The sequence below is a fragment of the Mytilus edulis genome, chromosome 4 (genome assembly GCF_963676685.1).
Source record: "Mytilus edulis chromosome 4, xbMytEdul2.2, whole genome shotgun sequence".
Classification (NCBI taxonomy): Eukaryota; Metazoa; Mollusca; class Bivalvia; order Mytilida; family Mytilidae; genus Mytilus; species Mytilus edulis.
Genome location: NC_092347.1, coordinates 70,268,774 through 70,557,131, shown reverse-complemented (window position 1 = coordinate 70,557,131; position 288,358 = coordinate 70,268,774). Strand labels below are relative to the sequence as shown.

General features: G+C 32.2%; 13 protein-coding genes and 5 long non-coding RNA genes across 24 annotated transcripts; 11 read left to right on the top strand and 7 right to left on the bottom strand.

The window, feature by feature from the left end:
• Positions 1-5,151: 5,151 nt before the first annotated feature.
• Positions 5,152-15,911, top strand: LOC139521502 (lymphocyte antigen 75-like). Its single transcript, XM_071314976.1, has 9 exons — positions 5,152-5,247; positions 6,872-7,013; positions 9,810-10,006; positions 10,348-10,492; positions 11,235-11,446; positions 12,474-12,612; positions 14,083-14,291; positions 14,806-14,916; positions 15,562-15,911. Exons 1-9 carry the CDS (start codon positions 5,193-5,195, stop codon positions 15,783-15,785), a joined length of 1,434 nt encoding a protein of 477 aa, XP_071171077.1. The 5' UTR covers positions 5,152-5,192; the 3' UTR covers positions 15,786-15,911.
• A 16,659-nt stretch (positions 15,912-32,570) lies between these two features.
• LOC139520395 (uncharacterized) lies at positions 32,571-33,897 on the bottom strand. The gene is made up of 2 exons (XM_071312985.1): positions 33,621-33,897; positions 32,571-33,259 (listed from the first exon to the last, which is right to left on the bottom strand). The coding sequence occupies exons 1-2, from the start codon at positions 33,870-33,872 to the stop codon at positions 33,098-33,100; spliced, it is 414 nt and encodes a 137-aa protein (XP_071169086.1). The 5' UTR covers positions 33,873-33,897; the 3' UTR covers positions 32,571-33,097.
• Positions 33,898-50,107: 16,210 nt separating this feature from the next.
• On the top strand, positions 50,108-51,319 carry LOC139521501 (uncharacterized). Its single transcript, XM_071314975.1, has one exon. The coding sequence runs from the start codon at positions 50,108-50,110 to the stop codon at positions 51,317-51,319; it is 1,212 nt and encodes a 403-aa protein (XP_071171076.1).
• Positions 51,320-54,443: 3,124 nt separating this feature from the next.
• On the top strand, positions 54,444-72,738 carry LOC139520425 (uncharacterized). Its single transcript, XM_071313023.1, has 26 exons — positions 54,444-54,560; positions 55,054-55,203; positions 58,829-59,074; positions 59,330-59,429; positions 59,724-60,119; positions 60,857-61,026; positions 61,303-61,374; positions 61,497-61,672; positions 61,980-62,851; positions 63,443-63,853; positions 64,318-64,389; positions 64,869-64,957; positions 65,324-65,365; positions 65,554-65,655; positions 66,028-66,096; positions 66,409-66,497; positions 66,945-67,068; positions 67,181-67,289; positions 67,938-68,059; positions 68,406-68,477; positions 68,858-68,968; positions 69,593-69,654; positions 69,958-70,078; positions 70,658-70,722; positions 71,311-71,391; positions 71,747-72,738. Exons 1-26 carry the CDS (start codon positions 54,528-54,530, stop codon positions 71,898-71,900), a joined length of 4,110 nt encoding a protein of 1,369 aa, XP_071169124.1. The 5' UTR covers positions 54,444-54,527; the 3' UTR covers positions 71,901-72,738.
• An 8,979-nt stretch (positions 72,739-81,717) lies between these two features.
• Positions 81,718-87,985, top strand: LOC139520394 (uncharacterized). The gene is made up of 3 exons (XM_071312984.1): positions 81,718-85,371; positions 85,818-86,035; positions 87,788-87,985. Exons 2-3 carry the CDS (start codon positions 85,826-85,828, stop codon positions 87,878-87,880), a joined length of 303 nt encoding a protein of 100 aa, XP_071169085.1. The 5' UTR covers positions 81,718-85,371; positions 85,818-85,825; the 3' UTR covers positions 87,881-87,985.
• A 10,385-nt stretch (positions 87,986-98,370) lies between these two features.
• On the top strand, positions 98,371-99,792 carry LOC139520393 (uncharacterized). The gene is made up of 2 exons (XM_071312983.1): positions 98,371-98,683; positions 99,381-99,792. The coding sequence occupies exons 1-2, from the start codon at positions 98,462-98,464 to the stop codon at positions 99,474-99,476; spliced, it is 318 nt and encodes a 105-aa protein (XP_071169084.1). The 5' UTR covers positions 98,371-98,461; the 3' UTR covers positions 99,477-99,792.
• Positions 99,793-113,323: 13,531 nt separating this feature from the next.
• LOC139520387 (uncharacterized) lies at positions 113,324-146,847 on the top strand. 4 transcript variants are annotated; one of them, XR_011663872.1, is made up of 3 exons: positions 113,324-113,342; positions 145,173-145,229; positions 146,602-146,847. It is a non-coding gene; the product is annotated as an uncharacterized lncRNA (long non-coding RNA). The 4 variants fall into 4 exon arrangements; XR_011663871.1 differs by lacking the exon at positions 113,324-113,342 and adding an exon at positions 142,974-142,995; XR_011663869.1 differs by lacking the exon at positions 113,324-113,342 and adding an exon at positions 144,949-145,059.
• Positions 116,658-118,920, bottom strand: LOC139520389 (uncharacterized). Its single transcript, XR_011663873.1, has 2 exons — positions 117,092-118,920; positions 116,658-116,789 (listed from the first exon to the last, which is right to left on the bottom strand). It is a non-coding gene; the product is annotated as an uncharacterized lncRNA (long non-coding RNA).
• On the bottom strand, positions 119,898-125,925 carry LOC139520392 (uncharacterized). Its single transcript, XR_011663876.1, has 3 exons — positions 125,511-125,925; positions 124,466-124,530; positions 119,898-124,219 (listed from the first exon to the last, which is right to left on the bottom strand). It is a non-coding gene; the product is annotated as an uncharacterized lncRNA (long non-coding RNA).
• On the bottom strand, positions 126,320-127,882 carry LOC139520390 (uncharacterized). Its single transcript, XR_011663874.1, has 4 exons — positions 127,814-127,882; positions 127,252-127,457; positions 126,809-126,877; positions 126,320-126,457 (listed from the first exon to the last, which is right to left on the bottom strand). It is a non-coding gene; the product is annotated as an uncharacterized lncRNA (long non-coding RNA).
• On the bottom strand, positions 130,723-142,419 carry LOC139520391 (uncharacterized). The gene is made up of 3 exons (XR_011663875.1): positions 142,139-142,419; positions 137,981-138,058; positions 130,723-132,558 (listed from the first exon to the last, which is right to left on the bottom strand). It is a non-coding gene; the product is annotated as an uncharacterized lncRNA (long non-coding RNA).
• A 4,320-nt stretch (positions 146,848-151,167) lies between the features above and the next one.
• LOC139520386 (dolichol kinase-like) lies at positions 151,168-168,653 on the bottom strand. The gene is made up of 13 exons (XM_071312982.1): positions 168,515-168,653; positions 166,786-166,944; positions 166,204-166,297; positions 165,175-165,254; positions 164,475-164,612; positions 163,820-163,989; positions 163,013-163,069; positions 162,514-162,693; positions 160,761-160,967; positions 159,363-159,525; positions 158,760-158,858; positions 157,604-157,681; positions 151,168-151,315 (listed from the first exon to the last, which is right to left on the bottom strand). The coding sequence occupies exons 2-13, from the start codon at positions 166,892-166,894 to the stop codon at positions 151,176-151,178; spliced, it is 1,515 nt and encodes a 504-aa protein (XP_071169083.1). The 5' UTR covers positions 166,895-166,944; positions 168,515-168,653; the 3' UTR covers positions 151,168-151,175.
• Positions 168,654-184,676: 16,023 nt separating this feature from the next.
• Positions 184,677-218,245, top strand: LOC139520424 (opioid-binding protein/cell adhesion molecule homolog). Of its 2 annotated transcripts, none has more exons than XM_071313021.1 (8): positions 184,677-185,055; positions 201,555-201,685; positions 207,087-207,291; positions 208,748-208,912; positions 209,397-209,525; positions 213,417-213,710; positions 216,050-216,190; positions 217,282-218,245. In XM_071313021.1, the coding sequence occupies exons 1-8, from the start codon at positions 185,010-185,012 to the stop codon at positions 217,374-217,376; spliced, it is 1,206 nt and encodes a 401-aa protein (XP_071169122.1). In that variant the 5' UTR covers positions 184,677-185,009; the 3' UTR covers positions 217,377-218,245. The 2 variants fall into 2 exon arrangements, with proteins under 2 accessions (XP_071169122.1, XP_071169123.1); XM_071313022.1 differs by having other exon boundaries at positions 184,688-185,055; positions 208,748-208,906.
• Positions 218,246-222,381: 4,136 nt separating this feature from the next.
• LOC139520385 (tripartite motif-containing protein 2-like) lies at positions 222,382-230,138 on the top strand. The gene is made up of 2 exons (XM_071312981.1): positions 222,382-222,457; positions 228,168-230,138. The coding sequence occupies exon 2, from the start codon at positions 228,175-228,177 to the stop codon at positions 229,846-229,848; it is 1,674 nt and encodes a 557-aa protein (XP_071169082.1). The 5' UTR covers positions 222,382-222,457; positions 228,168-228,174; the 3' UTR covers positions 229,849-230,138.
• A 2,798-nt stretch (positions 230,139-232,936) lies between these two features.
• Positions 232,937-248,141, top strand: LOC139520384 (lim and transglutaminase domain protein ltd-1-like). Of its 2 annotated transcripts, none has more exons than XM_071312980.1 (8): positions 232,937-233,052; positions 240,160-240,288; positions 241,512-241,733; positions 243,330-244,841; positions 245,422-245,659; positions 246,286-246,566; positions 247,254-247,442; positions 247,955-248,141. In XM_071312980.1, the coding sequence occupies exons 2-8, from the start codon at positions 240,196-240,198 to the stop codon at positions 248,051-248,053; spliced, it is 2,634 nt and encodes an 877-aa protein (XP_071169081.1). In that variant the 5' UTR covers positions 232,937-233,052; positions 240,160-240,195; the 3' UTR covers positions 248,054-248,141. The 2 variants fall into 2 exon arrangements, with proteins under 2 accessions (XP_071169081.1, XP_071169080.1); XM_071312979.1 differs by lacking the exon at positions 232,937-233,052 and adding an exon at positions 233,062-233,186.
• Positions 248,142-251,363: 3,222 nt separating this feature from the next.
• LOC139520383 (ribitol 5-phosphate transferase FKRP-like) lies at positions 251,364-253,009 on the top strand. The gene has a single exon (XM_071312978.1). The coding sequence runs from the start codon at positions 251,401-251,403 to the stop codon at positions 252,922-252,924; it is 1,524 nt and encodes a 507-aa protein (XP_071169079.1). The 5' UTR covers positions 251,364-251,400; the 3' UTR covers positions 252,925-253,009.
• A 3,030-nt stretch (positions 253,010-256,039) lies between these two features.
• On the bottom strand, positions 256,040-274,650 carry LOC139520381 (dynein intermediate chain 2, ciliary-like). 2 transcript variants are annotated; one of them, XM_071312975.1, is made up of 20 exons: positions 274,499-274,650; positions 271,453-271,500; positions 269,885-269,941; positions 269,603-269,650; positions 269,134-269,214; positions 268,410-268,536; positions 267,646-267,734; positions 267,138-267,269; positions 265,697-265,798; positions 263,311-263,394; positions 262,984-263,068; positions 262,573-262,734; positions 261,773-262,014; positions 261,113-261,202; positions 260,620-260,707; positions 259,537-259,810; positions 258,559-258,658; positions 257,966-258,099; positions 256,918-256,969; positions 256,040-256,451 (listed from the first exon to the last, which is right to left on the bottom strand). In XM_071312975.1, exons 1-20 carry the CDS (start codon positions 274,529-274,531, stop codon positions 256,335-256,337), a joined length of 2,145 nt encoding a protein of 714 aa, XP_071169076.1. In that variant the 5' UTR covers positions 274,532-274,650; the 3' UTR covers positions 256,040-256,334. The 2 variants fall into 2 exon arrangements, with proteins under 2 accessions (XP_071169076.1, XP_071169075.1); XM_071312974.1 differs by lacking the exon at positions 271,453-271,500 and adding an exon at positions 271,337-271,387.
• Positions 274,651-274,658: 8 nt separating this feature from the next.
• LOC139520382 (protein FAM219A-like) lies at positions 274,659-284,257 on the top strand. The gene is made up of 5 exons (XM_071312977.1): positions 274,659-274,856; positions 280,627-280,702; positions 282,314-282,386; positions 283,226-283,306; positions 283,921-284,257. The coding sequence occupies exons 1-5, from the start codon at positions 274,782-274,784 to the stop codon at positions 284,111-284,113; spliced, it is 498 nt and encodes a 165-aa protein (XP_071169078.1). The 5' UTR covers positions 274,659-274,781; the 3' UTR covers positions 284,114-284,257.
• The last annotated feature ends 4,101 nt before the right edge of the window (positions 284,258-288,358 follow it).

Sequence of the window (288,358 nt, the reverse complement as noted above, 5' to 3'; positions counted from 1 at the left end):
ACTATTAGGTTTTTTGTTATCTGTTATTGTGATAATATATTTGCTGTTAACTGTTATTGAAAATTGGAATGTTAGCATTTTCTTTTGTGACAGCCCATATTCGGTAGAAATTGAAGATTATTGGACATTGGGGTCTACCACTAGTAATACGGTGGTCCCGTATCGGCGGTGAAGGATTTCATTAATATATACCCATCACAGATCAACACATAAACATATTAATATCAGTGAGATCCAGGACAATTCCAGTATATCTTATGATTATCCTTTGTAATAAAATCCATTCTTTTTATGAACATGTAGCTTGCTGTTCGGTGTGAGCCAAGGCTCTGTGTTGAAGGCTGTATTTAGAATTATTTTTTTTGTATGGGGATAATGTTCCTTGTTTCCCGTACATACATATTAAATTCGAGCATTTCTTAATATGACAAAAAGAAAAATATATGGCCAGGGATATCTGATGAAGATCTCAATTAAGAACTACATGTAGGTCTTTACTACCAATTATTGCGAACCCTATCGTAGTTTTCCATAGATTCACCTGCAAGTTACCTGTCCATTTAAACTTTTGGCAGTTCTATTGTCCCATCTAACAAATACAACAGGTATTGTTCTCTGTGTAGTTTATTCATTCAGACCTTTAAATTTCTTCTAGGAGAAATATATCACACATTGATTAATCTACCTGAGTAAAAAATTGAACTGTCAATGAAGAAAAAATACTTATACCAATACTAAGTAAGGACTCACAAAACTGCATGTGGTGTTGTATTTATTCGATACCTGGAGTAACTCGTTTTTAATGTGTTCAATATTACATTTGAAATACTGATTCAAAAATTAAAAGTTGATTTCTGATCAAATATTCAATATTTTTGTGTGTTTGATAAATAAACAAGAATGTGTCCTCAGTACACGAATGCCCCACTCGCACTATCATTTTCTATGTTCATTGGACCGTGAAATTGGAGTAAAATCTCTAATTTGGCATTAAAATTAGAAAGATCATATCACAGGGAACATGTGTACCAAGTCGATTGGACTTCAACTTCATCAAAAACTACCTTGACCAAAAACTTTAACCTGAGGCGGGACAGACGGACGGACGGACGGACGGACGAACGAACGGACGCACAGACCAGAAAACATAATGCCCCTCTACTATCGTAGATGGGGCATAAAAATTGAATATTATTATTTTTAAATTAAGGTCTTCATAAACATAAGTCTATAAATGAACAACAACAAAAACATGTAAATTCATTGGAAAATACTAAAAAATGTGTCTGAAATAAACTTTTTAGTATTAAACCAGATTTTATATTGAACAGATTGAAAATATATTAATGATAATATTGAATAAATACAATATTGCATACAGTTTATGTGAGTTATTAGAAGTATTTCAATAAAAAAGAAGATAATTTTTTGGTCAGGTAAATTAATCAATGAGTGATATATTTCTCCTAGAAGAAATTTAAAGGTCCCAGTGAATAAACTACACAGAGAACAATACCTGTTGTATTTGTTAGATGGGACAATAGGACTTACAAAAGTTTAAATGGACAGGTAACTTGCAGGTGAATCTATGGAAAACTAAGATAGGGTTCGCAATAACATTTTACATAATAAAGTACACAGACTCAGATCTGTGATTCTTTTCAAAGCAGAACCAAATACATTGTACAATGAAAGTTCAAACCATGTACTGGGTTCCGAAGCTGCACCTAACTCATTACAAACAAAGATTTATTTCGTCTTTAAGCCATTGTTCCACTACTAAACTATGTATTCTACTTACTAGTACACTTGGTACACTAAAAAACCTGATAATAAGTTGTTCAAATAAGGCCTTTGAAAATAGTGGAATAATTGGAGTGTCAAAATTATTTTGAAGTACTTGATAAATTGCATGCTTATAATTTGTGCCTTTGATTTTTCTACCCTATATACCACTGTGCCTCGTAGTCTTATTAAGAAAAAAATCACACTTCATGCATTGAACATGCATTTAAAAAAATTCAGAATGCAAATATATATATTCAAACTCTTTCAGGTCATTTTTTAGTAATAACAAACAAAAGAACTATGTCAATTGGACCTGCTTTGATACCATAACTGCCCTTAATTTTTACTAGATATCATTTTTGTCTGCTATGAAGTTTACGTATATTGTCAAGCTATCACAATTTCAATGGGGACTAACTGTGCACCACTTATTGTGGACCTGTTTCTGTATTGTTATGAGTTACAATTAATGAAAAAATTCAGCAACGGAAGGGATTGTGCTTGATTTTCATATGATGGAGACATAATCTTTCAATCAGTCCAGGACCTGACTTATTTTAATATTTCATTTACTGTTATCTGTTTTTGTCCATTTTAATTCCTTGTTATCTGTTATAAGCCAAATCAATTTGCTGTTATGCTGTTATTGGGACCCCCCTTGCCCCCCCTCTATGAACATATTGACTATATGAGACCCCCTTATGTAGCGGAGGTGGTTAGACACAACTTAGTAGTTACTTGAAGTCTGCCTTAACGGATTGAAGAAACAAGCACTTTTGCTTCCAAATAAGAATCCTGACTGACTACTAGTATGTTCAGACTCATCCTCCAAATGTAACAAATAAGTTGTCAATTAAAATTAAAGGCTCAGTATCTCTGATCTGGATATATTCTCATTTGAAATTGGCAATTATAAAACAGCAGGTCCGAGACCACAATTATTTCGTAGTGCATTTCTTTTAGAAGATAAATGAAAATATGAACGTATAAAAGAGGGACGAAAGATACCAGAGGGACAGTCAAACTCATAAATCAAAAATAAAATGACAAAGCCATGGCTAACTTGAAATGAAAAGGACAAACAGACAAACAATAGTACACATGACACAACATAGAAAACTAAAGAATAAACAACATGAACCCCACCAAAAACTAGGGGTGATCTCGGGTGCTCCGAAAGGGTAAGCAGATCCTGCTCAACATGTGACACCCGTCGTGTTGCTTATGTGATTACAAACCCAGTAAATAGTATTATAATTCGGTAGGTCACATTTATGAAAGGGAAGGGGATTGTAGTTACGATGTTAGGAACATATCCGATATCATTTGTGAAACGGTTATTCCATAACAGTCAAATAACTCGTGATTGCGTCCGTAAAATTTACGAAGAGTTGATTCCAACTTCACCGTTTGGAACTCTTGATTTATTAGATTCCTTGTGAGCAACAACCCTCCATCAAGAAATTCGTGATAGGAAATGCACGCACGGGAATATCGTATCAATTGGGAGATATATTCACCGTATGCTGCTGGAATGTTGCTACTTAGAAATGGAAAGTTCACAATTGGAAAGCTGAAATCTTCTCTTTTGTCGTAAAGTTTTGTTTTCAATCGATCCTCATTGTCAATTTCTAGATGTAAGTCAAGGTATGAGGCCGACTTAACTGTATCTGTTGTATCCTTTATCTCTAGTTCAATGGGATAGATGCGTTCGACAAAGTCACCAAATTTTGAATTATTTAGCGAAAGAACATCATCTATATAGCGGAAAGTAGAGTTAAAGGATATTGCTAACTTCTTATCTTTCTTCCTAAGAAGTTCCTGTATGAACACATACTATAACAGTATTGTTGAAGTCCTGATTATGCAGGAAATATATGCCTTTAGTTGTTTTGGTATCACTGATGATTTCTTTTAAATTGCAATTTATACACAATGTGCTTTGTTACTAGCATGCCCTGGCCCTGAAAATGTTCATGTGATACCACTGGCCCCTTCTCTCAAAACTTTGTCACAATCAGCTGACCTAGTCAAGTTTTCGGTTACATTATATGAGTAAGGATATTAACAATTTACTAATAGCAATTTTGAGACTGAGATTTGTATACTTATATCCGTTGGCCCCAGGTTGGGACCTTTTTCTTAATGTACCATAAGGTTAGGTCAACTTTATTTCGCGAAAATAAACGATACGTTTAATCTGAACATATCTTAAAAGAAACTGATCTCTAAATTAATCAATCATTTTCAGTTTGTAAATACATTTTCAGACTTATCCCCTATACAATGTAGTATGAATTCAGAGTTTTAACTAACTTTCATTGGTTAAAGTTAAGCGTTCGCGCAAATTTAGTGCTATTTAGACGCATCGATTACAGTCAATAAAATATGCTCTGTCTATTTCAGACTGTTCTGACTAATATTTGTTTATCTCTTTTATTCAAATTCAACAAAGGTCTGAAATGATATAGAACAGAACTGGATTGATTGACTGCAAGCGAAATGTCTAAACAGTACTGAATTTGAATTCAGCGGCATAAAAATAATATTATAGAAACAAATTCAACTACAGTGTTTTATACTCTTTAAAGCACTCTGCTTTAAAATTTTAAAAATAATGTCACAGCCTCAACTTAAGGGGTAAGTGTATCTCTCTCGGTGCGTATTAAGAATCTATTGGTATATGCATTACCAGATGAGATTGACAATTTGTAAAAATACAAAACAAAAACAATACTAAAAGTGAGTCATTACGAATATATACAAAATCTACGAGTTAATAAACTTCTTTTCAAATACTGTTGACTGCGAGTGAAGACGTCAGTGAAATAGATACCGGCCGAATAGTCCATATTTTTTGGTCACTGAATGGTACAATTGATTTACCAATTGTTATATTTCTTCCATTTGGGACAAACATACAATGTAGATCAATATATAAAAAAGGGCATTGAATAGAAAACAGGCCCAAGTACACGAGGACTATATTTGAACCTGTAACGATGTAAAGTGAAACAAAGACCACGCGTTCATACGTACTTTTTTTACTATTTACACCAATACTATTATTTACATACCGGCTTTAAATTCAAATTTGTTTTTGTGTCTATTGTTATCTACATGTATTTGTTTATGTATTCAGGTTTTGACTTCCCAGAGTTAATTTACTAACAAATAACTCCAGACAAATATAATATATATTTATTTAATTGACCTATAAATTTGAATTCAATTTAATAACACATCTTTTGCTTCATGGTATATAGAATAATTTAAAGCCTGGATGATTATGTGTTGGATATCATTTCATGTAAACCTAGGGCGCAGTTCTCCTTAAACAAATTGAAAGCCATTTATTTTAGTGTTTGCAAGTGTTTATTCAATTTAATATATCTTTTTTTACAATGATACCTTTGAAGCTGTCTTGGATTCTCTTCTTACAAGTGGTCATAATACGAGGTATGTAAACCTGTATAGACGCAGGGTGAATTTTGTGAATAACGAACATTATGTTCGCGCGAACAAAAATATATATATATTTGCGCGACTTTATCCTATACATCTTCCTGTATATTTGCCATGCTATTAAATACAACTATCTTTCTAAAAGTCCTATTATATATTTCACTTCACGAATATCCATTCAATTTTCTGGTGTCGTTTGGACCATGGTTTTTACCTTTCTGGGAAAAATGTTGCATTTGCGCGAGAAATATCATTACATTTGAATGTGCGGATTTCAGCGCGAGAAATATCATTAAATTAAATGTGCGGATTTCAAATATATTAGTAATTTAAAACAGGTTTCGTCCATGCCAAGAGTATTCATCAGGTGGCTGTATATATATACCAGTAGTGCGAGACCGTGATAACGGGTGGTAGATTGGTCACCAGTTCTCAGTTTCGTCTTACACGAATTCTTCCCTTTATTATAAGCTATAGAAGGTCTAATTATGGCCCTTTCATCATGTTCATAAACGTACAATACTTGGAAGAGTAATGATATTTCTCGCGAAAATGTAATACTAATACACGCATATGTAACGTACCGGTATCGACGAATATACCGACTTTACTTATTAAAAGGTATGACATTTTGAAATACGATACACTGATTTAGTGGAAAATTGTGTAAATAACTGTAACAGGGTTCGTTTATTAGTTCTTATGATATCATTTTTCCAAATTTTCACACCAAATGACGTCCGTAGTTATGATTTGCATACTAGGACGACTTTTTTATAATTTGTTTCCTGTCAAATCAATATTTTAAAACCCAAACTAAGTCTACGAATATAGCGAACGCGCACATACACATATATTTTTTTGAATCACTGAATCAATTTTACAGTTTAAGTTTACCATTTATCTTGCCACAAATTTATTACCTTTTATTTATGATAAAGTGAAAGATTCGTAAATGACAGTAAATGGACTGGACAATAGGTACCCCTGTTCCAATTAGCTCTCCCAAAAAATAAAGTCACTGCAAATTGCCAATGAAACCAACTCCCTATATATTTTTAGATTTGCGCGTTCCTAATGAAGATAAACCAAAAAATGCGCATCAGGCGCACGAAATTTATAAAGTGTAAAAAAATATTTCAATTATGATTGAGATTGTTCTTGCTCTATAATGCTCTGTTTGACGCTATCGTTGCAAACACGTCACACTTCCTTGTACATACAACAATATAACAGAAGGGTGGAAATATTTTTAAAAAATGTAAAAAGACAGAGAGAGGCTCATGTACTTGTCCTAAGTATGGACCACTTCAAACTTTGTTTATTGTTGTTTCGTTAGGTTCCTATCTCATTGACTTGTATCACACATCTCCTTTCATTCATACATAACTTTACATAAAATTGAGAATAGAAATGGGGAAAGTGACAAAGAACTAACAACCAAAGAGCAGACAATAGCCGAAGGCCACCAATGAGTCTTAAATGCAGCGAGAAACTCCCGCACCCGGAGGCGTGCTTCACCTGGCCTGAAAATAAAAGTACCCAAAAAAACTCACACAAAATCAAAGAAAGAAAAATGTACTACGACTGAATTTTCAATTATTGTATTTTTCTGCAGGTTTCAGTCCATATTTCTATCTAGGACCATCCACTTTGAATTATTATGATTCATTAGATTACTGTATAAACATTGGAATGAAACTGGTAAAAATCAACAACGATCAAATGAACAATATGGCAGCACAATTCATCACGTCTGAGTAAGTATATAGTCTAGTAGCTAGCAAAGGGGAAAGGAAAATCTCTGGTTGCAAAATGTTCAACCTTTCTATTAAATATCACTACTTTTTTAAAAGTTGTTAACATTCAGCTAAAACTAGACCGATTTAACCCAGCGATTTGTGTTTTTGTGATAACGTATAACAACGATTTTTCCATTTTCCATTTGTACGAGTTTACATGATTTGTAATTAATTTTGAAAATATAATGTACACATTTCTTGGGACATTAGCTGTCAAATTCGTATCCCTAATTCGAACTAAATACTCATTGTCCGGCTGCTCTTTGGTCAAAAGTATTAAAAAAAAATAGTGCCATGCGGAGTGAGTCTCCATTTTATTGAACTATTATGTGCTAAAATCATTTAAATCCTAAAAAGATATTTACAAGCATTAGCCGTCTAGAATAGAGGTGAACGCCCAGTCGTCTACTCACTATCAAGGCAGGAATCCGCCACTGATAACACCTACAACTGGTAAAATACAAAATAGTCGCAGTTATTGCATTCTAAGTATCGACAATATTCGCTGAACAATTTAAACATAATAAAACATAAATGTATAAAAAAAGTTTTAATCTGTAAGCATATCTTTGGTATAGTTATATTGATAATAAAATTGAGAATGGAAATGGGAAATGTGTCAAAGAGACAACAACCCGACCAAATAAAAAAACAACAGCAGAGGGTCACCAACAGGTCTTCAATGTAGCGAGAAATTCCCGCACCCGGAGGCGTCCTTCAGCTGGCCCCTAAACAAATATATACTAGTCCAGTGATAATGAACGCCATACTAATTTCCAAATTGTACACAAGAAACTAAAATTAAAATAATACAAGACTAACAAAGGCCAGAGGCTCCTGACTTGGGACAGGCGCATAAATGCGGCGTGTTAAACATGTTTGTGAGATCTCAACCCTCCCCCTATACCTCTAACAAATGTAGAAAAGTAAACGCATAACAATACGCACATTAAAATTCAGTTCAAGAGAAGTCCGAGTCTGATGTCAGAAGATGTAACCAAAGAAAATAAACAAAATGACAATAATACATAAATAACAACAGACTACTAGCAGTTAACTGACATGCCAGCTCCAGACTTCAATTAAACTGACTGAAAGATTATGATTTCATCATATGAACATCAGGCACAATCCTTCCCGTTAGGGGTTTAGTATCATACCATCATAACATATATGAGAAGAACATAACCCGTGTCATGCCAACAACTGTTTTTAGAATAAATGTGTTTAGTTCCGATGCAAAGACCTTATCAGTGAGTCAATATTAACGCCAAAATATGCAATCTTTAATGACTTGACAACAGTATCGTAATTATATCCCTTCTTAATAAGTCTATTCAAAGGTTTTGTAAGTTTCTGAGGTGAATACTGACACCTTTGTGCTTTATAAAGAATATTTCCATAAAAAAATTGGATGTGAAATACCTGAACGTATTAGAAGTCTGCATGTTGAGCTATAATTACGAATGATGTATTTATACCGATGATAAAATTTAGTAAATGTTTTGACTAGTTTGTGATATCGAAAACCCTGGTGTAATAATTTTTCAGTAATACATAAATTTCTCTCGTTAAAATCTAAAACATTGTTACATACACGAGCGAATCGTACAAGTTGAGATATATAAACACCGTAAGATGGTGACAAGGGAACGTCACCATCTAAAAACGGATAATTAACGATAGGAAATGAAAAATCATCCCTTTTATCATAAATTTTAGTATTCAGCTTTCCATTAGTGATATAGATATCAAGATCGAGAAAAGGGCAGTGGTCATTGTTAGTATTAGCTTTATTTAAAGTAAGTTCAACAGGATAAATTTCATTAATATACATACTGAAGTCGTCATTATTGAGAGCCAAAATATCATCCAAATATCTAAAAGTATTATTAAATTTGTTTATCAGATGTTGTTTCGATGGGTCTTTGCTTATTTTTGTCATAAATTGTAACTCATAACAATACAAAAACAGGTCCGCAATAAGTGGTGCACAGTTAGTCCCCATTGGAATTCCGATAATCTGACGATATACGGAATCCCCAAAGCGAACAAAAATGTTATCTAGTAAAAATTCAAGGGCATATATAGTATCAAAGCATGTCCAATTAACATAGTTTTTTTTGTTTATTGCTACTAAGAAATGACCTAAAAGAGTTTGAACATATATATTCACATTCTGATTTTTTTGAATGCCCATTTAATTAGGTGTGTGAATTTTTTCTTAATGAGAATATGAGGCAATGTGGTATACAGGGTAGAAAAATCAAAACTTTGAACTGATTCAAAATCACCAATATAAGCATGCAATTTATCAAGTACTTCCAACGAGTTCTTGACACTCCAAAAGTAATTTATTCCACTATTTTCGAAGGCCTTATTTGAACAATTTATTATCAGGTTTTTAATTGTACCAAGTGTGCTGGTAAGAAGAATAGACAATTTAGTAGTTGAACAATGGCTTGAAGACGAAATAAATCTATATTTGTAAGGGGTTTTGTGTAGCTTCGGAAGCCAATACATAGTTAAGACTTTCATTGTATTTGGCTCTGCTTGTAAAGCGGTGGCTAAAAGTTTATGTTTGTTACAGATTTCGTTTTCTGAAAATGGAGTCAGTTGGAATGTTGGTGAATTGGTGATTTCCTTTTTCAGAACCTCAATGTAAAATTTACGTCAAACAATAATAATATTATTAGCAGCTTTATCGGCCGGGACAAAAACAAATTTTGATACATATATGTATTTTTTTAACAGGGGCATTTTCGATGATGTATGGATGTCTGTATCTTGTACAAACCAACTTTGTCATTGGGATGATGGCAAAACATTGGACTATGATTCATGGGCAGCCCTCGAACCACTATTGGAATTTGGAAAGTTTAGCCAGGCTTATGCTTATGTATTGTGGAATACGGGCGCCTACACGGAACTTAATCGACCTCTATGTTTTGGTGTGTATCACTGTATATATGTTTAGTAGAAACGTACATGTTTCCAAATTCTATTTTCTAGATATTTTTTCATGTAACTCTTTTCTTTCACAATCATGTTTTAGTGTTCAGTTTTGTGTTAAATTTTTATTTATATTTGAAAGTGGATACAGTCTTTTGTTACACTATATGTCATTCAAATTTAAATTCCATTACAAGTTGATAAAAACTATTAATCATCATTTTGATAACCAGATCCGCTCGACTATTTTCTTTGAGAATTTTAAAGCATATTGTCGATTAAAGGATTCCCTCATCTAGTCACCCTATCTATATTCTACTTGTATACTGTTGTTTTGCAGCACCTCCTCATCCAGACGTGACATTTATCCATGGAGATTACAACTATTACGAAGCCTCACAGGAATGTTATAACTTAGGTGGACAATTAGCTGTGTTTTCTAACCCAGTTGCCGTTACGTTTTTAAAAGATTTCATAACTTATGAGTATGTATTTTCAAGTTAAGATCAGTCAACACTACATTCACATGATTGTTTTCCATAAATCTATGTTAATATTTGAAAATTTAAAGTACTTGCAGCAGTTTTAGAATATCTTTGCTAAGATCATCCTAGGACAGCTTCGAGGCGAGGTCTGATATATGTCCTAGGATAGTCATAAGAGAATCATTAGATATGTCCTAAGATACATCTTATGACATGTCTTTTGGTAGCTTCGGACCCTGGCTTATAATTTTGTACTAAAGACGCGCATTTTGTTGAAAAAGATTCATCATGCAGTGCCTGCTAGAATAATAACTCAAAAGTTCAAATAAAGTACGAAGAGCATTAAGGGCCAACATTTTTGAAAAGTTAATCGGAATACAGCTAAGATATTATATTTATTGATTAAAAATTCCTAGACGCTCTTCAGTTGAATTTGCATTTTTATTTTATTTTTGTTTTATTTATCAAAGGATTGATAGTATTTGAAGTGGTGCGTCACGAGAAATTAATTAAAAAAACGCATATAAGACACAAAATTAGCTTTTGTATATTATATAAGTTTATTTAAAGATAGAGTTTGCAGCAGACAATGAAAAGTTTCTCTGTGCCACATGAGATATGAAACAGTTAACTGTATTTCCTGAAATAATCATTGTGAAAGTTTTAAGCATATTGTGTTTGTGGTGGCACTGAAACTAGATTAACCTGCAATGTATAAGTAAACTATGTTTGTTTGTGTTAGAACTCTGACTGGTGACATATGGATAGGTTTGTATGGCAATGGAGCATATCTAACCTGGCAAAACATGTTAGAAAGTGTGGTTTATACAGACTGGAAACCAGGTCACACTGTTCCCAATCCGGCTGCAAACGTCTCTATAGCGGTGGACAAGGTCGATGGTACGTGGGTGTCAAAAACTAAATCTACCAGACTGCCTCATGCGTTATGTCAACGTAAGTTGTTACAGGTTTAAGATGAACTTCAGTCATTATACATGATGTTGTAGAATTTTGAGCTTTTTTGTTAAGACAGATACCATTTTATTTTATGGGGGCGGGGGTGGCTAGAATGAAATTTGAAAATGGCAATTTTAAGTTTAAAAAGGCAGGAGGAGCAAATTTGCAAAAAAAAAAGGCAGGATGACAATTTATGTAAAAAAGTCAGGATAAACTAAGAAAAAAATGCAGGACCGAAAAGAGTGAAAAATAAAAAGGCAGAACAGAGATAACAACTAAAAAAAAATGCAGGACAACATTTCTCATCCTAGCCCCCCATACAAATCAAATGGTATTTCAAATTGATCTGTTCGAATACTCCAAAAACTTATGGGGAAATTTAATTCTCATACATTCGAATCAGAAGTAAAATAGTATGAAATTAATTACGTGTAAAAAGTAAAATCACAAAAATACTGAACTTAGAGAAAAATCGAATTGGAAAGTCCATATTCACATGGCAAAATCAAAATAACAAAACACATCAAAAACGAATGGACAAAAACTGTAATGTTTTGTTCTTCTTTATTCAAATATAACGCACGTTTTACAACTTTAATATTTGAATGTTTTAGAATTGTCAATATTGGAAAGTAAATAATCATAAGACTCAACGGTTTGTAAATACATATAGCCTGTTATATTTTTATATTCTCAATTTTCCACAAAGTCAAAAAATTATTAAGCTTATACATGTATGTATGCCGGGAAATTTTAATATAATATTCGATTTGTTTATATCCTTCTAGGAACATTTTTTTTTTAATTTGAATACATGTACATAAAAATGCATAGTTGTTACATGTTGCCTAAACCAAACAGTACGCACACCAAGGTGTTATATACTTTGAATTCTTGAAAGGAATCCGTCAACGTGTGTGCTAATTAATCCAGAGTCTTGTCCTACTGCTTTACAAAGTATAATGTATTGTCTGTATGTTGTTTCATTGAGTTTCTTACAAAAGTCTCTTATTTCTGAATGTAGATAATTATATGCCGATGAGTTACTCCGTTGATTATCAAACTGCTAAACAGGATTGTGAAATGAATGCTTTAGAGCTGGCCATGCTACCCACAAATGAAATGTTTACAGTTGCCAAGAATGCTATTGTCTACCAGGGAATGTAAGTAATAGAAATACTGAAATCAGAATCTACCTTTTTAGATACACTTGATAATGTAACAGAAACTAATCTGGGTTTTTTTTTTAAACATGTCGTAACTGTTCTTCTAAAATTTATTATATCTCAAAGGGAATTAGAATAATTATTTCTCTCCCATTTCTACACTCTAATTGTAAGTAAACACTCCTTATTAAGGGGAAATCCTTTGGAAATACTTAAATTGTACGCATACACTCCCTACACTATGATAATCGAGACAATATGCTGCTTCGTTGCCTCAGTGCAGAAATAATCACTAATTCTACTGTTCAGTATATATATAAGTAACTGGGTAACTGGACTAACTAATTCCACTTGCTATTCTTAAATCCTTGTGTAATTGCTCCCAAGTCAGGAACCTGTAATTCAGTAGTTGTGGTGTTACATACAAAAATATTTGTTTTTCGTTCATTTTTTTAACATAAATCAGGCCATTTTTCCCATTTGAGTTGTTTTACATTTGTGATTTTGTGGCCTTTTAAATTTATATCTGACTATAGGTGCGTTATGGGCTACCAATTTCTATGTCATTTGGACTCTTGTGGAGAGTTGTCTCATTGACAATTATACTACTTCTTCTTTCTGATATTTACTGATGTGACAATGGAATTGAACGGAAATCATTTAAAATTACTCAATTCGCACTCCGAGAAGACTACCAAATCTGGTCATTTTTTATATAACGATTATCTTTTTAGTTCTTGCCAGTTGAAATGGTCTTTGAAAATATGTTACAGGAACAATAATAATGATTTCTAAACATGTTTCAGGAACAATAATAACGATTTCTAAATATTTTACAGGGACAATAATAACGATTTCTGAATATGTTACAGGGAAAATAATAACGTTTTCTAAATATGTTACAAGGACAATTTTAACGATTTCTAAATATGTTACAGGGACAATAATAACGATTCTGAATATGTTACAAGGACAATAGTAACGATTTTGTAAATATGTTACAGGGACAATAATAAAAATTTCTAAATATGTTGCAGGGACAAAAGCAACGATTTTTAAATATGTTACAGGGGACAATACTAACGATTTCTAAATATGTTGCAGGGACAATAATAACGATTTCTAAATATTTGACAGGGACATTACTAATGATTTCTAAGTATGTTACAGGGACAATAATAACGATTTCTAAGTATGTTACAGGGACAATAATAACGATTTCTAAATATGTTGCAGGGACAATAATAACGATTTCTAAAAATGTTAAAGGGACAATAATAACGATTTATAAATATGTTGCAGGGACAATAATCACGATTTCTAAACATGTTACAGGGACAATACTCACAATTTCTAAATATATTACAGGAACAATAATAACGATTTCAAAAAATGTTACAGGGACAATAATAACGATTTCTAAATATGTTACAGGGACAATAATAACGATTTCTATATATGTTACAGGGATGTTAATAACGATTTCTGGATTGGACTGACGTCAGCAGATGGAATTTCATTCAAATGGAATGATGGAACAGATCTAACGGAAGCTGCATGGATTTATGGAGAACCTACATCATATGCTATAAACCAACGTGTTAAACTTGTTTACACTAAAGGCTTTGATTGGGATAATAGAGCAGCGACGGAAACCAGTCTATTTCTTTGTCAATGTATGTATGTTTTTTCTTGATATATCAAAATGATGGTTTCAAAAAAGAAATTTAAAGAAAAAATATAAATATAGTATAGCTATACTTATTGTCACAAATATGATTTTTTTGTGTGTAGATAAAACCTTCGTCGACCTTATCGAGTGTTTCAATTTTGATTTTTTTGAAGCGAGAATATTCTATGTTTACATATGGATATTAAAAGCTGAATTAACAATGAAACTGATATTCTCATGTTTGAGTGTGGGTGCTTTTTTTGTACGAATATGTATGAGGTTTCCTCATTTTACCATAAATGTGAAAAACGAGAATCTACACTAGATAAACTTTGTAATATGATAATTTTGTGGAGTCAAGAATATAGGTGAGTGTGGGGGCCGTGTGTTGGGATAAATAAAAATTGTTTTAACCATTTAGTTAGACTACTACTTCGTTAAATTAACCCTTTATCATCATCATATCTATCCGATTATAAGACATACATCACATATGATAAAATATATAATTACAATAGATCCAACGGCAAACCATTATCCCATATCCCAAGATATAGTTGAAGGTTTAACAGCAGGAGTAAGCACACCGACGGGAAATACTGGCCAATGGCATGTTGGTGGTACAAACAGTAAGTAAAATAACATACAACCTTAACATTCCACGGGAGGAAAAATAAAGAGATGACAAAACAAGGAGTCAACAAGATTGTGGATATTTTTATGCCCAACCTACGATAGTAGAGGGGCATTATGTTTTCTGGTCTGTGCGTCCGTTCATTCGGTCGGTCGTCCGTCCGTCTGTCTTGCTTCAGGTTAAAGTTTTTGATCAAGGTAGTTTTTGATGAAGTTGAAGTCCAATCGACTTCAAACTTAGTACACATGTTTCCTATGATATGATCTTTTGAATTTTAATGCTAAATTAGAGATTTTACCCCAATTTCACGGTCCACTGAACATAGAAAATGATAGTGCGAGTGGGGCATTCGTGTACTGGGGACACATTCTTGTTGTTATATGTTTTATTTTGCATCTTTTCCTTTTGAAAGTGTTAAATTATTGGTTTATATAATTAATAGTCACTATAGAATATATTTAGAATATTTTTAGATGGTTAATTATTTTTATGTTCACTATAAGTTTAATAAAGAAGGGGAATACATAGAAAGAAAAAAACATTTGTGAAGAGTTTATATTTTGTATGAACTACAGTTGTTTTCCGATAGAAATATTTACTACATTATCCACCTAAATATGGTATTTTTAATATTTAACAGGTTCGAGGTATTTTCATATTGACAAGACAGATTCCTTACCAACTACTCTTCCTTATCTAACCGAGTATTCCAAAACAAAGATTTACTGTGCTTACTTATGTCTACATCACGGAACCGATTGTACAGCCTTTGTATTTAAAACTGAACAGTGCTTGATTTTCAATAGCTACAGCTCTCTCAACACCACACCAGATATTGGAAGTGTTATCTGGGTGTGGGTATAAGGAAATACGCCTCAGTTCAACCTGAGACAAACTGTGAATGATGATTGAAAGAATTTTTTATTTGTCTTAGAAACCAGAACCTACGAAGTCTCTTTAATGAAATATTCAATAAAGAAATGAAGCTTCTTCTTCTTATAAAAATTATGAATAAAAAAATAATAGTATTATCATTTCTATGATTGATTGATTGGTGTTTAATGCTTCTTTCAGCACAGTTGTGCTATTTCATGGTCGTCAGTTTTATTTGTGGAGGAAGACGGAGTGTCGGAGAGAATCGCCAACCTTCGGTCTGAAAACTTGACTATCTTATTTAATTAAGATTGGAGTCAAGCGCACCTGCAACGTCAACAAAGACATCAGTCTTATAATTTTGAAAGCCAGACGAGCGTTTTGTCCACAAAAGACTCGTCAGTGATTCTCGAAGCCAAAAAATTAAGCAGACCAAATAATTTACTATGTTTAAGAGCATTGAGGACTTAACATCCGTTGCTGAGTGCTGATTTTTTTGTTACAAATTGAGAATGGGAAAGGGGTGTTGCTAAACGGCGGAAACGGAATGCGGAACGGAAACGGAAACGGAAAGAAGCGGTTTTTGGTGGAATATCAGGGGGGAATATGATGAGAACTGGCGAAATCAATAGAGAGTGATATAACAAAAAGTAAAATCACAAAAATACTGAACTCAGAGGAAAATCAATTTGAAAAGTCCATAATCGCATGGCAAAATCAAAAAACAAAACGCATCAAAAACGAATGGACAAGAACTGTCATATTCCTGACTTGGTACAGGCATTTTCAAATGTAGAAAATGGTGGATTAAACCTGGTTCTATAGCGCTAACCCTCAGTCTCACTTTAATAACAGTCTCATCAAATTCCGCTACATTTACATGATGCGTTAAATAAACAGTCACAATTAATAAAATAGTCAAAATATGGGTACATCAGTCATCATCGTATAACAACTTAACAGGACACAAAAACATCTACTATCTACGAACACATGGATTGATTTGAGTGTCTGACGTCAGAAAAATTATATACGTCACATAAATTTGTCGTTCAATATAACAAAAGCACACAACAAATATGTCGAAAATATGATAGCAGATAATACAGAAAGTAGCACCTGTTTTGGAAATACATAACTTGCAGCTTTGAAAAAAAAATACTTCCACTACAAACAGCCCTTGCAGAAAATGACCTTTAAAAAACAGAAGCACTGAATGAACAATTAGCATCTATCACTTGGAAACTTTTTCAAAAATAAAAATCAGAGTAACTATAACTTATAAATTTTAACATGATAGTTCAATTTATTTTTGTCTCATCTTCATGCCAAGTCATTTTTTTTTTAGTTCTTACCAGGTCAAAGTAATAATTATTTTTTAATATTCCTGCCCCTTACCGTGAAAATCAAATAGTTGGCCCATTTTTTTTAGCCCCCCTTATGATGTTTTTCTGAAGAAAAAAATCCCACCAGATCTACCGTACTACGCAGTCATAATCGTCATTGTTTGAAGTTTTGAACTTTACAGTAAATCAATTTATTTTGTCATCAACAATTCTTAAAATCTTTTGATGAAGATTATTGCAACAGATATGTACGGTGGCAGAATGCGGCCATGAAAGAAAAAAAAAATATGTTGTTCCCTCAAGATACTATGTCGTTCCCTCAAGATGCTATGTCGTTCCCACAAGATAGTTATCTCGTTCCCTCAAGATACTATGTCGTTCCCTCAAGATAGTTATCTCGTTCCCTCAAGACTCTATGTCGTTCCCTCAAGATGTAATGTTGTTCCCTCAAGATAGTTATCTCGTTCCCTCAAGATGCTATGTCGTTCCCTCAAGATGTTATGTTGTTCCATCAAGATAGTTATCTCGTTCCCTCAAGATACTATGTCGTTCCCTCAAGATGTTATGTTGTTCCCTCAAGATGATATGTCGTTCCCTCAAGATACTATGTTGTTCCCTCAAGATAATTATCTCGTTCCCTCAAGATTTTAAAATTGTATTGATATATTATTCATTTCGCCCTTCGAAGCGGAACTGTAGACGTGGCCAGATCCCAAAAGTAGAATATTTGCATAATAATAATAATGATATAATAATTCTGTATTTAAAGAGAATAAATGAGAGGGGATAGGAGGGGTCCTGATCCAGAAATCCCGGGCTTAAAAACACGAAATCTCGAAATCACGAATTTAAATAAAGTAAATCCCGACGTTCCGTAATCCGAAAAAAAGAATTCCCGGATCCGAAAGGGTCAATCCCGAAATCCTGAGCTTAAAAACACCCGATCCCGGAGTCCCAGTAAAGGTAGCACTCCACAGTTGGATGTGTAGTTTCGCATTTTGGCCCCTGAGGATTTTTCAAATATAAGAGCTAGTGTGCAATAAAATTCATTTTTGGATAGCTGAGTATTAAAATAGCCTTCGTATTGGGTTTATATGAACATCAAGATCATATGATGTATGTAATATAGGCTGTTTTCTGTATGACAGTCCGTATTTGTTTGTCCATACCATACATTGGTCCGGCAATTTTTGTAATGTTTTTTTCCAACTTTTTGTCGCACGAACTTTGTGATTAGATTTTACGAAAAAATTAGGCGAAAGACATCCAATTTTTATTTGATCATTAGGAAGATTTATGAAAACAGTGTCTAAAAAGGTATCACTCAAAGGCATTGAAATTCTAGTTTGATCCAAATTTTGGGGGGATATGTGACATGCATGTTTACCCCCTTTTTGCAATATTTTATGGTAAATAAATGCGGAATGTTGCCATGGATACACAGAAAAGGAATTATTTTCCACCCTTTTAACATTTAAAAATTAAATCTAAGGAAGATACTGATTACATACATATGCACATGTACAACACAAACAGTAAGGTTAATGTATTAGAAATCCAGGAATAAGAGATGATAAAACATTTTGTAGCTCATTTTTAATTTTATTTTCTAAGAGGGTGGTAAAGGGTTATTTTCGTGCAACGTTTTCGGCCTTTTCATTTTACGTGTTTTCGTGATTTGGTGTTTTCTTTCTCGTTTTCTCGTGTTTGGTTCGATGTGCGTGCTTCGTATTTCCCCTTATTTATTTTCCGTGTTTCGTGTCGGTGCTCTTAATTTCTAGTTCTTGCATTGTTCCGCATTTGATAAAAAAAAAGTGAATTGAAAGTAACTCCACGTCTTTACTCCACCGTTTCGAAGTTGGAAATAAAGAATAAATCAATATAATTGTATTGCTATGTTGAGGGAACGAGATAACTATCTTGAGGGAACGACATGATATCTTGAGGGAACGACATAACTATCTTGAGGGAACGACATAGTATCTTGAGGGAACGAGATAACTATCTTGTGGGAACGACATATCATCTTGAGGGAACGACATAGTATCTTGAGGGAACAACATAACATCTTGAGGGAACGACATAGTATCTTGAGGGAACGAGATAATTATCTTGAGGGAACGAGATAACTATCTTGAGGGAACGACATAGTATCTTGAGGGAACGAGATAACTATCTTTTGGGAACGACATATCATCTTGAGGGAACGACATAAAATCTTGAGGGAACAACATAACATCTTGAGGGAACAACATAGTAGCTTGAGGGAACGAGATAATTATCTTGAGAAAACGAGATAACTATCTTGAGGGAACGACATAGTATCTTGAGGGAACGAGATAACTATATTGAGGGAATGACATAGTATCTTGAGGGAACGAGATAACTATCTTGTGGGAACGACATAGCATCTTGAGGGAACGACATAGTATCTTGAGGGAACAACATAATTTTTTTTTCTTTCATGGCCGCATTCTGCCACCGTAGATATGAGACTTGATTGACGTATTGATCAATGTTAACAGTTAATCCGTTTGAAGTCAGGTCAGTGTAGCGTGAAGCATTTAAAAACAAAGTGGGGTTTCTTTTTGGGCTCATATTGTATCTACTCGTCAAGCAAAATCATGTGGGAAGAAGAATTTGCCAAGTTTCTACAGAGGCATGCTTAAATGTGTAAATATAAATGAAATAGAGTGAGGGCATATAAACATACATTAACACATGACATGGGTAAAATCTCTTTGTTCTTACTGTGCTATAATGTGGATAATGCACAGCAAAGGTGTGCATTAACTACCTCAGATATACTGCACAGTTCAAATCTATTTTTACCTTTAGTGGCGGTTCCTGGAACGGGGCGTTATTCTATCATGAAAATTAAAAAAAAAAATATAACCGAGTACATGTAGCGAGACTAAAACAATATTGACGATTTTATGCTAAAACACGATACTTTGTCCAATCCAAGGGTGAACGACCTATTCGCCCCAAACACCGAATCTGCCATCTGCTTTAAAATAAAGACAAAGTTGAACTTTGTACGAACATCGTAGTTTCAAAATAGGAAAAAAGAGAGGTCTCTCATTCCTTTTTTTTTTTTTTTTTTTTATCTAAGCTGGGACATAACATATTTCATCATATTTTGTGTACAATGTAAATCTTAAATCAGTGTTTTAAAGTAAGAAAAAAAGTTAAAACAATTTTTGGTAATTTCTGCCAAAAAAAAAATGTATCTAAAAATATCCGAATAACATGAATCTGATTTTGATTAGTTTTAAATTCAATGGAATTTATAACGACTTTTTAAATATCAGTCTATTCCTATATCTTTTATAGAGAATTTAATGGGGATCATGTTTAAGTTTGTTTCAAAACAGGGTTGGGGAGGGGGGAGGTAGCTGGAGATCAACCAGACTTCATTTAGATGGACGTGTCTTAAAAATTAATACAGTAGATAAAATGAAACTTGTGGGGTTGGGGGAGTAAAAGATTGGAAAGAGAAACGCATTTTCTGTTTATTAAACATTTTCAATTTAGGTAATATAACATCTTCCTCGGTTCATCTTTCTCTAAGCATATCATTGAGGGAAAGAAATTCAAAAGCAATCAATCCAAACTCAATAACCCTTTCAGTTATGATATTTTTTTTCATACACCGATTTGAAAGTACACAATTTGTCAAAGCCTTTAATAATCGTCACTAATTTAATGGAACCAGAGCTAACATCCTTACCTTGGTTTTTTTACGTCACAGAGAGATAAATACTAAGCGCGGATAAAATTTTCAATTGAAACAGGTAAATATGATGCACAAAGAAATACAATACTCATTTGCATACTTGGAAACAAACAAACAAGAATTCAACGACATAAACTTCATTGCAGTACCAGGACTTTTTCAGTGTGTTCGATACGCAATGATTATAAATTTTACGGGTTTCATTTCTTAATTTTTGCGTCAAACTTATCTGGAATACTGTCAAATTTGTGGAAAATATCCCAAAAGAAAGATCTCTGAAAAAACGTAGTTATGGAGTAATAATTTTTTCATTTTTTACTAATCAAGTCAGTCTTTTTTGTCAAAATTCCAGGTTAAGAAAATGTTTAATTCAAGAAAATTTATGGCTTTTCTGAGGTGTACATCCTTAATGAGCTGATGGAATAAGCCTTTTTCAACTGATTTTTATAGTTCGGTCTTATGTTATTATGATCTGTTATGTTACCATTCTGTCCAAGATTAGGGGGTTGTTGGGATCCCGCCTACATGTTTAACCACGACACATTTTGTATGTATGTGCCTGTCCCAGGAGCCTGTACTAGTATTTGAATGAATGCCGTTTGTCAATGTGTTACACATTTGTTTTTCGTTCAAATTTTGCCGTTAGTTTTCTCGTTTGAATTGTTTTACATTTGTCATTTCGGGTCATTTTCATAGCTGACTTTGAGGTATAGGCTTCGCTCATTGTTGAAGGTTAACCTACAGTTGTTAATTTCTGTGTCATTTAGTCGTTTGTCGAGAGTTGTTTAATAGGTAATAAAACCTCATCTTTCTGTTATATTCAAACCAAAAGCATGATCCGGGGTCAATGGGAGGTGGTTAAGGATGGATGGGATGAAGGACATACGTAACTATGTAATACAACACCACAAGCCGCTTTCTTAATGCCATTTTTGACGAAATAAAAAATCATTTTTTGTTGCCATGGAAACCAAACTGCATGATACAATGACGTCAAAATCACTTGAAATGGATGATAAATGCTTTATGCTGCATGTATAGGTCTCAGCACTCATGAGTGGTTAACTTTAAGTGCCGACCGTCAGCATTTTCTTTCATGTGTAAATCCCTTAAAGAGGCATGGAACACAGTAAGAGCCAATACTGGCATTTCCCTCATTTAAAATCAGTAATCAAATAGGAATTTGTTTTAAAAATGTTTTCTCTTTTCTTGCCATTAACTACAATTGTTGTTTTATTACTTCGGTAACAAGTAATGGTCAGTTTTTTTTATCGACCATTTAGTCGGTGCAGTATACTATTTAGTCTTCCTCTAGTTCTATAAGGTTGGCGAAAAAAGAACTGAATTATGCATGTAGAAACTCTAATATACATTTTATTTAAGGGGAGACCAGGAAACCGTGGAAACATCTTCATCATTCGGGTCTGGGGATGAAAGAGAGAGAGAGGGCTTATTTGTGCAGATTCAGATTTAATTCTGATTTCGACAGATTCGGAGGGAAAAAAGCATGAAACTGAATATTCAAGCAACCGTACATACATTGATTCTGATTCCTCTTTTTTACCGTCATTGGACATTATTACTGATCCTATTAATGTTTGTGCAATGGAAAAAAGTAACAGTGATGATGATTCTGTCGAAAAAAATCCCCAACCAGTGATCAATATATCTAGCAGCACTGATCTCAGCAATGATAGCAGCGATTCATTACTTTAAAAAAATATATGCAGAATATAGTTTACATTTAAAAACAGCACGACATCAACCTAACAAGTCGACATTTATATTATTGCTAAAATATTGACGTGAATCCTATCTATTGAAAATGCATCGCAAATTATCTAAAAATTCCAAACTCCCGAGGGCCATCTCCTTTCGAGCCCTTCTCTATGGGAAGAAGTATAATCTAGGTCAAATCTGTTAAATCGAGAGCTCGAACAGAAACTGCAGGCTAGGTCGCATATGAAAAAATTAAGAAAATTTTGTAAGAATTAAAAAAAAAAAGGAAACGTATTTATGTTGGAACTAGAATCGAAAACAAAATTTCGAGCTTTTGGCTACCCCTTTTTATCTAGGTAAAACAGTAACAATCTTTAAAACAAAACATACATTTTTCCACTAGCAATTTCATAAATTATACTGTATTTAAACTCTACGAGAACAAAGATCCAAATTTGACAGCTACCCATGTACAATCTGCGAACACTTGCGATATTTTTGGCACATTCTTGCCCGATGTTATATTGGCTTAGGCCAGACCTCCATTAGCTGAATCTAATAGTGTTATTGGGTAGACGCACATGAACAAAATCAATAAAATAGGCTCAACTTCGAAATAAGTTTGCGATACCATCAACATATTACTGAAAGTTAAAAAAGAAAATATGATATGTTTGCTATTGAGACCATCCTCCACCAGCGACAAAATAACATATAACATATATAGGATAGTGTTTGACCTTTAACAACGTGCAAAACCCTTACCGCATAATAATCTATAAAAGACCCCGAAATAACGAATGTAAAGTAAACGAAACGAAAAATAATAACTCCTTGATTTGTGAATTAAAACGAAAAACAAATATGACATTCAAAACAAACGACAACCACTAAATACATGATTCTGATTTGGGACAGTGTTATAACAGTATAACATAAAGAAAACTATCAAAAATAAATATCTGTTGTAAATGGGCTTAACTCGTCATACGAAGACCAATTAGATCTTTATAAAGATGCATTTTATTGAGGATACCAAGAGCATTCAAAATGTCATACGGTAGTTCATTCTTTAGCTTTGGCTTTGTGCAGTGATTTAGCTATATAAAGTTAAACTTATGTAGGTTTTTATGCTTCATCATGACTTATATAGTTATTGCACGTTTTAGGGAAAAGGAAGACATGGAGCAATTTGCTAAACAGCTAACCTTGAAAGTGGCTTGTAAACTTATACTAAAAGGAGACAAAGAAGATTATGTGTCCTCAGTACCAGTTGATTGCATTGAGACGTCAACATTTGTCATTGACACTTTAGCTTTGAAAGATCGAGACGACCTACGGATTCATATGGCAGGGGCCATGAAAAACAATAGAGTCCAGCGTTATTTTGTCTCTGTACATATCTCTGATGGAGAAATATCTAATATAAGTGTATTAAAGAAAAAACCTTCAGTAATGAGAAATTCTGTCTACAGACTAACAAGAACATATTGGATGTGTAAGAACACTAAAGGTTTTAAGAGAAGATTGTATGAACTGCATGACAGTGCTGGAAAACCAACTAAATTTGCAATTTTACAGTATGTAGTCGAAGGAAATGTTCCTATATTCACGAATGTACATGGTAACACAAAGACGGGAAACACGCGGTACGTACGTACAAGTAAGCGAGTACTGGCTGATATAGGTGAACATCTTGACGCTGGGAAACGCGCAAAAGAACTTTCGATGTGATTTTTGAAGATGCAGGTGGTATGAAGCATGTCAGTAGCCCTTTAGAATTGCCGAATTGCCGAGAAACACTAAACAGATTTACAATGTAAAGCAAACACAGAAAAGCACAGTTGCCGGAAAGGATAGGGACAGTATGTTTCAGCTGATAAAAGCATGCAAGGACCAACAATCACTTGCAGATCCGTACATTAGAGTAGTACAATGTGCACCTGAATTCTGCTGTATTTGTTCATCAGATTTGCAACTTATGGAAATGGATATGTTTCTTACTAATCCCTCAGAGTGTACAATTATGGGAATAGACCCAACTTTTAACCTCGGCGAATTCGTAGTAACGCCCATTGTGTACAAGAATTTAAAGCTAATTCATCGCAGAACAGGTGAATGTCCCACGTTTTTGGGACCAGTGCTTATTCATCAAACCAAAACGGAAAGAGCCTTTAAGTTTGATTTCTTTGCCTCTTCGATTGTGTCCCTCCGAAACACTTTAGCTGACACACTCTTTATAGGAACAGATGATGAATGTTCGATTTTTAACAGCTTTAGTAGGTACATGCCAATTTCCAAAAATATGCAGTGCCAGCGTCATGTGCGATTAAATCTTGAGAGAAAGTTGCATACATTAGGGATAAATAATCCATATACAAACCAGTTCGTTAAAGATATTTTTGATAAAAACGTTGGACTTGCAGATTATTTAACTGACACTGACTTCGAAAATAAATTGTTGGAATTGAAGCCAATTTGGAACTTGAGAGAATGTGAACCGAGAAAAACGACGGAGCCAGCGTTTTATACATGGTTTTTGAAGTATAAAAAAAACTAGTGCAAAACTGCTTATTACTTCCATTAAGAATTAGTTGTGGTTTCGGTTTTTCGCATTACACAACAAATGCGAACGAAAGTTTGAATAACAGATTAAAACAAAAGACGGATTATACCAAGAAAACGAAGTTACCGTATTCTGCACCAAAATGCGAGAACTTGCTGACGAGCAGAAAAAGGACACAGAGAAGGCAATTATTGGTATGGGACCCTATCAGATCCGTACCGAGTACATAGAACACGTGCAGCCAAGTCATGCTTGGTTTAAACTTTCCGAGTCGTCCCGCAGCAAGCATATAACAGCCTTCCTAAAGGCTCCACTTAAACCGTCGCAATTTAGGTCATCAATACCTATTTCCGTTGGTGAACAGCCTGGAACTTCAGGAACATCTCTTTACCCACAACCACATCATAAAAGTTTATATATTTCACTAGAAGATACTCATCTTGATCCCACAATTCATGAGCCGATTTGGAAAAAAGCAGAGTCGCTTGTTAATTCTGGTTTGGTAAATAAAGCGCCTGGTGTCCAAAACGGGTTTATGGTTGCTAGTACCTCTGGAAAAGATCCACATTTTGTACGTCTTTTAGAAAGCGGGAAGGGCACTTGCAATTGTGAAAATTTCAAACTTTTAAGCATATGCTCACATGTATTGGCGGCCTCTGAATGTGGAAGAAAGCTGCAAAAACTTATAAAATATCTTCGAAAAACTCAGTCGGCACCTAATCTTCAAGAGTTATCAAAGGTCAATATGCCAAAACACTTCCGACATTAATAACACCAAAGTGAATATGTATTGTAATTCGAAGATAAATGCATTTTATATACAATTTCTATGTCTAGTTACCAGGTTTCATATCTGTGGTTATCCATACTTGATTGGTCTTGATTGTCTCATCGGGTTTATTTTACGTTTTCTTTCCATTATACAAGAACAGTTAACAGAAAAAAAAGAGACTGGAGAGTTGTCTCATTGACAATCATACCAATTTACAATACCATTGAATTAATTCTTCAAACACAAAAAATAAATTGATATGACAGACATATGAGACTATATCCTACCACCAAAGCTAATTAAAAGCTTTACAAGAACATTTAAACAAAAAGAAATAACCCGATCAACAAATATAATACTTAAGGACACGGCAGTAGATATGTGTGTGTTGTTTGGTTGCTGTCTATTTGACGTTTATCCCACATCTTTTTAATCATTTAATGATCTTTAATTGTTGTTTAGAAAATCCCAAAAATCAAACAAGCTTAAAAACATACAGTAGACTTAATATCTCCTTTATTTATTTACAAGATTGATCGTTTATATAAATATACAGTGTTAATTGCCATTGTTTAACCCAAGTGTACATTTTAGATAAATAAATTGAATGAAAACTACGGTTCCTTATTTGTGCATTGGGATTAAAAATTCGTATGTATCATTACTTTCATTTGTTTACAACTCGGTCTTGTATTGTTCTGGACGTACTATTGCAAATATTCAATAAGTTTATGACTGTATCATGTGTTTCTATAAGTTTACCATAGTACTATCATATGGTTGGGTAAAAAATTAATGGTTAACCCTAGTTTTTAGTGTTTTAATGTCTAATCCTACCGTTTAGATTACCTTGACGTCAAGTCAGGAGTCTCTGGTTTTTGTTAGTCTTGTATGTTTTTAATTGTAAGTTTATTTTATGATTTGGAGTTTGAACTGGTACACATTTTGTTAAGGGCCATCTGAAGCCCGCCTCTGGGCGAGGGATTTTCTCGCGCTTTGTTGAAGATATTAAAAAGAAGATGTGGTATGATTGCCTATGAGACAACTATCCACAAAAGACCAAAATGACACAGACATTAACAACTATAGGTCACCGTACCGTACGGCCTTCAACAATGAGCAAAGCCCATACCGCATAGTCAGCTATGAGGACCCATTAGAGGCCGTTGACTGCTTTCTGCTCTTTTGACATGGTAACTGTATCTTTTACACAGTTCCACATTCCCATTCTCAATTTTTAAGAATGTTTGGTTAAGAGGAAACTAAATCGTTTAATTTTCGAGAATATCAAGTAAGCAAATTTTCTGCTTCAGTAGCATCGTGTGCTGCCAGTTGTGATAAATAATGCAAAAAGGTTTCATTCATTTTACCTTAGATTTCATTTCATGGACATGTAGGTATGGATAGTCTGCTTTTACATCATAAAAATTCACCCAGAAGGTATACGCATATCAATAAACTGAACTCAATGCTAAAAACCTTTAAAGTACACTTAGACAGAGAGCTCAATTTAGTGAAACACTTTGTTAAGTTGATCACATTTAACTTGAAATATCACTGTCTGTTACCAAAGTGCACCGAGATCCTGAAAAAAAATATGTGCAAGTTAAGTCTATTAAAAGAAGAATTCAATGGAAGTAAATAAGCTGATTACTGAATTAAATGTAGAATATGTCCATTTACCACAGATGCCCCTGCTGGTGAAAAAAATTAGTAAACTTCCACATATAGATGCAGGATTCGCCTTTATTTGACCGTTTTGTGACCATAAGCATTGTCAATAAGTTTCAAAGCAATTGGTTGAAGCAAATTAAAGTTAAAGAACGGAAACAATAGATTTAGCAGTTTTCCTATCTTAAGGCTCCGGGTTGACATTTTTATCATTGGTACTCGTACCACAACTTTTTACATCTAAAAACTCATGAACAGTGAGGCCATCGGGACCCAATATCGAACTTAATAGATCTGTGTTATGGGGTAATGTGAATCGCGTATAAGGTTCCTAACATTTGATTGAGTCAGACTTATTTAAGAGAAAGGAAACGAAAGAGTCAACACTTCTTATGTTTTTAAAGGGACATGATAACTCTTGAACAGTAAAAGTGACACTTAAAAATTTCAAATTTGATTTTGTGTTGAGGTAGGGATCCCCCTTACATGTTCAACCCCGCCTTATTCGTTATGTATGTGCCTGTGGTAAGTCAGGAGCCTGTAATTCAATGAATGTCGTTTTTTATGTGCTACATACTTGTTTTTCGTTCATTTTTTGTACATAAATTTGTTCGTTTATTTTCTCGTTTGAATATTGTTTTACAATGTCATTTCAGTGCCTTTTATTGCTGACTATATGCGGTATTGACTTTGCTCATTGTTGAAAGCTGTATATGACCTATAGGTGTTAGTGTTTGTGTCATTTGGTCTTTTGTGTAGAGTTCTTATTGGCACTCATGCCAAATAAGGGGGGGGGGAGGTTTGGATCCCGCTAACATGTTTAACCTCGCCTTATTTTATATGCACGTGCCTATCTTATTTTTCGTTTATTATTTGTACATAAATTAGACCGTTTGTTTTCTCGTTTGAATTGTTTTACATTGTCATGTCGGTGCCTTTAATAGCTGACTGCGGTATGAACCTTGCTAATTGTTGAAGACCGTGTGGTGACCTAGGCTACATTGTATAATTGTTAATTTATGTGTCATTTAGTCTCTTGTGGAGAGTTCTCATTGGCACACATGCACCAGCTTCATTTATATATTGTGTATAAGTTTTGTAGTATATGGTTGAGGCAAACTAAAGTTAGGAGAGCGGAACCAGTTTTTAATGACGTTCGGGACTGACGGACTAATGTAACTTTTTATGCCCCTAAAGCATGGCACCAACACAGAAGTTCTGACTATTGTTCTGGTGATACACATCCCACTAGCACTGTCATTAACACATGTACACATAATTTTATTATAAAAATATTCAATCATACTTTTGATTTCATTATTTTTGGCCGAATGATTATATGCATGCCTTTCACAATGAGTGAATGAGTATCAAATTTGACAAATTTATTGTACATTATTATACATTTTATTATATTTTATAACTTTTTTTCCAACTAATTAAAGCTTACCAACTTATTGATCATCACGTTCCTTTACATGTCTTTTAACATTCTGTTTTGAATCAAAAGGATTTGTTACATATACTTCACATGTATTTCTTTCAAATCTGACATGATTAAAAAGCAATTAAATAAAATTCAGTCGAACTTGATAATAAATGTGCAATCAAATATATATGCAAGTTGTCAACTGGTCAAGTGGTTAGATGCACACATCGTTAGCCATATAAAGACTATAAACAACATGTCCTAATTGGGTGGTTTTAAAACTTCTAGCATAGGCGGATCAAGGGGAGGGGGCCCTTTCGTTGGAAAAATTTGGTTGATTATATAGGGAATCATTGATGTATGACTGGAGCGGGCCCCCCCTTAGGACAAGTTCTGGATCCACCACTGTCTAGACATATTTACGTAAATCAGGGATGAGTAAAGGGAAAAGACAAAACAAAACGACTGAATTAAATAAAAGGATGTTCGATGTACTGTATACTTCGGTTTGTTTTAAAAATCTATACGATGCTTTATTTTTATCTAGTTTCCTAATCAAAATAATTAAAATGAGAAGATAAATACCTTATAGCTTCCTTTACCGTCGATGCTAAAAATGTTAATGTTATAAAATAATTTTAGCGTCTTTGACCTACTTTACCTTTTTATTCGGAGACTTGCGGTTATCTTCTGTTGTGTTCAACGGGAACATTAGAATGATCTAGAATAGAACCCAGATGGAACCAAGAAGTTGGGTTGCCTTAACCAAACAACCCGGATGTTGAACCAGTTACCATGGTTTCGAACCAAAGAACCAAGGTTCAGAACCAGAAAACCCAGATGGAACCAAGGTTTAGAACCAGAATGCCCGGATATAACCTAATTGCATTCGGAATTCTCATGACTTTTTATACCTTCAATGTATTTTCCAAATCATTTATTTATTTAGTATATTTATATATAATTTCATTCAATTATCATTTTATTTTAAGCTAACCTAGCTCAAAGGGCCAAGTGAGCTTTTCTCATCACTTGGCGTCCGTCGTCCGTCGTCGTTAACTTTTACACGAAAAATCTTCTCCTCTGAAACTACTGGGCCAAATTTAACCAACTTGGCCACATTCATCAATTGGGTATCTAGTTTTAAAAATGTGTCCAATAACCCGGCCAACCAACCAAGATGGCCGCCATGGCTAGAAATAGAACAGAGGGGTTAAATGTAATGTAGATTTTGGCTTATATCTCCGAAACCAAACCATTTGAGCGAATCTGACATGAGGTAAAATTGTTTATCAGGTCAAGATCTATCTGCCCTGAAATTTTTAGATGAATCGGAAAACCCGTTGTTGGGTCGCTGTCCCTGAATTGGTAATTTTGAGGAAATTTTGCCGTTTTTCATTATTATCTTGAATATTATTATAGATAGAGATAAACTGTGAACAGCATTTAAAATTCAACATGACCTACATGTCCAATTCACCCCTTAAGGAGTTGTTGCCCTTTATAGTCAATTTTTAACAATTTTTCGTAAATTTTTGGAATCTTTAAATAATCTTCTCCTGAAAATATTAAAACAAATTTAACCAAACTTGTCCACAATCATCATTAGGGTTTCTAGTTGAAAAAATGTGCCCGATGATCCTGCCTGCGAACCAATATGGCCAACATGACTAAAATAGTACATGCAGTTTTTGGCTCATATCTCAGAAACCAAAGCATGGAGAACAAATTTGACGGGAATGAATTTGTTTATTAGGTCAAGGTCAATCTGCCCTGAAATTTTCAGACCAATCAGGCAAGTTGCAACCCGTTGTTTGTAAGTCAGCATGATCAAAATCGTCAATTGACCCCTTAAGGAATTATTGCCCTTTATAGTCATTTTTTTACAATTTTCATAAATTTTGTAAATTTTTACAAAAAATTTTAACTACTGGACCAAGTTCATTATAGATGGAGATAATTGTAAGCAGCAAGAATATTCAGTAAAGTCAGATATACAAACACATCACCATCACCAAAACACAATTTGTTCATGAATCCATCTGTGTCCTTCGTTTATGATATGCACATAGACCAAAGTGAACAACACGGGCTCTTTAGAGCCTCTATTATTTTCTCAAACTTGTTCCTTGTCCAAAAAACATTTCTTTCCGTTTCCGTTTTCCGTTTCCGTTCCGCATTCCGTTTCCGCCGTTTAGCAACACCCAATGGGAAAGGGGGATATGTCAAAGAAACAATAACCCTACCAAAGAGGAGAAAACAGCCGATGGCCACCAATGGGTCTTCAATACAGTGAGAAAATCCAGCACCCGGAGGCGTGCTTCAGCTGGCCCCTAAACAAAAATGTGTTTTAGTTCAGTGGTAATGGACGCCATTCTTTTCTCCGAAATATATAAAAGAAACTAAAATCAAAATCACACAAGACTAACAAAGACGTGGGACAGGCGCAAACATGCGGCGGGGTTAAACATGTTTTTTTAAGATCTTAACCCTCCCTCTAAACAAACGCACAGTATAACTCAGTTTCAAGAAGTCCGAGTCCGATGTCAGAATAGGTAACAAGGTAACAAAAGAAACTAAACAAACTGACAATGATACATAATTTCACTAAGGACTTCTAGCAGTTACTGACATGCCAGCTCCAGACCCCAAACTGATTGAAAGATTATGTCTTCACCATATGAATATGCATCATACCATCATTACATGCATGATTTTTCATTTGAGAAGAACAATGATGATAACCCGTATCATGCCAACAACTGGTTTTAGAATAAATGTGTTTATTTCCGATGCAAAGCCCTATAAGTGAATCAATATTAAAGTCAAGTATGCCATCTTTTATGACTTGACAACAGTATCGTAACTATATCTCTTTTTAATAAGTCTTTTATTGAAATATGACACTTACTTGTGGAGCAGGACTTGCTTACCAATTCGGAGCACCTGAGATCACCCCCCAGTTTTTGTTTGGGTTCGTTTTGCTCAGTCTTTAGTTTTCTATGTTGTGTTTTGTGTTTTGTAGTTTGCTGTTTGTCTTTTTCTTTTTTAGCCATGGCGTTGTCGGTTTTAAAAGTTCTACTTGTGAGTTTGAATGGTCCTTTGATATATCTCGCATATTATTTACTTACTACAGTTAATAGAGATATGACAAAATTAACACATGACAGAGGCAAAATTCCTTTGATCTTACTGTGGTATAATCTGGATAATGCACGGGTCAGGTGTGCATTAACTACTTCAATAATTGCACAGGTCACGTGAACTTCACGTCCTTGACAGATGTTTATTGTACAGTACTTTGCATTTGTTGATTCCATTGCTACTACAAATATTTGTTTTTCTCCATTTTGTAAGAAATATCAAGTGGATACATGTATCTATACTCGGACATAAAAATCAGTCCCTTGATAAAACATCAGGATAGAAAACATACAAAACAAATGTAGTAGTATTACAATCAACACAATACAAGTCTAAATAAGATAAAAAAAAAAAACACAGGTTAATTTACTAAAATTATTTTTCCATCAATATAAAAAAAATTGTCATTAAAAAAAAAATGAAAATAAAGTATCATCGACATCTTCCTATTATAGTCTTGATATGTAAGTTATCAGTGTCACAACCCGACACAGTGAAAACTAAAAAAAAAACGCTTTTTCATACATTTCTATGTACGGCTTAAAAACAACTTAAATAACAATTCAGTGTTAAAAATTGAAAACAAAATCTGTGAGGTTCACATCTTCGTTACAAAATTGAACACGCAGTTTTGAAAAGAGCTGTTACTTGGCAATCCCCGATATTTTCCTTCTGGTTTTGAAACATTAAATGCATTTTCTGTATTTTCAATGTTAACTTGCTCAGGAAGGATTGCACGAGTATCGGTTAATGGTTTGGGATCCTCAAGTTTTATTTGCTTATTAGATGGATTCAAAATGTTAGAGACATCTTTTAGCATAGAATCCGCAGGTCTTTTGTAGGTACGAACAGCCTTTTCACTCCTGTGACCTGTTCTATCCATTACCATCTGCTCACTGACTCCTGCTTGGTACAATCTAGTTGCAAGTGTTCTTTTCTTCATAGACATTAACTGCCCATTTTGTGGCTTTCTTTGTGTTTTTGTTCTCAGCATCTTCAATAAGTGTATCAATTTCATTGTCTGTCATTTCTGCAAACCTTGATTCGACTCCTTGTTCCTGATCTTTAGGTTCTTCATCCTAAAATAAGATAATATCACATAATTTAACACATGGCAGAAGCAAAATCCGGCAGTGGCAAATATTTCATGAATGTTCCGGATGAGAACAATTAAACAATAAAACTAGTCGGAAGTTTCCGCAAATGATTATATCAAGGGTCTAAGTAGCAGATCCAGAACTTTTTATTTAAGGGGGAGGGCTGACTGACCTAAAAGGAGGGGGCGCGGGTCATGCTTCAGTGATTCCCTATATAATTAACCATTTTTTTTCACAAAAGAGGGACCCCGGACTCCATCCCTTGGATCCGTCTATGGGTCCACACCTCAAATCATGCAATAATGGGTCTGCGCGTGGCAGATAATTCTAAAAAAAGACGTACCTTGACATTTTGGATCTTTCCGTTTTCCGAAGAAACTTGCAACCATAGATCTAAGTCTAGTCCTAGGTCAAATGAAACAGCTGAGGTGTTGATTAAATCTCCAGATGCATTCTCATCCATCACATTACTAGGAAACTCTCCAAAAAAGTCCTCTATATTTACATTTCTCAGTTCCATTTCATCCTCCAATGTTTCTAATACTTGTGATAAGATCATATCATCCTCCGACAATTCATGATGAAATCCATCCATTTCAACGTCTTGTTGGGCGGATGTGATTTATGCGGGAAAATTATAATAATAATAATAATAATAATAAATTCTTTATTTAAAGAGGGTAACTCAATTAGAAATAGTCTAATTTTCATTGAGGCCCTCAAACAAAATACATGCATACAGTTAACATTCATACATTCATACATTAATTTACAATATATATTACTAGTATATACACAATTCAATCATTGAAATATACAAAGGGTAATAAATGACAATATTTGATATAGTTTTGTTAGAGGAAAACAAATTAGTTGACTTGCATATAATTTTCAAGAAAATGATTATAACTATGTTTCTTGAATAATTCCACATTAGGACATTTCTTTATTTCGAGTGGTAAATTATTCCATACTTTGGTTGCAGAATAATGAAAAGATTTTTTATAAAAATTTGTATTTGGTCTTGGAACAAAAAGATCATTATTAGAGACAGATCGTAAGTTGTGGCGTTGCACATCATCAATATTTAGTATTGCTAAGTAATCAGGTGTTAGCCCATTTACAATTTTATACATTAGAATTGATTGTTGGTATTTTATTCTTTTGGTAAAAGATAGCCATTTTAAAGAAGAAAACATGAAATTAGATGGAATAGAAATATCGCATTCCAGTATAATTCTTGCTACTCTTTTTTGAAGTTTTATGATTCTATCTGAATCTTTTTGTAATAAATTTCCCCAAACTGAACTACAATAGTCTATATATGGTAGAATATATGCATTATAAAATAGTTGCCTTGTTTGTATTGGCAAATATACTTTAATTTTATATAAAAGTGATACTTTAGATGAGATAATTTTACATATACGATCAACATGATCTTCCCAGCTTAAATTTTCATCAATGTCTATTTAGGCGAGTGTAATATTTGAAAAAGACGTCTAGTTAAGGACTTTAATGCACCCACCTAACACACGGCTAATTTCTTTTTTAAATGAAAGAATATTGATTTAACTTTGATTTTTGCCCGGTCGTCACAAAATCGTACGGTGCAGTTTTTGTAAAATTGACGTTTATTTCAGAAATTAGTTGAAAATTGTAAAAATACGACATGTTTTTCAAGCAAAAGAAATTAGTCGTATCTCTTCTTTTAGACAGAATAATTAATTGAATTAGATTCTTAAAATAATGAAAAACAATATTTACAACTATAACTCCGCATGCTTTTGCATTCCTTCTAAATATTTGACATTTTATACGAAAATTTTCATAATCCTGACCTTTTCGGATCTACAATTAAATTTTCTATTAAATGCGTTAGCACTTGATCCGTTTTAGAACACACCAAATCACTCATCAGTTATCGTTTTTTCATTCAAGATCAAGACTTTATCTCAACATTTCTTAAAATCACGAATTTCTGTAATTTTATGATGTTGGGTAACATCACTATAGTTTCCGGAATCCCTTATCTATTTCGTTATCGTTTTTTTACTGAATATATTAGTCGATTTCCGTGTACTTAATAGTGCTATCAGAGTACGATAAATCATATTTAAACGGTTATATTTCTATCTTGAACTTCAGTGGAGCTTAAATAGATATAAAATCGTCCGAAAATAAAGATCAAATCAAAGTAAAACATAGTTTATGAGTTCTGGAATTCACCCATTTCTAAATAAGGAATCGTATCGGAAAATTGTAGAAAATCTTCCGAGTCCTGTCAAATTTTCACAGTCCAGTTCACAATGAAACCCTTCCTATGCTAAAGAGCAAAAACTATCCATTGATTGACAACAGATGCATAGTCTGTCATGTATTTACTACATAGAAACTATGTAGTTAAACACTTAAATGAAGATACAGTTATATTGCCGCAGTGGGAAAACGAAAGGATGAAGTTTACAGACTGTTTGATGAATATGAAAAAAATGAAAACATCCCATTTGAAAATACAAAATATCATAAGAGTTGCTATGAATATTTCAAAAGTAAGTACAACCTATCAGCTTCTGTTTTGTCTGTACAAAGACTTTGTACTACATGTACCAATTCTACCGACCAGTCTCTTCTCATATATCAACGAGGGCAGTAGATCTACAACTCATTCTAATTTGTCTGTTTGTATATTTTGCAAATGTATAAAGCCTATAAGCAAGTTACACAACTTCATAAGGTATCCTCTGAGTAGCAAACTCAAGCTGTATTGAGTGTTAATACATATATCTCCTACAATAAATATTAAAAGAAGATGTGGTATGATTGCCAATGAGACAACTATCCACAAAAGACCAAAATGACACAAACATTAACAACTATAGGTCACCGTACGGCCTTCAACAATGAGCAAAGCCCATACCGCATAGTCAGCTATAAAAGGTCCCGATAAGACAATGTAAAACAATTCAAACGAGAAAACTAACGGCCTTATTTATGTAAAACAAATGAACGAAAAACAAATGTGTAACACATAAACAAACGACAACCACTGAATTACATGCTCCTGACTTGGGACAGGCACATACATAAATAATGTGGCGGGGTTAACATGTTAACGGGATCAAAACCCTCCCCCTAACCTGGGACAGTGGTATAACATTACAACATAAGAACGAACTATAAAAATCAGTTGAAAAAGGCTTAACTCATCAGATGGACAAAAATACAAGTGGACGTAATGATCTGATTTACAAAATAACTCATGATAATTTTACTATTAAATCTGTATACCATCGAGCTTGCATCGCTAAATATTAGCTACAAAATTTGAAGTGAGAAAGTAAAGAGCTATTACTAACATTTCGACGATTAAAGATGACGTGCCTGTACACAAGGAAGTATTCTGGTTAACAACTTTAATTACTTAATTTATGCCGAGGATCGCCGCCGAGAAAACTAAATAACATATTAGCAGCTTCAACAAATACTAAAAATATATGGTCAATTTATAGTTACAATGTACATGTATACAGCCTCAACAAGGCTAAGGTACATCCAATATTGTATACAGTAGCTCTATAATTTTGTCTTATTCTTTTTAACTCTTTTTTTTTTTAGATTTATCATTACAAATGCACCGTATTTGTGGACACACCTTTGATAACTATTAAAACAAGTTTGACTGATCAACAGATAAGAAAAATTGAAAATGGGGCATACATTCTACATGGCATTATTTTTCTTCTGGGGGTCAAAATTTTATCCAAGACAATGTCAACCTAACTACAGAAACAATAAAAGTTCTCTGCATGACTTTGGTTGGTTAAAAGGCAATATCGGTCCGGTATGATGTTTTCCAACTTTCTACAAGATTTGATCTGTTCACGCAGGGGGAGGGTTGAGATTGCAAAAACATGTTTAACCCCGCCGCAATTTTACGCCTGTCCCAAGTCAGGAGCCCCTGGCCTTTTTTATTTTTGTATGATTTTTGTTTTAATTTCTTGTGTATATTTCAACTGAAAGCTTAGTATGACGTCCATAATCATTTCAAACTAGTACATTTTTGTTTAGGAGCCAGCTGAAGAACGCCTCCGGGTTTGGAAGTTTCTTGCTGCATTGATGACCCATTGGTGGTCGTCGGCCGTTGTCTCCTTTTAAACGGGTTGGTGTCTCTTTGACAAATTCCTCGTGTCCATTTCCAATTTTTAATTCAATCAGTATATAGTAGATCTTGTGTCCGCTTTGAGCAAAACCTCTGCTGTACTGGTATATGCCCATGCCAAGGAAGTTGTCTTTGTATGGACATTTTGACCGCTAAGAATGATGAGATTACAAGTTAAAATGAAGCTATAATATTCCGATATCGCAATATTCTGACACCTAAATGGTCCTACATCCCATTGGTCCGACGTTTCGATCATTTAGGTTATACGCTAACGGGATTTTAACATAAGAAAGCCAAATAAAAGGTTCAATGTTAGGATAACCTTGTCCTCTGTTTGAAGCGGTGAAACAAGATATAAAAAAGTAATACGTAGTGCCAAAGTAGCCCGAATGTCATCACTAGCGTAATTTAAAATTAGAACACTCCTTTGTCAAGTGTTGTTTGATTAATAAGATATCTCAAGATACACGGCGGCCGACTAAAGTAAAATCAAACACAGTTTAACGTACAATGAGTGGTCATATTTTCCTTGTGATGTTTTATATTAAAATTGTCAATTTGTTGATATAAATATACTAGTAGCACTTTATTCATTTTAGTAATGTTAGTTAGTACTCTTGTCATATCTGATTTAGTGATGTAAATGAAATTGCGGTATGATCCAGACTCAACATATTGCACTACAATAATAAAAAAAAATCCGCCCTATGGTTGTCTGATCTTGAAGCGGTTGGTAGGCTTTCAAACTAACAGGAGACCATACGCTTCCTCAATTTTAATGTACAGCTCATCATGGGACTTTCTAAACAATTAAAGATACGTCATATGTTATATTTTCTTCTTGCTTCAAATATTTTGTTTCGAATTATTTATATCAAATTTGCAGATATATGTTTGTAAATACGTGCAATCAAATGATATGGAGGTATTATAAGATTTAGATAATGCAAGGGCGACTACAGATACATTTGTGTGACTTAATGGTTGATTTTCAAAGACTCCGAGAGAAAACGTTACGTAACATGCTTTACCGTTAAAATCAACCAAAATTAATTAACACTATGATAGAAATATATTTTCTCAAGAGTAATACAGCATTCCTATAAAATTGTTTCATTTTTGTATTTGTTTTGACTCGATTTTTCTACTGGAAGTATCCGTGAATAGAAATTGCACCCATGACCTTTGACCTCGATTTAAAAAAAAATGCACCATAATTTCTTTTGACGACCGGGATATTTAGAAAGTACACATTCTTAGCTTTCCAGTGATATATAATTTAGCCGTGTGTTAGGTAGGTGCATTAAAAATGTGAATTTGGCTCTCATATCACTCGCCTAATTCCAAGTAATTTGAAAGAATGGACATTCTCAATACATGTTGATTGAATAATTGTTGACGTCATGTGTTAAAACAGTTATTGGCCAATCAAATCGGTATATGTTTTAATTTGCACAGCACGAGATGACCCATTAACCCGAACTCCTTCGTCGTTCGGGTTAAACAGGGTCACTCGAGCTGTGCAAATTAAATCCCATATACCGACTTTCTTGGTCAATAACTATAACATAATATTAAACTGTTATGGGAATATGAAACTAATACAACCAGAAATAATGAGGACTGTATGGAATGAAGCAATTATTGACATTACAAATACAACCAAGGGAAAAAATACAAGTAGAAGCAATTTACATCTTATGAATTCAGAACAATATGTCGCATATTACGAAGTTGTATTAGCTGTACTTTTGCAAATAGACATACAAGCGAGAACACTTACACTTGTCTATTTCAGAGAGTAAAAAGATGCGATAATTTAAAAATGAAGATGTGATATGATTGCCAATGAGACAACTCTACACAAGAGACACAGAAATTAACAACTATAGGTCACCGTACGGCCTTCAACAATAATCAAAGCCCATACCTATGTTTTGTACAGTGTTTCGCTTATAATTTTATGTAGTGATTAGAACCATTTTAGAGATCTCTACTTGTCTTCTTTTCGAGAGATGTGTGTTTAAGTTATTTTCCCTCTCATGACATTTTTATCGAACGGATTGTTTCAATGGTTACAGCTAAATCATGTGGTCGGGATAAAAGTTACCAAAAAATATATATATATATTTTCTTATTTGCTTAGTGTACCATGAATTTAAAATACAAAAACAAACCGGTCGAACTGGTTCTTTAGCCAACATGTCTGTTAACGGTTCTATGAATTGATTGATTAAGAATGAAAATCGATAACCACCCTTTCCTTAAGAAGGGGGGGGGGGGGGGGTCCTAACCCAGGACAAAGGGGGGGGTTCCAATTACATGTCCCCATTCAAATGCATTGATCGTCCAAAAAAAAGGGGGGTTCCAACCCCCCCCCCCCCTCTGGATCCGCGCCTGGTTAGGGCTATATGACTAATTTAAAGAATAGCAATACTCATTGCAGGTCAACTTTGCCTGATGGAGTTGAAATCTTAGTTTATAACTTTGTTTTTCTTCATTTATAAACGGGTGAATTTACACAGTATGATAAAAGTCATACCAGTAACGTAAACGAAGCACCGACTTCCGAGCTAAAGAAAGTCTCAGGGAGTCTTAGCAGTGGCATCTAAAAGCAGTGCAAGAAATCGAAAAACTGATACATTTTTCTGCGTCCAAAGCTGGTTCGACCTTCATCAAGAACGCTCAAACCTAAACATTTGAATGCTAAGGATGTATAAAGACCTATAAAAACATAGAAAAGTTAGGATCTATATGGTTAAAAGATGCCTAAAATTAATAGACTTACAAGTTCAACTTTTATTGATGGAGTTATAATAATAAGTTTCTGAGATATTTTTTTTCGTCGATCAACGAGTTATTTGAGGAAATATGTTAACATCATGCCAGTAACGAAGCACGTTAGGAACTATACGACCAAAGCAATACAAAAAGAATTGCAAAATTCATCAAAAGTCAACTTTTCCTGAGGAAGTTGTAGCCCAGTGCTTTTCCGGGGGTTAGGTTCCGTGGGTTGGAACCACTCCTTTCTTTGGCGCTCAATTCTTTTGAATGGGGACATGGGTAGGACCCCTCCCCTTTAACCTGGGTTGGACCCCTCTTTTTAAAATGGCTGGATCCGCCCCTGTAGCCTTATTTTCTAAACTGCTTTTTTTTTAATTTACCAATGAGGCATTTAAGGAAATATGTATCATTATAATTCATTTGATCGTTCGTATACAAATGATATTTATTAATACATCTATATAATATTTGAAAGAAATATATATATTTATACTATTAAACGAGAAGACCTCATTTTGTGTGTCACTTCTCTTCCTTCCACAATAAATTAATCACCATACCTCTGTGTCCTATAGGTAACATGCATAGTCACATTTGTCATCCATTCTTATGATTATTCAGATTGAGTTATTTTGGAAGAAAAACGACAAAAAGGCTGTCCGGATATTGTTTCCGTCATCAAACCGACTTTTAGTCATAGATAGGATTTCCGGTTTTAAACATGCACAACTACAACCAATCGTATGATGGATAACAATAAAGGGCTGCGCTTTAGCGCATGATACGTCCGTTGCTCTTTTAACTTGTCTTTTATGCTTTAAATGAATTTATATGATCAACTAGAAATATATATACAAATCAAAAGGGATGTTACATTAGTATATTCACTAAAGTTTCATAAAATCCCCCTTTTTTAAGTATAAAAATTCATTACTTAAGAAAACGTAAAATCTAAAAATTAATTATTGTCCGAAGTGTTTAAAATCCCCCTTTTTTATGAATAAAGCCCCATAAATCCAAAACTTAAAATCTGAAATTTATAAAAATTGAAAGGGAGCTTACATCAATAGATATAAATGTCCATGAAATCATTTTTATTTTGGTGAAAGCCTTTTTGAGTTATTGTCCGAAGCGTTGAAAATCACCCTTTTTTTTTTATGAATAAAGCCCCATAAATCCAAAACTTAAAATCTGAAATTAAAAAAAAAACGAAAGGGAGCTTACGTCAATAGATATAAACAATTCACTTAAGTTTCATGGAAATTGGTGAAAATATTTTTGAGTTATTGTCCGAAGTGTGGACGACGGACGGACGGACAACGGTATACCATATTAAAAACGTCCCGTCTAAAAGACGGGCGTATAAAAATGAAAAATAAATACGCCAATCAGAGCGTTCTCCATATCATGGTTTTTAAATCGCAAGAACCACAACTATTATACCTCCATAGAGAGGACAATTATTTTTCGTGTTCATCTACATGTAAACTACGATCATACTACTATAATTTATAGAGACTTTCTGTGTTCTGTCTACTGTTTTCTGTTAGTGTCCATAGCACACGGGTGCCACATCGGCACTATCATTTTCTATATTCAGTGGACCGTAAAATGGGGTAAAATATCTACTTTGGCATTAAAATAAGAAAGATCATATCATAGGGAACATATTTACTAAGCTTCGAGTTGACTGGACTTCAACTTCATCAAAAACTACCTCGACCAAAAAGTTTAACCTGAAGTCAGACATACGGACGGACGGTCGAACGAACGAACGGACGCACAGACTAGAAAACATAATGCCCATAAATGGAGCATAAATATTTATTGTTGAAAGTGAAAGTAGTGATTTGGCTAAAATGAAAATAGGGTAGAGAGTTGATGGATGCATGACTTACTTACCGGGATCGGGTGTTTTAAAGCTCGGGATTTTGGGATGGATCCTTACGGGATCAGGGAATATTTTTTTCGAATTTCGGGATGTCGGGATATGAATTTCTTTAAATTCGACACCTCGGAATTTCATGTTTTTAAGCCCAGGATTTCGGGATCAGGACCCCACCGACCCGTGACCTCTCAAATTAGCCTTTGGCATTTATACAAGATTCAAATCCTACCATTGGCATGTTAATCGGGCTCTCAAAAGAAAAAGCACTGATGGAGTGTCCTAGAAGCATATTGTATTAGAATAATAATGGTCTGTACGGAGTTACATTAATTTCATGTTTGAAGCGGTGCAAATTTTTAATTTGATTTGAATTCAGTTACAAAAAAAAATGCATTGTAGCAAAGCGGAAGAATAATTGTGGTCTGAGGCCAGAAACACGAAAATAATTGAATTTAACAGAAAGGAAACAGATAACGGACTTTGGAAAAAAAAAGTGAGAGAGCTTTCGATACCTTTTATGAAATTCTCCAGACATAATAATTATCTTTTACAAAAATTCATACTACAACAGTTGACAACTGTGTATGCCCGCGATTTCGCGGGTGTGATCTAAAAGTAAAGTAAAGTAAAGTAATCTTTATTTAAAGTCGGGTTGCATATATACATAATAACAAAGAACATGAGCTCTTAAGAGCTCTTTAACCGACTGATATTAATAAACAAAACATACATGTAATAACATCAGATACACATACAACACAAACATACAGACATCACATATATATATATATACATACATGTAGATAGTACATGCAGAATAAAATCTAAGCAAGATATATTAAAACAAATGTCTAATATCAGCACATATATAGTAGCACATAGAAGCAAAGGTAATGCATAAGCAAAAGAAATAAATGGCTAAATAAAAAAAAAAAAAAAAAAAAAAAAAAAAAAAAAAAAAAAAAAGATCTAGTATATATATAAAGAAACAAATGATTTAATAAACATTAATGATTTCAAATACAATAAAAAAAAAAGTTTCAGATGTTGACATCAATAGCGGTATCTTCTTCCATCACGCCTAGAACAAGGGAAGACACATTTTTCTAGTGATAATTGACATTTTTTTCCTGACTGACACCTTCCACATAAATCTGACAGGTGTGGCTTTTTCGGTCCAGAATTGTCCTCTTCACACTCGCAATTCACCATTTCGCAACCGGAACAAATAAGAGGTGTTGTTTTGTATGGCCCCATAAATTCATCACACTCCATGCACTGTTGTTTATATAGGACCTTGAAGAAAATGTAACATGTATTACAAAGTCATTGGTCTTTTAAGTTTCTTTTATTACCATATTTATTTGAAAATATTATAATGTCTTTTTTGCGCTTAAAGAAACCCCCGTCAGTGTTTATAGTAAGACGATTTTAAAAATTGAAGTCAGGATTTAATATAGTCATGCGTTTCATAATTTGATGCATTTCTGTATCATAATATTGTATGTACCTTAGGCTTAGCGATTTTCAGTTAACGTTCAGTGTCATCTGATTCCAATTCCAATGAATACACATTAGGCAAAGCATAACCATTGTCGGCATTATCCTTACAAAAACTTTGTGCACATCATCACAAAAACCTCATGGGTCAATCCGCAAATGGCCTGTTGATAGCTTACACTCTACTTTCTAGTGGCTGTGTAAATTATTCGCCATTTATCTATCTCGGTGAACCATCTTTGCAAAACCTTCCTTTTGAATTACTTTCAATTTCCTGAATATGCATGATATTTTTTATATTTGATTATGATTAAGCAAACAACAATCAAGCAATCATTCAATTGTACTCTGTTTGATAAAAAAAAAAGTAATCAATAAATTAAACATGATGGCCATCTCAGTCAGTTTTCAAACACCAGTATTTACAACTAAAACAAATTGAAAGTTATCAATACCTTTAGCGTTCCTGACATTTTCCAGACATACGAACTTGTCCACTCATGATCACAACTTCTACAGCAAAAATATCCAAAGCATCTCACTTCTCTTTGTGAACTCTCTCTACGATTATTGCGTCTTCCCATCGTATTTTGTGTTGTTTTCTCAACTTATTTGTATCATTACATCATATATAGACAGGTAAATCTTAATTTAGAACTCTGTCATTGACACGTCTTAGTTGGGGGAAAAAGTCCCAGTGTAAATTTATTCTAATCTATTTTTAATTCTTTTATTGAAAATCTAGTTTCGCTTTTACTATCTTATCAGTATCAAACATATAACGTGTGAAAATCAATTTTAGAATTATATTTTAAACAGATTTTTTTACAGATATCAAATCTGCAATTAACTTACAACTTTTGTGGACCATACTAAATATAATTTTTTAGTGATTATTTTTAACTTCAATCCATTAAAATCCTATTTATATAACCCGAGGTCGATATCACAGCTGGTGAACGTTTTGTCTGCCCTGAAAGGATATCAAGGGTCTTATTCCCCTCCCAATGGTGGCATAAAGTCATTCTCTGAATATTTAATATTCGTAGAGTATAAAAACCATTCGAAACATTAAGGTTTTATATAAAAAAAAAAAAAAAGATGGGTTATGATTGCCAATGAGACAACTCCCTATGGCAAAATAAAAATTTATAAATTGAATGTTAAAGGAAACACCTATGTTGTCACTTTTTTTAATTGATGAAATATCATTAAATAACGACATTTGGTTTCAAAATATTATTTTTTTGGAGATTATGACAAAATCGGAAGGTTACTTGTATCTTTTACACGATTTTTACTTTTGAATTTGTAATACTCAGTCTAAGATATGTAGTTTTAGAGCACATTTTACAGTGTACAGTTCATCAGTTTGGAATGAGATGTACCAATCGGCATTAGAATTATCAGATCCCTTCGATATCGTTGAAAATATGCCGAGGAGATGTGATTGACAGACTACCGCGGAGCCAATCACCCTGCAACCACGCCAAAACAGTATTGGAAAGTCTCATTATTTTTTGCGTTCATAGACCATATGATAAGGCAACTGGAGAGTGGAGGCGCGTCAAGTTATCAGAAAATCGCTTCTTTGTGCTGTATCTGCTTCATCGTGTTGTAGGAAATATCACAAACGAACAAATCTCAATATTGTCTGAAACATACGAAACTTACCTAGCATGTAATTTTGACGAATTCAATTGGGAGGTCGCTCGATGCCGAACACGTACGCTGGTTTATAACATCTCGCGAGTGCTACCATGCCATGATGGCCCTTAGATCTATCAGTCACGGTACTACGTATGTAATTGAAAACAAATGTACGATCAACAATGAACAACGAAAGTTACATAGCATTACTGCATATTCATCGGGATTTCAGTGTGAATGTTGACAAAGTAATAGAGAAGTTTGTTTCTGCCCAGACCCGAAAAGCAGATTTTGGACAATTTTGAGTAAATTCTGTATCACAAATATGTGTTGTTTATGTATTACTATATTCAGAAGATTTATTAATAGTTTTACATTCATAAATATTTATCTACATATAGCTCCTCTTTTAACCGTCCTATATATGACCGAAAACCGAAAAAAAAAATTCTGCATAATAGGGTCCCAAACATTTTTCTAGTTGCTTCCACATCGTTTCATTCTAGCTACGCCCCTGCTGAGAAAGCCTTTTAGGCTTAGTCTAGTAAAAACTGGCAAGATAAAACTAAATGTATAATATTTGTGAATTAGGAAAATTTTATCTACATAATAATCATATGGGTGAAAAATTAATAAAGAGCTCTCGCAAGTAAAGACAATTTTTTATTGTGATGGTTTTTTTTTTTTATGACCCCACCGTAAAGGAGGGGCGCTAAGTTTTACCCTTGTCCATCTATGCATACGTACATACCAAAATTGGTCTCCGTTCTCTAAATTTAGTTTGCCTCATACAAATGTTATGAAACTTAAACACAATGCTTATTAATACGAAATACAGATCAAGTATTAAAAGCTTTGGAAGCCATACTTTTTTCTATTCTACAGTTATGTCCCTTTATAAATGGAAAAAAAATGCTGAATTTTTCGTTTCATTTCTCTTACTTTAGTTTGCCTCATTCAAATATTATGAAATTATTATGCAATGATTATAGAGGGCCTGGATGGGGGGTCTGTTATTCTGTAAACATTTAATTTTCACCCCTTTTTTCTCTAATCTTAAAAATTAACCCCTTTTTTCTCTAATCTTCAAAAAATTAACCCCTTTTTTCTCTAATCTTCATTTTTTTTGCCCGTTATTCTGTAATCTTCATTTTTTAAGGCCATTATTCTTTAATCATTTAATCCCATCCAAACCCTCATTATAAGCTTATTACCACAAAACATAGATTATGTTTGAATTTTGGTGACCTCACTTTAACTGTTCTAGAGTTAGGCCCCTTTTTTTGTTCTCTTACTAAGTTTTCCTCAAGAAAATGTTATGAAACTAATAGAATGAAATTCAAAACAGTGTGGCTGTGGCCATTGATTGACACAGTAAATTCATCCATTGACATGGACAATTTACGTGAACGTTTGTCTGTAACGACCACTGTTCACGACGTACCTACGATAGACATTTAAACTGTCGGGTCACCAAAGGTTTCTTAACGCCTTTAATTATAAAATAATTCGAAAAAATAATCAGGAATAACCTTTATGTTTTGATTTATATAATTGATATAAATCAAAACATCGTGTTATTTCTGATTAATTTTTTTTCGAATTACTTTATTGAGGTGTTGAGAACCTTTGGTGATCCCATAGTTTAAGTGTCTTTAAAAAGTACATAGTGAGCAGTGATCGTTACATACAAACGTTCACCTAAATGGTCCCAGTCAATGGATGAATTTAATGTGTCAACCAATGGCCACAGCCACACTGTTTTGAATTTCATTCTAAACAATGCTTAATACCACAAAACAAAGATTAATCACACATTTGGGTGTTGACTTGTCACTTTTACCTATCTTGAGTTATGTATCTTTATAATCTTATATCCAAGCGGGGGCATCATCTTTGTCCCAGGGACACATTCGTTCTGAACATGCATGAAATATTTGTCACTCGACTTTAAGCAACCATCAATCAACGAATCAATTAATATTTGGTGTTTTTTGAAATTGAGATAGAAATATGTGATTTTACTATTTCCATAACTTCGATGAACTAAAAAAAGTTATATATCGATCTGTATTTTAATCTAGATGTTTCTCTTTTATATTTAATATACATATACATCTTCATTAGAATTATATTAATTTTATTGCCATCTGCTTTTATTCACCAATGCTTCTGGATTAACTTTCATCCATTATAAATGACTCTTAAATTTAACATAGTCCACCGTTTGATTGTCCATTTAAAAATAAAAGTCACGTGTAATCTGTCGTCTCTATGCACACTTTTAACCTTCCTGGTTCTTGATATCTTACATTTAATAATAATAATTTTATTTGCAAAAATACACCCATATGGGTCAAGCAAACATAAATACAACATTTAATACAGACAGTGAAGAATTACAAATATAAACATAAAAAAAAAACATAATAATAAATGGTAATTAATGTAGCCTTTGATGAACATGGACCTCATTTTCGCAATTCTAATGATTGCTTTATAAAGTCACCAATTTCTGTCAAAAGCTCAGATTTAGGATTTAAAAGTTGTTTTAGCTTTAAAAGTGGTTGATAATTTGTAAAATCAGGATTTAAATTATTAATCTTTAAAAATAAGCAATCTCTTAAAGTTGAGTTTAGTTTGCAGTATAGTAAAAAATGGTATTCATCCATCTCTGAAATCAGGTAAAATATATAAAACAAATGACATTCAATTTGACTATTGCTATGATAATATTTCACACATCTAGTCATACAATACAATATTTACAATATTTTTATTTTCCAAATTAAAGGGCCCATTTAAGAGCAATGCATAACATTATAATTACAAAATTGTATGACAAAAATTACAATTAAGGGGAGATAATTTTGATATCTATTAGAGTATTTAAGTTAACTAATTTTCTGATTCCTTAGTTGCAGGCCTTTATCGAGGTATGCACATAAAATAGATGAATATCTGCTATCTTCATTAATCATGATCCATGAAAAAAGATCTTTTCTATTTAAATTATCTAAACTGGGGTATTTTTTTATATGAATCAGTCATATCTCTTCTGAGGTTATTGTAAAGAGGGCATTCCAGAAGAAAGTGCATTTCATTTTCAATACAATTTGAATTACCTCTCATGTCGAGGTAATATTTCATTTTTACCACATACATTGGTAGTTCGTTCATGTCTGCCAGTTTCTATTCTTTAGCAGGGATTGCTGAGTCTGTATTTTGTTAACAAATGTTTTTGTGGGTGCTTTAATCTTAAATCTAAATAATTTTCTTAGTGAATTGACCTTTTGAATGAAAAATAAGTGTCCAATTTGCCTTGATTCTGTAAATAAAAATCTCGCATACAGAGCTCAACTCCAGCTAGTTGTGGTATGGTTCTTGTTGCTCAATCTACACTGTTCAGTGAGTTTTCTAAGAAGCTGGAGTTTACTGTTGTCATTTTCGCGATATGGTGTCACGATATCTCAGTAGCACCAGTTCGAATCCCGGCGAGGGAAGAACAAAAAAATTGCGAAAGCAAATTTACAGATCTAACATTGTTTGGCTGATGTTTAGACGAATTATTTATATAGAAACATATATACAGAAATGCATCCAGTTAATATGATCAGCAAGATAGATATTGTTTGCCAATACAGTTTCCATTTAGCACAAGTATTCCTCTTTCAGTGATTGTTTTGAAAAGCTAGATAGCGATACAGGCGCCTGGTAGTCTGAAGTTATGTTTTGTCATTTAGCAGATAAAAATTCAGATGACAATTAAGAAGCATGCAATCAATTGAATCTTTTACTCTGAAAAATAAACACTAGGTGTGACGGTGTCTCCTTTGTTTTACATTTTAATGTTGACATTCTTTCAATTAATGAACTACATGGTAAACACATGCACAACCGATCTCCAGGAAGGTCCAAATTAGCATGAACTGTTGACTTGCAAGTCAATTATACATCAGCGATATATTTTAGCCTTTAATTGAACAAAACAGACTGCTAATAGCGAAATATTATTTCTTTACTCCACTTTCATAAATGTTTGAAAAAAAGATCCGATTGTTTTTATTGTTAAGTTGGTAGCTTATGCCCCTTTGGTATTTATTATCGGTCGATTTTTATTATGCGCCTTTGCCTTTTGTGTGAACATGTTTGTGCTGACTAAAACCCATCTTATCCAAAAGTATAAATCGTATTTTTTTTTTTTTTTTTTTTTTAGATATGACAGTTATGTCAATTCTAAATTGATTTATGCAATCATATCTGTTCTATACAACGGCATTGTTCTAATTGATACCATATTTACGCCTTCAAAAATCTTGATCAAGTTTTTCTGGTAAGCAAGTTCATAGGCCTAAATGATATACAATTTACTATACGGTTTATATTTTTGTTAAACGCCATTGTTTCACAACTAGTATTATCAATTTTAAAGGACCAGATATGATAATTGAGGAAACAAGAACTGTGATATATAAATCAACCACTTAAGCAATGGATGTGTATAAATGTACATAAATGTACACATCAAACAAACTGCATCTACAATTTGACTAATGGACATTGTCTTATTTTTAGCAGACCAAGACTTCAATGGCATCATCGAGCACAGTTTCGTGTGGTATTTGTGAGTCTCAGCACACGACAACAAATGCTGACTACTGGTGCCCTGAATGTGACGAAGGACTGTGCTCTCAATGTCTGCAGTATCACAATGCATCGAAAGCCTCACGTAACCATGATGTTATATCTGTCGACAACTATAAACAATTACCTCCCTCAATAGCAAAAATATCACCATACTGTTCACAGCATGACAGCAAATTTCAGATGTATTGTCCGCAACATGAAAGTATCGGTTGTCCACTGTGTATTCAGTCCAACCATGCTGAATGTGTTGGGATATTGTCGCTGGAGAATGTCATACAAACGGCAGACTTCAGTCTTATTGAAGAGTCTTGATGAAAATCTGAAATATATCAAAATAAATGCCGAGAAAGTTGTAAAAGATCGGAAACAAAATCTTGAAGAAATCCAGAATCAAAGGCAGAAAATTTGCGATGAAATAAAAAAGGTTCGTAATAAAATTAACGCGCACCTTGACGGGTTAGAACAACTAATACATCAGGATCTATATTCTGCAGAAGAGAAAGTTAAAGCACAAATAGAAGATTTACTGAGAAAACTTGCTGAACATACGGAAAATATTGAAATATTGCAAACTAATATGTCAGCTATCAAAGAATATGCGTCAGACCTACAGGCATTTCTTGGGAGTAAAATGATTGAAACAGAAATTAAGAAACATGAAATATTAATGCAGTCATTATTTGAGGATGGTAGTTCACAGAAATTAAGCTTGAACTATAACATTGAAGACAAGTTATCCGACGTATTATCTACTGTAACTTCATTTGGTTCAATATCTGTTGAATCGAGTTCTCCGTTGGTGGTTTTGCAGACTGAGAATGACAAACAAGCACAGATTATAACTATTCATCATGCATCACCTACAACTACCAATATTAATGATATCAACATGACATTGAAAGACAAATTTGGTTTTACTGGTGTCAGAGGGTGTTCTTTTTCTAGTACGGGAGATATCTTTCTGTTCGGCTACAAACAACAACGTCTTCTGAATTACATATCATTGTCAAGCTCCTACCCATTAGATGTTACTTGTATCGATGACAAGACAGTTGCTGTTACATTTCAATTTTCCAATCAAATTCCAATAATCAACATTTTAACAAAATCAATTGAAAGCACGATAAAGACAACCAGTTACTGTTTCGATATATGTTACAGAGATGGCCACTTATTATACTGTAATACTGGCTTAGGTATACAGAAGGTAAATTTGTTGGATAATTGCTCTTCTACCTTGGTTAAAGACGAAACTTTGACAAACTGGAGTTTTATAACAACATCTAAAGACAAGATATTTTATACCAATAGCTTACACCATACTGTTACATGCTGCTCATTGACTGGAGAGAAGATGTGGGAATACAAAGATCAATCAGTTCTTTTTGTCCGCGAGGGATATCTATAGATAAAGACTCAAACGTATATATTGCTTCTTCTGGTAACAATGGTATAATTGTACTGTCGTCGGATGGAAAACACGCAAGAAAGCTGCTTGGGAAAGATGACGGAATTAATAATCCTTTTGGACTCGAGTTTGATGTAAAGAAGGAAAAAATTATAGTTGGGAATGCTAGTGGACCTATATTGTACGGACGCTGTTACCGATAACGTGGTTAACAACTGCAAAAGATATATTGTAAAAAAAGGATATCGGCCTGGAATCCATCTAAATTGCAACAATTTCAGAGTTCAATAGAACGTTATATTTTCTTTACCAAATCTCATTGCATGTATATCCTACAAGCTGTGAATCATGTAGTGAAATATACTTTTAACACACGATTAGCAATTTGCCGGCTGATTTGTTTTATTTATTGTGACTATTTAAAAAATATTTTATCAATACTACAAAAGGATATGAGTAATTTGATTGACTTCATATAGGAACTTCTTAGGAAGAAAAATAAAAAGTTACCAATATCGTTTAGGTGTTGTTCTCTCTACACTAAATAATTCAGAATTTGGTGACTATGTTGAACGCATCCATCCCATCGAACTAGAGATAAAGAATACAACAGATACATTTAAGTCTGCCTCATATCTTGACTTACATCTATAAATTGACAATGAGGGTCGGCTGAAAACAAAACTTTACGACAACCGAAATGATTTCAGCTTCCCAATAGTGAACTTTCCATTTCTATGTAGCAACATTCCAGCAGCGCCTGCATACGGAGTATATATCTCCCAATTGATACGATATTCTCGCGCTTATATTTCCTATCATGATTTCCTTGATAGGGTTGCTGTTCACAAGGAAGGGGTTCGTGTTGCTCAGTCTTTAGTTTTCTATGTTGTTTCTTGTGTACTATTATTTGTCTGTTTGTCTTTTTCGATTTATGATTTTGACTGTACCCCTAGTATCTTTTGCCGCCTCTTTTAAGGTTGTTCGCTACTCGGTTTCAAAATAAAAAGCTTTTTAAAAGACGTTACAAATTGATAGTTCATAAATAATAGAGCTAAAAAGGAGAAAAAAGAATCAAGGTTCGTTGTCATTGAAAATTTGGCGGAAAATGAATCCCTCTAGATTTTACATCCACTTATCATTGGTATGGTTTTCTTTAAAAAATTATGAAAAAATAACAAGCGTTTTATAAGATTTATAAAAAAGAAACGTAGGGGTGAGCGGACAAATTTTTTAGTTGGAATTACATCGATAAAACCATACAATTTAAAATTTATGACAAAAATTTAAAAACAAGAGCGAACATCCTTAACCATGATGCATCTTCTTTTTTTTTTTTATCTCCAAAATGCAATTAAAAGTTACTTGTTTAATATGTTATTGCCAGATATTGTTATTCAAAAAGATAAAAATCAATGCTTTTACTTTTTATTTAATATTGTTGTAACTGTAAAAAAAATCATATTCAAGATCGATATGGCCTAAAAGAATCAACATATTCACAGAGTTAAAATTGTAGAAATATTAAAATCGTCTTTTATAATCCGTTCTATAACAGAAAGACATGTGCGGAGTTCATCTTCTTTTGTTGATGTGGTTTTTATTTGGGACATTTCGTACAATATCTCGATCATCCCTAGTGAAAATGACAAAAAAAACTAAGGAAACTATAATAGTTTAAAATATTTTCTATTTAACTATGCAATAACATGAAAAAACATATAAAGATATTTTTGGGAAAGCTTTGTCAGCATACCATAAAAAACAAATGAGAAATAGAAGTTTACACTCGATCGGTCCATAATTCAATGACAAAATGTAAAAGAATGTTAGAACTATAAAAATAGTATTGTTGCACAAATGTCAGCATGAATACGTTAGTATATGATTTTTTTTAAAATGAAACTTGTGTCCAACTTTTTATAAAACAACACCACCAATATAATCTGTAGACTTGACTAAAGCCCATTTTTAAGTTCGATATATACATCCATATATTATATAATTTCAACAAAATAACGAAAACAAATAAAGCGATTCACACACACACACACACATACACATAACGCTATAAAGGAAGCTGTCTATGTATATATTATATAGACATCGATACGAACGTTCATTTGAAAATGTAACGGAATACTAAAAACAAATAGGCATTAGGTCATGGTATGCAATAACTCTGAAATATTCGATACATTGATATCCCTAGTTGGCATGAAAGTGCAACAAACCGCTTCACGGTCCGAAACCAATGAAAGGTTAGTTTGGGTTTGGGTTTGGTTTTGGGTTTTTTTTTTAGAAGGGGAGAGCCACGTCAAGTCAGAGGCCACTTAAAGCTGAAAACATGAAATATTGGGCATTGCGATTAATAGTTAAATCATCACCCTTATCGTAGCAATGTTTTAAAGTAAAGTAAGCTCGTTCTACAATCACCACTGCCCAGAGATAAAAAAAAAAAAAAAAAAAAAGCACTGACTATTCATCAATTCCTCTTTATTTTTAGTGAGAGGAGATCTACAGTCTTAGGACAAATATTTGTTATACTTTTCTTTATTATACCCCACGCAACGAAGTTGCGGAGGGTATAATGTTTTTGACCCTTTCGTCCGTCCGTCCGTCCGTCCGTCCGTCAGTCCTGTTTCTTGTCATCGCAACTTCTCTAAAACCACACAACAGAATTTCACGAAACCTTTTCAGATAATAAGGACATACTATGTAGTTGTGCATATCGACGGGAAATTGCGATTCATTTTTTTTCTAGGAGTTAGGCCCCTTTGAACTTATATGCTTCAATGTACTACTGCAACAGTTTGTCATCGCAACTCCTCTCAAACCATACAACAGAATTTCATGAAACCTTTTCAGATAATAAGGACATACTATGTCTTCATATCAGCAAAGTATCACTCTTAATGACAATATATATTATATTTTGAATTGTAATTTTAATGTGTTTTAAAGTGAGTTGAAAACCAGCTGTAAACTTGTATAATTTAACTAGTCCACTCCAATACTTGTTATCAATTTAAAAAAAAATAGTATTACTACTGTATTACTTTACTCGCTTTTGTCTATGAAACTATCATATCTTATTGTTTATTATTTCTTTTCCTTTGTTTGAAAATTTTGATTGTTTTTGCATGTTTTATCTGTTTTGTATAATGTTTACATGAATATTTTAGTCTGTTTGCTTGCATGATTTAGCATGATTCAAAGATTTTTACAAGAGTTGCCTGAGGTTAGTAGGAATGTGAAATTTATTATTATATTTAGATAATAACTTTTTTCATAATGCAATTATTTGAGTAATAATTGATAATAATTTCCTAAGTGGCATATTGCATTGAATTGATTTGAATACTTAGAAAAGGTTATAACCCAAGATCACCCTGAACATAGATGAAATAGTTGCCACTGGATGTAAAGCAAACGTCATTCCTTAACAATCAACTATCTAAGCTGACATCACAACAACAGAAATGGCAAAAAAGTTTACTCATAAATATGAAATGTGATGAAGTGAGATGTAAAATAGAATCCAATAACAAGACTCTCATTGTTTAGGTTAATGTAAAACAATGGCAATTTATCTTTTCACTTGTTTCTGAATTATAACAAATGAAGATATGGGGTGGGGGCTTCATATGGCAATTTATTTAATCTTTTTCAATGTCTAAATAATCTAAACAAACAAAGTATATCAATTAACAACATTTCTTATACTTTTTTAGATTGATGTGAACAGTACTGCTTATGAAAAAGATACGATTTCATCCAAGCTGAAGAAGGCAATTGAAAAAAAAGAACAGCTTTGCATTGAACATAAATTTTTCATTGCTTTGCCAGACCCTTCTGATCACAGAAATCATCTTAGTGGAGAGGTACATATTTCATCAATACTTGTGCATTACAGTCCATTTAAGTATAGAGTCATCATCCAGGTTGCTGGATTACATCTACTTTAGTCATACATAAGTAAAGAGTCATAATCCAGGTAGCTGGATAACGACTTATTTAGTCATACATAAGTATAGAGTCATCATCCAGGTAGCTGGATTACGACTTATTTATTCATACATTGAATTAAGTCTGCCAATTAATATTTTATCGTATGTTTTTCTTTGTTGTGATGTTATGCTATTGTTTCAGAAAAAGGGAGAAGGTTTGGATCCATTAAAACGTTTAATCCCGCTGCAAATGTTTGCACCTGTCCTAAGTCAGGAATCTGATGTACAGTAGTTGTCGTTTGTTTATGTAATATATACGTGTTTCTCGTTTCTCATTTTGTTTATATAGATTAGACTGTTGGTTTTCCCGTTTGAATGGTTTTACACTAGTAATTTTGGGGCCCTTTATAGCTTGTTGTTCGGTGTGAGCTAAGGCTCCGTGTTGAAGGCCGTACTTTAACCTATAATGGTTTACTTTTTAAAATTGTTATTTGTATGGAGAGTTGTCTCATTGGCACTCACACCACATCTTCCTATATCTATAAGTATACTGCAATCACACAGGTAGCTGGATAACGACTTATTTAGTCATATCTAACTTTAGAATCATTATCCAGGTTGCTAGATTACATCTTCTTTAGTCATACATAAGTAAAGTCATAATCCAGGTAGCTGGATAACGACTTATTTAGTCATACATTAGCATAGAGTCATTATCCGAATAGCTGGATAACGACTTATTTAGTCATACATAAGTATAGAGTCACCATCCATGTAGCTGGATTACATCTTCTTTAGTCATACATAAGTAAAGAGTCATTATCCGGGTAGCTGGATAACGACTTATTTAGTCACACATAAGAATAGAGTCATTATCCGGGTAGCTGGATAACGACTTATTTAGTCATACATGAGTAAAGAGTCATTATCCGGGTAGCTGGATTACGACTTATTTAGTCATACATGAGTATGAGTCATTATCCGGGTAGCTGGATTACGACTTATTTAGTCATACATTAGTATAGAGTTATTATCCGGGTAGCTGGATAACGACTTTTTTAGTCATACATGAGTAAATAGTCATTATCCGGGTAGCTGGATAATGACTTCTTTAGTCATACATGAGTAAAGAGTCATTATCCGGGTAGCTGGATTACGACTTATTTAGTCATACATTAGTATAGAGTTATTATCTGGGTAGCTGGATAACGACTTATTTAGTCATACATGAGTAAATAGTCATTATTCGGGTAGCTGGATAACGACTTCTTTAGTCATACATTAGTATAGAGTGATTATCTGGGTAGCTGGATAACGACTTATTTAGTCATACATGAGTAAATAGTCATTATCCGGGTAGCTGGATAATGACTTCTTTAGTCATACATGAGTAAAGAGTCATTATCCGGGTAGCTGGATTACGACTTATTTAGTCATACATTAGTATAGAGTCATTATCTGGGTAGCTGGATAACGACTTATTTAGTCATACATGAGTAAATAGTCATTATCTGGGTAGCTGGATAACGACTTCTTTAGTCATACATGAGTAAACAGTCATTATCCGGGTAGCTGGATTACGACTTATTTAGTTGTACATTAGTATAGAGTGATTATCTGGGTAGCTGGATAACGACTTATTTAGTCATACATGAGTAAATAGTCATTATCCGGGTAGCTATATAATGACTTCTTTAGTCATACATGAGTAACGAGTCATTATCCGGGTAGCTGGATTACGACTTATTTAGTCATACATTAGTATAGAGTTATTATCTGGGTAGCTGGATAATGACTTATTTAGTCATACATGAGTAAATAGTCATTATCCGGGTAGCTGGATAACGACTTCTTTAGTCATACATGAGTAAAGAGTCATTATCCGGGTAGCTGGATTACGACTTATTTAGTTGTACATTAGTATAGAGTTATTATCTGGGTAGCTGGATAACGACTTATTTAGTCATACATGAGTAAATAGTCATTATCCGGGTAGCTTGATAACGACTTCTTTAGTCATACATGAGTAAAGAGTCATTATCCGGGTAGCTAGATAACGACTTCTTTAGTCATACATGAGTAAAGAGTCATTATCCGGGTAGCTGGATTACGACTTATTTAGTCATACATGAGTATAGAGTTATTATCTGGGTAGCTGGATAACGACTTATTTAGTCATACATGAGTAAATAGTCATTATCCTGGTAGCTGGATAACGACTTCTTTAGTCATACATTAGTATAGAGATATTATCCGGGTAGCTGGATAACGACTTCTTTAGTCATACATGAGTAAAGAGTCATTATCCGGGTAGCTGGATAATGACTTATTTAGTCATACATTAGTATAGAGTTATTATCCGCGTAGCTGGATAATGACTTATTTAGTCATACATGAGTAAATAGTCATTATCTGGGTAGCTGGATAACGACTTCTTTAGTCATACATGAGTAAAGAGTCATTATCCGGGTAGCTGGATTACGACTTATTTAGTTGTACATTAGTATAGAGTGATTATCTGGGTAGCTGGATAACGACTTATTTAGTCATACATGAGTAAATAGTCATTATCCGGGTAGCTATATAATGACTTCTTTAGTCATACATGAGTAAAGAGTCATTATCCGGGTAGCTGGATTACGACTTATTTAGTCATACATTAGTATAGAGTCATTATCTGGGTAGCTGGATAACGACTTATTTAGTCATACATGAGTAAATAGTCATTATCCGGGTAGCTGGATAACGACTTCTTTAGTCATACATGAGTAAAGAGTCATTATCCGGGTAGCTGGATAATGACTTATTTAGTCATACATTAGTATAGAGTTATTATCCGCGTAGCTGGATAATGACTTATTTAGTCATACATGAGTAAATAGTCATTATCCGGGTAGCTGGATAACGACTTCTTTAGTCATACATGAGTAAAGAGTCATTATCCGGGTAGCTGGATTACGACTTATTTAGTTGTACATTAGTATAGAGTCATTATCCGGGTAGCTGGATAATGACTTATTTAGTCATACATTAGTATAGAGTTGTTATCCGGGTAGCTGGATAACGACTTATTTAGTCATACATAGGAATGGAGTCATCGTCCAGGTAGCTAGATTACTTCTTCTTTAGTCATACATTAGTATAGAGTCATTATCCAGGTTGCTGGATTACAACTTATTTAGTCACACATAAGAATAGAGTCATTATCCGTGTAGCTGGATAACGACTTATTTAGTCATACATGAGTAAAGAGTCATTATCCGGGTAGCTGGATAACGACTTATTTAGTCATACATGAGTAAAGAGTCATAATCCGGGTAGCTGCATTACGACTTATTTAGTCATACATGAGTAAAGAGTCATTATCTGGGTAGCTGGATTACGAATTATTTAGTCATACATAAGTATAGAGTCATTATCAAAGTTTCTGGATTAAGAAATCGTTAGTCATACATAAGTTGGATTATGACTTCTTAAGTTCTATATAAGTATAAAGGATAAAAGCTTCTAATGATCAAAGTAGTTAAATTTAAAGCTTTTATAATTATTTTTTTACCAGTCTGCTAGCTTGCTCCTTTCCATGGACCAAAGATTGAAGGAGCACATTAGGAAGATGGTATGGGAAAATAATGTAACAAGTGTTCCACAGATGAAAGTGTTGTTAGAAGTTTACATGAAGGAGGCTATTTTTCAAGGGCAAGAAATTCCTGCAATAACCAACAAAAGATTCTGGCCCTCTAATATTGACATCCAGAATCACATTGCAATTGCCATTAAAAAACAAAGGAATAGCAACATCGATCAGGTAATTTTAATGCAAGAAATGTCATAAATTATATATATTTATATCTTATATTATACTTCAAATCATTGGTGAATGTTCCTTTGAAAGACATATATTTGATACATTAAATAATTGCACACTATGCATCATGAAGAAGTAGATTAGTTACAATATATTAGAAACCTGTTTGATCTTGTGGGAGATAAACAGGATCATCATCATATAATTTTTGAAATTAAAGAAATTGAGTTATTATATTTTTTCTATTGACTACAGGAAGTAGTAACAGACCTTATTCAAATATGGAAGGAGGAAAATACAGGACAACAGTTTCACCTACGTTTGAAGGGGGACAACAGTATTGATGACAGTACCGGTATGTAGTTTTAATAAAAAAAAAATATATAAGAAATACAGTCCACTTTTATAATGCTGAATTTTACAGAAAGAGCCTTAAAACCATGGCTTATTAAAATGTAGGGTTAAAGAATACTGTCAATATTCAATTGAGCATTCCAAGTGAGACATTATTTCAAGATACATACAGAATCCTATTGATGTTAGAAATTAAAAATGTTCCACTTAGTTTGAACCTTCCTGCATAGTTGTCTCATTTGCAACCTGTCTACATCTCCTTATTTTTGAATTTTGATATGACAAACTGTTGTAGTTTCAGATGTAGGGCCAAATGAAGAATTTGCAGATGATGTCAGGATTGGGGAAACCTATACAAAGACACTTTACGGTACCAACAGAAAATTCCTTTATGTTCATCAGACGCCATGGCAGAAAAGGCTCCTCAGTTTATATGGAAAAGAGATAACTTTGTTAGATGCCACCTACAGAACCACAAGATATTCCCTACCATTGTATTTCTTGTGTGTTCCAACAAATGTTAATTATGTTACTGTTGCAACATTTGTAACAGAGACAGAAGACACTTCTTCTCTTATTGAGGCCTTGAATGTAATTAAAGAATGGAACCCTGATTGGTCCCCTAAGTATTTTATGTGTGACTATGCTGAAGAGGAAATCAATGCACTTGAGGCAGTATTTCCAAGTCCAGGTATACTTTCAAACCTTGAATATTTCTTTTTTATTATACCCCCGCTTTGAAAAAAAGGGGGGTATACTGTTTTACCTCTGTCTGTCCTTCCATCAGTCCGTCAGTCTGTCAGTCAGTCAGTCCGTCCCATGAATATTTTTCGTCACATTTTTCCCAGGAACTACACTACCAGGATTTCTGAAATTTGGTTTCAGGCTTGATATAAGTCAGCTATACCGTGTGATGCGTTTTCAGATTCATCACTCAACAACTTCCTGTTTACTGAACACTTGTTTGATTTTACACATGATAGCCAAGTTGAAAATTTTTCGTCACATTTTTCTCAGGAACTACAATACAAGGATTTCTGAAATTTGGTTTAAGGGTTAATATAAGTCATCTATACCGTGTGATGCGTTTTCAGATTCATCACTCGACAACTTCCTGTTTACCGAACACTTGCATATTTTTACACAATTAATATTATCCACTTGCGGCGGGGGTATCATCAGTGAGCAGTAGCTCGCAGTTTCACTTGTTATTTCTTTTTTAATTTATAATAGATATGATAAGATGTAGCATGAGTTCCAATGAGTCAACTGTCCATCCAATTCATTAGTTGTAATAGTAAATCGTTATAAGTCAAAGTATGCATTGGCAATAACAATAACAATATAAAGATAAATATCAGATATTACTATTCTATCAATAATAGTAACTAACATCATCACTAATTATTACTTGTTATCTCTTTTTAGAATCATTTGTTTATTTGTGTGACTTTCATCGTGAGCAGAGTTGGGACAGGTGGTTAAGCGCAACACATAATGGACTGCATACCAGAAAGAATGATGTTTTAATGCTACTTAGACCACTTGCACAAGCGCTTTCAGATGAGGATTTTAATGAAGCGCTAAATTCATTAAAGGTTATTATGTTTTAGAAGTTTTCTACATTCATATCCATAGATATATAAGACTATTTATTACGATTTTAACCTTATTTTACATGACTTAAAAAACAACACAATTGAGCAACAAGGGCTCTTTTTGTTGGTAGTGGTTATACTGTTTAAAAATAATGGTTTAGTTCAGCAACCTTTTGAATACAAGAAAGTAGATTAAACCAATGCATATGTCTTCTTACTCTACTAACCTCTTTTAAGTAGCCATGCATAATTTTAGACAAAATGTGTATTTTTCAGTCAAGTTCACTATGGAAAGAGAATGACAAGCTTCAGAGATGGTTTGAGAAAACTTGGCTGAAATGTTACAAGGTAATTTGAATGAACTTGTTATGATTTATTTTTCAAATATTCTTTGTTAATGTGCTTAAACAAATTAACATGAAAATACACAAATTGTACTTTTGAAAAAAGCATTTTGATTTCAATTCCAGCGCTGGGTAAGAGCATACAGACAGGACCGGTTTAATGTTTCAGTGAATACCAACAATGGAATAGAGAGGCAAAATCTATCTCTAAAATATGAATACCTTGACAAAAAGAAAGCACGTTCCCTGAGCCAGCTGTTGAGTATTCTTGTAAAGAAATTCCTGCCTGAGAGTTATGTGAAGTAAGCTCGTATAAGATGTAATTCATTTATATTTTGTAAGATTGGTAAAAATGTGTTGCCACTTTACTAATTAACATTCCATTTCATTAAGGAGTGACAGTTACATTTTTTTCTGCCAATTGTAAGGTACTGTGGTGATTGCATATTTACTAATAATTTATGACATGAAATCAATCATTTAATTAACTGATTTCAAAATATTGCAAGCAGACTTCATATTAAAATTAAAATAAAAACACTATCATAGTAATATTTTTTTACTGTACATATATTTAATTTTGTTTTTTATAATTTTTAAATGTTGTAGATACATGAGAATGAATGTAGGAGCTTCTGACCAGCACAAAAAGTATGATGACTCGGTTCCCAGTTTCTTGCACAATAGACCAAAGACAGTTGTGCAGCACTGTATGCATAGGTGGATAGATTCTGAGAATTCAACACTGGATGACATCGACCAGGTTTCCTCTTTACAGTTTTTGGTTAAGAGTTTTAACGAGGTTAACAAAACCCTTTGTTATGAAGTTTTCTTGGAAAATGAGAGTGGAATGCCATCTTGTCAATGTATGGATTGGATGAATAAGCACTTGCCCTGCAAACATTTAATGACAGTGTTCCGCCAATTTCCCAATTCTTGGAATTTGATTCCAGTCATCTACAGGGACAATCCATACATATGTCTTGATGTTGAGAGCTTTCCTCTAGATTCCGCAGAAGATACATCTGGCTTTGAAGATGACAACATATCAGAGGTGCACATCTCTAGCATTGAAGGTGAGGAGTATTGCATAGAGAGCCTACCAATACCACCTAGGCAAAGAATTAAGAAAGAGAGATCAAAAATATGCAATCTTCTCGAAATAATTAAAACCAGATGTTATGAGAGTGACCAGCTTATTGTATTGGAGAAAGTATCACAGACATTAACATCAGTCGCAAGTGAAATATTAAAAGAACTACCAAAAGAGTGTAATTTTGTGTTGGATCAACACCTTGAAACAACACATATTGCCACTAAAAAGCCAAAAAGACAAAAGAGAAAAGTTCAGAAGACACCTGAAAAAATCCAACAGTTGCCATTAGCCAAAAAGAGGAAACTACAATGGTCAGGCAGGCAAGGTATTGTTGCTCAAAGGAGAAGAACATCATACTTGAAGGAGGGAGTGAACAAACTCATAGGCCAGTATTTCCTTTTTTGTTTGAATATCAATTAAGCATATGTTGTGGGATTGCCCATTGCCGAAATGACAACTATCCACTAGTCCAAATGATGTGATATTGGGAATCAAATATAGCTACATCTGGCTTTCAACAATGAGTTAAACACAAAATGTATAGTGGCCTAATATGAAACAAAACAGGGGTCCAAGACAAGAAATCAAACAACCAGATTTATATAAAAAAAACCTATTACCAGGAACCATTCATAACAGTTTCAATCTAAACTGTATATAATTCATATGGCACATCTTATTCTGACAACAACCATTATTGTAACATGTATAACACAAGAAGTCTGATAGATACAGCTAAGAGATGACATTGCCATAACTCATCCAACACTTAATTGGACGAGTTACTGGTACATTTTTTTTGTAATAACAAACCTAGAAAAAATGATGAAGATGTATCATTGATTCATTTGATATTTTGCAAAGGAAGTTATAATCATCTTGGATTCCCTTGAACTTAATATTTTGTTGTTCCATATGGAAAGAAAGAAAAATCCACAGTATTTTAATTTTTTCTTACTGCTGCATGTCTTTACAGATACTGTGCCTCTAGAAGTTACTGAGGAAGGAATAGATATATATTTTGAAGAACAAGGGGAGGGTTGTGCCCACCGGCCACCTCAAGATGACCAACAAGACGCCCCAGGAGAGGGTTGTGCCCACCGGCCACCTCAAGACGACCAACAAGATGCTCCAGGAGAGGGTTGTGCCCACCGGCCACCTCAAGAAGACCTACAAGATGCTCCAGGAGAGGGTTGTGCCCACCGGCCACCTCAAGAAGACCTACAAGATGCTCCAGGAGAGGGTTGTGCCCACCGGCCACCTCAAGAAGACCAACAAGATGCCCCAGGAGAGGATTGTGCCCACCGGCCACCTCAAGATGTACCAGAAGAGGGTTGTGCCCACCGGCCACCTCAAGAGGACAAATCAACCCATGGTGTCCATATAGGTAAGCCAAGAGAGGAAAGATTGGGTGCGGATCCATGATTCAGTGGGTATTAAGTCATGAATGAGTGGATTATTATCAAAGAATGAATGGTTAAATTTTCATGAAAAACTGGATTAAGTACATATCTCAGATACTATAAGCAATAGGTCTAGTATATTTTGAGTATGGAAGGACTGTAAGGTGTACATGTCAAACTGGCAGGTCTCATCGGAAGTCTCATATTAAGACAGTGATGAGTTAAGTCCAATACAATGTGCTTTTGTCATACACAAATGTGAAATGTGGATAACTCTTACAAAGACTCTTCAAATTAATATATGCAAATATCAACTGGTACACAAAATATATATTTTATAGTCAATTTCAGAATCTCATGCTATTTCTTTCAAATAATTTTATTTGATAATTAATCGGTATTATTCTTGCCTTTCGTGATTTGTATACAATGTTGATGCTTATTTTAGGGAGGAAAAGGTTGAAGGTTTCATTTGATGATCCTATCGAGAGAGTAAAACTGTTCCAAAAAAGAAGTATACGTAAGTATTGTTTATTTTAAATTCATAAAGCAAGGATTTTGTTAAATTATACAATATGAATAAATTATGTATTTTAAAATGATAATGTAAGCAGGTTGATTGGTGTCTGATTTGAGAATACATAGGAGGATAACTAACTACAGTTAGATAGTCTACCTTTAGGGTATAGAACCATATTACTGATTGATTTGATCTTGGACATGGAAAGGCAATACACCAAAACATCTTTCTCATTTAATACTATTTACAAAGCTATCTGTAACAAAAGGTTAAGTCCAATTAAACTTTGCAGCATAATGTTTGAAAGTCCCTGACATATATGTCTACTAAGAGGTATCATCTTGTATTTTGTTTGTTCTTTTTATTTTGACCAAACGACACGGAAACTAACATTTATATGTTACTTTACCGCCTTCAACAATGAGCATCTGTTTTTTGTTCTATTGATAACATTTATACTGTTTTGTCAACATTTTCAGTAAATCCAGTCGAAAGAAACATTACTGTTGATGGCTACATAATCAGCCAACAAAGTTTAGATGATTTGGAAAGCGAACTACCAGATGAAGTATGTTGATAATCAATTTATTTGTTAATGATTTGTTAAATGTCACTTTATTTAATTCTTATATGGCACTCTTGTTTGGCTATGTTTTTATTCAAATAAAACATTGGACAAATGTAAGCTAAAAGTATGGGTTTGATGGTTCTTGCAGGGTTATAATACATAAAAGCTGTATTGACATAGCAAAGTTATGAAATGTCATTTCATGTGAAATAGTTTATAAATTTTATACTAGTTGAAAGTTCAAAAAAGAAAGAGAATGGAAACACGAAATAATGAAAGAGACAAGAACTTGACTGAAGGGCTGAAGACCACCAATGGGTCTTCTATGAAGCGAAATTCAATTTCTTTCTATGATTTTTTTTTCAGGTGATGAATGCATACATTTCTATTAAAAGTAGACAATGTGAGGTAAGTGAATAATTTATAATAAAAGTTTTTTTAATACTTTACTAATGTCCCAAGCAACCGTACATGAAAGAAAACAGATTTAGATATTTAATGAGTTGTATTTTATTGAATGAGAAATAAGTTTTGAAAGCCATAGTTGTTTTTAGTTGGGGTTTTTTTCAAAATTTATGTGTAGAATTCATTTGCAGAAAAGAAGTGTAGCATTCATTCCATGTGCCACCATAACAGCAATGTTTTGTGAAGAAATAAATGCAAATGATCCTTTCCCATCTCATGGATACCTTCAAGAGGTAATTATATTTTAAATTGTATATCACTTTAGCTAACTTTATTGTCTATCATGAAAATTGCAAAATGGAAAGTAGGACATAGAAATTACAGATTATGTTGTTGCCATCCATAGTTACGTTATATGTGAGATATAGAACTTTTATATACTGTTGCACATAAAAAAAATAATTGAATTTATGAAACATACCGGTAGACAGAACCATCTTCATGATCATAAAATAGAATCTGGAGTATGATAATTTTTTTAAAACATCAATTACTTTAAATTTGTAAAACCTAATTGGACAGAAGCTAAATTTAAACAGTAGCCACTATCAATTATTGTAAGGGTTGAATGACATACGATTAAATTTATGAATATATTTTTAAAGGTGAACCTTGAACACTATGAGATTTTGATAGGTGCTATATGTGAGAACGAAAGCCATTGGTGTCTTATGGTAGGTGCTATTTATTAAATAACAAAATTTGTCTAAATTGTCATATCCCGTATACTTATAACGTGATATACCCTGTACTGCTTGTCTGGTTGTATGTTGTGTTTCCATCACATACTTTACTTTTCTTGATTGGGGCTTCATGAAATAAGCTTTTTGTAGGCTAATAAATATTTTGGAGGGGGTCATTAAAAAATGTGACCATATGTTATTGAAAAGAAAGATAAATGCATTGTATCCAATTTCATTGAATTACATCTTGGTGTTTAGCATATTTAAATAGTTAAAACATTTATGAATAATTTTTTTTGGTAGGTGATACTCCCACAGAAAAGAGAGCTAGTTTATATGAATCCACTGGGCGAATCACCAAAAAGAAAAGACCAGTATTTACAGAATTGGTTGTATGTATATTAATAATGTTATAATTATAATGATAATGATAAAACTTTTTTTATAACTGTATAACATATTCCAAAAAAAAAAATGATTTTGTGTTCTTATAGCTTAAATTTAAAGCAATTTCATCATCTGTATAAATACTTCAATTTTACAGTAAAACATCAAAAATACCTAACTGGAAGAAAAATTTATAACGGAAAGTCCTGTAACAATTGGCAAAATCAAAATCTCAAACACATCAAATGAATTAAAAACATTGCATTGAATCGTTTAAATGCAGAAATGCTAAACAAGCAACCATTATAAATATGAAACTATTTACTCTCTACAAATTTGTAGCATACAAAGTGATATTCATTTAAATATGAAACACCAGAATGTATAAGTACTTTTTCACCTAAAAAGACCAATTAGCAGTTTATTATATTTAATGTCATAATGATTTTCAGATTATTTCTGGCAGAGAGGTATAACAGAGGTATTGGCGAAATTCCTTTGGATGGCTGGTCAATAGGCAGCAAGGCTCATAGGAGACAAATGGATTCCCATTCTTGTGGAGTATTTACCTTAAAGGTACACAATTTTATATACCTTGAATATTATATAGCAAGTAAAGACTAAAAAAATCATAAGAATTATAATTTTAAAATGAAATTCACGAAAATTGAATGGTTTTTAATTTTAGTTTGCAGAATTGGTACTTGAGGATGACAACAATTACAAATTTGATTCATCCTTCAGAGGAATCAGGGCACTACGCCATATTATTGGCCAGTTTCTTATTGAAAACAGTGGTAAGTTATAACGGTTTGAAAATCATAAACCTCTTATAATTCATAGTATATTTTATTGTAATGATGGATATTTCATGAAAATATCCATAGTACCAAGAGAACACTATACTAACGGCAAACATCTAAAGAAGAAACCTTACAGACATGCATACATTTTAAACATGTACAAGATAACGTTTATTCTTCTCTTTTTTGAATGTGACCTACCAATTTGACTATTTTCCTGGTTTGTAATAACACGTGCAACACAACAGGTGCCACATGTGGAGCAGGCAGGATCTGCTTTCCCTTCTGGATATTTTTTCTACATTCATATGCAATCTTTAAACAAGGATAATACATTGCTTATACAGTACAAAAAAAACTGGTGTAACCTTAATGTACATAATGAACAACCGACAATTCAAGCTTAAATGAATATTATAATTATTCTACAATTCTTACGAGTAGAATCAGAACTGCATTTACAGTTAAGACCATAACAATTTGTTTTTGTTTCACATTGCTGATAGTTTGCCTAATAATTTTGAAAGTAGCTCTCGACAGTAGTTAAATAATTTTGTAGACAAGGTTCGTTTTAACTTCTAATCTTGCAAATACTCCTGTGTTTTTGGTTGTTAATGTAAAGAATATTCTATTTCCATATAGAAGAGGAAAACAATAAAACCACTGAGGTGTCATCAAATCTACCACAATTACCAGTCGTGTCAACAGTTACTGATCTTCCTAGAAAGTCACCAAAACTCAGAAAACCAAGGATAGCAAGAAGGGTAAATTTATTTAGGTTTTAATTTCATTTCTTAAGTGGAATTATAAAGTTTAGATTCTAACATGACGTCCTTCAAAGGCTTTGAGTACACACCCGTGGTAAAATATGAATATATTGTTTGGGCTGTTTCGATCGTACTCCCGCGTCATCTGCTTTTTTATGAATGAGCTACTCAACGTCATAGAACGTTGACGTCAGAATGTAAGCATTTTAGTAGTTCGCATTGATATGGTATAAGATTTGTCCAAGCTCATCTTTCTCAGTGATGCCAGCTTCTGGTTTTTTACATATTTATAAAACTTCAAAGTTTTAAGACATTCAAATTGACTACTATCTTATTTTTACAGGTAGCTGCAGTTGGTTCAGAAGAGATGATATTTGAAAGCACAAACTGGTTGTATGATGCAGTATCTGCATATGTAAGTGATTTTTCATCTAAAATTTTGGAGAGTGTCCTTTGTTGAATTTACATATAGACCATGGAGAGTGACCCAAAGCCTCCAATTTTTTTCTGTAATAAGCACCTTCCCTGCAATAACTTGAATTTTTTAATGGTGATTATGACCAATATAATGCTAAACATAGAGGATATTACCTATTCATAACTCTCTTTGGACAAAACCAATTAAAAGAATAAGTATTTTGAATTAAAAAAAAACAACAGGTGAGGGAAAGATTGTGCATAATCTGTACTGGATTGGGAATGATTTATAGATTTTTATTAAAAGTATTAGATATTCGTAATTCATTTCTCTTCATTCACAAATTTCAATTTTAGAATAATCATTTTTACTTACAGACTCTTCTCACTCAAACAATAACAAGTGGTATGTGTGGAATTATGGATGACATGCCAATGACCATTAAGAAAGGCACTGCATCAGTTAATGGCCATAATCTAGCATTATTGGTAAATAATTCTTTATTTGCAAAGGATAAAAGACAAAACATTTATTAACAAATCAGTTTTAATAATACACCCAATCATTTGATGAAACTTTCAAAGAATCTTTTATTCCTCGTTCCATTGACTTAGAAATATGGCACATTGAATTCAGAAGATGTGGTATGAATGTCAATGTGACAACTTTCCACAAGGGAGCAAATGACACAGAAATTAACCATTATAGGTCACTGTATGGTATTCAACCGTGACACAAAGTCAGCTATGAAAGTCCCTGAAATGACAAATGTAAAACAAAACAAATAATCATTGCTGATTTGGTCATGTTTAGCAATTTAGATATCGAAATTTACCTAGCTAAGTGAATCAAATACATCTAATGCATATCTCTTATTAATTTCATATGCACACTCAAAGTGGGGCTCAGTTTTGTTCAAATGAATGGATGTGTATTAGTGTGTGTTCAACAGCTTTGTGTAAGGACACTAACAAATGTTTATTGGTGGTTGAAGCTGAAATATATTAGTTATTTTAGTGTAAATCAGGATGAAGAATTTAATTATTGGCCATCTGTTGAATGATTATTCACAGGGATTGAATTAAAAACATTTCAACGGTTTTGTTTTACAGTTCGAGAATCATGTGAAAGAAAAACTAAAATCTGTTGTGGAAATATCAGATGGAGGTACAAGGTAAGCCTTAAAACTGCAGTTGTTAGGTTGTGTGGTTGGTGTCATTGATAAATTGCTGTGAAAAGCATAAAGTTGTTGCATTGTAATGTGCATCATTGACTAATATTTCCTGTCTATGATATAAGAAAAAATTAGGAAGTAAGATGAAATGTAGTATTGTATATGAATATATATATATTTAAAGCACAGTTTATAATCAGAGATCGTATCTGTTATTCTGGCCTCAGATAATAATACTTTTATCCTATATCTACCTTTATATTTGCAAATTAAAAGAATCTTGAGATATATGCTTTATTTCAGCTATTACAGCCCTCACTGGCGGCATATTAGATGGGTTAAGAATCTGAGCTTAGCACTTCAAATGGACATGAGAATTAGCATTGCAGGCCATTGCAACCGAGTTAAGATTTTCGGCACTAATGTAACTATTTTCTTTTACTGAGTATATTTAATATGTGCTTATGAAAATTAATAATTAGTGTTGGGCCAGTAAGATGTTTTCAATAAGAGAAAAAATGCTGTTGATATCTATTTTTTACTTATTTTACATAGAAAGCTGTACAAATTTCTCCTTAATCTGTAAATTAATGTGATTTTTTTTTATTATTGAGAAAAATGCAACAGTGTTATAATGGCAAAAATTTAAACATGCATTTTGAAATTTTTTATATGAATTAAACTGGATTTTTCTCGATATCACAAATTTAAAATCGCATTTTAGTCTAAAAGGACAAAATCGCAGTAATAAATGGACGCAATAATATCTAAATCTCAGGAACATTCACTCTCCTTGTTTCTTTTAGGTTGATTATACAAAAAGCAGATTAAATTACTATTTAAAAATAGCATAAAATAACATGTGTAGAATTCATCTATATCATGTCAAACCAATTAGGTGTATACTCTTCATTATCCACCATACAATCACCTAACATTTAAATATTTGTTATAAACAATTTTGAAAGTTGAAATATTGATATGTTATTGTTCAAATTTACAGGGATTGGAAGAACTGAATGCACTTGTTCTGTCTACATTTGGAACATGGAAGCCAAAAAATAAATTGTGAGTACAAAATGTGTGGACCATTCATTGTCCTAAAGCCTTACATATGTAAATGAACAATTTCTAAATATTTACATGCAACAAGAGATAGAAAATTAAATTTGCTTAAAATAGAAGTCAAAATAGTTATCAAAATTTAGTCTGATACTAATTCGCTTTAAAAATGATATGTTATTTCTACTAATAATTGACTTTAATTGATATAACTTTTAAACGTGGCCAAGAATCTGATTTGTAAGCACAAGTTAAAAAAAAGTTTAGAAAAGGCATCAGTAAGCGTCACTTACTACTTCATGTGCATCAAATTATTATTGTTTAACATTTTTAGGTATTACAGGACAGATGAACTTGCAACTGATTAATTCCTCATCATCACTGTTTGTTAGCTTATTTTGACAAAAATAAACAATACTGGCTGCCAAATGCAAATTATTATTTTACTTTTTCACCTTTATTTATAACTTAAAAATTAGCACAAAAATATATATATCATAGCTAGTACATTAACATTAATTTACATCATCATTTAGCCAACATATGCTACAATGTTTTACACATTAACCAATTATTTAATTCTCTGTAATTCAGGAGAGTAGGTTTTGGACATGGATACTTTCTTACTGTAAAAGATGTAGAGAATGAGAAACTGGTTGAAAGATTAGAAGAAATGTATGTAACTGTTGTCTTCCATGCATTAATATATGACTGGTCTGTGCCAAAAATTAAGGCACAGCATATTTTTACATGCAACAAATAAAATAAAAGAGGTTTCATTGCCTCCTTTGATATTTAAAATATTTTATATTGAAAGACATTTAATTTGTTTTATACACAAAATAATTATTTAATATTACACCAATAGCATCAAATAAACAAGTGTAAGTTTTACTGTAAACCTCAAAATGTATATTTAACTAGATGAAATTTGAATGATTTACAACAACGGAGACAGTATATGTTGAATGAATATTCTTATTAAATACTATTGAGTGTTAAAGTTTAACTTAAGTTACTTCTTTTACAGAACGTCGCAGAATTTGAATGCAGGTTATGAATATTTTACAGATGTCCTTTTTGTAGAGGCTCAAATTTTAGTTGTGTCTCATATTAAAGGGATGAAGATAACAGAAGCAGATAATCTTCTTTATCCCATTAAAATTAGGCATGAACAAGTTTGAGTATAAATAACACATTTAAGTGTTTTAATTTCTGATAATGAGTAGGTTAATTTTGATGAATGAGTGGGTAAGTATGTATGAATTAGTGGTAATTTCAATGAATGTATGGGTAATTTCCATAAATGAGTTGGTAATTTCCATGAATGAGAGGGTTTATTTCCATGAGAGTGGGTAATTTCCCTGAATGAGTAGGTTAATTTCCATGAATGAGTGGGTAATTTCCATGAATGAGTGGGTAATTTCCATGAATGAGTAGATTAATTTCCATGAATGAGTGGGTAATTTCCATGAATGAGTAGGTTAATTTCCATGAATGAGTGGGTAAGTATTTATGAATGAGTAGGTTAATTTCCATGAATGAGTGGGTAAGTATTTATGAATGAGTAGGTTAATTTCCATGAATGAGTGGGTAAGTATTTATGAATGAGTAGGTTAATTTCCATGAATGAGTGGGTAAGTATCTATGAATGAGTAGGTTAATTTCCATGAATGAGTGGGTAAGTATTTATGAATGAGTAGGTTAAATTCCATAAATGAGTGGGTAAGTATTTTCGAAAGAGTGGGTTAAATTCCATAAATGAGTGGGTAATTTCCATGACTGTCAATGAATGGGTTTTGATTGTTAATTGTATTAATGATGATAAAATGTACAATTATTGTTTCAAATAAGAAAATTACTGTCCATAATTATATTAAAAATATGAATGAGCTAGTGAGGATCCATGAATGAGTAATAAAATTAATGAACGAGTGAATTAAAGTGAATGATTGAGCGGATTAATGTGAATGAAAGAGTGGATTTAAGTTGATGAATGGGTGGTTTTAAATTATGTACAAATAATGTTTTATATACATTTATAAGAAAAAGGGAAAAAAATATGTATTATTTTGATTGTTTATGACATGCAATCAGTGTGTTATAATCTATGAAAGAATGGCTAAGAATCCCTGAGAAGTGAGGATTCTGGTTCCATTTGTAAGTTAGTGGTATTGGATTCATCTGACCTTGACCTCATTTTCATGGTTCAGTGGTTATAATTTTTCTTGAACGATATGTGATAGGTGTACTGTATTTGGTGTATGGAAATATTTTATGATGTTAAATGTGAGTCTCACAGTCACAGGTTTAATGCGACCTTGGACTCATATTCAAGGTTAATTGCTCAGTGATAAGTTTTTTGTGTTTTGGTCTGTTTTTTAAAGTATAAGCAATAGGTCAACTCCATTGGTTTAATGGAAGGATTTTAAATTGTACATGTCTGCCTGTCATGTTTCATCTGACCTTGACCTTTGGAATTTGATGTGACTGAGGTTTAGCTAGCTATAAAACCAGGTTCAATCCACTATTTTCTACACACACAAAAATGTCTGTACCAAGTCAAGAATATGATAGTTGTTATCCATTCGTTTGATGTGTTTTATCTTTTGAATTTGTAATTTGATTAGGTAGGGACTTTCTGTTTTGAATTTTCCTCCAAGTTCAGTATTTTTGTGATTTTACTTTTTACATTGTCTGTAAAAGTATTTTATTATTTGTGATTGAATATATTGTACTAGTTGTGTTTATGCTTGATACTATGGTGTATTAAATTGTAATTTATTGTTATTTATGTTTGATTCGTTGTGCATGAACCTATATATTGTTTATGCTTGAACTCATTGTGTATAAATGTATTAATGGTTAATGCTTGATTCCATTATTCATTAATTTTTTTTTATTGTTTATGCTCCATTCCTTTATACATGAATGTATATATTGTTTATGCATGAATGCATCTTTTGTTTATGCTTGAACCCATTGTGCATGAATATGTTTTTATTTTTTATGATAGAACTTATTTTGCATGAATGTATTTATTTTTTATGCTTGAATCCATTTTACATGCATATCTATTGTTTATGCTTGGTTCCATTGAGCATGATGAATGTATATATTGTTTATGCTTGGATCATTGTGTATGTATGTATTTATTGTTTATGCTTGATTCAATTAACATGAATGTATCTATTGTTTTTGCTTGGTTCCTTTTTGCATGATTTTTTTATTTATTGTTTATGCTTGGACTCATTGTGCATGAATTTTTTATTTATTGTTAATGCTTGGACACATTTTGCATGAATTTCTCATTTATTGTTTATGCTTGGACCCATTGTGCATGATTTTTTTATTTATTGTTAATGCTTGGACACATTTTGCATGAATTTCTCATTTATTGTTTATGCTTGGACACATTTTGCATGAATTTTTTATTTTGTTTATGCTTGGACTCATTGTGCATGACTTTTTTTATTTATTGTTTATGCTTGGACTCATTGTGCATGACTTTTTTTTTTATTGTTTATGCTTGGATTCAAGGTGCATGAATGTAATGATTGTTTTTACTAGACCTCATTGTTCATGAATTTAAGCTTTATCCCATTGTGCATGGATTGGTGTTTAATGTTTTATACTTTCTTTCATTATGTATAAGATGTAATTTATTATTTAAGTGTATTGATTGTATTTTGTTGTTTATACTATTTCCAGTATTCTTATTTTTTTTTATTTTTTTCATAAGGTTGGGATGAAAAATGGTGCTCCATATTATCTAACCTCATAAAAAATCTGTTTACAACTTTGAAAAAGTTTTTTGCTAGAGCTTTAGTTAATTTTTTGGCAAAATATTGAATTTGAGAATTTGCTCTTCTTACCTTTTTTTAAAGACATTTGGAAAGAAAAATTACAGGTACTCAAGAAATATTTTTTTCCGACTAACTTTCTTTCAAGTGATTTTTTTTTTCAAAAGCTTGTTGCTGCTTATTACCAAACCGCAGGTCATGTGGAAACAAAAGTAATTCTAAGTCTTTAATTTGATGATCAGTTGAGATATATTTTTTGGTATTTTTTTTGTAATTTTGATGTAATATTATTTGTCCTTGGGTTTATTCCATTCTGTTTTTTTTTTTACTGTAAATGCTGTTAGATTCTATGTTGATAGATGGTTATTTTTTTAGATTAAGGCTACTCATTCAAAACAAGAGTTACCCTTTGAATTTGACTATTTTTTATGAATTTTTGGTCACATAAATTCTCTGGTATTTTATTTAATCTTCAACAATTTAATAACTATGTGAAAAGAAAATCTTTAAACAAAGAGTCCTATTGCTGTTAATGGACCATTTGGTCGTCTCTCAAAAAGTTAGTGGACGCTAACCCTTTTATATTACCTTTTCCAGGGATATATTCTACTTCGCTACTGAGTGAACATTCGCATCTGGCGTATATACAAAATTTAGTCCTGGTATCTATGATGAGTTTATTTATAGTGATTTTTTTCTTAAAATACATTTTCTTTGTTACTGGTTGATTTTTATTTTGTGTGGGTATTAACTACATATTCTACAAATGAACTCTATAATTTATTACTGTAAGTTTGATATTATAATTTTTTTATTTCTCATGAAGTTCTTGCACCCTGACTGATGAACCATTGTGTTCCCATTTTCAGAAATATATAGAATTATTGTTGTAAATTCTGGAAATGGGAGACCCTGGCAGGAACTTCTTGTCACATTCACTGCTGTCTACAAACACATTTTTATTGACTTTAACTATAAAATGCAAGTGATTTTTCGGTACAAGAAATCTTTGTTTAGAAAAATACCAAGACAGCTTTAAATGTGACTCAATGCATGTCCATGTTTGATGGGATTATATTTATAAATAACATCTTTACATTTTAATTATAATTTTGCCCTAAAGTTCTGAACATGCATACAATATTTGCTACTGATTGTTAAACAAGTAACAGTTGATCAATTGAAATAAGTATTATCCAAAAGGAACACCCCTTAAATCTGGGCATGTATAAAATGGGTCGAAACTTTCTTGGTGACATCATTTGAAGATTTGATAATCAAACTGTTAAATGTCTTTTAATTATATGTTTAAAGAAGACATGACAGAAATTTTTATTATTGTTTAAAACTAATACTAAAAATAAGTATTTTAAACCAGCCAGTTGGTCATTCTTTATATTAAAATTACTGTCACCAGGAAGGTCTCAGGGATTTGAAAAGAATTACTTTTTTTAAGTTTTATCATTTTCTTTTGATGATAATATAATATATTTGTGATATTTAAATATATGTATATATGAGTTGAAAAAATGTAGCCAGAAGTCATAATAGGACAATGGCTGTTTGATCATATGAGCTACTTTGGTAATGTTAATTTGTGTATGATAACATATTATTATAGAAGTCATTATCCAACATATGATCATAGAAATCATAATCCAGCTACCCGGATTTAGGTCAATGCCAAAATATGATCATAGAAATCATAATCCAACTACCCAGATAAAGATCAATGCCAACATATGATCAAAGGAATCATAATCCAGCTACCCAGATAAAGGTCAAAGCCAACATATGTTCATAGAAATCATAATCCAGCTACCCGGATAAAGGTCAATGCCAAAATAAGATCATAGAAATCATAATCCAGCCACCCAGATAAAGATCAATGCCAACATATGATCATAGAAATCATAATCCAGCTACCCGGATAAAGGTCAATGCCAACATATGATCAAAGAAATCATAATCCAGCTACCCAGATAAAGGTCAAAGCCAACATATGTTCATAGAAATCATAATCCAGCTACCCAGATAAAGATCAATGCCAACATATGATCATAGAAAACATAATCCAGCTACCCCGATAAAAATCAATGCCAACATATGATCATAGAAATCATAATCCAACTACCCAGATAAAGGTCAAAGCCAACATATGTTCATAGAAATCATAATCCAGCTACCCGGATAAAGATCAATGCCAACATATGATCATAGAAAACATAATCCAGCTACCCGGATTAAGGTCAATGCCAAAATATGATCATAGAAATCATAATCCAGCCACCCAGATAAAGATCAATGCCAACATATGATCATAGAAATCATAATCCAGCTACCCAGATAAAGATCAATGCCAACATATGTTCATAGAAATCATAATCCAGCTACCCGGATAAAGGTCAATGCCAAAATATGATTATAGAAAACATAATCCAGCTACCCAGATTAAGGTAAATGCCAAAATATGATCATAGAAATCATAATCCAGCTACCCAGATAAAGGTCAAAGCCAACATATGTTCATAGAAATCATAATCCGGTTACCCGGATAAAGGTCAATGCCAAAATAAGATCATAGAAATCATAAAACAGCCACCCAGATAAAGATCAATGTCAACATATGATCATAGAAATCATAATCCAGCTACCCGGATAAAGGTCAATGCCAAAATATGATTATAGAAATCATAATCCAGCTACCCAGATAAAGATCAATGCCAACATATGTTCATAGAAATCATAATCCAGCTACCTGGATAAAGGTCAATGTCAAAATATGATTATAGAAATCATAATCCAGCTACCTGGATAAAGGTCAATGTCAAAATATGATTATAGAAATCATAATCCAGCTACCTGGATAAAAGTCAATGTCAAAATATGATTATAGAAATCATAATCCAGCTACCTGGATAAAGGTCAATGCCAAAATATGATTATAGAAAACATAATCCAGCTACCCAGATTAAGGTCAATGCCAAAATATGATCATAGAAATCATAATCCAGCTACCCAGATAAAGGTCAAAGCCAACATATGTTCATAGAAATCATAATCCAGCTACCCAGATAAAGGTTAAAGCCAACATATGTTCATAGAAATCATAATCCAGCTACCCGGATAAAGATCAATGCCAACATATGATCATAGAAAACATAATCTAGCTAGCCTGATTAAGGTCAATGCCAAAATATGATCATAGAAATCATAATCCAGCTACATGGATTAAGGTCAATGCCAAAATATGATTATAGAAATCATAACCCAGCTACCCAGATAAAGGTCAATGCCAACATATGTTCATAGAAATCATAATCCAGCTACCCAGATAAAGGTTAAAGCCAACATATGTTCATAGAAATCATAATCCAGCTACCCGGATAAAGATCAATGCCAACATATGATCATAGAAAACATAATCTAGCTAGCCTGATTAAGGTCAATGCCAAAATATGATCATAGAAATCATAATCCAGCTACATGGATTAAGGTCAATGCCAAAATATGATTATAGAAATCATAACCCAGCTACCCAGATAAAGGTCAATGCCAACATATGTTCATAGAAATCATAATCCAGCTACCCGGATAAAGGTCAATGCCAAAATATGATCATAGAAATCATAATCCAGGTACCAAGATAAAGGTCAATGCCAACATTTGTTCATAGAAATCATAATCCAGCTACCCGGATAAAGGTCAATGTCAAAATATGATTATAGAAATCATAATCCAGCTACCCAGATAAAGGTCAATGCCAACATATGATCATAGAAATCATAATCCATCTACCCAGATAAAGGTCAATGCCAAAATATGATCATAGAAATCATAATCCAGCTACCCGGATTAAGGTCAATGCCAAAATATGATCATATAAATCATAATCCAGCTACCCAGATAAAGGTCAATGCCAACATATGTTCATAGAAATCATAATCCAGCTACCTGGATTAAGGTCAATGCCAAAATATGATCACAGAAATCATAATCCGGCTACCCAGATAAAGATCAATGCCAGCACATGATCATAGAAATCATAATCCAGCTACCCAGAAAAAGGTCAAATGCCAAAATATGATCATAGAAATCATAATCCAGCTACCCAGATAAAGGTCAAAGCCAACATATGATCCTAGAAATCATAATTCAGCTACCCAAATAAAGGTCAATGCCAACATATGATCATAGAAATCATAATCCAGCTACCCAGATAAAGGTCAAAGCCAACATATGTTCATAGAAATCATAATCCAGCTGCCCAGATAAAGATCAATGCCAACATATGATCATAGAAATCATAATCCAGCTACCCGGATTAAGGTCAATGCCAAAATATGATCATAGAAATCATAATCCAGCTACCCGGATAAATGTCAATGTCAAAACGTGATCATAGAAATCATAATCCAGCTACCCGGATAAAGGTCAATGTCAAAACATGATCATAGAAATCATAATCCAGCTACCCAGATAAAGATCAATGCCAACATATGATATGTAGAAATAATCCAGCTACCCAGGTAAAGGTCAATGATAATACATGATGATATGGAATATAATCAAGCTACCCAGATATAGGTCAAAGCCAACATATGTTCATAGAAATCATAAACAAGCTACCCAGATAAAGGTCAATGCCAACATTTGATCATAGAAATCATAATCCAGCTACCCAGATAAAGGTCAATGCAGGCATACATTTTTTTTAGATTACCTTAGCCTTATTTGGCACAACTTTTTGGAATTTTGGATCTTCAATGCTCTTCAACTTTGTTTTTGTTTGGCTTTCTAATATTTTGATATGAACGTCACTGATGAGTCTTATGTAAACGAAATGTGCGTCTGGCGTACTAAATTATAATCCTGGTACCTTTGTAACTAACATATGATCATAGAAATCATAATCCAGCTACCCAGGTAATGTGTTTATGATAACATATTATTATATATTACATGTGGAGAATAGTACAAAGCCAGGATACATTGTACATGTACATGTTGAAGCAGTCCTCAATACACAATGTGACAAAGCCATTTCATAATAACTGCCTATTAACTTACACCAACAATCAATATACAAAGGCATAATATTTTAAATGTGAAGTTGTATACCAAAAGAAAATGAAAACTTATTTTCATCAAACTCTTTCAAACATTTTACTAAAAAATGACTATTAAATTATTTTGATTATATACATGTATATTTCACTGATGAACTTGATGGCCATACTGTGACCTGTAGTTGTTCAGTTCTATGTCATTTGGTCTCTGGTGGAGAGTTGCCTCATTGGCAATCATATAAAACATCGTCTTATTTTTATATTGCTCCATGTGATTTGTTCTAAATACATTTTGTACATAAATTTTGATAAAATATGATGAGTCCATGAAGTCTCATCCAAAATGGTCGTGAGATACTTGTCTTGGCTTTTTTTTTTTAAAAAGGCTATTACTCTTAATAATTTATGAAAAAGGGATCAAAATATTTATATTGCTTAAATGTATTTTTTGGTCATGTTGGTAGGAATTTCTAACATGAATAACACAAGTAAGGACCTTGTGTCCATAGCAGCATTCATGTTGACATGTTAATAAGGACGAGGAGCACAAATATAGCTTTGTTTGATAGAGGGTTCATTGGTGTTTTTTTTTTTATATTAAAATTGCAAACAACATTTTTGTTATACGTGTACTAATATCATGTTTAATACAAGTCTTTTAATGGTTCATATACATTATATAAACTGCTCCAGTCTTGAGACTATCATTTCCATCCAATGTTTTTTCAAATCATGATCTGGATGTAAACCATCACGAAGTTTATTATAAGAAAAAACACTTCCTCTCCTTCCTCTGTGCTGTCTTAGGGCCCTATGCAAGGGTATGTGGACTTGCGTTTCTTTCTGATTAAAGTCATTTATAAAATCCTCATTTATTCTACATACAAAATTCTCATATGATTGCTGATGATTACGAGATAAAGTACCTAATTTTTCACTCTTATGAGGATATTTTCTGATGGTTCGTTCTAATTCTTTAGGGGGTATTGTTGCTATTACAACTTTGGCATTAAAAGCCACTGTCTTCACTGCTATTTCAATTTGGTTGAACTTCTTTACGATTCGTTTGTATAATACATCTAAGTCCTCTCCAGTTCTTCCATAAATATCCTCAGGGATGTTATTTATCCCGACACTCAGAAAGACCACAACGCGGCTCTGATTGCAAAGTTTTTTTAAAGTTTTCACTCCTCACGTATCGCTTTACGTCACCCAACTTCAAACCAGGAACACAGTGATAGTTTATTCTTCTGACAATATTTCTGTGGGATCCCAAATTAATTCTTTCAACGCCACACAATCTAGAATCGCTAATAAAAATTATCTTCATTTGGAGTACAATATTATGTATACAAATACTTTTATATCTTTATATTGAAGAGTTACACAATAAGACTAAAACCAAAAACCAAAAACGGGATTTTTTCCGGATCTGGCTAGCTGCCATAGGATTTAAGGTCCACCATGTAGATGTGCATATCGACAGTAAATAACGATTCAATTTTTTTTCTAGGAGTTACGCCCCTTTGAACTTATTTACTTTAATGTACTACTGCAACAGTTTTTCATCGCAACTCCTCTCAAACCACACAACAGAATTTCACGAAATCTTTTTATATGAAAAGGACATATTATGTAGTTGTGCATATCGACAGGAAATTACGATTCAATTTTATTTCTAGGAGTTACGCCCCTTTGAACTTATTTGCTTCAATGTACTACTGCAACAGTTTGTCATCGCAACTCCTCTGAAACTACATAACAGAATTTCATGAAACCTTTTCAGATAATAAGGACATACTATGTAGATGTGCATATCGACAGGAAATCACGATTCAGTTTTTTTTCTAGGAGTTACGCCTCTTTGAACTTATTTGCTTTAAGGTACTACTTCAACAGTTTGTCATCTCAACTCTTCTCAAACCACAGAATAGAATTTCATGAAACTTTGTAGATAATAAGGACATACTAGGTAGATGTGCATATCAACAGGAAATTACGATTCAATTTTTTTTCTAGGAGTTATGCCCCTTTGAACTTATTTGCTTCAATGTACTTCTGCAACAGTTTGTCATCTCAACTCCTCTGAAAACACACAACAGAATTTCATGAAATTTTGTAGATAATAAGGACATACTATGTAGATGTGTATATTGACAGCAAATTATTATTCAGTATTTTTTCTTATACAATTTTTTTTTTCTTATACTTATTTAATTTCTCCAATGACAATGTGGGGACGTGGGGTATGTGAGCGTGCTCACTAAGGTTCTTTAATTGGCACTCTTTTTTTCCAAGTTAGAGGGAGTTTGAGCGCTCCCAAACATATTTAACCATGCCAACTATTCGTGTGATTGTCGCAAGTCTGGATGGTCATTGTCGTTGTTTGTTGTTTAATTGGTGCATCTGTTTTCCGTGTTGTCATATACTATTTAATGAACACATTTTTTCCGGGTTTGATTAGTAATGTCGGGAATTTATATAACTGACTACAGCATATTGGTGTTTCTCATTATTGAAGGCCATTCGATAACCTATAGTTGCCTAAATCCTCCTCTGTCGGATTCTCTTATTACAAGTTGCTGTATCAATCTCCACAGTGGATTTCCCGTAGAACGTTTTTCACATCCTGGACCCGTACCTGTCTATACGCAGCTGTAATTTCCCTCTTACTTTAATTGACGTGAGCCTAGACTATTGACAAACTGTTTTTGTCTTTAGTTTAAGTCTATGGCTCAAAATTTAATCCCAGGTTTTAGTGAAAAGAGGGACGAAAGATACCAGAGGGTCAGTTAAAATCACAAATTGAAAATAAAAATCAAATGGTAGCTCCCTTATTCTTTCTTCACCATCACCATAAAAATCACAGTGTGTTTTAATGTTTAGCTTGAAGGTTAAAACACATCAAGATCATATATATAACAACAGAAGACTGGTTGATGGCTTTCCATCCTGACAAATATGCAGTTCTCACTGCCTCAAACAAGAACACCACCATCTAACATATAATTACATTCTTCACAGTCAAATCTGATAGAATTCGTCTCTTCAGCAAACTATCTTGATATTACTCTTCAATCTGATTTAAAATGGACACGATCATTCAACATACAAACAATAGTATTGCAAATGCAAATAAACGCCGAGGCTTTCTTAAAAAATTTAAACCTCAAAACATCTATCACAAACCGGCATTATATTATAAGTCTCAGAAATATACCTACGGGCGGCACTTGTCGAGTATCAACTATGCTTGCTCGGTTTTGAACCTTCATACTGCTGAACAATGCAAAAAAAACCAACTTGAGATGGTCAGCGTCGCGCTGCTATAGGTATGCCTGTAAAAGAGGGACGAAAGATACCAGAGGGGAAGTCAAACTCATAAATCGACAATAAACTGCGTCGCCATTGCTAAAAATGAAAAGGACAAACAAACAAACAATAGTACACATAACTCAACATAGAAAACTAAAGAATAAACAACACGAACCCGACCAAAAACTAGGGGTGATCTCAGGTGCTCCGGAAGGGTAAGCAGATCCTGCTCCACATGTGGCACCCGTCGTGTTGCTTATGAGATAACAAATCCGGTAAATAGTCGAATTCGGTAGGTCACATTTATGAAAGGGAAGGAAACTGTAGTTACGACGTAAGGAACACATCCGATATCATTTGTGAAACGGTTATTCCATAATGGTAAACCAACTCGTGATGGGGTCTGTAAAATTTACGAAGAGATGATTTCAACTTCACCATTTGGAACTCTTGATTTAATAGCTTCCTTGTGAGCAACAACCCTCTATCAAAAAATCATGATAGGAAATGCAAGCACGGGAATATCGTATCAATTGGGGATACACTATATGCTGGTGCTGCTGGAATGTTGCTACTTAGAAATGGAAAGTTCACAATTGGAAAACTGATATCATCTCTTTTGTCGTAAAGTTTTGTTTTCAATCGACCCTCATTGTCAATTTCAAGATGTAAGTCAAGATATGTGGCTGACTCAACTGTATCTGGTTGTATCCTTTATCTCTAGTTCATTGGGATAGATGCATTCGACATAGTCACCAAATTTTGAATTATTTAGTGAAAGAACATCATCTATATAGCGGAAAGTAGAGTTAAAGGATATTGCTAACTTCTTATCTTTCTTCCTAAGAAGTTCCTGTATGAAGTCAGCCTCATAATAATTAAGAAACAAGTCGGCAAGAAGAGGGGCACAATTTGTTTCCATTGGAATGACGATTGTCTGTTGAAAAACAAGTCCTCCGAACGTAACAAATATGTTGTCAATCAAGAAATCAAGCATCTTGATAATGTCAGTTTCAGAGAATTTTTGGTTTGAATCAGAGTGATCCTTTACAAAGTAGGATTTATCCCTTCCTAAGACAAGATATTTGTATCTTCGTTGGCCATTCTTTTTTATGAAACAAAGCAATACCAACTCTTCCAATTTGTCTTTTAGTTTGGAATGTGGAATACTTGTATAGAGTGTAGAAAAGTCAATTGTAATCGTTGTCATACAGATATATGCTAAATACTAGTACTCTAAAATGGCCTACCTTAGTCCTTACAACAACACAAACTTAAAAAAACTATAGACTCGTTATGTTCTATAAAATAATTTAAAAAAAAGTCAGTGATGAATCAGCATTCTTTATTTTTTCGACGTTTGAACTTTTTTGAAAAAAGTATGATACATGTATAATGACTAGGACGGTTATTCGTTAATCAATGGAAGTGCTTGCCCAAAGTTGTAGAAAAGAACGACACTTTCACTAAGGACGAGTTGATTTGGAACCAAGAAAAATAAGAAGATACCGAACATCGCATGAAAAATGCATTTGGGAACAACCCCATTAAAAAAGCCAGAGTCGAGCAAATCATGTAATGAACCACGTGGGCCGACAAACTGGATTTAAGTTTATCAAAATTACAACTGTACTTACGATGTCAATATACGGATTAGAAAAGAGATGGCAGAAGATATCAAAAGATGGATCAAAACTCATAGTCGCAGAGAAATCCAATAAATCATGTCAAAATAAAAAAAATCGACGAAAAAAAAACACCATCGTATGAAACACAATAGACAAACTCAAGACCGAGAAATACAGTCCCCTACAAAAATCGAGGGTGATTTGGTGTGCTCTGGAAGGGTAGGATTAACATTGAGCGCCACAAGTAACACTGTTATATAGGTATTCAATTATAAACAACGTATCCCTAAAATAGGTAGAAAGATTGAGCCGCACTGCCACAAGTGACACGGTTATGAAGCGTAACGTATATATATGTCAATAAACAACGTACCCCGAAAAACATCTCTAGTTCTCAGAAAGCCGGTACATCAACAATATATCTCACAGTAGTGAAAGAGTCTATAGAAAATGAAATAAAAGAGTACATTCTTAAAATTACCTCTCAATTCAAACTTATTTCAAAAAAGTGGATTGTTAAAAAAATATATTTTTAAAATGGGACCAACGCGTACAATACATTCATAAGGTTAGGTTAGTATTTACTATTTAAAGAGAAAAAAAATGTCTGAACGTAGGCTACATTGTAACTGCTTTTTAAATGAAAAGTATATTAACCTTTATTTAAAATCCGGTTCAGTTTGATTTTAAAAACCAACTTCAGCTGGGAGGAATTGTATGTTTTTAGATTTCTTACAACCTGTCAAAATTAGAAGCTTTTTTTTCTTCTAGATTGTCACTTTTAAAAGAGGGTCGATTCGTACATGGCAAAATTGAGAAGTTCATAAGAAGAAACAAAAGGTATTTAAAGTTGATATTTCAAACGTGTTAGTTAAGTTTGAATAGCTGTTTTGTTTTGTTTAAACTTTATCAGATTGCAAGTTAAATATAAAATGAAATAGATAATACAAATCTATTAAAAGTTAAGCTTGTTATGACAACCGGATACACTTTAAATTCTATTTTTAAAATATAATATCTAAAAGGATTGAAAGAAATGTTCATGTTCGTAACTTAATTTCATGTAATTGTCTAAATGTAATTAATGAATTCGAAGCAAATTCATTGCAATTCATTACTGTCTCTTACTTTAAAATTACAACAAAAATTTACCAAATGTTGTTTTTTTTTAATTATTAAATTTACCCTTTTGCATACCCCAGTAAAAGGAAAGTTGAATAAGACTTCTTTTATACGACACGCTTCGAGTTATATATTACTGAATGTGGTTTTTTTTTTCTTACAAGATTAAAAAATGTCGAAGGCTAAAGTTTTCGTTGATGGAAAAATTGCTGGGAAGAAGGTAGTTGTCTTTTCAAAATCCTACTGTCCTTACTGCAAAAAGGCAAAAGCTACGCTGAAGAAATATTTTGGTGAAGATGAAAAAGACATTATTGAAATCGACAATAATCCTGACTGTGACGCAATCCAACAGTATCTTGGAAAAATAACAGGAGCAAAATCGGTCAGTTATTGTTTAAAATATAAACTAGTTCATGCATGTAATGGTTAATTTCTGTACTTTAAAAGTAAAATTAAAAAAATCTAAATTCGGGTGTGAAAAAACCTCAAGAATAAACCAAATGTTATATTCAAATTTTAGAAATGACATTTGATACTTATTTGCCACCTTTTTAAGAATGCACATTTCAGACTCACATCTTTTAGTATATGCAACCTCATTTGTTCTGTTTTTTTCCAGCCTAACATACAGAAAAATACATCTTAATAAAAATAAGAAGATGTGGTATGATTGCCAATGAGACAACTCTCAACAATAGACCAAGTGACACAAAAAGTTAACAACACATTACGGCCTTCAGCAATGAGCAAAGCCAATACCGTATAGGTAGCTATTAAAGATAATAAAATGACAATTTTTGTTTAATGTAAAACGAGAAGACAAACTGCCTAATTTATGTATGCATATATAGTTCCATGTTATGCAATATTTTTTTATAATAGATATTATACTGATTTTTCTATATAAAGTATAGTGAGCTAGTGGCATGTAACATTATAATTGTTAGTACTGCATGTAACATTAGAACTGTTAATGCTATATATATAAATATATGTTCTATATGTTCCACATTATGTTTTATATATATATAACATAATGTGGAACATACTTTTCCTAGACGAGACTATCACGAACTGTCACATTTTGGTTTCAGTCCAATTAATCCAAATAGTACATTAAATGTAGCCTAAGATAATAAAGAGCAATACATTTAGTCTATTGTCAAACAAACGGGAATAACACAAGTTTATTCTATGGTTCGTTTTGAAATCTTTATATGGATATTTAAAAATATGTCGACAACGACCCGGGTTTATAAAAGACAGGTTATGCAGCAAAATCTATGTCATAGATAATCACAGATATGTTCCACATGTCGTAGTAAAATGAGCTTTGAGTCATATTTTGTAGATAAATGAGGCCGTTAGTTTAAAAAAAGAAGATGTGGTATGATTACAACTCTCCAAAAGATGCTAAAAAAGACACAGAAATTAACAACTATAGGTCACCGTACGGCCTTCAACAATGAGCAAAGCCCATACCGCATAGTCGGCTATAAAAGACCCCGAAATGACAATAAAACAATTCAAACGAGAAAACTAACGGCCTTATGTACAAAAAATTAACGAAAAAGACTTTTTTTTCAAAAACCATGACGAATTAACACTTTTTAAAATAAACTTTTTAAAATAAATAGGATTTGAAGGGTATGCCGTTCCTGCTCTATTGATGACAACTGTCTGTGAAAATAAAAAAAATAAGCATGCTGTACCTTTCATTTAAGTTACAAATTATCCGCATTAAAATAGAGTCCAAAAATCTTCCAATGAGATGACTTCAAATCTACTATTAGAAACCCTCGATTTTTATATACCGAACACACCCATTTTTCAGGAGATCATCATTGGAAATGAAAAACCTGAATAGTATTAGTATCAACTAATATGTGGTTATAAGTCGCAAGTTTTCACTTAATTTCTTGCATAAAATTGCAAAATTTCTGTTTATTCCATTATACGTATTAACAGAATACCGGAAAATATTTTATTCGCAATATTGGCTTTATGGGTTCGAGATGAAGATAAACCATGTAGGTAATAGCTTGGACAAACCAAGGTTAATAAAATGTTATTTTTGCATGCCATTTTCATTTTTTTAAGAAATATAATAATTGTGCTGATTATGTTATTTTAGGTTCCAAGAATATTTATTAATGGTAAAAGCATTGGTGGCAATGATCAACTTGAAGAGTTGGAACGGAAAAAGAAGCTGACAGTGATGCTCTAATGAAATATATGTCATCGCTTCTATTAGGACTACTTGATACTATGATCGTGTCTAATAGATGTTCAAGTTTTATTTTGATAAAATTTTTATTCCATTTTTCTAAAATGATTTTACCTCATGTTAAGTTCATGTGTTCATTCTTAAGATGAAGTATTCCTTTTATGCCGACCTGTTTACGTTAATATAAATGATTGCTTGGCAGTGGATTAACTACGATTTCGAGACAGAAATTAGCGTGTCCCAGATATATTAACAGGTCCGTGAGAAATCTCCTAGTAGATCATCGTGTATTTTATTTTACGATTAATATTTCAGACACAACAATATTTCTGGCACATTAATGACAAACATGACGAATTCAACATTTATATTGTCTACTTCCCATTTCTCAGCGGTTTGCAAACTCTCCAGTGGCGGATCCAGAAGTGGGATCCGAGGGTTGGAACCCTTTTTTGACGACCAATGCATTTGACCGGAGTCATATAGTTGGAACCCTCCTTTTATCCTGGGTTGGGGAACCCCCTTTTTGGAAAAATAACAAATACAGCTGATATTATTTATAGTACATTCAAGAGTTATTGTCTTAATCGCAATTAATTGTTTACATTTTTCCCCATCCCAATTGTTGAAAATAAATTCATCATAAAGATAATAGGATCGAAATTTTGTGTTTCGTCTACAAAAGACTAAAAAAAAGTCAAAAAGGCCAAATCAAGTACGAAGTTGAAGAGTATTGAGGATCAAAAATTCCGAAACGTTTTACCAAATACAGCTAATTAAGGTAATATATGGACTTCATTATAACTGGGATTAGTCCCTAACACACAAACTGTTCCAACAGTGTTATGAAGAAAAACGACTGAAATCGACACCACACAAGTTTTACGCTCACCAACACAAATTGGCTGATCGAGACGTGTTGGTACTAGAAACATCTTTTCGTGGTCATAGATACTTATTTGCCTCCTGATTCGTTATGTAGGTTGTCAATCGATTGTGTTTTCTTCTTGATTGTGGCATTTCGACTGAGAAAGGATTTGCAATGTGTGTGGTACATGCATAGCAGGCGACGATTACCAAGTCGACGAAATTTGTCTGGCTCATTTTGGAATTCATGCGATGCTCGCACTTTTAGCTCGCAGGGTTATTGTCCTTGAAGAACACCTTTTTTTCCATCTTTTTTTTTGCCATTTTATCTCAAATCTTAAAAACTACAATAGGAAGATAGAAACTTTAAACAGCAAAAATGATGAGCAAAATAAGAGTTACAATCAGGTCAAATTATGCCGAAAACATAGGAGTGATTCCCATTAAAAGACGATATTTTTTCCGCTCTTTTGTTTTAGGGCAAAATTAAATAAGATGAGTGAAAAACTAAACAGGGGCCGGTAACAAGAAATTATATTAAGAGAGATCGTAAGGATTGAATTAAGGGGAATATAAGATAATCCTAAGATCATTCAAAGAGTGTAAATCAAAGCTCCCTCAGGTTGCTCGTAGATCGGTCTTATTTCCCCCTTAAGTTGCATCGTAATAGTTTTCAAGTTACGAGTTCTTAATAATTATCCGGCGTGTCCGTGTTGGGTTCCTCTCAAAGAAATTAGAATTGCCTGAAATGAATCATACAAACGTTTTAACGAACGATAAAATGCAGACAACAATCAACTTCCTATTTAACGTAAGGAAACTAATTCTGGCCTCAGACGGCCCAAGACCACAATTAATGACCCCGCTTTACGAATATAGTTCCCTTTAATTATAGTGTATTTTTTCTTTATTTTTTTTCTTTCCCTTTCTCATTCATTTCTTAGCTTTTCTGGGGTGGGAATGAAAGAAGAGAGCTGAAATAAACTTTTGGATGTTTTATTTTAACTGATTTTAATAAGGAAAGAGTGATTAGGCCAGGTGCAAAAAGGTTATATTTACACTTTTCGGAACATCTCTTGACTTGCCTATAGGGGTATGGATGTGTATTGGCCAAATTTGTATGATGTAAACATGCAATTTTTCTGAAAATTGCATATGTTTTGGGACTTGAACTGTACATTACTCACACAAAAAATGAGACAAAAAGAACAATTCAATTTTTTTTAATGCGACAAAACGTTATAAAGAAATGATAGGAGAATTAATTGTGGTCTCGGGCCAGACCTCATATATTATGCCCCTTTGCTACAAAGCATTTTTAATAAAAGTCAAATTGAATAAAAAAAATTGCACCGCTTCAAAAATGAAATAAATTTAACTGGTTACAGACCATTGTAACTCTATTAAAATATTCTTGTCCAAGGACAATCCATCGGTGCTTTTTCTTTTGAGAGCCCTATGAACATGACACTGGTAGGATTTGCAACTTGAATAAATGACGAAAGCTAAGTTCTATCCTACTTTTATTTCGGCCAAATTAGTACTTATGTAACAGTAAATTTAGTCCGGTAGTAAAATCTGTCCGCCAGACTTTTTTCCCTAGGAAAACAAGTCCATGGTCATTATTTTACTAGGAATGTAAGTCCCAGGACAATTTTTCCTAGGAAAATAAGTCCATAGGTAGTAAAATATGTCTGGCACATATTTTCCTAGGAAAAGTTGTCCTAATATGTTATACTAGTATAACTAGTATAATTTTTAATGCTCGAGCTCTTGATCCGAACAATATTTTAAATCATCAAAATTGCATTTCCATGTAAATAATTTGTTTCATTAAAACGTTCCTTTTAAAATACAGGACATGGACGATTTTACCTAGGAATATTAATGACATGGAAAAAAATTTCCTAGGAAAATTAGTCTGGAAACATAAACTTTATTAAAAGAATTGATACACAACTCTATATAACAATATCAAAATATAACATTTTTTTACATTACAAAATAAAGGGCATGGACGATTTTACCTAGGAATATTAATGACATTGACATGATTCCCTAGGAAAATTAGTCTGGGGACATACATTTTATTAAAAATATAAACAAACAACTCTTATAAGTTTCCATTGTTTAAACTTAAATGATTTGATTCATTAATATTTTTCCTATAAAGAGGACATGGACGTTTTTACCTAGGAATATTAATGACATGGACTACAACTCCTAGGAAAATTAGTCTGGGGACATAAATTACTAACATCGGACAAAAAATACTAGTAAATTTTGTAACCATGGACTTTTTCTACTAGTTATATGTGTCCACCCAGACATATTTTACCAGGACAAATTTATCTCTTACACTTACACACTTTTAACAATATTTTTTTCCACATCTTTTTACTTATTTCAATATATAGACAACTCATAGGACCACATAAATAGTCAACTTTTCAAAGAAAAAAGCAGAAGACCATCATTAATTGTGGTCTGAAGCCTTCTAACAAAAAGTAAAATCACAAAATTCTGAACTCCGAGGAAAATTCAAAATGGAAAGTCCCTTATCAAATGGCGAAATCAAATGATAAAGCACATCAAACGAATTGACAACAACTATCATATTCCTGACATGTTACAGGCATTTTCAACAGTAGATGGTGGATTGAACCTGGTTTTCTAGCGCTAAACCTCTCATCGTTTGGCAGTCTTATCGAATTCCATTATATTGAACACTATGCGTGAACAAAACAGACACAATAGACATAAAAATGTCACAAACAGCAACACGAAAACCACACTAAAAACTTGGGATGATTTCAGGTGCTTCGGAAGGGTAAGTGGATCCTGCTCGCCCGTCGTGTTGCTCATTATACGTAGCCGGTAAATAGTCTAATTCGGTAGGTCACATTCGTGACATGTGAATGGGGTTGTAGTTACGACATAACCGATATCATCTATGAAACGGATACTACATAACGTTCATCCAACTCATAACGGCGTCCGTAAAATTTAAGAAGTGATGATTTCAACATAAATCATTCGAACTCTTGGTTTAAAATTGAAAAAAAATCACAATTTTCTCTTTGCTGTAAATAAAACACTTTTCAAAACAGCATGGCTCAGAATGAAATATCGAAGGGGGAAGAGCCCGCTAAGCCAATGAAACCAAACTTTAATTCTGATAAGTATTAGATACTAGTTGGCGAGATTAAAAACAATAAAATCTTCTTCCTGTGAAAACTCACAGATACAGTAAAAAAACGAGAGGAAGAAAAAGTTGTTGGGCACAATAGTGGACAGAGTCAGTGCAGTGGGGGCAATAAAGTTATGCCTCTTCAATAATGGTTTAAAATTTATAATTAGATCAAGTCAGTATCTCTCGCGGGTGAGTTACACTTATTGATGATTTGTCGGTACCAAACATCAATGTGTCCTGCTAGCTGGCCAGCAATGCCTCATTTCTTATTTCTAGATTAATTTTATGAATTTTTGGAAAAAGGTACATGTGTCCCCCATGTTTTGAATTTTTATCATTCCTGAAGAAATTATATATATATATATATATACGTCTTACAACATCTATTTTTCTCCTTGCTTAAGCCTTTCATTTAACACTTCTCTCAACATGCCAAAATTGTTATGATTTATAGAAAATATTATCCTCTACACACATGGCCAAGATAACACTTATATATATTCTTATTTAGTTGTTTTAATTATTAGAATAAAAAGTTCCAAGGTTCACGTTTTGTCTTTTTTCAAAAAGCAACTTGTTAGATTAACAAATGAATGTGCAGCTAAGAGTAGTCGGGACCACTCTTATAAAAAATATCAAGAGAAGCTGTTGCGAATTGTTCTTGGTACATCCCTAAGTTGCTAAGTTTGTTTTAAGAACACTTAATAACTGACCAAAATTTAAGAATGATTTCGTGTTACCAGAATTAGTAAGATCGCTTTAAGATAGACCTAAGAATCGTTCTTAAATCATGCATTTTTTCAAAACATTAAGGGCTGTCAATCATTCTAAGATAGGTCTGAGGTTGGGTCTTGTTACACTCTTAAATCTTAAGACACTCTTTAGATGTTCGTAAGACATAAGAATGCTTCTTGTTACCGGCCCCAGAACTATAATCATGATAATGTTGAAAATGCAAAAATACGCGGGTGAACGACACAGGCTCTTTAGGGCCTCTAGTTTATTCTTTTCTTGAAAAGTATTTTCTTACTGGGTTTAGAATTGAGCATAAGAAAATTAATATTGCCTATACTATAAGACATATATATGATAAGTTGACGTGTGCTAGCTATAATGTTTCGAATGCCACTTTAACGGAATATCGATCAATTCGTGTATTACAAAAAATTTAAAAAATATAGTAAATATATTACTAATATATGTGTTTATATAGTTAGGTCAAACGTTTTCCCGTTTATAGTATTAGGTTGCACGTTAAGTCAACAGACATTGAAAATGTATAGGTTACTTGTTATGACAACGGAACAGATTTTGTCATGCATGTAAATCGGTGTAAAAAATAGAACATTTATCGTAATGTGGAAACAACGAGTCTTGTTTACCGGCTTAAAACGTACTATTGCCAATCATACCAATATTTCGGACCTAATTTCTATTTCAAAAAACAACGGCAGACATTATCTGTTAACAAAACCCTGTTCGTTACCGGTTAATAAGTTAAATAAAATTTTGGAGGATTGCAACACAATTTCATATAGCAATCCTAAGTATGAAATTGTTCAAATTATTATGGCATATTGTTATTCTAAATTATTTCCACAGGCACTTGTCTCTAAAAAAAAAATTCCTATATATACCTTGTTATATAAAGGTATATAGGAATATTTTTTTTGAGACAAGTGCCTGTGATTATTTCCCAAAATCGATCGCCCTGAAGATCATAAAAAACATTTTATTAAAATTAAGTATGTCAATAAAGGCTTTGATTTTGTAAATATTGCCGGTATATTTAACGACCACTCTGTTAAAGAACAAATTCCTGGATATTTTGACAATACTGAGCTACCTCTTATTTGTTATATTTACAAGAAATCTACCCGGAAATTTGTGTTTAATTATAGTCAACTGTGTAAAGATGTTAATATCAGTGAAAATACACCTACTTCATGTAATTGCAGTAATTCCGAATATATTTATGGACCCATTTCCCATGTTATAACAGGAGATCTTAGCATCGTTCAAGACCGAGAGTTAAAATCATTCCTCAGTAAAGGACCTAAATATCGTCCCCCGTCAATTATTAATTGGAATGAGTGTCGTAATATCATCCACGACTCACTCCATACTTACTGTATGAAATGGATAAAACGGGAAAAAGCTGACAAAAAATCTTTGGACTCTTTTTGTAATTCAGTAAGAAGATATTTGATATACGTATTCAACATTTTAAAGAACATTTTACTATTAACAATAACCACAATAAACCTATTTCTCGTATCAAACATAAACTAAAAGAACTAGCCAAGGAATTTGTTTTTGTCCCGGCCGATAAAGCTGCTAATAATATTATTATTGTTTGACGTAAATTTTACATTGAGGTTCTGAAAAAGGAAATCACCAATTCACCAACATTCCAACTGACTCCATTTTCAGATAACGAAATCTGTAACAAACATAAACTTTTAGCCACCGCTTTACAAGCAGAGCCAAATACAATGAAAGTCCCAACTATGTATTGGCTTCCTAAGCTACACAAAACCCCTTACAAATATAGATTTTTATTTCGTCTTCAAGCCATTGTTCAACTACTAAATTGTCTATTCTTCTTACCAGCACACTTGGTACAATTAAAAACCTGATAATAAATTGTTCAAATAAGGCCTTCGAAAATAGTGGAATAAATTACTTTTGGAGTGTCAAGAACTCGTTGGAAGTACTTGATAAATTGCATGCTTATATTGGTGATTTTGAATCTGTTCAAAGTTTTGATTTTTCTACCCTATATACCACATTGCCTCACATTCTCATTAAGAAAAAATTCACACACCTAATTAAATGGGCATTCTAAAAATCAGAATGTGAATATATATGTTCAAACTCTTTTAGGTCATTTTTTAGTAGCAATAAACAAAAAAACTATGTTAATTGGACATGCTTTGATACTATATATGCCCTTGAATTTTTACTAGATAACATTTTTGTTCGCCTTGGGGATTCCGTATATCGCCAGATTATCGGAATTCCAATGGGGACTAACTGTGCACCACTTATTGCGGACCTGTTTTTGTATTGTTATGAGTTACAATTTATGACAAAAATAAGCAAAGACCCATCGAAACAACATCTGATAAACAAATTTAATAATACTTTTAGATATTTGGATGATATTTTGGCTCTCAATAATGACGACTTCAGTATGTATATTAATGAAATTTATCCTGTTGAACTTACTTTAAATAAAGCTAATACTAACAATGACCACTGCCCTTTTCTCGATCTTGATATCTATATCACTAATGGAATGAATACTAAAATTTATGATAAAAGGGATGATTTTTCATTTCCTATCGTTAATTATCCGTTTTTAGATGGTGACGTTCCCTTGTCACCATCTTACGGTGTTTATATATCTCAACTTGTACGATTCGCTCGTATATGTAACAATGTTTTAGATTTTAACGAGAGAAATTTATGTATTACTGAAAAATTATTACACCAGGGTTTTCGATATCACAAACTAGTCAAAACATTTACTAAATTTTATCATCGGTATAAAGACATCATTCGTAAATATAGCTCAACATGCAGACTTCTAACACGTTCAGGTATTTCACATCCAATTTTTTATGAAAATATTCTTTATAAAGCACAAAGATGTCAGTATTCACCTCAGAAACTTACAAAACCTTTGAATAGACTTATTAAGAAGGGATATAATTACGATACTGTTGTCAAGTCATTACAGATTGCATATTTTGGCGTTAATATTGAGTCACTGATAAGGTCTTTGCATCGGAACTAAACACATTTATTCTAAAAACAGTTGTTGGCATGACACGGGTTATGTTCTTCTCATATATGTTATGATGGTATGATACTAAACCCCTAACGGGAAGGATTGTGCCTGATGTTCATATGATGAAATCATAATCTTTCAGTCAGTTTAATTGGAGTCTGGAGCTGGCATGTCAGTTAACTGCTAGTAGTCTGTTGTTATTTATGTATTATTGTCATTTTGTTTATTTTCTTTGGTTACATCTTCTGGCATCAGACTCGGACTTCTCTTGAACTGAATTTTAATGTGCGTATTGTTATGCGTTTACTTTTCTACATTGGTTAGAGGTATAGGGGGAGCGTTGAGATCTCACAAACATGTTTAACCCCACCGCATTTTTGCGCCTGTCCCAAGTCAGGAGCCTCTGGCCTTTGTTAGTCTTGTATTATTTTAATTTTAGTTTCTTGTGTACAATTTGGAAATTAGTATGGCGTTCATTATCACTGAACTAGTATATGTGTATTGGTTTAGGAGCCAGCTGAAGGACGCCTCCGGGTGCGGGAATTTCTCGCTACATTGAAGACCTGTTGGTGACCCTCTGCTGCTGTTTTTCATTTGGTCGGGTTGTTGTCTCTTTGACACATTCCCCATTTCCATTCTCAATTTTATTCCAAAGATTATTATAATAATAAGGGGCATAAAAAGGGGGTATCTGCACGGAAGAAAGCGAAATAAAATTGCCATTTAACGATGAACGTCTTGCACGTTGATCTTTTTACCGATTTCACGGAACACGGCGAATAACGAACCTTTTTCACGGCTGCACGTGAATTAAAAATAGCAAAACACGAAAATAACCCTTTACCACCCTCAATAATTAGTTCGTGATTTTAATGCAATAATTAAAATTTATACGTATAATGTTTCCAGGAATTGGAATATGCACATAAAAAAGGGGAGATGAATAATAATTAAAAAACCAGCAGACAGCATGTTTTTGCAGCGATATATACGCCTTGCTCTTGTTATTTGTTATTTATTCTTATTACTATATTCGGGGGGGGGGGGGGGGGGGGCGTTGGACATCTCACTTTGGGTTAATCTTTTCCATAACTTAAAGGAAGTATATGTGATCATGGTGATGTCAAAAGTACTACCTAAAAATATTCCAACATGGTATGGATCTATATATTTCTGAACAAAAACCAAGATCTCATAAAAACCTGTTAAACCCCGTCATTTTTTTTCTTTCGTCGGGTTGCTGTCTCTTCATGGAGGAGTTCCTGGATTTTCAAACATCTTTTAGCCACACATTGCGCTATGGTACTCACTCAAGCCATCATACAAGCTGGAAGGTTACGATTCAGAATTATGGCTAGTGTTAAGGGACGACATCAAAAGATCAATGCAGGATAACAAACTTAAATCAAATAGTTAGGGGTGGGAGTTAAAATTGCTGCAATTTTGGTTTATTTGACATTGATTTTTATACTCGTATTTATATTGGTCAATCATTCCCCCCCCCCCCCCCCCCCAATTAAGTTAAGAGGGGTGGGAGTCAGTGAAAAAACTCTGTGAATTAAGTTTTTTTTACTCCTACATAGAACTTTAATTTGTTGTCGTCCCTAAGGTTATGATTCGTAGTTATGATTATATTTTTTTATTGTTGTGGTTCATGTTTTGTTATGAAGTACCGTAATCCATTTTATCTATTTTGTTGAGTTTGGTGTTTCCAAAAAAAATATGTGTCAAAATTCCATCTTTGTTTATGACATTTGCCACCAGAGCTAATGATAATGCATCGGTATCCAAAATTAAAACACTGTACATGATACATGTATATATGCCCCTGTAAAATATTAATCATGGCAAATTAAATAGTAGAACTAAGATGTTGTTACTGATATAGCATCTCGCGACTTTCTATGGAGTACAGAACAAATCATGATTGTTTTATTAAAGAAAAAGCTTTAAAATGAAAGGATGTGTGGTACAATATGTACCAATTGTAAAAAAAAAAAAGTTTGCCGTGCTGAGTGAAGCGAGCAGCAAGCATATAAATACATTCTAAATCATTTTGGGGTCATAATTCATTATTGTTTTCATGTGTGTTAAGACAAAATGTTCTTTTTCCAATTTAAGCATACGTTAATGGGTGCTAGAATATTTAAATTGAAAACATGCACCCCCTTTAAATTATTCATAATTACTATTTAGACACGTGTATTGTATGATGACCACCCCCAAATGGAGAATGTAGCTGGGCGACCCTTTGATATTCCGGATGGGGGAGGAGGATTTCTTTTGCGATTTGACTATTCATTTTTTTCCCTAGCTGTGGAACCGTAGCTCTTCGGTTCCGCAGCTATTTTTTCCCAGCAGTTACATATTAAAAAATGAGAAAATTTATTTCCAGCTCTTTACTTCAGATCATCCATTCTCACAATCACAATAATGTTAGTTCACCATAGTTCATTAGAACTGAAGAAAGACCAATAACTTTTATTATTGATGAGTTTTTCGTATATTTTGTTTTGTATCTGTATCGCTATATAACCAAAAAATGTTTTGTTTGTTAAAACTTTGTTTTGCAATAAAATAAAAAATATTTAAAAAATCCCCGACAGTACCCCAATTAAAGCGTCAGGCTGATACAGAGTATTGATTTCATGCTTCGCTAGGTAACACCGACTATTTTTCTGAGAACTAGCATACTCATTTTGAAGTTATATTTCTTAATCTAGAAATGTCTAAGGTAAAGACCATGATTGACGCCAAGATTGGTGGGAAAAAAGTGGTTGTCTTTTCGAAAACTTACTGTCCTTATTGTACCAAGGCAAAAAAGGTTTTAAGAAATCACTATGGAAAGGATTTAAACGAAGCTGATGTCGAGATTATGGAAATAGAAAATGATCCAGATTGTGACGCAATCCAAGATTATCTAAAAACATTAACAGGAGGGCGATCTGTAAGTTGAATACTTATTTTAGACAGTCAACGTGTTCATGCTTTGTATTTCATTACATAACCAGAAAAATCCACAAGACGGAAGTCCTATATAGTGAACTTTTTATTGTACCGGTTTTAAGTCGATAGTTATAATCGAACCAAAATTACCAACATTCTAACATTCAGCCTCGGTAATCTTTGGGTCGAAAATTGTGAAACATAGATAAACAAGGACGATTCCGCAACGTTGTTGATTTTTTATTGCAGTAAAGTGTACATTTAATTTAAGATCACCACCAATATTTCACTATACCATATAAAATAAAATTGAGAAAGGAAATGGGGAATGTGTCAAAGCGACAACAACCCGACCATAAAGCAGACAACAACCCGACCATAAAGCAGACAACAGCAGAAGGCCACCAATGAGTCTTCAATATAGCAAGAAACTTCTATGTTTATGTATAAAATCATATATTAATTTATATAGATGAATAAAAACTAAAAAGGAGATTGATGTGAGTTATGCATCAATGAGACAAGCATGACAAGAAAAAAATTTCTATTATTTTGCATTATTTATCTGAGCATGCAGATCAAGAAATGCTATTTATAAAAGGTTATGAGTGGTTCTCATTTTAACAGGCCAATGATTTTCCAAACCAGTCCTTGTGATAACTCAAACATTGACTTGTAATAATGTTTTATCTTTCCAGGTTCCCAGAGTTTTTATTAATGGAAAATGCATTGGTGGTGGAGATGAAACCCAAGCCTTGGAACAGTCAGGAAAGCTATCTGGGCTTCTGCAATAACATTCATAAATACATCATTTAAAACTGAAGCATCTCAACAAAATCCGAAAATAGTGAATGATTTGACTATTATGCATCTAGTCCTCATCAGGATTAACTAATCAAATGTCAAATTAAACTTCTTTTGTCCTCAACATTCTCTATCCAATGTGTTCGGCTGTATGACTACTAGTACTAGTATACAGTTCCTTGGATATTGTTGCTTACAATTCGTCTTTCACTTTTTAATCAACTTTTGGTTTGATATTTATTTACCCAAAAGCCTTTTTTGTGCTGTTTATCATGTTTAAATAATAAAATAACAACTATAAATGAATTTTCTGTGTTTTAATTGTGTTTTTTAAGGCAGATTCACTGTATATACCCCCATCTTGGTTTGTATAATAGCAGTACTGCAGTTCACAATCAGAAGAGTTCTTTTTGGAAAACTGCAAATTTTGAGATAGATTTGTAAGTCACGTGCAAGACTGTTTATTTGTATAAAAAAGAATAAGTGATTTATTACATGATCTAAAATATTTAAACAAATGACATAATTTTTTGTCTCCCTTGACGGAGTCAAAAAAGTGAGACATATTTGATTTTTACCATTTTGTTATGTTTCTGCCTAATAGCTGGAAGTCTATAATAGACAGATAAAAACTTAAATAAGCAAAAAAGATGAGCAGGACAATGCAAGTTCTTCAAATAAATATAAACCAAAGAGCGGAAATCGTCAGTCGACTGATTGTAGAATATCTTGTTCTATGACAATTTTAAGCAATATATAACATTTTTTGCTAACTATTTTGGAAACTGTAAAAGATAGACATTAAAAATAGCAACAAGAGGCTGTCAGAATGACAGCTAACCGGATGTCCCTGCAGAGGTTGAAACCTGAACAGTTGAGCAAGTATAGACACAATGTTAAGCTCAAAACAGCTCTGAATTAGGATTGTGATTGAATATTTAACACAACATAGGTTTGTGACACAAAATGAATGTGGTCAAAGAACTGAAAAATTTGAAATTGGTCATATCCCTGTTATGGTCCAATATTCAAAATCTTAAGTACGCTTTTAGAATTTGCACATCAAAGAACCCCCAGATTTCAATGTTTGATGAATTATAAATACTTTCAATCAAACCATTTTGGTTCAAAGGGAGATAACTCTAAATAACCACAGAGCCTGTGTTGCTCACCTTGGTGGCTTGGTCTATGGAAATATCAAACAAAGCACTTTCCAACATTGTAGACGAGAAAAGACCATGACAAAAATCTCTGCTTTGTTGATCTTGCATTACTGATCTTTTAGTCTGTTTAGTTTCTTTGACTTGTTTATAATAGATCTCAAGGGCGTAGCTAGGTATTCAGTCAACTGTAGGCACCAATCGGCAGGGGGTTTGGGGCCGCTCAAGGCCCCCAGCAGGTCCAGGGCAGAGACCTGGTAGGGGGTTCAGGTTCGCCCCTACGGAAAACGGTATTGAATTTACTGGTTATTTAATCATGATAATTATAATATACACGATGAAAAGTTCGAAGAATTATGAATAATGTACCATAACATCTGACTGGTGAATTAAATAAAGCAGTACAATCCGTAATATAAAAAAATATATTTACAATATGCATTGCCCAGCGTATCCCTTTAATTAAGCAGTACACCCGGTTTGATATTATCATATCTATTTCGTTCTGATTGATTTATACGTGTAACTTCATTAATAGTACATATTGACGACCTTCATTAAAAAAAAATAGGCACGCAAACACTGATAGTTACTTTATGGAAGACTGAGAAGAAGAATGATGCTTTATTTCCATAAAATAGCTCACAAGGAGCATAATATAATATCATTATAATATTCTTTTACAAATATAATAAACAATACAGTATTATACATAGTTACAAACACAAATAAGTATAATACAATACAGTATCAATTCATCTTGCCTTGCTGATCATTTTTTGATTAACAGACTTCTTATTTATAATAGAGGACATCGCTGCTGACAAGCTTTGAAGTTTGTTGAAAAAAACAAATTTTTCTTCAATAGATATACATACGTGTATAATTATACAAATATTTAATTTGTTTGGCCCTTTGGAATCATCTCAGCTGCTAGTATGTATAAATTTTGACCAGTTCCTACCTAAAATGTTTATAAGCATTCATGAGAAACCAACTTCAAAGGCAGTGACACACCCGTCAGTTCAAACCGAACACATGATTCCGAGGGAGTGCAGCATGGCTCCCTACTGCTTTAGACAGCGAAGCATTGCTGACGAACCAGTTTAACTGGCGGTGGTGATGAGACAATTGAATTCAAGAAATTTGGTTTGTAGATCGAGACAATTAAATTTCGTACATGTCTAGTATATAGCTGAAATAATTCCCTGATCATTGATATATTGAAGGCGTGAGGTAGGGGAGGCAGTGTTTAAATAAAAGAGTTGCTTCACAATATAAAATAGCGTCCTTCTTTCCAAACAGAATTATCAAAGATGAGTATTGTCACTTGTATCTCTTCTCAGTAAGGAACAATCAATAAGAGTCGCGCATGCAGGCACGAGCTTCTTTACACGAATAAACCACGCCTAAATTATATGTAAACCAACATTTATGTATGTCAATCATCCTATGGACGTCAAGTTGGTTGCTTATTCCCTATTCGTTACTTATTCCCTATTCCCTATTCATTACCTATTCGTTACTTATTCCCTATTCCCTATTCGTTACCTATTCGTTACTTATTCCCTTTTCCCTATTCGTTACTTATTCCTTATTCGTTACCTTTCGTTACTTATTCCTTATTCCCTATTCGTTACTTATTCCTGATTGGATTCCTATTCGTTACTTATTCCTTATTCGTTACCTATTCGTTACTTATTCCTTATTCCCTATTTGTTACCTATTCGTTACTAAGTCACTTATTCCTTATTCCCTATTCGTTACCTATTCGTTACTTATTCCTTATTACCTATTCGTTACCTATTCGTTACTTATTACTTATTCCTTATTCGTTACTTATTCGATTTTTGATATTCTTCCCCTTTTAATTGTTTATATTCTTATCTCTGATTATAGTTCTAAATTTGTTGAGGTAAAATGACTTTTTTATGACCTATTTATATGTGTTTGTGCTCAACCGATCATGTTGCTTTATGTTCGATACTCATTTGTTTCTTATTTGATTTTTATACGTTCTACCTTTTAAATGTTTTATATTCTTATGTTTGAAGTTCTGGTTCTTGGTTCGAAGAGGTGAAATCACCTTTTAGTACTTGTATGAAAATGAAGATGTGTTATGATCGCCAATGAGACAACTCCCCACAATAGACCAAAATGACACAGAAATTAACAACTATAGGTCACGATACGGCCTTCAACAATAAGCAAAGCCCATACCGCATGGTCAGCTATAAAACATGTTAGCGGGGTGTACATCGTTTCTGAGCTTGACTAATACCTTGTTTATAACACGCGTATTACACGTTGCACCTTTTGGGAAATGATTTTCAATTGTGTTCTTGTCACTGGTGGTAAATTTGGGTTCTAAGGGGTGATTTAACCCTATAAGCGTGTATGTACCTGTTTTAGCGCTCGACTGTTACCCTGTTACTTATTCGTTTCTTATTCGCGTCTCATACGTTTGTTATACGTTACACCTTTTAGAAAATGATTTTCAATGGTTTTCTGTGTCTGGTGGTACCTATGTGTTCTAAGAGGGGGGAAAAACCTATTAGCGCCTATGTACCCGTTTCAGCGCTACACTGTTATCCTCGGTTACGTATTGGTTCCTTATTCGCTTATAAAACGTGTGTTATACGTTCCAATTTGAAAAGGAATATTTTCGTGTCTCTGGTGGTTACTGCCGGTTCTTAGACGGGTGAAATAACCCTAATAGAACATATGTACCCATTCCAGTGCTCGACTGATACCCTGTTACTTATTCGTTCCTTATTCGCTTTTAATACGTGTGGTATACGTTGTACCTTGAAAAAAATCGATTATCGATTGCTTTCATGTCTTTGGTGGTAATTATGTGTTCTCTAAGGTGAAAAAAACCTTATTAGTGCATATGTACCCGTTCCAGCGCTCGGTTAATACCCTGTTACTTATTCGTTCCTTATTCGCTTTTAACACGCAGGGTTTACGTTGCACCTTTAAATAAAATGATTTTGAATTGTGTTCATGTCTCTGGTGGTAACCATGTGTTCTTAGAGATGAAATAACCTTATTAGCGTGTATATATCCGTACTAGCGCTCGGTTAATACCCTGTTACTTATTCGTTCCTTATTCGCTTTAAATACGTTTGTTATATGTTGCATCTTGAAATAAGTCGTTTTTCATTAGTGTTCATGTCTCTAGTGGTAACAATGTGTTCTTAGAGATGAAATAACCCTATTAGCGTATGTACCTGTCCAGCGCTCGGAAAATACCCTGTTACTTATTCGTTACTTATTCGCTGATAATACGTTTGTTATACGTTGCACCTTTTAGAAAAGGATTTTCAATGTTGTTCATGTCTCTAGTGGTAACAATGTGTTCTTAGATATGAAATAACCATTTTAGCGCATATGTTCCCGTTCCAGCGCTCGGTTAATACCTTGTTACTTATTCGTTGCTTATTCGCTTTTTAAAATACGTTTGTTATACGTTGCATCTTGAAATAAGTCGTTTTTCAATAGTGTTCATGTCTCTAGCGGTAACAATGTGTTCTTAGAGATGAAATAACCCTATTAGCGTATGTACCTGTCCAGCGCTCGGAAAATACCCTGTTACTTATTCGTTACTTATTTGCTGATAATACGTTTGTTATACGTTGTACCTTTTAGAAAAGGATTTTAAATTGTGTTCATGTCTCTGGTGGTAATATTGTGTACTTAGAGATGAAATAACCCTATTAGCATGTATGTACCTGTTCCAGCGCTCGGATAATACCCTGTTACTTATTCGTTTCTTATTCGCTTTTAATACGCAGGATAAACGTTGCACATTGAAATTAATCGTTTTACAATTGTGTTCATATCTCTAGTGGTAACAATGTGTTCTTAGAGATGAAATAACCAAATTAGCGCATATTTACCCGTTCCAGCGCTCGGTTAATACCCTGTTACTTATTCGCTTTAAATACGTTTGTTATACGTTGCACCTTGAAATAAGTCGTTTTTTAATTGTGTTTATGTCTGTAGTGGTAGCAATGTGTTCTTAGAGATGAAATAACCCTGTTAGCGCGTATGTATCCGTTCCAGTGCTCGGTAAATACCCTGTTACTTATTCGCTTATAATACGTTTGTTATACGTTGCACCTTTTAGAAAAAGATTTTCAATTGTGTTCATGTCTCTGGTGTTGACTATGTGTTCTTAGAGATTACATCAACCCTGTTAGCGTGTATTTACTTGTTCCAGTGCTCGGTTAATACCCTGTTACTTATTCGTTACTTATTCGTTTTTAATACGCGTGGTATACGTTGCACCTTGATATACATCGATTTTCAATTATTTTCATGTCTCTGGTGGTAACTATGTGTTGTAAGAGGTGAAATAACCTGATTAGGGCGTATGTACCCGTTGCAGTGCTCGTTTGATACCCTGTTACTTATTCGTTTCTTATCCGCTTTTAATACAAGTGGTAAACGTTTCGCCTTGAAATACATCGATTTTCAATTGTGTTTATGTCTCTGGTGGTAACTATAGTAATGTTCTTAAAGGTGAAATGACCCTATTGGCGCGTATGTACCCGCCCCAAGCACTCGGATAATACCCTGTTATTTATTCGTTCCTTATTCGTTATTTATACGCGTGGTATCCGTTGCACTGTTAACTATGTGTTCTTAGAGATGACATAACCCTATTAGCGCGTATATACTTGTTCTAGCACGTATTATCTGAGTGCTGGAACGGGTACATACGCTCCAATAGGATTATTTAATTTCTAAGAACACATTGTTACCACCAGAGGCATGAACACAATTGAAAAACGATTTATTTCAAGGTGCAACGTATACCCCGCGTTTTAAAAGCGAATAAGTAACAAATAAGTAACAGGGTATTTACCGAGCGCTGGAACGGATACATACGCGCTATAAGGGTTATTTCATCTCTAAGACCACATTGTTACCACTAGAGACATGAACACACTTGAAAAACGATTTATTTCAAGTGCAACGTTTACCCCGCGTATTAAAAGTGAATAAGTAACAGGGTATTATCCGAGCGCTGGAACGGGTATATATGCGCTAATAGGGTTATTTCATCTCTAAAAACACATTGTTACCACCAGAGACATGAATACAATTGAAAATCCTTTTCTAAAAGGTGCAACGTATAACAAACGTATTATAAGCGAATAAGTAACGAATAAGTAACAGGGTATTTACCGAGCGCATGATACACTGGACGCTTTTGAAGAATATTTATTAGATATTTTTCATTACATTTATTAGATATTTTTCATTACATTTATTAGATATTTTTCATCACATTTTGATATTTTTTCATTACTTTTATTAGATATTTTTCATTACATTTATTAGATTTTTTTCATTACATATACTTGATATCTTTTCATTACATTTGTCAAATATTTTACATTACATTTATAAGATATTTCTTCATTACATTTATTAGAAATATTTTTTCATTAACCTTTCAAAGGTATTGTCCACCTCATTGTCTATACTCATTATAATCATGTTTTTTTAAGATTCCATTTTTAACTACATACCATATATCATATATATATGTATATGTATACTGTACTGTGCCTTCTATCTGGAAAATGACGTCATAAGGGAGTTGTTTTTAATTGCCGATCTTTCCCCTGAAAGACAAAAAAATTACCAGGGTAATTCGTGGCCAATGTTAAAATGAACAAGAAATTACTATATTTTTCCTTTTTCTATTCCAACTGTCACCCAGATTACTGTCTAGTTCCATGCATTGCTGCAAATAGTGGTTCATAAGTGTTTCTTGTTTTTAATATAGATTATATTGTTGGTTTTCCCGTTTGAATGGTTTTACACTAGTATTTTTTGGGGCCCTTTATAGCTTTCTGTTCGGTGGGAGCCTAGGCTCCTTGTTGAAGACCGTATCTTGACCTACTGTGGATTCATTTATTTTCATGGGTATCAATTTTCGTGGATTGCTGAAAACTTGCATATTCGTGGATATTTGATTTCCTGGTTTTGCCAATCTCTGTATGCAATGTCTACTGAAAATATGTTATTCGTTGAACATTTCAATTCGTGGTTCAACTGTCCCCATGAAACCCACGAACATTGGTATCCAATGAAAAATAATGAATCCACAGTATTATGGTTTACTTTTATAAATTGTGACTTGGATGAAGAGTTGTCTCATTGGCACTCATACCGCATCTTCCTATATCTATCTATTAATTGCTGCAAATAGAGAAACATATTTTTTCCAATGAAATGCTAATAACAGCATTTAACGAATAAGTTGAAATACAAAATGTAGATCCAAAAAAATTGTTCAGTTGCGGATCCTGGATTTTGAAAAAAAGGTGAACAACCAAGTTAACTTTAGGTGTTGGCTTGTGAAAAGACTATGCATTGACCATTTATGTAGCTCAATTCTTTTATTGTCCAAAAAAAGAAGAAGAGTAAAAATCATTTTAATTGGTTCCTTGCATGCAGTCTAATCAAAATATACACAGATGTGGAAAGATGTACTATTCTAAGACGCACCTTCATACCACAGGCACTTGTCTCAGAAAAAAATTCCTATATACCTATATATATTATATATAGGAAAAATTTGTCTGAGATAAGTGCCTGTGCTTCATCTATACCGGGTCTGTTTGCTAGAAAATATTTTTAATAAAGTATTACCCATTGGTGGCCTTCGGCTGTTGTCTATTCTATGGTCGGGTTGTTGTCCCTTTGACACATTCCTCCTTTTCCTTTCTCAATTTTATTTAATAATTGATGGGGCCATTTTGAAATAAAGTTTTATCATGCTGCAGAATATGTTCCTTTATGTGATATGAGTCAGTATTATACTTCACTTTTAGCTACCGACCGTGCAAGACCCTCCTGGATAGTCAAGGTCGTTATAGTCCACCCCAATTTAAAGATGTCATTTCAAAAGTACAAAACCTTAATTGATGGATAAGCTTTGGTAGATTGTTTGTATTCGATTAGGGTACTTATCAAAGGAGAGGGGTCCTGATCCCGAAATCCCAGGCTTAAAAACACGAAATCCCAAGGTCCCGATTTTAAATAAATGTAAATCCCGACATCCTGAGATTCGACAAAAGAATTCCGGGATACCGAAAGCTCGAGCTTAAAAACACCCGATCCCAGAATCCCGATAAAGGTCCTATCCCCCCTCAAAGGAGAGCATGGACTAAATTTGTTTTGTTGGTACTCATATTGAACCAGTAGTTGAAATGACAATGCCATGGCTAAAAACTAAAAACAATCAAAAGACTGAACAACAGAAAAAAACAGAGACTGAGCAACATCAACCCCACCAAATGCCGGGGTGATCTCCGGTGCGCCCGATTGGTAATGGCAGATCCTGCTCCACATTTTTATTAATGTTTTAGGTTGTTTTCCTTAAACGATTGATAATGTTCCAGTTTCTCTCTCAGTTTTCCAGTCAGTCAATGTGTGTCTACATACAAGATATATATAGCTCCAGTTATCTTCTATGCCGGATACAAAATGAAAATTGAACAACAACACAAATATTCAATTGAAAAATATTTTTTCATACGACATGAATGAGTCTGTATGGGGAGTCATTCGATTCTGTAGTCTTTCAATTTTTAGGCCTTTTTCATCAATTCTTTGTACTTTTTTTTGGCTTATTATTCTCTATTCTGTAAACTTCCGTTAACACTTTCATGAATTATTTTTATGCCCCACTTATGAGCATTATGTTTTCTGGTCTTTGTGTCCGTTCGTCTGTCCGTTCAGGTTAAAGTTTTTGGTCGAGGTAGTTCTTGATGAAGTTGAAGTCCAATCAACTTGAAACTTAGTAAACATGTTCCCTATGATATGATCTTTCTAATTTTAATGCAAAATTAGAAATTTTATCTTATTTTCACGGTCAACTGAACATAGAAAATGAAAGTGTGGATGGGGCATCCTGGTACTGGGGTCGTCAGAGGGGTCCAAAAACTGCACAAACGGGATTTTTAAAAGACCAAAAGAGTGAAAAAATATATTTTAACAAAAAGCATTTGACTAGCAGGTTGAACAATGCATGTTCTTAAACCCTGCTGACTGCCATTTGCAATTGCCAAATAAACAGCTCACTAGATGTAATAAAATGGATGTAAATTATCACTGAATTTAATCAAACAGAAAACAATAAACTTGCGGAAAAGATGGTATACATAAACTCACATCTGGCGTATTAAATTATAAGCCTGGTACCTTTGATAAATATACATATAACCTTAACTTCTTTTCCTCAAATATATAGGCTGACTATGTGGTATGGGCTTTGCTCATTGTTGAAGGCTGTATGGTGACCTATAGTTGTTAATTTCTGTCATTTTGGTCTCTTATGGAGATTTGTCTCATTGGCAATCATAACACATCTTTCATATTTACAAAACAAATGTTTGAATTGTTTTACATTTGTCATTTCAAGGCCTTTTATAGCTGACTATGCGGTATAGGTTTTGCTCATTATTGAAGGCTATACTGTGACCTATAGTTGCTAATTTCAGTGTCATTTGGTCTCTTGTTGAGTCTAAATGGCAATCATACCACATCTTATTTTTATCAACAACTCAGACAGCTTGAAGAACATAGGATCTTTACCACTAAATACATTTAACCTTTAATTCCTCAAAGAAAAACACAACACAAACTTATGTTTGTTGACTAGCTCGAGTACTGCATATTGTGAGCTGCCGATTTAATAAGACAAATTATCAATATAAACATACTATACAATATGAATTCAACAACTTGTCCCGGTACTAGAAAAATAATCTCTCATGTGAACCTTATGCTTTTGAATAACTATACAAACTATATTTGTTAATGCGAGCGAAACTCTAGTGTTGGACCTCACTAGGGAAATGAGAAAAAGAAAACATAATTTTATTTGTAAATGTGTAAGTAAAAAAGAAATCTTATCATTAGGACAAGGATTTGTATAGTATGATGCTACTATACAAATCCTTGATTAGGACTATGGCTATAAAATATTTGGTACAAAAGTCAAAATACAATATCGTTTGTATAGACATTATTTTCCTACATAAAAATTAATTTAATATCTAAATGCAAAATTAAAATCTTTGTTCTTTAAACATTCCTAAAAGAATACAATGTTGAAAGTTCAGGCTAGAACTAAATACATTAAGATGTCACTTTACAATCCAAATTTTTTGGTGTTAAAATTCCTACGCCTACATGTACATGTATTAAACATACGCAAGAAGACAATCAATTCCTGTTATACTTTTATGCCTAGGGAATTATTATACATACAATATACATGAATACAACTCATAAGCATAAAAGTATACACATAAAGAAAATCATTATAATGATAATTAATGGTCCTAACTACACAATAATTTTGGGCAACTAAATTAGACTCAACTCAAATATGCATTTTGACGTGCAGACAGACTAGAGCCAGCATTTAATTTGTAATGCAATACAATACAATACAATAATCTTATATACATATACAAACATCATATAACACAGTAATAGTATATATATACTAATTAGTAGTTTTAATACACACAACTTGGTGAACAAAAAAAATATACATCAGGCAACAATAGTAATAAATCTATTAACATCCAAGAACATTCCAAATGTTAAATATCATATTTTGAATACCCGTCATAAACAGACACTCGCCGCCCAGGAAAAACCAAATAGTTTGGAAACCTGCGTCACGGAGCAATGCAAGAACTGTTTCTGGGTAATGATGCCGTACTCCATCATGATTATAATTATATAAAAAGACAAATTTTTATACATAAAAGGAAGTTTTAACTGTATGATGTCTACAGCTAGAATGACCACCTAGACAATTTTTTCACGAACCCACGAAAAACAAATTAGCATAACAAAACATTAGGTCACCTGACCGATCAAATCATGCATCATTGACACATATAAAATATGAGAGAAACTTTAAGACAGTATTTTTTCGCTATACTGCGAAAGGCTGAAAAAAAATGAATATGTAGTGAAAAAATGTTGGAAACCTGCTTTGAAACTAATTGCTTGGAAGAACTGTGTCAGGAGGTATACTTTGGACAGTATAAAAAAAAGGAAAACTAATCAAAACAAAATACACGATCATGTTAAAATATATAATTTAGCGTATATAAAAAGAAACTTTACACTCTGGGTAGAAAGTGAAGTTTTTCAAAATCATGCTACAAAATGCCTAAATAACAACTTATCTGCTTTCACTATATCAAAAAATATCAAATTGCAACTACATTTTTTGCCACTAGTTTTTTTTTTGTCAATGTAGTATATCGTCTTACAATTAAAAGGAAGAAAAGGATTTAATTACATGAAGGATAAGGTCACTAAGGTATCATTAGGAATATACTAGTTGTACAAAATACATTGCAGTATTGTTGATTCATTCTTATTTGCTGCATACCAGCACTCAGTCTGGTTTTTGGATTAAAGCTAGAAAATGACAATTTCAGGCTGGACAAGCACATTTTGTGTGGCACATGTCACATAAGCAAATAAATAATTCTGATACAATACAAACATAGCTATTCATTTAAAAGGGTTTCAATGCATCAACAAAACATACTTCTATACATTGTGTTTGTTTTAACAAATGAATTATAGACTTGAATATAGTTTGTGGAACCCTAATCTCTTTATTTCCTTGGCCTCATTGTGGTTGAAATTAACTTTCACAGAAACAAAAACTATTTTCAACATAATTAGGATGCTACTGGCCAAGTTTTGATAATATTTCACTTTCTGGCACATAAGCATCAACTAGAAACACTTTTCATCTTTAGGGTCATTAAGGGCACTTATGGAACCTAATACTTTCACACTGGCAATTTATTTTTTAAAAAATGTTTCTCAAAATGTGTGATTTTTTTTCCCACCAAAAAATATTATGCACATTGACATATGATGTACATTAAAATAACTGTGAAAAATATATACCTATTGATATTTTTGGAGATTTTGCATTTTTGTATTTTGTTTTGTAAACATACCACTTTTAATTGGCAGAGTAAACTAGTGCATCTTTTTGGTTGAGGTTCAATAGTGTAAAGAAAAGAAGTTCAAGCCTCAAAAACCAACTTTCAGGAAATCCATTTTTTAATACATGACCCGAAGACTGAAAATAAAAATCCCGTTTTTGTCAAGTAAACAAATACCAATTCCTAGTATGCAGCTATAAACATTGGAAAACTTTTGAATTCATTCTAAAATGATTAATCCTTTCACTGCCAATACACTTTTTTTTCTTTTTCTTTTTCAAGATTTTCTGATCTAAAGCTTACTAGGGAGAAAAATAACAAATTTCGTAATTGATCATCTCAAATCTACAATTTGAATTTAAACTGAAAATTATCACAACTTTTTTCTTCATTTATTAAAATCAAATGTTTAAAGTATATATAAGGTTCATAATTCAAAACTGTTCAAAGAAATAAAAAGGGTTTCCTTTTTCACTTAAACTACTTCATAACAAAATAATTTCTAGTAAAATCTATTTGGTGCCACAAGTAATTATTTTATTTCAAAGATATCATGATTTTTCAAGACCACAAATATTAATTAACAAACTGATATGATTACAAAGTCAGTTCTTATGAATTCATTAACTTAAGAACCAATGATTCTACCCCATCCTCTGACAATTTAACTTAAAACAAGAATGTGTCCATAGTACACGGATCAATACTCACAATATAATTTTCCATGTTCAGTGGACCGTGAAATTAGGATCAAAAGTTTAATTTGGCATTAAAATTAGAAAGATCATATCATGGGGAGCATGTGTACTAAGTTTTAAGTTGAATGGACTTTAACTTCATCAAAAACTACCTTGACCAAAAACTTTAACATGAACTTCACACTTTCATTTTCTATGTTCAGTAGGGGGTGGAATTGGGGTCAAAACTTTAATTTGGCATTAAAATTAGAAAGATCATATCATTTGGGACTAGGGATACTAAGTTTTAAGTTTATTGGACTTCAACTTCATCAAAAACTACCTTGACCAAAAACTTAAACCTAAGCGGGACAGACAGACGAACAGACGAACGAAAAAACAGACAAACGGGTGAATGGACGCACACACCAGAAAACATAATGCCCATCTACTATGTAGGTGGGGCTTTTAAATTAATTTATTGTATTTTACATTTTGATAATAAAAAAAACCAAGTTTTATATTACTGTGCTTACAAGCTATTTCATTATTTTAGTAAAATAAAAACGTCATTTTTGGATGTTTATATTATCTAATTTAAATATATCATTGGTGATTTCTTCAAATTGGCACAAATGATCTTTATACCGGATTTTAGTAAAAAAAAAAAAAACACATAATTTTTGGCTGTATATTTATCTTATTTAAAAAAATTTCATTGGTGATTTCTTCAAATTGGCACAAATAATTTTGATACATTTTCAAGCCTAATGTCATTTTTAAAAAGAGGGGTCCATGAACTCGTTTTCAAGTTAAATCAGTCTGAATGATAAAAATCAGTCAAAAAATGAATCTTTTCTTATGTATAACTATTTGACATGGTTAAAAGTAACATTTGACATTAATTAGCGACGTCATTACCTCCCCTGTTACTGTATCATATGCCCTTGACATCAGCCTCCCTATAGATCTTGAGGAACCTTGGCTGTCAAAAAGTTACAGTAAGTTAAGTTATCATTTAAAGGTGCATAAACTAAAATTATGCACCTTTGACTTTAAAAAATTTGGCCCTTAATTATAACAATACTTGCGGGTGTGCTGTAGCAATTTAAAAAGATCTACATGTTTCTGTTTCTAGTGCATCTTCATCAGGATAAAAACCACAGGCGAGTACAAAATGGTGAAGTGATAATTTGCACGTCACAATGTCAACAAGTGGAGTAATTATAAATAGAAAATGAGAGTTGGTATGAAATCAAACTTTAAAAAGAATGTTAAATAAAATTTGTTGAATAATGCTTAATCAAATTTTGCAGAGGTACATGCTTCCAATTGGCTTTCCTCAGAGTTACATGCCTCTAATTGGGACCGCTCTGCCAGGGGTACTGCTTCTAATTAGCTTTTGCAGACAGAGGTATATATGTACTGCTTCCAATCGGCTTCGCAACAAGACAGAGGGGATGCTCCCAATTAGCTTCACTAAGAGGTACATACTTCCAATTGGCTTTGCTCAGACAAACATACTACTTCCTGTGATGTAATGGTACGGATTTGCAAGTCTATACTACTTCTATTGTTGAAATGGTACATAATTGCAATTAATTGTCGTCCAAATTTGCAAAAACATATTTTATTTAACATTCTTGATCCAGTTTACTTTCATACCTACTTTCACTCTCTATTTATAATTTCTTCTTATGGTGACAAATTGTGAAGTGCACATTACCATTTGGGAATTGTGTACTCTTCTGTAGTTTTAATACTGATGAGGGTGCCATAGGAACCAAAACTTGTCCATCTTATATGCAATCAATTTCAACAGAAATTGGAAACTATGAATTTACTTATTGAGGTTATACAAGAACCAAATGCATAAAAAATATTGCTCAAAAGATCAAGTTAACATCAACATCAGGAAACCTCTCATTTATTCTTCAATTAACAATAACTTTCGAAATTTACCCTATTTTGTAAATTTTCCATTCAAAAGAACCCTAGCATGCTGTTTTGGAAAATAATATGGAAATTTTCATATCAAACTACTTTTACAGTCAGGATTCTAATTTCTTCTATGTCAAAATTATCTCCCCTTTATACCCCCTTATTTTTTCAATCAAAAAATGAAAAACTTTTTCTGAAATAAAATCAGATAACCTTTGCATTAGTTGATTACTGTATACCCCTACTTTTTATATTCAATTCTTTGGATCAAAGAAACAATTCTTCATCATTTAATTACTTTCTTAACAGTTATCCCATTTGCAGAGGACATGGGGCATTGACCAGCATATTTCAACTGTTCTGCTTAGTTTAAAACAAGGTGTTTGATAAATCAAGTTTGATTTAGGTCTATTTAAAGACTGAAGCTGATGATTTGATAAGTCTCATTTATATATGTTTGTCACCGATGTATGAGGAAATAAAAATTATATGAAATCCCAAGTCAAACTGAACTGCTATTATTAGCTGTTTTTTAGCTGTTATTTGCCAGTTCTTCATATTTTTAGCAGTCCTTTAGCTGTTCTAAGCATTCAATCTAATAGCAGTTTGAAAAACTGCCACATTTCACCATTTCTTAGCATTCGGCTTAGCATTCGTCTTAGCATTCATCTTAACATTCGACTTAGCATTCGTCTTAGCATTCATCTTAGCATTCCTCTTAGCAGTCAGGACAACAGTTATGACAGCAGTTCGATAGCAGTTGACCTATTAATCTTTGTTATAAAAATGCTTGGATCTGGCTATGTTTTCAGCTTGAAGTTAAACATTTATTTGAAGATAATTTGATCATTTTCAAATGTGCATTTTGGCTCCATGTTGTGTGGAAATACATGCTAGTGAAAAACTGTATTTTTGTCATTTATAAGCTTAATTTTGGATGAATTGAATACTTTTACACACCTGCAGTACAGTAAGTTGAAAGTTACAGTTAATGTGTATATTCTGACATAACTTTGTTGGGGGAAACAGAAATCATACAGAAAGCCCACAAAAAGGGGGGATAGTTGTTTACTTAAATAGAATATCTGATGTTGACAGGATTGTATTAGAATACTAGCATATATATATACTTACAGTTCAAGATGTTATTTGAAAAAAATAGATATGATTATTTGAATCTATTATTTTGTAAAAAAAACAAATCTAATCATATTCGAGAGTTGAAAAAAGGGGGAGGGAATTCATAGCTATAGGTAAACCTAGACTGCAAATAGCTGATTGGTTAAAATTGTCTAAACAATCAATTTAATGAAATTAATTTATAATATATAATTTTACTTTAGTTTCAGAAAAAAGAAACATAATATATATTACATGTATCAAGAATTTATTTGTTTAAAATTCCAAAAGAGAAAGAGGATATAACTGTTGTCTTTTGGTCCACATTTAATAGAATAAAAACAGTACATTTGGCATGTTTGGTAATAAAATAATGATAACAATGAAATAACTTCTTATTTGAAAATCACTTAGTCAAGGTAGTGATAACCCAGCAGGCACAACAACGTTGAATCAACATTGAATACACGTCAGATTTCAACGTTGAATCAATGTTGAAAAGTAGTGTTGGATTGAAAATTGATATGACGTTGAAAATACAACGTTGATTCAACGTCAGCGTCCAACGTTGAAATTAGGTTGAATATTGGTCTAAATTTGGTGGAGGTATGTTGAAAACAAGTCGATTTCAGGTTGAAATGTGGTCAATGTAGGTTGAAAACAAGTCGAATGTTGGTTGATTTGTGGTTGTTGCGTGTTAAAATCAGGTCGAATGTTGGTTGAACTGTGGTCAGTGTATGTTGAAATCCGGTCGAATTTCGGTTGAACTGTGGTCAGTGTATGTTTAAATAAGGTCGAATGTTGGTTGAACTGTGGTCAGTGTATGCTGATAACATGTCGAATGTTGGTTGAACTGTGGTCAGTGTATGTTGAAAATAGGTGGGAATTGTGGCCAGGTAGACTGTTAATGCGGTAAATGTTGAGAATATGATGTTGAACACTGGTTGAATTGAGGTTTGTTAACAGCTGAAATCGTTACCCTTTATTATATCCATAAATGCCATTTAATGTGTAGTAAAAGTTTCGCAAAAGTATATGTTCTATTAAGTTGGATAGTCATGTGTTGGTGGTTGGTGCACATGTAGTATGTTGTTCAGTTAGCATACATTTTTGTGCCTTCATTTTTATTGATAGAAATTGTACATGTTGTACCTTCATCTATTCTGTTCACACTCAAAAAATATTTGTTACATAAAACAATAATTATACAACAAGTTGCCCACTTATGCATCTCAAAATTTCAAACAAACACAATCTGAATACTTAATTTTATTTTGAAAAATAAGTCCTTATGCTAGGTACATTCCCAGATATTTCAGAGACATATTCTAGGCATCTTGCACTGTTGTTCCATATTGTAGTCTTCATTGAACATTCGTTTACAGCATCTACAACAGAAAAAAAAACATATTGTATTAACATAACTTGGCTAATTTTGTAAAGAACACTAGTGTCATATGTGAACAAATAATCACTGCAATGCTATTATTTTTTTTCTTTTAATATCCATTGAGAGGTACCATGTACTTTTAAACATGAGTTCAGATAGAAAATAATTTATAATTTTAATATAAAAGAAAACCCTATAGATTTTAGTAGACAAAATCCTAGAGCACATTTAAAAGGAATTGTGACAAAATGTCGCACGCTTTTAATGTGGAAAAACAATGAAATATATTTTAATACTCACCTCTTATTATTTCAATCTAGTTGGAATCACCAAAGGCATGTTTATTCTTTATACCCGTTTTGTATTTGTAATTTCCGACAGAGCTAGTTTATTGGTTAGACATCTACAAAAAAGAAATATTATAAATATTATAATTGCAGCATTTCTGTCAAATCCCTCTTTTACATGAAAATAAAAGTTTCATATGTGCGAAACGCTTACAAAACTTGTGTAAAATTCCAAATGAATATTATTCACATAAAATTGAATGATTATATTGATATATGTCATACGTTACATCTAAATTCTTTATCAAAAGATATTTCGGCATGGACTTGATAAACGCAAGAAGCTAGTGTTTAACTTTGAACCGGTGTTTACATTTTTCTTCAAATTGCAATAAATTCTGATCTTTCCAACTTTCGTGATACGTCATTTTTAATCTTACATTTACATGTATATCATCATGGATTAAGCTTAGATATTAAAAGTGAATTATACTATAGGAATATTTTTATTACCTTGAATTTTTTGTGCTGTAATAATTCACTATGGTTAATTGATAAAGCATCTTTTTAGACGTTATCATATAAACCACTTAAACATTGGTTAGATTATAATTGTGTATTAATTTGTTATGGTCACACATGTTTCTTATCTGCGGTATTTCTTCATTAATAAATCCTAGGAATACATGCTGTGAGTGACATCTATTCTGACCCAGAGAAAAGAATTTGTTTGTTTTAAATGTGTAGCAAGGTCAAGAATGCCATGTGTTGTAAATCTTTGACTTTTAATTATATCAACACATAAAGCATGCAAAAGAACTAGTATGCGATCACATTTGTGAACTTCAATTGATAACTTTTATTTGCCAGACGAATACATTCTTTAATTCTATCCAAAGTTCCATGATATTTTATGACTCCCACTGATGACTCCACCCTCCCAAAATCTGCAATAATTCTTTGCCAAAGTATTACGGCTTTTCAACGCTTTAAATTACCAAATCATTGTTAATTAAAACACACATACTCCCCCGTTTTCAAGTCTTCACATACTAGTTTGCCTCAACCAATAAATGTACAAATATATCTTAAGGTCAACTATGTTGTTCCTCCGAGATTTAAAAACATTGTGTGTATTTTATCTAATGGAATATAACAACTACGTGTATAATTAAACATTATATCTGAGCTGCCTTAATCACTTTACTCATAAAATTACAGCTACAGTATTGTTAACATTAAATTTTCATATAACTATTATTAAATCAAACAAGAAAAGAAAAATATACTTACTTTGCACTGCATATAGCAACTGGTCACTTGATGTGGTGATCAAAATTGGCGCAAATAAATTCGAAATGTTTGCCTCATACGCATGCGCAATTTAGAAAAAAGATATATCCGTTTCGAGAAATTCTCATATTTTTATTTTTAAAGATTAATTTATAAATGCAACAGTAATTATTGAATTAATTAAAAACCATCAGTTCACAAGTATAAATAAAAAGTGATTATTTTAGCAAAAAGGACTATACAAAGTTTGTTCAAACGCATCTTGACTGAAATCTTGGTCGACACTTAAAGTCATCAACCTTAATTTAACCTTTTATCAACGTTATATTTTCAACCAATTAAAGCATTGAAAGCATCAACTCAAATTCAATGTTGAATCAACGTTGACAGTTCAACGTTGAAATTTTTAACCACAAATCAACGTTGATTCAACAACGTATTTTAAACGTTGATAGGATTGACGTTGTTACAACGTTGATTTTACGTTGATCAACGCAACAACCATATTTCAACATATTTTCAACGTTGATTCAACGTTGTGTGCCTGTTGGGAAGCCTCTTAGCAGTAATAGCTCTTAAATAAGTTGCTTTTTTAAAAGTTTTGATAATTAAAGTGCATTTTTAATTGTTCCTATATCATTACGGCCACTTATATAATTAATAAAGAGTCTAAGACCAGCTAAAGTAAGTGCTACACTTTTTTTTTTACATTCCCTTAAAATAATGTCTGTTATTAGATTGTATAGTTACTGCTCTAATTACAAATATAAGTTTAAGTACAACTTTTTGAAATTTCACATAAGACTAACAGTAAAATATTAGAATTTTGATAATTTTTGCTTTCATATCTTGTACACTGTATATTGATTACCAGTATTCATGTGTCGCCTTTGTATTGCAACTTTTGGCAGATCTGATAGCATTCCACAGCAGTTATTAGCAGTTTATAAAACCATATTAGGATGTAAAACTTAGCAGTTGGCATGAATATTCATTATTGACAGTTGTTATTATAGCAGTTCTCATGAATATTCATTATTTGATAGCTGTTATTATAGCAGTTCTCATGAATATTCAGATCTCATTTAAATTTTTCGTTAAAAATAACTGCCAAAGAACTGTGAAGGCTAAATAAACTGCTAAGAAACAGCTATGGAATGCTATTGGAATGCCTTTATGCAAATTATTCATTGCCTTATATTTGCTAACTGTGAATGCTAATAAACTGCCAAATAACTGCTGTCAAGTGGGAACTGTGAATGCTAATTAACTGCTAAAGAACTGCAGTTCACTTTGACTTGGGATATGAAAAAGCTGAAATTAAGATTTTATCATAGCTGTTATGTGTTTTATGTGAACAGTGTACAGAAAATTTAATTTGACGTTACTAAGAAAATTTATAGCCTCTTAATTTTTACCTAATTTAAAAATTTTATGGAGATTTTGCCAACATAATGCAATAAGAAATACACAAATGTCACTAAATTAGAAATAATCCCCCCTTTTTTTATGCCTTAATGCATGCAAAGAGAAATGCCTAAAGACAAGGTCCTTGACAGAATACTGATTCTTACAGAGAATCCTACCCCTTGAAAATAAGAATAAAAAAATTTGTAAGGGTTCCACGGAACCCAGTGTCTCGCCTACTTTTGTTGTTAATCGCAGACTCAACAAAAATGAGGAAAAACATCAATAAAATTTGCCCTCTCGATACTGTCTTTTGATTGACAGAAGCTTCCAAGTTTGGTAAAAATCCAGGATAGTTTATGAATCTAATAAATGTTTTATAAACTTTAACTGCAGACTGTATGTAATGTTAACTGGAAGAAAAGTCCATTTATAAGTAAAATACGGAAAAAAGTGATTTTTTTTTGCAAAATTTACTTCTGAATAATATCTTATGATCAGAAACAAGCTTTTGTCTAAGTTTGGTAGAAATCCAGGATAGTTTAAGAACATTATAAAAAATTTAAAAACTTAAACCACAGAGTGAATGTTTTGTTTCTGGCAAAAAAACTAAGTCCATTTATAAGTAAAATACGGAAAAGTGGAAATTTATTTTTACAAAACTTTCTTCTTGATACTATCTTATGATCATAAACAAGCTTCTGTTCAAGTTTGGTACAAATAAAGGATAGTTTATGAAAGTTATTAAAATTTAAAAAAATTTAACCACAGAGTGAATGTAATGTTTCCTCGCAGAAAAACTAAGTCCATTTATAAGTAAAATATGGAAAAAAATGGCATTTTATTTTTACAAAATTTACTTCTGGATACTTTCTTATGATCATAAACAAGCTTCTGTCTAAGTTTGGTAGAAATTCAGTATAGTTTAAGAAAGTTATTAAAATTTCAAAAACTTTAACCACAGAGTGAATATTTGTGGACGCTGCCGCCGCTGCCGTTCTCAATTAAAAGGCTCGACAAAAAACAGTAAAAATTTGATATAGACTACTGGTATTTGTTCATGATGATCAGCAATTTTCTTCTGATGCAGCTTACTTAAACCTAGTAGCTTTTTAATTTACCTATCCTAATTCTAATATATCTCGAAAAATATAGTGATGTTATTTCGCTTTAGGTTTAAATGAAGTAATTATTTACATAGGCAACAATGATAGCCTTTTTGGGTTCTGCGTTTTCACTATAAAAAATTTCTTGAAATATCTGTCAAATTCTTAATTTTAAAAACTTATGGGTGTAAATAAAACTGCAAAACACATTTAGAACACAGAATAATTTTGCTCATCACCGAGAGTTTCTTCCAGTGTTCTCGCTATTTCTAACTTACAGGGCAGCAGAAAATAAATTTATTTCTACTTATTATCTTGGATTTAAAAATATGTGGCACCAGTCATTTTAAATACTTGCTTTTAACATATAAGGATGACATGTTGTCAAGTTTACTCGTGAAAACTGATAAATTTATTCACATGGCATAATTGTGCTTTTAAAAGATCAATCTTATCTTTTTGAGGATATTTTTTAGTGGATTTTATGCTATAGGCACCTTCAAGATCCAGAAGTATTTTCACTTAATATATAATAAAAGACGATGTGCTATGATGATCTATGATTTTGAGACATCACTCCACAAGAGACCAAATGACACAGAAATTAACAACTATAGGTCAATGTTCAGCCTTTAACAATGACCAAATAAAAAGTGGACATGGTGTAAAACAATTCGCTTTTGTTTTGTGAAAATTGTTCTCAATTAAAAAGTTTACAGACATATCTAAGATGCATACTATAATTCTAGTACAAACATGTAAACAAGATGCAAAAAATCATAAATCAGTGTTTGCATTTGCTAAAATTAGTTCACGGGAATTCCAGTCACTGGATAATCGTCAATAAAAGTGCAAATTTACGTCATCTTTAATTGAAAAGCATTGTATTTTTGCAAGGATAATAAAAAGAGAAGTTCTGATGGTCAACAATATAGCAATCAAATACTCTGTTCAGTTTTGTCTTCAAGAAAGGGAGGAGAGTCAGAGAATATGACAATAATGTGTTATGATATAATATTAGTCAAAGAATAGAAAGTGAAATATATAATGTTGAAGGGAATCTGGAAAACAGCAACTAAATTACTTATGAAAACTGGGGATGGGTGGTGGGTTGCTTATAAAAAAATTGTGATTTTCTTCAACCGAATTAAAATTTGTGAAGCAATTTTGCCATAAATAATTCTTTCTTAAATATTTAATGCGCTTTAACTGGAATGAAAAGTTACAAATAGCACACCACACAGTTATATCATGGTCCTAGGGCATGAAAGACTAAAACTAAGTTGGGGTCAATTTAGACTAACACATATTTACATATAAAAGTGCATATTTTACAGACTAAGTGAACTCTTTAAAATGGAATTCAACCAATTCAACTTTTATGTACATAGCTCTTAATCAGGGAAATTGAAGAATCTACATTTACTGAACTCATCTCTTGGGCCCAACAGTTATTTCAAAGTGCATTTCTTTTAGACAATAAACACAAATAAAAAAAAAAATTACACTTGTTTTGATATTTTTTAAGGTGTAGTGCACTACTTATGGGACAAATTATATCAAAATTATATAAAAGTCTATCGGCTCTAACTCAAAATATGGACAATAATAAGTTAAGGTGGTTTGTAATTCAATAATATACAAAATTTTACATTACATTTAGCTAGGTTCACACTGCCTACCAGATCAACTCAATCAAGCCCGATCAAGACAAATTACGTGATCAGGAGACTGGTCTGACTCCATCGACAAGAATGTTCAGGATAGTCTACCCTACTCATCATCGATCTGACCATCTACCCGAGAGTTTTTGACATGTCAAAAACAATCGAGTAAGGACCAAGAAGCAAGTCACTCGAGAAGAGATCGAGAATTCGTCGAGTAGTGGTCGAATTGATTGGGAAAGGATTGTGTAGAGATCGAGATTGGTCGGAATACAACAAAATTTTCGATCAGTACTAGATCATTTCGACCTTTGCTTGACTAATCGAGTACTGATCAGAAATCTTGTTGTATTCCGACCAATCTCTATCTCTACACGATCCTTTCAATTCGACCACTACTCGACGAATTCTCGATCTCTTCTCGAGGGACTTGCTTCTCGGTCCTTACTTGAGTGTTTTTGACATGTCAAAAACTCTCGGGTAGATGGTCAGATCAATGACGAGTAGGGTAGACTATCCCGAACATTCTTGTCGATGGAGTCAGACCAGTCTCTCGATCACGTAATTTGTCTTGATCGGGCTTGATCGAGTTGATCTGATCGGCAGTGTGAACCTAGCTTTAAGTACATATAGTACACAAATTATTGTTTTACAGAAACTATATTATTTTACATTCCCTGAAAGTAAGGTGTTTCATCAATAGTCTCCTGTTTTTTGGATTTGTCAAAAATTCGGCCAAAGATGCTTAGCATAACTCAATGCATGAAAAGTTTAATGGCCGTTGCTTTGTAAAACAGTTCCAGTACTCTGGTACTGCTCAAATCACAGAAGAGAATGTCTTAGTTATATTGGTAAACTGTGCACTAAAGAAACTTCTAGTATGAGGCATTAAACAGGTGCATTACCTCCCCTTGAAAATGTTACACTTATGATCAATTACAATAGAGTCGAGTACCTGGAGCAATAGGCTTGATATTTAGTCAAGAAATGTCCGACTGGTAGTAAATAAGGATAACTTACATATTGCTACATGTAATCTCTTGAATGTATCATTACACCAATTTTGACAATAATATTTTTGATTTCCATATAAAACCATTGCCATACTTAAATTATTTACAATATATTTGTTATTTTTAGATTCTCCATTCTTAACCAATGTAAATATTTAAACTTAAGAAACATTTTATCTGTTGAGCCACAATAATAAAAATCGATTGCATTTAATGGTAGAGAGAAAAAGAAAGTTGAGTGAAAATTCAAAACACAATACATTGACCTTAATTAAAACTTCCACTGTTGTTGAAAATGGAGAATCTTTACATTTATTATTTTAGAATTTATCAACTACATTCTTTCTCTTGTTTATGCAAGATTTATATGAACCGTTCATATTGGAAACTGTTCAGTAGAGTTAGAAAGACCCTTAAGGGAAATATGGTCACTCTTGGTCTTCTTCAGACTGGCAGTAAAATCCTTGCAAAAGTAAGGCATCTGTTTGGTGGTACAAATTGGAAGCCATGTCCAGTGTCAGAATGGGGATGTTAAATCTGATGTCTTGTGAAGAGAGAGTCCCCAGCTGTCAACATGTTAAGAACCTTCACAACATCTCTAATTGGAGTATGGAGAATTAATCACACAATTATATCCTTCAGCCACAGTAATAGTTATCTGAAAAAGAAATACACTTTTCAATTTTCTGTCATATTTTAAGAAACTGAAATAGGCAAAAAATAGCAACCTGGGAATAACAATTAAAGCAGAGAGACTTTTACATAATAATATTTTTTCCCTTCCTAAAACTTGACAGGTCATTCCAGAAAATATTAAATTGTAAAAAGATTATACAAATCACATGGGAATTTACATGATCTTAAATAGAAAATTTTATAAATCTATAAAATAGTTCTTTCTTACTTTTTAAAGTCAACTCTAATAGCCATTTCCAACATCAATCTGTTAGTACAAGCTGGAATGCTAAACTGAAAAATAAAATGCTTAGTCATTGAAAATAGTAAAAAAGGAATCACTGTTGGTATACTAATTTATATGTACATTATATATAAAAATAGATATACAACATTTTAAGGGAGTTGGCTTCTCAGTTTCAAAATAATTAACTTTTCAAAACACTAGCATATATATTGATAGGGGATTTATAAAGGAATCAAAAGAGCAAAAAAATATATAGGTCATCTTGCTTGTTTTCGAGATATTAGCCATTGAAATTTTGGCGGGAAAATGTTCTCTCTTGACTTTTTATCATTTACAAGTCCTCAAAAACTATTTAAAAGTAATTAAAATTTTATAAGATTTTAACAGACAGCTTATCATCATACATGTAAATGAATTATAAAAAGAAAAATGGGGGTCACCAGGCTTAATTTGTTAATGCATTCAAATGGATAAAACTAGAGGATTCTGAAAATCTGACCAAAATTCCAAAAAATGACGAGCAAGCTTCCTTAAGGTAAAAGAAGACGCAAAGAACACAATGTGACTACAACCCAACAACACCAACAAATATGAAATACTTTCCAACATCTGAAACCTCAAAGAATGAGAATCCCTGTCAGCCTTGACACCTTAGGGGGAGATTTTGCGTGAATGACATTTTGTAGTTAAATATCTGACCTGTACACTAACTTAACTACAAAACCAGTGGCGGATCCAGAACTTTTCATAAAGGGGGAAGGGGGCCCCGCTGACTGACCTAAAGGGGGGCGTTCCAGTCAAGCTTCAGTGATTCACTTTGGATCCGCCTATGAAAATACCAATAAAACCAGACAAAGATCTCTATCTAGTTGGAGTTGACATAGCAAAAATGATTTGCAATTACTGGTACTAATAAATTAAACATTAAAGCTACTGACCAAAAGTTTTCAAGCCCAGTGATAGCTGACTGTTTCTTTTTATTGACAGTATGATAAAATTTGTTTAAATAGAGGAATTATATACTTACTTGTATTTAAGATATCTTATACCACAAGTCTAACTACCCTTCATGAAAACATTGGCACTGTTTTATAACCTAAAATGGAATTAAAATTGACAAAAATTATATATTTGACAAATTTGTTAAATTGCCAGCCTAAATTTTTATTAATCTATTCTGTATTCTGACTGCGTAATAATGAGTTATCTCCCCATGAAAGAAACATTCTTGCTGTTTATTGTACTAGTCTCCCTTGAAGTAAAAATTCTATTTGGATTTACTTTTCATGGTATAAAATTTTATTCCTGTACCAGAAAAACATTTATCAATCTGATAAATATCTATTTTTGTGTGTTGTAAATGTGCAAAATAACAAAAATGTGTGTTGCCTTACAGATATTCCTTATAGACTTTATCACATTTTTCCTGATAATGTACAGAATTAATTGGCTTAGGCAGCAACCATTTGATTTTTTTTGGGGGGGCTATGGTTTTTTTTCCTGGACAAATTTTTTTTTTATGGCGAAAAACAATCTATTTTTTCGCGACAAGTCGAAAATAATTTTTTTCTAGTCGAAAATAATTTTTTTCTTTCAATTTTAGCATTACATATAGTGGCAGCTGAGGGTGAAACAAACAATTTTTTTTTCTCAGAATCAAAAACAAATTATTTTTTTCTCCAAAAACTGGAAACAAACTTTTTTTTCCAAAAAAAAAACCATAGCCCCCCCCAGAAAATTAAATGGTTGCTGCCTTAAATATACTTGCATTATTTCTTTCATGACAAAGCCTCAGACTTGTTTGAAGATTAATGTAATTATTAATCTTCATTCCAGCTGCTATCCTTGCTGCTTGATTGCTTACATGGCAAAGCCTCCGACTTGGTTAAAGATTTAAGTAAACATCTTCCATGGAGTTGCTACTCATCTGCCATCTGGACTGAAACTTGGACTGGCCGGCTTCTTGAACAAAAACTAAAATTATCAATTAAATTATATTTATAAGACTTCTGTTGGTTAATATAAATGAAATAGACATATATTCCTTCAAGCTTCATATCCTGACCTACATCAACGGGGCCATTTTCAGCGTCTTATTTGGTGAACAATTGTAATTTTGTTGGTACTTCATTTTGTGGTTTAGCCAAAGCCTGCAAACAAATCTTTACAATGAATTCAGTGTGATCAATTCAAAATTTTAGAACCTTTAGTCAACAACCAAAAACCATTTGACCTCTTTCAACTTTAAGCCTATTGTACGTTTTTATCCTGTAAACTTGTTTTATGATGATAAAATTTGTTTAAATAGAGGAATTATATACTTACTTGTATTTAAGATATCTTATACCACAAGTCTTACTCCCCTTCATGAAAACATTGGCACTGTTTTATAACCTAAAAAGGAATTAAAATTGACACAAATTATATATTTTACAAATTTGTTAAATTACCAGCCTAAATTTTTATTAATCTATTCTGTATTCTGATTGTGTAATAGTGAGGTGAGTTATCTCCCCATGAAAGAAACATTCTTGCTGTTTATTGTACTAGTCTCCCTTGAAGTAAAAATTCTATTAGAATTTACTTTTCATGGTATAAAATTTTATTCGTGTACCAGAAAAACATTTATCAAACTGATAAATATCTATTTTTGTGTGTTGTAAACGTGCAAAATAACAAAAATATGTGTTGCCTTACAGATAATCCTTATAGACTTTATCACATTTTTCCTGATAATGTACAGAATTAATTGGCCTAAATATACTTGCATTATTTCTTTCATGACAAAGCCTCAGACTTGTTTGAAGATCAATGTATTTATTAATCTTCATTCCAGCTGCTATCCTTGCTGCTTGATTGCTTACATGGCAAAGCCTCGGACTTGGTTGAAGATTTAAGTAAACATCTTCCATGGAGTTGCTACTCATCTGCCATCTGGACTGAAACTTGGACTGGCCGGCTTCTTGAACAAAAACTAAAATTATCAATTAAATTATATTTATAAGACTTCTGTTGGTTAATATAAATGAAATAGACATATATTCCTTCAAGCTTCATATCTTGACCTACATCAACGGGGCCATTTTCAGCGTCTCATTTGGTGAACAATTGTAATTTTGTTGGTACTTCATTTTGTGGTTTAGCCAAAGCCTGCATACACATCTTTACAATGAATTCAGTGTGATCAATTTAAAATTTTAGAACCTTTTATATAGTCAACAACAAAAAACCATTTGACCTCTTTCAACTTTAAGCCTAGTGCATGTTTTTATCCTGTAAACTTGTTTTATGATGATAAAATTTGTTTAAATAGAGGAATTATATACTTACTTGTATTTAAGATATCTTATACCACAAGTCTTACTCCCCTTCATGAAAACATTAGCACTGTTTTATAACCTAAAAAGGAATTAAAATTGACACAAATTATATATTTTACAAATTTGTTAAATTGCCAGCCTAAATTTTTATTAATCTATTCTGTATTCTGACTGCGTAATAGTGCGTTATCTCCCACTGAAAGAAACATTCTTGCTGTTTATTGTACTAGTCTCCCTTGAAGTGAAAAGTTCTATCAGGATTTACTTTTAATGATATAAAATTTTATTCCTCTACCGGAAAAACATTTATCAAACTAATAAACATCTATTTTTGTTTGTTGTAAATGTGCAAAATTAAATAACAAAAATGTGTGTTGCCTTATATGTAATCCTTATAGATTTTATCACATTTTCCCTGATAATGTACAGAATTAATTGGCTTGAATATACTTGCATTATTTCTTTTATGACAAAGCCTCAGACTTGTTTGAAGATCAATGTAATAATTAATCTTCATTCCAGCTGCTATCCTTGCTGCTTGATTGCTTACATGGCAAAGCCTCGGACTTGGTTGAAGATCTAAGTAAACATCTTCCATGGAGTTGCTACTCATCTGCCATCTCGACTGAAACTTGGACATTCCTTTAAGCTTCTTATCCAGATCTGTGTCAATGGCGCAATTTTCTGTGTCTTTGCTCTTTTTGCCTGTAATTCATTAACCATTTTCATTTAATCTTTTAATCAGTATTATGAAGACTGTTTATTATGATCACATCATTAATTCTGAAATTAATGTATGCAGATAATTATCAGAATGTGGTGGCTAACCAAAACAATCTGATGAATACATTTTGAACAAACAATCTAAACAAAGTCATATTTTCCCAATTAAAATGTAAATAAATATGTAAATAAATATCCAAATTGTCAATATTAAGTCTATTTTTTGTAATAATTAAATTAGAAATTAATGTGATGCCTGTTTTATTTCAAATCCTAAATTGGGGGGATCAGTCTATTTACAAATACAATAATTCTTTTAGAATTATATTTCATTAGAGAATAAATTTGAACAAGAAATTAACGACAATTTTGTAATAAAATTTCAAGTAGCCTTTCAAAGGAAAAACTGATTTTTATTACCTAAATTTTTTTTTTAAATAGTTTAAATACAATTGTTATGACCAAATACTTACATCATCATTATCTGGTAACTAAAATGAAACCATCTTCTTCCAGGTGTAGAACTGAACTTTCATCTGTGCTCATCCATCTGTAATACAAACTTAAATCATCTTAATATTTATGAGACAACAGTTAGTAAATTGAAAAAAAATATATACTTAACCTTGTGGACAACCTGTCAACCGGGAAAAAACACCATACACCTATAGAAAAAAGAAAGAAAAAAACACAATCCTGGACGCCACCTAGAGGAAACCTGGGCAAAAGGCATACAAACATGCACACAATCTTATCTTAACATACCTGCTGTCTGGTTCTTTGACGCCACCTAGAGGAAATTTAGAGAAAAAGGCATATAAACACACAATCTTATCTTAACATACCTGCCGTCTGATCCTTTGACGCCACCTAGAGGAAATTTTGACAAAAATGCATACAAACACACAATCTTATCTTAACATACCTGTCCGTTGGATCCTTTGACGCCACCTAGAGGAAATTTGGACAAAAATACATACAAACACACAATCTTATTTTAACATACCTGTCCGTTGGATCCTTTGAAGGCACCTAAAGGAAATTTGGAGAAAAAGGCATACAAACACACAATCTTATCTTAACATACCTGCTGTCTTATCCTTTGACGCCACCTAGAGGAAATTTGGACAAAAAGGCATACAAACACACAATCTTATCTTAACATACCTTTCCGTTGGATCCTTTGACGGTACCTAGAGGAAACTTGGACAAAAAGGCATACAAACACACAATCTTATCTTAACATACCTTTCCGTTGGATCCTTTGACGTCACCTAGAGGAAACTTGGACAAAAAAGACATACAAACATACACACAATCTTATCTAAACATACCTGCTGTCTGATCCTTTGACGCCACCTAAAGGAAATTTGGAGAAAAAGGCATACAAACACACAATCTTATCTTAACATACCTGCTGTCTGATCCTTTGACGCCACCTAGAGGAAATTTGGACAAAAAGGCATACAAACACACAATCTTATCTTAACATACCTTTCTGTTGGATCCTTTGACGGCACCTAGAGGAAACTTGGACAAAAAGACATACAAACACACAATCTTATCTTAACATACCTTTCCGTTGGATCCATTGACGGCACCTAGAGGAAACTTGGACAAACAAGGCATACAAACACACAATCTTATCTTAACATACCTTTCCTTTGGATCCTTTGAGGCCACCTAGAGGAAACTTGGACAAAAAGGCATACAAACACACAATCTTATCTTAACATACCTTTCCTTTGGATCCTTTGACGCCACCTAGAGGAAACTTGGACAAAAAGGCATACAAACACACAATCTTATCTTAACATACCTTTCCTTTGGATCCTTTGACGCCACCTAGAGGAAACTTGGACAAAAAGGCATACAAACACACAATCTTATCTTAACATACCTTTCCTTTGGATCCTTTGACGCCACCTAGAGGAAACTTGGACAAAAAGGCATACAAACACACAATCTTATCTTAACATTCCTTTCCTTTGTATCCTTTGACGCCACCTAGAGGAAACTTGGACAAAAAGGCATACAAACACACAATCTTATCTTAACATACCTTTCCGTTGGATTCTTGACAGCACCTAGAGGAAACTTGGACAAAAATGCATACAAACACACATTCTTCTCTTAACATACCTTTCTGTTGGATCCTTTGACGGCATCTAGAGGAAATTTGGACAAAAAGGCATACAAACACACAATCTTATCTTAACATACCTTTCCTTTGGATTCTTTGACAGCACCTAGAGGAAATTTTGAGAAAAATGCATACAAACACACAATCTTATCTTAACATACCTTTCCGTTGGATCCTTGACAGCACCTAGAGGAAACTTGGACAAAAAGGCATACAAACATACAATCTTATCTTAACATACCTTTCCGTTGGATCCTTTGAAGCCACCTAGAGGAAACTTGGACAAAAAGGCATACAAACACACAATCTTATCTTAACATACCTTTCCTTTGGATTCTTTGACGGCACCTAGAGGAAATTTGGAGAAAAATGCATACAAACACACAATCTTATCTTAACATACCTTTCCATTGGATCCTTTGACGGCACCTAGAAGAAACTTGGACAAAAATACATACAAACACACAATCTTATCTTAACATACCTGCTGTCTGATCCTTTGACGCCACCTAGAGGAAACTTGGACAAAAATGCATACAACACACAATCTTATCTTAACATACCTTTCCATTGGATCCTTTGACGGCACCTAGAGGAAACTTGGACAAAAAGGCATACAAACACACAATCTTATCTTAACATACCTATCCTTTGGATCCTTTGACGCCACCTAGAGAAAACTTGGACAAAAATGCATACAACACACAATCTTATCTTAACATACCTTTCCGTTGGATCCTTTGACGGCACCTAGAGGAAACTTGGACAAAAATGCATACAACACACAATCTTATCTTAACATACCTTTCCATTGGATCCTATGACGGCACCTAGAAGAAACTTGGACAAAAATACATACAAACACACAATCTTATCTTAACATACCTTTCTGTTGGATCCTTTGACAGCACCTAGAAGAAACTTGGACAAAAAGGCATACAAACACACAATCTTATCTTAACATACCTTTCGGTTGGATCCTTTGACGGCACCAAGAGGAAACTTGGACAAAAAGACATACAAACATGCACACAATCTTATCTTAACATACCTTTCCGTTGGATCCTTTGACGGCACCTAGAGGAAACTTGGACAAAAAGACATACAAACATACACACAATCTTATCTTAACATACCTGCTGTCTGATCCTTTGATGCCACCTAGAGGAAATTTGGAGAAAAAGGCATACAAACACACAATCTTATCTTAACATACCTGCTCTCTGATCCTTGACGCCACCTAGAGGAAATTTGGAGAAAAAGGCATACAAACACACAATCTTATCTTAACATACCTGCTTTCTGATTCTTTGACGCCATCTAGAGGAAATTTGGACAAAAATGCATACAAACACACAATCTTATCTTAACATACCTGTCCGTCCAATCTTTTGACACCACCTAGAGGAAATTTGGACAAAAAAACATACAAACACACAATCTTAACTTAATATACCTTTCCGTTGGATCCTTTGACGGTACCTAGAAGAAATTTGGACAAAAAAACATACAAACACACAATCTTATCTTAATATACCTTTCCGTTGGATCCTTTGACGGCACCTAGAGGAAATTTGGACAAAAAAACATACAAACACACAATTTTATCTTAACATACCTTTCCTTTGGATCCTTTGACGCCACCTAGAGGAAACTTGGACAAAAAGGCATACAAACACACAATCTTATCTTAATATACCTTTCCGTTGGATCCTTTGACGGCACCTAGAAGAAACTTGGACAAAAATGCATACAAACACACAATCTTATCTTAACATACCTTTCCGTAGGATCCTTTGACAGCACCTAGAGGAAACTTGGACAAAAAGGCATACAAACATGCACACAATCCTATCAAAACTTACCTGCTGTCTGATCCTGGACGCCACCTAAAACATAAAATGAAATAGATAACCATACCTCACTTATAATTCTTTAAAGTGACCTATAGAAAATGGAAATAGATAAAAAAAAAAAAAAAGAAGAAAGAAATACACCTATAGAAAACAGAAAGAAAAAAACACCATAAAATGAAATATACTGAGCCAAAAAAGTTTAGCAACACTTTTTTTTTCATTGTTATTTGTTGTTTCTGTTTTTTTTTTTTTATTAAACATCATTGATATAATCCTTAGTTTTACCTGAAATTTTAAACAGTCGTACTTTTTGCCAGGTGATTGATTTCGTGCCATTTCAGCTTTGCACGTGTAATTGATGTTTCACTTTCTGTACCTGTACTTTTAAAACAAAATTTTTTTTTTTTGCACACACGTTCAGAAACACACCATTGGTAAGAAAAACACATAAAAGTTTGAAAAAATTGCATGAAGCATCAACCATGCCTCTCGGAAAATGACGGTTAGATGGCTCTTGGAATGGTTGATGCCGGCATGAGTGTTGCTGACGTCGTGGCTCGATTTTAAGTGCATAAGTCAAAAGTTTAGGGACTAGCAAATAGAAATCAACAAATTGCAACAACACAGGATAGGTCGATATGCTGTAGACCAAAAACAACAATCGTCAACATGTGGTAAGTTTTTTCTGGCCACAAGAGTAGTGCATATTGACTAAGGTTAGCTGCTGGTGTTCCTGCCAATCCTTCATTGATGCACTTAGAACATGGCAGAGAAATTGATTTTGAATAACACTATACTTATTTCCGCATTTTGACCCTCCCGTGCTCTATACAAAAAATATCCTAATGAATATGAGTGTTAAACATTCATGTTGCTTCTGACATGTCATAATTCCATTTTTTTATTATCATTTTGTAATAAAATTTCATATTTTTGTTGCTAAACTTTTTTAGCTCAGTATAGATAAACATACATCACTTTCGATTCTTTGAAGTTACCTATGCTATGTATTTTCTATAGGCTATTAAAAATATAAAGAAACTTAAAATCCAATTTATCAGAGAACAAATGCAGGTCTTTCCACAAGTAAGCATAATTTTAATAGTATTCTTAAAATTTTAATTGGATTACCTCCCATACACTAGCAAATTTACCTGACAATATCGGGATATAGGTATTTAGTCGGATCTTAACACATACTTGTGATTTGTTTAAAACCAGGTTTTCATAAAAATAAACGAAGAAATGTCGAAATATTCAGAACTTAATTAAATCTGTATTTGGGTAAGATGGTGCAAGCATACGATTTTTATTGCTTCTTACACTTTGAGAAGTGAATAAACTTTAGCTACTGTATTTAAATATTGTGTAAAAACGTTAATTATGAGCTATGAAAGTCAAGTGGCTCGAGCATTTTTCTGAGGAAGTTTTAAAAAATTGCAAAGAAATATTTTAACAGTGGGTTAGCTTTCATTAGTCTTCACTATCTATAGATTAACAAATTTTGGTTATATTTATAATTAATTTAGAATCATCATTGAAGGTGGAGCACGATTGTAGAGTTAATTAATTATATTGATGTGCCATTTGTATGCAAGAGTGACATTCCGTTGTATTATGTGCCAATTCGAAAAAGTTATGCAAGTATTGTCTCCCTTTAACAGGTTCCTTATTTTATAATATATGTTTCTGATATAATTTTGAATAATTACAGAATGTATCAATTCAATATATTTCAGCTTTAGTTATCGGTGTATCAAAAACATTGGTGTACGAATATCATTTCATAAATTTGAAACGTTTAAAATGATAACATACCAATATAAAGAACCATTCATCATTTTTTAAAAAGACTATCAATCAAAATCGAATTATTGATCATCCCTTTATGATAGATTGATTGGGAAATGAATCAGAGTTATCTAATGGTAATCAGAGAGGGACTAGCAAGCAATTTTAAATTGAAGCTTACTTATGGTTAAAACAATTTTCCACTATAAACAAATGTTACTTTATACATTTAATATAAGGACTTGGTTAGCTAAATCTACAAATTTTATTAGATATTATGAATTTTTATTACAATAGATAAATATGCTACTTACACAGCTTTTAAATTGTTTAAGTTGTCTTTGAACCAGAAAAACCATTGTCCCCTTTTTGTCCCCCTTTTTTGCCCCTTATTGCTTAATGATTTGTTCCATTACCCCTATAACAATCCTTTGTAGTATGGAAACTTGTATCATTTCAGAGAGATTTATACACTTTTAAAAAGACAAGTTTAATTGACTGAAAACTTCCACTAAAGGCTCTTAAGAGCCGGTGTCGCTCACCTTGGATCTATGTGCATATCAAACAAAGGACACAGATGGATTCATGACAAAATTGTGTTTTGGTGATGGTGATGCGTTTGTAGATCTTACTTTAATGAAAATTCTTGCCACTTACAATTTTCTTTATCTATAATAAAATTGGCCCTTTAGTAACAGAGGAAAATATTTTGTAAAAATTAACAAAATTAATGAAAATTGTTGAAAATATTAATTGACTATAAAGGGCAATAACTCCTTAAAGGGTCATCTGACTATTTTGGTCATGTTGACTTATTTCTACATCTTACTTTGCTGAACACTATTATATTATATTATTATTATTAAACATAGATATTTTTTAACAATTTAATTTCCTGTCAAATTTGCTCTAAATGCTTTGGTTTCAGAGTTATAAGCCAAAATCTACATTTTACCCCTATGTTCTATTTTTAGCCATGGCAGCCATCTTGGTTAGTTGGCCCGGTCACCGCACACATTTTTTAAACTAGATACCCTAATTATGATTGTGGCTAAGATTGGTTAAATTTGGCCCAGTAGTTTCAGAGGAATTTTTATCAAAGATTACAAAAATTTACGAAAAATTGGTAAAAAATAACTATAAAGGGCAATAACTCCTGAAGTGGTCAACTGACCATTTTAGTCATGTTGACTTATTTGTAGATTTTACTTTTCTGAACATTATTGTTGTTTGTAGTTTATATCTATCTATAATAATATTCAAGATAATAATCAAAGACGGCAAAATTTCCGTAAAATTACCAATTCAGGGGCAGTAACTCAACAAGCCATTGTCCAATTAAACTGAAAATTTCAGGGCAGATAGATCTTAACCTGATAAAAATTTTTAATCCATGTCAGATTGCACTAAATGCTTTGTTTTCAGAGTTATAAGCCAAAATCTACATTTTACCCCTATGTTCTATTCTTAGCCATGGCAGCCATCTTGGTTGGTTGGCCGGGTCACCAGACACTTTTTTAAACTAGATACCCTAATGATTGATTGATTGTTGGTTGCTTTACGCCGCATTAGCACAAAAAGGCTATATCGCGGCGAAGATAGTGATTATACCCTAATGATGATTGTGGCCAAGTTTGGTTAAATTTGGCCCAGTAGTTTAAGAGGAGAAGATTTTTGTGAAAGCTAACGACGCTGGACGACGCTGGACGACGCTGGACGCCAAGTGATGAGAAAAGCTCACTTGACCTTTGGGCCAGGTGAGCTAAAAATGCTTATTTGGGCCCCTTTTTGGCCCCTAACTTATTAAAACCCTTCGAGCAAGAACCCAAAAACTCAATTCCTTTGTAGTTAGAAACCTTGTAGTATAATTTCAGAGAGATCCATACACTTAAACTATTAACTAGAAAAATGCTTCTTTTTGGCCCTTTTTTAGCCTCTTATTCCTAAATGTTTAGGGATATTAACCCCAGACTGACACCAAACATTCCTTTCATTATATGGAACCTTGTGGTACATTAGGTACAATGTCAGAGAGATCCATACAATTAAACATAAGTTATTGTCCCGAAACTTCAAAAATGCTTGTTTTGGCCCCTTTTAGGCCCTTAATTCCTTGCCTGTTTGCCCCATAACCCTTAAAAGAAATCCCAACCTTCTACTAATTAGTATGAACATTATGGTACAATTTCAGAGTGATTGAAATACTTATACACAACTTATTGTCCTGAAACAAGATAAATGTATGTTTTGGGCCTCCAAAATCAATCCCAACCTTCCTTTTGTGGTTATAAATATATATATATATAATATATAATGTGAACATTTCCTCTCAAAGTTGTCATTGTAAATTACAAATACAAAATTTGTTCTAATTTTTTAGCAGACAATATATGATTTACGCATGGAAACATGATGTACCTTTATTTTACCAACTATACTTTTCATTAAAATCAATATTTGAACGGGGACGGCAAAGTAAACTTTAACATAAACAATGATTTCAATGTATCCGTTAGCTTCAAATAGAAACAGGATAAAGGATATTTATAAATAAATGCATATACTTTTGTAATTGTATAGTAAGATGGTCGACTGCTGGACAAAAGTCCTTCTAGCACCGAAAAAACCCACATTTGCTTCAGCCCACAAAACACAGTTATCATGTTTAAATTGAGTAAGTCATGGACATTTGCTTTTAAGTTGTTAATCAAATATTCTACATTTATCTTTCAGCATGTTCATTTTTTGTTTGTATAAAAGTTTGCTCACATCATAATCCATAGTATGTTTAATACATCTATTCTTTCTTTAGCGTAGACCATCACACTTTAGCGTGACCATCATACTTTAGTGTCCCAATCGCACTTTAGAGTCCTACATATATAAACCCCGAAACCAAATTTCAGAAATCCTTGTATTGTAGTTCCTGAGAAAAATTAGACGAAAAATATTTATGGGACGGACAGACTGATGAACTGATGGCTGGATCGACAGACAGAGGTAAAACAGTATTACCTACCCCCACCTCCCCCCTTTTTCAAAAGGGGGAAGGGGGTAAAATGAGTTGTAAAATGTTAATATTTTTGAACTATGAGATTTCAAGTTATTAGAACATATATTATAGACATTAAGTAACTATAAAGAATTGTATTACTGTATATACTTTATATAAATTATAAAATACATTTCATTCGAGTATAAGGGAGCTACCATTTCATTTTTATTGGGGGGGGGGGGGGCTAGGATGAAATTTGAAAAAAATAGGCAGGACAGGAGTTTTGAGTAAAAAAAAAAGGCAGGATGAGACACTTGCAAAAAAAAAAAAAGTCAGGACGACAATTTAGGTAAAAAAAAGTCAGGATAAACTAAAAAAAAAAGGCAGGACCGAACAGAGTGAAAAATAAAAAGGCAGGACAGAGATTACAGCTAAAAAAAAATGCAGGACAAAACTTTTCAACCTAGCCCCCCCATAAAAATCAAATGGTAGCTCCCTAATTTGAAAAAGAAATTTTGGACTAATTTGTAATGATTTTTCAAGCTGTTTCTCCAACTAATTTGAAAACTACTTTTCAAGCCGTTTCTCCAACTAATTTGAAAACTATTTTTTATTATCTAACAAATTTTAACATAGTTTCAAATACAATTGTAATCAGCAAATACTTACATCATCATTATCTGGCAACTAAAATGAAATTGTCTGCCTGTAGGTGTCAGGACTGAACTTTCATCTGGGCTCATCCATCTGTAATACAAAAAAAAATTATTCTTATATGTATGAGAAAACAGTTAGTAATTGAAATAAAAAATATACTTAAATCAAAGTAATATGAAGATATCCAAATTGACAATCAGAAACTTTTCTTTCGTTCTGTTAGACTAAATTAGAGAAAAGATTTTCAAGCCCATGATACGCTGGACGCTTTTGAAGAATAAAGTTCCATAAGTCCTCAATGTTATAAATTTATAAAAAAAAAATAATTAAAGGAGGTTTTAATTTAATAGGTAGAAACCCGTCACCAAATTTTCATGAAAACTGCTCAAAGCACTTGAGTTATTGTCTGAAAAACGGGAAAATTCCCAATTTTTTATGAATAAAATCTCATGACTTATAAAACACAAAATTTAAAATTTATAAAGATTGAAAGGGAGTTTACCTCAAAACATTTTAAAAATAATTATCAAAGTTTTAATGCCAATTGGTTTTAAGCATTTGAGTTATTGTTGGACAAGGTATACCATAATATGTCCCTTAAATGGGTGTATAAAATTAAAAAGATGGGGTATGATAAGACAACTCTCCACAAGAGACCAAATGACACAGAAATTAACAACTATAAGACAGCCTGCGTAATGACAATATGTCTGGAGGATGTGGTATTTCAATAAACCTTCTGATCATCACAAGCCAATGAAAAGTGTTCAGACCCTGCATGCAGCTAAAAGACATTAATAAAGATGAGTAAACAGTCCAACGAGAATTCAAATGATCTAAAATAAAAGTTTTGACATTCATGCACAGCCCATAACTCACAATTTTCAGGAAGTGATATTACAATGAAAGATGACCTTAATATCACTCAGGTAACAAACTTTTAGAAAACATGATATGCTGAAGGCCACAACAAATTAATTTCTAGTTCTTCTTACACTTATCAAAAAAAAAAAAGGGTAGCAAGAGAGCAAGCTAAAGAATTTTTACTAGCGACCAATATTATTTTTGAAATATATTAAAAAAATAAAATCTATGAAAAATATTTTATGCCACCTACTAACGTCTCAAAGAGATAATGTTTAAGCAAGGGTTTTTAATCCAGAGTTCTGAACTCTGTACACAATGCATCATATCTAACATTCATATTTTTGACCGCATGCAGTGATATTAATGCCCCACTCTGGCGAGGGTTTTACTTCAAGTTTGAGAAAGCCCTATGGTGACCATATTTCTAGTCCCCAGTCACCAAAGGGGGGGGGGGAGAAAAATTTAATAGCAATCAGATCTTTATGTATATGGTATATATTGCTCTGTGTTGAAGGCTATATTGTGTGTGAACTGTATTGGTTACATACCTCAACATATTTGGTCTCTGGTGAAAGTTTGTCTCATTGACAATCATACAAATTATTTTTAAAAGATTAAGTACATTGTTCAGTTGGATTGAAGTGCTATTTCAATTACCACAAACACTTTCTTATCAAATGTCTTGCTTTATAACTTTGTAACGATACTAAAAAATATAAATTAAAGTTTGGAGGAAAAAAACTTGGTCAAGGTCAGATTAACCATGCCAGACAGACATGTACAGCTGACAATTCTTCCATACAAATATAGTTAATCGACCTATTGCTTATACATGAAGTTCATGAAAAACAGACCAAAATACAAAAACTTCACAATGAGCAGTAAACCATGAAAAAGAGGTCAAGGTCAGATGAACCATGCCAGGCAGGCATGTACAGCTAACAATTCTTCCATACAACAAATATAATTGACCTATTGCTTATAGTTTAAGAAAAACAGATCAAAACAATGAGCAATGGACTGTGAACATGAGGTCAAATAAAAAATGTGCGACTGACAAATAGATCATAGAATATTTCCATACACCAAATATAATTGACCAATTGCATATAGTATTAGAAAAAAAAGACCAAAACTCAAAAACTTAACTTTGACCACTGAACCATGAAAATGAGGTCAAGGTCATGACACCTGCCAGCTAGACATGTACACCTTACAATTATTCCATACTCCAAATGTAGTAGACCTATAATTGCATTGCAAACAGTATAAGAAACTGAACCATGAAAATGACGTCAAGGTCAGATGTTACCTGCCTGAGTTGGACATGTACACCTTACAGAGCTTTCATACATAGAGTTTTCAACACCTTTTTCTTGTAGTATAAGAGATGTGGATTTCACCATCAAAACTTCACCTTGTTCACTGATCCATGAAATGAGGTCAAGGTCAAATGAAAACTGTCTAACGGGCATGAGGACCTTGCAAGGTACTCACATACCTTTTAACCTGAAGCTGGACAGATGGATAGATGAACGGACGGACAAACGAAAAGACGGACAACGAAAACAGACGCACAGACCAGGAAACATAATGCCCTCCACTATTGTAGGTGGTGCATAAAAAAAGTTAACAAATTATAATAGTATCATTGTGGTACCACTCCAATGCATTGCACTGCACTGCCATTATTGGGATTATCTCTTCATCCATTTTATATTGTCATCAAGACATTGCAAAATCTTCCAAATTATTCAGAGGCGTCAGTGCTTAATATAGTGCCAAATTGTGGACTTCCACTATATAAGCCTTTAAACATATTGCATTATCAGTCTGATTAAAATTTTTGTTTTATAAATTTGAAGACGCAGGTTTCTTTTATAAAAAAGTACTTTTTTCTATACAGAAATTTCAGCTGTATAAATATGTTGACTATTTTTGAAATTCAGGTGGTTTATATTATCAGAGGAATTACTTTCGGGAAAGTGTTTACTTTTGTGAAATATAAAATAATTTGAGTTTTAATAAGGCAAGGATTTTTAATTTATTGGTTTATTGGTAGACTAAATTCTTTGAAATTTTCATGTAGAAATTTCATTCTTTTTTTATTTTCCATTTAAAACTTTCTGTCATGAAGTCATGTAAAATAAACTTATCTAGTTCTCCTGAAAAGTTATTTTTGTTGATGACCTGTACCTTGACATTTTAGTAATTAAAATTGTTCCTTTTCATCTGTTCATTAGGTTAAATTTATAATTTCATAACTATAGCTTTCTTGACATTTTTAGATAAGAGAAATCATATGGGAAAAAAACATGATAAGTTAATTAATTCAAAATAATGCTTAGCTTACCTCTGACACATATTGTGCATGTAGCACATTTCCATAGTGACCATAAAATATGATTTTGTTGTATCATTTATGTTTTTGGCAGGACCTACACAAATTAATATACAGGTTGCCACCCCCAGGTGGAGATAACCCTTAAATTTGGGACTGTCCATCAGTCAATGGGGTGACATTTTACTAGCTGTTGAATAAAAAATTTGATTTTTTAACTTAAAAGGGGGAAAATTTTTGGACATGTTTTGACCATACAATACCAGATCCAGAACTTATCATAAAGAGGGACTGCTGACCGTCCTAAGGGGGGCCCACTCCAGTCTTGCTTCAGTGAATCCCTATATAATCAACCAAATCTTTCAAAAGAAAGCCCCCCCCCCCCCCTTGGACCCTCCAATGGTTCTTTTGGTAAAGTTTCTTCAAATAATATAATTATGTGCTCATTTGTACTAAGTGATTTTTACAATAATTTTTTTTTATATCACTTGAATATTGTTGAAGTGTATCCCTCATAATAGGGATAGTCATTACATTGATAGGTTATCCCTCATTTGAGGGTTGTTCCCAACCTGAAATGGTTGATATAGTTGTCAGTACAACAAAAATGATAGACTCAACTATACAATCCTGTCAAGCACTGAATATGGTTTATACTACATAATACTTTATAGACCTGTTTTTTTCTTCTATTTATTTCTATGGCATGTTATTTCAACTCGATTTACACCAACAACAAAAAACACGCACGCCGTGCAGGTCGAGTAGACCCGCCAGGGAAAACAAATTCAAAGCAGATAACTGAATTATGAAATTTGAATGTTAAATCTTCTTTATGGATTGTCTTTTTATAAACTCGTTTTCAACATCCACCAAAATAAACTTGACATTTTGTGCAACACTTCTATTACTATTCCATTAATTTGTTAACATGTTATCATTAAAGAAAGAATAAAACTTACCTTATGCAAGAGACTTTCCAACCTAAGTGAAATTTATCCTAAGTGAACAGCCTGTTTCGTGTAACTAGTAATTCAAAATGAATTCCGTGATAAAGTGTTCACAAACTAGAACAAAAGAACTATTCCGCCAAATCATATAGTGCCCAAAAACGTAGCCGTGACTGAGGCATTTTGTCTAATGAACCATGAAGCCTAAATATACAGTATTGTGAAATCTGTTCAAGTTAAAAACATAAGTTAATTTAACCTTTCTAAAGCCGTATCAAAAAGATACGCCAACTTCTGTTAGGTTTTTATTTTTGGTGATTTTTAGGTGCAAAGACACTTGAAAATAAGGATATTTTTTTTTTCATCAGTATCAATTAGTTTTCTAGTTTGCAGAAAAACAGCATTTTGAACCATTCCAAGACTGTATTATGAAGTTCTTGAATTGAAAAAAAAAAGTTTTCAGTCCTGAAATGGTCAGGTAGGCTGTTCCCTGTTCCACAGAGTTCTGAGTAGCAGCTGCAAATTTAAAACTTTTCTTACCAAACTGTGTAGTTTTTACATGTGTTATATCCAGTATCTTATTATATCTGAAAGAATATTTAAATTACAATCTTTTACATTTAAGAGATCATGTAAATAGACAGGTACTAATTCATTAACTATATTAAAAGTTTCCAGTACCATTGATATTTGTCTTTAATATGCAGTGAAGGCATCTTAACCTTTTCAAACAACTGTCGATATGAGCTTGAATGGTCTTCGTACACAAACCTCAGTGCTATTTCTTACTCTTTTTATTTTTGGAATTTTTATTGTTACAGAATTGCCATGCCAAAGAATAGAACCTGGTGGGGAACCCCTTTATGGATGTACGCCTAACTGCTAAGAATACTATTAATTTTAATTTGTTGTTTCCTGTTTGTGAAATAAGATTTAAGAAGTGAAATAGAATAAAAAAAGACACCATATTTATATGGTGATGATTTATCAAGCAGAATTTCATGTGGTAGACAATCAAAGACCTTCGAAAGGTCTTCTAGAACAGCAGCTATATATATACTGTTTGTTATCTAATACTGCATGCTTACCTTCTAGCAGTCGTAACAGTGTGGTCTGACATCAATGACCAGGTCTAAAAGCACACAGATAAGCGAGATGAACAATATTTTTCCAAAAAATTACCAAGTTGAATTTCAAACACCTTTTCATAAATTTTAGAAAAATGGAAGGCTTTTTATGTCTTTGTCAAGTTGGTTGTTGTTGTTTTTTTTTTTGTTGTTTTTTTTTTTTGCAGTGCTGCTACTTGAAACTGCCTGAGTCTATCAGGTAATACACCAGTTTCTAAAAATAGCTGTATCAATGTTGTTAACTGCGGCACGATTAAAGGTTTACAATATTTCACTACGTTCTTTTTAATCATCCTGAAATCCCAGAGGTGAAAGACCCTAAATGGCCCCAGATTCCATGTGCATTTGAAACTCAGTTGATTTCTGTCAAATTGATACAAGTTTTTTTTTGTAAATTTGGTATTGGTGATTGTATAATATTCGCTCATAACCGTTTCTGTACCCATTAAAATAAAAAAATACACCAAAATCGTCATGTAATGCCTATAACTCATATCAACCCAAATCTGCCTTGGCAACGTATTGAATTGGTGCGACCGTGAAAGGAATACCATACAGCTTCTAATATAAAAAATAAGATGATATGGTATGATAGCCAATGATACAACTCTTCAGGAGAGACCAAATGACGTAGCAGTCAACACAACAAGCGGTTACTGTACGGACTTCAACAATGAGAAGATAAAAAAAGGGGAGCAAAACAGCTATAAAATTAAAGACCGGCCCCGAAATGACAAATATAGAACAATTAAAACTACCAAACTTGAGGTCTGATTTATAATGTGCAAAACAATAAACGAAAAACCTATACGACATTCAACAAACGACAACCGCTGAATAACAAGATCCTAAATTTGGAACAGGCACCAAACCCTTCCCTATAACCAGGGACAGTGGAGTTACAGTACAAAGTACGAACAAAAAATAAAAATCATTTGAAAAAGGCTTTACTCATCAGTTTGATACATAGCATAAGAAAACTGACAGAATACAAAAGAATACACAGTACATATCAGAGAGTAAACTGATAAAGCATTTGAAATAGAAATAATATAAACTCATACTTCAAAATTAGAAACACTGGTTTAAAAAGGATACACATCCTATCCTAATGACATGTTCTGAGCATTGTGTTTTGTTTCGTTGAGTATGGTACTGACCGGACTTTACTAAATTCAAAGCATGGTAAAACATGAGGGAAGAAAGAGATTCGAAATTCCGACTGGAACTGAACTCCCGGCCAGTAAGCCGCCAGTTACATAATGTTTACAGACTTTACAATGGAACTTGAATTAAAAGTCGCCAAATTCATTACAAAAAATAATGTATCTTAAAAGGGAGCCATTGGGATAATGTTATTGGTCCTGATCTGGAACACAAAATTTTCTATGAAAAGCCAGTCATGAAACTATCCTTTTCAAAACAATTTTACGAAGTGACTAACGGGAACTTGTTATCGCTCACACCCGTCACAATGAATCATTTTGCAATATGCGCCTTGTTTTTAACAACATATATGTGGACTATAAACCTTTGAAGATGACATTCACCTATTTCAGTAGAAAACTGCTGGACTTTACCCCGGAATAGTTTTTTGTTGTTTAAAAGTTACTTTTAAACCAAAGGCCATTGGGCGAGATAAAATGTTTATTAATACATGTGTAAACGAACTGTTCAACACGTGAACCTAAACGCATGTAATACCTATTAGTGAACAAATACCAATTGATAAAAAAGAACCTTGAACTATTATAAGAAGATATATCTGTACTTATGTTATAACCATTATTAGGTGTCGAAGGTAACGTAAGTCTTTTTTGTCTTTATCATTTACATTTAGTCAATACATTCAATCGCAGTTTTAATTCATATATTTTATTGGATTTTCTATCTTTAATGTATTTGTTGTACATTTGTAGATAATCGAATCGATACGAAACCATTTAAGAATCTCTGAACAGAACGTATATGAAATGGTAAGTCAAAAGATAATCAAATGTAACCAAGATCAATAGACAACTTTTTACATGTACATGCAACTTATCTATTTGTATGCTACATATTTTGATGTGTTTTTGTTTAACCTTTTTCCGGAATACTATTTATTCTATTCTTTCAAATCGCAACCCTCGGAATAACATTGTATTGCTGTTCAAAAAATATTGGGTAATTATAAGTAAAATACAACAATTTTATTTTCCTTGTTTTGCTCTAAAATATGTTGTAAATACTCAGTTAGGACAAATGCGGCGTTTAAATTGCTAAAAAAATTGTTAACGCATTCGTTGATCACTGCAACGCAATTATTATATACGGTTAAGAAAACTGCAATAGTGTTTAATAATTTCATGGCACCACACTCTTGTTTTAATAAATTTATGCATCCGTTTTAAGATTATATAAATATACTGTATCCATTTATCAGTTCAGCCGGGTTTATTAGTTATCGGTTTTTATCGGAGATTATATTTTGATTTAAATTAAAGACATCCAAGGTCGGATGTCTGTCTCTGGGAAGGTCACACGAGTAGAAGTACAAATTGTCAAGTACAAGTCTAAAAAATAAATTGCCTATATGTATAACAATAGTTCGGTTAAGTCCTATCAGAGTCTTTGGTCCTAACAACAACCCTGTAATACTCAGGATTCAGTTACGGATCCAGAAGTTTTCTTAAAGGGTGAAAAAGGGGGTGGGGCGCACTGACTACTTAAAAAAAGGGGGGGTCTGCTCCAGACATGTCGCAGTGACTCCATATATAATCAACCAAATTTACCTCACAAAAAGGTTGGCCCGGGCATCCTTCCTCCTTAATCCGCCTCTGGGATTGTGAACAGGTTTGATCAAGATCCATCGGAGAGTATTTAAAAAAAGTCAATATGAAAGGTCATTTTAGGGCCAAAACCTAAATAAGGAGTCAATTAACGATTTCCATCACTTTTTTTCTTGTAGATCTTGTCTTACTGGTGATTTAAGATGTAATTTAGTTTCTCTTTATCTGGTACCAAAATGATTTGAATCAGTAAATCGGCCAAGAATTATCATTTATGAGCAGTAACTACAAGAAATCGATCCTCAAATTCAATTTTATGTAATTATATTACCATTTCTATTTATGGTTTTTAAGACTAAAGCAACGAATTCCAAACAATGAAGATTTCTACACAAACAATAAATCCTTATGTCTATATTCATAACTAGAACAAAGATGCAGTATTGTCACCGTACTTTATAGCCAGTAAAAGTTACAAAGCAGGTTTTCTTTTGGTTTTTTTTACATTTCTGAATGTTTAAAAATTGTCTTCCAACTAATTTCCTATTTAAATTTTTTTTTTAATTTTTCATTACAGGCAAGTGGATTTTTAAGAACAATTGCAAGATGGGCTGTATTTATTGTGATCCTAGGTTGGCATTTATTCCGAGATATAGTGGGATATGTTATACCAGCATTGAAACCAACACCAGATAATGGAGCATTGAAGTCATCATGAAACTAAATCAAAACTTTTCCATCACAATTTAAAAGCATTATCATTTTTGTATGTATTAAAGCATAATAACAAATAAATTTAATAAACATTTTGTATGAAGAAACATACAGATTTCAGTTACTTACAAATGTAGTATAATGTCAAAGAGACACCAAACCCAGCAACATGAAATACAAAAGAACTCTAGTGGTTACACGTAGTACATTGAACAATTTCTAAAAATGCTTTTCAAATAACATTTTGAAGTCATCTCTTCATTTATCATTTTGGGGCCTTTTGTAGCTGACTATGCAGTATGGGCTTTGCTCATTGTTGGAGTCTGTATGGAAACCTATAGTTGTTAATTTCTGTGTCATTTGGTTTCTTGTGAAAGTTGTCTAATTGTCAATCATAACACATCTTCTTTTTTATGTTCAGAGTTGTTAAATGTGAACAGTTCAGTACATTGCTAGTGAAAGTTTGTATATATGTAACAAGTAAAGTGTAACAACAAATGTTCTTACCATCCCATTCACTTTATTGACTTTTTAAATCCTTTAAAGAATGGTAGGCAATAAAAGGAACACTGGTCTCAAACAAGTTTGGTTTTAATACTTCTATCAAAATGACCTTTTATAAGAAATCAGTTCTAGTAAGATGATTTCAATCTGCAATTCGATTTATTGTTGTTTGCTAATTAACATCCAGTGGCCAATATTTCATGCAACCCTCTTTTTCAATCTTTATAATAAAGAGTACATAAAAGAAGAATCATGGACAATAAAAACATGTAGATCTACAGGAAAAAGACTTAATCTTATAATAACAGTATAATAAATGCCAACCAGATGCTCCGCAGGGCGCAGCTTTATACAACCACAGAGGTTGAACCCTGAACGGTTGGGGCAAGTATGGACACAACATTCAAGCTGGATTCAGCTCTAAATTTGGATTGTGATTAAATAGTTGACACAGCATAGGTTTCTGACACAGAATGAATGTGGTCTAATGAACTTAAAATATTTTTTTTGCCTTTGAGCAATTCACTATGCTGTTGAATATTAATCCTCTCAAAAAAATGTTTGAAGAAATTTTCTTTTTATTTATGAAATCTGAAATGAGAAAAATTTAACCCCCCACCCCCATTTGTTTTCACATCCCCCTTTCCCTTTTTCCAAAACTGATCTCAATTCAAATTTCTAATGGAGTTTGCAACAATAACTACACATTTAAATACATCATAAAATATTAAAATGTAAAATAAAGTGCTTGTTATCACTGAATGGTAAAGATTGTTTTAATTTATCAGTTGGTAGAAAAAGTGAATATACATTGTATATTGTATAAAACAATGATTTAAGTTGATTCAACTACTATTCTGGACAAAGAAAGATAACTCCAATTGAAATATTAATTATATATCTGTATTGTATAAAACAAAGATTTAAGTTGATTCAACTACTATTCTGGACAAAGAAAGATAACTCCAATTGAAATTGCAATTAGATATTTCTTGCTATTGTGCAATACTGAGTAATTGAAAATATTTGCTATTGCACAATACTGTGCAATTGAAGATTTCTTGCTATTGCGCAATACTGTGCAATTGAAATTTTCTTGCTATTGCACAATACTGTGCAATTGAAGATTTCTTGCTATTGGTGAATACTGTGCAATTGAAAATTTCTTGCTATTGCACAAAACTTAATATAATAATTTTGGATCCTGATTTGAACCAACTTGAAAACTGGGCCCATAATCAAAAATCTAAGTACATGTTTAGATTCAGCATATCAAAAAAGCCCAAGAATTCAATTTTTGTTAAAATCAAACTTAGTTTAATTTTGGACCCTTTGGGCTTTAATGTAGACCAATTTGATAACGGGACCAAAAGTTAAGAATCTACATACACAGTTAGATTTGGCATATCAAAGAACCCCAATTATTCAATTTTTGATGAAATCAAACAAATTAAGTTTAATTTTGGACCCCGATTTGGACCAACTTGAAAACTGGGCCAATAATAAAAAATCTAAGTACATTTTTAGATTCAGCATATCAAAGAACCCCAAGGATTCAATTTTTGTTAAAATCAAACTAAGTTTAATTTTGGACCCTTTGGACCTTAATGTAAACCAAATTTGAAAACGGGACCAAAAATTAAGAATCTATACACAGTTAGATTCAGCATATCAAAGAACCCCAATTATTCAATTTTTGATTAAATCAAACAAAGTTCAATTTTGGACCCTTTGGGCCCCTTATTCCTAAACTGTTGGGACCAAAACTCCCAAAATCAAACCCAACCTTCCCTTTATGGTCATAAACCTTGTGTTTAAATTTCATAGATTTCTATTAACTTATACTAAAGTTATTTTGCGAAAACCAAGAATAATGCTTATTTGGGCCCTTTTTTGGCCCCTAATTCCTAAACTGTAGGAACCAAAACTCCCAAAATCAATCCCAACCGTCCTTTTGTGGTCATAAACCTTGAGTCAAAATTTCATAGATTTCTATTCACTTAAACTAAAGTTATAGTGCGAAAACCAAGAAAATGCTTATTTGGGCCCTTTTTGGCCCCTAATTCCTAAAATGTTGGGACCAAAACTCCCAAAATCAATCCCAACCTTCCTTTTGTGGTCATAAACCTTGTGTTAAAATTTCATAGATTTCTATTCATTTTTACTAAAGTTGGAGTGCGAAAACTAAAAGTATTCGGACGAAGACGCAAGACGACGCAGGACGACGACGCCAACATGATAGCAATATACGACGAAAAATTAAAATTTTTGCTGTCGTATAAAAACAAAATCACTAACAAAACAGTAGTAACACTATGTCCTGTCAATTTATGATAAATTTGCTGAAGTTCGCTCAACATACTTTACCTGCTCATATGAAAAATCATACAGTGCTACATTCTTATGTTAATATAGGTCTTTAGACATCAGAATTACTAACCAGTGCATATTGTTTCTATAACAACTTAGACAAAGTTAACGGATACCCAAAGACCCAAAAAGAAAGTGACATTTCTGTTTATTATAACAGATAGGATTACTATATGTTTTTCAACTGTGGTTTCTTTTGCAGACATTTTTAGCAATGAACACTTTTGGCCATTCTAACTGTAAGATAGCATTACTGGTTACTTGAAGTGAAAAGCATATTGAGAAGTGGGTACTACCTGTCAACTTTATGTAATATAGCTCACCACTACAGCTAAGATAAATAGAACTGGTTATAAAAGAATAGGTAGAATTGAGTATGGAAACCAGAAATGTGTCAAAAAGACAACAACCTGACCCAAGACCTGAATTTAGGTACATTTTTATGCCCCATCTAATATAGTAGAGGGACATTATGTTTTCTGGTCTGTGTGTTGTTCGTTCTTCCGTCTGTTTGTTTGACCGTCTGTCCAGATTCAGATTAAGGTTTTGGTAAAGATAGTTTTTGATGAAGTTGAAGTAATCAACTTGAAACTTAGTACACATGTTCCCTTATGATATGATCTTTCTAATTCAATGCCAAATTATATTTTTTTCCCCAATTTCACGGTCCACTGACCATAGATAAAGTTAGTGGGAGTGGGGAATCCGTGTACTATAGACACATTCTTGTTTGTACATAAATTAGGCTGTTAGTTTTCTTGTTTGAATTGTTATACATTTGTCAATTCTGGGCCTTTTATAGCTGACTATGGCATATGGGCTTTGCTCATTGTTAATTTTTGAGTTGTTTGGTCTCTTGTGGAGAGTTGTCTCACTGGCAATCATACTACATCTTCTTTTTTATAAGTTCATTAATGAGTTTTTAACACACAGAGGAAATCCTGCATCCTAAGATTTAGCAGTAATGTATACTAGTTCAGTGAAATGGACAACACACTAAACTATGAAACATAAATGAACCAACATAAAATAAAAAAGAACACAACACTAATGAAGACCGAAAAGGTTCCTGACCCAGAACAGTTGCAATTTGCGGCGTGGTTAAACATGTCTTATGAGGTCTCAAACCTCTCCCTATACCTCAAGCCAATGTGGAATAAATAAATACTGTAAATTCAGAAATTATTGTGTGCATTTATTATTGCAATTTTGTCATTTTAAACTTGAATGCGATTTTAATTTTCACGATTTTGAGAAAAGTCCTTTTTAATTCATATAAAATATTCAATATGCAAGTTTAAATTAATGCTTTTACAACTCTGTCGCATTTTTCGCAATAATAAAAACCTCGCATTAATTTCTGAGTTTACAGTACACAGCAATATGGACAGAAATTACATTTTCAAATTCTGCTTTTGAAATTGGCAATGTAGATGTCTCACCCTTTTCTTTAAATAAAAAAATTAGAAATCTGTATATATGATGTAATCATAACAACCTATATTAGACAAAGATTGAATAGTGGGTAAATAAGAAAGAAAAAAAATCCTTCAAGTAAATTAATTATAACATATTTAATAATAAAATTGTATATAAGAACAATGGTAAAACTAGATTGTCTATTTGTGTAGTAACTGCCTCTAGAACTGTTGTTATGGTTACTGCTATAAGTGTAATAAATGTCCAGGATGATTCTACTTTGCCTGAAAATAAAAAAAAATGCGTTAATCCTTCCTATTATGACAATTACTAAACAGCATGTTGCTTTATTGCACATATTTTTGGTTTAGGATTTAAGTAAAAAATCTTAATAATAATTCAACCAATGATGGATGTTATTTGAAATATAGGGTATGAATTATTTAAACTACCCATAGTTCTTTTGATTTGAAATGGCAAATTGTTAAAACATATAATTTCAACTATTCCTTCATTTGCAAAAGATCTAGTATATTCCTGTTCTTTTTACACTTTTGTCAAATTGAACATCAATTTTCCCTGTGAACAATCCAGACACCCTTTTCATGCCAATAAAGCATTTATATCTGCATATGCTCCCACAATTTGATGTATTATATATACATCTGTGAAAAAAATCATTTATGAAAGTGTACTTGTATTGATTTTCAGAGGAAGTGTTAAATCAGGACAGGTTTATTGCTATTTTTAACATAATAATCTTTATTCTCATAAACCATAAGATACAATGGTACAGAGATATACATACATATAACAATGAAAACAAACTTATTTATCATAACATCTTACACACAAACATACATACACATAGGCATACACCAACTACCGTTAAATACCCACATACACATAGGCATACACCAACTACCGTTAAATACCCACATACACATAGGCATACACCAACTATCGTTAAATACCCACATACACATATATCAGTATGTACGTAACAAAATATACAAAATGGGGGTTATGTTATTGCCTAGAGAATAAATGATTTATTTATTTTGCATGTAAATCTACATAGTTTTTTTTAAATTTAAACTTGTTTGTTCAACTTATTATTTCTTTAAATTTCAAAATATTTGGCCTTTGCCACAAATTTTTATCAATTTGTTTTTTTCTGTCAGTTTCAAATAATTTACAGTCAACAATATAATGATATTCATCACCAATACAGTTATTATTACATCTCAAACATTTTTATTTTCCCTTTCTATACCATTCCACTGTCCTGTTTCTATAGGGAGTCTATGAATTTGGGTTCTAAACTTACTCAGCGTATAGATATCTTTATCTTCCAATATATTTAAAAAATATTCAAACTGAAATGTTTCCTTAAATAATCTATAATTTATGGATTTTGGTGAATTTAACATAATTGAATGCCATTCCTGTCTAAATTCATCATGTAGGCGCATCTTTATCGAAGGAATAAGCTAATCTGAGCTAGGAAAAAGCTGTGCTGTCCAAATATAGGAATAGCCAGTATCATCATAATTTTTTTTTAAACTTTGACAGTAGACCAACTTATTCCTACTAAAATTACCTATAACAGATAACTTGAAGATTGTATGATTATTCTTTGTTTAAGGAGGTTCGAGGGTACAAAAAAATCAGCAAACATTTTAACATATTTTTTTTCATTACATGTTTTATTTATTACATTATTAGTTCTTACTTTATGATATGGTACAAAAATCAACCCAAAAAATCAATTTGTTTTGGCCCCAGATGACTTTAAAAATGTTCATATCATTGAAAAGGCTCCAAATTATCTCCCTTTGGTGAAAAAAAATGCCAATTTTTTTGCATTATGAATAGAATGACTTTTTTAATTCATCTGTGACCTATATTTTTTATTATTTTTTTCAAGTAAGCTGCACTTGAACTACACTATTATGAAATTTAAGCGAATTCTGTAATGTAGTTCTTTTTTTATTTCGATATATCCTTCTTTTATTCTCCTATTAGTTCAACAGAAAACCAGATGCTCCACAGGGCGCAGCTTTATACGACCGCAGAGGTTGAACCCTGAACGGTTGGGGCAAGTATGGACACAACATTCAAGCTGGATTCAGCTCTAAATTTGGATTGTGATTAAATAGTTGACACAGCATAGGTTTCGGACACAGAATGAATGTGGTCTAATGAACTTAAAATACTTTTTTGCCTTTGAGCAATTCACTATGCTGTTGAATATTAATCCTCTCAAAAAAATGTTTGAAGAAATTTTCTTTTTATTTATGAAATCTGAAATGAGAAAAATTTAACCCCCCCCCCCCCATTTTTTTTCACATCCCCCATTCCCTTTTTCCAAAACTGATCTCAATTCAAATTTCTAATGGAGTTTGCAACAATACATGTAACTACTCATTTAATTACATCGTAAAATATTAAAATGTAACAAAAGGTGCTTGTTATCACTGAATGGTAAAGATTGTTTTAACTAGATTGAGATGGGAGCCATCTCTGTGGGCCCCGCTGTGAATAATGTGCATTAAAAAATTGTATCTTTACCATAGGACATGGGTTTGTCAACTGAAATCAAAGTTTTTGACCTTGACCTTTGACCTAGGAAGTTGTAAATAAATTATGACACACCCTTTGGTGTTGGTTTATAAACATGTCAAGTATAAACTTTGAAATGATAACGGTTCTCAAGATATAGAGCGGACACGATCTTTACCATAGAACATGGGGTTGTCAACTGAAACCAAAGTTTTTGACCTTGACCTTTGACCTAGGAAGTTGCACATAAATTATGACACACCCTTTGGTGTTGGTTTATATACATGTCAAGTATAAACTTTGAAATGATAACGGTTCTCAAGATATAGAGCGGACACGATCTTTACCATAGGACATGGGGTTGTCAACTGAAACCAAAGTTTTTGACCTTGAACTTTGACCTAGGAAGTTGTACATAAATTATGACATAACCTCTGATATTGGTTTATATACATTTCAGGTATAAACTTCAAAATGATAACGGTTCTCAAGATATAGAGCGGACACAATCTTTACCGTAGGATATGGGGTTGTCAACTGAAACCAAAGTTTTTGACCTTGAACTTTGCCCTAGGCAGTCGTTCATAAATTATGACACACCCTCTGGTGTTGGTTCATATACATGTCAAGTATAAACTTTGAAATCATAATGGTTCTCAAGATATAGAGCGGACACGATCTTCACCACAGGACACAGGGTTGTCAACTGAAACCAAAGTTTTTTTACCTTGACCTTTGACCTAGGAAGTTGCACATACATTATGACACGCCCTCTGGTGATGGTTAATAAACATGTAAAGTATAAAGTATGAAATCATAATGGTTCTCTAGATATGGAGCGGACACAAAAGTGTTAGGGACGGACAGACTGATCACTATAGGGTACGCGCCTAAAGGCGTGGCCCTAATTAATCAGTTGGTAGTAAAAGTGAATATACATTGTATATTGTATAAAACAATGATTTAAGTTGATTCAACTACTATTCTGGACAAAGAAAGATAACTCCAATTAATTGAAAATGTCTTGCTATTGCACAATATTGTGCAATTGAAAATGTCAAAAAAAAAAATTCTTTTTATTTGTGAAATCTGAAATGAGAAAAATTAAACCCCCCCCCCCCCCCCCCCCCCCCCCCATTTAGTTTCACATCCCCCTTTCCCTTTTCCAAAACTGATCTCAATTCAAATTTCGAATGGAGTTTGCAACAATAACTACTCATTTAAGTACATCAAAAAATATTAAAAGGTGCTTGTTATCACTGAATGGTAAAGATTGTTTTAATTTATCAGTTGGTAGTAACAGTGAATATACATTGTATATTGTAAAATATACATTGTATATTGTAGAATATACATTGTATATTGTATAAAACAATTTGGACCCTTTGGACCTTAATGTAGAACAATTTGAAAACGGGACCAAAAATTAAGAATCTACATACACAGTTAGATTCAGCATATCAAAGAACCCCAATTATTCAAATTTTGATGAAATCAAACAAAGTTCAATTTTGGACCCTTTGGGCCCCTTATTCCTAAACTGTTGGGACCAAAACTCCCAAAATCAAACCCAACCTTCCTTTAGTGGTCATAAACCTTGTGTTTAAATTTCATAGATTTCTATTTACTTATACTAAAGTTATGGTGCGAAAACCAAGAATAATGCTTATTTGGGCCCTTTTTTGGCCCCTAATTCCTAAACTGTTTAAACTAAAATGCCCAAAATCAATCCCAACCTTCCTTTTGTGGTCATAATTTCATAGATTTCTATTTACTTAAACTAAAGTTATAGTGCGAAAACCAAGAAAATGCTTATTTGGGCCCTTTTTGGCCCCTAATTCCTACAATGTTGGGACTAAAACTCCCAAAATCAATCCCAACCTTCCTTTTGTGGTCATACCCCTTGTGTTAAAATCTCATAGATTTCTATTCACTTTTACTAAAGTTAGAGTGCGAAAACTAAAAGTATTCGGACGACGCCGATGAAGACGACGTAGACGACGATGCCAACGTCATACCAATATACGACCAAAATTTTTTTAATTTTTGCAGTCGTATAAAAAGTACCTTAACAAAAATTCATGCTTCTTTCGAAAGCAAATTGTAAGCTTAAATGAACGATGACGCCATATTTTTATTTTTCTATTAAGTATAGGATAAAGTTTATTTAGAGAAAAAAATAGCGAAATGCTATATTTAAAAAAAAAATTGATTTAAACCCGTGAGCCCCCTTAAAGACACTTTCAGTAATGTTGGCTATCTTGTGGTGGCGAACTTTTATTGGCTAAGGGAGTCAGAGTGCCTTTTGGCAATCCTAGTTATAAAGGATGAAGTTGAATGCACCTGTCATATGCAGGGAATGAACTCAATGTTGACAGGCTAGTGATACAGCAGCTCAACTTCTTAGACCACTCGGCCACTAAAGAGGGGCTACTACAAAGTACGAAGTTATTTCAGACAGTAAAAAACAAACTGAAAAAACTTTTGCATTTTCTGTGTTGAAACATTTATTAGAATGCATAGCCTTCAACATTGCAGTTACATTTTGTACCAATTATTCTAAAAACAATAGATATATCTTGTAGAATTTAAGATTATTAAAATATTTCATCTTCACTATGATGCAAACTTTTATTGAAACTTTATCCTTCTTCTTTAAAAGTCATGCACATGTTAATTCCTTCCCCCTTCATTCACCTATTAACAAAAACCCAAATTCAAAAAATCAAGACCATTGAAAGCCAATATCCTATTAATAACCTACATACTATGGATTTATTATTTGAAATTGATACCAATTTTTTGTTGATTTCATGAGTAAATGAGTAAATGAGTCCCATGGACCAAATTTCATGGATATGATCTATGAAATTTGGTCCAGGACATAATTTTATTATAAAATATTGTCCACCTCTATGTAAAAGTGTCCCTTGACAATAAATACTATTGTGACCTTCGTTGGACATTTTTTCATAGTGAAATCATGTCCATATTGCATAAAAGTCTTGTCTAATACCAAAAAATTTATTTAACAAAAAATAATAAGACTTAATTGACATTTGTATCTAAATAAGCAATAGGAATCTATGAATTATTTTTAACATCTTTGAATTATCCTTTTTAACAAGATCAATAATGTCAGGAATAATATTCATAAATGCTTGATTGCCGTTTCTTCTTGCGCATACGTTTCGGTCTTGGAGGCGTCACGAGAATGTCCTGTTCAATAACAGTTATATCATCAGTTGGGATAGTGTTATTGTTGTCCTGTTCAACGGGTAGAAACATATCCCTAAGAGAAACGTTAAATAAATCAAATGATGATGTGTTTAATGGGGATTTACATTTGGACTGAGCAGAAGGAAAATCATCTACATATATTTGCTCATTATTTTCATCAGCACTAGTACATGTAATAGCCTCTGCTTCATAGTGAACTCCAGTTTGATCATGTAGATGAACTATTGCTTCTATATTTATACGGTGTGTGTTTTTTTCATTCAACTCACATGAAGTGTCCTCAACACATTCTTGATCAACATTTAAATTTGGAAGATTATTATTTTGATCAAGTATCGAGACATTTGATTCTAGTTCATTCCATATCTTTAACGATGTTTGATTTAACTAATTGATTAAAACATTTAAATGATTTCTAAATTATTTCCCTTGTATAGGGACAGAAAAAAATAGCTACACTATGAAATATTGTCCTTTGGGACATAATTTTATAAATCATCCATGAAATTATATGCAAGTACTAGGGGAGACACTATTTTATGGTTTACAAATGTGATATTTTGTCCCATGAACAAAATTTCACAGCTGAACTGTGAAATAATGTTCTAGAGGACACAATTTCATGGGACACTTTTTTGGCTTACACATGCAGACTCAGGCAAAACCACCAAATCTAATATCCCATAAATACCATTGTCCTCAATCCATGAAATTTGGTATCTACAAACAAAATAAATAAATCCCCAGTATGTTTAATTCCTACTTACCAGTATACTGTAAACAATATAAAGTGACTATCTGAGATACTAGTGAAGCTAAACTTCCTTCTACCGTTTTAGAACTACCTGTAAAATGTAATCGTAATTAACAACATGACAAGGAAATAAGATATTAAGGTGGTACCCAACACTTTCACTAAAATTAATTTGGCTAGTTTAATTTTCATAAAATTTTGACACAGTATTTACTTTGACCCTTTAACAAAAATATAAAAAAATTCAAAAAATTTGAACCAACCGTTTAATCAGAAAAATCACACTGGTTATATAGCAGTATGACAAACACTTATTTTTATCATTTAGAAACTTAATATTCCCTTAACAACACAACGTCATTGAAGTGTTCTGCTGATTTTACAGAGTTATCTCCCTGTAGTGTTAGGTACCACCTTAAATATTGATTGAGCAAAATTTCTTAACAAAGATGGCAAGTATTTTGTAGCTTACAATTGTATGTTAAAAGAATAATTCAGATAGTGCATCTTACAAAACAAAGAAAAAGGTTTGATAAGAGCAATTTTTTTGCCAGTGAAAGAGTAATTAAAGTAATAAAGGAACTGTCTAGATAGTAGTGTATCTCAAGGAACTAATGAGGAGATACAATAAGAGGGGTCTCTAAAAACACTACAAAGGACCCTATAAAACTCCTTTGTGCAACATTGTGCTCATTTGTGCACAAAGGAGTTTAAAATGAGCACAAATGATCTTCTATTCCATATTTTGCAAGGAAATAATATTATTTCTGAGAAAAAACAAGAATGTGTCCCAAGTACAAGGATGCCCCATCAGCTCTATCATTTTGTATGTTCAGTGGACCATGAAAATGAGATAAAATTTCTAATTTGGCATTAAAATTAGAAAGATTATATCATAGGGAACATGTTGACTAAGTGTCAAGTTGATTGGACTTCAATTTCATCAAACACTACCTCGACCAAAAACTTTAACCTGAAGCGGGATGAATGGACGGACGGACGAACGAACGAATAAACAGACGAACGGATGCACAGACCAGAAAACATAATGCCCATAAATGGGGCATAAAAATCATTTTCAGTATGTACAACTTTGGGTAATCACTGGTACAAATTTGGAAACTGACTCTATATGATTTTATTAGTCCTATTACAACTAAATAATTTACCTGGCCATTTAACCCTGCCTATTTTACTGCCAATGACAGATGCCACAGCATCTCCTATACCAACTGATATTACACCAGCATACACTGAAATGTCTGAAACTGTCAAGAAAAGTAAAAACTTTAAAATTTAAATTTAAGTTAAAATTACTTTTCTGAATATTAAGATATTAAAATTATTAAGCTAAAAGCTTTTCTTCTGCAAAATAACTAGATGTGCACATGTTAATTTCTGGATGTCCCCATTGACTAGGGTTGGAAAGTAGGAGTTTTTAATTACCTTGTGTGTATTTCAAAATAAATTATCTGTTACCAGTATACTTTTAGGAAGAACTTAAGTGGAAGAATGAAAAGTCCTTTCTCTAATTTTTGTTCTATTTTTACATTTCTTGATCAGTGTGAGAAAAATATTTCTCCACACTAGTGAAAAATCTGTTCTCGGTAAATGATTGGTCGAAATTTAATTGTGAAGTCAAATTTTCTTGGTGTCAAGATTACAAATGAATTATGCTGTATGAATGTGAATTATTTCTTTGGTTACTTTTCAAGGTATTCTTGTGTATGTTTCTAACAATTTTATATTGTAAAACTTTATCAATTATCTACCTGGTATTCTAAAAATGAATGACATCCATAGTGGCAAAGATAATCCAAATATTAAATATATTGGAGTCAATGCTAGAGGTCCTTCATCCTGCTTATCTAGGAATAACTTATACTTTTCTTCTATTAATCTTCCAAATGGCTGCACATCCATATATCTTAAAGTCTGAAAAATAATCAAACAACCACACTTTTCTATTAAAGCAGTACAATTCTTCCAAAAAAAACATACAAAACACACAAGTTTAAAACGGCTACATTCTGTTTGTGACGATCAAAAGTCAGGAGCTTGCAATTTAGTTGTTGACCTTTGTAGCTGTAAATCATATTTGTTTTGTTTTTTTTGTTTTGTACATTAATCAGGCTGTAAATTTTCTTGTTTACATCTGTTATTTTAGGGCCATTTTGATCTATTTTTGTGTCGATAGGATTCCATGCCAAGGTCCCACACTATAACATTTATTTGTGATATGTTAAATCATTTATAAGATAAGAGATTCTGCAAATTACTGTAGGTTTCAAAATTGTGTTGAAGTGACATGCATACTGGATTTTTTTAAAATTTTTTTTAACTGTGACCTTAAAGAGTTTAATATATTGTATATTTTCATTATGAAAGACTTACTGGTAGTTGTCTTGATGTTTTTGTGGTGAAGTGCTTCTGTTTAATTGACATATCACCACATCTCCCTTTATTCATATTTAAACCCTTTCCTCCATGGATTTTTTTTTTAATATACTTGATTCGCATAGGATTTTTTTTCAGTTAAAAAAAATCATCAGTTTTAAAGTTTTAATGCATTGTGAAAACCAATATTTCATCAATGAAATTCAAGTCAGATAATTCTCATGAATCTCCTTTTCATATTGGATACAATTGTTTTTAAGTCTGATGCAGACATTCTGTCGTCAAAGCATTTCAACTGAGGTACTACACAGGGGTCAAAGGGCATCATGATGGAGTAAAGGGGGTGGCGTCAAAAGGCGTCATTATGGTGGAAAGGGTTAAGTCATAATCGGTCTTTCAGCTTCAAATAAAAAGGGAGATGTATTCAAATATATATATATTTTTTGTTTCATTTCTCTTCAAATATCTTTATGTATATTTGGCATTTGGGTACCCTTGAAAAATAAAAAAATATCTTTGGTAAAGGGGGATAACTCTAAATCAGTATTGCATTTGATCAATTCATTTGAATAACTTGTGTGATACAGGATGAAAATCATCTGTGTTACTGAGCAGGTTGAAGTATAATTTTGAAAGAAATTGACACAAATGTTCCTGAGAAATTACTTTTAGAGTTATGTCCCTTAACCAAGATCCTACACCTTAAACTAACTTATAATAGATTATTTTTTGGGGTAAAATAAATATCTGTTTCCTTTAATTCTTTTACTTACCTCTATGACACACATAACACAGAAAGCAAGCAGAGATGCTGTAGTTAGGAATGTTGGATCCAACAATAATCCTGGAATGTAAACTGCTACTATAATGACATGGAAAAACTTTCTGGTTGCCGTGGAAACAGATGTCTGCTTACTATGTAGCAACATGTACATCACAGTGATTGCTGTCAATAAACCATACCAGGTCACAAGGTAAAACTACAACAGAAATATACATTTGGTTTCAATAAAGCAAGACATCAGCTGTACTTGACAGTTACAATGAAGAAATAATTACGCCATAAGCAACAGCTAATTTGCTTGGTTTTTTTTCCTTGGAAAGAGATTTATAATACTTCAATCATTGCGTTTAAAGTAGCCTCTATTTGTACAGATCAGAACATAAATACATATTTAACAAAAGACAATCAGTATAAAAAGGTCAAACAAAAAATTAAAATTATAGTTATAAATTTTTTAATTTTCAAAATGTGTTTTTGGACAAAACATAGAAATACTGTAAATTCTGAAATTATTGTAATGTTTTTATTTTTGAGAAAAATGCGACAGGGTTAGAAATTCAACTTAGAATCACAATAATTCAAACTCACATTTTGAAATTTTTAATATGAATTAAACAGGATTTTTCTCAATATGGCAAAAATTAAATTCGCATTTCAGTCTAAAATTACAAAATCACATTAATAAATGCACGCAATAATTTGTGAAAATACAGCACTCTGCTGTGTAACTGTTTTTCAATACAGATATTTATTCATTGACTGTAATAATATGAGCAGAAATTTACAACATTCTTTATTTAACAATTTAAATTAGGGATGTCAACTTAGTGAAGATTTACTAATCGAGTACCTTTTGCATTTACCGAGCGATACTCCAGTACTCCCTCAGTTAAACATTTACAAAATTGAAAAACAAACATCCATTTTATGTATTGTGGATCTTTGTCTTAAAAACATGAAACCCTCAAACAATTTTACCTAGGACTAGATAATAGTCCAAAGAATTTCATACCATAATTATTAGCTCATTTACTGCGTGTACTAATTATGCATACAGGCAAGTAATCAAGTAATTAATCCATATATATAGAAAAATTATTACTCAAACAAACGTATTTGGGACCTGTAAAAAAAAGACTTTTAATGATCAACAAAGGAGTGATGATTATAACTTATATTAAAATGCCTTTTATCATTTTCTGTGGGTGGACACAGGATGCAATGAATTTGGTATTATTGGGGACTGACGTAAGCTTTGTAAAATTGCTCTTGTTCATAGTCTACCTTGGTTTTCAGAAATTTTAAAAGACAATCAAACGCAATCTTTCTAATTGTTTTTTTTTTTTTTTATTAAATTTGATTGATAATAAATTTCATTAGGACTTCTCATTAAAATATTTTTGGTTTTGTTTAAGCTTAAGAAAGCAACAATATTCTATCAGGAAACCTATTTCTCGATTATTATTTTGGTATCCAATACTCGGTATAATAAAAAAAATGTGTGTGATGCTCAAATAAATATTTACCTATTGTGTATCAAATCTATTTCTTTAAATAATTAACCGAAAGTGTATGAAATACATAAGTTCATTGCTCCAAAAAAGTACATAAAAACTAACACTTTTGATATAATATTATACCAGGGAAATTATAAAAACTTCTTTACTAATTGTTACCCACCTTTAAAAGATAAGGGTAATTTTTACAATGTCTATTGAAAGAGAACTGACTGAATTACATACTCTGATTAAATTCCCCGAGAAATACTCCACCAGGATAACTATAGGGTTTTGTCTTGGTAAACCAAATATAAGAAAGACTCCAATGACTAAGCTGTAAACTATGTAAAATTTCAACTTGGATGTGTATTCTCTGATCAAATGTAGTAATACTGAGGCTAGAAAAACTCCTACTATGGCAAGCTGAAAAATAAATAATAATTATGATATATATATAATACCATGAGTGTATAATAAATTTTGGTTGGCGTTTGTGTTGCTCAGTATTTTGTTTTCTATGTTGTGTTTTGTGTACTATTGGTACATTTTTTTTCTTTTTTAGCCATGGCGTTGTCAGATACAAATAAAGATACAAAGCAAAAAACTATTATTCACTGAACATGTTGGATTTCATTTTCATTTTTGTATGTAACTCCTTTTATTTCCATGTAATTTTTCACATTTCACTGTTCCATATCCATCCACCCATAACATATATTTACCCCTGGACATGTTTACTCACCATTGCTATCTTTATCATGGCATGATCTGACACTGTATTTATCTCTTCTTCATTTTCCTGTTAATAAAACAACATTTTTACTAATTGGTAAACTGAAAACTCTTATACTCAGTTTTATGATCTATATCAAAGCAGGGCTTTTACTTCTTTTTTTTTTTAAAGAAACACATGTTTTTAAGAATACAACTTCAGTTCAGCCAATTTGCTACAAGAAACATAGAAGTTGTAGATATAGACTGTCTATACACATTCCTTATGTGGTAGATCAGCATAACGTGACACAGGCTTCCTATTGTTAACATATATAAAAATTATAGTGTTATAAAGGGTAGTTTACTCACATATTTGTTGATACTGATTTTAAGTATTTTACTATATAAATGTCAATTTAAAAATAAATAAATCTAAAAGTAGACGAAATTATAGTACAGTGCCTCATAAAATTTCATACATTTTTAACAGTGGATTTTAGTATTTTATCTTTATTATTCTGTATCATGATTAGATATAAGATGTTGTATGAGTGCTAATGAGACAATCCTCCATCCAAGTCACAATTTTAAAAAGTAAACCATTATAGGTCAAAGTACAATCTTCAACACAGAGCCTTGGCTCACACTGAACAGCAAGCTATAAAGGGCCATACAAATAAAAATAAAAGTGTAAAACCATTCAACCTAGAAAACCAACGTTCTAAATGATGCATGCTCTGTGATTATTGATTGAGGTGTTGTTTCAGATTTATTATTGTTAGTTTTAAATATCTAACATTGCACAGATAATAGTAAGTCATTCATGTTTGATTACCTGAAGAATACTAGTTCTAAATAAGAATTTGTTGACAATAAGAAATGTAGACTGTATTACTATGATGCTTTCTCCATATGAAAATGACATTGGAAACTTCTGTGGCAATTTTGACAAAGCAGAGTAGAACATAACGCTGTTGAATACACATAGTTGAATACTACTCAAACCTGAAATGAATAGACAAAAATACCATTTATTCCTAGTATTGAAGAATAACTCTTTTGTAATTTTAAAATACTATATAATTTTTAAACAAGTTTATAACAAACAAAGCATTCTGAAAGTTCTTCAAAAAAGTTTACCCGGTATGTAAAAGCAAATGATATCTAAACTGGAATGATTTGCAAAGTGAGTTTAACTGGTCGATTTAATAATGTTGGCAGAATGAGGGACAGACAATTTTCTGCATAAAAGTATATACATGTATACTGTGAATATACTTGTTGACGATATATAGGTTGAAATGTTTTAAACCAATGAATCAATACCAATAACATTTTAATTGAAAAAAGCTTTCTGTGTTTATTTAATAATTTGGCATTTTAGATAGGCTCTAAATAAGAAAATATAATATTGATTGCCTCTTTTAGATTTTACCTACTCTACTTGCAAGTCAATAGATAAGTTTGATCTATAGCTTGTGTACACTCACCTTGTTGCTTAAAGATTTCTTTCAACCACAATAACAATAATGCACCAGCAATCTGTGAAGCATTTGAAGGGTTGTAGTGCACTAATGTCAAGGTCAAAGTTAACAAAACAAACAACAGACTATTATCTATTTTGTCATCTGTAATACATAAAAAAACACAACATAAAATAACTTTTTCCACAGGAAAAATGCACTGAACATTCAACAACCATACATTTTTATAGTTCATAATTTTTCGTTGTTAAAAACTCAGTGGTGCATTTTTTTTGTAACAAATTAGTGATGAACTATCATTTTTTGTCTGAAGAATTTTTTTAAATCTAATTACAGTCAAGCCTAAATAAACAGAAGTCGCAGGGACCTGATACGATTATTTAACTTATCCGACATTCAAAACACTCTAAGTCGGGAGCTCACCATGTTCTACCATTTCATTATTGTTCCTTGTATTGTCAGTCTGACATGGACATGCAGAAAACGTATGTATAAATATCCATATGATTTTTAAATTTATTTTTTAAATATACTCGAGTTAAATGAGATTTCAAATAATCCAAATTTGACTCATTAGAGTTAGAAATGTCTTAAAAATGTGAGTTCTGCTGAAGTTTACAAAATATCTCAAATTAAACTGAGTTTTCGACCTTACTGAGCTCAACAAATGAGGTTAAACTATAAATAAAAAAAAAAATTAAATTACCTGTTTTAGTGATAAAATTCCCCAGAACAGAAATTGCTGGTATCAAGAAAGAACTCCACAGTCCTTGACTGTTAACAGACCTAGTAAAACAGAAAATGTAATCATAATAGCAAATAGAGAAAGACAAAGATTCATAAAATGTGGATGCACAATAAAAGATTACAAGTAATACATTTCAGTTAAATATTTGTTTAACAAAAAGTAATTTCTCACACTAAAATAAACAGCAAACATTTAGAATCATATTCAAAACAGTGTAGCTGTGGCCATTGATTGACAACCTTAAAGTATCCAATTCACTGGGGCAGATTAGGTGAACGTGTGTCTGCAACGACAACTGCTCACTACTTACTTATTATAGAACTTAAACTGTGGGGTCACCAAAGGTTCTTAACGCCTTTAATATTAAAATAGTTCGAAAAATTAATCAGGAATAACTTTATGTTTTGATTTATATTATTGATATAAATCAAAACATCGTGTTATTCCTGATTAGTTTTTCTAATTTCTTTATTTAGGTGTTGAGAACCTTTTGTGACCCCACAGTTTAAGTGCCTTTAACAAGTACATAGTGAGCAGCGGTTGTTACAGACAAACGTTCACATAATCTGCCCCAGTCAATGGGATAATTTAAGGTTGTCAATCAATGGCCACAGCTACACTGTTTTGAATATGATTCTATTGTGTAACTTGGACATCATCGTTTTTATTGCACATAATAAAAGTTAAAACAGTTTTAGATTTTTGCCAAATTGAAGTGAAAAGTGTATTTTCAAGCATTAAAGGTAAAACCTATATACAACAAATGTTTGCTTGCATGGATTATTTAATTGAAGGATATTTTATTTCCTAACTGACAGTTTTTATTTCAACTTTTTTCAAAGTTTGTTCTTATCTGTTTATCTCAAATAGCATTTATTTTATTTTTTTTTAGTTTCAGCATTACTTGAAGAACAGATACCTAAAAGTTTCATGCAAATTTGAGTAGACTACTTGTTTTGGTCTATTTTTTCTGTTTGTGACATATACCTGTAAATACCTTCTGTTTTCTTGACTGGATTAACATGGAATAGTGGTGCTGCCTGATGGAGCAGGATCATCAGGAAAGAACAGGCTAGGTAACCTGAAAAGAGCAAGAGACTTACACTTCAGGAATATTTTAAGCACTTTGTTGACTATTCTTATGCGAACCTCTAAAGACTTGCTTAATGTTCTGTCATTTAAATTCAATTAAATATAAAAGAAACAATATGGGCTCAAGATTTGCTCAAAGCTTGTGATTAACTGAAAATGCAATTTCAGATTGTCATTTTTATAAATCTTGATGAATAACTTACTTGTCTTGAGAATATATTTTTTATCATGATATACTAATTCTCTATTGACAAAGTTGTTGTTTATTTTACATATAAATGTGTAACAAAATAAACCAATTCTCATCTCTGGTAGGGAGCTGTCTGACTCTCATTGGCAATTGTACCACATCTTCTTATTCAAATATATGTTTGTGTGTGTATGTGGATAAGAATAGTTTGGTGGTATATTTGTTGTAGTAAGTTATTCGTAAATATTTTTCTCACATAATATCAAACATATAAGTGATAGTTATACCTAACACAGCTACCTCTGTTTCTGTATCTGATTTGGTATACAAGTAAAATAAGACTGTTCCCATTCCTCCTGTGACAACACTGGTTTCCATCATCTGTTGGGGGTCCATCTTTATACTACCTATTACTTTTAAGTTCAAACATCAAAGGATCTGAAAAGCTATGAAATAAACAATATTTTTATATGCTGCTTACCATAAAGCAATTAAATGCCAAGACATTTTCACTGCAGACATGGCAGAAAAGAATCATATTTTTTTTTAGAAAATTGAACAACACACATGAATTTGAATGATAAGGATAATTAATTATATCTAATTTTACAGTTAAATGTTTGAGGTCTTCAATTTACTTGTGTGCAACATTTTGTTGACGGAAAGATTGATTGAATGTTGGTTGCTTAATGTCCAGTGGCAAATATTTCATGCATATTAAGGACAATAGTCTGCTCATATAAATTTGTAGTAAAAAATAATTGTTCTTGTCATAAATATGCATGAAATTCATTATTTATTGTCACTTATGTTTTTAAACATGGGAAAAAAACCAACCTTATCATGATTATTCAATGTAGACAATCAACTGTACATTTTTAAGATACTAAATTAATTTTAGCTCTATTGCAATTAATGAGTCAATATTGTTGCCCTGTTGTGAGAGCAGCAGAATGAGAAGGTACAAAAATGTACATACAGTTATTGTACTGATTCAAGTGTTCATTGTGATTGTATTTGGTGCTTAAAAACTCTTAGCACTTGCACTTAGAAAGTTGTATCTAAATAATTTGTAAATTAACAGAGTAGCTAGCCCCTTATTTAGACACCCGGCCCTATACTTTGCATCATTCCTGTACCTTTATAAGAGTACCATGACAGACTTAGAATTCCATTGGAGCTACCATTAGAAAGGATAATAAATGTCCTATACATATATATATATATTATTGCAGTTGCAATGTTGCACTGATCTTAACATAAATCTATTTTAGTTGGTGCTCTCTATTCACTGTAAGACCCAAAAAAAATAATACATATTTTTGCTACCTACCTTAAATTTAAGTGCCTACCCTAAGTCCCTAACACTTTTTATGCATTTTTGGAACAAGCACTGGTAAATTCAGACTGATTTCTTAGTAGTAACCAGCTAAAAAATGTTTGTAAAAATGAAGGTATACAGAAACGTGCCGCTCGATGGCTGGGGTCTCGTTTTGCCTTTCTGAGATGAATAGCTGACAACCGTAGCTCTTAGGTCCTTATGTTATTTTTTCACTATTTGCGTCTATGGTCTGCAAATAGTGAACAAATACATGTAACATAATAACCTAAGAGCTACGATTCTGCAGCTATGTCCCTTAGTCCAAATAATTAGGACGTCTTGGAGGGCTATTTTAAATTTTGGCTCTGACACCTTCCTCTCGAAAATATAGCCTTTAGAGATGTCATACTATGTCCCTATGAGATGAAAAGAAGTCAAAAATAGCAGAAATGTGAAAGTCAATTAATTTCATTTAGATGTAAAATTGCGTTTTTACCGTTTTTTACCAAGTGATGTCGGTTTTTTTTAACTTTTAAGTCAAACTTCTGCATTAATAACCTAGCCTAGGACATAGTTTTGGTACTAGGCAGAGTCAGAAGCTACGCCTACGGGATGATCTGATAAATTTGTTTGGTTTGAGTTAGCCATATATTTTCTTGGTGATAATTAGTTTGCTTTAAAATTTCTGTATTTACCTGAAATTTGCTGAATAGAAAGACAGACAGTGTATTTTATGGGGAGGATTATGTGTAGTTTTATGCTCTCATTTTTATCCGTCTTTATTTATTGAGATAACCCATGTGTACCTCATTCCTCTTAGTCGGTGCAGTGCTTGAAAAAGAAAATAAATTTAGAACCATAACGGCAATACACACGTTACAAACTACGCGTTTAACTATAGTAACGTTGATACAAACAAAACGAAAACTCTCATTACACTAGATATTTATGAGATAATTGAACTTATTATTTTTGCTAAGCAATACAATTTAAAAATAAGAATAAAATATACACCCAAACGTCAAGACGATTATTCAATTGTGAGTTTGTATTAAAATAGGATAAATTAACCTGAAAATCAGTGTACATAATACATTGTAATAGTTATACAAATAAAAAAAATGAAGAAAAATAGAATTTAACAAAAAACAAACTGTCTATCTTATTAAAAGCGAAAAATAAACAAGAACAAAAAACCATGATAATTTGACAGAAAAAAAACTCTGAACATATACCCTTTAGTTGACCGTTGAAATAAACATTGACATTGGAGATTAAACAAATAACAATCAATCAACTTCAACCACAAACATTAAATAAATTATAACAACGTTAGATTTGAGCAAAATGTGTAAAAAAAAAAAATTCCAGTGCGTCATGCAGTTTTGCTCACTTTAGTATTAAGTTTTTATGAAATTGAGGACAATCCGTGACTATTTGTCATGAAAGGATATGTGTTTGAGCCAAAAAAAAATACCATGCTGATCATTTTCGCTGAACAGAGTTTCTGGCCGTTATCATGAAAAGTGGCTAGAGAACCGTGAGAACTTTTCTTTTAAATGGATAAACATTGTAACGTAGCAGCCAACAAAAACCCAAAGAGTCGACATGCTCACAATATAGCGCTAAATCATTTGAAGAGTGTGTCTAACTGATAGTGTTTGCAGTTACAGTTTGCCACTTTTTAATATGCATTTCAAGATCTAAGAAAAAAACTGTCCCATCTATTTAAGAGTATTGACAGGGGGGTCGGAGGGGTCCTGGTCCCGCTTGAAATCCCGGGCTTAAAAACATGAAATCCCGAGGTCCCGAATTTAAAAACACCCGATCCCGACGTCCCGAAAAAGGTCCTGCCCCTCTTAAAATTTGATAATGAACTATAAAGGTGGTGTTGGGTAAATGGCTGTGAGACCATAACTGGTGTTTATAACTTTATATTAAAAAAAAACAAACATTTTTAGCAGACATTAACTTCTATAAGGATCTAACTAAGGATTTGACCATTATCAAAATTTGATCGCGGCTTTACCCTTTTCTAAATCTGTTTTGCCAAAATAGAAAGCCTTTTATAGCAGACATATAAACATTATGTATGGGATTTTCTCATAGTAGAATGCCGAACGGTTGTATATTAGTGCTTATATCAACTTCATTTGAACTTTGATGGGTAGTTGTCTTATTGACAATCCTACCACATCTCCTTATTTTTATAGTATTTTAATCTCGAAATTCGGAACACATTTTTCTTTTTACACCTTTTACACAAAATAGAAAGCAATAATTTTTGCTATGAAAAACAAATTATATAGTGCAGTTCTTGCGCCAGTGTTTGAAATTTTGAAATGGGCATTATGGATATATAAATATAAGTACTAGTAAACATTTTTGCTCTGCCTTGGTTTTTCTGAGAGACTAAATTAGATTTATTGTACAGTATTTGTATCTTCAAAAGTATGTCCCTTTTCTCGATTTTATTTCTTCAATAAACTGGTTTTCATTACTTTATATTTATGTAGATGCTTTGATAAATCCACCTTTTTTTTTACTGCGCTTCTAAATTATTATGTATTATCTGTTTTTAAATGGGATAATTTGACCCAAGCTTTAACATGTTTAGTTCAGTTGTAATTCTTAAATTAGACAGTCATACAGTCATAAAAGAGTTCGGGTTTTTATTTCAATGTGTTTTGATAATACTGAATTATTTCCAAGCATTGTTTTTAATTCACATTAAATAAAATCTATCAATTTGAATACGAGTAGAAATATTTATTTTAGAACACATTCAAAAATATAAACAGTTTTGCCTGATCGTGTTATTTAGTTATCGAATCAATACATTTGACACACTTTTAGTACTAATGACAATTCAAACTAAGGAAATTAAACATGAAATTAATTATTTTTTGGACATCCTTAAAACACCGCATCGTTCATCTCGTCAAACTAATAATCCCGTACAAATTAGAATGGGTTAAATCACATTGAAATTGATTAGTTTAATTTATCTTTAAAGCATATCCATTTATCAACTCCTTATCACTGTATTGCACCATTGCAACAGTTAATGTTAACGATCCGAGGGACATAACAACACGTATCATAATCAATAGATCCAATAAGAATATAAAAAAAATATGACGTGGTGAGATTGCCAAATATACAACTCTCTAGTAAAGGCCAAAGACAAAGATGTGATGCGATCAATCACAAGGTACAGCACGACCTTCAACAATGAGCCACACACACACACACACACGCACCCAACATTTTATTTTATTATAAAAGGCCCTAGTATGACAAAATGTGAAACGATTTTAATGAGAAACCCAGTGGCGGATACAAGGGAATCTATGGTTTGATCTATAACTCAACAATGAACGATAAGCAAACACGACAGACAGCAACAAACCGATTTCCGTCAGTTTGCAAATTTTAAATAAGCAGCTCTATGTATTGCATTTATGATTAATCTGTTGCCATCTAGTCACACAATGATGGTTAAGACAAATATTTCTAACACTGACCAAAGCCGCAATCAACTTTTGAACCCTTTGAATGCAATTCATGATATTTGATATCGTTGTTCTAAATGTCCCGAGGACGTGTCTTGAATCAGGATGGAGGTCTGGTTTCAAGTTCGAGTTCTAACATTATAATGAAAGTTAGATCGCTATATTTAGTTCATTTCCAGGAAATAATTATACCGATAGCCTGATATATTATTCGCCTGATATGTTATTCACTATTTACAACAATCCATTCCATCATGAATAGTTTTTCAATGAAACATGAGGGGTGCCACATATAGAACAAGACATTTGACAAAGTACAGGCGGAGCAATCGCTGATGTATGATCAGCACATTTCGAATTCCGCCGAGGCAACAGTACCGGCAGGAGTAGGCATAGATACACTTTTCTCTCTCTACGAACATAGTACGGTAGATAACCATAAAATTGGGTGTACTTGAACTTGCAAGACGTTCAGGTAAACATTGGAGAATTGAACTCTAAAGCCGCTCAATATATATATACCACACTTATTTCTGAGCTTATTGGTCTTATTTATTGTGGTAAAATGGTAAATTACACAAAAATGAATTCTCGTCTATGTGCATGGTGTGAGCTTTAATCCGCCAACAATCATGCAGTCAACATATATATAGGCATACAATCTTTTTTAAAGAATATATGAAAAACAGAGATTGAAATGAAATAATGAATTAGTTAATGTAAAGAAGGTAAAATGGGTAAAAAAATATCCCGACCCCCCCCCCCCCCCAAAAAAAAATAAAATAAAAATAAATAAATAAATAAAAAACAAACCAGAGTAGAGATCATAATTAAGTTCATTTTCCAGTTCACCATTTATTAAGTTCACAACATTAGTGTCGAGGAACCATAAAAATCAGGAAATGAACAATACAATCTATACTTCAAATAAAATATTACTGTACACTGAAATTCAGAAGTTGAGGGTACAAGATGTGTTCTCCCTTTTGTAGATATGCAAATCTCTGTTTGACAAAAGGAAAACCAAATCCATATAAATCAGGACAAATAAAAGGGTGCGAATTGATTTCTGTAAAGCAGATTTTTATGAACGTTTCAATAACATCTAAATCACGAAAGAGTTGTATATTAGGAGGACATACACACAAAAGATGTCTTACCTCATTTTGAAACTCGTCAAGTCAATGTTTTGCTTTTGAAACCCCCAAAAACATTTGGACATTTTAGTGACTGTTTAAGGGGTGGGTTGCGGACATAATGCATATTGCGTTTTGCAGATACAATGTATGACAGTCTTATTTTATTAACTCTAAACCTTTCGTTACTTTCACCGTGGACGGATTATGATATGTTTTCACAATAATTATTTTTGGTGTAGTGGTTCAGTTGTCGATAATTTGTCATTACTTTTCATCGCTTACCAAACATCTGTCAATTAACTTGACCAAGTTGCTAGACAAAACTCGTTTCCACCGCCATTTTTGGACGCCATTTAGATTCATATATGTCCGCTTTCAGTTTTGATTTCCATCATTTTGGTCTAATTTGTATTGATATTTTCATAATTGTTTTAAAAAGTGATTAATACTAGCTATCACTTCTACAAGTTTGCTTCATTAGGAAAAATATCAATTTTCAACAATTCTGACAATGATATAGCCTATTTAAATATTCATAACTTCACAACTCCAAACGGATTCTACATCGGCAGAAACGAACGTGCAAAACACAAAATTGAATATAACAGCTAATCAAATGTGAATAAAAAAATGATGTTTTGGTAAACCCATTCAAACACAAGTGCATATCGATATTTCAATTAATGCCGTTTAATTATATGACATATGCGAACCAAATTCGTCCGATTGCTCATTTGAAGGGAATTCCTACTTTTAAGTGCAGTATGAAACCACATTTATAATAAAATTGTCACAACAATTGATACTGTAGATTCTTATTTTGAAAAAAAAAGAAATGAGGATGAAAACCGATATAACATTTTAATACATGTGAAAGGCAATACTGACTGAGTGTTTGTATTATCAATGCATCATATAAGTAGTTAAAGAGAAAGGCAAGTCAAATGTGGTATATGGTTGTATAATAAAATTAACGGTACTAATTTTCTTGCACCAGATGCGCATTTCGACAATACATGTCTCTTTGATATATATATAGTGATGCTCGTGGCCAAAATATTTAAAATCCAAAGCTTATATAAAAGATGAAGAGCTATAATCCAAAAGGTTCAAAAAGTATAGCCAAATCCGTGAAAGGAATCAGAGCTGTGGTATATGGTTGTATAAATTAGACACATTTTTTAAAAGATGTAAAGTAAGATTAAAAAAAAAGTAAAATCACAAAAATACTGAACACCAAGGAAAATTCAAAACAGAAAGTCCCTAATCAAATGGCAAAACATCAAACGAGTGGATAACAACTGACTTGGAACAGGCATTTTCTTATGACGAAAATGGTGGATGCTACACTTATTTACGGGGCGCCGAACGGGACTCTTGTGGTTTTGTACTCGAAATTCAATTTTGTACGGACAAAGGTGAGTTTTGTTCAACAAAAATGAGTTCAGTTTAACAAAATTTGTAGTATACTACAAATTTAAATTTTGTCATACAAAATTTTCTTTCAGTGGACAAAAAAGTTACTTTTGTCATGACAAAATTGCTTTTTGTATCATAGACTTGACTTTTGTTACCTAATTTGAAAATAGGGCGACAAAAGTCAATTTTGTATGCAAATTAGTTTAGTTTGGATTCTGTGAACTAATTTGCATACAAAATCGACTTTTGTGAGACAAAATTGACTTTTGTGAGACAAAATTGATTGTCTCACAAAATTGAATTTTGTCTCTCAAAAGTCAATTTTGTCTCACAAAATTGAATCTTGTCTCACACAATTGACTTCTGTGTTTTAATTTCCATATCAGGTAACAAAAGTCAATTTTGTATGCAAATAAGTTTATATTTGTATACCTTTTTGACAAAATTGACTTTTGTCATGACAAAAATGAATTTTGTCATCACAAAATTGAAGTTCTCATAAAACAAGTCTGTATCACATAGTTTTGTAAGACAAAAATGATTTTGTTATGACAGAATTGAATTTTGTACAAAACCACAAGAGTCCCATTCGGCGCCCCGTTTTATTTACCGATGTTCAATTCTTAGTAACTTAAAAGTCAGTTATAAAGCAACCACAATAACTTAAAAGTCTCCACCTAAAATTTTATACATTAATGCAATCTAATTTGTCCGATCACGAGTTAAAATGTGCTACTTTTTTCAAACATAAATTTATTCACTTGTAAGTACATGTTATATGGAAGCACCTCGATATAAAAATAAGAAGATGTTGTATGAATGACGATGAGAAAAATATCAGCAGGCAGACCAAGAGGACGAGGATGTAGACTTACGTCATCAACAATAAAAAAAAAAAAAATACCTATAGAAAGCTGTATAAAGAGCCATAAAACAGACAACAAAATGTGAAATAAATTGATAAACGAAGAAAAAAAACACTGAAAAAACTAACGATCTGAAATAAGCTATTACAACTTACGAAAAGACAAGTATCACAGCCGATGCTCTAATACAGACACCTGACACCTGAATAGGGATAGGAACATACAGCATGTGGCGGTGTCATACGCGCTTGAGAGAACACCAACTCTCTTATCCTGAAACTATGGTGTAAAAGTGGATGACCACAATAAAGATTGATTTGTGTAAACGTTATTGACGAATTGTTTAATCATTGTTATTTTGAAAATCTTTATATACAAGATATAAAATAAAAGAAGGTTGGTCTTTAACTATATTATTATTAGTAATTTAACACTTTTTGTAATACTCAATTATTTACCCATTTAAGATAAATCCTATAAATAATGTTTCTACTTTTTTCTGTACAGAGTGGTAATCTTCTGCTGAAGGACATAAGTGAAAAGTAATTTTTAATGGTTTTAAATTCAAACTTGAATAATTGTATTTCAAATTCAATACAAGATGAACCGTAAATGTTGAATTCAGGTTTATTGTTGGCTTCTTTTTTCTTATTTGTCACGTTAATTTGACCCTTCCCCCTTAAATTTCGAATAGATGAAAAGGTATAAGCATTTAAAATGTTATCGCATACTTCGAGATTGAAATTGTTATACTACCTCAAGATGTTTACCAGTTGACGGTTTACAATTTTTTCTATGTAACTGCTCTAATACAAAGTTTTTCCTAAATCAATAAATTACTTTTTCTTAGATGAATTGCATTTTTTACACAAAGTTGATAGAGTATAATTTAATAATATTTGTATTTGATAAAGCCTGTTCTAATTGTTATCGAAATTAAAAGGAATTGGGCACACGAATTAACACAATTCCTTTCCCGTTACAAGTAGAAGTTTATAAACAGAAAATATAGCACACAATGATGACAATAATACGACGATTTTACAAAGAAGAGAATTTGATTTGCAAATACAATCACCATACAATAAATGTATTCAACGATTCCATTGCCAAAGGAATGTACTGAGGAACAAAGTAGAATTTAATTCAATACACGTTTCATACAGAGTTAAGGACCCTTATAATACGTTCTATGGTAAGTGCTGTCTTATAAACATTATAAAAAAAAAAATATCTGTCAATGAACGCTTTGTAAAGTCCAATTCCTATAAGGGCTATTACTTTAAACTTTTTTTTATAGCGTAATGTGTTCATATATTACGATCGACATAAATGTTTACCTGGGAATCTTCTGCAAATCTTTTTCTCATGCCTTATAGTCTGATTAGTAGACATGTAATATATAGTTTGAAACAATTACATTGCCATATGCGCGGAGGTTTGACTAGCCAAAAAACCAGGTTCAACCCACCATTTTTTCTTAAAATGTCTTGTACCATGGCAGTTGTTATCTAATGATTCGTTTCTATGTATGTTGCATTGTTATTTGTTTATTTTTTGCACTTCATTGTTCTTTTGTTTCGTTGTTTTCCTCTTATAGTTGATGTATTTTCCTCGTTTTTAGTTTGTAACCCGAATTTTTTTTCTCTCAATCGACTTTTGAACAGCCGTTTACTTCTGTTGCCTTTATTTAATGTCAGTATTTACTTTATATGAATTCGGCTTTTTTTATAAGTCATTTTTGGTTTATAGTTCTTCCACGTTTTCGGTCCTTATACATCAATGGCTTTTAAATATTTGGCATTGAGCATTCCTGATGAAGGTAATCCAAAAAAGCGCTTCGAACATATGAAATTCATAAAGTGTTTTTCTTACATTTTTTCTTAAAGTAGATGTGCATTTATTTAACCATCTTGTCCTTCAACCAAAAGAAATCATATTGTACATAAAAAAAATAGCAGAAAATCTGAATGTTAACATTAAGACCTATCATCATATGAAAGTAACTAGTGCTTAGCTTATCAATATGATATCTCATTATTTTAGCTATGAATGATGGTTGATTTCTTTTCCTATATGTAACGGTATTGTTTATATCTTACCGATTACACGGTTTCTGAAAATAATTTGTACGAATTGTCACAGTGCTACATTATTAAGTAATTGTTTTAGTAATTTGAAGTTACAGTACTTAAATAGTACACATGTAGCATTTTCTGTGTCAGAATGATCACCCTAGCCCGTGTTTCAAATTTATCCCATTTATTTGGAATTATGTGTTTTCCTAGCCATAAAATTATGTCTGTTTAGTTCACGCATCGTTGTAAAAATAACGGAATTTGATGCGACTGTCATGCAAGTGAGAGGTTTAGCGCTATAAAACCAGGTTCAATCTACCATTTTCTACATTTGAAAATGCCTTTACCAAGTCATGAATATGACAGTTGTTGTCCATTCGTTTGATGTGTTTTGTCGTTTGATTTTGCCATTTGATTAGGCACTTTCCGTTTTGAATTTTCCTCGGAATTCAGTATTTTTGTCATTTGACTTTTTTCAGTCTTTTTTTAATAAGCACGTCAAACACACTTGTAACATTATATTTCGGAATTATTGATATATCCATAATATTTTTCATATAGATAGACTATCATTTGATCTTCTGGAATTCAAACAATATTTAAAAAAATCTGTCCGCTGAAAATTTCTTATTCACATGCACTTATTTCAAGCGATTGACGTTTGGTCTATCTTTATTTTTCGAATAGTTTTTTTGTACATATTTTATAAAATCATGAACACCATATCAAACTTTATGCATGTTTTAGTCATCAAAAGATATTGAATATTAAACGTTATACGTTTTGTCCATATACATTTCAAAGGAAAACGCAGTGAATATCCAACTGAAATTTGATATTGTATTTACGAAGAAATGACCGCAACATTGGAAACTAACAGCTCTCAAATACTGCATCCATTAGATTCATTCACAAATATCATACTATGTATCAACGAATTAATACAATAAAATACATTAAAAATCAAAACCTCTGGAATCTCGATATCCCCTTAGGACCTAGCACGCATTATGTTCAATCAACTACATATACTTTACCATACTCGTGCCTTTGATACTTATACTAGAAAATTGTCATAAATGTTGCTGTATACAATACATTGATTACATAATCATCAGAGACTTTTACTCTTAATACTGGTGTATATCAATACGATGAAAACATGCCATAAGTTACATGTCATGACAAAGAATATTAAACGATAACCTCTTCCTCTCAATCGGTCTAATATTTTATACTTCAAACTTAAAGATGAAATATAAAAGAAAGCCCATTCATTACAATCTCGTTGTAGTTTTTATTTATTACTATCACCACCAAGCATCTGACCATCCACTATCAAGTGAGCTCCAACTATTCACATAAAAACATTGAAAAATTATTACTCCATTTGGAAAAAAAAATAAAATAAAAGAATATCGAACTCCGAGGATAAAATGGAAAGTTTGTAATCGAATGGCAAAATGAAAAGCTCAACCAAAAGTATAACAACTGTCATATTCCGGAATTGGTACAGGCATTTACTTATGTAGAAAATGGTGGATTAAATCTGGAAAACACAGATATTAGAAAGGGTTAGCCAAAATGCATGGAAACATTGACTTCATATCATAAATGAAACATGTATTTACATTTGAGGCTCATAATGTCCTCGTAAATGAGAATAACAGTAGTTTATCGCTCTTCAAATCTCGCAAATCGAATGGGACAATCTAGGTAACACTAAACTGAGATACTTCGGCACTCACATTCAAATACGGTCATTGTTCTATTTAAAGCTGTCATTATAATATTTGGAAATCATTCAAATTAAAGACTGTATCTTCCTCATTAATAGCTCTGATTTAATGTTTTGGTTTGACTTTACTTTTGTTACCTTTCCCTTTTTTTTTACCAGTTCTCAACGTCTGAATCGGGTTTATGACTTTCAAATATTTTGATCTCGAGCATCACTGCAGAGACGTCAATTGCCCTAACGTGCAATAAAATTAACGGTACCACTGGTGTATTACAATTTTATATCTGTTACGTTTGGTAGAGAGGTTGTCCTACAGGAATCAACCATGATGTCTTTCTGTACGATTTAAAGAGTGCTATTACTAATAGTATCCTCGAACTATAGATGATGTATTCTAACTGAATTTTACAAATGTACATACAAGTACTGAAAATAATAAGGGTGCACACTTGCAATTAGGTATGTTTTACATCTTTCTCACCTCTGGGAATTTGCAGCATTTGAAATAAACTTAACGAAAAAAGAGATGATTTATCGTTGTATCATTTCTATGTTTCTAATATGGAGTATACATATAAATTTCACTGCTGATATAATATGATCTTAACAGTATACTTTTCTTAAACGATGATGACTGATGTACCCATATTTTGACTATTTTATTTATTGTGTCTGTTTATTTAACGCATCAATGTAAAAATATCGGAAACTGATGAGACTGTCATTAAAGTGAGAGGGTTAGCGCTATAGAACCAGGTTTAATCCACCATTTTCTACATTTGAAAATGCCTGTACCAAGTCAGGAATATGACAGTTCTTGTCCATTCGTTTTTGATGCGTTTTGTTGTTTGATTTTGCCATGTGATTATCGACTTTCCCAATTGATCTTCCTTTAAGTTCAGTATTTTTGTGATTTTACTTTTTTCTTAATATAAAGGACTGCCTCTACAAGGAAGCTATTGATCTAATTTGAAATCGTTTTACGGACGCAGTTATGACGTGGTTGACCGTTATGGAAATATATTCGTCAAATATGACCACGGATATGTTCAAGCTGTAGCCCCAGTTTCATTCTCATTTCTTAGTTATTGACATTATCGGATAAAACGTATCACCAGATTTTTGACAACATACTTGGTGCAATAAGGAAATTACAAAATGTTTATATTCTTATGACCCCTCGCTTCTCTCCGATTCTTTATGGAGTTCATGTTATTCAATCATTTATGTGTAGTCATTTGTGGACTACATTTGTGTACTGTCTAGATTTCTAGATTTCCTTTTCTTTTTGGTCAAGGTGCTATTCGTTTTCAACAATAATTGCCATATATTAAATATTGATAATGACGTCTAATTTTCTGGCTTTCCTCTGAAATTTCTACTATGACGTCTTGAAAGAAGGCGACCATGCCCGATTACGTGACATGGAAAGAACATATCTTTTTGTAGATCATTCGAAAATAAGGATTATGATTGTCTACATATCGCCTAAAAATCATTAGAGAACAAGATTCCACCACAAAATCTCGTGCAATGCGATATATATCCACTCTCGACAGTTGAATGTTATATATTGTAATCTTTCGTGTTCAATTTGAAAATTTAACTATCTCGAGTGGATAAATATCGTATCACACTTGATGCAGTGGTAGACTCGATATTTATACTAATAAAGTTAAATAATTTTTTTAGCTTTTCATTGCTTGTTGTTCCAAAGACACAATAATGTGTTATCCACATTATTGAAACAAGTTTTGCTGTTGAATTTTTCTCTTCGACTTTTCTTTAATAACGGAATTCTATCTAAGGTTTTGTTGTATTTCAGTTGTTTAGTGTTGCTTTTATTTTATATCATAAATTATCGATGGAAGCCATGATTTTTGCAAAAAAACAACACTTCTACCTTTGATAACTATTAGCATGTCGAAATGACCTATTGTAATGTTTATTTGTGTATTTCTTTGTCCTGAATGTTCTTGCATTTATTTGTACAGTAGTCCTGTCGTCATGTAATGTTGTCACTTTAAGGTTATATTTAACATTGTTATAAAAGCGCAAGGTTTGACTAGTCGCAAAACCATTTTGTTCTTAAAATGTCCTGTACCAAGTCAGGAAAATGGCCATTGTTATATTATAGTTCGTTTCTGTGTGTGTTTCATTTTAGTATTGTGTTTGTGTTGTGTCGTAGTTCTCCTCTTATATTTGATGTGTTTCCCTCGGTTTTGGTTTGTAGCTCGGATTTGTTTTCTTCTCAATCGATTTATGAATTTCGAACAGCGGTATACTACTGTTGCCTTTATTTACGTTTGTCAAAATCCATAATAATGCAATAGAAAATCTCATAAGAATATTGATACATTCCAAATATCTTCATTGAATTGAGATGAAACATTTTGAATTGCAAAGGGTACAAATGCACGCGACTCCTTGTAGATTGTTTTTCAATTAGTTTGAAATTCAGCGCTCATCCATTCATAAAACGAAAACTAAAGATCTACAATTTTCAATCCACATCATGGATATATAGTGTTGTCTCCTTAAATAGGTTTAGATTTATATTTATTTGCGTCCCATTTTAATTTTACCCGTACAGGCCAAAAATTATTCGGAAACAAGATACATTATTCATCAATTCCATATTTCAATCATCATCTGATTCGCTTGACCAAATCATTCATAATTCTCATAGTGCTTCCCTTTTTTTTTCAATTTCGACTCCTAAATTAGAATTATAAAAAGTTTTCACAAGTGGGAAAATATATTGGATAAAATTTGTCGTTTTCGAATCGGAAAGGATTAAAAGTCATTCATTTTTCGAAACCAAAATTAAAACATATTAATTTCAATTGAGTATGACGTTTTAACCAATCACAACGTTTTCTTATACTCTTTTGATAATACAACAAAGAATGCATTAGATTCTGAAACGGTGAAATGTAAATATTGAAAGAAACAATCTATTTAACCTGAGTTATTTAGATGCTAAAATCAAACCATTGCTCCCGTTACATACAATGGTTGCTTGACGGAAGTAATGAATGCTGATTTACGAACAGGACATTTCTGCTTCATTCAAGGGTTACTTATCCAACAATAGAATTGACTGCTTAGTACACCTATTAATTTATATATCGAGCAGTTATTATTATATATCATGATAGCTTGTGTGACAAAACCATATTTGTTCAAAAGAATTCGAAAATCTATACACGTTGTCAATAACCTTTCGTGTATGTGTGATTATTTGAGTTTAAACGGCCATTGAGATAATGTTATATTTAAAGTAATGTTTCGAAGATTAATACAACTGATGGAAACTGAACTAACAGTGTTTTAATGAAGGTCACATTGAATTTATCAATATTTATTCTGATGGAAAGGAACATAGCCTTTCATCGCTTTTAAAAATGTTCCTTTTGAAAATTGTACAATGTTTCAAAAATTAGTTAAAAACTCATATATGATTTCCAGTCTCTTATTCAATCAGAAGAGCAATTCCTGCTCCCAAATGCCACCTTTCTTGTCGCAAATGGCAAGATGAAATCCGACGATTAGTCGTATAGGTGATTAATCATACACGACTAGAAGACAAGCGTATAAGTACAAATATATATCTATAACCAACTGTTATACATATATAATGTAACGATCAGCAAACTCCTGATGACGTACGGTTGTCTTCAAAAAGATGACACCGACAAAAAATTCAGAAACCTTAATTCAGTATCTACCTTTCAAGAAGCAACAATATAAATGTCATCCTAAAAGCAGACACAATTTTTTCATAGTCAATTTTTGACAGTTTGACATTTCATGTCTGTTTGTTTTGTTCACTCATCAATGTCAATATAATGGAATTTAATGCGACTGTCATACAAGTGAGAGGTTCGACTAGCTATAAAACCAGGTTTAATCCACTATTATTTATAGAAGAAAATGCCTGTATCAAAAACAGAAATATGATATTTGAACATCGGCAAACTACTGCTGCTTATAATTTCCCTGATAATCAAAATACAAGAAAACGTTTTTTTCGTTATTTTCGCGACAAGAGTTTATATCCACATAAATAAAATAACGTTGACATTTCATAGGAACTCGATTTATAGGACTTAGACCGTACAAAACATACTAGTAGTACCTTAAGATCGCGAAAACATGTAGATGTCAAAAGTAAACCTACGCTTTTATAGCAAAAACCTTAAGTTGGAAATAAAGGAATAGTATACAGTAAAATGTGGGAAGTCTACCTAGTCAAATACTCATCTTCATTTTTTACAACACTAACGCAAAATCTTTTTTTTTTTCTGTTTTGATGCTAACACTGCAAAAAAGCAGACTACGGTGTTAAAGAAAATTGAATTATAACAGTGTCAAAATGTATGCGGAAAAATTGTGCTGTTTAACGTTAAAGCAATTTGTCATTAAATGACAACAATCTTCACCAAGTAACCTAATTAGAATTGATACACCAGCTTAGAATTATAATAAGCCTATAATAGAATTTTATGAAGATAATCCATTTTGTAACAGCGAGAGCAATTTCTTTTCATAACTATAAAATTACAAGGTTTGCAAACTACTTCGCAGTGTATCTAAATTTTTAGTTAAAAGTGATGCGGCGGTTTTTGGAAACCCTTTACTATTTATTGTACTATTCCAAACATAAAAGGGATAGAAACAATGAATCCTATTTGTTTTATAGATTCATAAGTAATTATTCTGGTGATAAGTCATACTTCAGCCACAAGTATTCTAAACGGCTAGTGACACAGTAATGTGGATAAATCAAACCAAACATTTTATCCAAAACAACTTAATGCAGTGGCAATTATTTTATCTAACACACAGTAGTGTCTATAGATTTGAACACTCAAACAATCCATAATGTATTTTATCATGAACGATCATTATGGGCAGCTTTAACATATCATAATACCCAACACTTTTGGAGGATAATAGCAATCCCTAGTAGTCGACAACTAGTAAAAACAGCCAAAGTAACGCGACAATCTGACAATCAATACTTCTGTTATTTTATGTCAAACAAGAAAATTTGATTATCAATTAGACTCGTACTTCATATTCTAACTGTAACCTACAATTACACGGGATCGACGACAAATTGAGAGTGGCACTCAGCTGAGATTTGATTGGTCGGTTATTGAGAAGAATACACCATATTCATTATCGCTTGTATTTATTATAGTCCATGGTAATGTATCAGAATCTGCAATTAGTTCCTAGACAGGAAACTGTAAACACTTAATGAAGTATTCTTCGGAAGCTGAAAAAGTTATGATGTGATTTAAAGTTAATTCATAAAGATGGTTTTATATTTTTAACAGGTACAGCGTGATATTTGTAAATTTAAAAAAATTGTAAGTAAATGAAATTCTGAAAAGCGTTTTTTTTTAACATCAAATAAACTATTGGAATCTAGAAATTTTACATTAAATAGTTTAATTGATTGAAAGCCTTTATGATATCAAAGATGAAAAATTCACATTCAAGAAGCACTGTGACATTTGAAAATTAGTATGAGATACTTTGTACGGAGAACTCTTGGTTAATTGATGATGAATTCAATTCGATTATAACAACTACTACTAAAATTTTTTTTTTAATGAATCAGGTTTTTGTGAGGAAAGGTAACAAACACCTATGATAATGACAGAAATTGATTTCATCTATTTATGAATGAATTTGGATCCGAGTTCCAGAATATAAAATCAAGCTAACAATGCAAGAGATAGCTGAACCTGTAGGAGGCCAGAATAACATGCGAAGAAAACATAGTCTGTATATTATCTTACTCGATTAAGCTTTTTGTTGAAGAGCTGCACAAAAGAGATTTAATTACCAAGCTGAGACCAGAGTTTGTCGCGTCATCGGTCACAGGATTGCATTTTTAGTCAATCTTTGAATTAAGAATAGTTTATTAAACCTTATAATGTGAGGACGTTGTTAATTGGTTTAATATCTTCGATCGAGCGGATATACACTCAAGGTATTTTAACATTGTCAAGTATTCAGACTACATTATATCATCTCTACGAAGTACGAAATATACGATTAATTAACAAGATTATTTAATATTCTACTTTAAAACTGAAAATTGGATCAGAAGAAACGTTTGTTATAAGCTCCAGATCGGTAAACACATACTGTTTCTAAACCAGGAAAAAATCTTTATCATTCAAACTGTACTGAAGACATCACACAGAACTATCGGTCTGGGATTTACCTTTATCAAATTTAAAATTAAAAGACAACTTTTTCGAGTGTTCTCAGACTGTGTTGTTAACTAAAGTGAGTGTTAGTTGAGTTAAGAAAATCCTTCTAATTCATCAATGTGCCAAGAGTGCTAATCTTTACAGTCTCAAAGGCATAAAAGACAACGCAATTGACTTTCTAGAGATCTGAGATTTAACAATGTACACAGATTTGATATTAGTATATCTACATGCATTAATTTTTGGTAAGTGTTTATTTAATTTTCAATGAATATAAAGCTACATATATATTTATCAACGACACATAGTTATTATTTTATTAAAATTGGCTAATTTTATTCATGAATAAGGGAATATTAAGCTTCAATAGTATTAAATTACACCAAATGTCATTTTTTTTTAGAAGTTAAAAATTTAAGTCAGTAACAATCACAGCAAATGTTCTTTAACTTCGTACTAGATTTAATTTAACACAAATAAGTTTGATTGGAACGTCACTGATGAATCTTTTGCGTCTGGTGTACATACTTTTAAGCTTTGTATCTATGAAGAGTTTATGTAAAAGTAACAACTATAAATTAGAATATGACATGTTTTCATTGTACGTTTAACTGAACAATGAAATAGTTTAAAGTAGGGTTTATCTTACATCGTTGACCACTGTCTGGACACAAATGAGATTATTTCCTCAACACGTAGTAAAAAGAATTTTGACAGTAAAATAAAATGACACTTCTTGTGCAATAAAAGTCCAGTAAAATAGCTAGAACATAATCTACATCCACTAGGCGAGAGACAATTTAATACTTTCAGTACATTTGGGAATATTTTATATTAATGGCCAGAAGTTGATTTACAATGGTTTGCTAATTATACGAATACATGGGCGGAAAATATAAATAGCTATATACAATGACGAAAAAATGGGGGATGCACCGGCCTCTTCTTTGACTTTCAAAATTTTATTGAACATCATAAGGTAAAAAAAGGAAATTTCTATAATTTTAATCAAACATATAATTCTCGCCTTTTAAATTTCAAATTGTGTTTCTATTACAAATGTTTTTATAAAAATTATTTAGAACCATCATTGGTATTTAAACACAAAGCTTGTCGTTAATGTATTGGTCCAAGGTTGTTTCAGTATATTTACAGAATGATAAATACCTAACAAAGATGAGGGAAACAAAGATAATATTCTGATAAAGGCAATTAACATGTTTGACCATTAACGAAGGTTTCCGTTTAATGCGCTATTTTAAATGAATTTTTACTATTAAAGAGATATAAACATGACATAATTGACTACCCATCTAAAGAATGTGTATCTCCCAATATCAGATCGGTTAACACGAATAAAAACAATAAAAAAACCTCCACAAGCATATTTAAGCAACAGAATGAACCTTATCATCTAATCAGAAACACTATACAGTGGCGTGATATATCTGAAATTAAATGCTCTGTATTAGGCAAAGCACATTGATACTTAATATATATCTTATGTTGAATTGACGAAAACAAATTTTTGCTTGCCTGAAAGTAAAAACGTTGTCGAATATTTTCACTGCCATCACGTTTCTTCATAAATTTTTATTAAAATGGATAATCTAAACAGTAATTATAACACTTTAAAGGTCAATTCCAGTGTAAAAATTTCTAAATAAGAAGTTGTTGAGGAAGTAGTAAATCTCTGTGTCCTGTTTATAACTTTGTTTGAAGTCAAGATTTGTCAGTGACTGTCGTATGATATCTTCTTGATTTTTGCCTTTTAAGATTTCAATGGTAATAATCTACTTGTCTCTGTTAAAATATTCACAATTTGACTAGATTCTAGATAGTAAATTTAAACAGCTTGTAACACAGTATGAATGTCTTGAAGGTTGAATGATGACATCTAATGTTTGTTCTGGTTAAGATGTTAGCTATATCCTTACTATTCAACCAAATTGTCATAAAATGTATACAAATGTTAATTGCTAAATGCTTTAACTCCTTGTTGATAAATTTTGATCTCCCTGCCTTCTTCTTAGTCTATGCATTAACAATTTCCCGACAGGTATAGCAGGGTAATGTGCTTACATTTTCAGAGTAACTAATATTACCCCGTTTTTATTTTTTTGTGTAATGTTTTATATACTGCTGTTTGTCTGTAGTCGTAATTTTGTTTGTATTTTTTTTGAGGGGGGGATTTTTTTGCCAAGATATTTTACCGGTCCCTCTTTGGTACATGATTTTAGTAACTCCCTTCGAGCACTTTCACTGCTTCTCCCCAGAAAACCCGTATATATCTTTATATGTTTTAATTTACACGTCAATTGCAATTTTTGTAAAAAAAAACCATGGAAGTTAACGTTTTTCATACAATATAAAACGTTTAAACATTTGAATAATATTTTCAATATTTTCAATCAAAAATGTAGAGACATCTTTTTGCCAAATATTCGAATTTTGCAAATGGTTATATATATATTCAGACTAGTATTGATTATCAACACGTTTCATATATCATATATTATCAATAAAAAAAGGGATCTCTAATCTCAATTGACTAGGAGTGTCAGTTTTCATATTGAAGTTCAATGGTTTTCTCCAGCTTCTTCAACTGATATAAGCTAACCGTTGTGAAATGGCACATAAAAATGAAAGTGGCGTTAAAAACTAAACAATCAATCAATCGAAAAAGACGACATTCAACAAATAATGTTGTAAATTTGAAAATCAGTAGCAAAAACCTTTTATTTCTTTTAACGTTTGTGTCTTTAAACAATAAAACAATAATACTCTCAATGATGCAGATTTTACCATAACAGATGATGGTGAACTTATTTGTTCAAAAGACTTATAATCATTTAGCTATCAATTTATTTCTTCTTACACTAAACCGAAAGGACTTTATAAGAGGATTTAGAACTGGTAATGATCTCTCATTTGTTTGTAGTAGTCTTACAGCCTGTTAAAGACTTTGATGCCATCGACAATTCAACAATTTATTGCAAAACCTCTAACATTGTTGCAATTATTATATTAACAACAAAAGAATTGTTTTGATAAAGTAGACTTGTTAAAAGCTAGTTTTTTTCTCTCTCAATAAGACACACTATTGCACACATCATCTCGTTAACTTCCATATTCGATTACATCTTTTATCTTTGAGTTAAAACTCTAACCTTTGCATTTAACTGGTATTCAGTACCTCACGTGCTTGGCATTGTTTGATAACATTCATTTAACATTGAACTGGTAGTTCACCTTTTTCTTCTGTATCTTTTTATCAGTTTACTCTTTCATACTAAACAATGTTGTTTTATATATAGTGATCTTGAGTTTTTGATTATTTCCCTAAAACACACTTTTAACACAGACATTGGCTTTTAGATAAAAAAAAATGAAAAAAAATGAAAAGAAACAAAAAAAAAACGGTTAAAGCTTGGTATATTGATCAGGATTCAAAGATATTATGCTGTTGGTTTCAAGTTTGGTAGCATTGTGTAAAATTCAGGGGTTTAATACAAAATGTATTTACTTATTCCTTAGTTATTTAGGGTTTTTTTACTTTTTCTATAAAAAAAATCGCAAGAGAGAATTATAGCTGTCCTGTTACAATAATGATCTTTGAAAATTTAAATGGTTTTATCCAAAACTTGAGAAAAAACAATATCTCATTATGGTTTTATCATTGAGTTGTAAAAATTATCGCTTTGATTTCAAACAAACTATTGATCAATTTATCATGTGAACTAAGTTAACGTACACACACAAAAAGGGTTAAGTAAGACAGACAGCACCAAAAGAAAAATTACAAGAAACAACAATTCACAATACACTACAAAACAAGAATGTGTCCAAAGTACACGGATGCCCCACTCGCATTATCCTTTTCCATGTTCAATGGACCGTGAAATTGAGTAAAGAATCTAATTTGGCCTTAAAAGTAAAAAGATCAACTAATAAGGAACATGTGTACTAAGTTTCAAGTTGATTGGACTTTGACTTCATCAAAAACTACCTTGACCTAAAACTTTAACCTGAAACTCACACTTTTAATTTCTATGTTCAGTGGACCATGAAAATAGGGTCAAAAGTCTAATTTGGTTTAAAAATATGAAAGATCATATCATAAGAAACATGTGTACTAAGTTTCAAGTTAATTGGACTTCAGCTTCATCAAAAACTACCTTGACCAAAAACTTTAACCTGAAACTCATACTTTTAATTTCTATGTTCAGTGGACCATGAAAATGGTGTCAAAAGTCAAATTTTGTTTTAAAATAAGAAAGATCATATCATAAGGAACATGTGTACTAAATTTCAAGTTGATTTGACTTCAGCTTCATCAAAAACTACCTTGACCAAAAACTTTAACCTGAAGTGGGACGAACGGACGGACGGACGCACATACGAACGGAGGCATATACCAGAAAACATAATGTCCCTCTACTATCGTAGGTGGGGCATAAAAACTAAAGATTGAATAATATTTGTGCTACGATACAAAGATGCACGAAATAATATCGTATTGCAAACATTTTAGCGAGGTAAAGATTTTTTAATCAGTATCGATCTTTTTTTGAAATAAAATGATACTTTTTGAAAGTCTTTGATTTTTTCAGTCAAATGTTTTTTCTTTCATTTCCTTATAAGGTCTTTCTTAATCTTGAAATTCATAGACCATACTGAACGCGCGTGTGTGTACTTATACATCATAAACTGTTAAAGCAATGTTAAGCATGCACATATTTAAAAGGTCGTTTGATATGCGGAAATATTTTCTTTTAAAAACGATATTTTCAATTTATTCGTATATATCTGTTAGCACTATTTTTATAAAAATTTGGAGAGTTGTTTATATAAATGAAGTTTAGCCTTTTCATGTTAAATCATCCATTGAATCAAGCATCGCTAGGTTGAACAACCAATAACGTTACCGGTTATCTTCTGAACGCTCTACTTGTATTGCAACATATCAAGGAAAAAATAAAGATCTCAGCTTTTTACCGTCTACAGAGTTCTCAGTTCTCCATTATTTTTTTTGAACTTAGGTGCTACTTAAAATTATAATAATGGCCCTTTAAATTGGATATTTTGCATCATAAAACATTTTGAACCGATAATTTACTTCTGAAGAATATTTCCACCAAGAAATCTATTTAAAAAACGGAAGAGATAGCGATTAGCAACCAAAAAACATTTCCCATTGTAATATACATTAACAAAATGCTTCTGAATCTTACTATTTTTTTAAAACTACGTTCATCTAATTGTAGTCTCAGATACACATGTTGATTAAATAGAAGAAACCTTTCATTTTTATGCAAAGCCTTTAGAAGGTTCAGAATAAACCTCTCAATTAATTAGGATAAAGTACGATTTTAAAGACATTCTTTTACATTTCTCGTTTTCTTTGAATTTGGAAAAATTCTAGCTCACAACAATACAGAGAACATCGTATAGTATCGATTTAAGACAAACATGATCGCAAGAACTTATGAACCAGAAAAGAATTTTTTGTCGACGAAATCAAAACCATAATAACAAAAAAAAAGGTTGTACCGGTCAAGTCAAAATTGAAAATTAAAATATAGAATTAGGATTTATACTGCAACTAGTTGTGTTTCTTTCCTAAATATAGTAACACAGCTATATTTCGTATAATTTCAATTTCATCATGGAACACCTTCTCAACAATCAGGGGTCCATTAAGGTATGAAAATAAGTTTGACATTTGTATTACGATTTAAAAAGCAATCAATGTATAAGTTTGAGTTGCAGTATAAAAACAATATTAGGTAAATGTCATAAAAATATATACTTTTTTGTACCCGGCGCAAAACTGGGGAAAGGCTCGGTAGAACCTCGCTCTTCCACAGTTTCTCAGCCTCATACAAAAAAGTTTGTACTTTTCTTTCATTGACCTAATATTGTATATGTATTGGTCTGGGAAAGTTTTGCTAAGCTAATCTGAATTTATTATTACTTATTATTGTCACACTTGGCGTCCATCCCTATAAAAGTTCCAAAACATCATTTGTAGATGGCATACAACAATTACTGATTTTTGACATTTGGGCAAACCTCATGTAAGATACTAGGCTTATAAGTTGGATCGCCGGACGCGTGTGTACATAAGACTCATCAGTGGTGATCGAATCAAAAGTAGAGCATAAAATTTATATAAAGAAAATTTACAGAAAAAGGAACTTATCAATGATATTCCATGTCAACAAAAAAGTGACGAAATGTTCACCAGCAGTGGCATCGACTCAGTGATTGTAAAAACTCATGAAACATACCAGGCGTCAGACGCGCGTTTTGTCTACTTAAACTTATTAGTGGCGGTCGAATCAAAACAATTGGAATAAAGAGGCAAATACGAAAAGGTAGAGCACGAAAAGCAAACATTTCCGACTAGGTGTGTGTCAAATACAATTAAGGCTCTCTATGTCTGAGGTAAATTAACCGTTTTATTTTGAGTGTTTTTGCATTATTTTAAAAAAAAATTAAAGAAAAGAAACTTATCCTTGATATTCCTTGTCAACACAAAAGTGCTGACTATTAGAACGATACCCTAATGAACGAAACGTTCACCAGCAGTGATTGTCACAAAAGATACCAGGCTTAATATAAGAAATCTATCATAGGTTGACTCCATATAACCCATAGTGATTTATCGTTTAGGGAATATTTCGATGATTTGAATTTCAATGGGTTTTTTTTTTTTTCACTTAAAAAAACATCTAAAATGGATTATTGCACGTTTAAAGATGTATTTTAGTAGTTGATGAAGTAAATTCTACACAGATGAACAAACAATTATATTTTCTTTTCAAATAAAAGTGTATCAGTTAAGACAAAGACAATTACAAAAGAACTTTTCATTAAATTGGCAATATGTATTTTTTATTCGTTTTTAAAATTCTTTTGAATAGAAAATGTAAATTGATGGATTTTTTTTTATTGAACATATGATAAGAAACTACATTATAGTTTTAATTACCGTAATGTTGTGACTATGGTTTATTCCTGTCATATATGTTTTTAGTTTATTGTCTTTCGTTAAAACCATACCTTTTTTATTTTACATATTGACATGCCCTTACCAAACGATAAGGGTTTTGCTCATTGTTTAGAACTTACGACGCCTTTGGTTGATTTAATCCTCGTTCTTTAGTCTGTGGTGCATATTTATCACATTTGTACCCATACCACATCTCTCTATATTTCCATTTGCCGAATATGAGATACACCCAAAATACTCGATTCTATGCTGCTTTTATAAGTGAAGTTATCTTCTTAGCTAGGGACACATAAATTGATACGCAGTTGTTTATCAAATCACTTTTCTTTTCTCAAATCAATTTGAAACTAGTGCAAAACTGTAATCATATTTGTTTCCAAAACGGATTTGGAAAACCTAACAATCCATAATTTTTTTTATTTTCATGCAGGACTGCGTAATGACCAGTGGTTTTGCATAATGTTGTGATATTATGAAATTTGTTTCTCACAATATTTGCACGTGAAAAATTTTATTTCGGCATTTTATAAAGGTCAACTAGATAAATGTCATGTGTCCGGGGATCTTTTCAGGTTTTTCCTTCATTATGAACGCTTAACGTCGAAATTTGTAGGCCAAAGATGTATAATAACTGAAAGGGCTGGAGAGCTATATGACCAAAGAGGACATACACAAAACTAATAATTTTATCTATCTGAGGTAGTTGAAACCTAGCTTTCATAGTATTTTATTAATTTATAAACCGACACTTTGATAAAGGTACTTTTATATTTCGAATTTCAAGACTTGTCTATGTTTTATGAAATCATCCCTTCGTAAATTTTACGGACGCTATCACGAGTTGGTTGACCGTTATGGAATAACCGTTTCACAAATGATATCGGATATGTTCCTTAGGGTCGTAACTACAATCCCCTTCCCTTTCATGAATATGACCTACCGAATTAGACTATTTACCGGATTTGTAATCACATAAGCAACACGACGGGTGCCACATGTGGAGCAGGATCTGCTTACCCTTCCGGAGCCCCTGAGATCACCCCTAGTTTTTGGTGGGGTTCGTGTTGTTTATTCTTTAGTTTTCTATGTTGTGTCGTGTGTACTATTGTTTTTCTGTTTGTCTTTTTCATTTTTAGCCATGGCGTTGTCAGTTTGTTTTAGATTTATGAGTTTGACTGTCCCTTTGGTATCTTTCGTCCCTCTTTTAATAATGATTTTCAGAATCAGTTTGATTTTTTTTTTAACTTATTCTATTAATTTTCATGTATGATTAAGATTGAGATTCATTTATATGATTATACCTAGTTTTAACCAAGTTTATTTTTAATATATTTTACATAAACTTTATTCCTTTAGATTGAGGGTCGATAATTGTGATAATATCCGAAATCATAGATAAATACTCACGTTATGTTTATCTTTATAAGACTATACATTACTGTGGCTTAAACTAACGTCATAAAAAAATAATAATGTCGCATTAAGTTCCAACTGTGTAAGGATATATTTTGATATAGCACAGTTTGATTTTGTCATATTATTTTGGACTTCGCCTTTTTTGGAGTTCGGTTATAATTTTCTTGGGGTTAAAGTGCTTTTTTAAAATTATTTAACATAGCCATAAATGCGCAAGGTTTGGCTAGCAAAAAAAAACAGGTTTAACCCACCATTGTTTCTTAAAATATCTTGTACCAAGTCAGGAAAATAGCAGTTGTTATCATATACTTCGTTTGTGTGTGTGTTGCATTATCGTTTGTTTTTTGTTGCACTTCATTGTTTCTGTTGTTTCGTTGTTTCCCCCTTATAGATTATGTGTTTCCCTCTGTTTCAGTTTGTAACCCGGATTTGTTTTCTCTCAATCGATTTATGACTTTTGAACAGCGTTATACTACTATTTGTTGTTCATTCTATAAATCTGTAAATTTGAACTGTTCGAACCTTATAAACTATAAATGGTAGCCCATTTCTAGATATTGTCTGGTGTGATTTTGCAAATACTATTCATTTGAAAAAAAAATCAAAAGTTTGTTAAATAGTTTTTTATGTATATTGATAAGATAGCTATATTTGATATAATTTTGATCATATCAGTGACATTGCTAATTAGTCAAATAGTTTTTGTGGATAATGTCTGATTCCTTATCATCCAGCCACTATAAAGTAATATGTGTGTTCTATCAATGAATTTTATTAAAGCCAATGAAAATGTGAACACATTATTTTGCTTAATAACTGATCATAAGTTATACTGATAGAAACAAAAATAGAAATGATTATCCCAAAAAGGAATGATAGAATTAGCTCGCAGATTACATGAATTATATGACAGTTTTATTTTTAAGACTAGTTTATCCTTTATAACCACAATTTCAGAATAGCGATCTGTTTTATATAGCCTTTCATATCCCTTTAAAAGCTATACGACCGATGGTAGGTTGAATGACGACACGCAATACCTATACTGACATTAGGTAGTACGTCATTGAGATGACTTTGATTGGGTCTTCTTTATTACTTATTTAATTGGAGGAATAAGTAGATTTCAGCAATTGTAACTTAATTTTATTTCCTTTTGGTCAATAATTAATAATTAAAGCTGTAGTTTAGATTGGTACATTCTTTGAAAAGTAATCTGATATTTTAATGTACACTAGTATAACGGTATGTTCAGTCTTTTAGATAATACTTTGTCACAAGTCTGGCCGTTATACCATGTGACACACTTCAAGGGTTTTGAAATGGCAATGAAAACGATTAAATTAATAATTGAATAATAAGTGTTCTTTCTTTTGGTTCTGTTTTAATTAAGACTGTCTTGTAATGAATAGGAAATTATATGCTTGCATTGCCTTTTTTGTCGACAACTATGACCTCCTTACAATTATGCTTGGTAATTACCAAACTAACGTTATGGGGAGAGGCATTGCAAAAGGTCATACTTTTCTCTGACTGTTTATGACGTCTTTGCACAAGATCCATTGGATTTTGGATGAGTACTGATAGATAACTTAGTCGTAGGTGCATGATTTGATATTTAGTTGGTGTTGGCTTTGTCTAGCTCTCAGTATCTGCGAGTACTCTCAGATCTGTATTGAGTATTTTTTGTTGTTGTTGGGGTGTACAAGTACCTAGCCACGTCAACTCTATGCTTTTGTTAGATGTATTTCTATTTGTATTCATCTGATGAGTAAAACCTTTTTCGACTGATCTTTTTACAGTTTGTTCCCATGTTGCATTGTTACAACTATGTTTTAGACTAGCGGATGGTTGAGTAGCCTGTTATTCAGTGGTTGTCGACCATTGTTTTGTAAATCCATTCGGCCGTTGTTTTTTTTTATGTCTGACTTGTTTTACAATTGTAATTTCGGGCCTGACTATAGCTGACTATGCGGTTTGGGCTTTGCTCATTGTCGATAGCCGTACGGTGACCTATAGTTGTTAATTTCTGTATCGTTTTGTCTCTTGTGGTGAGTTGTCTCATTGTCAATCATACCATATGTTCTTTTTTTATATTCGAACGACTGTAACTGTTTCATCTGAATGTATAATGCATACTGAGACGTTGACACCATGGCACTTAAAGTATTATCAAATGTTATCGACATGTAAAAGATCTGCGTATGACGTCAATTTTGCAAATTAGCCTATATAACATTGATTTAAACTTTACATTATCAATTGAATTCTAGAAACTCAGTACTTCGTCCCTTAAATTCATAAGAACGTACCTATGAAGGACCTTTTTTTTAAGTTATCTTATGATTTGTGTTATGTTTTGCCTACTAAATACATCACATAGATGTTTTATTTTTGCAAGACATAAAGTCTAATTTAACATTTTTCATTAATTCATATTTTCAAAGCAGTCAGCATCAAACGAATGGATAACAACTGTCCTATTCCGGACTGAGTACAGATATTTTCTTATGTAGAAAGCATTACGCGAAACGCGCGTCTGGTGGCAAATACAAAATTTCAACCCTGGTGTATGTGATGAGTTTATTTAGGTTATTCTGTGCAACGATAAATAACATTAACAGTGTTCGACACAAATTTTCGGAATCTTCTTCAACTTCGTAATTGCTTTAGTCATCAAAAAAAGTAAAATCACAAAAATACTGAACTCAGAGGAAAATCTATTCGGAAAGTCCATAATCACATGGCAAAATCAAATGAAAAAACACATAAAAAACGAATGGACAAGAACTGTCATATTCCTGACTTGGTACAGGCATTTTCAAATGTAGAAATTTTCAAATGGTTTCAAAACGTTTTGAGTGCTATTCAGTGGTGATCCTTATTTAGACTAAACGCCAGTCGGACGTTCCAAATAACAAGTTTGGTATTTTTGGAGGGATTATACAACCATTGGTATTTTTATCTGTAAATTAACAGTTTATAAAATGCTGAACTATTCAAAAAGCTATTTTTTTTACAATCCAAGGCATAGATTATCCGAAACCATATGAGACCCAATTGTTTTCGAAAATATGTTTTCATGCACTTCGACTTCGTATTTTATAAGGGCTTCTAATTAGAAGATAAAAAGTAAAAACACAAAAATACTGAACTCCGAGGAAAATTCAAAAAGGAAAATCAAAAATCAAAAGACAAAATCAAAAGTCCAAACACATCAAACGAATGGATAACAACTGTCATATTCCTGACTTGGTACAGGCATTCTCTAATGTAGAAAATGGTGGATTGAACCTGGTTTTATAGCTAGCTAAACCTCTCACTTGTATGACAGTCGTATCAAATTCAATTACATTGTCAATGCGTGCCTGTTTAACCCAATCATAAGCCTGGTATATTTTATAAGTAGATTCTAAACCTTGAAGTGTGGTACATTTGTTTTAACTTGTTCTTCGCAGATTGCGTATTTTTCTAATCAATTAAATTTGTTTATTTTTCTAGCGGGTTTAAATGGCAAATGCTTCTTGGAGATTCCTTATAGAGACATATAGATCTTACATTGCATCATTGAATGCGGAATCGATGTTGCGCGACATTATCAAACTCTCGACTGAGATTAAATACTTTGTTTTAAAATAAATCTCTTCAATCCAAAGACTATGTTTAAAATAGAATGATCTTGTCTTCAGGAATGATGTTTGTGAATATTTTACAATTAGTATGAAGTAAAAAAATTCATGCATTTATCAATTTGTGTTTAGGACTGATAGGGCAAAGATATAAAATGTCAGTCACATACTTTGCTAAAATGAATTTTATTGTAGAAAAACAGAGATTGCTTCCGATCGTGCATGTACAAATAATTATCCGGGCCACCCAATGATGTCTTCAACATTAAAAACACATATATATACCATTTAGAGGCAAATAATTATTTCATTACCAATTTAAATCTGTTATTTTACGCGTCTGGAGTTTCAAGGCAGCTAATGCGAAAAACTTGACCTGAATGTGACATTTAGAACAGATAATTAGAAAAGGTATATTCCTAACAAAGGGGGGGGGATTATCATATTAGCTTTCAGAGCTTTCCAAATTTAACAACTATATTCTGAATGTCAGTTGAATATGCATATCACTACACTAAAGATAAGAAATGTTGTTTAAACGAATATAGTAATGCTGTAATGTATCGCTTTAAAGTGCCATTAAAGTGCGAGGTTTGGCATGCCACAAAACCAGGTTCAACCCACCATTTTTTCCTTTAAAAATGTCCTGTACCAAGTCAGGAATATGGCCATTGTTATATTATAGTTCGTTTCTGTGTGTGTTACAGTTTAACGTTGCGTCGTTTGTTTTCTCTTATTTTTGAGTGTAAATTGACATTGCGATAAGACGTGTCACGGTACTTGTCTATCCCAAATTCATGTATTTGGTTTTGATGTTATATTTGTTATTTTCGTGGGATTTTGTCTGATGCTTGGTCCGTTTCTGTGTGTGTTAGTTACATTGTAGTGTTGTGTCGTTGTTCTCTTATATTTATGCGTTTCCGTCAGTTTTACTTTGTTACCCCGATTTTGTTTTTTGTCCATGGATTTATGAGTTTGAACAGCGGTATACTACTGTTGCCTTTATTTACTTGTCAATATTCAAATAAACATGTATAGAAAAATACCTTCTAATATTATCTGATTTTTTTTAAGGTAAATATTTAAAAGAAACTTTCACATTATTAATTACCGATTCTGTTCTATACACATCTGCTCTATGGTCGGGTTGTTGTCGCTTTGACACATTCCCCATTTCCTTTCTCAATTTTACATGTTGTGAGAGAAAAATGTGCAGACACATTTAAAGAGTTGAAGAACGGTGGATATTATATTTTCGTTTTCCTTTTAGCGAAATGCTGTATGATTGTTGGATACATCATATCTCCTCTATATGCAGAACAAGTCAGGGAAATTACAGTTGCACTCCATTGGTTTAATGTGTTTGATTTTTTTGATTTTTCCATTTGATCAAGGACTTTACATTTTGTATTTCCTTGTAGTTTCGGTATTTTTTATATTTTACTTTTCGTGTCTTAAAAATAAAAAAAAGTATACAGTAATTTTTGTTTACAATATTATAAATCTGAAATTCTTACATTCTCTCCGAACAAAGAAATAAATACATGTTCTCAATAATTTGTAATTTTCTTTTAATCCATAGTAAATACTCTTGTCATTGATTATGGCGGAAGTCACCTAATTAAAATAAAGCATGATAGTTTCACTAATGACCGGATAGTAACTGTCCCTGAAATAAGAAGTACTACAGATTTATGGTATTAAGTTTATCCTGTCGACGCGGAATATTGATACATTTTATTGGTTTAAATGTTTCCTTGTGTCTAGGCTTGGTCAACGTTAATTGGAAGCTAATGAAGTTGCTTATTGTCACCAGTGTCAGTAGGCATGCAATCAGGTTTATTTTAACTTCTGTAAATTAGAATGTGTATTTCTGCAAATCTAATATTAACTAACGAACAAGAATCTGAAACAATATATATTTAGATTGTAACGAATTACTTCTGGCACAATACTTGCATTGAAACTAACATGGTAATTATTTTGTATATCACCATTTTTTTCACCATTCTGGTCTGTACATTCTACTAGTTATAATTACTTTCAAAAAATAAGAATGTCAACTTGTGTTCAGCTTTAACAGAAATGTTCGAAATTCTGTATATCTCGTAAAATTTACGATTTTGTAAAATGAGGTGATGCAAAATATTATCATATAAAAACATTTTTAGATTATATGGCAATCTTATATCGTATCATAAACATAAACAAAAGAGGGGAAAGACTAATTGAAAATAACAGTTATCATATGAAATGAAATGACAATAAAGATAAACTTGAAAACCCTATTGAACTGTTGTTCAGAAACCAAGTTTAATTAGAATATCAAAACTTTTTGATGTATCAATTTTCCATTTCAAAAACGGATGATTTTTTTGCGCAATTTTTAATATCTCAAGGAACTCTTATTTAAATGGTATAATATGCGTTTTCTTTTCTGATTCGTTTATAAGTGCGATAACACTTTTGTTAAAACAAATACCATGTTAAAAAATATTTTTTATTCCTCGACACAAGCTGATCCTATAAATTCAAGCAAAATTGAACAGATTGTGTTCATGAAAACAAAATTTATGCTTTTTTTTTTGACTCCATGAAAAGATAGCGAATACGTACATTTTTAATAAAATTACTATTACAGTTACGTCAACTTTTGTTCATTGTGGGGATCCAAATAAGAAATATTTATGCGAGAAATAGGGACCATATTTTGTACTTGTCGAACCTCCATACTTCTTCTTTTGAACGATGAAATTATTTATAGTAGGTCTGATTCGATTCTGATTTCTTTCGGGTCACACAAGTAGTAAGAACTGTTAGTCCGATAAACTTATTGAAGTCAAATACGATGGTTTCATGATTAATATTGCAATTTTACAGTATCTTAAGCAAGAAAACGTTTGATGATATTGAGTGTTAGTATATTCAAATGTAAATCACAAAATAGATACGAATAATTATAAGAGACTAGACAATAATGCTGCAAACAGATTTTTTCTTAGAAATAATGAAATTCTGAAAAGAAAACTTTTCAATTAGTTGGCGAAACTATTAAAGTAGAGAAAAATAAATTCTTTGGGCGACAAGGAAAACTAAAAAGATTTGACTCCGATGAAACCCTGTTGTTGGGTGTGAATAAAAGGATACTATATGATTTAAAATACGTTGACAATATGATATAATGTTGATTTACAAACATTATTAATAATTCATTTGAAAATTCAATTTAATCTACTTGTCTTAATAAATTAATTCTTTGTCAAGTAAATTTTATAAACTCTTACAAGGCTATCATTGTGGTTGGAGTCATTGTAAAAGGTATATGACATTTGAACTTTTTCATTCTCTTGTTCGGAATAGTTTCTTTGTTGGAAATTACACATTCCTTTGGATTTAAAACGACCAATATTGTATTATATATGGATGAACTTGAACATATCACCAATCTTTAAGCCTAAGATTATCGTATACTTTTAGTTCAGAAGGAGTACTAAAACGTTTGCAATGTATAAAATCTAACGTAAATTCTTATATTTTGTACAAGCTCTCAAACTTCTGTATAATCTACTAGTGAGAGCTTTATAGGAATCCATACAACAATTTGCCTCTAAAGGTTAATTCGTTCGATTATACATAACAAACATGGGTGTTTAACAACTTAACATTCAAATGACATCAATTAAGACAATATCGTTACTTATTTAAACATTCCAGTCTATTAAACAATCAAACTGCACTTATATGGCAAGTCTGATAAAAATGTCTTAGTGTTTTTCTTAATCATTGAATCAATGTTGTCAAAGCTTTTACAGTCCGAGGTATGAGTTTTTTCTCTCCTTGTACCTTCTATGCAATACGTACCTGCTGTTTAATAGATAGTTGTATACATCGATTATCGATCCTGGAAAAGACGATGAACTAAATAATCTCGTTTGTTACTTAGTGTGAAAAGACTTTCTTAGAAAATACCCGATTACACAAGAACAAATAACAAAAGTAATCTGCCATTTAGGTGGAAGCATTTGTTTATTTTATTTTGGAAACAATACAATTAAATGACTTTCGAAGAGTTTTTAGCTCCATGGTATCGTAAACTGATAAGCAATACTGAATAAAAAATTGACGAGGTCAGATAGTGTAACTTATGGCATGTTGACGTTTCATGCAGATTTTACCGTTAAACGGAATGAAAGAAACAAAACGAGTATTTTCTAGCTGCGATATATAAATATCGAATAAGGTTACGTGTAATATGGTATTTGAATTATTCTTAACTGAACAATTTATATAGATGGTTGCGAATAATTTTGCATAAAAGATGCTGTCAAACACAGTAAAATATCATAACTTTTGTTGTAGTTGTAGTTGATGTTTATTTAATTTATTTTTTATAGATTTTTGACACTATAAAAGATAAAAACATAGTCCAATTTCAATTAGAGTACATTATTAATAATTTGCGAATGTTTAGACACACATCTATGGTTTAACGATTTTGAAAAGGTTGAGTCCTCAATGCTCTTCAACTTTATACTAGTTTGGCTTCATAACTATTTTGATTCGAGCGCCACGGATGAATTTTATGTAGACGAAACGCGCGTTGGTGTATCAAATTATAAGCCTGGTACCTTTAATAACTGTTGAAGAAATAATCTGGCATTTTTTTAATGTTTCGTTTCAGTTCCATATACAATTCAACAAGATGGCGCTAGATTTATGCCTGTATTTGATACCAGTACAATTAATTTAACAGTAATACAAGGAAGAACAGCATACCTGAATTGTACAGTCGACTACAGGGGAGAATACAAGGTCAAAAATCAATATTTTTATAACTATTTATTGTATATGTTTGGAAAAAGATGAGTTTGTAAAACAGCAATTGTATTTAACATAGAGTTTAGTGTAAAGGAGAAAACATTTTTCATTGTGTATAGAAAACATGAGTATAGGGAAAACCTAAAAGTCGTAAACAACCAACACTACCTAAATCGTACTATATGTAATGCTATTCTTGTGTTAATATATAGACATGCGAAAGATACCAAAGGGACATTCACACTCATACTGACAATGACATAGCTGAAAACAAAAACAAGACAATCAAACGCCAGTATACAAAACGCAACATAAAAAACCTCAAAATGAGATACACCAACCCAATTAAAATTTTCAATTCATTGAATACATTTTAAATACTTTTGATTGCATGCACAAATACTTTTTTATTACTTACATATTGCACATTTCAAAAACATGGCTCCACCTCTGACGAACGAATGATGCTTTAATGTTGTCATTTTAGCGGTATTTACCATATAAGGGGAAGGTATGTCTAGCCATGACACCTAGTTAAACCACTATATTTTCTTAAAATGTCCTGTACCAAGTCAGGAATATTGCAGTTGTTATCACATAATCTGTTTCTCTTTATATGAGTGTTTGATTTTGTTTCAGTTCAGTGTTTCCCGATTATAGTTGATGTGTTTCCCTCGGTTTTGGTTTGTGAACAGAATTTGTTTTTGCTTAATCGATTAATGACTATTGCAAAGCGGTATACTACTGTTGCCTTTATTTTTCTAAGTTTTAAATTTAAATATTTTTTTTGCATCCCGATTGACTTTATTAATTAAAATTATTGATTAAAATGCAGTATCAGTAATTCCGGTTTGGTTGTTTAAGAAGAAAAAAATTGAGAAGGTATCTCGAGGAATTAACTTCATTAGTCTGTAAGAAAAACAGACAATAACAAAATGAAAAAGTAAAAAAAATAAATTAAGTACTCCAAAGGAAGTGCATCTTAGTCTCTCTTTTAATGACGGCCGTCGTTTTCTTCATCCTTGTGGTAAGACAAAATCACGCATTCCGTCGAATTAAAATGGTAAAGTTGAAATCATCCCTTCGTAAATTTTACAGACACCATCAATAGTTAGTTTACCATTATTGAATAACCGTTTCACAGTTGATATCGGATATGTTTCTAATGTCTAACTACAATCCACTTCCCTTTTCACCACGAATTTTATCTACTGAATTATACTATTTACTGGGTTTGTAATAACATGATCAACACTACGGGTGCCACAGGTGTAGCAGGATCTACTAACCCTTCCGGAGTATCTAAAATCACCCCAGTTTTTGTTGGGATTCATGTTGCTTTATAGTCTTTATTTTTCTATGTTGTGTCTTTGGTACTATTGTTTTTTTTTAGCCATGGCGTTGTCAGTTTATTTTCGATTTATGAGTTTGACTGTTCCACATGTATCTTTCGCCCCTATTTTACATTTGTCACAAACATGGAAACGAGAACTAGATTAATAACACGACAATCGAAGGTTCTGAATTGCCCCAAAAGATAAAATAATAATCAAAGGTTTTTATTCTTCCTGATTTTATCTTTTGAAACGAAAAGAACACTTAATGAATTTCCACACGTTGGTAGTGCTTTTTAGGATTTAAGCCAGAAGCAAATTAAAAGCCAAGGATTTAAAAATACCTGAAAACAAGAAGGTCTATATGGCACTAAAGACATCAAAAATAGCAAAAATTTTCTTATGTCAACTTTGGGAGTACAAGTCTTGACTTCTTGTCAACGGAAAATATAAGTTAATAAAATTGAGAAAGGAAATGGTGAATATGTCAAAGCGACAACCATCCGACCATAGAGCAAACAACAGCCGAAGGCAACCAATGGGTCTTCAATGTAGCGAGAATTCCCGCACCCGTAGGTGTCCTTCAGCTGGCCCCTAAAATATGCATAATAGTACAGTGATAATGGACGTCATACTAAACTCCGAATTATACACAAGAAACTAAAATTTAAAATCATACAAGACTAACAAAGGCCAGAGGCTCCTGACTTGGGACAGGCGCAAAATTGCGGCGGGGTTAAACATGTTTATGAGATCTCAACCCTCCCCCTATACCTCTAGCCAATGTAGAAAAGTAAAAGAATAACAATACGCAAATTAAAATTCAGTATAAGAGAAGTCCGAGTCCGATGTCAAAAGATGTAACAAAAGAAAATAAATAAAATGACAATAATACATAAATAACAACAGACTACTAGCAGTTAACTGACATGCCAGCTAAGTATGTTTGTGATATGGTCAGTAACGTATCACTTACTATTTAAATGCAAACAGGGTACATATAATGAATGCATGGAAAAAAGTCAAATAGTAAGAAACATACACCAAAATGGACAAAGGAAAATGAATTATCAAGCTATCTACAGTCAATACACCACTATACAAAAAACAAAAGATTTATCAATACGAACCCCTAAAACATTAAGATGCTTCGGATGGACATATAGCAGTTATAAACTAAAAAGTCAAAACAAGCGTCATATAATTAAAAGTGCCAAGCTTTCTATCCTTTTACTACTTCTTGCTAACACTGATAGACATAAGATAAATACACATCTACGCCATACGCAGCTGAAATTCTGGACGATATTTATTTCTCTCTTGTCACATAGACAAGATTGTGAATAAAACAAATAAAGAAAGGAATTGAGCACAGTTACTTTTAGTGCATGCATAAATTATGATGAGGACGAAAATAATTAATGAAACAAAGATTACAACAGTATATATCAATTATATTGTAATTTTTATAAATTTTCTGTTTACGAAACTTTGAATTTTTCGAAAAACTAAGGATTTTCTTACTCCAGGAGTAGATTACCTTAGCCGTATTTGGCACAACGTTTTGGAATTTGGGTCCTCAATGCTCTTCAACTTTGTATTTGTTTGGCTTTTTAACTATTATGATCTGAGCGTCACTGGTGAGTCTTATGTAGGCGAAACGCGCGTCTGGCGTATAAAATTATAATCCTGGTACTTTTGATAACTATTTACACCACTGGGTCGATGCCACTGCTGGTGAACCTTTCGTCCCCGAGGGTATCACCAGCCCAGTAGTCAGCACTTCGGTGTTGACATGAATATCAATTATATCGTCATTTTTATAAATCTTCTGTTTACGAAACTTTGAATTTTTCGAAAAACTAAGGATTTTCTTACTCCAGGAGAAGATTAAATAAAGGCAACAGTAGTATACCGCTGTTCAAAACTCATAAATCCATGGACAAAAAACAAAATCGGGGTAACAAACTAAAACCGAGGGAAACGCATTAAATATAAGAGGAGAACAACGACATAACACCGAAACGTAACACACACAGAAACGGACCAAGCATCAGACAAAACACCACGAGAATAACAAATATAACATGAAAACCAAATACATGAATTTGGGATAGACAAGTACCGTGCCACGTCTTATCTCAATTTCTCAAAAATAAGAGAAAACACAAACGACTCAACGTTAAAATGCAACACACACAGAAACGAACAATAATATAACAATGGCCATCTTCCTGACTTGGTACAGGACACTTTTAAAGGGGAATAAAAGTGGTGGGTTGAACCTGGTTTTGTGGCATGCCAAACCTCGCACTTTAATGGCAAAGTTAAATATAACATTGAAATGACAACATAATATTACAGGACTACAATACAAATTAATAGAACATATAACCTTAGCCATATTGGGCACAACGTTTTGGAATTTTGGGTCCTCAATGCTCTTCAACTTTGTATTTGTTTGGCTTTTTAACTATTTTGATCTGAGCGTCACTGATGAGTCTTATGTAGGCGAAACGCGCGTCTGGCGTATAAAATTATAATCCTGGTACTTTTGATAACTATTTACATCACTGGGTCGATGCCACTGCTGGTGGACGTTTCGTCCCCGAGGGTATCACCAGCCAAGTAGTCAGCACTTCGGTGTTGACATGAATATCAATTATATTGTCATTTTTATAAATTTTCTGTTTTACGAAACTTTGAATTTTTCGAAAAACTAAGGATTTTCTTACTCCAGGAGTAGATTACCTTAGCCGTATTTGGCACAATGTTTTGGAATTTGGGGTCCTCAATGCTCTTCAACTTTGTATTTGTTTGGCTTTTTAACTATTTTGATCTGAGCGTCACTGATGAGTCTTATGTAGTCCAAATGCGCGTCTGGCGTATAAAATTATAATCCTGGTACTTTTGATAACTATTAACACTAATTCGAAAATAAAACTTCATCGTATAGCTCCAGGTGCTTTTTCCAATGTTAATATCACAAATTTGAAAAATAAATATGGAAGATATATAAAAGAAAAATCAGAAAATGACCTTCATAATTCCAATAGTATCTTTAATGAAGAGAGCTTTAACATTATAAAAACCTGTCTACTGAGATAAAATAGTTTACAGTCCTATTTGAAAGACCAGTAAATTAAATATATAACATAAAATTTCGAGTAAAAACAGAAAATGTTATTGTGACGTTTTTACAATGTGCTAGATGCAGTCGTGTTTCTGGCAATTCTTTTTATTACATCCATTTTCTTACACTTGAACGTTAAACTGCGTCAGCTTTAGGCTATTCATGACTGACTTGGTAATATAAAGAACTAGCACATCATATAAGACATAATCATATTAACTAATATTTCCAATGGAAAAAATCGAAGTCTTTTGAATTATTTGTTTTTATTACCTTTTTGAAAGACACGACACTTGAGTGTAGTAACACTTAACGTATAATCAATTGTAATGGAAATTGACGTTTTATTTCATCAATGCCTAAATTTACGGGCATTGTAATGGGTGATTTTAATTAACGTCGATTAAATGTGTAAGTGACATCTGCAATCAACCAAAATTACAAAGAAACGAAGGGTAAGATGGAGGTGTTATATTATTCTTACTTAGAAGGCATGTTTGTCTTCAAAAACAGACTTAACAAAAAGATTAAATCAATGTATAAATTCCCTTTATGGCATAAAGTAAGTTATATATAAATGTTAATTTGGTTAGGTTTTTTTTATTAGGGTCCATGTAAAACGATTTAACTGTGTAAAATTATGCATTATGTATTAGAGACAAAGAAATTCAATAGAGAAGATTAGTCATATCTTCAGGCATAAAGAAATCTGGTTTTGACTCTGATTGTTTCTTCCGAAATTAAATTTAGCGTTGTTTGGAAGGTCACTGATGCTTCTTTTGTAGACGAAACGTGCGTCTGGCGCAAATCTAAAATTTCATTCCTGGTATCTATGATGAGTATTTTTTCCAGTGATAGCTACTTCCTGATTTCTGTAACTGACCAGTGATTGGAAATTTATATTGTTCTGTATTTTTTTTCATTTCAGGTAGCTTGGCTAAATCCAGAAAATAAGGTTCTCACTAATGTTGAAAAGCGAATAATTGATGACACTCGGGTAGCTTTACCTCGAAATAGTTTAAATGATTGGACTCTTTATATTAGAGAAATTCAGCATTACGATGAAGGAGTGTATTCTTGCTCAATTAATACAGATCCTGTTCAAACAAAGAAGGTTTATTTAAAGGTACTCGGTTAGTATCATTACCTTACATGCTTATAAAGGCAACAGTATTATACCGTTGTCCAAAAGTTGTAAATCGATTGATAGAAACACACCAACTGAAAGAGGAAATCAAAGGAACAACAGGAACACCGAAGTGCAACAAAAACAAACGCCAACATACATGGAAACGAACTATTTGATAATAAATGCAATATTCCTGACAAATGTTGGATTTAGCCTGGTTTAATGGCTAGCCCAACTTCCTGCTTATATGACAATGTTAAAAAGATATCGTTAAAATGACAACACTACGTGACAGAAATACAGCACACACACACGCAAGAACATCCAACACAGAGAAACGCAAAAAATATATTATATAACTAGACACAACAAGTAAACCACAGAACAACAAGAAACATCTTCCATTAACGACTGACACCACAGGACATCACAAAGAGTGATAAACTTACGTAACGAACAAGCAATCTTGAACTTTATCGCTTATTTTCACAACGCAGTCCAAACAATTTGCATGTCAATGATGGTATTGAAAGGCTATTTTACTACAAACGTTAAGACCTAACATATTATCCAACCGAAACCATAACAGAAACACCAAAAACAAATACATGAATGTTGGATGAAAAAAATACCGACAAACATCGTATAGCAATGCATAATTCACACTCGTTTTCTGATTTGGTTCACTGCTAAGGAAAGTCGGTGTCACATATACGGATATGTTGTTTAATTATGTTTAAATGATATGACTGAATAAGATTACTACAGGATTTTATCTAGAAATAAGCACATTCATGACGAGTGCTACTAGTGAAACAGAAATTACTCTATTTCCGGAGCAGGGGTAAGATCAGTTGATTGGGGTTTTTTATTTGGGGGGAGGGGGTATTCGTGTTGATATATCATGGATTTTTCTGTTCAGTTTTATTTTGCTAGTGTGCTGTCAGGCTACTTCTTTTGTGTTTTATTGTTCCTTGGAATTCTACACTTAATCAAACGACTGCTCCTACCTTTATCGTGACATTATTGAGTCCATCTTCAAAATCGTTTCTTTTTGGAAGATTAAATATATACCACATGTAATTGGTGAATCATTCGTGTACACTCATGAGAGTCTACAAACATAACATATATACACCAATTTCATTTACGTTTGCCATTGAATAAAATTAAACGTTTTCCCATTGTTTTAGCAATTATGATGCCACTGAAACATGAAGGACATGTTTTGCAAAAGTTAGTAGTTTAGGCTAATCAGCTAAAGTCAATCGTTGTTAAGTACATAGACTTGATCTTGAGTATATATAAAAAGGAAAGAAGCGGAAACACAGCCTCAAGGCATCTTTGGGTATAAAATTTCTATTATGAGACTGTATCAAATTCAGACTTTTAATTTCTGTGTGATCAGTGATTTTCTTACCACTTTGAATAATGAAATGTATTATAAACATGCATTACAGTGCCAGCAAGGATCATTGATCATGGCACAAGTCATGATATGGAAGAGGAGGAAGGTAAGACAGTACAACTTATCTGTAATGCCACTGGTATTCCCACACCAACAGTGCAGTGGTTCAGACATATACCAAAGACTTCATACGAAAAAGCAACAAAAGAAGGTAAAGGTAAAAACCTTCAATTATGAGTCAATAATTGGGGCACTAAACATATTTCATTAAAATACATATATGTGACGATTTGAATTTTTGGCTTTGTTAATCATAGGGAAAATATGATTTTAAGTAGAATTCTTAGCATAAATAATGAAACAGTATTGAAGTCAATGTTTACCGTTTGAAAAATCCGTAATACAATTATAATAAAAAAAGTACATATGTACCCCATGAATCCTCCGAATAACAAAAAAAAAACTCCTCAGTGGTGCTCTATTTCAAACTGGGATCGGTAATTTCTTCTACAAACGCGAGACATCCAGATTGTGAAAAAAATACTGGTTGAAATAAGTTTTATTAAATATTAACTTTCTAAATAATGAAAATAACATATAAAATATGCTGTATCTAAAGTGTTTCCTGGATTTACATTCACCTTGGGAACGCTCAAATCCAAATACTTGAATGAATTTTAAATTCTTCAATTTTATTTCAGCGGTGGTAGAGCCTGGTGAAATCCTATTGATACATAATATCTCCAGATATTGTGGTGGTACTTATGAATGTATCGCATTTAACGGAGTTGACAAAGCTGATTCACATCAAATAGAGGTCGAAGTAATTTGTAAGTATGATTTTAATCCTCTGCTGATTAAACGAATGAAATAGATAGAGAAAAAAGAAAATGCACATTGTAAACAGATATAGTTTACAAAAAATCATCAAAGCTACCATACTAATAACTTTGTTTCCCAGACTCGAAATTCGTCTGCAAAAGACTCACCAGCGACGCAGGAATCAAACCTTTACCCTTTTCGGGGGTGGCTTAACTTAAAGATGTTGTTTATAAGACGGATCAGATATAAGTATAAGATGACGATAATGTTTTTTGAATACTAAAAATTTAAGACATACTCTGTTTATACTGATCATGCATCTAAAATTACAAATACGGAATGATATTATATGATTTAATAAATCTTGAAAGAAACTTCTTATAATCTGTTTTAGAAGATACTTTAGGTCCTCGAGGTCGTGTAAATATTTGTCATTTGAAAAATAAAATTTATAATAAAAAGTGAAAATAGTCACTTGACATTTTGGAGGGTTATACTTGCCTATTTAATGCTATGTTCCGTTCGTAAACATTGAAACATAACGTTCCAAAAAAATAAATTTTGATTTCAAAACATCAATTTCTACATGTTTATTTCTCCAGAAATGAAAAGTTAAGAATATATATTTTCCAGGAAGTTCAAAATTTGCAGCAGTATCAATATCAAACCCATGGTCAAAACCGTCATGTCAGAGTTAACGTAAATTACTCAGTTGGAAGCGGGTTTATGTGTAGACTATAAAACAAATACCAAGAAAAGTTTTATCATGAGTCCATGATTATCAGCCACATTTTTTTCTTTTCCGTTTTGGCCAAAATTATTTCTCCTGTTTTCTCATTTAAATCAAAATTAGAATAAAAAAAAATTGACTTGCTAATACTATAGAAATGAACATTTCTAAGACGACCAGGTTTATAATTTATCTAATATTTGAACATCGATAAAAAGTAAAATCACCAAAAAAAATGAACTCCGAGGAAAATTCAAAGGAAAGTCCCTAATCAAATGGCCAAATCAATAGCTCAAACACTAGAGGTTTAGTGCTATAGTCAACTAAATTGCTATTCCTGGTAGGTCCTTGTTTTAATTTTTAATGCCGACATTCTTTACTTTTTAATGAATGGGTCTCATGATAAACACATGCGCACCATCTCAACTAAAATGGGGTCAATTTAAAAGGATGTATGTAGAGTTATTGACTTAAAAGAACATATGTTCAAATGCAATATATATGAAATTACGTTCTTCATTCATGATCCTACATCGACATTCTTATATACTTTTGATTTTTTAACCCTGTATGCTAACATTGCCCATGTGAAATTTTAAAATTATTTGTACAAACATTGAACGACAAAAATATGTGACGTATAAATTATCTGACGTCAGACATTGTTTCTTTTAAAATTGTAACACGATGATGACTGTGTACCCATATTTTGACTATTTTATTGATTATGTCTGTTTAGTTCATGCAGCATTGTAAATATAACGGAATTTGATGAGACTGTCGTACAAAGTGAGAGGTTATGCGCTATAAACCAGGTTTAATCCTCCTTTTTCTACATTTGAAAATGCCTGTACCAAGTCAGGAATATGACAGTTGTTGTCCATTCGTTTTTGATGTGTTTTGTCATTTGATTTTGCCATGTGATTATGGACTTTCCGATTTTATTTTCCTCTGAGTTCAGTATTTTTGTGAATTTAATTTTTACACATTAAACGAATGGATAATAACTGGACAAATGAACAAGTCTGCAAGGAAAGGAGCACATTTGTTTCCCATGGGAATGTCGATTGTTTTTTGAAACATAACAAATATGATATCAATTAAAAAAATCAATCATCTTGATAATGTCAGATTGAAAGATGTTTTTGTTTGAATCAGAGTGACTTTTTACGAAGTACATTTTATCCCTCCCCAGGAAAAGATATTTGTATCTACGTTGGCAATTCTTTATACTACTGTCGCCTTCTTTTGTTACAATGAGTTCTATAGAGAACTGTATCTCATTTTTTATTACACGCAATGTTAAACATCAATAAAAGTGTGGAATATCCTTCTGACAACGCATTTATTTTTCGATGTTTAATGGTCGCTAAGGTGTTGAAAATTTCACTACTTCAAAAATAAAAATTAAACCAGGTGTAGATTTCTGTGTAATCGATTTAATGATCATCCATTTCAATATTTATGTTGCTGTGTTCTTCGTCTTTAATTCCTCCTTCTAGAAAACCATAAGATTTAAAAACAATTAAATGGAATTATTATGGAACTAGAATGATTGCACTTCTAAAAAGACATAAATTGTAACTAACTGATGGAAATACGAGGTTTAAACTAAAATTTATGGAGGAGATTAAGATTATTGGAGACAGAATGCATGATAATATGTTTTTACTACAACAAAGGAACCCTCAAAATCACAAATATTATTTCCTACCATTACAAACACATAAAAAATGACAATAAAGCAACAGCATATTTAGACTTGCAGATTTCGTACATTTCGCATGACTTGATATTTTATACGATATTCCGTGCTTGCATTTCCTATCATGATTTTCTTGATAGATGGTTGCTGCTCACAAGGAAGCTATTAAACCAAGAGTTCCAAATGGTGAAGTTGAAATTATCCTTTCGTAAATTTTAAGGACGCCATCACGAGTTGGTTGACCGTTATGGAATAACCGTTTCACAAATGATATCGTATATGTTCCTTATTATAAATTAAGGAATGTATCTCCCTCATGCAAAGCTCTGATTCCTTTCACGGATTTGGCTATACTTTTTGGACCTTTTGGATTATAGCTCTTCATCTTTTATATAAGTTTTGGATTTCAAATATTTTGGCCACGAGCATCACTGAAGAGACATGTATTGTCGAAATGCGCATCTGGTGCAAGAAAATTGATACCGTTAATTTTATTACTATCACTGGGTCGATGCCTCTGCTGGTGGACTATTAGTCCCCGAGGGTATCACCAGCCCAGTAGCCAGTACTTCGGTACTGGCATGAAAATACGGATTTTTTGGTGTTATTAAAATTTGCTGTTACAAAATGATAGAAATTATTATAAATTAAGGAATGTATCTCCCTCATGCAAAGCTCTGATTCCTTTCACGGATTTGGCTATACTTTTTGGACCTTTTGGATTATAGCTCTTCATCTTTTATATAAGTTTTGGATTTCAAATATTTTGGCCACGAGCATCACTGAAGAGACATGTATTGTCGAAATGCGCATCTGGTGCAAGAAAATTGATACCGTTAATTTTATTCCTTACGTCGTAACTACAACCCTTTCACTTTCATGAATGTGACCTACCGAATAAGACTATTTACCGGAGTTGTTATCACTTAAGTAACACGACGTGTGTCACATGTGGAGCAGGACCTCCTTACCCTTCCGAAGCACCTGAGATTAACCCTAGTTTTTGGTGGGGTTCGTGTTGCTTATTCTTTAGTTTTCTATGTTGTGTCATTTGTACTATTGTTTGTCTGTTTGTCTTTTTCATTTTTAGCCATGGCGTTGTCAGTTTATTTTCGATTTATGAGTTTGACTGTCTTTCTGGTATATTTCGTCCCTCTTTTATAATGTCTAATACCAAACTAAATACTGATTTTTAACACTTTGTTCTTAGAAAAAAGTAAAATCACAAAAATACTGAACTTAGAAGAAAATCTAATCGGAAAGTCCATAATCACATGGCAAAATCAAATAACAAATCACATAAAAAACGAATGGACAAGAACTGTCATATTCCTCACTTGGTATCAAACATTTTGACAACTAATATTATTATTGTTCTCGAACTGTTAAAGAAAATGTTACATGATATGTAATGTAAAGCAAATAATTCTATATGTTATCGTATTTCACTAATATTGATTTCAGTTCGTCCAGAAATTGAATTACCAAACCGAAGGTTTTCACAGTATCTCTACAAAGAAACAATACTACAGTGTATCGTACGAGCCAATCCGATCCAGTTCTTAGAATGGCAACGGAATGGAATTCCGATAGAAAACAGCATGAAGTATCGAGTAGCCTTGAATGATGATTATTATGAAATATACACAAAAATTCTAGATCTAAATATTCATAGCATACAAAAAGAAGATTACGGAAATTATACATGTGTTGCTTCAAATAGTCTTGGTAAAGACAAAGAGACTATGCTTTTATATGGTAAGTACAGTAGCTTAAGTTTAATACAACACAATGAATGAATATTATTTTTAACTCTCTTGACATAGTCCTGATGTATTCAAACTTTTCATCAAACTAGTATGCACAGTAATAAATAAAAAATGAAGACAACAGTTATCAAAGGTACCAGGATTATAATTTAATACGCCAGATGCGCGTTTTGTCTACATAAGACTCATCAGTGACGCTCAGTTCAAATAGTTATAAAGCCAAACAAGTACAAAGTTGAGGAGCATTGAGAACCCAAAATTCCAAAAAGTTGTGACAAATACGGCCAAGGTAATCTATTCCTGGGACAACAACAAAAAAACCACTTACCTTATAGCCATCAGGAGGATCCAGGATTTTCGAAAAGTGTGAGTATAATTCCCAAAATAAGCGGAAGATATTCTGCCGAGTAAACGATTTTATGCTATTTACCTAATTTCCCAATTAAAGTGGGGCTAACGCACTCTCTTAAATTCCCGTCTGACAAGTATATCTACTATTTGTAAATACAACCTTATAAGAAAGAATTGGCTCTGCTTTGTTTCATAAAAAGGAATTGGAAAAGAAGTAAAGCTTTTGCTGGGGAGGAATGGATAAATCAATCATTGTAAAAAAATCTCTCTGATTTGATCAAAAAGTAAAATCACAAACATTCTGAACTCCGAGGAAAATTAAATTCTTTGAATTTTACATTATCAAGATGCTTGATTTTTATGATTGACAGCATATTTGTTACGTTTCAACAACAATCAGCATTCCCAATGGAACCAACTGTGGTCCGTTCCTTGGCTTGCGACTCATTCACTTATTTATCTGAGGCAGACTTCATCAGATTTTGTCTAATGCTTAGTCCGTTTCTGTGTGTGTTACATTTTAATGTTGTGTCGTTGTTCTCCTCTTATATTCAATGCGTTCCCTCAGTTTTAGTTTGTTACCCCGATTTTGTTTTTTGTCCATCGATTTACGAATTTTGAACAGCGGTATACTACTGTTGCCTTTATTCATTTAGGAGCTTCTTAAGAAAAAGGAAAAAAGAAGTAAGCATTATATGTTATGTTCCCTTACTGCTATAAAGATGTTATTCTCGCACTAAATAATTAAGTTTGGTGACTATGTTGAACGCATATATCCCATTGAACTTGAGATAAAGAATACAAAAGACAGTCAGATATGTCTCATATCTCGACTTACATCTAAATAAAGGCAACAGTAATATACCGCTGTTCAAAACTCATAAATCCATGAACAAAAAACAAAATCGGGGTAACAAACTAAAACCGAGGGAAACGCATTAAATATAAGAGAAGAACAACGACATAACACTAAAATGTAACACACATAGACAAAATCCCACGTGAATAACAAATATAACATATATATATAACATATAAAATTGATGGTCAGTTGATAACAAAGCTTTACGGCAAAATATATGATTTAAGCGTCAAGTGACTTTAAATTTCTATTTCTCAATTGATACGATATTCCAGGGCTTGTATTTCCTATCATGATTTCCTTGGTACAGTGTTGATTTTCACAACAAAGCTATCAAATCAAGAGTTTAAATAGGTGAAGTTGCAATCATCCGCTGTTTAATAGTCATAAATCGATTTAATGAAAACAAATCCGGGTCACAAACAAAAACCAAGGCAAACACATCAACTATAAGAGGAAAACAACAGAAGAACAATTACACTAAACTGCTACAAAAACAAACGCAAACACAAAGAATTGAATTATTTGATAACAACTACCATTTTCCTGACTTGGATCATGGCATTCTAATAAAAAAGTGGGTTAAGTCTGGATTTATAGCTAGCCAAACCTCTCACTTATATGGAATATTTGAACACGACATTCATGTTCCAACTGTCGCAACCCTAATCCCGTCCTAATTAAACTGATCAACCGGTCTGTACTTAGATGAGAAACATGACGGGTGTCACATGAGTAGCAGGATTTGCTTATCCTTCGGTAGAACTTGAGATCACACTAAGTTTTCGGTGGCGTTCATGCTGCTAAGTTTTCAGTTTTATATGTTTTACTCTTTTGCATCTTTCGCCTGCCCTTTATGAAACATAATCGTAGTTTCATTTCGGCACGTCAGGCGAAATATGGAATTCATTATGAAGGATTCAGTGAATGGTCTAAATAGTTGGTTAAAGCGTTTAGCATACTGACAAAAGGCCGATATTTCGTTGGATATTGATCAACGAGTGTTGAACTTTCGTCGAGTGAATACAAAATGTAAGCTAGAACATATAATTTTGATATTTTGATTCTGTTATATTGGAATAATGCTAAATATGTATCATAATATTTAATTGTAGAAGCTGTAGAGTTAACAAAGCCACCACCATCAACAACCAAATTAATTCCAACAACCAAACGAAATAAGGATTTTCCTTCATACGAAGTCTTTGAAAATAAGAAACGACCTGAGAAACAGAAAAATGGACAGTCGACAAGAGGTAAATAATGTTGACAAAACGAAAATATATGAAAACAGAAAATGAAAGCAAATATATATGAAAATTGAAATCATCATTAGATACTGTTAACTATTGCTACTAGCACAAGTTAACATGAAAGGCAATATGTTCCAGGTGTCTTCGTTCGTTATTACTCGCTCTTTACTTACTGCAAGAACTCTGTTGGGTAACTCCGATTCAGTACACATCTGAAGCAGATACTTGCTATCATTTTAAAAACTAGTATATCCCGAATTGTTTTTGTCTTTATTTTTTATTAGGGGATAAGTATTCGTTATTATTTTTGAAATTTAATATTCTCATAGGTATCTTTTATGACATCAGTGATGTTTTTTCATTGCATTGCTGAATAATCTGTCCTCGACTTCATATGCTATTTTAACATAAAAGTCGTACAAGGTTAATATAGTACGCCAACCATGCAATTCTTCTATATAAGGTCACATAAGAACACCTAAAGGATGAAAATAAAAAAACAAAGTTGATGATCATTGAAACTCCAAAAGTCAAAAACATTGTGACAGATCTGCATGGCTAATATATTAGGTAGAAAACTTGATACAAACTGAATGTTTGTAATAAAATCGTACAGAAATAAACTCATCAGATACCAGAATAAAAAAACTTTGAATCCCAGATTTGCGTTTCGTCTACAAAAGACTCATCAGTGTCGATCGAATTAAAAATTTAAAAAGGCCAAATACAGTACAAAGTTGATGGAATAATTATGTTAGTTGATAAGAAAAATATACAAAATCGAAAGACTTTTTGAAGAAGTTAACAAACATCCATTGAGTTTTCTGTAAAGATAGAAGACGGTTTTTATACCGTAAGCTAATATGTACATGCAGGAACTCATCATGATCATAGATATAAAGATTAAAATTGTGTACACCAGACGTGCGTTTCGTGCACAAAAGACTGATCAGTATCGCTAGAATCAATAAAGTAAATAACGTAAAAAAGACAAAACAAAAAGTACGAAGTTGAAGATCATTGAGGACCCATATTTCCTATATGTTTATCAAGCTGAGGTGTATTTGTAATTATATCCTTTTATTCATCTACAGGTAATTACAGACCAAGAAGTTTCGGACTGAAAGTATTCTCAGCTGCAGAACACATTTTATTCTGTTTTATTCTGCTAAGGTTCTGTGCATTATAATAGTTTTAAAAAGTTATTTAAATGTTAAAAATGTTATTTAACATAATTCACATGGCTTGCGTTTAAACCTGTTATTTTACAGACATGTACATATTTTATTCAACATGCGTGTAAATATGATATTTTACATGCGTGTCAATTTTTTATTATAAGAGAATAATTGCATCTTTTAATATTTTTTTCTACGTGATAGAGAAATTGAACAGTTAATTTAAAATATGTTGTTTACCTAAATACTTGTTATGTACTAGTGGTCAGTAAATTACTATTAGGCCATGATATCATATATAAATATGGAGTGATTGTTGCTGAAATCGTATGAATGCTAAAGTGAATGAGATTAGTTGAGCAAAAAGGATGAGTATTACAATCTTCCATTCAGTAGTGTTGCCAAAGTTGACAACACCATAGCAAAAAAAAAGACAAACAACAGTATAAAAAGAAAATAGAGAACACTAAAGACTGAACAACACGAACTCCACAAAAATACCGGGGGTTATCGCAGGGGCTAAATGCTTGACATGGATAGAAAACAAGTGCCTATGGCTAAATGTACTGAATTGAGAAACTGGGACGCTGTTAGGATAATGAAAGCGACCGCAGATTCTGTCTGTAAAACGTGAAATAGAAAATGAACATTAAAAATTTACAACTGTCATATCATGCCATTTTTTTTCTTAACAAGGTAGATTATTCATGTCGATAGAAGATAGCTGACATTAATGAATTAACACAATGCAAACGACATTCTTCATTAGAAATATTACATTTTGTTACAAAGTTATAAAGATACTGTTAATTGTCGTTATTTGTCGGATCAATTAAAGCAATTCCATCAATAAATATTTCAAATAAAAATGAAATGTCAATTGTGTTGTGGTTATTGTGTCCAGAAACTTCAAACCCCATCAAATTGAAATCAAAGTTAAATCCAACTAGACTTTAACATTTAAAATAAAGCTTAATAATTCAATTCAGAAGAGCAATGAAAATGCGTATTACAACGCATGTTGGATTGAGTAATTTTAATTCGCTTTTCAGATCATGGATTGTAAAAAGTAATGCAGTAATGCAGTAAAAATAAAATAACATTTAGAGTTCAGCGCTTACTCGTATTTTTGTTATTGATCTCAAAATCTCATACACAAATCTATATGTGTTTCATTATTTCAAATTCCTGCTGAATCTTTTAAAATAAGTTTTTTTTTAGATTTCTAATTTCCTGTTGTCCAATGTTAATCTAAAGGATCAGAAATTTATCTTAGACGTTTTACTATCACTGTGCTAGAACTGATGGTGGTATTACAGTATGACTTTTAGAATGACATGTTTTGTCTGCATAATCCAGGCTCTTTAACCATTTAAATTTAACTATGGTTTCGTATTCCAAAGTCAGGAAAGGTTCCCATACGCTGTCGTTGATAAAAAAAAATGTTTTAGGTTCTTATAAATACACTTCATCTTCGTTCTGTATTTTGACCTTTTAAACGTGACTTTATCTGGCCACAGACCACAATTAATTCCTCTATCAGTTCTTTATAACCTTTTGCATCATTAAAAAAATTGCACCATGCACTTTTGTCCAATTTTTGGTGTGTGTAATGTATAGTCCTAGTCCAAATATATATCCAAAATTCAGAAAAATTGTAGCAATCACTTTTACAAATTTAGCCAATACACATCCATACCCCTATTGACAAGTCAAGAGATGTTCCGAAAACTGTAAATATTACCTTTTTGCACTTGGCCTAATCACTCATTCCAAATCAAAATAAGTTAAAATACAACATCCAAAAATTTATTTCACCTCTCTTCTTTCATTTCCACCAAAAAAAATCTAAGAAATGAGTGAGGAAGGGAAAGAAAAAAAATTAAGGAAAAATACACTCTAATTAAAAGGAACTATATTCGTGGACAACGAAAAGCGGGGTCATTAATTGTGGTCTTGGGCCATCTGTCAAATTGATGTTCACCGATTTGATCATAATACTCATACTTTCTTAAATAACTTTTTATAAACGTGTATGTACAAAAGAAACCATTTTAAACAATTAACAATGCATGGGCTATCTTTAATGTATCGGTATTTCTAACATATTTTACCATACGCCATCTAAATATCTATCGAGATGACCTCTAAAACAGATAGTAAGCATATGCGATCGGATTTTCTAGGTTCTGTTTTATTTCGTTTTCTAGGTTTATACATATGTTATTCACAAGAATATTCTTTGTAGGCCGGATCAATTCCCGGTAGCCCCTTGTTTCAATTTTTAATGTCGACATTCTTTTTTAATGAATGGATCAAATGATGAACACTTGCGCACCATCTCAACTAAACAGGGATCAATTTAAAAGGTTGTATGACGATGGATTCAAATGAGTCGAATTATTGACTTGATAGAACATAATGTTTAAATGCCATACATGAAATTATGTTCATCATTCATGATACTAGGCTACATCGAAGGCCTTAAGCACACACAAAGTTCTGTAAAATGCTGTATATGATGAGATGAAGGTGTGCTCTTGTAGTATCTGTTTTTGTTTCACATGTGAGGTTTCTTATCCTTTTATCTCTTCTCTCGCTTTTTGCATATAATTCATAAGATTTTTTAAGTAAGACCTAATTTCAAGGTTTTCTGATTTCATGGTTGAACGTTGAGTCTTATTTTGTTTGCGAGCGTCACCGAATCCAAAATTTTAATAATGTATAGACCCTTTTCATGCGTTATGATGCTTTAATTGAAATCCCACGCAGGCATAAACGTTATTCAAGTCGGATGGTTGTTTTTAACTCGCCATAATTGGTAATAAATTATTTTGGAATTATAAGTAATAAAGACTATTAAGAAGCTTATTCAGTTTGTAGTGGGTGAATAATTTTTTTGTTATTTTTCAATGGCATTAAACTGCACGAAGCGAAGCTTACTATAGAATGCTGTGACGATAATATGTTTTCTCGAAAGATAGTTATTTGTAACAGATACTGTAGTAAAGGTAGATGAACGGAATCAAGAGAGAAAAGGGATCAAAGACTCAAACGCATGGGTTGCAAAGAGTGTTTTAAATTCTTTAACAATTCAATTCAATTCAAATATTTATTGCCATAAAACTACATATTTATAGTATGTGGCACAACATAACAAAATGAAAATAAAATTAACAAGATCATTAATATACACAATAAAAGTATATATTTCAAGAGTCCCCTGTCCTCAGTTCAATACTGTTTTGAAACGAATCCTAGCTTATCTGCCTGAATATGTGAAATTGGGTTGAGTATATATATGTTATATTATCTATGCCATTTAAATTTATAAAGTGGATTTTCTCATTTATCAAAAAATAAAAATAAACTTCTATTATTATGGTTTCTATTACAATATAAAAAGAAATGAATTTCATCTCTAATTTGCAAACATAGTTTTTGCATAATCTTTCTTCCCTTGGTATTTTAAGGTATCTTCCCCTTTCTATTAATAATTTATGGTCACTTAATTTAAATTTTGTTAATAGTTTTCTGAATTCAAGTTTTGAGAACGTTAAATATTTTTATTCTGTATTATTTATTTTTGCATGTTTATAAATAGTGAGTTTGCTGTTTTCCTCTATATCTGATATCATAATTTATCATTTTACTAGTTTTTCATAAAAATGCTTTAATTTTAATTTAATTTGTTCTCTTACATTTTTAGTTATCTTTTGTGAGGAATATGTTTTCGAAGTGTCCAAATTCATACCAGTTTTTTCAAACAATGGAGAATTTCTGTAATGAACTTTTTTTTATGTAATATGTGGAAAATCTATAAGCAGCTCCATATTGGAAAGAACACAACCTCAATAGACAACTTTGGGTGATGGTTTGAAACAAAAATTGGTATCGTATTTTGAAAATTTAGCTGGAAATTATTTTGGTCCATAGAATAAAAAACGTATAAAATTCCTCAGACAATTCCATAATTGTAGCAGATTCATGATTTTGATATGTGTACAATCAGAGACATATAATACAATTATATTATATATTGTATTATATGTCTCTGGTACAATCAATACGTGAATTTTCAAGGATCAGAAATAAAATCTGCAGGAGGATTTGATTTATAAAAACAGTATGTATACCTTTTCAGCTCCCTCCCCTCCCCAACATCCCATACTATATTCAGGTTTTGGGTCCTGTGTAGAGAGAGGTGATAACGAATTACTTACTTCACAAAGTATTACCATGTGAAGAAAACTTGCCTTGCCATAGTAGTCATTGACAGGTCATTCTGATAAAAAAAAATGTCCAAAATACTTAACTTCCCGATATTCAATTAACTTTGTTTTGAAACAGAAAGCAACCATTTCAGGTTTTCATTTTAAACAACTTAAAGCGCTGTTCCTTTGCTATTTGTTTGTTTTTTGCTGCGCATATACTGATTTGTATAATGGATGGATACTCATAACCTTCGTTTTTCAATGGAAATATATTCTGCATTTCTTCATTTTTTAACCATTTTTGGACTTGTCACCTCTTTGACTTATACTTCTCTTATTGCAAAACAACCAATCCATCGAACGTAAAGTAAGTAGTAAATCAATTTATTTATTTCAAGAGGGACTCACAGTTAGCAACACCAAATATAATATCGCAGGAGATCCTCAAACAATAATTCTAAAACAAAAAAATATAGTCTACATTGTACAAATCTACAAAAAAATATTATAAAAAGGTGATACTCATCAGATGGTACAAATAGAAATACATCTTACGAAACAGAGTGGATGTAGCTGGGTACTTGTACATCCCAACAACTCACAGGTACTGACAGCTAGTGCAAAACCAATCACAGCTTATAAAAAAATCATGCATATAAGAGTATTTTTAAACGCCAATATATTAACTATATACGAGATGTGGGTGACATTGTGTGATTTTACAAATAAAAACGCAAAGAAATGGAGATGTTTTTGAATTATCGCGCTTATTAATATTTTAAAATAGATTTTTTGAGGTAGTAAACAGTTGTCACGTGACGCTTGTTATCATTTGAAAGATGTGACATAATTTGCTAGTTTCAGCGTTTTTCTATCAGGTAAGTGCCATGTTGAAATGGTAATAAATAGGAAAACAACTACAGAAATAGTATCTTTGTATTCCTCAACATCGTTCGAGCGTAAGCCCAACTCTTGTGTAGGACGATGTCCTATAAAATGTGTTTGATGGGTGGGACTTGGGGAAGACAAGGAAAATTTTGAAACCATTGTGTTGAGATAACAGGAGGTGTAAATATTGAACAGATCGCACAAATTGATGAAAAGTTCACGAATTATCAGATAATAATTTGAAATCGTGAAGACACTTTATTGATGAAGCTAAATGTGCAGTGGCAAATATTGCAAGGCAAGTTTATCCTGATCCTGTGCCTAGAAATATACCCAAGATTCGTGAGATACTAAAAAGAATACCAATGAAGCCAGCAATCATGACACGTCGTTTCAATGTTTGGCTTTGGGATCAGAATTAAGGGCTTATTCTCATTTCGCCATGTTATATTTTTAATAATAGCATGAGAAAAAAAGCACTTAGTCTTATTCATATAACATAAGAATTATTTCCAATTAGTTCATATTGTGAAAAACAAGGCACTGATGTACACATTTGAATGTGCAAAGTTCATTTAGTTTCCAAGTTTGAGGATGTAAGATGCTGCATCACCATACTGAGGTTAATATGTTGGTTGGCGATATTTTCCAGGAGATTGAAGAATCTTATATAATTTGGACCACGCTTGAAGAAGTTAAGTCATAGTATACCATGTAACTAATTCAGAGGTTCTCGTTTGTTTATGTGTTACATATTTCTTTTTCGTTCATTATTTATACATAGAAAAGGCCGTTAGTTTTCTCGTTTGAATTGTTTTACATTGTCATTTCGGGGCGTATTATAACTGACCATGCAGTATGGGCTTTCCTCATTGTTGAAGGCTGTATGTTGTCCTATATTGTTGATATATGTGTCATTTTGGTCTCTTGTGGAGACTTGTCTCATAGGCAATTATACCACATCTTCTTTTTTTTGTATTTTTACATGTATTATCTTTATTATATATATAATTATAATAACACAATTTAAACAAAAATATATTACTTTATTTCTACGTCTAAAGTAATGTAATATATGTAAATAAGTTTGTGGGAATACAATTTTTTCTTTCTTTTTTAACTCTGTGTTGCATAACGTAAAGAATAATTGACAGAAAGAACTTTCTGATTGCATAAAATTTATACAATTGAAACTTATATTAAATTAAGCATAAAAGAAGCAGCTTTCCTTCTGACTCATGTTTTATTGTGGATTTTTTTTTGGTTTAAAATCATAAAAATTGTCACAAATTTGTCACTTTTATAAAAAATAATAATTCAAGAGAAACAATTCCCTAATTAAATGTTGTTGAAATTGCTATAAAAACACAGAGGTTTAATTTGTTTATTTAATATTTTTATCTAAATTCACATTTCGCCTTAGTTCAATTCCCATCTGGCATTAGTATATTTTTTACCTTTTTTTACCTTGAATTCACAACTAAGGCGAAATGAGAACACACAGAATTAAGGCCCAGGACGAAAAAAACGTTTACAATTTATTATCATATGATAAAAAAACTGTGTATTTTATTATATGCTGATGACGTTGTAATTATAGCAAACGATGAAAAAGAGCTACAACTTCTGTTAAATGCTTTATCTACATGGTGTGAGGACAATTGTATGACAATTAATGCAAACAAGAGTAACGTTGTACATTTTAGACCGCCATCTATACCTAGATCTGATGTAATTTTTAATTGTAATGGCCATACTTTTAAGTTTTCTAGTAATTATACTTATCTTGGTCTCGTTTTAAACGAACATTTAGACTATAATGTTACTGCAAAAGCAGTTGCATCTTCAGCAAATAGAGCTTTAGGGTTGGTAATAGCCAAGTGTAAACTTTTAGGTGGTGTTTGTTTCGATGTATTTGTAAAATTATATGAAAGTTTGGTTTGTCCTATAATAGAATATGGAGCAGGTATATGGGGTGTAAAAACATATTCTTGTATAAACTCCATACATAATAGGGCTTGTAGATTTTTTCTCGGAGTAGGAAAATATGCACCAAATGCTGCAGTTACTGGAGATTTAGGTATAACACCTATTTTTGATAAGCAGTGGAAAAGTATTATACGTTTGTGGTGTAGATTAAATAACATGAGCTCAAATAGGTTAAATGCAAAAATTCACAAGTGGGCTGATAGTATGAGTATTAAGCATAAGTGTGTTAAAAACTGGAATTTTTTAGTAAAGAAAAACTTCTGTGAACTAAATTTAAGTAATTTATCGTGTCCCGAAAATATGGACACTAACTATGTTTTAAGAAAATTTATGTCAAAATTACACGAAAAACATGTCGATAATTGGCATGCTGTTTTACATTCTGATAAATCTATATCGGGCAGAGGTGGCAATAAGCTACGAACTTACAGACTGTTTAAGGAAAATTTTGAATCGGAGGAATACTGCAAAATAGCTTTACCCTTCTATCACAGAAGTGCTTTCGCCAAATTTAGATGTGGTGTTGCTCCCCTAAGAATTGAAACAGGGAGATATGAAAATATTGTTTTAGAAAATAGAGTGTGCCATATATGTGACGTTTTTATTGAAGACGAAGCGCATGTTTTATTAAGATGTCCTCTTTATGACGATTTTAGAAACCATTTATATTATGTTGCTGAAACTTTTAATGACAATTTTAATACTTTAGATGATAATCAAAAGTTAGTGTTTTTATTCTCAGATGTAAATATGATACGTGTGTGTGCCAAAACCTGTCATTTGATTTTAAAAAGACGTAGAAATTTTATATATTGTAAATAGTATTTTATTTCATATTGTGTATTATATCTATGCATTTTAATAGTCTCTTATAATTCTGTATAGAATGGCTCTCATTTTATCTAGTGTTATTTTACAATGTATAAAGATTGATTGTACTTGTTGAGAGATGAGACTTTAATAAAACATTGAATTGAATTGAAATATGATCCGGGCGATCATTAAAAGTAACGGGCATAGAACACTAGTGCCCATTCTACACAGATTGAAAAACGCATGGTCAAAGTAAAACTAGTTATCTTTTCTGTCTAACAGTATTTGAAATCCGAAATTTTAAGAACCAAGCATGTATCAGACAGAATCTAAAACATTACCCTAAAACGATACATGATATGATAAATAATCAGCTGTAATGCAGGGCACGGTTTGATTCCACTTATCCCTAATAAAGAATTTTACAGAGTTGCTGCTAGTGAAAAGAAAGTCCCCAAGGATATCATGAGCTCAGTAGTGAGTGCTTCGTTTTGACATGTGTGTTACCTACTTTTTCAAAGTTCTCTGCTGATAAGTTAGGTTAATTATTGAGAAACTAAGGCTACAATTCCTTCTGGAAAGCTGACCATAGATTAATTTGGCTATACTTATTAAAAGACAGGCGAAAGATTCCAGAGTGACATTCAAACTTATAAGTCGAAAATAAATTGGCAACGCCATGGCAAAAAAAAAGAAAAAGACAAACAGACAAACAACATAATATAAATCACACGGAGGTTAATCCGGAAAAACACTTCGGTCGCTCTTAATTCTAAAATGTCTATAAGCTACTTGATCCACGAATATAACAGTTGTATGTGTGGTGCTCGGCTTTCATGGTAAATATGTAGCTTATTACTTGCAAACTTTGTGCAGTATTATATGTTTATTTAGATTTTTGATATGTCAAGAGATTTACTAAATGTTATTGCTCTAAGGATAGTATTCGTGAATAAAAATATCGTGCATACACCTTATGTGTTCATTAGTTTCACATCCCATCTTTTAGGGTAATATTCCATGCAAAGCACGAATTTCTTGTCATTCACCTCAAAAAGCTAGCCAACTTGTTAAACAGACTTGATCATAAGGGATATTGTTACGATACTATTGGCAGGTCATGGAAGATGACATTTGTTTTTTGAAAGATTCACTCATGGAGTATTTTGCTTTGAAAATAAACACATTTATTCTTAAACCAGTTATTGGCATGATACGGGTTATGTTCTTCTCTTGTGTTTTTACCATTCGTCTGTTTCCTATTCATTGTTCACATCGGGATAAGTTCCGTTTGAATTTGCTTAGTAACTTATTTCAAAAGCGTGTATCGGTCCTACATATCAACCAATGCCTTTGGAGTATTCCCGGTTCAACTTTTCTGGTCATATACGGATAACTGACATGTCCCAGAGATGTATACAGTCTGCAGAAAAATAAATTGGAGGCGGTTACTCCAGCATATTTTTTTTGCATAGCCACATTTTATACAAATTCTAATAGTGAAATAATATCATTTTATGAAAACTGTGTTTCATTTCATTATAATTATGTTTTACCAGAACATTTTCTTGTGAATTTATAATTTACAGCCTCCATACTAAAACAAAACGAACATGAAAAAAACTAATAAATTTCAGTCTTTACAGGAGAGGTAATATTTTTACACTAGATTTCCCATTTTTGAATCTGACCTGTAGTTTGACCTACTATTCATTTTAACTTTCACTTTCTAAAAGTGAATCCGACAAACAGTGGACTGGAAAGGTAAGGCTTAGTCCTTTTCCCGACCGTTAATGAAATTCTTGTTAATATTTGTATATTCCGAAGGCATACTGGATATTTTACGGAGGGGACAAACCTACATGTAGGTAAGGCTGTGCACGGCAAAATTATTTGCAATAAACTTCATCAAGTTTTTTACTGTGTTAGGAAAAACATCGAACACAATACAATCCAGAAAGGAACGAAAACTATACTTTTAAACCTTCATAGAAAAAAGGTTAAACCAGAATAACCAAAACCATTCAAATTTCGCAGGGAGAAATAACCACTTAAAGTCTTTAAATTAAAAAAAAATAATGATTGTTCTAATCACAATTTAATATTTACATTAACTAGATCAACCTTCACCGAGTACGCTTGAAAAAAAGTTTTCTAAGGCAACATTAAGAATTTCAAAGAGAATTAAAACCAAATTGACCGTAACTGTGTAAAAAATACTAATGTCCCGCGGATTTTTAAAATTTTATCTCCAGAGTCCAATCATCTTTGCATTTCTAAACCTCAAACATACTCAAATTTCGATTCTTCTCACATTTTTGTACTTAAAGGTTTTTCTGTGTTGAACTTAATCAGATAGTGTTATTTTCATAATCCGAAATTGTCTACACTTGCCTTAGCCAAAACATTCAACCCATTGAATCCATAGTGAGGAGCCTATGATTGTATTTTTTCGAGATTAATATGTAACGTTTATATTATAAGAAGTGAATGATTCTTTTTGTAACTTCATTTGGGTGTAAAAGCGTTGACCGAAGTACATTTTGTATGAAGCGCTTCTTCTAAAACTGTGCGCACTGTCAACGCTTTTACAACCCTATGAAGTTATGAAGTTAAAAAAAGAAGCATTCAATTCTTATAATTACATTTTTTAGCTAGGATCATGACAACACGATTTTTATCCAGTTTTTATTTCATTTATCTGTGCACTTTATCGTGTCATCGTGAATGATAAATTTTATTGTGTAATGAAGTTGATTAAGGAATAGCGAGATGTGCAGTTAGCCAATGAATCAGAATAACATATTATAATGAAACATAAATCTAATGCAATTATTATAGAATAAAGCGTGAAACGCATAGCATTAAATATTGCAAAATTATTTGTTTCTGATTCAGATTTGAAATGGCAACCCCTCCTACAAAATTTTGTGGCATTTGTGAACAAGAGCATATGAATGAACCTGCTGATGTTTGGTGTCCTGAGTGTGACGAAGCTTACTGTACCAACTGTAAGAAACACCATGGCTTTTCAAAGTTGTCCAAACACCATAAAACTATCAAAATTGAGGACTACTTCAAGTTACCGTCTTTTCTTTTGTCAACTAAACAACAATGCCATGATCACAGTTCTCCGTTTGAACTCTACTGCAAGACCCATAGTGCACCATGTTGTATATTCTGCATGAAGGACACACATATGGAGTGCCTCCAATTTGAACCTCTGAAAGAAATAGTAAAGGATATTAAACATTCTTCCAGATTTTCAATCCTCGAACAGTTATTGGAAAATGTGATGTCAGACATTGACTTTTTAATTGAACATACTTCTAAAAATATCTCGATTGTTGACAGCAAGACCAATGAATGCCTTGAGAAAATAAAGCAAAAACGGAATGAGTTGAATTACCACTTTGACAAGCTGGAGGAAAAGCTAAAAGAGGAAATACTTTTACAGAAAAAGACTACTGTTACACACGTCGAATCTATCACGACTGAACTGCACTCCAGAAAAGAAAATATTATTAAAGTAAAGGAAAATATTATGAAAATGAAAAACTTGTCAACTGATCTCCAAACCTTTTTTGGTTTAATAGAAATAGAAAAAGAAGTTTCTGCACATGAAAGCTATCTGAATTCCCTGAATGATTCTGAAAGCCTTCTGCAAACTGAATATAGTCTGAACACATTAGTAGTTGATGACCTTATATTACAGTTTAAATCTTTAGGACAGTTGAGTGTTGATAAGATCCCGTTTAAACATTGTCTTAATACGTTAAAGAAAGATCAGGCCCAGTTAAACGTAAATTTACCGTCATCAGTAGATAAAATTAAGATCAGTCTTAAATTTACAGCAAAATTGGGACTTGGAAATGCATACCTTACTGGATGTGCAATCAAACCAAACGGTGACTTTCTTTTTGTTAATCAGTATAGTCATGGGAAGCTTCTTACATGTAAGAGCGACGGGAGTAATGTAAAAGATCTCGTTACTCTTGGTACAACACCAAATGATGTGGCTTATATACCTCATAAAGACGTTGCCGTTATTACTTTTAGGGGTAGCAAAATAATATTTGTTGATCTATTATCAAACAAACAGATTAAAAATATCAACGTAAAAAGTTATGGAATTGATTTTACTAATGACAGACTAATTTTAACAGCATGTAGTAATATAATTCATTGGCTGGATATGCAAGGCGATGTTGTTTCCGAATTATGCTTGAAAACTAACTCATACTATGTTACTGCAACGAACACGTGTGTTTATTCTTCCGATTATAGCAATAAGTCAGTAATTTCTTCTGATTATAAAGGCAAACAGCTGTGGAAATTTACACACGATAAACTTTTTGAGCCCCTGGGAATTACATCTACTCTCAGTGGTTATATATTTGTGACAGACAGAAAGTCTAAAAACGTTTTCCTCATCTCCCCAGATGGTTCTCAAAGTAAAATTGTCCTTAGTTTTATTGGTGCAGGACCAAGAGCAATACATTTCAATAGAAGCAGGAACGAGTTACTGGTGACAAGACAATCTGGCGATGAAATATCTCTATACGATATACAATTTTAATTTTGGATCTAAAGATCCTTTTAGTGTGGTTAAAACTCCCTTTCAAAACTGTGCTTAAACATTGAAGAAACAGTAAATAAACCAAATATTATTTTGAAATTAGCATCAAAGATACCTAACTGATTGTTCGATCAAACTAGTACGTGGTTTACAATTTCGATTATAATTGAATGAAACTGTTTACATATACGAATTACATTATGCACAATATCTTTATATTTTCAAGGAAATATTTACACTTTTGGCTGGATTTTAAATGTTGCAGTTAACCAAATAAACATGAATTTGTATGTCTTTTTCTCATTGTTGTTGTTGAGTTGTTGTCTCATTGGTGTTTACCCTACATTAACATCAATCCATCCTATGTAACTGAAACTCATTAAGACTATAATAGATGAGTCCAATAATGAGGGGGGTCTGATCGATTTTTATGCAGTAATAGCTCCATACTTTTAATCAGGTCCACTTATAAATGAAGAGTTTTGTATTCAGAAAAATTGGTTGCGACGACTAAAATAAATATCTGCATTTATAGTCAATGAATTTGGCTTTAATTTGTATTGTATAAGTCCGTTTACGGGACGTATTATGGCATATCGTTGTCCGTACGTCCGTTGTCAACAACTTATAACGCTTTGGCAAATTTGCATGAAACTTGGGCTCCTTTTGATTTCTGTAAATGTCATATTTTGCTTTCCCGAGTTATGGGGGTTTATTCATTAAAAAGGGGGAAGTTTTCGGACAATAGCTCAAAAGTGCTTAAGGTAGCACCATACAAAGATTTTACACCTTCAGCCCCCAAGTTTTAAAATGCTACATAACTTCAACATCAACCCAACAATGTTAGATCTGTAAATTTGCTTTCGCAAATTTTTGGTTCTTCCCTCGCCGGGATTCGAACCCATGCTACTGTGATATCGTGACACCAAATCGCCTGCACTGCAGCCGTCCCGCTAGATAACACGACCACCTGGGCTCTAAAAAAAAAGAGAGCTTTCGCTGGCCGTGTGTTACCTTTCCTCGTCAGTTTTAATCTAGCGGTGTACTACAGTACATGATATATAAGGCATGAAGATGTTATTGTTACAGATCAGCTAAATTATCTATAGTAAAGGATCCTACTATATTTATAAGTACGTGTGAGTCAGTGACAACTCTACAACAGATGTATCCATTGGATCGCCATCAATGATGGTGATACATGGCTGTGTACATAATGTATATACAACTCGTCTAAACATCAACCCAACAATGTTAGATCTGTAAATTTGCTTTCGCAAATTTTTGGTTCTTCCCTCGCCGGGATTCGAACCCATGCTACTGTGATATCGTGACATCAAATCGCCTGCACTGCCGTCCCGCTAGACCACACAACCACCTGGGCTCTCAAAAAAAAGAGAGCTTTCGCTGGCCGTGTGTTACCTTTCCTCGTCAGTTTTAATCTAGCGGTGTACTACAGTACATGATATATAAGGCATGAAGATGTTATTGTTACAGATCAGCTAAATTATCTATAGTAAAGGATCCTACAAATTAATGTAATATACAGTCACAGAAAATAATTAGATTTATAAGTACGTCTATATATCTTTCATTCATTTATATGCAGTATGAAAAAAGTAACAGCATTTTAAAGGTTTGAGATTGGAAGTAAAAGAATCCTTGTATTGCGCTACCTTAAATCAGTATTCATGAAACTTTGGTGAAAAATTTACTGTAAATCAACTTACGGATACTTTATTTCGCGTTTAGCCCTTTCAAGTCAACTCCCCTGCGATTTAATTTCCTAACTTTGAAATAAATTGATATAGTTTAAAGGGAGAGATTCAAGTTTTACGTATATGCGTCGTTATGTATTCGCATTATTTTTCTTCTTGCGAAAGTCGCGAAAATCAATCTCACACGAAAAACCCGGAGTTGGTCTTGTTCGACCTAGCTTCTACAGTTTTCACGATATAGGATTTAGATGGATTTTACTATTATTTTAGGTCCATTTTTTGACACACAAAGAAATTTTAAACGACGTATAAAATCGATGATTGAATGATCATATGAATAACCGTAACAGCGTGCAGTTGTCAATGAATAAATAAAATCAAAGCAAAATGAAAAGACATCAAATAAACAAAGCCGTAAGAATAAAACAAACCTTAGGATTTACCAATAATCAGAATCTAGTTGATGTACTGATGTCTCTACATGTAAATGTAAAAAGTGAAGACACAAACTGACGTACAGATGAATGAAACTACGCTCGAGTCGGATAAAGTGCTTTATTCTGCAGTCAGCCAACTATTGTACAAATAAAGGGTACACAAATAAACTTTTGCTTTATTTTGTACTTGTACAAATAAAGTCTCCTGATACCCCGCTTCCATGTTGAGCAACCGGTTATGTGGATATTTCTTTTTCCGTACCAGTTCATTTGGGGTCCTCTTCGCGGTCCGCGTTTAAGCAATGCCGATTTCTTTTAGAATTAGAGACAGATTTCAATAATTAAAGTTTTAAGTGTCGGGAGTAAATTTCAGGATAAAACAATATATGTACATTGTTGGAAAATATAAATTTATTTGAACTCGCTGCGAAACAGGAGAAAAGCTCGGCAAGTCTCGCTTTCCGTCCTGTTTCTAAAGCTCATACAAATAAATTTTACATTTTCCGACAATGTACACATATTGTATAAATGCATCAACTGTCACGCCTGTATAAGAGTACCAACTTGTTCTACCTCAAAATTTGTAATGCACTAGCAGTGGCATCACCCAATACTCCTACGTGAATTCGATGCAAAATAATTATGTGGCATTTTAATCATTCATTTCTATCAATGGTGCTCGAAGTAATGAATTTGAAAAGTTCAATAAATCAAAAACAGATTTTCAAAACCAGTTGCCATTTCATTCTTTGTGAATAAACTACCAGTCATTCAAATGTTTATTACGTACCTCGGTTGTCGTTTACATAGGATAAAAACTATCTTGTTGAGTACATATTGATTACATTGTAAAACATATCATTATTTTAAATAATTGAGGTGCATATATATTGGCCCGTATCAATATACTACAGATAACAATCTTGAAAATTTGGAAGGCAGAGGTATAAAGGTTGATATGGCATTGTTATTAAAGGCTCAAAAATCTATTCAAAAGCTTTAAAAAGAATTTGAAATCGCATCCATCTGTTTGTAGATCTACTAGATAGGTAATTATTGTTTTTAATTATAAAATTGTTTGTAAATTGTATTGATTAATTGTCAAACGTTTGTTTTGTAATTAAGGAACTAAGTTTACTTGATGCATTTCCAAAGCAACATATATTCTTAGCAAAAAATGAAGGTATAGTTTCTTATCATATATATAACAATTGTCCCAATCGTAAATTGTTGCATATTTCTGTATTTGTTTGTATATAATATGTATCTACTTACTTTTTTATGTGGCTTTCTCGTTACATTTTAATTCATTTTCTAAACAATAAGCTAAAACAAAAACTCATTAAATCATGTTGCAATGAAAAAATAAGGACTATATCGTTAATCATGTTTTGGAAATATGATGAAGAACACACGAATGGCATTAACTACTTAAATATTGAGCATCCAGGCCAAAAGGAAATATCTCCCACTTTATCTTAAATATGCCGAAGATTTTTTTCTTTGTACAAAGTAGTATAAGCAACATTTCTTACTTTTGTGGACTTTTTCATTGAAAAAACGATACTAAAGTTTTATCTAAAATAGAAAAAAAGTCTTGGGTACTTATGCTGGTAAAAAAAAAAGAATAAATTAGTAAATTAAGTTTTATTTCCTATATTTACCTGTTAAATTAATGCGCGCAAATGTAACCAAAATCTGCGCGCAAATGTTATGATATGATGCACGCAAACGTAATGCACCGCTCTAATGTGGAACCCATTCCCACATACAGGTTCACATTAAGGGAAGATAAGATAGTGAATTACTCACGTTTTGCCTGCTTACCTCTAAGAATGACAGTTATATTCATTTCAGATTTTTCTTATTATCAAACTCGTCTGAGATTTTGATGAGTGAAAAATAAAAAAATAAAATAACAGCAAATTACCTCTTAACTAAGTTCCCAGGAACAAATACATGTTTTCGATGTTATATTGAAACAAAACTGACTGCAACGGCAATGTATAGAAGCTCATAATATTTGATCAAATGCACACATAACTTGAATAATTGTTAAATTTTAAGTATGTCAAAATGTCCGGAATGTGTTAACGACTTTCTAATTTTGACAAAAACAAGGAAAATAAATTCATGGGAAGTATGTCCTACCTCTTTGAAGAGCAACTGGTACATATTAGTTTCTCTCTCATTTTCAATAATTAATTTTTGGACGGTTTTAAATTCCTCCCCAGAAATGCCCCTCCCCCTTTTTCACCCATTTTAGATTTTTAAAAATGATGGGATTATCCCGTTGACAAGAATTGATATGCGATATTTCTACATGCCTCCTTGTAGAAAAAAAATTCTCCAACCATTATCAGGTTTTTCTCTTATCGTTGGACCTAAACGCATACTTGGTGAGTAGAATTCTGAACCCAGATTTGACAAGGATAGAAAAGATGAAGGAACTATCTTGGTGACAACAAATTGACGAAAGACTCCGAAATTTAGCTGTGTTGTATATTTTAGCACACTTATTGACAATAGACACCGACAGACATAGCTGTGCAGCACACGTCAGATTGAAGAACAGGAATAATGCAATGTTTGTCTTCAATAGTTGCATGCTTCGTATTATATATTAAAGATGTGTGTACATTAAGCCCACAGCCATGTTCCACAAGCGAAAGAAGGTAGTGGGTAGTTAAGTATTAAACACTACATTATGACATTGAATAAGTAGTTTATGGATTCATGCCAAATTCTACCTCATAAATCGCTTTGATTATTTAAAAACAATCAAAATTACAGTACTATAGTAAACACAACAACATTTGGTTTGTCCAGGATGAGGAGCATCAACGGAGTCATCAAATACAATATTATAAATAGTTTTGATCCAACTTACATGCGTATTTAGACAGTGACGAAAATCGTTGAACGGCGAGAGCAAACTGTTACAAGACTAACAATAAATCATAAACGAAATATCGTTGTCGAAGGTGATATTGAGGAGATCAGCTGACGAGCATTTGACCCTACAGACTATCCTGGGGTTTTTTTTCAGGGCGGAGACAACACATCGGTCTGAGCACCAGTAGAACAATCTTTGTCTATAAAGCTACTCAATATCTGTAAAATGAATTGTTTTTAGACTTTTATGCAGGAAACTTATCAACACATAAGAAAACAACAATATTTGCTTGTTCATGCGTCTGATCGGCTTTTGTGGATTCACATTATTCAGGAACGCTCAATGCTAAATATAAGAAAGCAAATGATTTAGAAGAACGGAAACAGTTAAAAAGCTATATATATATAGTAGCCAAATCCAACTTAGGTCAACTTTTCCTTAGGGAGTTTAAACCTTTCTCTATAATTTCTAAATTTATGAACTGACAATTTAGAAAAAGTTTATAAATCAGACTTTATGATTAGTCGTCGATTACAACATACAATGACTTCGAAAATATTTCGATTTAAATAGAAACTGAAACCTTGATTTTATGAGTCAATATATCCACCCACTTAAAATGAAATATTGTGCGCTATACTTGTTTTATGTCATAAAATGTATACTATTGCCATGCATTAATTAAGAACAATCACTGTACAGTTCTAAGTAACACAGTGACTATAAATAATTATATGAGAATTATTGTGCTATGTAAAGTCCTTCTGTAATTGAACTTCTATCTCCTGCATAGAATATAATAAAAGATTTGTAAAAAAGAACTGGTTCCCACACAATAAAATATGTTCGATTTATCAAATGAAAATGCATACAAACTAACTTGATTAAAATAGAATAATTAACCCATCGGCATTTCTGCGGGCAACAGTTTGAAAAATGTTAGCTTACAGCATACATGTATAAATAAGTTTATAGTTAAAATATACTAGTATGTCGTGTATAATCCATTCACAGTTGAATTTAAGACCTCATGCACAACAGATTCGCTTTTAAGTGTGATACTAATTTCTTACATAAACATTCTGATCTTTTCCTGATGTCATGAAAGATAAAATCTATTGATTTAAATTTTAGGACGCTTCTTGTGATATTAAATAAAAGTATTATTTAAATATTCAAAATTAAATTCGGTACGTAAACTATGATTACAATGTATCCTTCAATCATACTATTGAACTATACAAATACAAGTGAACAAATGAGCCAATCCGATATTTGAATAGTGTGCAATATCATCTCCTGGTGACATCTATCTTCTCTTTTTAACAAAAGGTTATATATATAAACTATATCTATATTTTTATTTTGAAACAGTCTTTTTTGTGTGTTGCATGTTTGTTTTTCGTTCATTATTTTGTACATAAACTATAGGCCGTTAGTTTTCTCGTTTGAATTGTTTTACAATTCAATTCAATTCAATATTTTATTTAAGTCTCATCTCTCAATAATATATAATACAACATTACATTAAATGTAAAAATATATAAATATAAAAAGAGAGCCATTCTGTACAGAATTACAAGAGACTATAACATTAAAAATTATATAAAGAATGCATCTATTATAAAACATATTGACATTAACATTATTTACAGTATAAAACATTTCTACGACTATTTAAAATAAGATTACAGGCTTTAGCACAGCTACGAATCATATTATTATCTGTAAATAAAAACGCTAATTTCTGTTTATCAGACTCGATCTTTTAAAATTAATTTTTCAAATCTCCCCGTTTCTATTCTTAGTGGTGCCACACCACATCGAAATTTGGCAAAAGAACTCCTTTGCGAAAATGGCATTGGAATTTTACAATAAGTTTCCGTTTCAAAACTGTTCTTAAATAGATTATATGTACGAAGTTTGTTACCACCTTTACCAGATAAAGCTTTCTCTGATTGTAAATTGCCTTGCCACTGTTCGACATATTTACTAAACATTTTAGACATAACAGTATTGACAACTGAGGTACTATCAACATAATCTGTAATGATACACAAATGTTCTGCATTATACTCAGAAAACGTTTTCCTTACATAAAAATTCCAATTTTTTATACACTTATGTTTTTTACTCATAATGTCTGCCCATATGAAAATATTTCTGTTTAAACGATCAGAACTCATATTGTTCAAACGGCACCATAGTCGAATTAAGCATTTCCATTGTTTTTGAAAGATAGGTATCCACCCCATATCCCCTGCAACTGCAGCATTTGGAGTATATTTACCCACTACATTTGTCATTTTGGTGCCTTTTTTAGCTGAAGTTTTTTTAGATGAAAGCATTTGACTTCTATGCTCTATTTTTAGCCATGGCGGCCATGTTTGTTAATGGATCGAAAGTTCGGATACAAATTATAAACCAGGGACCCTAAGGAACATTAAGTTTAAGTTTAGAAGTATGAGGCTTTCAGAGGAGAAGAGTTTTAAATGTTATCAAACATGATTTACAAATTGTGCAAAATTTTCTTTTAAGGGCAATAACGCCGTAAGGGGTCAATTGACATATTTGGTTATTAACTTTTTTTATAGATCTTACTTTAGTGATTTTTAGCCATGGCAGCCATGTTTATTGATGGATCAAAACTTCGGATACAAATTATAAACAAGATTACCCCATGGGACATTCAGTTAAAGTTTGAAGGTATTTGGCCCAGTAGTTTCACAGAAGATTCTTGAAAGAGTTTAGGACAACAGACGACGGACGCCAAGTGATGGCATGAACTAACATGGGCCCTTCGGACCTAGATGAAATAAAAACTTAGAATCATATTCAAAACAGTGTGGCTGTGGCTATTGATTGAGGACCTAAATTATCCCATTGACTGGGACAGATTGTGTGAATGTTTGTCTGTAACGACCACTGCTCACTATGTACTTTTTAATGACACTTAAACTGTGGGGTCACCAAAGGTTCTCAACACACAAATAAAGCTATTCGAAAAAATAATCAGGAATAAAACGATGTTTTGATTTACATCAATAATATAAATCAAAATATAAAGGTTATTCCTGATTAATTTTTAGAATTATTTTATTATTAAAGACGTTAAGAACCTTTGATGACCCCACGGTTTAAATTCTATATAATAAGTAAGTAGTGAGCAGTGGTTTATACAGACATACGTTCACCTAATCTGTCCCAGTCAATGGGATAATTTAAGTCGTCAATCAATGTCCACAGCCACACTGTATTGAATATGATTCTATTAATAAGAGTTTGAAAGCAGGATAAAAATGAGGTTCTGTAGAGTGCAAATGTACCGAAAACACTCAAAACATTTTAAAGCTTCAACAAGCTTCAACATTTGGAAAAATTCATATCATAAACCTAAATTGGCCTTGCATGTTGAAAACCAATGTGCAACGCATCGCTATTTCAAAAACAATTACAACCTGTTAAAAACTATATTACACCAATCTAAATTAAATGCAATTCAATATTGTATTGATTCCATTAAAAACTATAATAATAGGGTTTTTGACAAACAATCAAATGTTGATTTAATGTGACTATAAGATATGATGTTTTGTGAATTCAAGAAGACCTTGTTTATATGTTTATATAAATCATTCTCTCGTTATGCTTTACAAAATTGCAATTTAAGAAGGAAACAGTTTTCAGCTTCCAATAATATATTGCAAAATCATTACGGAGTTTTTGCTCTATATGGATACCAACATAATAAGTACCAAATTTACTGCTTCAAATGCTCATTTCGACAATAAATGTTTTTTCAGTGATCCCTCGCGCGAGCCCAAAATATTTGAAAATCTAAAACATAATACAAACGCTGAAGAGATTATCTACCCAAAAAAGACCTTACGTTTGGTGCAATTCTTAACAAAGAATCAGCTATGTACGAGGCAGATTTATTCACTCATTTATTCAATGATTTCCAGAACTTTATGATAGCAAATTTTAATCGAACAATACACGTATTTTCATATCATCACCGAAGTGTTGGTTGCTCTTATACCCCCGGGAACTAGCAGTTAAATAGTAGAGGTTGTAGTACCAGAAACTGTACAAAAATTTACTGGACTTGCGAATCTAATGACATTACCGAAGTATTTGCTAATGGGTTGTTGGTATCCTCGGGTTTAAAACATGACCAGTCGGAATCGATATACTTATAAAAAAAAACTTGTATAGCATACGTGTTTGACTCTTACAAGTTATTGAAATACTACTTCACTATAGTATAACAACGTAATGTAATAAAAGTCAGACGCCACAATTATTGAGTGGCTTTTATTGTCGTATTCAACTGATTTCTATATTTGTAACATATAACCAAACAACCATATCAAAAACATTTCGTCTAGCAATCCAACTACTCTTGACATCTAAAGAGTATAAGTAATTCAAAATCATTAACGTACAACATGGTAAATCTTGAACTGATCTAAATAAAACCAGTATTTTGATAAATGTTTTAACTAATGCTCTTCTTATGCTGCAAGAAACTATGTTAATTTGACTCAAACTTATTTCCACTGCTTTTAATTTCTGGAATTATACCTTTTCGATATTTCGACTTGTTAGAGACGACATCAAAAGATCGATGTAGGATAAAAATCTTAAATCAAATAGTTTGGGGGAGGGGTCATCATTGCTGCAAGTTTTGTTAATCTAAAATCGATTTTACATATATCCCTATTGGTCAATCAATTTTTCCCAAATTAAGTTAAGACGGGGGGGGGGGGGGGGGGGGGGGGGGCAGTGAAAAAACTTTGTGAATTAAGTTTTTTATCCTTCATTGAACTTTTGATGTCGTCCCTTATACATGATGGCGCCATTTGGTGATGAGGTGTCGCTTATAAACATGTTTCCATTTGGATTATTCCATTCCTATGTTGCAACATTACAACAGCATATGGAATATTTCAAACACAGCTGAAACGATTTTGAGCTTCCTTGATTGCGGGTGCTTTTTACAAGGAAACTTTTGAACCAGTGGTTCTTATTAACAACATCATGATTTTGGTTGATCGTTGTTGACCATTATCAATCTCAGTGTCATAATTATGTTCTACATTTTGTGGCCACGTTTTTCTCTTTTCCTTGATTGTGTTATCTCTTTTTCAATCTTAGAATATTAATTTTTAAAACAATTGAAATTAATGTTTACGAAAAGTAGTGTACTTTATAGCTGAAATATATGTACTGATTTCATCAAGTTTTGATATTTAAGTACTCACGAATAACGCGGATGTGATTGGCCAGAAATATGGGTGGAGGTAATTCAAAGAAAAATGAACCAGATGAGGAAGAGGATAGTTCTGATTTCATTGATATAGAACAAGAGAATGGTAGCGACGAGGTAATTCATATGATCATTATCTTAAGATATGATCTTTTTACGTAACCATAATCATACACGTATTTTTTTCTTGCTAAAAGGCTGTGCAATAATCATAAAATAATTATCGATTCAGCAATCCAACGATTGTACAAAAATAATTAATACGTCAAACGGTGTGTTTCTTCTACAATTATACTCGTCTGTAACGCTCGAATCAAAACTCTTGGAAAGCAAAATCAATGTGAAGATGAACAGCATTGAAAGCACAAACATTCCATAAGATTGAGCCAAATGGTTAAGATCATCTGTTTGTAGAAAGGCTTTACAGTGATTTAAATGATTTGAATGATTTGAATGATTTGAATGTATTATGATCAGTAATTTACAGAAAATGACCGGATCAATCATTCATGTATTTCATGCCAGCAAACACGGGCTACTTGTAACAATTCATCAAAGAAATATAAGATTCATGGGCGCGTAAGATTCATGGGAAATAAGATTCATGGGCGCGTAGCTCCCTAGACACCAACACACAATTGCGTGCATATCGATTCGGCATGCAAAAAATAAATGGACAAACACAACCAACTATGAATTGAATCTTTAAAGTAAACACTTATATGATGTCACTTTTTTAATTAATGAAATATCATTAAATAATTAACGGCGTTTGATTTCAAAATGAAAGTTTCCGGTTATTGGTCATGCGTTGGAATGATTGTGAGATGATGGAGATGACAACGCCGGACAGTAACTTGCATCTATTACAAGATTTGTTATTCCTCTTGTAGTTTCTGCGCACATTTTACAGAGTACGGTGTATCAGTTGAAATACCTGCAATGTATCGAATTTGATCTGTTGGGGGCTATATAAGAAGGTAGAACTGTTATTGAGATGTTACGAGGGAAACAAAGCGATGATTCTGATTGGAATTAGATGTACTAATCGTCATTAGATTTATTCGAACCCTTCTAAAATGTTGAAAATATGCCGAGGCGATGTGGTCGACAGACTTCAAGAGCAAATCAACCTGTAAATACGCCATAACAGTAATGGAAAGTATCTTAATATTTTGCAATCAAAGACCACATGATAAAAAACATCGTTCGGCGTTATTATTTCTATTTAATGCCAGTTGCATGTGATAAAGTACTACAATATTATTTGTGACAGTGTGTAAAACCATTGATGAATGATAAGGCTGGTTTCATTTTATTTTTAATGTGTTACATTTTAGTTAGAAATAAAGGCAGAAGAAGAGAACTACCCAGCAGCTCCTTCTGAAGTTCCTGTTCAAAATGGATTTCATCCTAAAAGAGCGCAGGTACCGATTAATACCCGAAAGACGTCACATGCGCCATCGCTTACCAGCAGAACTTCTAGAAGTAAACAGTCAATCAAAACACACAGAAAAGAACCAAAAGTCAATTATGCTAGTGCCATTGATCAGGCTATGCAGGTAAACTTTGTTATGTATATCTTTCCTCTTTGTGTAAATGAGCTTATGATTACATGTGATTGAAGTTGAATAAAAGGTTTTTCAACTGATTTTTATAGTTCGTTCTTATGCTGTACTGTTACACCACTGTCCCATGTTAGGGGGAGGTTGGGATCCCGTTAACATGGTTAACCCCGCCACAATCTCTATGTACATTGTATGTGCCTGTTCTAAGTCAGGAGACTGTCGCCTGTTTATGTGTTCCATATTTGTTTTTCGTTCATTTCTATACCCCAATTTTGGGCATTATGTTTTCTGGTCTGTGCGTCCGTTCGTCCGTCTGTCCCGCTCAAAGTGTTATGCCACATTAGAGATTTTACCCAATTTTCACGGTCCACTGAACACAGAAAGTGATAGTACGGGTGGGACATCTGTGTACTATGGGACACATTCTTGTTTGTACATAAATTAGGCCGTTAGTTTTCTCGTTTGAATTGTTTTACATTGTCATTTCGTGGCCTTTTATAGATGACTATGTGATATGGGCTTTGCTCATTGAAGGTTGTACTGTGACCTATGGTTGTTAATATCTGTGTCATTTTGGTCTCTTATGGAGAGTTGTCTCATTGGTAATCATACCACATCGTCTTTTTTATAATCTTTAAAATTGATCAGGAATTTCCATCTGCATCAAAACATTCGTATTTCACGTTTTTTGTCTTCTTTCATCTGTTTTTTCCCCAGACTAAGTTAATTTGGAACATACGATACTTTTGTATTAATAAAATTAACGGTACTAATTTTCTTGCACCAGATGCGCATTTCGACAATACATGTCTCTTCAGTGATGCTCGTGGCCAAAATATTTGAAATCCAAAGCTTATATAAAAGATGAAGAGCTAACTTATTTGACTGTACATAATGTTACATATGTTATATGTTTATAAAGCCTTATTGCTACACCGGACTAAGCGTGTGGTACCATAGTTCTGAACGAAATTGAAAAGAAACATTTCGAATAAAATGTGATTCCAGTAGACTCAGCTGAATACATACTGATGACAGGTTATGAACTAAAATTATTTTTAGTTGAAGTTTGGAAGCAATGAATTCTTCATTGAAATTTTTTTTTTTTAGTTTTTTTTTTAAAGTTTCAAACCCTTAAAAAACATTCTCTTACAAGGTAAATATTGCCCAAGCTTTGAATGATAGTACACCATCGGTTACCAAATGGCATGTCAAAGAATACAACCGGGTGATAATGATATTTAAGTTATTTTTTAATTTAAGCTTTAAAATTCTCAAAAAAGGGTTTAATGGTTTTTACATTTTTATGGACCACGGGCAACATATCGATTTATGAGTTTGACCGTCCCTCTGGTATCTTTCGTCCCTCTTTTACATTCTTATGCTTAAAAGCAACAACAACAAAAATATAGAAATTATAAAATGAATCAGTTAGTGTTTATGACAACTTATTAATTATCAATCAAGTGGACAAGTGATGCTTAGTGTCACTGTGTGTATATTTTGTATGTTTTGTATGAATTGTTCTTTCAAACATCACTATGCTCTACAATATGTCTGTCTCCAATATATATCTGGTTTTCCTTTTAGAACATGAGTCATAAAGCAGAGACATACGAGTCTTTGATGAAGGATCTGGTAGATGGACTTGAAACGGAGAAAGAAAAAGTCTATGCAATTACATTGTGGCTAAGTCAGCAAGATATAGAGACTGGGAAATTTCAAAAATTTAAACCAGACACACCACGTGGTTACATGCATTTGATTCAAAACAGACGTGGAACTTTCCCATCATTCTTTGCTCAGTTGTGCAGAAAAGCAGGAATGCCATGTGTCATTGTATCTGGCTATTCTAAAAGTGCTTCGTATGACGTCGGAGAGATGGATGATACGGTTCTAAAACAAAATACGAATGCTTGGAATGTGGTATATGCAGACAAAGCTTGGCACATCGTTCATCCTTTCTGGGTGTGTCGAGGTCTAGTTGGTCATAGACTGGGTGGATATGTTAAAATTGAAAAAGGTGGACAGGCTATGATGCAAAAGGAAACAGCAAGTGAAGGTCAATTAACAAAATGTTTTAATAAATATTACATTTTCACCGACCCAAATGAATTTGTTTACAGAAATATCCCTGTAGATGAACAAGCAAAGTGGCAACTCCTTCGTAAACCGCTGACTTTTGATGAATACAAACATAAACCTTATGTGAGACCTGAATTCTTTAAGCAGAAATTAAAACTTATAAGTGATGAGGATTGTTTATTGGTCGCTAAAAATGGAATATGTAATGTTGCTTTCCAAATTCCGCCAAAAGATTTAGGATTCGTTAATTTCACATATGAATTAGACATGAAAATTGAAGAAGACGTACAAGATGTTGGATTAGGTTCACAAACAATACTTAGAGAAGGTGATGAAAACGGAGAAACGCAAATAAATGACAATGTAGGGGGTCAAAATATCCGTGTAAATGTTAATCAAAGGAATGATGAGGACGAAAATAACAATATAAAGGCAAATATTGCTCGATATGTTGTTATGATGAGGGAAGGTCAAAAACAGGAAAATGTGTCATTTGAAATAAGACTACCCAAACAAGGTACCTATAAAATAACCATCTTTGCAGGGAGGGAGGATGAATGGGGTGAAGATCCACCTTTAGTTTCCTCTTTTCGTATACTTTGTGATAATCTTTCGGCTGATGTTACTCCTGAGATGGCGCCACTGGACCCCGGAATAGTTGGTTGGGGTCCAGGGCCTAAATCTTTCAAATCGGGACTACTAATGCCCTCGCATGTACGAGGGAAAATTGAGGTAAATGTGAAAGAGGAAATATTAATACAATTTCAGGTTGTAACCAAGCGCCAAATAACTGTGAAAATGGTTCACAATACACTTAAAAGTGAAGAATTAAAACAGTTTTATTCCTATGAGGAAACTTACTCCGAACATTCGGAGAGGAGGGAGTTAACAGTAAAAGCACATGTTCCTGATAAAGATGAATATGCCGTTCGTATTGGAACGTTCGAAAACACTGACCCAGTGCATCCTGATTATGTTTGTAACTATCTTCTTTCATCAAAGAAAGCTAAACGAGAGGTAATGTTTCATTTATTTTTTTATTTTTTAGAGAACACTTCGTTAATCAAGAAAAGACAGGAAAAACGCGACAACTAACAGTCTTCCAAAAATGATATATTTTTTAAATCAGCTCGACGTCTTTCATAGAATGTTTTAAATGTAAGCTAGATGTGTTGCTTCCTTCCGTTCTTATCTCAATGAAAACGGTACAATATTTCAAACTTATCATAGAACCAACAAAAAATAATCTTCAATGAAATCAGTTGGCATTTCCGTCACAATACTTAATTAGTTGCAAATATGTTTTGCTATAAATAATCATATTCAAATCTAATGTTTAAACAATTAAAGGTCATGAGGGATAGACAACGTGCTTCCCAACACGAAAGGCAGCAATTGATAAATTAATAACTCTAGCAACTTTATTACTTAAACCATTTCACAAAAATGAAATAGGTGTGTGTACCTGTTTATCGTTTTTAATTAGTATTGTTTTTATAAGTAAACCTTTTGAATACTCGCATTTATAAGACATGACAATATTGTGAATTGCTACATCATTTTAAAAATCGAGTTGTTTATTCCAATTTCATTACAGGGACCTCTTGTTAAAGAATATCGAAATAAAATAAAAAATGCACTGATCAGCAATGACTTAGAAGAGATAGACAATCTACTAGGTCGTGCTGAAAAGTTCAAGTTATCAGCCAACGAAGCGGAAGATGAGGAGGTTGAGGAGAATGGTCATAATTATGTTAGAAGTCAACAGAAAAAGAAACAGGATGAAGATGTTAGACGTCTACAGAAAAGGAAGGAATTTCTGGAAATGAAGCAAAGTATGCATTTTCAAAGACAACTTTGTTTATATAGTCTTCGATAACGACATCATTGGGTTATTGGCTATAGAAATCCCTTAACCCGTTTTAGAAAAGTAAGAAGGTACCAAGGGGACAATCAATGACCTAAATTCGAAGATAGACAGACAAAAAAATGACAGAAAATAGACGGTGCTTATAAACACCTTACAGAGCAAAAATAAAAAGTCGGAATTTTCAGCTTTTCTAGCATCTCAGACTAAAAAAGGTTAAAATTCTTATAATTTAACATTTCATTTTTTCGTTTAGGGACACATGTAGTAATCGGTTTAAAAGAATTTCAAAAAGACAAGTACTAGTAATACTTTAATTATCCGCATTGGTATCATATATTTTGACCAAAGAAAATCCAAATTGTGTGATTTCCTTATTCTATCGTGCTATCTGTTGCCAATCTCATATATTCAACTTTTCGCATATTATCATTCTATCCATGAAAATAAAAGATTTGATTTTTCTTAATTAACGTTTTTTTTAACTTCCACCAGGAACGCTCATATATAAACATTTTGGACGGAGAGTTATCTCATTGGCACTCTTACCACATCTGCTTATGTATTTAATATGTTATTATTCATTATTTTCAGTGTTTCGTCATACATTAATGCGACAAAATATAGATGCATGTGAGAGGGCTATAATTAAAGCTGAAAATTCGCAATTTGCCCAAGTGTTCAAAAGTGAAACCTCTCAAGTTATAAAGTTGATGGACAAGTTACAATCACACGACAGATGGCCACATGACATTCCAGAGAAAAACAGATTCACCCTAACGGAGGTTAGCCATATGAATGCTCCACCAGAAAAGGCCCAAGATGTAATGAAAGCTATTTGTTTGTTAGTTTTCAATTTTAACGACGAGTACATGGTAAGATTGAATTAGTAACTCACTTTTTAAAATAACAGACAATAGTGCTGACTTCACAGACACAAAAAATACTTGGCTTAAAAAAGATATATAATAAAATAGAAACAGAAAGTCATGAATAGAACCTATTTTTTAGTCGTTTAATGTGTAAATTCGTCATCATGTTTTACAGAATTTTGTTTTTAGTAAGTTATTGCTGTTTTCCTCATTTTGATTAGTTTTGCAGTAACAAACATCGCTTATTTTTATCAGACTGCTCACGCGATTTTCTCTTTCTGATACAGAAAATAGGGAGATGTGATAAATATTCACTAGGAACCAGAGTATTTACACATTTACAGGTCTTCGTAGTACCTTCAACAACGAGCAAAACCTTTCCAGTATAGTAAGCTGTAAAAGTTCGACATGGCAAAATCAGTAAAAAAAATTAACAGCTATATATGCAAGCTTAAATAATAGAGGAAAACAAACATTTACAGAATCTTTGCTGGGGACTGGCACTTAAAACATGAATAATCTCAACATTCCCCGAACTTAGAACAAACTTTCAAAATCCATTAAATTTGGTTTAACACACAAGGTCGGCACGGGTATGATTATCCAATATATACAATATATCTACCGTGTTTTCTGTTCGAAATAAACCAGCTGATATACTTACTTTAGTTTGAACTCTTGGCATTTTAGGATTGGACAGACACACAAGCAGCACTGAAAAATAAGCAGAAGATTTTAAACAGGATGCATGAAATGCAAATAGATGAATCAAAACTGCCGAGTAAAAATACATTGGTAAAAGTTAAACGATTAATGCAGAGTATATCAGAAGATACTGTTAGGAAAATTGATAATTCTCTAACGCCATTTTATCTTTGGGTATGTACAAAAGTAAATTAAGCCTCAACTACACAAGTTACACTACAGTTAGATTAAGATTTTTTTAGATACTAAGGTTTAAGATATCAGTTGCTTGATGCAACACTAAACTCATTACAAATACGCACTTCTCATATTAAAGTTTCGGAGATTGCAAGACTGAAAAAACATATCTGAAATTTAATAAAAATGTAATAAAAAGCAGTAAACCAAATTATATGAGCCGAGACTGAGAAGTCACAATTGTCAATCAAAACTTCATGTCCAATCACATATGTAATAAATTAATACACAAACAAAAAAACACAACAGAAAATGGGCTTATTAATGAGTAAAAAATAAAAGCACATAACATAACCCTAATAGTTGCACTTCCTGCAGCATACGTATGAAATAACAATTACGATTAATAAATGCATATATATAGCTACGTAAAAGTGCGTGACGCTAATTGTGAAATTTTTAAATTAGTTTTGATAAAAATAAATCTAACATGATTTGTTTTATTGTAGATAAAGAATATATTGGAAAAGTTTGACGATATCGAATCAAGAAAAATGGGCCCATCCGAGAAGTCCAATTCTGTGCCGCCACTACAACTTAAGCAATAGTTAAAATATCGACATTCATTTGGACTCTTTTTTATGCCGTATACATCATACAGAATATTTCTTTTTAAATAAAATGTAGTTAATTTCATCTGATGTTTAATAGGTTTTAGAAATAGATTTGTGAACAAGTGATTAAAAATAATCTTTTTTATGGTTATTTAGGTTATGGTACGCAAGTTTTGAAAATTCCACATAAATATATATTGAATACACATATTAAGATATTCCAATCGTCATCGTGCACATTAGTTGTTCTATAAATGAATGATTATGGTTGTGGAAAACATATTGATATTGCATTACACCTTCTTGTTGTCTGTATTTCTTTTGCCTTTACACTAGTTATTTGAAAATTGCCGTGATACGAGACGAAGAGGTTAACTGCATGATGCCGAAAGGAATGAATACAAAGCTTGCAAAGATAAGAAGAACGTATAAGAGAGCCTGGGGCGGCTTTATATAATAAATAATAATGGACATAATGTTCAGCAAAAATGTGCCCCTAAAAATAAAGAATAGAGAAAAATGGGTATAATACAAAAAAAAATATGGAGGGCTTAAATATAAAGAATAGAGAAGAATGAGAATACGAAGTATATAGAAATGAAGAACCTACCAGCCAGACCATTATTAACTCTAAGGTTTTGTGAAATATGTAATTAGTAATATTCGACAATATTAAGCATCATCTCGTTTACACCCAATTTTCATATTAAAAGAACGTGAGCAAATGACGAACAAGTGTGTAAAAAAGGGACAGTCAATGCCACGTACAACCAGAATAGTTATTTTGAAAGGATAAATTTTGACTGATTACAGACTTTGCAGACACCATATATAAAGATTCGGGGCAAGGAACAAAAACAGAAACAGCAAAACCAACGCACGAGCCTTCATTATATAGATATAACACACGCTTTCTTCGATATGCAATATAAATAACCATGTAAAAGATTTTTTTTACAATAAATGCAAATCAACATATATTGCAGTTAGTAACTAATCATAAAACCATTTTTCGTCAAATCTGATTGACCAACAAGACCTATTTAAGTTTATACAGGTTACGTTAGAGATTTGGTGAAATTGGAATTGCTATACTACTAGTTATATTGCAATTCCTAACGGGGGGAAACCCAACACATAAATAAGAATCGACAGACGCGAAGGTCATATGATTCGTCATAACCGAGTTACGACTTAACTGAACTTATATAAGTCAATAAGAAATATAAATCAACATGCAGACATCTTATACGTTCAGGTATTTTACACCCAATTTTTTATGGTAATATTCTTCACAAAAATGTCGGCATTTACCACACAGCTACATTATAGCAAAACCTTTAAACAGACTTATTAAGAAGGGATATAGTTATGATATTGTTGCCAGGTCATTGAAGATGGCATATTTTGGCTTTAATATTGGTTCACTTATAGGGTCTTTGCGTCGGATGTAAACACATTTATTCTAAAAACCAGTTTTTGAAATGATACGGGTTATGTTCTTCTCATATATTTTATAATGGTATGATAATAAACCCCTAACGGGAGGGATTTTGCTTGATATTCATATGATGAAGACGTAATCTCTCAATCAGTTTAATTGAGCTTGTTTTTGGCTGAACACTACATATTCTCAAACATGCAGTTCGGATATTATTCCATGTGTAATAAATTGAGCAAATGCTGAAGATATGATCAAAGGACTTGATAGAAAGGGACCTGATTGGTCACTCGTAAATCAGTTGTTTACAATTATGTCAGTTCCTGTCATTTTTATAAATGTAAACTACAAGTACTGGTCTTTTAGGGGAAAATATATGTCTTAAACTTGTCAGTTATGTTATTTGTTTTATAGTGATTTGTATCATCAAATGTCTTCACTGGGAACTCTAGAGCTAAAACTTACAGTCTTCACTATAGCAGGGACGTTACTCTTTAAATCTGTGTTTGTCTTTTTTGCACAATGGATCCAAACGGACACAGCCAGTGCAGCAAAGTTATGCTTTCACACGACATGTCTATTAAGCTACTGAATGATGCATCAAAATAATGACTATGCGATACATTCCCAGAAAATTTAGCACTTCCTGGACATAAAACACACCCTTTCTTAATAAGATTAAAAATTGTAAACATACTGAAAGTTGTCCACCTCAAGTTAGACAACGGACTTACAATATGTTTATAAAGTTTAACTTAATATTAAGTTAAAGATAAATGGTCACCACACTAAAATTGTGAAGGACACAAAGACCTTAAAACGTATAGATAGGTCCAACCTAGCATGCTTTACCCTTTCAATCCTGCATTTAAGTCTTGTTTTTACACCATGTATAGCTAACATTTAAAAAAAATTCTCAATGCATGTATCTTTTCCACAAGACATTCATAAAAAAAAATGTCATTTGATGTAGCTGCTTCATGTCCAGCGACAAATATATCAATCATATACAAAAAGATAGCAACATGTATGTGTTGCAGAACATTGCTTGAAATATATGAACAAATGATAAAAAATAGAGGAAAAATGAAAAATGCAATGTGTAAATTAGCCCAGTTTGATGTAATAGTTCAGATAATATTGATTGATGCTTTGAAATTAAAGATTCTCGGGCCTTGAAAGAGTTTACTGAAGTGCAATTTACAATTTTATCAGGTAGTTTGTTCGAGTCGGTTACAGTTCATGCAGGCTTGGAAAACTTTATTTTGTATTGTGTTTGCAGGATGAAATTTGGAAGCTGTTCGAGTTTGAGAGTCTTGTTTGTCTTTTTTGTGGAATAATTTTAAGTTATTTTTAGGTATTGCAACCTTTTCGTGTTCTTTCTGATACAGCATTGCCAATCTTGTATGACCTTTAATTTTTCATCCGGCAAGTGTCAGTGTCAGAGAGGCTGCGCTATTCAAGGTGTTGTACGTAACATGTTACAAATGCTTGAAGTGTTTCTGCATTTGTTAAGTGTAATGGTATTTCATTCATCAGAAATTGGTCAGAAACAGCAGAAACATATAATAGATGTCCGTCTGGAAACAGATATCATACAACGAATTGTGAAACTAGTTGCAATATAGTGCAATGCAAAACGATATCTCATTCTGGTTGGAATGCCATTTTCCACGTCGTTTTCAATCGTATCGTTTTGCTTTGCAACTTTTTTCATAATTTATTTCAATTTTATTCCTTCGTATCATTTCTTGCCGATTGCGCTTTTTGTATGATCACAAAGTAAGAGTAATTTTCGAAATACGGAAATTAACACGGACGTTGTTTCGGACTTTAAAATATATCAAGTCATTCGGAACTTCTGGTGCACAAAAAACTCGAATGGAATGTAAACAATAACATGCTGAAAACGACTTCACATACAAAATGCAGTTTTTTACGGAAGAAACAGACTCTCATATTTATTGCCTTATTCGTAAATGTTATTCTTTTCATCTATTTTGCATTCATTCAAAGTGCTTTGCCAACAGACAACAAAAACGGACTAAAATATCCAGAAAAATTCAGTAAAAATTTAGACATCGAAGAAATAACGATAATAATAAGGGAATTTGAAGATTTTGAGAATAATTTAGAGGATGACATCAAACATTATAATCAGATATTTGGACTAAAGATTGACATTTTAATTATTGTGGACAACAAACCATATCCACCCTTAAAACTAAACCTAACTGAAAATGTAAAGTTGTTGAGATTAGCTTTCGATTTGGACATTCCATCAGGTTCAGAAAACATTATTGCAAATATTAGGACCAAAACTGTGCTGTTTGTTACAGATGGTTGTAGGATAGCAAACATGTCCAACTTTAAGCTTGCTCTTCAAAAATTCACTTCTCAAAATTTGGTGAAGGCATATGCAATACAAACTGGGATCGGGAAATTGAGTTGCCCAGGCATTCAAATTGATAGGAAAAGGTGGACTGTTAAGATTGAAGATTTCACAGGCAATGAAGGATTGTGTGATTTCATTGATGGAGATCAAGCAATGCTAATGAAGACCAAGGATTTAATAAAATTAGCCAGTCCATTCACAAGACCAGTTCAAAAATCATTGTATTTTCAATTTGCTTTAAGAAAATGGAAAAGTTTAGTATATGACAAGCAAGTCTTTTTTCCAAGACTAGGCTTGAAGGATTCAATTAATCAATATCAACATAAACGTTTAGAAAAATCAAGACTTGAATCCACATATAAAAAGTTTGGAATGCATCAGATTATTTATAATCGCAATAAACATAATTATATTGGATGTACAAGAGATACTGAAAGATGTTTTGGATCAGTTGTAAATGATGTTCCTGATTATATTTATCTAAATAAATGGACTCCCCCATGTTGTTTAAAAGCCATCAGAGAAACTGCCTTACATGTCTTTCAGACACTAGAAAAACATTCAGTTAGATATTGGTTAGAAGGAGGAAGTCTGTTGGGAGCCGCCAGAAATGGAGATATAATTCCGTGGGACTATGATGTTGATATTGGCATCTATCAAAATGATATTCCTAAATGTAAAGAGATATTGAAAGCAAAAGAACAGCAGTATGTTGATGATGGAGGATTTTTATGGGAAAAAGGATTTGAAGGAGATTTTTTCCGTGTGCATTATAGTGATATTAATAGGAATCATGTTGATATTTTCCCGTTTTACTCAAAGAAGGGAATTATGACTAAAAATACTTGGTTTAAAACACACCCTCAAGATATGGAGTTTCCTGAACATTATCTCAAACCCTTAATAACAATTCCTTTTATTGGACGAAATGTATCTGCGCCAAATCATTTTAAAGATTTTCTAGAGTTAAAATTTGGAAAAGGTGTCATACAAAATCCAAAATATCCAAACTCAAATCCTGTATATTGATGTTTGGTTTACAAATGTATGTACTCAAAGATATTATGCTCGGTTTATAATGAGATTTTTTTTTTATTAAAATGTTAGAAACATACAATTTACATGTATATTCATTGTACAATAAGAATAAAACTTCATATACACATACAAATGAAAATGTGGTATGATTACCAATTAATGAGACAACTCTTTACAATACACCAAATGACAAAGAAATTAACAGCTGTAGCTGATCTTACAGCCTTCTTCAATGAGCAAAGCCCATACTGCATAGTCAGCTACATGTATAAAAGACAAATGTAACTCAATTCAAACGAGAAAACTAACAGTCTTATTTATGTACAAAGTATTGAATGAAAATCAAATATGTATCACAGCAACTAATGACAACCATGCACTGAAATTCAGGCTTCTGACTTGGTAGCAGATTTAAAAACTATGAATATAGGTCACAGCAAGGCTTTCAGCAAAGAGAAGAACTCATACAATAAAAATTAGCTACATTGTACATGTATAAAAGGCACCAGAGATGACAAAATGTGATATAATTCTAAGGAAAAAAATAACTGTTCGATTCATTAGAAAAAAAAACCCAGCCAAAGGCCACCGATGGGTCTTCAACACAGCAAGAAAATCCTTCACCCAGACTAAAGGCAGGCGTCAGATGGCCCCTTAACAAAAAATCTGTACTAGTTCAATGAAAATGGATGTCATACTAAACTCAAAAATATATAATTGAACTAAAATTAAAAATCAAACAAGACAATGGCCAGAGGCTCCTGACTTTAAACAGACACAGAAATGCAGTGCAGTTAAACTTGTTTAGTTAGATATCAACCCTAGCAAATGTAGAAGAAACAAATGCATAGCAATACACACATCAAAACTCAGTTTAAAAGGAGTCTGATGTCAGATTAGGAAACAAAAGAAACTAAGCAAAATGACATTGACACATGTACTTAAGTTAACAAAAGCAGTTACTGACATTCAAGCTCCTGACCTCAATTAAACTGGTTGAAATATTATGTTTCAGGGGCGGATCCAGCCATTTTAAAAAAGGGGGGGTTCCTAACCCAGGACAAAGGGGGGGTTCCAATTACATATCCCCATTCAAATGCATTGATCGTCCAAAAAAAGGGGGGTTCCAAACCCCGGAACCCTCCCTCTGGATCCGCGCCTGTGTTTAGACATTCTTCTCTTTTGGTAGATCGAGTAATCTGTCTCTTCATATTTATTTTTGACATTTCATATTTCCTATTTATAATTTGGATTTTTTTTTTTTTTTTTTAATAAAAATATCAAAGGTCAAAATCATCATAGGAAGATAAAATATGGGAAGGGTGAAATATGGAAATAGGAGACAGAAAAAAATGTTATACTTTTTTGGTGGGAAACTAAACTCTATAAATCATTGAAAGCTTCCTGATATTTACAGATTTACATATTGTTTAAATACTTTGTTTGAAGTTGAATATGAATAAAATGAGATGCGAGGTATAAATCAGTCAGACAAATACAGCAACCAGTATACACTAATAGCTCAACAACATTAATACAGTTTAAAAAGTTGCAGCTATTGTTTAATAATTTATGATCTGAATCAAGTCTACAGCAGTTATGAAATAATTATAAGAAAACCATCCAAGACCAACAACAAATTCTTCAAATAACGAAAACCTTTGAAATATAACACAATAAAACAACTGATGAAATTTATGACTATCGAAGTCGGTACAAAAATGTATTTTGATATCTAGATTCTAGACGTCTTTTGGCTTAACTTATGTTGTTTAGTTGCTATCTCATTGGTGTAAGTCCACATCTTGAATTCCTCCAGTTTTATACACACTTTTGACTCCATAGACGTATGTTGAACATGAAAGTTGAGTATGTAAATAGGAATATAAATGGTTGATATAACTCAATTGTGACAAAAACCCAACTACTCTAACTCAAAGTTACAAAATTGAACATAAAACATGTTTTGTATGCTCATAATTTTTTGTAGTTATGCATTTTTGAAATATATTTTTTTCCCACACTTTTGACTCCTTAGATGTACATGAGCTTGGTTGAGATTATGATATTTGCTGAAGGTTATTATTTATGATTCACCATATATTTATACCCCTTTGATTATATCTTACTAAACACACTGAGGAACTTATATGTACATGTAGATATGCGTATTGTTATTTAAAATTTAAAGTCTCAATATTTCAACATAATTTTGCCCCTTTAAGCTAAAAATGTTCACCATTTCCAATACACTTATCATTTCTTCTGTATCTTCTTAACTGTACAAATACAGTTGGTACATTATTAAATTGGTATAATATGTAGATGTGCTGATTTAATATGTACATTTTTTGTTAACTTGAAACTATCGACTTTCAATATCACTTCATTGTTAGGTTCTTTTAAAGTAGTTACTTATTGGTACAAATTTACATTTTTCTGATTTTCCCATATCAATTTCGCTTACAGTATGAGTAATATTCAATGCAACAGTAATTAGTTTAGACACTTAAAACCAAAGAACTTATAATTTTGTCAAATTCACATCAGACTCTTATAGACATCTGTAATAGATCACAAGGTTGCATTTAAAATTGCCTCAGCTCACTAGATCACTAATTAACATATTTAAAATAGTCTGGTTTGAACATTTTCAAAGGTAACAGACTCACAGGTCATTTTAAAGGAGACGTCAATTCATCCCCAAACAAGGTTGGATTTGAGCGCTATTTACATGCATTATGAGATAATATAAAATTAGCAATTAGGTATGATGATCCACTGTTTTGATTCAAGATTTTTTATCACATCATACATTATTGATTTTGAGTCTACTTAAATTGTAGAAGTCCCATTCATGTGACTGCATCAGTTGTAAATGACCCAACTGTTCATACTCACAACCTATCATAGTTGCAATTGAATTATTCAGTTGAATAAGAGGTCAATTCAGTTGAATAAGAGGTCAATCAGAAATCTAGACACCTTTGTTTCAAATGTACAGAAAGTTTGTGGGCCCATGAATAATTTTAAAATGTAACATTGTCAGTAATAAATATTTTCATTTCTCACACTCAGACACTACAAAAGTACACAAAGAAAACGGTTTGATAAATATCAAAATAATTTAATAAATTTATAATTCTTTCATAATACATTGTACATGTATGAACAGTTTTGTAAAGTTAATATACATAAGAGTTAAAAATGCATCAATTAAATAGTTATCACATTTGCTCACATTTTCATAATTCAAGCAGTCATTCAAACATTTAAAACAAACAAAAAAGTCAATAACAATCATTTATAACATGCTTTTCTTAAATAAGTGAAATGTCATATTCACTGGACGGGTGTCATTTTGAGTTCGTTTCTGATCTATAAAGTTTAATTCACTGAATTTACTTTTTGACTGAATCTACTGGTGGTTCTCTCACCATAGACAACAGTTTTTCTAATTTGGCGATTTCATTTTCTTCTTTCTGTTTTGGATCTATTGCTGGTGCTCCTTTCTTTTCCTAAAATGCAAAAAATTAATATTTAATGATGGAATACAATATAAAGCAAATGAACTTCCTTTAGGATGCTTTCAATGATTTTCACATCTGATATACAACACTTGAATTGTTATCAACTGTTTACAAAACATTGAGGTTTTCAATATACTAATGATTTTCTACCCCAGGAAAGATAACCTTTACTTTTTATTCAGCAAAATCTTTCAGAATTTTTTGTCACCAATGCTCTTTAACAATGTTCTTTATGTGGCCTTTTTAACTTTTTGGATTGAAGCCTCACTGATAACTCTTTTGCAGAAGAAACACATGCCTGGTGTACTAAATCTTAATACTGGTTTATAAATGATGACGTTTTTTTATTTGTTATGGTTGTTTTTTTTATTCTCTCGACCAAAGTTAATTGATGAGATGCAACTTTAATCATAGTAATAGATATTTAATATATCATGGTTTCAAACTAACATACCTTTGGCATTTTTCTCAGATTTGGTGACAATTTCAAGCTGGTTACATTTCCTCTGCAAAATAAATATGATATAGATATAAAAATATGTCAATAAATAACATTCACTTTATGATTTATATGAAAACATTTTAATAAAAGTGAACTGAAATAAAAATAATAAAAAAGAGATAAAAAATTGTTCAGAATTTTTTTTCAACTGTTAATATACTTTACTTATGGTCCGAGTACACAGTTATTTCGTAGTTCCTTTCTTTTAGACAATAAATGGAAATAAAAACAATCCCACCTGCGCTTTCTCAATAATATTTTTACAGTGTTATGTACTACTTTTGGGACAAATTATATCAAAATTATAGAAAACGTCATCAGCTCTAACTCAAAATATGTACAATTTTATATTAAGGGGGTCTTGAAATCTTTTGACAGCTTCTGAAGTGCTAATTTTTAACCTTTTTCAACTGGATCAAATCACTTCTTTACTCTAAAATTCATTACCCAAATTTTTTTACAGTGTCATTTCATCCCTTGACTTACTATATGAGGTATAAAACATGGAGAAATACATTTGGAAGGGGTATAAACAAAATTGGCAAGTAACACACTGTCCACACTAGGGACTACATTCGTAGACAACAAAAATCAAGGAACGATAACTGTGTACTCGGACCTTATTACAGATCTCTGATTAATTCAAATTATTTTTGAATCATTGAATAAAAGTGACACCTAACATCCACGTATTCCAACATCAATCTGAATTCCGATAGCAAAAAATCTTATTCGGAAGACTCCGTATACATACTATAAGTACTTTATTGTAATTAAATTACAAAATATTGATCACATGATGCTAGTATTACTAGACTTTCAATTGCTTTTAATCGCTTTTAATCAATCCAAACTTTGAATAAAAGTGACACCTAACATCCACGTATCTCCCTTACATATTTTTTCTTAATAACTTTAAAAATCTCCCTTACAAATTTATTTTGGATATATATATTTTATTTTAATATTTCATTCAATAAAAAAAGTAAGATTAACAAACCTATCATCTCCAACTATAACCATAGGATAAACTGGATTAAATTCTATATGCGTTAATTTGGTCTTCTTTTTCTGAGCTACCATTTGTTCACATAATGGTTCATATTTGTTGATATGCAAGTCATATATGAACACCTGAAAAAGAAAAAACATATGACTTACTGTAGTGAAAACCACATTTTAAAATGGTTTCTTCTCAAAACTTTTCAAAAATCTAATTATACTAACATTTGGAAATAAAATTTAGTTAAAGATTCCAAAATAAAATGCATGGTTTATTGACAAAATCTTGTGAATCCTGTTTGCCCAAAGAATGAGCCAGATTCACGTTACATATACAGCAATTTGAGCATGCAGAATGGAACTTTTGCCATTGCCAATGTTATGACCATTTTTTTCTTTGATTAAAAAAAAAATATTACAAATTTTAAAATTAAGTAAGATGAATCAGTTTCCTCTAACAACACATCACACTATTTCATTAATGACTTTCTTTAAGGCAATGCCATAAAAAATTTGATGGTTGACATTCAGATATCGGGTCTGCCAGAAAGCAGGAATCAGACACATATTTGTTTTGCCTTATATACATACTTTTCCATCAGCAGTAACAGCAGCAAAAACTGTAGAAGAGTATGGAGACCAGGCTACATCACCAACAGAGTTGTTCAAATCAAACGTAAATAATGGTTTTCTGAAAGTACAAAAATAAATTGTTACATTTCTAGAAATAACATAAAATATTCATGGATTATTTCTTCCATATAAAGGTGGAATTTGTTATATCAGCCTATCAACCTGTCTTTAAAGATGGATAATTCCCAGAAGGTATGTATTACTTTTTGCCACATTGTAGCAAAAAGACTATTTAAATATTCAGGAAAAGAAAAAATTGTCCGGTCTATATATCTTATTAGTACTCTGTATCTTCCTAAATATTTGTGTTTTCAGGCAGTTATAATGACTTGTTTTGTATTAAGGTTTATATGTAATTCATTCCTTGCTCCCATTATGAACCTACTAGAATTTAATTGTTATTAATAAATTATGAAATGTTATGAGATATTTAGCTCATTCTTCAAGTTCATCAAGAACAGAAATGAGAACACTGTTCCTTTAATTTGATTATTTCCCAGCATTTTTTAGAAGGTTTGTCACATGAGCTTGAAGCTTATCATTTACAGCTTTTCATGCAAATTGGTAAAAAAAGAAATGTGAAGGCTAAATTTGTGTGTCCCTTTAACCCTTTCCTCCATTGAATTTTTTTTTTGCATACTTGATTCACATATGATTTTTTTTAATAAAATGCTGAAGTAATAAGGCATTGCGAAAAACAACTATTTCATCAAATAAATTTAAGTCGGATATTCCTATGATATTCCTTTTCATATTAAATACAAATTTTATTAAGTCAACTGCAGACACTTTGCAGTCAAAGTGTTTCAACTGAGGTACTACACAGGCGTCAAAAGGCGTCATTATGGAGTAAGGGGGGTGGAGTCAAAAGGCGTCATTATGGAGGAAAGGGTTAAAGGTTGTTCTAATTAAGATTACTTTCTATGCCTATGTTACCTTGAATTAGCATCATTAGAAGTATCTGATTTATCTATGCTAGTTTTACTGCTCATCTCCCATATTTTGACAGTCCAATCAGCACTACAGGTAACATAAATATTTGGATGGTATGGATTCCATCGTACTTTATATACGGCCATATTGTGGGCATCCACTGAATCAAGGAACTGACTGGTATAGGCTTTAGAACACATGTGGATCTTGCCCTCCTCAGTTCCCACCAAAAACAAGTAATCATTCTTTTTATGGAAGTCGAAGGCTGTACCACAACCTGGGGGAAAAAAAATAAAAAAAATGAAAAATTGGAAAACATGACAGCTGTTTTAAAACATGTTAGACATTACTGAACTTAAATGAGAAATGAGAAGAAAAGGAAAAAGAAAAACAGATTGTAACTGCTGTATAACACTTTAAAATACTGCAATCAAATTTGTCCTCTTCATAAATTAGTTTAAATCAGGAAAAACTTTAGTATCATTTCCAACTAAAAAAATGGAATTTATGAAATTTTATGCTTGTTTTACACACCCTGATCAATATCAATAGAATACAGAATGTGTCAAACACCCAACAACCCAACATAAGAGCAGAAAACAACAGGAAGTGTTTCCTTTTGCATGCATACTAGTAATTTTTGGGGCCCATTATAGCTTGCTGTTCAGTGTGAGCCAAGGCTCCGTGTTGAAGAGGTACTTTGACCTACAATGGTTTACTTTGTTGAATAAAGACATCATCACATGCATTATCTTCAGTTATAACATGTATTTTTGTCTATTTTAAAGATAATTTTTTTACTCAGGTAAATTAATCAATGATTGATATTTTTATCTTTACAGAAATTTAAAGGTCCCAGTGAATAAACTACACAGAGAACAATAGCTATTGTTTTTATTTGATGGGACAAAAGAACTTGCAAAGTTTTAAATAGACAGGTAACTTTCAAGTAAATATGTGGAAAAGTTTCATTGGTTTCACTATAAAAGCTTTGGAAAATAAAAGTTTTAGTCAAAAGGTATTGAATAAAAATCTCCATCAGAAATAATATAAAATACTTTCAAATAGTAGTTTCTACAAACATACCAACAGTATTAACTTTTGTACCATCAGGACCCTCAGCAGTGGTATCAGGTAAAGTTAAACAGATCGTATCTTGGTATGTCAACTCGTTCTGTCAAATAAAAAAGAAGTCATAGCAAGATTTTTTATGAGTTAAAGCATAATCATCAAATGTAGTTGCAGCATCTCTTTACCTTGTCAATTTTATGCACATCTACAATGTAGATATAAAATGCAGTTTTAAACTTCTAGATTTGAATGAGCTGCTAGAAATTGTTCTTCAGACAATGTTGATTACTTCTACATAAAAACAAAATTTTCCTCATTTCAAAGAATACTCAAGCGAGGAAAGAAAAGTATTGGAAAATCAAGCTTTTTAAAAGGTAAAACCTCTTTTTATTGCTTTTTTGTAAAAATTTATTTTTTCTTTTGAACACATATATTCTAATTGATAAATTCTTATATTCTGTATATAAACTGGAAAGGTATTGACTTTGATACAAATTATCATAATTACCTTGATTATAGTCCAGTGTACAATTCTTCCGTCTGAAGACACAGAGTAAAAATTGTGATTGTTTTCTAAGTCATCTGCCTGCCAGCGTACCTGTTTGTAATAATAATCAGTCATAATGAATGAAAACAAACACATCTATAAAGAATTTTACAAAAGTTCAAGGTTATTTATTACTATTATTATCTATAAATCTTGTACTTTTTCTTCTTCTTCTTCAAATACTATATTCTATAAAAAAAAAAAATTATGTCCTTTTCATTTTATGAATAACTAAAAAGCTGTGTAGATTGTCCTGAGTCAGTGTGGAAATCCTATCTCTTGTAATTTCAGAATTCAGATTTTCCATTCTAAATAAAAAAAAATCTAGTTCCAATTTGGTTTTAAATTCATAAACAAGATAGTGGACACTTTGACCTGTAAGGATGCCTGCATACTTAATTCAAAGTATCTATTCAAAGAGTACTTCAAAAAAGTGTTGACAACAAAATTCAAATTCATTTAGCATAATGAAAAAAATAGAAGTCTGTCAATATATATTAAGCTAAATCAATGGCACCATTTAGTCTCATGTAATATATGAATATCAGCAAAATTGACAATGATCTGCATAACATTTTATGAAATATCTTCTGGTAATGGTAAATAAACATTAGAACCTACCTGCCAGACAGGGTCGGTATGTTTACCATTTTTAGCAGTACATCTATGTACAGGTTCTTTTCTCTCCACATTGAAGATGCCTACACTACCATCGTAAAATCCAACAGCTATCAGATAGGGGTGTTCTGGATGTAAGTCTAAACACATTACACCACTGTCTGTTTCATAAACAAATTCAGGGAAGGACGGGTTCTTCATGCTGTTGAACAAGATCATACCGTTTCCTTGTTTCATGAAATCATCTGAAAATGAACATGAAATTGAAAACATTGTAATGTCACGCTTGCACTTGAATTTAAAATATTGTGGTGTTTGTAATTTTATGTCTATTTCAATTTGAATAACAACAAAAACACTCGAAATAGATACAGTAACATATCAAATTGTTGACATATTCATTATTTTAATGGTAGCTCACTGGAACTTTTCTCTCTCCCTTTTTTCATTTAGCCACGTAATTCACTGACTTCCCATGCAGAAATGCATGGCATTGTGATAGCATTTGTAATTATTTTGGCTGAAATGGTGCATTGATTAAATAATTTTTAAATATATAACTAATCTTTATTTTCTCTGCTGAAATGCAGCAAAAGTGGAATAATGTGAGCACAAATATTTCATAATAAATTTCGTTTAGAAATAATCTGACAATAAAAACTGAAATATTCTTCAAACCAAGAAGGGGAGATAATCTGTTTTTTTTTTAATTTAAAAGTTATACAAGCTTCATAATGAAAGATTTACCTTAAATGTCATCAATTTATTAAAGAAGTTTGATATCTATATACACTGAAACTTACAAGAACCAAAAGAAACAGCAAATAAATCCTTGTATTTTGGATTCCAACACAGTGAGGTGACTGCCAACTTCTTTGCTTTCTCGTAGGTAAATCTCCACAAAGGTAACAGTGTTCCCTCATTCTCTCTGTATTCATCTGATGGATCTTCCCAGTACTTGAAATCTGGAAAAAAAGTATCAAATGGTTAAACAATACACTACAAGAACTCTAATAATCATTTTACAAAAATACTGTTTCAAAATTTATAAGGAGTTTATTATCGATGAGAATAATTTATCAGAGACAATAAAATATTCTAGCTTTTTGTTGTTTTATAAAAAACCAATATGATAAAAAAAAATCCTGCCTTTTTTTCTCTCGTACATATATAACAGAGAGCAATATTGAGTAAGAATATTTGATAATACAAACCTTGTGCAATATCATCAAATGTATTCTGGTTGACCATTCTTTCAACAATCTTAGATGCTTTATTCAACCGAGATATATCTTCTCCCTGTATAAGTGCAGTACAAAATGATGTTTAAACTATGTTGACTGGTAAATTTCTTAATCTTATCAATCTATTAATGTATTAGTGATAATGTCTCATAACTGCTAATGATTTACTTTTCTAGTGAATTTAAATTTTATTACCATTAAAACTAATCTTGCAAAAAACATAGATGAGAAGTAGAATCTTCCAAAAAATTTATGTAATATTATTTAAGTTGTGAGATAAATCTTTAACAAACCCACCTGAGTTTCAGTAATTGTTAACTTCTTCCTAGTTTTCTCCTCCTCCCTTCTACCAGGTACAACTTTCTTCTCTTTGCTCTTCTCCTGAGAATTTATAAGTCAAATGTTAAGAATATTACCTATAAAATAATTCTTTATAATTGTAATTTCTAAATAAAAAAATATTCCAATTTTTATCAATATACCATTAAACAAAATATTCAGCTTTAAATAAAACAAAACACAAAGAGTTATCTCCCATTGCTGAAGCTAAATACACATTGTTAAAGATCACTTTAGCTTATCAGTTTGGATTTAACATAAACAACTTTAATTAAATCATTATATTGTGGCCATATCTTGTATCTGACTGTAGAAATGTATGCATCAGGATGTTAATTTAAAAAAAAAAATGTTGAATTTAAAAGTAGGCAGAATAAATGTTATTGAACAGATCTAGAAGAATAATGAAATTCTTAAAATATATATATATATATATCTAGATATGAAATTAATATTATTGGTGAGGGGTATTCCATTTAAATATATCAGGAGAAGAGAACATCTATTTTCCCTGCAACCTCCCCCCTCCCCTGAAACCAAACACAACATTTATTGAGTAAATGGTAATGACCACACATTTTGTCCATCCTAAAACTTAAAGGGGTCTAGAACAAAAGCCTCTCAGACAAAAGTAATACAAATGATTCTTCCCCTACAAGTTCATTCATTCAAAGTCAAAACAATGAAAACACTTATTGGACAAACTTAATGACAAGACTGACTTATTTAAATGTATAGGTATTAGGTATTGAAAAGGTTCATTTACCCCCAAACCAACTTTATTATAGTTAAATGTGAATCCCCCAGGTGGTAAACTTAAATGGAATGGCCCTGACTGGACTATAGAATTTACCCTCTATTTTACGTGCTCTAGAGTAAAACTGTTAGTATGAAAATGCCATATATGGCATCACCCAATATATTGTGCTATTTAAATACATTGTACTACACTTCTCTATTGTGATGTAAAAAATACTATCTATTACTCATTCATAATAAATGTAATGGATCTCTAACAATTTTTCTACAGTACATTTAAGAAGAGTTTTGTTAGTATCAAAATTTCTGATTTTTACAACAGAAGAAACAAATGGTTTAAGGATCATCAGTGAAACTAGAGTTGTCTTTAATTTCTTGGGTTGGTTTTCTGTAAATTAACACTTAAAAATCTAAATTTGATTAGTCAATCATGCAATTAATTTCTATTTGATTTAATACACTAATTTCACATGTTATTTTTTGTGTATGATTTCCATGCAATAATATCACCCTTTGCCTAAATAAAAACCAGTAGGCAAGTCTAACTATTGTGACATAGTATACATGTATGGTTTATCTATGATGCGGGCAGTTCATTTACACTAAATATTTATAACTATTTTTTGCAAACTGCGGAGAAATTACTTGAACAATCTGCTGGAAAGCGGTCGGTGGTTTATATGCTTGCTTTTCTCTTAATGCTTCCATCTAAAAGATATATTCCAGCATGAATATCTATACATAGAAGGAAACTTTTCAATACCTCACTCTGTAAATGCTGGCTTCTTGTAAACATGATTACAACTGTTGACACGTTTATTCATATTTTATACAGTTTTCCATCATCCAGTGACTTAACCTGGTACTTAACCAAAGTTTGAATACTGAATTAGAAGGTCAACTGTTAAGTGCTGTTCCATAACCCAGGGATGCACTTTGACAATTAGAGTACTTAGCTTCCTATAGAATCAATGTTGGACACATCCATTCTAAACTATTAGTTTAGATGAATAAATAAATTTCACATCCACCTTACATTTTGATCTCAAGTTACCATCCCTGGGTCATATCAAGGCTTTTATGGAACAGCCCTAAGCTATAAAAGCTAGCTCATTGGTTGGACAAAAATTATCACACAGCAAATTATCTTTGATGCATGATGTAATCTTAAATAATCATAAAATGACATCACTACAATCACTGATCCTTAATTTTCCTATTACATTTTATACATTTATCATAATGTATTTCAGTAATTTGTTAACTGCAATCCCTGAAATGTCCAAGTCAAATTAATTATAATGATTTACAAACAATGCTTTTATTTGCATGGCCTTATTGTCAATTTCCATTTTTGTGATTTTCCTAGAACAAATTGTATTAATAGATAGTATTTCAAAAGATTGACATATATAAGAAGTGATTTCTAAACTACACAAAAATATCAAATATTATAATAAATAAAACCTCTGATTCTGAAGAAAGAGGAGAGTTATTTTTCAAATTTAGTGATATCAAAATAATTAGATACACATCTATGAAATCACACATTAGACCTTGACTGAACACTGAATTATTGACTTACTTGTTTTTCAAAGTCTTCTTGGTATGCATCAAATATATCCCACTGTGTAACATTACCAGAAAATGTGGCTCTTGGTGGTGGTTCAGTGGCAGTTCCCCTTTCCTATGGAAAAACATCATATTTTGATCAGAATTGATCCAGAACAAATAGATTCAATTTGTTAGTTTAAAAAAAAAAAAAAAATACAAGCAGTAAACAAGTGTTACAAAAGTGTGATACACTTATTATCTCCCCTTATAAAAGTCCACAAATTAATAAAATAGATTCTTTATACAGTGAAACCTGTCCAAACCGAATACCCACAGGACTTTGTGTTTTGTTCGATTGTCACAGGAGTTCTGATTGTAGAGGTAAAAGTCGACACCAAAATAATTATTTGGCACTTACTGACAAGGGATAATAGGTTACACAACAGACGACAATTTATTTTTGTGTTGATTTAGATGTACATGTAAAAATATAAGTAGATGATGAAGATAGACGTATTGCTACATTTTTGTTTATAAATTAAACACCACTTCATCAATCACGCTATTCGATGTGAGATGTCCGACGTGAAGCGATTTTTCTTTTTATAATTATTTTCTCACCCGTTAATTCACTGACCAATTCAGATTCCCAGTCACTGTCAAATGACGATTTCGGAGTTGAATCCAGATCGTCATTGTACACACGAGTTCTCAGACTAACTTGGCCACCCACTGATTGATATCTCGCCACAAGATAAGAGTGAAACAACAGCAGGGGTCCAGTTTATTCTCAGACTTTATCGTTGCTAAATAGCTAACGGAAGTCTTCGGGAGCATCCGAATCAAATATATAGGGCCTCTAAAGGGAATCCGGCAATCGAAAGCCATTGACCTTGTTGTGTTGCACGACTTTTTAATCCAGTGAAAGGCTTTAAAACTATTATTTAACAGTTTAGCTACAAAATGGCAGTTACGATTTTGTGGCCGTAGTTATTTGAGTAACGTGCATTTAATTGATCTGAGGGAAAGTTCCTTTCTTGTCGTTATTGGCGATTGGGGTAGCTAAAAGTTTAATGTTTCTTTACAAAAAAAATCACTTTATACATTGACACTTACAAGCTAATTAATTTGAAATAACAACTCACCAGTTCATTAAACCTCAAATACCATCGTGAATAAGCTGTCATCCTGTGTTTGTTTAATTAAATCATGCAAATAATTAAAAATTCTTTTTTTGTTTTGATTGCTATCGATCGATTTTTACAGGTAATTTCTAAATACAAATTTACTAACGAGCCTTCAAAAAGCGTTCGGAATTCGGTGTTGACAGGGTTCGGTTTTTTCAGGTTAGATCAATTGATAAGGAAAATTTGTGGGACTTTGAAAATTGTTCAGTTTAAACTGAAATTCCGTTTTATCAGGGTTCAGTTTACCCAGGTTTAACTGTAATAGCTTTTTGTAACATAACTTACCCTATATGGATTGTTGTATGTTTGTGATGCTCTCTCACTATAGTTGAACTGATTTGTCAACTTTTTTGATCCAGTAGATTCCCCTTCACCTGGAGCTGGAGTTGCCGCCCCATCCTTAGCTTCTTCAGCAGCCTGGAAAATAAATAAAATTGTAAAGAATATATCTCATTAAAAAATTCTTACTGAGAAAGGTTTGTTTATTAAAACATGTTTTGCCATTGGAAAATTTGTTTTTATAAATAAGCATTGAAAATTTACTTTTAAACATGTGCTTACTAATCATGAGCAACTACATAAAACAATTTTGGAATTATTTGAGTTTCAATACATATGTTTTTTCTTCATAATATTTTCTCAAAAATTTAAACACCTCTTTATTCTTGAAAAAAATTATTGAGAACATATTGAAAAATTTATCTCTTCATTTTACAGAAGAAACAAATTGGACATTAGCAACTATAATTCATAAAATAATTCCTGGCGATGACAAAAAATGTTAAGAACCTACTTCTTCTTTTGCTTGTTCTTCTCCCTCTGCCGCTCCTGCTGCTGGAGTTGCCTCCCCTCCTTCACTTCCAGCATGTTCACTTGGTACAGCTAAAAGTATAAATGAGATTAACTTTTTCAATACAAAAAATCAACAAAAAAAATTCCTTTACTTGTCCATTTATTCAATGATCAGTCCCACCCATCATTATAATGATGTATAGTGCTATTTTCATGATTTTGTTCATATATTTCTCAGTTATCCTTAAAATGACCTTTAGATTTTATTTATTTTGAATGCTACTGGTCTTCTGATTAGCTGACTTTGTTTTGTTTATCAGCTCATAGACATGTCATGTGCCATGACATCAACAAAGTTTTTTCATGGTTAACTCAGGTTTGAAATGGAATTAAAGTATAAGAAATGCCTGCAATATTTTCTCTGTCTTTTCGAAATGACATAAAAATTGTGGTTCACACTTTAAAATAAACCCCTACGCAGGTTATTCAGTGTGCACCACATTTTTGATGTTATTTCTTCATAGACAGAAAAAATATTACAGTCATTCCTTAAATGGAAAGAAATGTGGGATTTTTTATAGTTGTTTCATTTTGTAATATGATACCTTTGTGCTTCTGTGTTTAATATCTCTATATTTTTTAATGGGTTTATTTCTACATATTTTTAATGCAAGTTAATGCTATTCTTTTTTTGGTATTCATACCACATGAATGTCAATTATCTATTTTACATGGTTTTCTTTTTTAATAGCAAGATTAATTTACCTTCTGGAATTCCAAGTCTTGCTCTTTGCCTTTTAGCTTCATCTGATTCTTTATGAATCATGTTGCCATCTAGGGCAAAATGAATGGCTAACTGATCAACACTTGAAGTCTGTTTATACTGCCTTTCCTGTTAACAAAAAGTGTCAAGTATAAATAATAAGAGACAAATTTAACTTTACTATTTCTGAATATCAGCTATTTTTCAGTTATCAATCATATTTCTGTATTCTTCTATAGCATATACTGGTAGTGTAAGAACAGTCTGCACCAAAATCTTTTCTGACTCCTACTCCAAAGATCAATATTCAAATATTTCTTTTAGAGTCTTAAACAAAGTTTTGTAAAGGCTTACTAGTCCAAATGAAATTTAACTAGTCTGGGGCATCAGACAAGTAGCTAAAAGTGCAGACTGAGAAGGTATCTTCTTGAATAGAAAGTACAGGAACCTTTAGGTTTGATAAAAAAAACAGAAACAGAGTCATAGATAATATGCATAGAACCTAACTTGTATGATATATAAAATTATAAGCTTTGACTTTTTATGTGACCAGTAAAATGAAATGGTACTCTGATATAACAGCTATACCTATTAAGCTTGTAGACCTAATGACATAATTTGACTGTGAGATCATTCAGATCATGAAATATAGGCTTTTGCTAGAAAACCAATGTATAGCAAAATGTTGCCAAATATATTTTCCACAGAAAGCATAAGAAACTATACCTTAAAGCTGTATCTAACAATATTCTGTGGTGCATGTGGATTGTTAGCAGTTAGAATTCTTGTAAACTCTTCCTTCAGTTGCTGTAAAGAGAAAACAAGAAAAAGCTATTAAAGTTACAAAAAAGCATTGTGTGTGACATTCTTAGAATGTGTTCATTGAGTTATTCCCCTTTAAATTCATAGATATCTATTTGAAACATATGATTTACTTTGACATTGCTCTTTAATGTTGATTTCCTATCTTTTGTGAAAGAGTCAAATTGAATTATCCTATTTTCTTTGACATTACCTTTTTAATCTTGATTTCTATCTTTACAAAGAAAAAGGTCAAATTGAACTTTCTAAAAACTAAGCTACCAAATCCTTTAATGGTTGATAATATTGTTAAAATTATAAATTGTAGCATCTAGAGTATTTTTATGATTATTTGTTTAAGTATTAACATTACTATTCTGCTATGAATACTTACTCCTTCATTTAAATCCAGCTGGTCCTCAGGTTTGACTAGATTCTTGTGCTGGAAAATACAAAAGACTTAGAATAAGTATAATATATGTTTTATTTGCTTTTTTTTGTGATGTACTGAAAAGCTTACAGTATGGACACCTTTATTTTCAAATTATCCTAAAATAAGGCACAAGTTTACAAACAAATCTATTTCTGTGCAATACCAAAAATAAAGACATCTCATTTAAGTATGGTTTTTAGATAAATTTTTTTAATTTATGAGATTGAAATATTAAATATTTACCTGCATCCAGTCTTCAGCCTCAGTACCATCTCCTATATCTGTCATGTCATCTCCATCCTAGAATACAAATAATTTTTATAACAATCACATCAAATTTAGATCATCTAATCTATATTATTTACATTTTTTATAATATAATGTGACTTTTTTTTTAATTTATTTTTCACAGCTAGTAGCAAATAAAATGCACACAAATTTGTTATGACTATTAAATTGAGTATTTTAACATATATATTCCAATGTCACAAACTATGATTCAAGTGTAACTCTGGAGAGTTTTGCTCCTTTTTTTACGTTTTCAGGTGTTTTTTCAATGAATTGATGTGCAATGAATGCAATTATTCACATTATATTTAACAATCAAGTCTCATAACAACAAATTAAAAAAACATTGTTAAAAAAGGACCATTTAAAGTACAAAAATCTTCATAATATGAAAGCTTGTGTTCATTAACCTAATGGCTTTTATCAAACTTAAACTTAGAAGTAGTTCTGTCCTCATAGATTCAAACATTGTGTAAAAATTGAATGAGGCAAACTGAATTCATTATGATAATTGCTGGATGGACTGAAGATAATATGAAATACATTTAAACACCATATACTGTTGTCTATAAAAGCACAAAAAATGATGTGCAAAAACAAAAACAAAATGTACTAAAGCACATAATTGATATAACTAGCTTGCAACTGTGTCAGACTTTTCTAAAAAAAAAAAAAAATAGCTTACATTATTAAGAACTGCCACATATTTATGATCCTAAGTTAAGTTCCCTTTTATACTAATTTTATAGTTTATAACGAAAAGTTCATTAAATAATTTATTAAATATTCAGGGTATTTATTCCCTGTAAGTTTTTAAAGCAGTCTTTGGCTAGCCATTTTGGCAATGGTGAATTGAACAATGAGAAAAAAATCTCTCCATGACAAAACTAATAGCAAGGAAATTTACATCCAAATCAAATTCAGCTTTACTAAAAAGTGATGATAACTAGTCTCTATATCTTGGTACCTTTTTAGACAATGATAAGTCCAGACAAATTTTATAAGTTCAAGACCCATGGACTTTTTTGCTTGAAATGGTCTGATCTACATAGATTTAAGAACTATTCATTTTGTAGAGCATATTCATTAATGGCTACCATAAAAATGAATTATACTCAACCAAAATGAAAAATATTTAGAAAAATGCCCACAACATCTTAGTGTTTATAAATTTCATAAGACCAGTCCAAAATGATAAAAGAAATCAACACCTAAAATTCCCAAATAAAGTTACATTAAATCTACCAACACCAATATTGTACAATTTACAAATTATATGTACATAGCCACAAAATAAAATGTTAAAATCTGTGGTGTATAATAAAGCAGAAACAATATAACCAATTTGCAACCAAAGGCAAAGAACATAGCAAACCTATAAAACACAAACAACATAACACTTTTTACCTTTTTGTGAAGAATACCTGGTCCTTTTGTTTGCTTGGACTTGGCAGCTGCCTAAAGAATTTAAAATTGTATAAAATAAATTATTCATGTATAAAGTTATAATAACACCAACTCACCTTAATCCTGGTCCTTCTGCGGGCCATGATATCACTCATTCCACCAGCCTGTATAGAAAACAGTAGACATGCATGATTGTGCATTACATTAAGCCTTCAAGGTGTATTGTGGGGAAAAAAATGATACAATTTTGTGGACAAATTTTGAACGAGGTGAAAATAGGTTCAGTCAAACATATTTTTGTGCACAACACATTTATAAGTTAAAACAAAATTCTTATACTTATTGTCTTATGAATTCCTTTAATATTTTCAACTTGTATAAAAAATATCTTATTTCAAAGATGAAATTATTAATGTGGTCATTGTAAAGATCATGGACTCCCATAAAATCTACATAAATGTATATTTCAGGTATTTTTATCATTCCATTATATGTTTTATACACACTTCCTTTTCTTTTCATTTCTGTGTATTATGATTGGTATTACTTTTTCTAAAGAAACTTATTGAGTTAGTTTCATATTTCATTTAATTTGACATGACCTAATTATAACCAATATTCAAACTATTGTCTTTATTTTGTAGCCTAACTACATGTACAACCACAAGGCCAACTTCCACATAAAACTTTATAGTTTGGGTGCTTTTTCTGAATGATACTATTACTATTCTGCATCTCCTTTTATTTATACAGGATAAACTTCTTTTAAAATCAGATTGCAAAGACAAATTAACCTTGTTTAGATATATGTTATAATAACCCAGAAGTTAAGAATTAATCTCACTGACTGATTGAGTAATAGGACTAGGAGTTAAAATACTGCATGACTTTGAACAACTCCTTTAATATAAAAGTTCCCACTCTGACTTAGAAGCTAGTAAATATAAGTTATAACAGGATTTCAAGCCTAAACTACATGTAGTTGATATGTAAGAATATTTGTGTGTAACCAGAAACCTTAACAACATGTACATTTGTATGTGAAAAAAACAACCACTTGGATACATGTACATGTGATACATAATTCAAAATGTTAAGCAGGAGAGGGAGACCATCAAGGTTAAAATTACATAAATGATACATATTTGTTTTTTCTTTTATTTTTAGAAATACCACAGTTACTCACTGTCAGTGAGTATCTTATAATCTATCATTTAAAATAAAATATGAAATGAAATTTAATTAAAGTCACAAGCAAGTGTTAAAGGTAGATTATGGTGACACAAATGCCGTTAAATTGTTGACTACTCATGCATAAAATATACATTTGTAGGTCAAGTTGACCAAAAAGTTACTAAGTCTCTAAGAAATGACTTGAACAAACAAAAACATTTCAAAGGTGTTACGTAAGGGGGTAAGGTAAACTGACAAGATCCTTTCAATGTCTAATTAATACTAATGCCTTGAAACAAAACAGATCATGCAAATTTTTCAAGAAAAATGGTAAAGCAACTTCTATGAGACACAAAGCAGGGAACCTGAAAATAGAATGTCTCAAACCCAAGGCATTTAATTTAAGCATAAGTTTTGAAATTTTTGTGATATAATGTTTCTACAATCATTAATAAGTTTATTTTTTTGTAATTTAATATCTTAAGCCCTTATAAAAACTGTGGATTTCAGTTAAAATGTTTGTAAGATGTATAATAATTGGTTATATAAAAGTAATTATATATAAGTCAATGTTTGTGCTTCATAGACAGAATAGTATGTGATTTAGGCAAAGAATTATGATTTGAAGTGTAAAAAGTATGAAAGTATGAAGTAACAGTACAGTAAATTCATGCTATTATTAGTGACCAAGAGCATAATATTATTAGGAATCAAGAATTCAAAACTGTCCTAAAAATTACTTCTATTACTATTAGGTTTCAAGTACATGCAGGTAGATTAAGATGGTGGTTATATATAATACAGATTGAAGGCATAATATAGGCAACAGGTATTCATGCAATGTCTTTAAAGCTGGTAGAATGGTGAGTTGAAGCATGCAGAAAATAAGCATATTTATGTATGAACAGTATTATAGAGATAGACAGCAAAATGCCACTAAAAGAAATGACTGCAGGTTTCAGCTATATTATTATTAATGTTCAAGTATAAATCTAAAGAAAGATCAAAAGTCTTTGTCAAGTACCAGCTAGCATGGTTACATTTAGCTTCAGCATCAAAAATTTATAAAAATTAAATTAGATTTCACCATAATTTTATTAATTTAAAACATCTAACCACTTGCTTCAGAAAACTGCTTGTTTCTCTTTGAATATATAAGCTGAAAGCTGAAGGTCTTTCTTAGATTTATATTCAATATACTTTTTGTACATGCAAAATAACAAGATTGTAAGTTATTGTGACATCAATGTGGAATGTCCTTTTATATTTTTTTTGGTATTTCGAACTGGATTGCTGTAAGTAATATAAAATAAATGTCTCCTTCAGTTTCCCCCAACAAAATGTATGTAGCAAATAAGCTCTTCTTTTTTTTAATCTAATTAAAACACTTTTTTATATCAAAATCTCTTTCAAAATTAAAAGAATTTGACTTTCATTACTTGAACTACTTGGCCAAAGTGGTACATGGCCGAAACCATCCAAGGCTATACCGGCTATATGGACTTATTAATTCCTGGCATTTTCCACATGTTTGTTAAACTTCTTAATATACACCTTATCACTAATCCCGTCTGACCCGGCCGCTTGAAATTATGACGCATATATACAACTATCACTTTTCCATTGTGGCGTCAGATATTTTGTTTAACGACGTCAAAATTTTACGGGAACCTGTGTGATTTTCAGTAATGGCGGACAAATAGCGATAAGGTGTATTGTAACCCCAAATTGTGATACAATGTAAATGGAATTATGAAAATACCAAAGCATAATTTTTTTATCAAAGGAATAAAACAAGGTGAAAATTGATGTAAACGTTAAACCTTTCACATAATTTAGTGACATGTACACTAAAAGATGAGCATCATGTACTTTTTTTTCTTTTTTAGCTAAATGTACAGCTTTGCCTTGGGATTTTTTGTTCAAACATTATTAGATACAAAATGTCGAATCAAAAATTCGTATTTGATGTATGTGTATGTTACAAACCTGTTTCCCCTTTGCTGGTTGTTTTGGTGGCATTTTGACTGATGGTTAATATACCAAGTTTCAGTGAATACACAAATTAATTCAGACAAATAACGTGTATCCACCGAACGATGGCGTTGTTGTTGCTAGGGTTGATGCGCAGTCGTAGAAGGAACGAGATTTACGTTTTGTTTGAGACTTCCGGTTCGGCTAAGAAGAAATAAAAATATCAACACTTCTGATTTTTGCCGACGTTCATACACAAAATGAGCTTCTATCCCAAAACAGATGGTTAAAATTTAGAATGGACGGGATGGAAGATAGCGGATTTGACAGTGACCAAAAATCGTCTCAAGCACTTAACACAGATTCCCTAACAGTTTGTATTTTCAAACATATGTCGTCTCAAACTTTTCCATACATTTTCGGGGCTTCTGCCAGTTGTGGCTTGTCTGTATACATCACTATTTACGGTAGTCTAAACATATAATTGGTAATCGGAATACTGGTATACTAATACTGTATAGAACTACTGTACTGGTGACTGATCAAGTATTGGTTTGGTAGGATCTTCTAGTACTGGTGATAAATGAAGGATATTTTAAATATTAAAGGCAGTGTCTGCGCGTACCCGCATGCGGGTATGATTAGTCAAATTGCCATTCTTAGGCTACGCCTACCCACTGTGACAATAATAAAATGCCATCAATCGGGAATGAAACGTGAAATATAAACGGAAATTATCAGTAATATAGGGATGTCGTGTAGAAAGAGTGAAGAGTATGAAAAAAACATGAAATCCCGAGGTCCCTAAGTTAAATAAATTTGAACCGTGACATACCGAAATTCGAAAAAAGAATTCCCAAATACTGAAAGGATCAAACCCGAAATCCTGAGCTTAAAAACACCGGATCCCGAAGTCCTGATAAAGGTCCTATCTCCCCTCATTATAAACATTGCAAATTAAATGCACACTGATGGAATATGAAACTGTTCAGTCCATGTAAAAGAAAAATATGATAAAAATTAATACTATTATAAAATGTAAATGCAAATTTTAAGAATTAAATTTCACTGAATTTGAAAAAATACCCATATGATATGAGATTTAAAAATAATCTTTTAGTAAAATGTAAAACTGAAACTGAAATTTTAAAATATCTTAAAATTCTAAGATTAAAGCTTTGATGTCTATATAAAAATTAAAAGAAGCAAGAAATAATCTCAAGTTAAACCAATTTTAAAAGATTCATGTAACTAATTAAGATTTGGAACACATTTTACGTATCCAATAGGCGCATCCTTAACATCAGATGGCCTGAGAAGATATCAAACAAAGATCTTTGGGAAAAGACCAACCAATCCCCAGTTGATGAAGAGTTAAAAAAGAGAAAATGGCGATGGATAGGACACACACTGAGGAAGCCAAAAACTAACATTACAAGGCAAGCCTTACAGTGGAACCCACAAGGAAAGCGTAGCAGGGGCAGACCAAGATACACCTGGAGAAGGAATGTTGCAGCCGAGATGGAGAAAGAAGGGTACAAGTGGCACGATCTGGAGAGGCTAGCAAAGAACAGAACAAGGTGGAGAAATATCGTTAGTGGCCTATGCTCCACCAAGGGGCAACAGGATTAAGCAAGTAAGCAATAGGATTGTTTTGGCACATATTTCAGTTTATTCTGATAAACTTTAATTCCTCTTTACTTTTGTGGTTCCAGTTCTTCTTTCTCTTAGTATGCAGCTGCAATTGACTCGAGTTTCTTTTATACAATTGTATAAAATTAATCGACTGATATAGTTTTGAACAAATTGTTCCAATTCATGATAACTTTGAAATGTCTTCCCCACATGTATATCATTTTCTTCCATTTTAAGAATATTTATTAACTGAGAAAAACTGTTCACTTACCTATTTATAAATATTTATAAAACTTCTGAGTAGTTGTAATCAATTTATTCACTAATTGCGACAAATTCCGTATATATTTCACGTTTCATTCCCGATCCGATTGCATTTCATTATAAAACAGGATGTAGGTACGCATAGCAATTTGACTATTCGTATGCGCAGACACTGCCTTTAAATAATTATAAAGACTTTAAAGTTCATCACTATACCTTCTGGTGTAATACTAGTCCAAATAATTATGACATCTAGCAAGACTATTTAAATTTTTTTCTGGGAAGGCATAATTATTTGGACTGGTGTATATATAGATTATCTTGTGTCTACTTATGTTTATTTATTCTTAAAAGATATTAAAGTATACAATCTGTTTATTGATTTATTTCTTTTTTAACCAAAAGTTTTCTGACCCAAAGTCTACATAACACAGTACCACAGTAAACTCACTACATAACACAGTACCACAGTAAACACAATAACTTACAAGAAAAAAATACACGACGCAACGTGACACAAAATATTGAAAAATTCAGTTCGTCACGCGTCACCCTGGTGCTATCCAAAATTCCTGGGGAGAACACTGTATAGTAATACCTGCTTTCATGTTGATCATGCCCAAGTCGTTTTGGATCCATCGTTTCTGTACTAAGGTACTGGCTGGCCCAAGTCAATCTGACCCCAATAAAAAATATTTATATTAATTATAAGGAATGAAAATAAAGATATACTAATGAATATGAGTGTAATACATAAATATTTATGAATTTGAATACTACTGAAGGACCGTTTAAAACAGAGAAGCCATGCATCTTATTTTATAAACACATGACTTTATTATATACTGAGTGCCAATGAAAACGCAATACTTGGTTTTTCAAAAATAAAGTTTATATTAGAAATGATAATCTTTCAAAATAAATTGTTCTTGAAAATTAACAATTTTAACAATAGATCGATATCAAACAAAAATGTTTCCTTGTCATCTTTCGGGCGCAAAAGGTAAAGGAAACATCCAATGTCGAATCATCAACTCACAGTCCTAACAAAAAATGTTCCAACCATGTGGTGCAGCGCAATCTCGACAACGCCGTGGAATTGATCAACCCCGCAAATTAAACTCAAGCTGACTTTATGATATTGGTGGTGGTTTTCATCGTCTTAACCATGTAAAATCTGATGCAAAATTTGCTCGATCGGACAAAAATCCGATGAAAAGTATGACTTTTGGCCAAATGTCTATGTAACCACCACTGACGGTTTTTGGTACTTTATGAATGATTTTTGGTCTACAGAATTCAATGTTTACGCCAGACGACCTTTAGGTGTCACTAAGGAAAGACTGTAGTGCTCTTTAACAATTTCTGCGCAAATGGTGCTTTACTGAAATTGCTCCAAAGGTTCTACCGTGACCACCATTGAACTCTCGTGACCTTTGGACAGCAATCAGAGTCGATATCAGATATGTTAAAAACCAAATGTATTGGTCTTGCTGAGCGTTTCTTACGTTTTGTACCCCGGGATGTGGCTTATCATTAAATGATCCATTTTGGTTGAATTTGTGGATGATTGGTGTTATTGTAGAGTCTACAACTTCAGTCTTCTCGTAATTGTATGCTGTAAAAGGCTTCATTGGATCATGCCCAAAACTCCATGTCCCTGGTTGTCAGAAAGTCCTGGCATTTACTCAGATGTTTATTGCAGTTTCTTAACAATAAGGGCGGGAAAATTCATGACATTAGCCAAGCTTTAAATGACAAAATCGTGAACACGGTGTGTATGTCCGTTCAAAATAACCCTTAGTTCGCATTTGTCCCAAAAATCACTCAACCGTAAAATCGTCGACAATTGTCTTAAAAGTCATTTTCAACCAACTATACAAAGTTCTAATATAAATAAAATATTTTTTTTTTTCAAAAACAAAAGTGTTGCGTTTTCATTGGCACTCAGTATATGTATTATGACAATACCAATATTGCATACAGTGACCTATAGTTGTTAATTTCTGTCTCATTTGGTCTCTTGTAGAGTCAGTGTTCTCCCCAGGGCCTTATATATAGCATCATGGTAATGTGATGTTATAATCTTAATTGTGATTGCTATCTGATGTGGTTTTATCATTGGTGGATCCAGGGGGAGGGTTCCGGGGGTTGGAACCCCCCCCCCCCCCTTTTTAGCTCACCTGGCCCAAAGGGCCAAGTGAGCTTTTCTCATCACTTGGCGTCCGTCGTCGTCGTTAGCTTTTACAAAAATCTTCTCCTCTGAAACTACTGGGCCAAATTCAACCAAACTTTGCCACAATCATCATTGGGGTATCTAGTTTAAAAAATGTGTGGCGTGACCCGGTCAACCAACCAAGATGGCCGCCACGGCTAAAAATAGAACATAGGGGTAAAATGCAGTTTTTGGCTTATAACTCAAAAACCAAAGCATTTAGAGGAAATCTGACATGGGTAAAAATGTTAATCAGGTCAAGATCTATCTGCCCTGAAATTTTCAGATGAATCGGACTTGTTGTTGGGTTGCTGCCCCTGAATTGGTAATTTTGAGGAAAATTTTGCTGTTTTTGGTTATTATCTTGAATATTATTATAGATAGAGATAAACTGTAAACAGCAATAATGTTCAGCAAAGTTAGATTTACAAATAAGTCAACATGACCGAAATGGTCAGTTGATCCTATAGGAGTTATTGCCCTTTATAGTCAATTCTTAACCATTTTTCATAAATCTAAGTAATCTTTTACAAAAATCTTCTCCTCTGAAACTACTGGGCCAAATTGAACCAAACTTTGCCACAATTATCATTGGGGTATCTAGTTTAAAAAATGTGTGGCGTGACCTGGTCAACCAACCAAGATGGCCGCCACGGCTAAAAATAGAACATAGGGGTAAAATGCAGTTTTTGGCTTATAACTCTGAAACCAAATTATTAAAAGCAAAACTAACCAGGAGTTAAATTGTTAATCAAGTCAATATATATCTGCCCTGAAATATTCAAATGAATTGGACAACCGGTTGTTGGGTTGCTGCCCTCCAATTGGTAATTTTAAAAGAAATTTTGCCGTTTTTGGTTATTATCTTGAATACTATTATAGATAGCGATAAACTGTAAACAGCGATAATGTTCAGCAAAGTAAGATCTACAAATAAGTCAACATGACGTAAATGGTCAATTGACCCCTTAAGGAGTTATTGCCCTTTATAGTCTTTTTTTAACAATTTTCATTAATTTGGTAAATTTATGTAAATTTTTACCAAATATTTTTCTCTGTTACTAATGGGCAAAGTTCATTATAGATATAATTGTAAGAAGCAAGAACGTTCAGTAAAGTAAGAACTTCAAACACATCACCATCACCAAAATACAATTTTGTCATGAATCCATTTGTGTCCTTTGTTTAATATGCACATAGACCAAGGTGAGCGACGCAGGCTCTTTAGAGCCTCTAGTTTTTAGTATGATCAATGTGTTTGAATGGGGACATATAGTTGTCCTGGGTTGGGACCCCCCCCCCCCCCCCTTTTTCAAATGGCTGGATCCGCTGTTGTTTTCTTATAGATTACAAACAAAATGTATGTTATGGATGTGATGCTATAATTTTTAGAAACAAGATGGTATTTCTCCGGTTTACCAGGATGCTATATAAAATATCTGATAAGAACACTGATCTGAGAGTTGTCTCATTGGCAATCATACCACATCTTTTTTAGTATATTTTTTTTATTATTACATTTATACATTTAATTAAATACTTAAATATTAATTTAGTCATGGAACCGCAATGTCGCGGATGTGGTCTGTTATAATAATATGAACATTGACAGTAAAACCAAGTCAGCTCTGACGAATATATGCAAATACACAGATGTCATGGATGAAGTGGATGTGGAATGATTTGTCAATTTCAATACATAGCTCATTCTGTTCATGATCATGAATTATCATGAAAGATTATCAAATTTTAAAAATGTATTAGATAGTTCAAAAATAAACATAGAGAAAAAGAAAATAAAGGAAGTTACCTGAATATAAAACATTGTTAAATATAGCAATCAATTATTAGAATATCAAATTAAACTTAAAAAGATCAAACTTTTAACCTTTGTCCATTTAATAAATTTTATCAATCATGATTTTGATTGAGACAACTCTCCATTACATGTATGTATGAAAATGAAAGTAGAGATTTCCAAATTTTCATGTAACATAGGTTTACATGTATAAGCTATTTTCTTTTTCAGAATAGAAATACTTTCAGTCAACAAAATGGAGTCCAGTCATCACAGAAGAAAACTCTTGATCTACAGAAGAAAATAAGTAAGTACATTGTATTTTACACCTTTCAAAATTACTCATGGATGTCTTAATTATTAATATAATTGTATGATGCTGTTAATATCCTTGCTCTCTGTGTGAAGACATTAACATTGATTTTTGTGCTTTACGCTTACATGTACATGTAGGTTTTGCTTTAGAGTAGATGGAATCTTAGAACAGAGTGCATAATCCAATGAAAGGGTCACTTTTGTGCAGTCAGCATTTTCATGACAGATTTTTCTTTTACACTATTTAACATGTTACTTTTGTACAAAGTCTTATTTATCTTTTTTTCTTTAACCAAGCAAGGTTTTCTTTTTAAAGAAATATAAACATGATAAAGAGCATCATTGTTTCATTTATTTAAAATATTTTGGCCTTGAGCATCACTGAAGAGACAAACAAACATAGGATTCATTGTTTAAGTCTTAGATACATTATATAGTTTCAATGTCCCATTACATGTATGAACAGTGTGAGTGTGGACTGTATATTTTGTGTTATGCAGGCCTAGTCCTCTACACTGTAGAATAGAAAAAGAGACTCTGAGTGAATGTTTCACTGTAGAATTCCTGATTTAACTTTAAATCAAAGTTGGTGTGGTCCCTAAAAAAAATTCACGATGGCCTACATGTATGTGGTCCTTTGATTTAGACAAGCCTTATTAATGTTTAACACATTTATTATTGCATATACAGATTAACGTCCCATTCTATGTTTCTTGTCATCATGACATGTGTCAAACATTGTATAATATCTGTAGAGGGTGGTAAAAGGGGGGGGGGTGCTTGCAGGAAAAAAACGTGAAATAAGACATAATATCACGTTGAACGTGAAATAATTTCTGTAATGAACGTTGCACGAAAAATAAATACTTTTTTCGAACCTTTTATGACTGAGTCACTGTCTTCTTGTGTATATTAACTCTTTGTTTTATTTGATATTCCTGATTTAGTATACACATTTATGATAAAATTGGTTTACGGCTTTTAAAAAATAATTTCTTAACGATCCCTGCTAAGTGTTTGAATTTTATTTGAAAAATACCAAGCACGCAAAATAAGACTTTGAAAATCACGATGCACATCAAATTAAATATGCAGAACACGTTGAACGAGGCACTCGTCTTGAACGACTGAACGTCAAATAAAAAAGGAAAAACACGTTGAACGTGAAATAAAAAACGGCGATCACGTTGCACGAAAATAACCCTTTACCACCCTCTCTGTATGCTCATTTGAATTTTATTGGCTGGTATTTGCATGCAAAAGCTGAGGATTAGAACCTAGAGGTGGACTGTCTTTGAAATACAAAGATAACAATAGGTTTATGAATGAATCCACTGAAGGTAAAACATAGCATGTCCATATTGAATACAATTCATAAAAAAATGTTTAGAAGAAGAGGATGATACAAGTCTTTTATATATTTTCCTTGACATCTATATCAAAAGGACTTTGTCTTTTTCTTTTAGGCCAACCAGAACTGCACCATAGAGAAGGCTTTAGGGGTTTAAATCCTCTGTTTACAAGTTTATATCGCCAGAACTGTTGATAAAAGTTATATGTAGCAGAAAATATATTAAGAAAACTCTACCTTTTTTTATTGCAGATAAACACAAAGCAGCAAGTAAAAACAGAGTTGTGAATCAACAGCCAAAAAAGTATCTGCTTTCCAGAAACAGGTAATTTCTAAAGCATACACGGCTAATTTTTATTCAACGAAAAAGGGTCCATTTACTTTGTATTCAAGATATTTGATTAAGCATAAATTTTTCGGATTTTATTTTGCAAAGGATATTACACAGTATTTATTGAGTCATTTGATTTGTGAATATCACTTGAAAAATTATTTCTCTTTGAAAAACACGTATTGTTAATGGTCCTTTTTTTACTTGTTGTAAGCTTAAGGGAGATAATCAGTGAGTGCCAAATTCAATTTTTAAACAAATGATAAAGATTAGTTTACTATTTGCACAAAGTAAAGTTAAACTAATACCAGTTTTACTGATAATATTATTCAAAATTATAATATAATGATATTACAAGAACACAAATACACCGGTCCGTATCTTTACCGCTACATTGCGAGCATTAATGATTTATATATTTGTAACAAATTACCTATCAACAGTTTATTTTGGTAAATTGTTTGCCATAATTCAGGATGTCAATTTTATCCATTATGCATTTTCTTCAATTTTGATTCCCATACCATTGCATCAGTATGGAAAATAGATTTACCTTTGTTTGTTGTCTTTTTTATTCCATCCTTTAATCATTCCATTCTTTCAAATGTAGACTTATTTACACGTCTTGTAGTCTTGTATACTGCTACACGTATTGAACTGATTTTTTTGTGTGTAGATCCACATTGATGAGTTGCCTACATTTTGATCAGATTCGTTTACCTTTGAAGATTTGATGGAATTATAGCTTATGGACCTCAAAAATTATAAAAGAACTACATGTCTTGGACATTTTAAACAATGTTTGCAGAACTGATTTTGTTTGTCATTTTCAGATTAAGTGTACCCAGTAAACAAGACTTACTTGCCAATGAACATGACAATCAACCGCTAGTAGCAATTGTGTCAGATGATAGGTAAGGTTAATATACCAATAACTCAAATATTATTTTGTTTTATAATTTGATAAAAAAATTCCTTGAAAGCTGATTAAAATGCATGCATGATTTGGTCATGTTCATTTTTGTGGCAGATTGGTCGAGGTATGTATTTGCAGTGATCACTATGTCAATACTGATGTTGTAAGCTTGAATCTTGCTAGTGCCAAGGTGCTTTTTGACTTGTATATAAAGTGACTATGATTGTTAGTTTTCCTGTCATAAGACAGTGGTTTTCTTAGGGTGGTATTCACTAATTTGGTATTTCATATGATAAATGCAATTTTAAATTCACTCCTTGTCAACTTCATGTTCACTGAATACTTAATCTTATCTATAATGGCCATTAAATTTTTTGTAACATATTTCTCAGGAAATAAAAATCTGAAATTTGGAGTTGAGCTTCATCAGATTCATGTGACGATGTTTTACCATGTGATGGGTTAAAAATCAAGAGTTCATCAACTTCTTGTTTACCAAAGACTTAAAGCAGGGCATCATTAATGAGTTATAATTTTTCACTCTAATTTAGAATAATTCTCTGTTCTGATGTTAAATATTTTGCATTTCAAGATAATTTACTTGTTTTTCAGTGAAGACGATGATTTTGAATCTCCAATGTTTGCCAAAGCTGCAACTAAAGAAATAGCTCAACAATTGATTAAAGATGGCTACAATTTAGATCTGGAACCTGATGATGAAGATCTTGATTTAATACCCCCACGACCGTTAAATGAACGTTGTATTTGTTGTCCTAACTACCAAGGATCATGTGTTATGCAATGATATTACAGCTTTTGTTAAAAAATTAAATTAAAATCTTATAGGTTATTTGTCTGTTTACAATAGAATTTCCAGTCTATTTTTTAATTGAAGGTAAAGATTGTTGGAGGCTGATCATGAAACATTTTCATAAACAAAAATTTACTCAAGTAAAATTGAACTTTGTAGTAAAATGATATTTACAAAAAACTGACAGTATTGTTAAATGACCAGCTATTATTTTTTTTGCTTGCAGCTAAAATTGAGTAGTAAATGCATAAGCCAGCTTTATCTTAAAGTTTTGTTTAATTTTTATACGACCGCAAATTTTTCGTTGTATATTGCTATCACGTTGGCGTCGTCGTCGTCGTCGTCGTCGTCCGAATACTTTTAGTTTTCGCACTCTAACTTTAGTAAAAGTGAATGGAAATCTATGAAATTTTAACACAAGGTTTATGACCACAAAAGGAAGGTTGTTATTGATTTTGGGAGTTTTGGTTCTAACATTTTAGGAATTAGGGGCCAAAAAGGGCCCAAATAAGCATTTTCTTGGTTTTCGCACTATAACTTTAGTTTAAGTTAATAGAAATCTATGAAATTTTGAAACAAGGTTTATGACCACAAAAGAACGGTTGGGATTGATTATGGGAGTTTTGGTCCCAACAGTTTAGGAATTAGGGGCCAAAAAAGGGCCCTAATAAGCATTATTCTTGGTTTTCACACAATAACTTTAGTTTAAGTAAATAGAAATCAATGAAATTTAAACACAATGTTAATGACTACAAAAGGAAGGTTGGTATTGATTTTGGGAGTTTAGGTCCCAACAGTTTAGGAATTAGGGGCCAAAAAGGGACCCAAATAAGCATTTTTCTTGGTTTTCGCACCATAACCTTAGTATAAGTAAATAAGGAAGGTTGGTATTGATTTTGGGAGTTTTGATCCCAACAGAATAAGGGGCCCAAAGGGTCCAAAATTAAACTTTGTTTGATTTCATCAAAATTGAATAATTGGGGTTCTTTGATATGCCGAATCTAACTGTCATGACTGTGTATGTAGATTCTTAACTTTTGGTCTGTTTTCAAATTGGTCTACATTAAGGTCCAAAGGGTCCAAAATTAAACTTAGTTTGATTTTGACAAAAAATCAATCAGTTAGGTTCTTTGATATGCTGAATCTAAAAATGTACTTAGATTCTTGATTATTGGCCCAGTTTTCAAGTTGGTCCAAATCGGGGTCCAAAATTAAACTTTGTTTGATTTCATCAAAAATTGAATAAATGGGGTTCTTTGATATACCAAATCTAACTGTGTATGTAGATTCTTCATTTTTGGTCCTGTTTTCAAATTGGTCTACACTAAAGTCCAAAGGGTCCAAAATTAAACTTAGTCTGATTTTAACAAAAATTGAAATCTTGGGGTTCTTTGATATGCTGAATCCAAAAATGTACTTAGATTTTTTTATTATGGGCCCAGTTTTCAAGTTGGTCCAAATCAGGATCTAAAATTATTATATTAAGTATTGTGCAATAGCAAGTCTTTTCAATTGCACAGTATTGCGCAATGGCAAGAAATATCTAATTGCGCAATATTGTGAAATAGCAAATTTTTTTTTAATTAGAGTTATCTTTCTTTGTCCAGAATAGTAAGCAAGAAATATCTAATTGCAAAATATTGTGCAATAGCAAGATTTTTTTTTAATTGGAGTTATCTTTCTTTGTCCAGAATCAACTTAAATCTTTGTTATATACAATATACAATGTATATTCACTTTTTACTACCAACTGATAAATTAAAATAATCTTTACCATTCAGTGATAACAAGCAGTTTTTTTACATCTTATTTCCTTATCTTATCTAAAATGTTTTTAGATAATGTATGTTGGACATTTGCCAGACATGACTATGATGTCATTTTCTATTTTTATTTGCCCATTACTTTATGTAAAAAACTTCATTGGAAATTTGCCAATATAAAATGTTGCTGATGAAGTTTTTTTTATTGTTTTATACAATAAACAATGTATATTCACTTTTACTACCAACTAATCTTTACCATTCAGTGATAACAAGCACTTTATTTTACATTTTAATATTTTATGATGTATTTAAAAGAGTAGTTATTGTTGCAAACTCCATTAGAAATTTGAATTGATATCAGTTTTGGAAAAAAGGAAACGGGGATGTGAAAAAAGGGGGGGGGGGTTAAATTTTTCTCATTTCAGATTTCATAAATAAAAAGAAAATTTCTTCAAACATTTTTTTGAGAGGATTAATATTCAACAGCATAGTGAATTGCTAAAAGGCAAAAACAAACTTTTAAGTTCATTAGACCACATTCATTCTGTGTCAGAAACCTATGCTGTGTCAACTATTTAATTTTAGATTTAAAAAGTTTGAAGAAGAAATCTTTAATTGTAAAATTTGTAAAATCTTGACATTTGTTTTGTGTAAAAAAAAACCATGTAATGTCAAAAATTTGATCACAATCCAAATTCAGAGCTGTATCACGCTAGAATGTTTTGTCCATACTTGCCCCAACTGTTCAGGGTTCGACCTCTGCGGTCGTATAAAGCTGCGCCCTGCGGAGCACCTGGTTTATTTTTTTTATTGGAGGTAGTTTTTTGTTTAAGGAAAGATAATTGTTATACTGCACTAGTGCAATCATATAAAATATAGCACTCTAACTTACATCTGGTTTAATTCTACACACAGTTATAATACATTAAAATACTCGGTTGAAATAGGCTAGGTGATAAAATATGATCTTCCATTATTTTTAGTGAATGGAACATCCTTGAGGTGTTTCTGGTAGCATTTAGTTTTGCAGTGTTATAATTTCAAATTTGCACGTCTAGGATAAAAAAAGTTGTTCTTGTTATAGATATTTTTCACGCATAATTGATATTTTATTTTTATTTTATTTTATATAGATGTTTTGCTTACATTCCAGTAGATGCTGTATTTTATTTGTATATTATTAAGGTCCCCCTTAAAAGTACCAATGTTATAACTATTGATCATTAACTGATATAAGATTTTATGGTATGATCAAAAATTTGTAATATTGTGTATTTTTATACGACCGCAAATTTTGAAAAAAATTTCGTCGTATATTGCTATCACGTTGGCGTCGTCGTCGTCGTCGTCCGAATACTTTTAGTTTTCGCACTCTAACTTTAGTAAAAGTGCATAGAAATCTATGAAATTTTAACACAAGGTTTATGACCATAAAAGGAAAGTTGGTATTGATTATGGGAGTTTTGGTCCCAACATTTTAGGAATTAGGGGCCAAAAAGGGCCCAAATAAGCATTTTCTTGGTTTTCGCACTATAACTTTAGTTTAAGTTAATAGAAATCTATGAAATTTTGACACAAGGTTTATGACCACAAATGAAAGGTTGGGATTGATTTTGGGAGTTTTGGTTTCAACAGTTTAGGAATTAGGGGCCAAAAAAGGGCCCAAATAAGCATTATTCTTGGTTTTCGCTCAATAACTTTAGTTAAAGTAAATAGAAATCAATGAAATTCAAACACAATGTTTATGACCACAAAAGGAAGGTTGGTATTAATTTTGGGAGTTTAGGTCCCAACAGTTTAGGAATTAGGGGCCAAAAAGGGACCCAAATATGCATTTATCTTGGTTTTCGCACCATAACGTTAGTATAAGTAAATAGAAATCTATGAAATTTAAACACAAGGTTTATGACCATAAAAGGAAGGTTGGTATTGTTTTTGGGAGTTTAGGTCCCAACAGTTTAGGAATAAGGGGCCCAAAGGGTCCAAAATTAAACTTTGTTTGATTTCATCAAAATTGAATAATTGGGGTTCTTTGATATACCGAATCTAACTGTGTATGTAGATTCTTAACTTTTGGTACCGTTTTCAAATTGGTCTACATTAAGGTCCAAAGGGTCCAAAATTAAACTTAGTTTGATTTTGACAAAAAATGAATCGGTTGGGTTCTTTGATATGTTGAATCTAAAAATGTACTTAGATTCTTGATTATTGGCCCAGTTTTCAAGTTGGTCCAAATCGGGGTCCAAAATTAAACTTTGTTTGATTTCATCAAAAATTGAATAAATGGGGTTCTTTGATATGCCAAATCTAACTGTGTATGTAGATTCTTCATTTTTGGTCCTGTTTTCAAATTGGTCTACGCGCATTAAAGTCCAAAGGGTCCAATATTAAACTAAGTTTGATTTTAACAAAAATTTAATTCTTGGGCCTCTTTGATATGCTGAATCTAAACATGTACTTAGATTTTTGATTA

Bases quoted from the DNA above. Each gene is read 5' to 3' on its own strand.
- LOC139520424 (XM_071313021.1), top strand. From the start codon at position 185,010: ATGTACACAGATTTGATATTAGTATATCTACATGCATTAATTTTTG. The intron at 185,056-201,554 runs GTAAGTGTTTAT...GTTTCGTTTCAG, and splicing joins TCTACATGCATTAATTTTTG to TTCCATATACAATTCAACAA. The intron at 208,913-209,396 runs GTAAAAACCTTC...ATTTTATTTCAG, and splicing joins AGCAACAAAAGAAGGTAAAG to CGGTGGTAGAGCCTGGTGAA.
- LOC139520386 (XM_071312982.1), bottom strand. From the start codon at position 166,894: ATGGACCCCCAACAGATGATGGAAACCAGTGTTGTCACAGGAGGAATG. The intron at 160,968-162,513 runs GTATGTAATTCA...TTTCTGTTGTAG, and splicing joins TCTCGGGGAATTTAATCAGA to TTTTACCTTGTGACCTGGTA. The intron at 151,316-157,603 runs GTAAGTAGGAAT...TTTTATTTTCAG, and splicing joins ATATTGTTTACAGTATACTG to GCAAAGTAGAATCATCCTGG.
- LOC139520381 (XM_071312974.1), bottom strand. From the start codon at position 274,531: ATGCCACCAAAACAACCAGCAAAGGGGAAACAG. The intron at 263,395-265,696 runs GTAAGTCAATAA...ATAAATTCTCAG, and splicing joins AAGAAGACTTTGAAAAACAA to GAGAAGAGCAAAGAGAAGAA. The intron at 259,811-260,619 runs GTATGTTTGTAG...TTTTTCCCCCAG, and splicing joins TACAAAAGTTAATACTGTTG to GTTGTGGTACAGCCTTCGAC.
- LOC139521501 (XM_071314975.1), top strand. From the start codon at position 50,108: ATGAAAGTATCGGTTGTCCACTGTGTATTCAGTCCAACCATGCTGAAT.
- LOC139520382 (XM_071312977.1), top strand. From the start codon at position 274,782: ATGGACGGGATGGAAGATAGCGGATTTGACAGTGACCAAAAATCGTCT. The intron at 274,857-280,626 runs GTTTGTATTTTC...TTTCTTTTTCAG, and splicing joins TTAACACAGATTCCCTAACA to AATAGAAATACTTTCAGTCA. The intron at 282,387-283,225 runs GTAATTTCTAAA...TGTCATTTTCAG, and splicing joins TATCTGCTTTCCAGAAACAG to ATTAAGTGTACCCAGTAAAC.
- LOC139520425 (XM_071313023.1), top strand. From the start codon at position 54,528: ATGATTCAAAGATTTTTACAAGAGTTGCCTGAG. The intron at 54,561-55,053 runs GTTAGTAGGAAT...ATACTTTTTTAG, and splicing joins TTTTACAAGAGTTGCCTGAG to ATTGATGTGAACAGTACTGC. The intron at 71,392-71,746 runs GTATGTAACTGT...CTTCTTTTACAG, and splicing joins GTTGAAAGATTAGAAGAAAT to AACGTCGCAGAATTTGAATG.
- LOC139520394 (XM_071312984.1), top strand. From the start codon at position 85,826: ATGTCGAAGGCTAAAGTTTTCGTTGATGGAAAAATTGCTGGGAAGAAG. The intron at 86,036-87,787 runs GTCAGTTATTGT...ATGTTATTTTAG, and splicing joins AAATAACAGGAGCAAAATCG to GTTCCAAGAATATTTATTAA.
- LOC139520384 (XM_071312980.1), top strand. From the start codon at position 240,196: ATGGGTGGAGGTAATTCAAAGAAAAATGAACCAGATGAGGAAGAGGAT. The intron at 240,289-241,511 runs GTAATTCATATG...GTTACATTTTAG, and splicing joins AAGAGAATGGTAGCGACGAG to TTAGAAATAAAGGCAGAAGA. The intron at 241,734-243,329 runs GTAAACTTTGTT...TTTTCCTTTTAG, and splicing joins CCATTGATCAGGCTATGCAG to AACATGAGTCATAAAGCAGA.
- LOC139520385 (XM_071312981.1), top strand. From the start codon at position 228,175: ATGGCAACCCCTCCTACAAAATTTTGTGGCATTTGTGAACAAGAGCAT.
- LOC139520393 (XM_071312983.1), top strand. From the start codon at position 98,462: ATGTCTAAGGTAAAGACCATGATTGACGCCAAGATTGGTGGGAAAAAA. The intron at 98,684-99,380 runs GTAAGTTGAATA...TTATCTTTCCAG, and splicing joins CATTAACAGGAGGGCGATCT to GTTCCCAGAGTTTTTATTAA.
- LOC139521502 (XM_071314976.1), top strand. From the start codon at position 5,193: ATGATACCTTTGAAGCTGTCTTGGATTCTCTTCTTACAAGTGGTCATA. The intron at 10,007-10,347 runs GTGTGTATCACT...GTTGTTTTGCAG, and splicing joins TAATCGACCTCTATGTTTTG to CACCTCCTCATCCAGACGTG. The intron at 14,292-14,805 runs GTATGTATGTTT...TAATTACAATAG, and splicing joins CAGTCTATTTCTTTGTCAAT to ATCCAACGGCAAACCATTAT.
- LOC139520383 (XM_071312978.1), top strand. From the start codon at position 251,401: ATGCTGAAAACGACTTCACATACAAAATGCAGTTTTTTACGGAAGAAA.
- LOC139520395 (XM_071312985.1), bottom strand. From the start codon at position 33,872: ATGGATGGATTTCATCATGAATTGTCGGAGGATGATATGATCTTATCA. The intron at 33,260-33,620 runs GTACGTCTTTTT...ATCTTATTTTAG, and splicing joins GAAAGATCCAAAATGTCAAG to GATGAAGAACCTAAAGATCA.